The 275,811-nt window shown below is 47.4% G+C and overlaps 2 protein-coding genes and 1 non-coding gene across 9 annotated transcripts; 1 reads left to right on the plus strand and 2 right to left on the minus strand.

Annotated features, from left to right (window-relative positions):
* Positions 1-6,043: 6,043 nt before the first annotated feature.
* NUP210 (nucleoporin 210) lies at positions 6,044-127,961 on the minus strand. The gene is made up of 40 exons (XM_070405882.1): positions 127,712-127,961; positions 111,188-111,324; positions 109,718-109,849; positions 93,866-93,962; positions 90,185-90,335; positions 88,273-88,405; positions 84,378-84,533; positions 83,730-83,798; positions 81,727-81,833; positions 80,934-81,074; positions 79,731-79,868; positions 78,372-78,527; positions 76,446-76,644; positions 70,992-71,137; positions 59,391-59,612; positions 57,674-57,847; positions 52,699-52,888; positions 52,108-52,214; positions 50,132-50,236; positions 49,944-50,045; positions 35,495-35,623; positions 34,306-34,433; positions 34,078-34,213; positions 32,713-32,775; positions 32,310-32,489; positions 29,700-29,780; positions 29,092-29,223; positions 27,189-27,347; positions 25,175-25,266; positions 23,068-23,242; positions 21,529-21,704; positions 19,329-19,549; positions 17,144-17,280; positions 15,050-15,173; positions 13,320-13,466; positions 11,437-11,687; positions 10,362-10,578; positions 8,847-8,942; positions 8,683-8,766; positions 6,044-7,359 (listed from the first exon to the last, which is right to left on the minus strand). Exons 1-40 carry the CDS (start codon positions 127,924-127,926, stop codon positions 7,259-7,261), a joined length of 5,706 nt encoding a protein of 1,901 aa, XP_070261983.1. The 5' UTR covers positions 127,927-127,961; the 3' UTR covers positions 6,044-7,258.
* A 79,097-nt stretch (positions 127,962-207,058) lies between these two features.
* On the plus strand, positions 207,059-242,159 carry HDAC11 (histone deacetylase 11). Of its 7 annotated transcripts, none has more exons than XM_070405885.1 (11): positions 207,059-207,243; positions 208,125-208,273; positions 210,704-210,804; positions 221,897-222,013; positions 222,973-223,015; positions 224,672-224,748; positions 225,794-225,856; positions 226,778-226,874; positions 227,850-228,028; positions 228,243-228,318; positions 241,388-242,159. In XM_070405885.1, the coding sequence occupies exons 1-11, from the start codon at positions 207,143-207,145 to the stop codon at positions 241,453-241,455; spliced, it is 1,071 nt and encodes a 356-aa protein (XP_070261986.1). In that variant the 5' UTR covers positions 207,059-207,142; the 3' UTR covers positions 241,456-242,159. The 7 variants fall into 7 exon arrangements, with proteins under 7 accessions (XP_070261986.1, XP_070261985.1, XP_070261988.1 ...); XM_070405884.1 differs by having other exon boundaries at positions 228,243-228,293; XM_070405887.1 differs by lacking the exon at positions 228,243-228,318.
* LOC139004770 (U4atac minor spliceosomal RNA) lies at positions 227,549-227,673 on the minus strand. The gene has a single exon (XR_011470586.1). It is a non-coding gene; the product is annotated as a U4atac minor spliceosomal RNA (small nuclear RNA).
* Positions 242,160-275,811: the final 33,652 nt, after the last annotated feature.

The raw sequence follows: 275,811 nt of genomic DNA on the forward strand, positions 1-275,811 counted from the left end.
TCAGTTGATCTGGGATGGGCAGGGATTGTTTCAGGTCCTTTTAGGTGTCTTTCCTCCTCCTTGGGCCAACAGCCACCTGGGCTTTTTTCTTATTGTCAATGGCAGAAGCACAGGAAGCGGAGTAGAAACTTGAGAGGCCTCTTTAAGCATAGGCTCTGAACTGACACGATGTGACTTCCATCCACATCCTGTTGGCTGAAGCAAGTGACATGACCACAACTTTCATGGCGGGTGAGGAGGGGGATATACTCAGCCTCTAGTGGGGGGCACTGAAGAGTCACATGGAAGAGGATGTGCATGCAGGGAGGGTGAGGGCTGGGGAAGTAATGGACCTGCTTCCCTCTGGGAGCCAGTCTGGGTGGGAGGGCAGGACAGATGTTATGAGGGAACTACTATGGCCCAGAGAGGTAACATTATTTGCATTTCCCATTAGACTAGACCCTCGCCACCCATCTGGGATGCCCCAGGCTCTGGGATCTCTCCTAGCAGATATATTAGACTTCGAGATATAACATTTCCAGAATGTCACTCACACTTACACACACACACACACACACACACACACGAAAGATAGGCACAAAGAGTTAATTTTTGGACAAATTTTGGAATTCTGGAGGAAAAAATCCATATGCAATACTATATTTTTAGCACGAAATGGTGCCAAAATCATGTTTTGGCACTCTTTAGAGTGCAAGTTGCTTAGCTAGTTTGGGAACAAAAAGCAGAACCATGCTGTGTGTCACCTGGTTCTGTAGATGCACTTCTGGGGAGGTCTGACTACTTCTGGCAGCAGGTGCATCTGCCATCCTCAAATGTGCTTGAAAATGATGGCTGCTTCTGGGGAGAAGAAAGCCCAGACCTCTCACCTGTGTATCTGGTCCTCCAGCTCTGTCAGGTTCACAGCATTCAAGGTAGGTGAAGGGAAGACATATCATCATCAGAGAGAAACCAACTGGGCAAATGCCAGGACTGAGGCAGGATGCTAAGAAGCTAGGAAAATTCTTTGGCCAGCAGAATGGGGGAACTGAGACAGGTCGCTGAACAAACTGGCCCAGCAATTTATAGCAGAGACAGGTCACCTCTCTAGGGATAACATCTAGGCCTCAGTTGTATTTCCGCTCCAGTCCCAGAAAAGCAGCAAAACCAGGTGGGCGATGCCAGGACCAGCTGCAATGACTAATGACCCCTGCCCTGGTGCTGACCAATCAGTGGAGACCATGACCCTGAAAGGGCACACCTGGAAAGCTAATTATTATTTTATTGAAATTCTCCCCTAAGTTCCCAACCTTTAAAACCCTCAAAACAAAGGACCCAGCAAGTGCTCTCTCTCCTGGGAACATGCCTTTGTCTTTCCCTCCCCATTCCCATCCCCCCACAGGCATGCACCTCATAAATTCTAAGGGACCCCAAAGCTTGCAACCAGGGTAGTAATGGTGAGTGGCAGCTCCTCCTGGGCTAACCCTCTGAACCTGTCTTTGACTTTCTCGTGAGCTCTAGCAGCCCCGCCTCAGCTCATTTCTTTCACTATGACTTTTATTTTTCAAAGTCGAGCCAAAGCAGCCCAGCCCAGGCCCTCTCCTGTTGCCTCTTCTACCCTAAGCCCTTTCTTGTTTTACTGTCCCCAGCTTTAATAAAGATACCCTAATAGTCACCTGGACTTGTCTTGTGAAATCTTTCCTGCACGAAGTCAAGAAACCACACACTACCAGCTGACCCTAGGCAGACCTTTTGATTTTTGCTGAAAGAGGTTGAAGGACATCCACTCAACCCCAAAGGATTACAACACATGGACATAATCATCCCATTGCCCGCACCAGCCACGAGATAGAAATGGCCATGAGAGCCAACCTCAACTATGATATGATGGGAGCTGTCTGCTAAGGAGCCTTCCAGCAAAGAAGTCTTCAGTCGTTGGATGGGGACAGGGAGAGCTTGACTTTCTGCTCTTCTTATGAATGCCGCCACGTCTAGATGTGATGTGATTCCTGGCTCCTGGCAGCCAGTTGTGTCACTGAGGGGGCTTGTCTGAGGGCATTGCTGACAATTATTGAGTGTTGTGTGCTCAGTATGAAATTTTTAAAGATTTCTCTTACCTTAGTTCAGTCATCAATTCAAATGGAGACTTAAGCCAAGAAATAAACGGAAGGCTGAGGCTCAGAAGGGCAACAATAGAAAAATTAGAAAAGATAACCAAAAGCAAAGATGTGTCATTAGAGACCAAGGCTTAAATCACCTACACCCTCATATTCCCAATTACTATATACAGATGTGAAAATTGGATAGTGAAGAAGGCTGATAGGAAAAAATGGATTCATTTGAAATACGGTGTTGGAGAGAGCTCCATGGGATACCCTGAACCACCAGAAAGATGAACAAGTGAGCCTACAGCAAATTAAGCCTGAAGCATTGCTGGAAGTAAAAATGACAAAACTGAAGCTGCTTCAGGCACATTACGAGAAGGCAGGTTCTTTGGAAAAGACAATAATGCTGGGAAAAGCAGAAGGCAGCAGGAACAGAGGAACCCCAAGCATGAGCTGGTTGGGCTCCAGGAAAGAAGCCAGTGGTGTGAGTCTGCAGGGGCTGAGCAGGGCTGCTGAGAACAGGACACTGTGGACATCACTCATTCATGGGGTCACCAGGAGTCAAAACTGACTCAAGGGCACATAACATAACTGTGCACCAGGCAGATGCTGTGATGAATATATGACATCAATTGAATGCTTTCTAGATCTTTCTGTGACCCGGGTCCTGGAAACATAATAGAATCGGGCTTGTTCACACCCTCAAGGAGACCCCAGCTGGGGAGGGAAGTGGGGTCAGATGATTGGCAGCACAGCATGGGGAATAACAGCAGAGGTCCAGGGGGCTGGAAGAGCATCCTCCCTCCCTGCTCACCTGTCTCTTCATCTCATCATTATATGACACTCTCCTCACGGGCCCTGTGCCAGCTTTCCCCCACAGTGACAGCGGCACATGTGGATGCAGCACCTTCCATCTGTTAGTTCATTTTGTCCTCAAAGAATCTTCATGAAAAAAGTTTCCTCCTCTTTCCAGTCAGGGAAACCAGGACCAGGGCAATGACAGTGCCTACAGGGGCTTTTTATTTTTTTTAAATATGTTTTGTTGATTTCTAGAGAGGAAGGGAGAGGGATAGTGAGATAGATATATCGATGAGAGAGAGGAACATCATTGACCGGCTGCCTCCTGCACACCCCCTACTGGGGATCGAGCCCGCAACCCAGGCATGTGCCATGACCAGGAATTGAACCAGCAATCTCTTGGTTCCTGGGTTGACACTCAACCACTGAGCACACCAGCCAAGCTTTTTAGATTTTGCATTTAGCTTGTCAGCATGAGCAGGCCTTAACAAAGTCTTAACTTGTTCTAAAGTTATCATTTGTTCCCCAGTTGTTACAGAGGATATATGAAATCTTATGCTAATCAACAAAATAATATTATTGAATAACATATAATTAACAATGTTTCTCTCCAAATCAGGGAACAGACTGTATGCTTTAAAACAAAGGCCCAGTTTGTCACGCCTGCCATAAATTGCTAACAACCTTTTGAGCATATTACAGGAACTAGCTTTGGAGAAGGAGGCTGACTCTGCAACAGGACGTTCTGGCTCTGGGAGACCTGCTGATTCTCAACCATAAAAACTGGACCTCTGCTTGATCTATTTATTGCAAGATAATCATCAGAATGGACTGTGCTGACTTACATGTAAAGAACGTTCAACTCCTCTTCCCCCTGATTTTTTTATTCTGCTTTTCCTCTCCTTCCTGATAAGAACCCTTGCCTGCACTGAGATGTTAAGATGGGCTTTGGGACAAGAGTCCCCCTTCTTCTCAGGTGCTCGGCACTTTAATAAACCACTTTCTTTCTCAAGAGTGCCTGTCTCAGGAGTTTGGCTTTCATTGGGGGCAGGCAGCCAAACCTTGTTCAGTTACACAATCATTTATGCACCCAGTCATCTCTCTTTCCCAGGGCTCTCAGTGCAAGGGTTGGCCTCCTCCCTGCTCCACAGAGCCTTCCATATGCGGCTGAGGCCTCTCCCTCACTATTTCCCTCTCCTGCCTTCCCTTCTGAGAGTCAGATCAACCACTTCCTCCAGGAGAGGACACCCCCACTCACCCATCCACTGCCCAAATGAAAGGCCTCACACATGGTACCTTGTTTATTTTTACAGTAACTTTGTAGGCACTGCTGCACCCATTTCACAGAGGAGAAAAACAAATCCCACTGTGGGTAAGAGACCAGAACAGGACTGCACAGGAGGGAAAGGTGGGTCCAAGAACTGACCCCAGCTCTGTCTGATCTCAAAGCCAGCTGAGTGAGAGGTGGGGAGGATGGATTGGGGCTGGGGAGGATGGATTGGGCCAGGAGGGCAGTTTCCACCTGAGAACAAAGAGCAGAGGTGAGGAAAGCAGAGCCTATTTGGGAAATGGTACTTTATGGGGTGTGTACAAAGAAGTTGGGACAGTTAGGCCTGAAGAAGCCACACCCAGGAAGGGCTGTGGTGAGTTTAAGGGAGGTGCAACAATCAGATCTGCCAGCAGCACGGCATGGGATAAGAGGGTAGTTGAAATGAGGAGAGGCTGGGGCAGGGAGGCCAGTGGGGAGGCCATGACCTCCTCCATCAGGGAGTGTCCCTGGACTGAGAAGAGAGCCATAGGAAGCCAGGAAGATGAGGAGACAGGATTCATGGGAACTTGGAGACTGGCTGGATGCAGCAAATGGGTAGAGGAGGACCTGAGGAGGGGATCTCAGTAGTGCAGGAGCAAGTGCGTCCATGGTGGTGAAAGGAGAGCTCTGGTCAGGAGGTGACTGGATATGTGGGTGTGGCCTACAGGAGTGGGGCCCCCAGCACAGAGGGCTGGGCCATCTGGGCTTGCATTTAGGTGCTGCCATTGAATGAGAGGAATTAGGTTAGGCTGCTAATGAAGGCCCACTTGATCATGGAGCCAATGAGTGTCAAGGGAGGCAGTCCTGGGTTGGGATACAGGCTTCACGGTTACAATGTCCCAGCGACTCTACTGTCCTTGCTACATGGAAATCCCACCAGGTCTGCTCAGCCAGGGGAAGGGATGCCGAGATGAGGAGTGTACCACCTTCCTTTGGGAGACCATTTTGTGAGCTGCACGGGACACTGCTGCTCATTCTCTTCCCAAAACATTGTGGCATGGTGGTTTCTGTGCATGCTGGCTGCTCTTTGTCCTACTTAGTCAGAGTTTTGGATCCTAAGGAAGGAGAGGAAGTGACGTTGGGGACATCTGGTCTCCACCAGAGGAACCTTGGGGTGGCTTGCGATCTTGCGCAGCTATCTCATTTCTCTCAGAATCTGTTCCCATGCCTGTGACCTGCCCCTCAGGGCTCTCGGACGTCTGTGTGAGTGCTCTGTGATGGCAGATGGGCGCTCTAGGGGCCTGAGTTGGGGTTGGTGGGGAAGGGCCGGCAGAGGACTAACCCTGAGGGACATGAGCAATCCAACAGGCAGAGGGTGAGGGTGTGGGGAGGTAAAGTGGGGCAGCAGATGAGGAGTTGCCCACAAGGCAGGGAGTTAACAGGGAAGTGTCCAGACTAGAGGTCAGTGAGAGGACTGGCTGAGTAGAGGTGCTGGTGACCCTGGGAAGATCAGCCTTATAGGAGAGTGGGCTGGAAGCCAGAGTGGCAGGGAGAAAGGAATAGCTGGCAGAGGGAAAGGTGCTGGGGAGAGAAGGCTGAGCTGGCAATCGGTAACATGCAGATGTGTGGGCAGGGCTGCCATGAGGTCCTACAAAGAAGACACCTATGGGGGCCCTGGACTGGCAGTTGTGGGAAGACACCATGGCCGCCAGCCCTGGCCGCTGGCTGGTCCCTCGGAGGTGGAAGGGAGGCTTTGGTGGCCAGCCAGAGAAGGGAGATTTAGCGCAGGAGGCTCAAGTGCAGCAAAACTGAGCTTCTTCCCAAACCCACGTAACCAGAAGCAGTCATCAGGGCCTGAGCCACTTCCAGGCAGGACTCATATAATCCCGGCAATGATCACACACCTCTTAAGAAATTATACAGAGCTTTATTAAATAAACCAAGTAGAAATAAACCTGTTTACATCCAAGTTGTCAGTTTGAGCTCAAGTAATATGCAAGGCACAATTCTTCCTGTCTCCAGCTTTACAAAATCACAGAACAACCCCAAAGGACCGAAGTGGATTCACACTGCATCTCAGAGTCAAACCGGACCCCACACACAGCGCCCACGTGAGACTGGCCCTGGGGTGTGTCTCTAGGTCTACCTGGTGCAGGGCAGAGGGAGTGAGGAGTGGGAAGGAGGGAGGACTTTCCCCATTGTCTTCTCCCTGGCCCTCACTGGTCCGGCTGGGCTGCACCTGCTGGGGAGCTGCCTGGAGACCTGCTGGCAGGACAGAGGCTCGGATCTGCTGAGGTGTGACTGTAGCGGCTCAGATCTGCTGAGGTGTGACTGTCATACAAAAGGAGGGACAAATAACACTGGGTCTTTGTGCATGGGAATATGGAGGCTTCTCCAAAAGAACACAAAGATTCCTGACTCCAAGGACATTTCTTCACGATGATTCCAAGGTTCCTGTGCGGACAGAGAGCTTGGACGTCCCCAGGGGGCGAGGCTGACTCCAGATGTTTCCACAGGTCAGGAAACAAAGAAACACAAAGGCCAGAAGTCTATTCACAGTGGCCCAAAGAGGGGCCAAAAGCAGCCTGGCTGGTACTCCCTGCTGTGTCTCAGCACTTCAGTGAGGCTGAGTGGGCTCAGGGTCCCACTCGCTGGGGTCCTGAGGCTTCTTGTGCAGTAAACGGGGCAGGCATGGGCACCTGCCATTCACTTCCCTCATTTCCTAGCAGGAGCTGGATCAGGGGAAAAGCAATTTCCACAGGGGAAAAAAGCCCCCAAATAAAAAAGTAATTCAAAAGTCCTTTCCCTGAGACCACTGCAGTAGCATCATCTATAGACAACTTCTAAACAGAGTCTGGCTGCTCGAAGTCTGAGAAGGAAGTGATTGTAGAGACTAGGAAAATGAAAGCACTGTTCAGAAACCCTAGACAACCAGGCATAAAGAGATGAGTCAGAAAGTCTTCGCCTTTGCAAGACTGAAGTAAAACAAACTCCGATATATCAGCAGCAGCCAATGAGCACAGTCTAAGCTAAAAATCAGAACAGAGGAGCAGTGGGACTGGGCCGGGGCTGGGCAACCATCAGGGGCTTGCTCCACGCTGGCGCTGCAGGACTGCCCCTGGCTCGATGACTAGTGGGAGGTGTAGGCAGGGCTCCACAGCCCTGAGGGAGGGCTAGCTCGGCGACCAGGAGGCAGTGCAACAGAAGACATCGGGGATGAAGCAGCAAAATCTGGATGAAGAGAGAGACATGTGAGCAAGAGCACAGGGAGAGGGACGCTACTTAGATTTCTCTGAACAAAGGTCACCACGCACCTCCTAAATGTGCCCCCAGGCACCTCTGGGGCGCAGAATGAATCCACTGGGGGCTTGCTGAGCTGGCCCTTGGAGGGAAAGAGAGCAGCTGGATGTGCAGAGAGGCCTAGAGTGTGACTCCTGACCTCCCGGACCGCCAGCAGAGTGTAAGAATGGCAGAGAAGCATCTGGCTCATGGTACATGCAGGGAGGGGCTGTCCGACTGTGCAGAGAAAGGTGCATGAACAGACTCCAAGGTGAGCAGAAGGTCAGAGTGTCGGGGAGACAATGCAAAGGCCGGGGGGTGGCTCCAGCACCCCGAGAGGGTGAGTGGGGAGGTGTGGTTAGAAAGGGCATGGCGGGGCGGGGCGCGGGGGAGGTATGGGTAGAAAGGGCACCCAGGGAGAGTGAGTGGGGAGAGGTGGTTAGAAAGGGTGAGTGCCTCTGTGTGCCTCTGGTTAGCCTACCCGAGTTACAAAGCTAGTGAGCTGTTGACCATCCCATGCCTTTCGCAGGTATTAGTTCACAGACCTAGGAGGAGCCTCCTAGGAGACTGTGACTCTGGAGTCCAGCATGTATGTGGGAACCGGCTATCCTGGAAATGCATCTATATACAAAACTGTGTCCTGACAAAAACTTCACGGAGCCTGTGAACCTAGACATAGTCGGTAGACCCAGTTCCAGGATTTCCTGTGTAGGGGAGAGAACCCTTGAATGGAATCAGGAGACAAGGGCTGCCGTGCACAGCTGTGCAGAGTGGACACTGCACAGTTTCAGGGACACCACTTACAGAGAGAGGTGCTCCCTGGAGTTGTGCAGAGTTGCCAGGGCCTCAGTGCCACCAGAGACAATGGGATTGTTAAGGGGAATGGGCCTTGGCATTGTTGCCCACCTGGGAAATCCCTCATCAGGACTACCCAGAATCCTTGTCTCTGAGTCGGCCAGCCCAGCCCCAGCTTAAAGTCCACTGCAGTGCCCAGCAGACGGGAGCCAGGCCTAGTGTGCACACCTGCAGAGACAGCGCTCCCTGCCACCGGCCCCTCCACCATGCCCAGCTCTGTCTGTGAAAGCTCTCCTGGCCCAGGACCCAGGATCAGCGTTGGAGCCCACGGTTCTCTCCCATGAGCTCCCAGATCTGCCTTCCTTTGTGCCCAGCACCACGCCTGCTGAGACATGGGGTCTAGGGCCTCAATTGCCACTTCTCCCCAGGACTCCTCTTCAGCCCAGTTCTGACTGCCTGGGCTTTCAGGGGGCTACTCACAGTGGGAGCTGTGCTGAGGGCTGGCTCGGTGGGACAGGGCTGGTGGGGCGGTGAGCTCCTGGGGGGCATAGACCGTGTGGTAAGCTGCAAGACGGAATACATGGCTGGTTAGAGCAGGATGGGCATGGGGGCGCAATCCAAGGGACATACGTGGCCTGTCTCACCTATGATCATGACCGCGGTCCCAGCCAGCAGGGCAAAAAGTGTGAAGAGCATGACTTGGTAGGAATCCAGGAAGTGCTGGAAGAGCCCGGCTCCATCTGTGGGCAGTGAAGAGACAGCTTAGCACATTGCCCTGGAACCCCTGAGGGTCCGTGTGCATGGCCAGAGGGTGAGGGCCTGCTTGAGGCCAGAAGCAGTGTCTGGTCCGTGGGCTGTCTCCCTGTGCTCTGTCCCCTTCTACTTGGGCTGCCTGACCCGCCCTGTTCCTCCAGACAGTCGGCTTCCTTGAGACGCCCTCCTCATGGAAAGGCCCTACACTGCTCAGCAGGAAAGCTGAGGGTACAACAGGCCTGTCTAGGAAAGTTAGGGGGCATGGGCTGCCCAGGATCAGCCATGCTGCCCCAAAAGGCAGAGCAGTGCTGAAAATGACAAGAAGTGAGTTAGCACCACAGCAGCGGAGGGAGGTCAGGGGCAAAGGCCCTTTACGGGGACCCCACTGCTCTCAGAGCTGAGGCTTCTGCCCCAAAGTCTGCACGTGGCCCCAGGGTCTCTGACTACATCGCCCACCCCCAGCCATTCATCCTTCCAGACTTAGCTGAAGCAGCCCTTTGACCTGCAGCTCCTCCCAGCAGAGGGGAAACTGCCCCTGTGTGCTGCCCCATCAGCAGCCACATCTCTAGAAACATTCCCTTGTTTCTGTAGTTGGGATCCATGCCTCTCTACTGGGGTTGGGAAAGGGAGGGGGGAGCGTTTTTCAGGCATCTGCCAGCATGGGCTCTGGAACACAACAGGTGCAGACTTAACAAATATGTTCGCTAATGAGCACCCTAACTGTATGGAGGGGCCTGTTCTAAGTGCTGTCCTCACATCCTTAACTTCCAGTGGAGAAGACAGGCAGCAATCACTACACTCAATGGCGCCAGCTACTGTGTGGGCTGGCAGCTGGCAGCGGTGCTGAGGAAGCATGCGGTGTTTGGAGTGAGGGTTGATGTTCAGATTCTAGGAGAAGGTGCCATTGGAGGAAAGCTTTAAAGAAGGTGGGGGTTTTGGCCAAGGGGAAAAACACATCCTACAGTGAAGAAACAGCAAATGCCAAGGGCTCTAGTTGGGAGCTGCACATGTTCCAAAAACAGGAAGGTCAGTCTGGCTGGAGCAGGGTGCACAAAGGGAAATGAGTCATAAATGGGTTAAAAGGGCAGGCCATGTGAGGCCCTTGGGGACCTTGGAGGGACTTGGGCTTTATCTCCCAAGGAGATGGGAGTCATGGCAGAATGCTGAGTGTAGGAGGGGTGCAATCCAATCACATTTTAACAGGCTCCCTCTGGCCGCCGTGTGGAGAATGGACTGTGGGAAGCACAGTGTGCATGGCCACTTGAATGGACGACTTTCATTTTGTGGGACATTCTACATTTTTATTCCTCCAGTTCCCCCTCTTTCAGGTTTCCATTAACACCCAGGGCAACTCCAGTCCATCTCTCCACACCCAGGTCCGTCCCAGCTATTGTTCCATGACTCACAGGGGCCAGGCCCTCGGCGATCCATCACAAAGGCCACGGTCACTGGGATGGTGACAGCTTGGCTCGTCATAGGACTGGAGAAGGTCAGAGTAGTAGACAGAGGTCCCTGGCTGCCAGCCGCTGGGTCTGAGATGCCAACTGTGTATGTAACAGAGCTGGGCAGCCCCACAGACTTCTCCTTCTCGAAGACCAGCACTGCTGGGGATCCCGATTTCACCTGGGAGAGACGTCAGGGTGGGAGGGAAGCACCTCACTGCTCCTGTAAAGCTGGAGGTGGGGACCCTGCCCAGCTCCCGCAGGCTGGGCACTCCTGAGAGCACACCACCTGCCAAGCTAGGGGAAGAGCACACTGTAGACACTCGAGCTGTTTGTAAGGAAAGGACAGGTCCTCATCACTGAATTCCAGTCAAGTTCTCGTTTAAACATGCTAAACTGACACGAACACCCACCAAACACACAACTTTCAAGGGAAGTAGTCTGGAGCTCAAATAATGGTGGATTCCCAGGAGCCCAATCCCAGGGCTCAGCAGACCCACCATGAACAACGCACTTAGCCCTGTCTCTCTCGACTCAGCCATGTTGGCTGCCCTGAGATGAGAAGGAGCAGGCAGAGAAGCCAACACCCTCACACATTCCCCTGCCTCCTCCCACCTGCTGCAGTCGGGGAAATTGAGGCCCAGAGATAGAGACTTGTCCCCAGTTGTATGTGAGTCAGTGACAGGTTATGAATTAGGACATTTATTCCTGCCAAGGTCAGCAGCCTTCGGGCACTGAACCCATTCATTCAATATATTAACTGTTCACTGAGCACCGTCTCTGTGTTAGGGGCCCTGTGCCAAGTGCTGCTCTTGCACACTTAACTTCTCATTGGGGAAGGCCAGCAGGAATCATTATAATCAATACAATTATATAGACTAATAGAGACCAACAGTGCTATGGGGAAAAAAGGGTAAGAATATTAAACATTTTTTTATTTTTAATTTTAAAAAGAGATGATGTAGTATTTCCATGTACCAACTCGCCCTGCCTTCTGGTCCTTCCTCATGCCCTAGGCTTGTGTGTTGATGCCACTTACTTCCAGGTTCTCCAGAATCTCCATGGTACCAAAGACCTTGACCTCGGAGCTGGTGTAGTGGTTGCTCAAAAGGATTTCAGCCTGGTCGGTGTACAGTCCTGGGCTGAAGGGCACCTCAACCCCAACCTCTTCTCCAGAGAAGTGGCTGCCCCGGAGGGAGGCCGTGACCAGCAGTGCTGTCTTCTTCATGCTCAGGTGCTTCAGCTGCTTGTCTGTCAGTCTGTGCATCATGACCGAGCACAAGTACCGACCTGTGGAGATAAGGGTGTTCCACTTTGTCCCCTTCCCCACCCATGCTCTAATGCTATTCCTTTTCCCTGCTTTTTTAACTGGAGAATTCCTACTCATCCTTCAGAGCCCAGGTGAGGTGTCACCTCCTCCAAGGGCATCCTAGGAAGTCCTCTGTCACTGTCTCCAGCCCATTAAACACCCTTTTAATGCCCACCACTCTCCCGCACTGTCTCAGAATCCTCTACTACCCAGATCCCCATTGGATTGATGCTCTCTGGGCAGGAACACCTGGTACAGCTCTGCAGCTGGGCCCAGCCAGCCTGGCTCAGACAAGGGTGACAGAAGGGTGAACAGCAGACTGCATCACCCAGCGCTGGGCTGCAGGTCAAGCTGACTCAGGGTGCAGCTTAGGGCCCCAGGTGCAGAAAGAAGTTCTGAAAAGACATTAGTTAGGATTATTTGGTATCACCTGTCCTCCATGCCTGACCCAGGTAGATAATGAGCTGAACAGACACTGTTGAGCGATGCCTTGGAAAGCATCCTAAACCTCAAACCTGAACCTGGGTTAGGGTCCCTTCAATGTCCATGCCAGCCAAGTGCCCCTAGAGGAGTCCTCCCATGCCTATGCCAGCTAAGCACCCCTAGGCGAGTCAGTTTTGTGGTGGCCCTGTTTCTCCTGGTCAAGTGGCAATAACATCACTCTCCTTGAGGCTGTGTCTTTGAGTAGCCAGGGACTGGGACTGCTGGGTGCCTACTCTGTGCTAAGCCCTGAGCTTAGCACACGCATGTGCTCTCATGATGTATGTCCTGTTCTCAGACAGTGGCTTGGGTGCTGAAGATGCTTTGGTGCTGCGGCCAGAGGGATAGAGTTGCAGAGTGAGCGCAAGAAGAGGAAGCCCCTACCCTAGGCCACTGGGAGCTGCAAACTGGGCTTATGGCTTGCTAACTTCTCCTAGGTAAGACTGGGCTGCATATTTTTTGAAAGAACTGAAAAAATGCTCACTGATCATCATCAGTCATCATCATAACACTGGCAGCTACCACAGAGGACTCAGGATATTTGTTGCATGTAGCAGGAATTATCCCCTGAACCCTCACAGCATCCTAGGTGGGTACCCCTTTCCTGAAACCTAGGAGATGATGCTTGACGTGTCTTGGCCAGCACACCTCAGGCAGGCAGCCACTCCTGTCTATGATGCCGGTCATCAGTTCCATAGCTCTAGTTATGGCACATTGCATAGCCCTCGACTATTCAATAAGGTCCTTCCATCGCTCTCTGGCTTGCTCCTCTCAGAGCCCTGACTTGCAGGTAGAGCAAGGTGCCACCCTCCCCATTTTATGGAGGGATGCAGTCTCAGCACTTACAGGCTCTGAGCTGGGAAGAGCAAAAAGTGATCGAGCTCAGGGTTTCCAACTTTGACCATGTCCGTCTGCTGGGTAGGTGGTTGCTGAAAATGGCCATGACCCATCACAGAAACACACCCACCTCGCCTGCAGGACACAATGAACCACAGAGCCGGAGTGACAGCATCAATCCTTAACTGGGCTCCTGAAAGACTGCCCCTCTGGACAGACAGCCATTGTGAGTCAACTGCACTGAAGGCAAACCCTCTATGCAAGTTAATTTCCACTTTCAATCCCTGGAGACTTACCTAGGGCAGCATCGAACGCTGGTTCTGCAGTGAATACATCACAGGCCGGTACATTGAGGATGTCTTGCTTGAACTGGACCTGGCAGCTGATGAGGGATTCCGGACTCAGCTTCTTGATGACCTCCACCTGGGCCACGGAACACTCACCTAGAGATGGGGAGAGGTTAAGAAGGGCTGGGCTGGGCCAGGCTGCCGACCGCCACATCTGGCCCATCAAGGCTTCTACACCTGCCTGAAGAGCCCCAAGATGAGGGAGCAGGGACAGACAGGCACATGGAGGCTGGCCGGGCCACAAAATGGCAACTGCATCCCAAATGCCTTCCATGAGGAGCCCCTAGGGTTCTCCAAAGGTGACAGAACGAGGGTGACAGAATGGTGAACAGCAGACTGCATCACCCAATGCTGGGCTGCAGGTCAAGCTGACTCAGGGTGCAGCTTAGGGCCCCAGGTGCAGTAAGAAGTTCTGTAAAGGCCCTAGCTAGTTTGGCTCAGTGGATAGCATCGGCCTGCAGACTGAAGGGTCCCAGGTTCGATTCCGGTCAAGGGCATGTACCTTGGTTGCGGACACATTCCCAGTGGGGAGTGTGCAGGAGGCAGCTGATCAATGTTTCTCTCTCATCGATGTTTCTAACTCTCTATCTCTCTCCCTTCCTCTCTGTAAAAAATCAATAAAATATGTTTTTAAAAAAAGTTCTGTAAAGGCATTATTTAGGATTATTAGGTGTCATGGTTTATAAAAGCGAAGGACAAGTTTTACAGAGGATAGGGATCATTGTGAATCTCAGGCAATTTCAGATCAGAATTTCAGCATTTGTTCTAGAGCTTGGGTCTAGGGCAGGGGTGGGCAAACTTTTTGACTCGAGGGCCACAATGGGTTCTTAAACTGGACCGGAGGGCTGGAACAAAAGCATGGATGGAGTGTTTGTGTGAACTAATATAAATTCAAAGTAAACATCATTACATAAAAGGGTACGGTCTTTTTTTTTTTTAGTTTTATTCATTTCAAACGGGCTGGACGCGGCCCGAGGGCCGTAGTTTGCCCACGGCTGGTCTAGGGGCATGGGATGTGGGTGGGTCAGGCCTGCTAACGCGTGTCTGTTCCTGTCAATGGGGAAAATGGGCAATTGATATCTGGACATCAGGAGGGCAACAGTTCCCCTTTGCTCACTGGCACTGAGGTAGGAAGAGAGGACTGTGATGCAATAAAGCTGCCTCATTAATTAGAATAAAAACAGTTCTGATTAATTCCACCAGTGAGGTTTTTTTTTAAAAGCCTTAACTGATGTATTTATTTCTGGAAGCTGCTGTCCAGAGCTTTCGTGGGCAGGGGATGGGATTGGATGTTCTGTGTATGACTTGGGACAGGTAATCACAAAATGCCACGTCTGCAATGAGGCCTGCTAAGCCATTCCCTTCTGGGATTCGTGGTGGTCAGTGTGGCTTTCTGTATCTGCTGTCCTAGGGCTGAAGTCGCATTTCCAGCTAAGAAACACAGTTTCTGGGGGCCAGGCTCTTTTGGGAAGATTCCTTTCACAACTTCTGCTTGTGGATCACTCGAATTTCTAAAATGCTGAAAGGATCAGGTATCTGGGGTTAAGTGTTCTCTCTGGAGAACACTTGAGTAGGAAAAGCACACAAAACCCATTAGAGGGGCATAAGAAGCCCCCTTCCTGCTCCTGGAGTCTGGCAAGTTCCCTACCCAGACCGCCTGAGTCCCACTCACTCTCTACCTCTCAGGTTAGAGCTTCTGTCTCCCACGGTGACCATCACTTTGAAGGTTGTGACCTCCTGGAAGCTGGTCTGGACAGGGTGGATGCGATGGGCTTGAATCCTTTGAGGGACGCCAATCACTAGCTAGAAGGAAGCCAAGGGAACTTCACTGAGTGCTGTGTTTTTATCTCAACTTGTGGCCTGGGATGCAGGGACTGCCCATTTCACAGGTGATAAAACCGAGGCTCAAAGCTTAAATTATGTGCTGGAACAGGTCAGACTCCATAGCCCAGTGGTCTCCCATTGAACAGGAGCAGGGAGCTGAAGAGCAGGCCTGAAATGGTCATCGGTCTGGTATGGGCTGTGGATTTTGGCTCCTGTGACAGGTATCATCACTTCTCTGTTCATCAATTTGTTTAATTAATCTTTCAGCACTTTGCAGACAGGGCCAGGGCCTTGGCCCCATTCCCCTGTTGCTCTGGTGTGCCCTGCCTGTTCCCACCCACATCCAAGTCTTCAAGACCATCACTGTGCCGTAAACCCCACCCCTATTTCCAGCTTTTTGCCCTGGAGCTCCAGACACACACACCCAGCTGCATCCACCGCCCCCCAAGCCCCTCCTGGAAGAGCTCAAACTCATCATGCCCCAAAGTCACTCATCATCTTCCCCCAACTGGCCTCCCCTTCTATGCTCCCCTCTCACAGTGAAGGACCATCTACCTCATCACCCAAGCCAGACCCTGGGGAGTCATCCCCAAGGCCCCCTTCTCCCTCATCCCCTACTTCTAAATAGTCACCAAACTTTGATGACCCTACCTCCTGAATCTCTTCTAAAGTCATCTTAGTTTCTGCCTACCCAATGGTGCCAGCTGAGGGCCCATCTTTGGTCTCCTGGCTGCTTACTCTGCAGCTACTCCTCCTCTCTTGGGCTCTTAGACTCTGCTGGGCACCAGGTGATTGTTCCAACACTTACTGCTGATCCATGTCACTCTTTGATTAAAAAATCCCTGATGAACCCCTACTGCATCTAGTATAAGCTTCAACCCCTTTACCCTGGAATAGTAACAGTACAACTAATACCTACTGAGCATTTGCTACGTGCTGAGTACCATTCTTAGTGCTTCCCACATGCTAACTCATTATTCTGCATCCCCATTTTACAAATAAGAAAACCAAGGCACAGGGAGATTAAATAACTTATCCAAGGCCACACAGCCTCTCAGCGGGTGGTCCAGCTGGGATTTAAACTCAGGCAGCCCGGCCCCAGAGCCTACATACTTAACCACTCCATGGAACTAACTACCTGAAATTAATGCAGTTCATGATCTAATCCCAATGCAAGCCTCCATTCCCCCACATCCTATATTCCAGCCACCAGGACTGGGCTCTTGAACCCTGCACACCTTTGCCTATGCCATGCTCTGTCAGCCTTCCTTCCCCAGGTCCCGCCCTTGACCACTCTAAGTAGCTCATTCCAGGAGAGCACGGCTTTATTAGTCCCCAGGTGCGTCTCCCTGCACCCAGTTGGCCCAAACTGCAGAGTTGCAGCACTAACGTGCAAGCTCCTGGGTGATGTTGCTGGAGTCCATACAGGCAGGCTGGCTCTAGGGATACACTGGGGTGCAGCCAGACGTGCTCACTGATTCATTCTCAACTGGAGATAAACAGAAGAGAGAGCAGTTTCGTTTGCCTCCAGAAAGACTCAAAAGGTCACTTGTTGGAGGAGGTTTAACTTTGCCAGTAATGCCAAATCGCTAGTCTGGCCTGCCCACAGCCACAATGCCCAAGAAACGCCCATACAGGGCATTCCTGCCCTTCTAGGCATAGCGTGAATCAAATAGATGGACCAACCCTAGGAGATCACCTCTTATCATCACACAATTTGAAAATAGGGAGACAGAGGCCAGAAATGAAAGGACACTTGTCCCAATCCCAGAAGTAAGTGGGTGGCAGACTCCAGACTTATCACTCCCAGAGCTTGACTGCCTCCCAAGGCACTGACAGTTATTTCTTAGAGAAAAGGGAATCATTCAGTACCAAAAACTGAAAGTTTCACCCCAAGAAGTTCAGCTATGCCTCTCGGGCCACTGAGCCATGTGTGTCCTGAAACCCACCTCCTTGTAGGTCCTCAGGTGCCCAGCAACCTCGTAGTAAATCGTCACGGATCCTGCATCCTGGGCAACGGCCACTCCTGTCTTGGGGTCTATGTGGAGAATGCTGTTGTCCGAGGAGCTCCAGGTTCCAGAGAGACCTGGGGGAGAAAGCCCCAGGTGTCACCTATCTTTCCCACATCGGACACACCTGCCAAACCCCACCTCACCTGGTGATTGTGCCAGTCTTCACGCTGTCCTGCCCCCACACTCACATCTCATCTCCCTCAGGATAGAAACTGTGCTCTGCATGCCTCTGCAGCCTGGCTCACCCACTCCCCTCATGTTCCTGGCTGCAGCCACCTGGAACCACCAGCAAGTTCTACCATACCTGCATATTGCACAACTGTAGCCCTGCCAAGAAGGATCCTCCGGCCCCTCCCACCCCCAATCCCTCCCTGCTTGTCTCTCAGTCATTCCCCCGTCCTGAGATGACCTCTACATGCTCTTCCCCACAGCACTGTCCCTGGCCCCCATTATTTATCAGTCCCTTTTGACCAAATAAAGCAGGTGTCAGGCTCAGAACTGTCACCAGACAGTATTTCTTAATTAAAAGTTAATCACATCCTATATAATAAAAGCCTAATATGCTAAGTGTCCAGTCATCTGTTCAACCAATCAAAGTGTAATATGCTAATGATATGCTAAAGCTGCTCAATCGTTCACTATGATGTGCACTGACCACCAGGGGGCAGACAGTCGACTGGTTGACCAGTCACTATGACGTGCACTGACCACCATGGGGCAGACGCTCTGACTGGTAGGTCAGCTTGCTGCTGGGGTCCGGCCGATCAGGACTGAGCGAGACAGGCTGGACACACCCTGGAGCCCTCCCGTGGTCCCTCCCTGACTGGCCAACCCCCCGCATCCCTCCCCAGCTCCGATCGTGCACCAGTGGGGTCCCTCGGCCTGGCCTGCGCCCTCTCGCAATCCAGACCCCTTAGGGATGTCAGAGAGCCAGTTTCAGCCTGATCCCGCAGGCCAGGCTGAGGGACCCCACTGGTGCACGAATTTGTAATATAATAAACTAGAGGCCCGATGCACAAAATTCATGCACGGGTAGGGTCCCTAGGCCTGGCCTACGATCAGGGCCGATCTGTGGGGTGACCGATGGGGCGATCAACGGGCCCTCACTGGCACCCACGCTGGCTGGCCTGGCGCCGCCTGCTCACCAGCCCTGCCCCCTGCTGCTGGTCACCTCCCTCTGCGGGGCAACTGGTGGGGCTATTGGGGGCCCCTGCTGGCACCCCACCTTGCTTGGCCTGGGGCCTGCGAGCTGGGGGCAGCTCCTGTGTTGAGTGTCTCCCCCTTGTGGTCAGTGCACGTCATAGCAACTGGTCATCCCGCTGGTCAATCTGCCATTTGGTCAATTTGCATATTAGGCTTTTATTATATAGGATAAAATTAAAAACTGAACAACCACAGTCTATTTATGGCAACTTATATTTGCTTTTCTTTAAAGGCAGTGTTTACCTTCCTTTTAAAAGGAATTTAATTAGGTAAAAAAAAGTAGCCAATTTGAAAAAAATTTAATCAATAACTGTACATGTAGTTCATAGATGTACAGGTGGCATGAAAAGGACTGAAATTTGGAAGTCATTAAACTGGCCCAATAGCTATTCTTTGCTTAGGTTCCCTTACAGAGCCATGCTGGCCACATGATAGCTGCCAGCATAAAACCAAACAAAACATTCAGTTCCTCAGCTGCATTAGTTGCATTTCAAGTGTTTACCTGCTAGTGGCTATTGTGTCAGACAGTGTAGACACAGGGCGCTTCCACGTTGGCAGAATACTCCTGGACAGGGTTGCTTCAGGGCAGGGGTGGCAAAGGGCCATATATTTGGGGCTGTGTGTGCCCAAATGTCTCCTATGCCACCATCCAAACTGAAAGTTGGGTGAAAATGGCTACTGACAAGTAAATGAATGGGTGTTGCTGAGTTCCAATAAAATTTTATTAGCAAAAAACAGGCAACAGGCTGGCTGTGGCCCAAGGTGGCAGTCTTCTGACTCCTGTTCTAGAGCATCATCCGGATTCTACATGTATGTCTCCCACAGCAGGAAGCTGAGCACCTCCCAGGGAGACCACTCCCATCTTTGGGAGGGCCCGTTTCTCACAAGGGAGGGTGCCTTCAGCCAGTGTCTCTCTTACCTTCTAGGCTGACCAGAACAGTGGCCAGACAGAGGATGTCCCCCACCACCACCGCTCCAGACAGCTCCGGAGAGATGGCGTGTAGGACAGGCAATGGGACAAAGTCGAAGAGGCCTGCGTGCTCCGTGTCCCACACACTGAGCAGCGTCAGGCCCACGCTGACAGTGTGGAGGATGCAGGTGTTGTTGGTTGTGCCCTTCCCGATTTGCACAAACTCGTCCCTAGGCACAGAAGGAATATGAGGGCTCTCAGTGTCAGGAAACAGCCCTGACTCGAGGGAGAAATGCAGCATCAGTCCTCTGCTGGGCAATACTTTTTGCTGAGCAACAGCCCAGATGTCACTCCAATGCACGGCCACCTAGCAGGTGCTCCAGGTAAGAAAGCACCACAGGCCCAACAAGCCTGTCCTCACCTCATCTTCTGGAGGAACCCGCAGCCTCAGCCAGGAGCGGCTGCATCACCACCCACACTACAGAAGGAAAAGGAGAGGCCCCGAGAGAAAATTGGCCTGCAGAGTGCTGTCAACAGGAAGTGGGCATGTCCTGGGGAGGCACAGACTGCCCTTTGTGGTGTAGCCTGAACAAGTAAAGTAGCCTCTGCACTCTCATCTGTAAGATAAGTATAAGAATGAACCCTTGTCACAGGCGTGGTGTGAGCACCAAACTAGATCAGCAGCTAGAGGTGCTCAGACTAGTGCCTGGCAACAGTTTGATCCACACCGGCCAGTGTTGTCCAGTGTGAAGGCTTGGACTGGGAGGCTGTGGGTTAGGGTCCCTGGCCTCATCACTTCCTTCCACCACACCTTCTGACTCCTGAACCCTGACTGCTCTCTTAGAGGCTCCTACTACACAAGGGCCAGTGTAGCTTCTGCATTGTAGCGAGGGGCTGCCACACCCAGCTCCACCTCCTACAGGGCAGCCTGCACCCCAGTCTGACAGATGTCCATATTGTGTGCACAAAACTCCACAGCTGGCAGAGGCCCTCACACCCACAGCCTCAGTTGCCACGTTCCCCTCTTAACAGGTGTGAAAACAGAGGTCTGGAGAGGTGACCTGCCTTGCCCAAGCTCACAGGCCTATAAAGAGCAGAGCTGGGCTAGAACCGGGTCTCACTCTAAACCCAGGTTCTCCGACCATGCCATACCTCCAGCGTCTGGCATTGGGTGTCTTAGTAATAGGGGACACATCTGTTCCAGGGCGCCTGGAAAGGCCGAGCTGCAATGGTCATCAGAACCTGGACTGTCTTCCGTGCCCCCACCCTAGTGCTGCCTAGAACTCCCCAGGCCTATTCCACCCTCTTGGTCTGATGCTTCTCTCTCCTCCTCTGAGCTGGGACTGCATCCCCCTGGGCTGTAGTACTCAACCTTTAGAGTCTCACAGAAGCCTCATTAAAATAGGGATCGTTGGACCCTGGCAGTGTCATTTCTAAGAGTTCTCCAATGATGCTGATGATGCTGATCTGGGGACCACACTTGAGAACCACCTCTCCCACGGACTCAGGAGTTTTAGTAGGCCTAGACTGAGGCCACCCCCTCTCTCCTCACATTAGGCCTGAGGCTGCAGTTGTACTTCAGAAGAGTCATCCAAAAAGAATTGCACTTGGAGCTGGTATTCAAGCCTCACTTCCTGGCTGTGTGACCTCTCTGGGTCTCAGCAATGGGCCACAGTGAAGAACGAGATATCAGTAGAAGAGCCTGCACACAGCCTGCAGCCAGGGAACACCGGAGCACCCGAAGGCGTGTGCCTCATTTGCTCTGACCAACTTTTGTGAGTCTATAATTGGTGATGTGCATCCACTGATTACAGGGCCTAGACATGGACAGGGCTGTCTATACTTCCCTTGCTATCCAGCTTTCAAAGGTACACAAAAATATTACTATAAACCCTCCAACTGCAAACCCCACATCTGTGTTTTGCTTCCTGACCATCAGGGAACATCTCCACCCAATAACATCCTGCCACAGAGCAAACAAAGGCTCCCAACCACACTTCCCTCACTCCTCCTGCCTCTGGGCCACGCCTGGTGCTTCCCCTGGTGGCCCTTTGAGAGAGGCATGCCCCCTCTTCCTAGAAACTCTAATAAAACTTTTCTTTCAATGCCCTTAGCTTCTTCGTGTTGTCATCAGTCACATCTATAAATTAAATGTAGGTACAATCAAGACATAACTTCGCATGAGAAAAGAGCAGCACCCACACCCTACCTGTTAGTTGCAAAGTTGAGGATCGAATTGTGAGCATGGAAAATATCTCCAGAGTTGTCATGGAAATGGACAGTGAAGGTCACAGTCATTCCCAAAGGCAGGGCAGCCAGAGCCTCATTGTTCCGGGTGTGCAGGGCAGGGCTCAGGGAGATCCTCAGGTAAGACACCGGAGCCACCTGAAGGACAATAAGCAGATATGGCAACGACTGTGTTGGTAAACCCACCTCCCAAGAAGGAGATACTTGTCCCTAGCTGGTCCCCATCTCAGGGAGGACTGGGGGCCCAACCAACAAAGAGCAAAGGCCTTGCTCCCCAGAGTGTCCCAACCTAGTAACGAGGTTCCCACCTCCCTACACAGTGAGCCAACTTAACCCACAAGAGTTAAAATCTATGACTTTGAAAATTAGATCACTATTCACGTTGCAAAGATATCCTGGGCTTTGACTGTTCTGTCCTCAGAAGCCCAGGCTCTATGGCATTTAAAGTAGAATGCTGCCTGCTTGGGTTGTAGAGGCAGCGTTGACTGGAGACACTGCACACCTGAAGCTGCTCTGGGGAAAGGACCGATGGGGAAAGGCGAGAATGAAGGGTTTTGGGAGTGGAAGCCCAAGAACCTGAGCTCCATAAAGATCAGTCTTGCTTCTCTAATTCCAGGTGAAATCTACCCTGAACAAAAGCTGGCTCCCAAAGGCCTGATATCTTTGACAGCGTTCAGAGGTGCAGTGACTGGCACACAGCTGGTGCCATGAGCAGTCAGTCACTTCCACTCACTCAGAAACTAGGGTGCAGCTTCCCTGCCAGGCACTCACCTTGAAACAAAGAGCCATTACTTAAGGAAGTAGGCCTTCGACCCAGGGAAAATCTAAACATAAAAACAGTCATGTACTTTCTCTGTCATCTAAGATTTAGAGATGGCAGTGATGAGATATGGAATATCTCACGTTAAGATAAACCCCAGGGATGTCCAAGGACAAATTCCCCTCACTAAGGAGCGACTGGGGAGGCACCGTGATGTGACCAGAGGACGCAAGCCTGAGCCAGGCCAAGGCAGGTCAGCACCCAGATTGACTTGCAACCACTGTGACCTTGAGCAACTCACTTCCACTCTGGATCCTGGTTTTCTTGCCCATAGCATGTGTCACCTACCTGTCCAGGCTGCCGCCAGTGTCATGTAATGAACTGTGGGTCCGGTATCTAGCTCATGCATTCAGTGGCACTTATCATATGCCAGGTACCGGCTGCCCCATCCAGACCCTGGGGTGCCAGTGCCGGCAAATCACAGGACTGTGCTGTACCTCAGTTTCCCCAGTTATGAACAAGGTCATTGCACTCTATAATTTCCAAAGACCTCTGGCTTGAACAGCCAGAAGATGCTGTAGCTTTTTACCTGGAACTTTGCCCCTGGCTATTCTGAAATAAATTCTTACATATGATTTCTCAGCTGCAGGGGAATATATTCACTTATACCTGCAAGGGGAGAAATATTACCTCCGCACTACTGCTTTTATTACTCTAAAAAGGAGAATAATGGGACCCTACCTTTACTGCAACGATGATGGTCTGGTTGGTCCCAAACGGCTCTTGGGCAGTCACTTCAATGGTAGAAGTCCCAATTGTGGGCCCTGACACCAGGAAGCCTTTCTCATTAATGTGCACGATGGGAACCTTCTCGGGCCCATTCAGGACACGGTAGCTCAGAGATGCTGTGCCATCCCTTTGGAAAACAAAACAGAGCTGTTTACGTGTGGGCAGCCTGCCTCTTCAGTCACTAACAGGAACCTGATTTGGAAAACCAAAAGTTCCAAGGAAAGTATCTTTTCCCACTCTTCCAAGAACAGCTCCTCACATGGCCAGTCAACAGGGAGACAAACACCATGAGGGCTGATTTCCTTTCATCAGCCACATGGGGCATTTACTGTAAAATACTGTTTCTGAGGCAAACTGTTTTCCGTTACTGAAATAAGGCAGCCTGGTGTAGCAGAAAGAAGGTGGGAGCTTTGAGTGGGACAGAACCCGGAGGCTGTCCCATCACCCTGCAAACAGCGGTGTGCCTTTAGGCACATCAGTGTGAATGGGAAGCAATGTCCTATTTCCAAGGGCGGGAACAGGGTGAAAATGAACTACTTGCTCAGAAAATGATCTGTGAAGCCACTGACATCATGTACTAGGTGGAAGACAAATCCTGCAGCATTCACATCCCTTACACACTCATTAACATCATAAAGAAAGGAAGGTGTGGTGCCCTAGCCCAGAAGACCCTCCTGGCAGGACTTTAAACAAACTCTGCCTCAACTTTCAACCCCCTCATCAACCTCTCCTCCTATGCAGAACTCCTATGCATCCTTCAAGACCCAGCTCAAGCATCTCTGTGACACGTCTTCCCTAACTCTTCACATGAAAGGCCCTTCTTTGGGCTGTGGCTTGAATGAAACTTCATTTCATTATAGCTTTTATCATGCTATCTTTACCCCACCAAATTCCTTAAGGGCACCATGTGTCAACCACCTCTGTTCCTGGAGCCTGGCACACAGCTTAACATTTAGAAAATCTGGTTAAATGAATACCATGTGTATGTGTTTCACGGAACATGTAAGTGCTCCTATGGTCCTCACTGTCCCCTATCTTGCAACAGCATTCCAATGCAAGTCATGGCTGCCAAAGGCACCCACTTGGAATGCAAGGTAGGAATTATGTCTGCAGAATGATTTAAAAGGTGTTTCTCAAACGTTAATGTATATTCCCATCACCAGAAGATCCTGTTAAAGTGCAGGTCTGGGGTGGTGCCCAAGATTTGCATTTTCTTCTTTTTTCCCCCCCCATTGATTTAAAAAAATGTATTTTATTTATTTATTTCAGAGAGGAAGGGAGAGGGAGAGATAGGAACATCAATGATGAGAGCGAATCACTAATTGATTGCCTCCTGCATGCCCTCTACTGGGGATTAAGGCCACAACCTGGGCATGTACCCTGACCAGGAATCAAACCCTCACCTCCTGGTTCATAGGTCAATGCTCAACCACTGAACCAGACTGGCCCACCCCACTGATTTTTTCAGAGAGAGAGTTGAAGGAAGGGAGGAAGGAAGAGGAGAGAAAGAGAGAAAGAGAGAGAGAGAGAGAGAGAGAGAGAGAGAGAGAGAGAGAGAAAGAAAGAAACACTGATTGGCTGCCTCCAGCACATGCCCCAATCTGAAACAGGGATCGAACCTGCAACCTAGATACGTGCCCTTGACTGGGAATTGAACCCACCAGGACCCGAGATTTGCATTTTCACATGCTCCCAGTTGATGCCATGCAGGTCTGTGGACTATACTTTGAGTGGCAAGTCTTAAAGATACACAGGATTTGGAAAATTTAACACTTCCAAGTTGGTGCTTTTCCCCCTCTGAAGTACTGGATTTCAACAGCAGACATTAAAGAGTTTTTAGGCCACAAGGAGGAGAAGAGGGCCTGCAGGTCTAAGTGATGAGGAAGAATGGAGATGTCCACACAGAGAGAAGGAGAAATGTGAGGCCACACCCATTTTAAAGGCAATGCCAAGAAAGATGCCCAGTGTACCTGAGGCAGCCACAGCTGTTGACAACTTTGATAAACGAGTTACTGGACCGAGAACAGATTCATGACCTTGCTAAAAACCAGTTGTGTACCTGTTTGTCTGAAGCTTTATAAATGAGCTGGGTGACATTAGTATTTGTTCTGCTTCTATTTCTGGGTTCAGCAGCATCAGCTTTTCAAATACCTAAAACAGAGGCACATTTTATTTCCTGTGATATACCAGAATCATGTCTCGTATCTCCTGCTCTCTCAGCAGGGAGAGCCGAGTGTGGCGCACAGGTGAGAAACTGCTGCCAGCAAGCATCTGTCTAGCTGGTGATGCACTGGTGAGGGCTGACCGCTAGGAGACACCAGAGGTGGGATGAGGGAAACAGGCAGGTGCATGCTGGGCACCCTGATGGGAGCTGCTTTACAGAGCCAGGGGCATGCTCTACCTCAGTCCCCGGGGGGTGCTGTTGAGGGAGGGGTGTGTGTGCACCAGGAGGTATGTGCAAAAGGGAACATGGCCAATGGCACTGACTCAGCCTCACTGTCAAGGATACAACAGGGAGTGATGGGGCCTGTGGCAAACTGGAGAGCACAGTGCTGTTAAAGGGTGGCTGCTTCTCATCTCCTGCTGATTTTGCCATATGGCAAATGCATGTCTTCAGGATGAGCTGCACATTGGATTTTTATAAAAAATCTTATTTTTAAATGTTGGCAACAAAGAAAAAATTGTTTCAAAGCACTGAGCCAAATAAAACACATCTGTGGGCTGGATCCAGCTTCTCTAAGTTTCTGATGCTCTCAAAACTCCATCCGCTGTCAATGGGGGAAACCAAGTCAGAGAGAGACTGGAAGTTGCAAAGCCTGTCTTTAATCCCATGACAGGTGCTAGAACTTCATTCTATTTTAACCAATAAGAACATGTACTCATGTGTTTATGTATCTGCATGTATCTGTGTTTCTGTGCACATAGTTCTTGTCTGTATGTCTGTGTCTGTGCACATACGTGTGTGTCAGTGTCTGTGTACAATGCTCATGTGAGCCAAGTTGAGGGGGGCTGGCAAACAGGCATTTCCTTCTTGGAAAAACTGCTTCTTCACCCCTACTGGGGTATGTGCCCGGGTTAGAGATGGTTCATTTCTTCTTGAAGAGGGGGCTTGAACCCATTTCTTTTCTCTTAATAGTTAGGGGGTGCTTTTAGTTTTTCTTTGTAATTTAGGAGGACCCAGGGGTTGCTTAGCCCCAGATCAGCAGAAGAGGGTCCTTAAAGCTAAAAATGCTTTTCAGAGCATCAGCTCTCCAGTTTGACAGAGGGGCCCAGAAGGGCAGAGGAGGCAGGAGGGTGGGCTGGAGAGATGCGGAGGCTGAGCCTGGGTGGGAGGAGGGCTGCTGGTCTGGCTCCTGAATAGGTTGTATACCCTCGAGGGCTGTGAGCAGACCACCTCCCTCCGAGGCGGGGGCTCATCTGTGAAGTGATGGGCCACACCATCTCCTAGGCCACCCACAGGGCCCACCACCCACTTACTGGGAGCTGGAAGGGCCGCTCCCCGCTTCCCCGCCGTCTCCCCACCCCCGTGGGGCCCTAGGCTTATTGTCAAGGCAGCTCTTGCCCTCAGGCCTACAGGAGTTCTGGGAAACAGGAAACATGTCTAGCAGTCAGGTCCTCTAAGAGTGTTTGTAAAATAAATTCAGACAATATGTTAATGCCCGACTCAGATTATTTTCCAGCCTTTTCCTCCCATGAAAGTCAGAATGACTTTCTATTTTGGGAACACATCAAGTTATTTCAGACCCCCAGGCCTTTGCCCACGCCAGTCCATCTGCCCGGCTGCCAGCGGGTTCCTCCCACCCTGCCCGTGCCGTCCATCTGCCCGGCCGCCAGCTGGTTCCACCCCCCTGAAATGCATTCCTCTGCGAAGCTCTCGGCAGCCACGTCTCTGGGCTCCCAGAGTAGCTCATGCACCCTGACCTCGACCCCAGCAGACTGAGAACTGCTCGGGGTAGGGCCTGCCTGTGGCAGTGGAGGGGCTGACATGTACCTTCATGGCCCCTGAGGACAAGGGCACTGGGCTGGCACTTACTCTCCCTCTCACATGTGCTTCCTGCCCACCTGGCCTTTACCTGGATTTGGATCTCATCAGAGAGTTCTTTGGCGAGGCCATGCAGCTGCCCAGCTGTGGGGTCCAGAGCCTTGACCACCACCCTCAGCCCGGTCCGGCCTCTTACCCGGCCGTGCACGGTCATGGCAAAGTTGTACTGCGACGGGAGCTGGAGTGACGCCTGGGACAGACACCAAATATGTTTTCAGGGAGAGCCCTGGGGCCCCAGCACCCCCAAAGGGCGGAGCCAGACAGAGCCCCAGACTGTTCTCAAAGGCTGCTTCCTTCCTGCCCTGGTCAGGCCTGCTGACCCCAAGTGCACAGACTGCAATCACCCAGGACGAGCGGAGTGCCCCATACTGAGTCATCGTGTTCATTCATGGGTGAATTCAGAAAACGCTGGGTCAACCCACCATAGCCAGCATTTCCACGCAGGACTTCTCAGAGCCTTTAGTGTGTGGAGGTGGTTATGAATCACCTAGAGCAGGGGTGGGCAAACTTTTTGACTCGAGGGCCACAATGGGTTCTTAAACTGGACCGGAGGGCCGGAACAAAAGCATGGATGGAGTGTTTGTGTGAACTAATATAAATTCAAAGTAAACATCATTACCTAAAAGGGTACGGTCTTTTTTTTTTTTAGTTTTATTCATTTCAAACGGGCCGTAGTTTGCCCACGGCTGACCTAGAGCCATGGTCGGCAAACCGTGGCTCGCAAGCCACATGTGGCTCTTTGGCCCCTTGAGTGTGGCTCTTCCACAAAATACCACGTGCAGGCGTGCTGTACAGTGTGATTGAAACGTCGTGGCCCATCCGCAGAAGTCGGTATTTTGTGGAAGAGCCGATATTTTGTGGAAGAGCCACACTCAAGGAGCCAAAGAGCTGCATGTGGCTCGCGAGCCGCGGTTTGCCGAGCCGCAGTTTGCCGACCACTGACCTAGAGGGTCTCTAGGCTTGGCAGTGTTTCCCTGCAGAGCCCTGTTATGATGTCTGTGAAGAAGTCACTGCCCACATACCAAGGAAACTGCCTGGGGAAGTGCTGGCACTGGGGACAGGACCCTGGCCCTCCTGGGTGGCCTGGGGAAGACATCGCCCTATACCAGATGAGCTTTTGGCAACCTCTAGGAAACTCCATCCCTGGGCCTGGCCCCTCCCCATCCCAGACCCCCCCCATCACTATTCACGAATAAGGCAAGAAGGACTATCCCAGAACCACCTCCCACTCGGGTCCTGTACACCCAAGGCCTAACTGGGGTGGCAGCCTGGAGTTACCAGGCCTGGCACCCAGTTCCTTCTCCCCACTGGCTCACTGGGCAACCCTAGGTGAGTCCCTTCCCAGGTATGAGTTCCAGTTAACACAAAGAGAGGTTTAAGTAAGTCATTTCCAACACTTGCCAGCTCTGAGATCTGAGGAGGGCAGGGCGCCCCCCCCCCCCCCCCCCCCCCCCCGCCACTGGAGAGCCTTTGGGATAGACCAGGAGAAAACCCCAGGGCTTCCAGCATCATCTCAGAAAGTGGGTAGAAGTTACAGTTTAGCAACCCTGTGACATTCTAGGACTTTTTTGATGCCCCCAAAAGGCTGTAATTTTTGTTGCCTTCTGTTAGTAGCTTAGCCATAAACTCCTCTATAGTGGTTAGCAAGAATGAGCCTCAAATGAAAAGGGCTGCACACAGTCCTTGAGCACTATGGGAAGGATTGCTGGGAGACCATATTCCCAGACACAGGATTGAGAGTTGAGGACACACATCGGGGGAGAGAGAATGGTGGCAGTGTTTGGGCGGTGTCCTGATAAGCCTCAAGACAGAGAGCAGAAAAGGGCTAGACTGGCCTTGTATGAAGATGCAGACCTTGTGTGCAGAGTTGGGGAGGACCCTCCCTGCCCAAACTCTGGCCTGGGATGGAGGGGAGGCTCTGGGCAGGTGCTTACCTCATGGTGCCGCCCCCGGATGTCTAGAATGTCCCTCTTGGTGACCGACCAGTGGAAGGTCAGGCCTGGCACAGCATTACCAAAGGAGAAAGGGTTCTGGTTGTTAGTGATTCCAGTGATGTAAACAGGCATCTGTGGGGGAAATACCAGGCCTGTGACCAGCAGAGTCCCACTGCCAGGAGCACCCCTGGAAGCCCTGGGCACTGCCCCATCTGCCTCTCCATTGCCCAGGGACGTTCGTGTCTCCTTTGTGCAACATGAGCTGCCTCTACTTTGCCCTCACCAGAGATGGGGGCTGCACAGGTTAGGAAGGTGTGATAGAAAAGCACCTCCCCACCCATCCTTTTTGAGCCATGGGCTATATTTCACCTTGGCTGAGAGACTCCATGCCTGAAATGACCCCTAGACCTCTCAGGACCTGCAGTCCCCAGCAGCCATCACACCCCGCCTGGGTCCCTGCCTATGCTCTCCTCTCTTCATCTTGCAGGGCCCTTGCTCTCAGCAGTGGCTCCCCTAAGCTCATCCTGAACCAGAACTCAGAGCCCCAAACCTGCCAGAGGCTGCTCAGATAGCACAGAGAGGAGGGGCTGGAGAGGGGTCCACCTCACCTGGGTCCCTGTCCTCATCCGAGTGATGGGGGCTCGGATCCTCACTGCCTGCAGGAGCTGCACCTCCACTTCCACGAGATCCTGGGGAAAGAGTCCTGGAGCTCAGGTGGGCTGAGGATGGGACTGTGCTAGCAACAGTGGTTTCCAGAAGGGACCCCTGCTTCCTCCGAGGCTTGCTCAGTCACATGGCTAGAAGGCATCCACAGGATGTCTAGCCCAGTGCTTCTCTTCCAGAGGTGGCTTAGCTTTGTGGGTGGCTCACCTCACACGGACCTGGTCACTGCCTCTCCCACTCCCTGGGGGAGGGCCGGGTCCCAGCCTGGCTCTCTGAGCCTACAGATCTGTCGGATCCAGGCGCTGCAGGTCAGCGCTGCAGAGACTTGGGGGCAGTGACTGGGGACTGTTCTTCTTTAGGCTGGGAAGTACAGGTCTCCAGACCCTCCCAACTCCCAACCCCAAATCCAGCCTGTTGCTCTCTGACTGAGCACAGTAGATGGACAAATGCAGGAGCCAGGCAGAGTCTGATTAGAGCAGATTTTACATCCTCCTTCATTCTGAACTTTATTCTCCTATAAACCTAGCCGAACTTGATTGGCTTCTTCATAGTACTGTTGACTCATGCTGAGTATTGCTAGTAAGACCCTTAAGCCCTCGCACTGAGCCCATCTCCTGTATATTGTGATCTGGGCTAATGCCCGGCACATAGTAGGTCCTCAATAAGCCCTTATTCCCTTCCTTTCCTTTATCATTCTCATTACTCGGTCTCCTCCTGCCAGTCCTGGTCCACCCCTTGACCTTGGGTGATGATTCTTGGACAAAGAGAACTGGAAGCTTCAGACCAGAATCACAATCCCTTCGGGGATACATGGGCCTCGGGCTGAGCTCGAACCTGCCTGGGCTCGTATAGCCTCTCCCTCTGTCAAGGGGCATTAGGGTCTTCTCCCAGAAGCCCCCATCCCCAACCTGCCAGATGGAGACACAGAAAGAGGGGTGGCCCAGCAAGGTTAGACCACAATGAGTAGAGATAGCCAGGAGGGAAATGCATGGCTATGTGTCCCTTTGGCCAAATTTCCAGTCAGCTGCCATTTCAGCCACTTGGGGCCCCAAGAGGGGAAAAGTAAGCCAGTTTCTATGGCTACAATACTCTCTCTAGAGAGAAAACAAGGGCAGAGCCTCCTTGTTCCTTAATTTATTCTCAAAGACACCTATCTGAAACATGATGTGCCACAAGGTAGACTTTTACATTCCCAGCACTTTCTGATCGTTAGCAAACTGACAGGCAGAACCAGTGTCCACCTCCACGATTCAAAAGGACTACACAGTTTCACTGGGGTACATGGAAGACACTGAAACTGCTGGAGAAAGGAGTAAATCAGTGAACTCAACGTCAGCTCAGAGTCAGCCTGGCGGGAGGAGGGTGCATCAGCCTCCCTCCCCGGGCAGCACGTGCCCCAGCTCCTTTCTTCCAGGGTCCCAGTTCCAGCAAGGAACAGGATGACTGGGCTTTGAAACATTACACAAAACAAAATGCTCTCCTTAAGCCTGGCTTTCCATCACAGCCATAAGCACGAGGCAGCCTCCCCTGAGATGCTCTGTAGGTCACTGCAGGCCGAAGTATTAGGGAGATTCCAAGTGATCTGAGCCCTTCTCAGGAGGTGGAAATGATCTCCCATCTCCTTTCCAGGGGCCCAAAGAGGTACCCACCCCCCTGGAAAGAAGGGAAATCATCAGATTTGGGGACGCCAACTTTCATGTGCTTGAAGTCAGTCCCACCGACATGGAGCAGTGGGGCTCTCCCAAGGAGAGGCCTCCCTTAGCTAGGCTTTCCAGCATCATGTTGACCCAGAAAAGCAACCAGGAAATGTCCTCACTCAGCAAAGAGGCTTGAAAGACAACCTCCAGTGGAGCCAAAGATATTAGTAGAAGATTCCAGTTTTGTTTCTCCTGGAAATACAAATCCAGGCCCAAAATACTGTTGGTGTCTATTATTTATGCTTTTAAGCCAAGCCAGCGCACACCTCTGAAAACTCACACTGTAATCCACAACGTGTGAGAGAGCCAACAGCACCCTTTCTCTTCCCTCGGAACATCCCAGCCCTGCTTGAATTGAAGGAACAAAGGGACCGAGAGCTCTGCTGTTGGCAGGCCCAGGTCAGTCCTAGAACTGCAGTGTAGTCACCGGGGCTTCTAGCAGGTTCCCTAGCCCCTCACCTAGAAACAGGGAGAGGGGTACAACTGCTAGGTGCTGAGGCTACAGGAGGGGTGCACAGTGGTCTGGGCAGAGTCTGTCACCACAGCTGGCACCATCCCCAGGGCAGGGGCTGGAGACCCTGTTCCATAAAAAGAAGTTAGGAACTCAGTCTGGAGAAGAATCCAGGTGCCTCGAGTTGGCAGGGCTGATCTAGGTGACAGACAGGGATTATAGCCTCAGAAGGCAGAAGCAAGACCCTCAGAGAGGGATGGTCCTTGGGAGCAGAGCCCAAACCCAGTAACCAGAGCTGCCTCCCCTTCACAGATGACCACCCTGCAGCTGCTAGGGGGGTCTCGTGCCCCATCACGAGAGGTCGGACTCAGAAAGCACCCATCTCTGATGGAGCCCAGGCCTGTCACCTGAGACACGATGACGAGCTTTCCGGTCTCAGCATCCACGGCCTGGACGACCCCGGACACGGTGCCGTTGCCAACGGCGAGTCCCCGCACCAGCCCAGCGCAGTTCACCACTGCCAGGCTCTCGTTGCTGATGGAGAAGAGGATGTTGGACTGAGGCTGGGGGCCTCCCTCAGAGGTGATCTGGAATGGGGAGAAACAGCAGTGCCGTCAACCCCTATCCTCCTGGCAGCCACACCTTGTCTCCAGAGGATGAGAGCGCTAACATCCCAGAGCACTCCATCTCAGCCTGTTGATGCCCACGGCAGGTGGGCACACCTGGAGCCCGGGCAGGGTGTGCGGCTACTGCCTGCTGGTGCCTGGCCGTGGATGTGGGTGGCATAAGGATGTGGCCTTTGGTTCATACCTGCATCATGGCCCCAATAATCAGCGTCATCTTCCTGGGTATCAGCCTAAATGGGGGAAAGACCTGGGTGTGGAGACAAAAGAGAAAGAGGGGACCGTTGCATTCCAAGCTCATGCTGTTGGGCATAATTCACTCACCATTTTCAGGGAGAAGGGAACATGGTGCGTGGAAATCACTCCTCTGTGAAGGGGTACCCGGGAGAGCCTTGGGGTCCTGTGCCAACTCTGGGGGAGCCTAAGTAGCTCCCACAAGCTCTCATCTCACCCACAGGCCCAAGACTCTTGGTTGGGGGCGTGTCCTACTGCTTGTGAAGGTCTCCTGGGAACCATTAGAGATGCATTTTCCAGCCCAGACCTGTAGGATCAGGTGGGTCCTGTGATCTGGGAGATTCACTGCGTGTCAGTTTCAAATCCACTGCCTTTCAGATTTCCCCAACTCATCTTTGGAAATTTGCCTCATTCCCAAATTTCTCTAAATTCCTATTGACAAATTACCTCTACTTCAATGCCCTCAAAACTTCTCAGAAAGTGGGCCCAGGGGTAGGGAGGAGGATGCCCCATCTCTGCAGCAAGGCAAAGCCCCACATCTTCCTCTTGTTCCCAACCCCCACCTGGCAAGAGGAGAGCTTAAGGGTGAGCAAAAGAGCCAGTGGCTGAGAGGCTGCTTTGTGTGTGAGGATTAGTCTCAGGGATGAGCTATTCACAGGCAGAAATGAACTCCATTCCACCAGGAGAAAGGTGCACTTCCATGTGGAGGCACAGTCCACATCCACCAGCGTCAGACACAGATTAATTAACATACAGCGCACAAGCCTATGTGTGGCCGAGACCCTTGGAAGATGCCAGCAGGAGCCAAACAGTCTAGTGCTGCTGAAGAAGAATAAAGTTGGGCAGGACTTCTTGCTCATGGCTGCCTAGGTCCCTGGTGACTGTGGGGGTCCGGTCAAAAGCTAACACCACATGACAGCCCAAGCCACTTGCTGAGATGATGCTGGGGGGAGCTCAGTGCTCCCCTATCCAGTAGTTGCTTGCTCCAGGCGCTCCCATCCCGAAAGCTTGCCCCTTCTAAGGGTCCCGTCTAACATTCAGACTGACTGCCAAGAGGAGCATCCACACAGCTATCCACAACTTCTGTCTGGCACTACAGCAGCTTAGAGTGCCTGCCATTACCCTGCTGGGTGATAGGTGCTTCCTTTCTCTGAGCAACATCAGGCTGCCCTCAGCTCCCTGAGGCTGGTAATCAAGGCACACTGTAGGGCACAGATGCTAAAATGGCCTATCACAAAAAGGACATCCTCCCCTCTCCACCCGTGTGCCCACCAGGGGCTGGGCTGACCCCACGTGGCATGAAGAGGAACAGCTTTACCTCAATCTGTTGTGGGGCCGAGTTGATTCTCTGTCCAGCTTTATCAGTCACAACTGCAGTGAGACTGGTCTGGCCAATGGCCACACCATGGATGTGGAACGTGGCAGTGTAGTTGTCAAGGGCCTCGTCAAGGGAGCTGGAACAGAGGGAAGGGCTGGGACTTCTCCCCCAGACAGACCTGTCAGCACCGTCCCTGAGATGCTCTGTTCTGACCCCTGGGGAACTCACACTAATGTGACGATCTGAGAGGCTGCTTGGAGCTTCAGGTCCATGAAGGCAAAGTATTTGGCCAGGAAAGGCTTCTTGTGCAAGTCAAGCACACGGACATATGCCTTGACTGTCTTCCCAATCTCCACCTATATCACAGGGAACAGATTCAGGGGGTTCGGAATGACCAACTCCACCACCTACAGCAACCTACGACCTTCTGAGAAATGTCACCAACCTCAAACCCACAGACCTGGAAATTAGGGACAGGTCACCTGGATTGACCTCCAGACTATTAGCCAATCAACAAATGAAAATCAATGGAATAACTGCTGTATACAAGCAGTTACTTAGATGCATAAATTACACTCCCCACTCTTAAAGAACTAACCATCGAGTTAGATAAGGCACAGCTTAGAATGGCAGCCGATGTAGTGTAGTTTAATAAGTGCACAATGACTGAATATCTCACACCTGGGAGCATGTAATACATACAGTAGGAAATGGGAGTCAGAAATGCTAAGTGAAATCTGGTCAGCAAATCACCAGTGAAAATGAGACCACAGGAGGAATATTTGAGGCTGTGTAAGAGAATATTGGCTTTTTAAGTTGTCTAAGCTGTTCAAACACTTCCCTTTTAATTAACCATTCTCTCCACTCAGAAAAATAGGAACCAACAGTAACTCTCTGTAAATCTAGTTACAGTTACTTTAGGTATTTGGAGTATAAACATTTCCTATTTACATGAAAGAAAAGCCTATATCTATTATGTATTTACTTTGCAAAAGACTTGGCATTAGTGAGCTTCATTCAATTGCCAATGAATTCCTGAGACTCCAAAAGCTACATAGTGGGGAGAAAATATCATGTTCCACAAGGTGTGCACCCAGCTGGCTAGTGACCCGCACCAGCTGCAGGACAGGAATCCCTGGTCCAGGCTGATGTGGAGACAGCTCCAAGGGGGATTTGCAGCCAAGCTTTATTGTTGTCCACTGAGCCGAAGAAGTACAACCTCAGAGCTCATTCTGCACTATGTGCACAGAACAGCAGAGATGAGAGACAGCAGTGCCAGCTCACAGCAACCCAGGAGGGACACAGCAACCAGGAGAAAAAGCAAAGAATGTGAGAAAAAATATCTCCCATGACCACAGCATCTTCCTGGTTTCTGTGAATCAGCAGAGAAGGGGAACATCAGGAAGCTGACACTGACCTTGTCTACCACTCGGACGTACAGCTCCTGAATGTCTGAGACATAAACATCAGCCTTCGCTGGGGCTGGGAAGGCGAGGCACAAGTCGTGGATCATGATGGTTGACGTACCCGGGAACAAAGGGTATACCTGCAGGGTCAGAGATAGGCTCAGTTACAGCTTTTCACAGCAGCAGGCTATCCCCATGGAATACCATCTCACAGAGACCTCGGGACAGGGTTGGAAGTAGTTAACAGAGAAAATCCTAACTCAAATGTTGCCCTTCCCACTCCTCATCATGAGTTCCCACTGCCAGCCAGGGGATGGGCTTGAAATGTAAAATGCTGGGATATTATCTCAGAGAGCATTTATTTCCTTTGTACATTTTATAAAGAAGAAAATGGAAGTTGTAACTTGGAGGCAGAATGAGGATTCGAACCTAGGATTCCATATTCCCTGTCCAGGCAACCTGCACCTTCAGCTCCAGTAACAGAAAAGCATCTGGCAAGTCAGGGACTGGAAGGGCACAAGACGTCTCAGCCTGAACTCACAGAGTCAGAACCTGGGAACAAACCCTGGAGGCCTCCATGTAAGTGTGAGCTCTTTGAGTCTCATTCATCTCTATTCATTTCTACCACAGCTCCATTTGAATCAGACACCTCATAAAATGTACTGACTGAATGAACACATGTGAGTTACTGTTTTCCAGTCTTTCATTGCCTGCCAAAGATGCCCCCTTCTTAAACCTTCTTCTATCTCTACCCACTTCCATGGATCCCACCTCAAAAGAACCTCTCCCCAAACGACATCCTCATCACTCTCTCTGCAGATGGATTTGCAGCAACTTGTCAGATTTGTTAGGTGCATATCTCAACTGGGTGGTCTGGGAGGCTGGAAAGGTGGAGGTAAGTTCTGGAGCCAGTGGTGAGCCCAGTGGGCTGCCTGCCATCTCTGTCTGCCCTGGCTTTGTGGCCTTCACTTTGTTGTATTACATTCATCGGGGGTAATGTGTACACTGACAGAATTAGTGTTTGTGAAGCTAGAATTTCAATATCAAGAACCTGTGGGGGGAAAAAATAAGGTTTCAGACCCTAAGGAGACAACCAAATATGATTATATCACACCTAGGTTAAAACCCTTCAAGGTCTGCCCAGAGAGTGAGTCCAAATCCTTAACACATCCTGTAAGAACCTGATACAATCTGGCCTCTGCCCATGGCTCTAATTTCACTGAAAACCACAGTCCCCCAGCACCACCACACTGTAGCCACACTGTTCTCTCTGTGCCTCAAGCTGGCCAGCACCTGCCTGCTGGCCTCAGATCTGCACTGTCTTTCCTAAGTAAAGATTTGGGATCCTTCTCCCACATCTTCACCTGCTGGCCACACTCATGTTTCAGGTCCCTATTTAAGCATCCTTTCAGGGAAGTCCTCACTGACCCCGTACTGGCCAAGTTCCTGTCACTTCTGGTCATTTCCAGTGCAGTTATACCTTCTGTAATTCAGTCTTGGTGTAGACCCTTGTTTGTGTCAGCCCATTCCAGGCTGTCTTATCCCCTACTGTATCCTCAGGACTGAGCCTAACATCTAGTGCAGACTATCACCCAACAAACTTGTCTTCATTAGATCAAGTTCCATGGGCACAGTTAGCTGAGCCACTCAGGTACCATAAAGAAACCGGTGCTCCAGCCTGATTGCTTAGTTTTACTTTTAGCTTGAAGACTTGGAAATTCTGGGAAGCTGGGCAGTCTGCAAACCCATGTACCCTCACCTATTTGGGAAGGGTTGTTTCTAGTCCAACACCTTCAATGAACACATGGGGAAATGGAGGCTTGCACAGAATGAGAGCACAGCCCTGAAGGGGCAGCGCTGGTGAGAGAATCCAGGCGCCTAAGCTCCCAGTGTAGGGCTCCATCCACCACACTCTGCCACTTCCAGAGCTGACACCTGCTCTAATTAGTCAAAAACAGCAGTTTGGGTCCCCACCACGGACACTACCCCATACTGCTCAGTGAGGCAAAAGCCAGTGGGACCCCAACCGCTGCAGCTGACAGCTGCAGGACCAGCTCCATGGGGGAAGGAAGTGCAGCTCAAAACAGGGTCAATAAAGTGTGAGACTCAAGACAGATCCAGCCTCTGGGCTAAGAAGTCCCTGACCACTGGACTACAAGAGGATTCAACTTCTCAGACCTCAATCAGGTTGCCTAGGACCAGAAAGGGACAGTGACTCACATACACCTGCACTTGAGCAGCTAGACACATCAAAGGACCAGATTCAACAACATCAGAGAAAAATCCAGCGAGCCCCACAAATAGCAGACCCAAACACCTGTATAACAGCTGGCACGAGGACATTGGGGATGAAGCTCACTGGCATCCAATGAGAGGAGAGATCCCTCCCACAAACGGGACATCAACAATCAAGTCCCAATTACAACAGGAGAGCACAAACAGCACACATAAGGATCATTCCTAGAGTATCCAGCTCAGGTGAACAAAGAGACTATGCAACTGGATCCCTTAAGACACTTTCTATATAAGGCCACATTCCACAAAGACTGGGAGGGAGGCATAGCAGTTATATCTCATACATAGAAGCAAATACAAGCAGACAGGTAAATGGGGAGACAAAGAAACAACCCTCAAATGAGAGAAAAGGAATATCCAGAAAAAGAACTAAATGAGAGGGAGGCAAGCAACCTATCAGACATACAGTTCAAAGCAATGGTTATAAAGATGCTTAAGGCCGGCATGGCTCAGTGGTTGAGCATTGACCTAGAAACCAGGAGGTCACAGTTTAATTCCCACTTAGGGCACATACCCAGGTTGCAGGCTCAGTCCCCAGTGTGGGGCATGCAGGAGGCAGCCAATCAATGATTTTTCTCTCATCATTGATGTTTCTATCCTCTCTCCCTTTCCCTTCCTCTCTGAAATCAATAAAAAGATATTTTTTTAAAAATATGCTTAAGGAAAACTTAGTGCATAAGGAAAACAACAGCATGAAAAGGGAAATAGAGGTCATGATTCCATTTTCATGCTGAACAAGACAGGAATGAAGAATGATATATCTGAAATCAAGAACACACTGGAAGGGATTACAAGTAAAGTGGATGAAGCAGAGGATTGAATCAGCAATCTCGAAGACAAGGTAGAAATAAATACCCAATAAGAACAGCAAATAGAAAAAAGATTTAGAAAGCAGGGAGATAGCTTAAGGGAGCTCTGGGACAACATGAACCCAAAGAGACACACACTTAGACACATCATAATTAAAATGGCAAATGTTAAAGACCAAGAAAGAACCTTAAATGCAGCAAGAGAGAGATAGAAAAAAAAAAATTACAAAGGAGTACCCATTAGAATGTCAGCTGACTTCTCAAGAGAAACACTTCAGACCAGAAGGGAGTGGCATGAAGTATGAAGTACTCAAAGTAAAGAAAAGCAAGGGCCTAAATCCAAGACTACTGTATCCAGCAAGGCTATCATTCAAAATTGAAGGTGAAATAAAAAGCTTTCCAGACAAAAAATGGCTAAAGGAGTATATTACCACCAAACCAGCAATGCAAGAAATGTTAAAGGGACTGCTTTAAGGGGGGAACCAAGATGGCAGCAGAGGTAAATGCCTATACTTGCTGCCTACCACAACCACATCAAAACTACAACTAAAATACAAAACAACTATCATCCAGAACCATGGAAAAGCTGGCTGAGTGGAAGTACTACAACTAGAGAAAGAAGAAAGCACATTGAGACTGGTAGGAGGTGCAGAACGGGATGGACTAGCACTCACATGTGCTGCTTTTTTTAAAAATAAATCTTTACTGTTCAGATTATTACAGTTGTTCCTCCCCCCCCCCCACCATAGCTCCCCTCCACCCAGTTCCCACCCCACCCTCTGACCTTACCCCCCCTCCACTGTCCTCATCCATAGGTGTACGATTTTTGTCCAGTCTCTTTCCCCCCCACACCCTTCCCCCCCCGCCCCAAGAATAGTCAGTCCACTCCCTTTCTATGCCCCTGATACTATTATATTCACCAGTTTACTCTGTTCATCAGATTTTTTATTCACTTGATTTTTAGATTCAGTTGTTGATAGATATGTATTTGTTGTAACTTTGTTGTTCATAATTTTTATATTTACCTTTTTCTTCTTCCTCCTCTTCTTAAAGAATACCCTTTAGCATTCCATATAATACTGGCTTGGTGGTGATGAACTCCTTTAGCTTTTTATCAGTGAAGCTCTTTATCTGACCTTCAATTCTGAATGATAACTTTGCTGGGTAAAGTAATCTTGGTTGTAGGTTCTTGCTATTCATCACTTTGAATATTTCTTGCCACTCCCTCTGGCCTGCATAGTTTCTGTTGAGAAATCAGCTGACAGTCATATGAGCACTCCCGTAGGTAACTTTTTCTCTTGCTGCTTTTAAGATTTTCTCTTTGTCTTTTGCCATTGGCATTTTAATTATGATGTGTCTTGGTGTGGTCCTCTTTGGATTCCTTTTGTTTGGGGTTCTCTGCGCTTCCTGGACTTGTAAGTCTATTTCTTTCACCAGGTAGGGGAAGTTTTCTGTCATTATTTCTTCAAATAGGTTTTCAATATTTTGCTCTCTCTCTTCTTCTGGCACCCCCCTAATTCGGATATTGGTACACTTTAAGTTGTCCCAGAGGCTCCTTACACTATCTTCATATTTTTGGATTTTTTCTTTTTGCTTTTCCAGTTGGGTATTCTTTGCTTCTTCATATTTCAAACCTTTGACTTGATTCTTGGGATCCTCTTGTCTGCTGTTGGATCTCTGTATATTATTCTTTCTTTCAGTCAGTGTATGCTTACTTTCTAGTTGGTCATTTTTCATATCCTCGAGGGTCTCACTAAATTTATCTGTGGTTTCTAGAAAATTCTTGAAAAACCTTATAAGGGTGGTTTTGAACTCTATATCTAGTAGTTTGCTTTCCTCCATTTCTATCATTTGTGACCTGTTTCTTTGTCTCCCCATTTTTTATGCTTCCCTGTGTTGATAGAGTGGCTTTGTGTGCTAGGGGCCCTATAGGGCCCAGTGGCTCAGCCTCCACAATTACCTGAGGTGGACACTCTTGGTGCACCCTTTGTGGGCTGTGTGCACAGTCTTGTTGTAGGTAAGCCTTGATTGTTGTTGGTATCACTGGGAGGAATTGACCTCCAGGCTAATTGTCTGACAATCAGCTGTGTCTACAGTGGGAGAACTTCTGTGCTGAAGACACCCTTCTGGGGCAAGACTTGCTTCAGTGGGGCTTTGGTGCTCACTGAGTCTGCCCCCTGAGTGTGTCCCTTATAGATCTGAGGAGTTGTAATCTGGATAGTCCCAATCTGATCACTGGGTACAGGGGCTCTTGGATCTCTAAGGAGGTGTTAATTTAGCCTCTGCCTGAGGCTACCCAGCAGGAGCTACGGAGAGATCTGCAGATGCCTCTTCCTTGTTTGGGGTTTGGGGGTGCCCAGATGAGGCCCAGCTGTGAAGCAATGGAAGCTGCTGTGGGGCCTTGGGCCTTCTTTTGGATGTTCTGGGTCTCTCTGACCCAGCTGCAGTTTGTTAGGTAATTTTAGATTGCAAAGGGCCAGGTCATTCATATGCAAAAGCCTCTATGCACAGCTTGGGTGGGGCAGGGTCTCAGGGAATCAACAGGGCGGAGCAAGCAGCTATGGCTGATCCTCAGCCCTGCCCTAAGAGGCCCAGGGTCTCAGTGTCCTGCGGTAATCACTGCAGGCACCTCTGAGAGAAAGCCGCCCTTGAGTTCCACCCGCTGCCAGACAGTCCAGTTTCTCCCTGTATGAGTCTGGGTCCCCAGAGACTCGCACGGTACTGGAGTTCAGAGCCGTTGGGAGCTTGTGACTGCCCCCCCGGTTGAAAAAGACACCAGTGTCCTCAGTTGCCAGCCCTTGCCGCGTGCACCTCCGTACCTCTGCACTTTACTTCTGCACCTCCTCTGAGTCTCAGTGTGCTTTTCTCTTTCCTTCTAGTTGTAGAATTTCCACTCAGCCAGCCTTCCTGTAGTTCTGGATGATGTCCATTTTGTCTTTTAGTTGTATTTTTGAAGTGGTTGTGCGAGGCAGCAATTTCCCGTGTTTACCTATGCCTTCATCTTGAATCCATCACATGTGCTGCCTTTTTAATTGGGAGGAAGATTGCCTCTGCGGAGGCTGCCTGGAGGAGCAGAGTCCCAACCCCACACCAGAACCCCAGCCCAGGGTCCCAGAGCTGGGGAAAGAAGTTCCTATAGGCCCTAAGAACTACAAACTGTAAAAATCAGTGTGGATTGGGGCTGAGTGACACACAGGCTGCTGGAGACCAAGCTGCTCCTCTTAAAAGACTGGCACCACGAACTGTATTTACAAGCTCCCACTTCCTCTGAGCTCCAGTGCCAGGCGAGGCTCTGTGGGACCCAGACACATATGGGGAGAAACTGGACTATCTGGCTTGGGGCAGGAACGCGGGGGCCGCTTTCTTCCAGATGGAGGTACTCGCAGCGGTCATTGTTCCCGTGCTGGGACCTCCCTGGTGCAGGACTGACTGGCAGCCATTTCTGTGTGCTCCACCCTAGTGAGTCCCTGAGGCCCCGCCCCACCCAATTTACACCCCACCCAAGCTGTGGGCAGTGGCTTTTGCATATGAATGGTCTGTCCTTTTTCAGGAAAAAACTGTTAAACAAGATGCAGCTAGGTCAGGGAGATGCAAACCTATCAATAAAAGGCCCAAAAAATGGCACCAACACCAGCCTGCCTTACTTCACATCTGGGCCTCATCTGGGCACCTCCAAACCCCAAACAAAGAGGAGGAATCTGCAGATCTCTCTGTAGCTCCTGCTGGGTGGCCCCAGGTAGTGTCTGACTTTGTACCTCCTTGGAGATCCAAGAGCCAGTGTACCAGTGGTCAGTGTGAGACCATACCAGATTACAACTATTCACATCCATAAGCGACACACTCAAGGGGCAGACTCAGTGAGCACCGAAGCCCCACTGAAGCAAGTCCTGCTTCATAAGGGTGTCTCCTGCACAACAGCTCTCCCACTGTAGTCACATCTGGTCCTCACAGCCAATTGGCCTGGAGGTCAATTCCTCCCAGAGATACAACAGCAGTCAAGGCTCAACTACAACAAGACTGTGCACACAGACCACAAAGAGGTGCACCAAGAGTGTCCACCTCAGGTGATTGGGGAAGCTGAGTCACTGGGCCCTATAGGACACCTACTACACAAGGCCACTCTATCAACTCAAGGAGACTTAGCAGCTACCCAATACATAGAAACAAACACAGGGAAGCAGCCAAAATGTGGAGACAAAAAGACATGTCACAAATGAAAGAAATGGAAGAAAGTAAACTACTGGATATAGAGTTCAAAACTACAGTTATAAAATTACTCAAGAATCTTCTAGAAACCTCCAAGGAATTTAGTGAGACTTTTAAGGATCTTAGTGAGAATGCCAAAAAAAAAAAAAAAAAAAAAAAAGGAAAGGAAAAGGACCAGTCAGACATTAAGCATACACTGACTGAAATAAAGAATAATATACAGGGATTCAGCAGTAGATTAGAGGATTCTGAGAATCAAATCAATGATTTGAAATATGAGGAAGCAAAAAACACCCAACTGGAGAAGCAAAAAGCAAAAAGAATCCAAAAATATGAAGATAGTGTAAGGAGCCTCTGGGACAACTTCAAGCATACCAACTTCTGGGGGTGCCAGAAGAAGAGAGAGCAAAATACTAAAAACCTATTTGAAGAAATAATGATAGAAAACTTTCCCTACCTGGTGAAAGAAATAGACTTACAAGTCCAGGAAGTACAGAGAACCCCAAACAAGAGGAATCCAAAGAGGACCACACCAAGACACATCATAATTAAAATGACAAGGGCAAAAGACAAAGAGAGAATCTTAAAAGTAGCAAGAGAAAAACAGTTACCTACGGGAGTGCTCATATGACTGTCAGCTGATTTCCAAAAGACACTATGCAGGCCAGAAGGGAGTGGCAAGAAATATTCAAAGTGATGAATAGCAAGAACCTACAACCAAGAATACTCTACCCAGCAAAGCTATCATTTAGAATTGAAGGTCAGATAAAGAGCTTCACAGACAAGAAAAAGCTAAAGGAGTTCATCACCACCAAACCAGTATTATATGAAATGCTAAAGGGTATTCTTTAAGAAGAGGAGGAAGAAGAAAAAGGTAAAGATAAAAATTATGAACAACAATGTTACAACAAATACATATCTATCAACAAGTGAATCCAAAAATCAAATGAATAAAGAAATCTGATGAACAGAATAAACTGGTGAATGGAATAGAACCAGGGGTATGGAAATGGAACAGACTGATGATTCTCAGAGCGAAGGGGTTGGGGGGCGGTGTGAGAAGAGATTAGACAAAGATCTTATATGCATGTACGCATTACCTATGGACACAGACAATAGGGTGGTGAGGACCTGGGGTGGGGTGGGAACTGGATGGTGGGAACTGGATGGAGGGGAGCTATTTGAGGTAAAAAGAGGGACATCTGTAATAATCTTAACAATAAAGATTAATTTTTTAAAAAAGAAACTGTGTTAAGAAGAAGAAAAAGAAAGAGAGGGGATCACAAGCATAAAGAAATAAAAACAGCAATAAAAAAATACCTACCAATAATAAACTTAAATGTAAATAGATTAAATGCTCCAGTCAAAAGACATAGGGTGACTGAATGGATAAGTAAACATGACCCATATATATGTTGTCTACAAGAGACCCATCTCAGAACAAAAGATACACACAGACTGAGAGTGAAGTGATGAAAAAATATCTTCCATGCAAATGGAAAGGAAAAAAAACCTAGAGTAGCAATATTAATATCAGACAAAGTAGACTTCAAAACAAAGGCCATACCAAGAGACAAAGTAGGCCACTACACTACACTAAAGGTAATGACTCAACAAGAAAATATAGCCCTTGTAAACATATATGCATCCAACATAGAAGCACCTAAGTACATTAAAAAATTCTTGATGGACTTTAAGAAAGAGTTTTACAGCAATACAGTCATAGTGAGGGACTTTAATATCCCACTGACATCACTGGATAGACCGTCCAGACAAAAAATTAACATGGAAACAGGCCAGAAATGATACACTAGATCAGATAGATCTAACAGATATTTATAGAACATTTCACCTCAATGCAACAGAATATCCAGTCTTCTCAAGTGAACATGGAATATTCTCAAAGATAGACCACATGTTAGGGCACAAAACAAGTCTATACAAATTCAAGAAGATTGATATACCAAGCATCTTCACGGATCACAATGGAATGAAGTTAGAAATCAACTACAACAACAAAAAACCTCAAACACACTCAGATACATGGAGGCTAAATAGCATGTTATTAAACAACTTGAGGCCCAGTGCATGAAATTCATGCACTGGACAGGGGGTGTCCCTCAGCCCAGCCTGCACCCTCTCCAATCTGGGGCCCCTCAGGGGATGTCCAACTGCTGGTTTAGGGCTGATTCCACAGGGATTGAGCCTAAACCGGCAGTTGGACATCCCTCTCACAATCTGGGACTGCTGGCTCCCAACTGCTCACCTGCCTGCCTGCCTGATTGCCCCTAACCACTTTTGCCTGCCAGCCTGATCACCCCCTAACCACTCCCCTGCCGGCCTGATCGGCCCCAACTCCCTCACCTGCCAGCCTGGTTGCCCCCAACTGCCCTCCCCTGCCAGCCTTGTCACCCCCAATTGCCCTCCCCTGCTGGACTGGTCACCCCTAACTGCCCTTCCCTGCTGGCCTGATCACTCACAACTGTCCTCCTCTGCCAGCCATCTTGTGGCATCCATCTTGTGATGACATGGGCGCGGCCATCTTGTGACCACATGGGGGTGGCCATCTTATGTGAGGGTGTGATGGTCAATTTGCATATTACCCTGTATTTTATAGGATGAATGGGTCAACAATGAGATCAAAAAAGAAATTAAAAACTTCCTGGAAACAAATGAAAATGAACACACAATCACCCAAAACCTATGGGACAGGGCAAAAGCAATCCTGAGAGGGAAGTTCATAGCACTACAGGCCTACCTCAAGAAATGAGAAAAAGGACTAATAAACTACCTAACCTTCCTACAACTAAATGAATTAGGAAGAGAATAGCAAGAAAAGCCCAGAGGAAGTAGAAGGAAGGAAGTAATAAAGATCAGAGTGGAAATAAATGATATAGAGACTAAAAGAACAAACAAACAAAAACAGTACAAAAGATCAATAATTCCAAGAGCTGGTTCTTTGAAAAGATAAAAAGATTGAAGAACCCCTAACCAGACTCATCAAGAAACAAAGAGAGAGGATCCAAAGAAATAAAATCAGAAATGAAAGAGGCAATATAACCACTAATACCAGAGAAATACAAAGGATTGTAAGCAAATACTGTGAACAACTATATGCCAACAAACTGGACAACTTGGGTGAAATGGACAAATTCCTAGAAAAATACAATCTTCCAAAACTCAAGCAGGCAGAATCAGAATACCTTAGGTAGGCCAATAACAACTGATGAAATCGAAGCATCGATTTAAAAACTTCCAGCAAACAAAAGCCCTGGACCAGATGGATTTACAGGTGAATTTTACCAAACATTCAAAGAAGAACTAACACCCATCATTCTCAAACTATTGCCAAAAATTCAAGAGGAAGGAACACTTTCAAGCTCTTTTAACAAAGCTAGCATTAACCTAATTCCAAACCCAGATAAAGATACTACAAAGAGCCGAAACCGGTTTGGCTCAGTGGATAGAACGTCGGCCTGTGGACTGAAGGGTCCCAGGTTCGATTCCGGTCAAGGGCATGTACCTGGGTTGCGGGCACATCCCCAGTGGGAGATGTGCAGGAGGCAGCTGGTCGATGTTTCTCTCTCATCGATGTTTCTAACTCTCTGTCTCTCTCCCTTCCTCTCTGTAAAAAATCAATAAAATATATTAAAAAAAAAAAGATACTACAAAGAAAGAAAATTGCAGGCAATAGCCCTGATGAACACAGAAGCTAAAATCCTCAGCAAAATAGTAGCAAATGGGATCCAGCAATATATTCAAAAGATCAAACACCATGATCAAGTGGGATTTATTCCAGGGATGCAAGGCTGGTACAATATTTACAAATCAATAAATGTGATAAATAATATAAACAAATTGAAAGATAAAAACCACATGATCATATCAATATATGCAGAAAAAGCATTAGACAAAATCCAGCACCCTTCTTTGATAAAAACTCTCAGCAAAGTGGGAATAGAGGGACAATACCTCAACATAATAAAGGCCATATATGACAAACCTACAGCCAACATAATACTCAATGGGCAAAACCCAAAAGTGTTTCCCTTAAGAACAGGAACAAGACAAGGATGTCTGCTTTCACCACTCTTATTCAACATAGTACTGGAATTCCTAGCCACAGCAATCAGACAAGAAGAAGAGAAAAAAGGCATCCAAATTGGAAAGGAGAAAGTACAACTGTTATTACTCGCAGATGACATCATACTGTACATAGAAAACTCTAAAGACTCTACCAGGAAACTACTAGACTTAATAAATGAATTTGGCAATGTAGCAGGTTACAAAATCAAAATTCACATCGATGGCATTTTTCTACACCAATAATGAACTCTCAGAAATAGAAACTAAAAAAGTAATCTCATTTAGCATTGCAACAACAACAACAAAATAAGATACCTAGGAATAAACTTAACCAAGGAGGTAAAAGACCTGTACTTGGAAAATGATAGGACACTGAAAAAAGAAACAGAGGAAGATACAAACACATGGAAGCGTATACCATGTTCATGGATTGGAAGAATTAACATCATTAAAATGTCTATACTACCCAAAGCAATCTACAGATTCAATATAATTCCTATTAAAATACAATGGCAGCCTGGCTGGTGTGGTTGAGTGTCGTCCTATGAACCAGGAGGTCAGGGTTCAATTCCCGTTTTGGGCACATGCCCACTTATGGGCTAGATCCCCAGTGTGGGGCATGTAAGCGGCAGCCAATCAATGATTCTTTCTCATCATTGATGTTTCTATCTCTCTCTTTCTCCGTCTCCCTTCCTCTCTGAAATAAAAATATGTTAAAAATTACAATGGCATATTTCACAGAGCTAGAATTATATATAATGATCAAGTAGCAGTTATCCTAGGAATGCAAGGTTGGTTTAACATCTGAAAGTCAATTAATGTAATACATCATATTAACAAAATAAAAAGTAAAAAACCACACAATCGTCTTAAGAGATACAGAAATGCATTTGACAGTGTACATACAAATAGAGGTGATAGTTAAAATGTATGGGGTTTCTTTTTGAAGTGATGAAAATACTCTAAAACTGACTGTGGTGATGGTTGCACATTTGTATGAATATATTAAAAACCACTAAATTGTACACTTCATTATTTTAAAAATTTTATTTCATTTTTTCCATCACCTTTTATCTCATCTCTGCCCTCTATCACTTCCACCTATACCCTTCCATCTATTCCATTGATTTATATGTCTGTTTTGTGCCAGTACCATGCTGTTTTGCTAAATTGTACACTTTAAGTGGGTAAATTGTATGGTATGTGGATTATACCTCAATAAAGCTATTATTAAAAACTAGAGGCCCAACGTGAGATTGAAATCGCGTGAGGAGGCGCCCTGCCTCCCGCCGTGCAAGGAGGCATCCCGCGGGCCGCCGCGGGAGTCAGGCCTGACTGGAGCCATGGGCGGCTGGGTCCCGTGCCTGACTTCCACCCCAGGACCTCCCTGCCCCCTGCCTGTGTCCTCTCTGGGATGCTGGAGCCTCTGTGCCAGCTCGGGCAGGCCCCCCTGAGTCTGTCTCCGTCTCTAGTCCAGGCCTTACCTGCTCACCCAACCTCCTCCTGTCTGGTCGTGACCCGTTACAGCGTCCCAGCCTAATTTGAATATCACCTCTTTATATGTATAGATACCAACAAAAGTGAGCTATAGATGCATAGTGGTTGTACCTTAGATATGGCCTGTGCTCTCTATCTGCTACAGTCCCCACCACTGCCTATTACATCCCAGCACTGAAGCTAAGCATCAGGTGATATTTTTTTTTGTTTTTTATTTTTTCAGGTGACATTTCAGCATAGCACTCCCCAGGCATGTTCCTCGCACCCTGTTTGTTTATCTCACTTTACTTTGAACCTGTCCCACCTCAGAGGCAACTAATTTTGTGACCCAGGTGGCAAGACAGTCAGTGGATGCAAACAGATAAACAGACTTGCAGAAAGTCATGGCTGGACATGTCCTGCAGAGACTGAGGTGACATATTTTGATTTCTGACTAGGCCACAAACTTACTGTACAACCATGGGCAAGTACCCTGGCTGTATTTCTGAAAGGAGATTTAGGGAATAGGTCTCTGTGAAGGTTAATTCTGATTTTAGCCTTCCCTGGAATTAGAAAGCTTGTTCCATGCTGTTTCCAGTCTGTTAGGGCTCACCTCTGGGAACAGGGCAACACTGAAGGCCAATGTGGGCATCAGGACAGCAGGTGACTAACGGCCAGGATAAGGTCCTAACCTGTCCTCCCTCACTGTACTATCTGCACTACTCCCACCACATGCCAGATACTGAATCAACCTGGCCCCTTTCGAGTTCAGCAGGAAGTTTCATTTGGTGCTGTATAATTGGGGCACTCCTTACACACCTGGCAGTCAGCCCTTAACAAAGGGAAAGCTGGTCTTAGGTTCAGAATATTCCAATGGCAATAAAAGAGCTGCAATTGATGACACTGCTTTGGTGTCATCACTGTATTTTTTTTTTGGCTGCCTGCATTTATGTAAGTAAGAATTTCCTTTTAAAGAAAGTTAGGTTTTTATGATTGCATAACTCAATATACAGATATGCAGGTATTGAGAATATTGGTGTGTGTTTTTCATCCTTTCACTCTTTGCTATAACTGCAGGGCTATTTTTAAAAAAATGATTTAAACTACCAAAATGCTCTACATGAAGAAAATGGCTGAGTATAAAAGGCTGCACAGAAATAACATGGGAAAACACTTAGGATAAAATAATTGAAAAAGTGGAATGCTAAATTCTTCTATGCCATGGACAAAGATGTCACATTTGTAGGAATAGGGAGAGGATTGAGAAAGGAATGTGGAAAAAACATAAAAAGCTAATACATCTTTTAAAAGCAACTTTATGGTTGTTGTAGTGGTGCTTATGTAATCTTATGATATTTTAATCCTAATAAAGATTTACTAAAAGGAAGCCATTGGCTAACTAATAGTGTGGGTAATTTGTGGAGACGAAATAAAAATCACAAAGGTAGCAGACAAATGACTGAAGTTGCACAACAATGAATCAGAGAATCTAAAGACCTTGCAAACTACAGCTGACAGTGCCAACCTTTGAAATAATCAAATCAGGAAGCCTATAGCCACCCAATGATAGAGACGGGCCCCCACTCACCATGGCACTGCCCCTGGCCTCTTGGTAGGCCACCTTGACGATGTCAGTGGTGCTGGTGTTGAGGAAGAAGTAGCCGGAACCTTCTCTGATATGCAGCTCTGCCTGCAAGGAGGGTCAGTCTAAGAGGCCAGGACTGCCACGCCAATGGGCCACATCTAGGTGGCAAGGCAGCAGGAAAGGGGCTGTACCTGTACTCCAGGGTGGTTGTAGATGGTCACCTCTTCCGGACTCACCCTCACATCCTCTACCAAGATGAGTTCTATAGAGGCTGACACAGGCACAAGAGGGTCCTGCTGAAAGGGCAAGACCAACACCATCATATCCAGGAAGCAACAGGCCAACCCCGTGAGCCCACAGGCCTCCCACCCACCCTTGCCCCTGGAGAAGAGTAGGACCAGAGGCCCCAGGTTCCGGTATCATTTGTTATGTCTAGGACACAAGTCCTGATGAATCCATTGTGTGAGCCCAGCTCAGAGGCCATGTCCCTTTGAGGCATCTCATAATCCTGCCAAGGCAAGTGGCCCATCCTACCTTCCAGGTTCCACGTGGTGGACAATTCACAAACATCCAGGAAAGCAGGGGGCACACAGCAACCGGCCAGCTGTAGTGCCATGTATGACATGTGTACTAGGCAAACAGCAAAGACCCTGACCAGCCTAAACATGGGAGTACTGTACAGGTGTCCTCAAGGTGCTCACAAGAGGACAAGCTTGGCTTTCACCCCTTGGGCCATGTGCATATTTAAGTATCTTTCTTTCCTGCCACGTCATTCCAGGGAGACTGCTGGATCTGACCTGGCTTTGACCCACATATACTCACACATTTGAGCACCTACTCTGTGCCAAGCACTGCACTAGGCACTGTGTTAGGCACTAGAGGGACAGCAGCTACCCTCAGGGAGATGATTCTAATGCAAGGATTAGAGAAAAAGAATGACAGAAAGATGTGATTGTGGTGGGGGCTGAAGGGACCATGACAGGTCTGAGAGGGAGAGACTCTCAGGTGTGCCTCTCAGATGAACAGAGACACAGAAAGTGAAGGTATGAATGATGTAAATAAATTGCAAAAAGCCCACAGGGCAGAGTGTAAGTGCAAAGGCCTTGAAGGGGGATCTGCTTAGATGTTTATAGTCCAGAGGGAGGCCCATGAGGCCAACAGCTGAGATGCTAGTGAAATGACTGAGAACCTAAGCCATCAGGGTCAGGTACCAGTATGCTCCTCAGGGCTACCTTCCTCCAAGCTAGCCTCTTAGTGCTGCTCCCATTGGTGTCACACCCTCTTCAAGTGTCCCTGCTCCCCAATACCCCAGTTCCTCGTCCTAGCATTCAGAGTCCCTCAGAGTCAGACACACCTTCCCTCCACAGTCATTACCTGCTGCCTCCACCCCATTCACAATCCAATCTGACTGCCACCCTCTTCCATGATGGGGTGGGTGTCATCCAGGCAGTGCCATTCTGGGGGAACCCTTCCCACTCACCTTATAGGTGCCCACCTGCCACCCACTGCAGCACCTCTGCCTGGGCCCCCATGAGAGGCTGGGTGGAGAGGTGTGGTCCAGTGGATGGCCACATGTGTGTGCAGACAGGGTGTCAGTGCATGTGTGGAGGCTGCACTAGGAGAGCAGGAAGCATGAGGGGCTCTGGGACCTGGGGCAACAGCGGCTGCTCTGTGGGGAGAGTGGCTGCTCTGTGGGGATATTTTAGGTGGGACTAAAAGAACAGGAGGCTCCTGGGAGAGAAGAATACAAGGAAGGAGGAAATGGAATTCCAGGGAACAGAACTGAGGGTTCAAAGGCATATAGAGGCAGGGGGCAGGGGCTGTAAGTCAGGTCAATCAGGGAGAACAGTGTGGATGGGCAAGCCCTGGCTGAGGATAAAGACGGCTCCTGCCCTTAAGTCTGCGGGCTCCCAAAGCCATGTCCTGGAGCCGAAAGGGGGCGCTGGGTCCCTCCAGTCCCCTGAGTGCAGGTCATGCAAGATGGGGGAGACTGGAGCCGGGAGGCCAGCAAGGAGGCTCACCAATTCAGGTGAGTGTACCTCACCTGATTCAGGGAGAACGGCAGTGAACTGAGGTGTGTGGCCCAGTGCAGGGGCTCAGGACACTAAAACTGAAGAGAATGCAGGAGGAGCAGAAGACCCCGCCCCCAATGTGCCCTGGGAGTTACCGGCTGCTTCACGCTGGCTGCGAGGAGATGGGACTGCTGGTAGCCAGTCACGGTAGCAGAGATGGCTGTGGTTCCCGATGCTTTGTGAACCGAAATGGCCTGCAAACCTGAGTCCAAGAAGAGAAAAACCCATGTCTTTTTTTTTTTTTTTTTGCCCCACTGCTGCCTATGAAACAGACCCTCCCTCCTTCTGATTTGCAGTTTTAAATTTTCCAGTCCTAAAAGTAGATGCGAGTTTGTTGAAACTTTATGTATCATAATGGTTGACATAGCAAGGTTCCATGAAGCAGTTTAGATGAGCTGGAGATGTTCAACTCCCGGCTGCTGGGGCCAGGCCAACCTGCTGTATAGCCTAGGACGTGGGGGTCACCTGCAACAGGCTCTGAATCTGCTCTCTATCTCTCAAACAAGGTCACAGGTTTAAAGGAGAGTGGTAAACCCACAATGCTCCCTAAGTTTCCATCCTAGATAAAAGGTCCCAGATAACAGCTCCCAACAGCCACTAGCACTCCTCAGACACCTCTTGTCTGTAGGGTTTCACTGCTCTCTGTCTTCCTGTCCTGGGCCTGCAGGCTCACCACCCCAGCTCACCATGCAACTTCTGGCCACTCCCATCATCCCGGGACACCAGCTGCATGGGCAGGTCAAGCTCGATGCTGGCCAGCAATGGCCTCGTCGACTCCCACTGGATGCTCAGAGAGCTGAAGTTACTGAACTGGCGGCCCTGCTGGTCATAGACAGCCAAGTCCAGGAGGGGGTTGCGGTGGCTGGAGACTGGAACCTGCAAGAAGCCAAGGTCAGGTGCTGTGACCATACTCAGATCACAATGGGCACAGTGTTCAGAGTAAGCATTGAGGACCCATAGCAGCACAGCCACTCCTGGTGTTCCAGGAACCCAGCAGACTGCCTTATGGGCTCATTAGGGTCCTGGTGAGCAACTCGGGGCAAGTCACTAACCAGTCCTCACTACTGCCCAGTGATCAAGGTGCCCACAGCCTTGGCCTCTTACTCTAGCTCATGATTCTCAACGAGGGCAAAGGGGCTTTGACGACATCTAAAAGCATTTTTATTATAAACTGCAGGGGGTGCAAACAGTATCTAGTGCGTAGAGGTCAAGGGTACTGCTGTATACCCTACAGTACACTGGTCAGCACCACGAGGAGAAAAAATCTGGTCCAAAACATCAATAGTGCCAAGGTTGGGAGACTCTGCCACAGACCTCCCATCCCAGCCAGGCTGCTGTCCCTCCCCTCTGCCCTCACCTTTCCAAATCCTTGCCGCTTCCTCCCTGCCCCCATACACCTCTGCTCTCCAGGATGTGTCCCTTAGTAGTTTAACAGGAATGCCAATTCCAGCTCCAAAAAGCTCTTGCAAAGCTCCTTGCTCCTAAAATATCTCAGAGACGTGGGAGCTGTCACCCACATATCAAGGGTGAGGAAGCAGAGTCCCCAAGAATAGAAGGAGCAAAGCAACTCAGTGGCTGAGTGGCACACCTACAGGATTCAGTTCCAAACCCTGAATTCTACCATCTACCCTCACCTCTCTGGCCCTTGTGGTTAGGAGTGACCATGTCATTTACTTTGGCCAGTGACAAGTGACTTGAGACAATTCCAGGAGACAGAAGACTTAATAGCCAGAACATGATCTGCCATGGTCTCCTTGTCTCCACAATGCCACCTGGCCATATTCAACTTGGCGATGCTCACATCTAAGTCTTGGAAGGAAGATCACAATGACACACAATAGGGTCCCCAGCCCGCCCAGATGCACAGGTAGTTTGAGTAAGAGTATGCCTGTGCTGTGTGAAGCCAGTGGGACTTGGGGCTGCTTGTCGTTGTAGCCTTGCCTCATCTGCCCTAACTATTATAGCCCTCAAACTCCCCACCACGCATGGCTGCTCCCCAAGTCTTAGGTCTTTTTCCCCAAACACTGAACCAAAGCATGTTGCAAATTGTAAATGCAAATCAGCACAATCACCTGAGAATGCAAAGGGTTTTATAAGTATCTGGACACAAATAGGGAGCCATGACTATGGGCAGAGACAAGGGGAATGTGCTGGGTGCCCCATTTCTCCCTCCAGATGCAAACCTGGGTGAAACACTACTATTCCTCCCTCCCTCCTGCTCTCCCAGGGAAGGACATTAATACTGTATGTCAAGCATGCTTGCATGTTTACTGGATCCTTCCCATGGCCATTTCAGGCACGATATAATCCCTAACTTACAGATGGGGAAGCTGAGGCTCAGAGACATCAGTAACTTGCCCAAGGTCACACAGGGTTAGGGGTGGAACTGCTGGTCTGATCTGAAAGCCCATGGGCCTCCTCGGACAGTGTGAAGCTTCTCTCTGGCTCGAGAGTGAGGCTCCGATGGCTACTCAGTCTCTCGGCGTGCAGCTGCAGTGACCAGAACTTGGATGACCTGAACGAAGTGCCAGCGTCAGGCCAGAGTGTGGTTCCATTGTCATTCCAACCAGTCAGCTCTGTTCTAGTGTCTGGCCTTGCCAATAATTTACTCTGCAAATGTGTCTTGGGTAGCCTTTGGCTTTAGAGAAGTGTAAAATTAAATTAATACTGCACCCAGGATATATGGCAGGGATATAGCTTTCTCAAGGTCCCCTAGTGACACCATAAATCACAGGGTCCCTGCCTAATCAGCTCTCAGCACCAGAACCCCAGCACTGATGACCACACGGCAATTCCATGTTCAAGGTCTACTGCTTCCTGATGATTGAGGTCTACAGCACATGCAAGCTAATGCAGAGCCATGCCCTGCTGCCTGGCCAGCATCCTTCAGTCAAGAGAGACAACCCTGGGCTGACCCAGAGGTCACACATTATGGACGGCCTGAACCTGCTCCCTGGACGAGGAGCCAGCATTTAAGGACAGGGAAGCTGCACATAATCTGATTGGTTTTTGTTTTGAAAATGAGGTTTGGCTAGCTTGGGGTTGAATGGGCTGGAGCTGAGCAAGCAGGCTGTCCTGTGTGGTCCTGCTCCCGAGGTTGGCACCATCCACTGTACCCTTTCCTCAGGAGTGTCTCCACTGGGATTCTTGAGGTGTCTACACAGCCAGAGTCATGGACAGAAGGCCACTGGGACACAAGCAGTGAGTTCTTTGCCATGCTCATGCGCCCGCCACATTTACTGAGCTCCTGCCATGAGCCAGGCTCCCCTAGAGGCTCACAGAGGAGAGAAGAAACACTGTACAGTGTGCTCAGTGGTGTTCAGTGCTGGCTGAGGGAAGGGACCTGGGTATGGAATGTGGAGGGTGAAACTTCAGATAAGGTCTGAAGGCCGAGGAAGGCCCCACTGAGGAGGTAATGTGTGAATGAAGAACTAAAGGAGGCAAAAGAGGAAAGCATGGGGTGGGAGGGGAGAGAATTCGAACCAGAGGGCATGGCAAGTTCGAGACCCACACAGGATCATTGCTCACAGGTGACAGGGCTTCCAGCAAGGATGGAGTAGGCAGCAGAGTTGAAGTGGAGAACAAGGAAAAAGCCTAACAGGTACCAGACAGAACCCCTTTCTCCAACAATGACTCTGGGAGGCCAGTCACCCCCAATCACTCGGAGGAGGCCAGCCATATCCGGGGTAGGGTTGGGCCCTAACTCTCGGCCTGTGGACGCGAGTGCTGTCCAGCTCCAAGCCTCACACAGTGGACCCAGCAGGCCAGGTTTTCCCAAAGAGTCCGGACTTACTGCAATTTTAGTCTTTTAGGGCATAATTTGCTAAATGCATAAAAGTTATTTAAAATGTAAAACTTTCAGGACATTCATTCTCAATAGTTCCCAAAGTCTGGGAAATAAAAATGTTTCTGTTTGGGAAAGATGGTCATCAGCTCCATGCCACAAACACCCAGGCCTGAGCTAGGGGTGACACTGGCTTCTCAGGGCTCTGAGCCTGCTCTCCTCACTTGTCAAGAGGGCACAAAGGTGGGACAATCCTCGCCCAGTCCCTGCTAGCTCTGAGGAGGAGCACAGAGTCCTCACTTTTAACAATGCCTCAGGACACCAACGTTATGGGATCAGCATCAGGGCTGGAGGAGCTCACATACCACGTGTCTCAGAGCTGGGTGACTAGTAAAGCCCAAGAGAAGGCAGAAGCCCACCCACCGATGCCAGAGCAGTGGAAGGAAAAGTTGAACTAAATGTGTAGAGTCATGTGCTAGATGGTGGAATTGTTCCCAAATCCCAGACACTGGAGTCTGGTGCTTTTCCTGGAACTTCGACCAAATACAAAGCTCTGTCCTCCATCCAGCAAGGAGCTAACTCCCAAATTTTGAAGGCTGCCAGGGTGGGAGAGGCTGCTGATATAAACTGCTTCAGAAAGGTTCCCGTAGGTGCAAAGAGGACAGGCACTGAGTGTTCTCTGGAGAACTGCGGAGAGTGGAGAGGGTTCCCCGATGCCACAGAAGCAGAGGGCAGCTAGACCAAGACCGGGCTGGGAGAAGAGAAGCAGCTCCAGGGGCCACTGGGGAGGCACTGAGCTTGGAGATGGGCAGATCTATGCTCTGCCTTTGGGACCTTGCCCATCTCTGAGCCTCGTGGACAAACCTGTGAAGGGGCTGCAAGGACCCTGGTGTCATAGACAATCCTGGTGACAGGCAATGAGGCACAGAGGTGAAAGTTCTTAGCACAGATGACTTGTGTGATTATCATGTGAGCACAGGGACACCAAGACCCTGGTCTGGCCTCAAGGCCTTTGTACTGCTGTTCTATCTGCCCAGGGTACCCTTATCTCAGCTCTTTTCAGCCAAGGGCCTGAGTGGGATGTGCTCTCTGCTCCCGGGCCTTTCCTGGCTCCATCTGAAGGGGCCTCCACCAGTAGCTGTCTCGCACCCTACTTTACTTCCTCCACAGCACTTCCCACCTTCTCACCCATCCTGTCACCTCTGTGGGGAAGGTGCCTCACCTGTCCTGATTGCCCTATATCCAAGACATGGAACTGTGCCTGGCACAGAGGAGGTGCTCAACAAACAAATGTCAAGGAATGAGTGAAAAGAAGCCTAGTGCCCGCCTCTGAGGAGGGCTGGGGCCAGCTGCAGGTTCACACACCTGAACCTGCACAGCAGGACTTCCAAGCTCTCTGTCCAGTCATCTGGCCCCTGAGCGCCTCAGAGGTAGAGGGTTGGTTGGCTGCAACCCCAAGGGGACCAGACCTTTGGGTTTCACCTCACCTCCCTGCTGTTCTTCTCTCTGACCACGTTTGCAGCACAGTCCCTGGAGAACACTGCAGCTGGGCCCTGTCCTTGGCAGCCCTTCCTCTGACCACACACACTGCCCGCCGACAACAAGCCCTGCCTTATCATCCTCAAGTCACAGAAAAAAAAGATTTTTACAAACTGCCAAGCGCTGTGCAGAGAGAAGCAGCTGCTGCAGGTGCCAGAGGCTCCACCTTCGCCGGTGCTGCCACTAGCAGCTGGGCCTGCTGAGTCTTATCACCTCTCTAGGTCTTAGGAACCCCCAAAGGTAACATTCAGGCAAAAGTGCCCACCATGCAGGGCCAGCTGAGTGTAGAGATGTGCTGTGCACTGAACCGCTACAATCCCCAAGCAGTGCCCACTCACCACCTGCTTGTTCTGCTGCAGCAGCGGACAGGACAAGCCCAGCTGGGGGCTGGCGTAGACAGGCGTCAGGGTAACCCTGGAGGGTGTGGCGCACACAAACTTCACCACAGCAGGCTCCAGCGCAGGGAAGGGATTGGTGATGCTGGGCTTGTTCCCCACTGAGAGGGCAATGACCTGGCAGAGCACAAGGAGCAGTCAGACATCCCCAAGTTTGAGGCTCGGCTCCACTGTGCGCCTCACCTTGCCACCCAGCTCCATGGGACTCAGTGTGCTTTTCTGCAGAATGGGAATGATAATGACATCTACATCATGGGGGATGGGGAGGGGTGGGTACAAAAGTCTAGTGACATAGGCATGGGAGATTGGAGCCACTAGTGCCCTCTACAGACATCAGCCAGAACCACTGCCCAGGAAAGAGGTGGATTGGTGGCACCACGTGGCTTCCCAGCATCCTATGAAAACCCCAGGTTGCATGAACAAATTCCCAAGTCTGGGTTGTTAAATGAAGAGTCCATCCTGACTTGAAAACATTCATCACAACGAGGTACAGGTGTGAGAGGATGTGTGCTAATGGACTGAGACCTGTGGGGGGACCAGAAAAGAGAGTGGTCCTGATCCCCTAATGACACATACACTCTGTAGGAAGGCATGGTCTGGTCCAGAGCCTCTCACCCTTCCTGACCTTTGGGCAGGACAAAGGGCAGTTTCCACGCTGACCCGCAGGGTTTCTGCCTACAGCCTCCCCAGAGGCTGGGGTGAAGGGAGCATAAATTGATCTGCATTAAGGCCTGACACCCCAAGAAAGTAATACACAGACCAGTAGAGTGGGCAAGCTGCCCTCGATCCACGTAATTCCAACCCTCAGGGATTCCAGTGACAGACACATTTTGTTCAGTCTACCCAGTCTCCTAATTTCTTGGTTTTCAACATTAAAAAGAAAATGAAAATGGCCTGGCCAGTGTTGCTCAGTGGTTGAGCTTCAATCCATGAACCAGGAGGTCATGGTTCAATTCCAGGTCAGGGTGCATGACTGGGTTATGGCTCAATCCCCAGTGGGAGGCGTGCAGGAGGCAGCCGATCAATGATTCTCTCTCATCATTGATGTTTCTATCTCTCCCTCTCTCTTCTCTCTGAAATCAATAAAGACATATTAAAATAAATAATAATAATAAATAAAAATTAAGAGATTTCACAGAAAAAAGTATTGGGATTCCCAGATTATCGTGAAATACCAAAAAGATCTGACAAATGTGGCCCTGCGACTTCACTCTTTACAAGACCTGCCTGCCCCTGGAGGCATCTGACTGTGCCCCTGATCTTAGCTCAGCCCTGATTTGGTAGTGGGGAGTGTTGAAGCCTGGAGAGAGAAGAGGTCACCAGGTTGAAATGGAGCCAGGACTGACTAGCTCTATCAAAGCCAGCGTGTATAGCAAGGGGGTCCCAACCGTATACCCTGCTAGATATGCTTGCATTCACGACATCATTCTACCTCACGGATCCTCATCTGTCTGTGAGATGGGTATAGCAGCAGCAGCTATCTCTCAGGTATAGCAACAGAGCCTTCTGGTCTGTATGTGAGATGGATATAGCAGCAGAGCTGGGTATAGAACTGACTGAACAGTTTGATCACAGCCATTCTGATTAAATAAAATGATGCTATGAATACAGCAGGGTCCTCCCTCTGGACAAGGTGATCTGGGGGCGGCTGTCCTCTCACCTGTTCACCCAAGGCCTGGCAAGTCACGAGGATCCAATGTTGCTGGTAATTACGGGAGGCAGGGGGCCCAAGGAGAGCCAGACTGATGCTGTGAGTGTCCTCGGAGGTGACATTTCGGAAGAACTTGGACGGCTCCAGGACCCAGGGCCTGGGACCTCCTTCGAACAGCATCTCCTGTGAGGAGCCGAGGGTCACCAAGGCAACAGAGGAGGGGTTCACAGCCTGTGGGAGCAAAAAGAAGAGTCAGTGCCTTCCTCTGAGAGGCACGTGTAGAGGCCTGCCCTGCCCTGTGGAGGCCACACAGCCCCGCTCCTGGTGCTCATCGGCAGCACTGCCCGTGCTGTTGGTGCAAACGTGCTCTGAGGGGAATTCTGTCCTCCTCTCTGATACTGCTGGGGTGAAGGGAGCATAAATTGATCTGCTTCTTTTGTAAAACAATCCGGTAAAGGCCTTGAAAATACTCACTGTCCTTGACACAGGAACTTCCAGTCTGGAATCTAACCTAAGGACCGTCTAGGAAGGAGGGAAATGAGCTCATGCAGAGAGGCTCACACATAGCCATTTCCTACTGCAGATGCCCAGCGCGGGGCTGCGTGAGTGCTTGGTGCATCCACACAGTGTACAATCCTGGCTGGGCTGCAGGAGTGCCTCGTGCATCGCGATGGGGCCTGTGTGGGTCCCTAAGGCAGAGCTGGGTATGGAACTGACTGAACAGTTTGATCACAGCCATCTTGTTTTAAAAAGCATGAAACAATTCTAAACAGAAACACACCAGACGACCAGGGGAAACACAGACTGGTGTCATTGAGGGCATAATTCAGAGTGGTTTGTTTCCTCACTTCTTTCTCCACTGCATTTCTTGCACTTCCTTCAATGTGTCCATGAGCTTTGGGGAACAAGCCTTTCTGCCGTTTTGCTCCCAGCACCTAGAACAGTGCCTGGCACAGAGTAGGTGTTCTATTATTTGTTAAGTGAAAGAGTGAATATTAAGTCCTCAAAGTACCCAATCTACAAAGAATAAATTAAAGTAATTTTTTACAAAAAACTCTCATCTGCTCTCCCGGCCTAGGGTGACCGTGTGTTGCGGGCCCCAGGGGTTCCTGCAGGGATAGTGGTAGTGCTGAGAATCTGTGGAAAGGATGCCATTCCCATATCACAGTGGGTTTGCTCCACATGAGGACACTTCCCTCTACAGACATAGCTGGGGTGTGAGGAAGCAGGGAGTCCTGAGGGCCCTGCAGCCCTGCTCTTCTGCCCCCTGCCTGGGCTGCTGAGCTCCTGCTCCAGGGGATCCACAGGGTTAGCACCCAGTCCTGACTTGTGAGCCTGCTTCCCTGCTAGTCACTACAGTCTGCCCTCCGAGAGCTGCCAGGTATTCCTTCCTAAAACACAGACCATGCCCTGTCTGCATTAAATGGTTCCATAGTGCCGGCCGCCCTGGGAAGAAAGGCTGAGCTAGCATTTTACCCTAGGATTCAGGCTCTCCCAGCCTGGCCTCGCCTATCTCTCTCGAGTCCCACCTTCAGACTAGTCTGTCCCCAGGCTATCCTGCGCCCCCTGCCCACTCCTTCCTCTAAAAAGCTCCTGATTCCTCCCTCACCAGGTGACCCTCAACCTGCCAGGTAGGTGGCTCATTCTTTGGTTCCTGCTTCGAGTGTTGCTCAATCATATTGGGAGGAAAGGATTTGTTTGGGTATCTATCTCCTGATCAGGCTGTGGGCTCATTAAGAGTAGGGAAATATGTGTCTGTTTCCTTCTGTATTCACAGCATGATCTCAACCACATGAGAAATAAAATATCATATAGGAAAAACCACACTGTGATATTTTTCAGCCATCTGATTGATACAAGTCCAAAAGTTTGACGCTCTAGCAAGCACACTGCTGGTGGGTAGATAACAGTGTACTCTTTTCCAAAATTAGTTCATTTTGACCCAATACATGTGCCTCCCACTGCAGTGTGCCAGCCTCTGCCCTGCCCCCTGTCTGCGGTGTCTGCCGACCATGCAGAGCCTGACTTCTCTCAGCTCCGTCCATGCTCTCATCCCTGGGCTATGTCCAGATCTGCCAACAGCCTATAGTCCTTGCAGGTACAGGCTAATAACCACTCAGCTGTCCCCCACAGTCCTGGACCCAGAGCAGTGCCCCAACCAGATGCCACCTAAGGTGGAAACAAACTCCCACCTGAGTGGCAGCTTTATATGCACACACCCTCAAGGGTGGGGTAGGGCTAGTGGCTAAGGCGATGATCTGCTGAGGCCTATAGGTGCAGGCTCGCCTAGTTGGCTTTTCACAGTATACCCTTAGCAAAAAAAAGGGTATTACTTTTCAATGAGAATTCTCTCCTTTTGAATTACTTTTTGCAATATGAACACTTTTCTGGGTTTATCAGCCAACAACTCCCCATGCATCCCCTCCCTGCACACGTGCACAGGTCTGGTCAAACGTCACCTCCTCAGAGAGGCCTTCCCTAACCCCATCCAAAGCAGGATCTCCCAACACTTGTTACTTCCTTCCCTTATCACTACCTACCATCACTTTCTATGTTTATTGTCCATCTGCTTCTCTGTCCCCACAACGGGAACAACACTGCCACTTGCTCAGTCTCTCATGCTGTAAAATGAGCATGAGAAGAGCTCCTGCCTTGCAGGGTTATTGCAGCTTCAAGGGAATGGGAATGAACACATCCAGCACAAGCTCAGTTAACAGTCTTTGCTATTATCACTGTCATTAGTATGAACTGTCATCCCATTTTACAGATGGAAAACATGAATCAGGCAAAGAAATTTACCCAAGTTTACCCAGCTATTCAGGCTTCAGATGCCCTGCTCTTGCCCATGTCTCAATGCCACAGTCCGCAAAACTCTACTGTGGGTAAAGCAGGCCACTGCAGACGTCACCAAAGGAAGTTTTCATGACCAACCCAAAGGGAAAGGTTGTGCAAAGGAACCAGATGCCCTGTAACCAACAGCCAGAGAACTAGGAATTATCACTTTTGCACGGAATTCCATTCTCATTCGGCATAAAAGTGTCACAGAAATCTATGCCAGGGAGATAGGTCAATAACCAACACCACTAATGAGGGACACTCAGAAACCGTACAGGCTCCTTAGTACACATCAAAGTGCAGATATTAAAACAGGCAAATCCAGGGACTCGAGTGCCCATGTAGCTAGAGCGAGGTCTCCACCCTGGGCCTCCTTTTCTTGTTTTGCAAAACAAGAAGATGGGTCTGGCCATCAAGAGGCCCTTAGTGCTGGCAGTATATGTTTCTAGGAGATAGAACAGATGCACTTTTTTGTAGGGAAATCACAGCTGGTGTAGGATCAAGAGGCAGAAGGCCAGGGACAGGGCAGAAGGAGATTCAGGCCCCAGGCACCTGGCTGGCCCAGGGTGATGCATTCAATCTATGCTGACTGACAGAAGGAAGAAGCAGGTGGGCTCTCCAGACCCAGCACTTGGGGGCTTCACAAGAGTGATGTGCAGGTGGGACAGACCCTCCATGTACAATATCATGTCATTTGCAAATAATGACAGTTTTACTTCTTCTTTTCCAATTTGGATGCCTTTTATTTCTTCTTCTTGTCTTGGCTAGCACTTCCAGAACTATGTTGAATAGGAGTGGGGAAAGTTGGCATCCCTGTCTTGTTCCTGTTCTTAGGGGAAATGGTTTTAGTTTATGCCCATTAAGTATGATGTTGACTGTAGGTTTGTCTTATATGGCCTTTATCATGCTGAGATATGCTCCCTCTATTCCCACATTGCTGAGAGTTTTTATCAAAAATGGGTGTTGGATTTTGTCAAATGCTTTCTCTGTGTCTATTGATATGATCATGAGATTTTTGTCTTTCAGTTTATTTATGTGCTGTATCATGTTTATTGATCTGCAGTTATTGTACCAGCCTTGCATCCCTGAAATAAATCCCACTTGGTCAGGGTGTATGATTGTTTAATATATTGTTAGATACGATTTGCTAAGATTTTGTTGAGGATTTTGGCATCTATGTTCATCAGGAATATTGGCCTTTAATTCTCTTTCTTTGTAGTGTCCTTACCTGGTTTGGGAATTATGATAATGCTGGCCTCATAAAAAGAGTTTGGAAGTGTACCTTCCTTTTGGATTTTCTGAAATAGTTTGAGGAGTATAGGTGTTAGTTCTTCTTTGAATGTTTGGTAAAACTTCCCTGTGAAGCTGTCTGGACCTGGGCTTTTGTTTGCTGGGAGTTTTTTTTTTTATTACTGCTTCTATTTCATCAGCTGTTACTGGCTTATTCAGATTTTCTGATTCCTCCTGATTCAGTTTTTGGAGATACATTTTTCTAGAAATTTGTCTATTTCATCCACATTGTCCAGCTTATTGGCATACAGTTGTTCATAGTATTTTCTTACAATCATTTGTATTTCTGTGGTGTCAGTGGTTACTTCTCCATTTTGTTTCTGATTTTATTTATTTGGGTCCTCTCTGTTTCTTGATGAGTCTGGCTAACGGTTTATCAATTTTGTTTATCCTTTCAAAAAACCAGCCCTTGGTTTCATTGACTTTTTATTTTTTTGTATTGTTTTTTAGTCTCTATGTTATTTATTTCTGCTCTATTATTATTTCCTTCCTTCTACTTACTCTGGGCTTTTCTTGTTGTTCTCTTTCTAGTTCTTTAAGTTGTAGGGTCAAATAGTTTATTGCTGATTTTTCTTGTGGGTTGTGTTTTTTTTGAGGTATGCCTGTAGTACTATGAATTTCCCTCACAGGACTGCTTTTGCTGTGTCCCAGAGATTTGGGGTTGTTGTGTGTTCATTTTAATTTGTTTCCAGAAGTTTTTTTTTATTTCTTTTTTGATCTTGTTGGCAACCCATTCATTGTTTAATAACATGCTACTTAGCCTCCTTGTGTTTGAATTTTTGGGGTGTTTTTACTGTAGTTGATTTCTAATTTCATTCTATTGTGATCTGAGAAGATGCCTGATACGATTTTAATCTTCTTGAACTTGTAGAGACTTGTTTTGTGTCCTAACATGTGGTCTATCTTTGTGAATGATCCATATGCACTTGAGAAGAATGTATATTCTGCAGCTTTGGAGTGAAATGTTCCATAAATGTCTATTAAATCCATCTGATGCAGTGTATCCTTTAGAGTCACTGTTTCCTTGTTAAGTTTTTGTCTGGAAGATCTATCCAGTGAAGTCAGAGGATGTTAAAGTCCCCTACTATGACTGTATTGTTGTCGATCTCTCCATTAACGTCCTCTAGAATTTTTTTTTTTTTTTTACATATTTAGGTGTTCCTGTATTGGGTGCATATATGTTTAACAAGGTTATATCCTCTTGTTGGATCATTCCCTTTAGTATTATGTAGTGACCTTTGTTGTCTCTTATGATGGCCTTCATTTTAAAGTCTATTTCGTTGGATATGAGTATTACTACTCCAGCTTTTTTCTTTCCATTTGCATGGAAAAATTTTCCCATCCCTTCACTCTCATCCTGTGTGTGTCTTTTGTTCTGAGGTGGGTCTCTTATACACAGCATATGGTTGGGTCATGTTTTTGTATCCATTTAGCTACCCTACGCCTTTTGATTGGAGCATTTAATCCATTTTCATTTAGGCTTATTACTGACAGGTACTTATTTATTGCCATTTTAATTCTGTATGGCTAGGGTTCTCTGCTTCTTCTTCTCATTATAGCAGTCCTTTTGCATTTCTTGTAATGCTGGCTTGGTGGAGATGCACTCCTTTAGCCTTTTTTTTGTCTGGGAAGCTCTTTGTTTGACCATCTATTTTGAATGATAGCCTTGCTGATATAATAGTCTTGGTCTCAGATCTTGCTTTCCATTACCTTGAGTACTTCATGCCATTCCCTTCTGGCCTATAGAGTTTCTGTTGAGAAATCAGGTGTCAGCTTTATGGGAGCTCCTTTGAGGTAACAGTTTTCTTTTCTCTTGCTGCCTTTAAGATTCTTTCTTTGTCTTTAATTTTTGGCATTTTAATTTTGATATGTTTGGGCATGGGCCTGTTTGGGTTCTTCTTGCTTGGGGTTCTCTGTGCCTCCTGAAGTTGTGCTACTTTTTCCTTAACCAGGTTATGGAAGTTTTCTGCCATTATTTCTTCAAACATGTTCTCTATTCCTTTCTCTCTTTCTGCTTCTTCTGGCACACCTGCTACTCTAATATTGTTACATTTTACATTGTCCCACAGCTCCCTTAAGCTGTGCCACTGTTTTTCTTTTTTCTTTTTGGTTCTCTGATTGAGTGATATTTTCAAATCTGTCTTGTAATTCACTGATTCGATCCTCAGCTTCCCCTAATCTGCTGTGATTCCTTCCAATGCATTCTTTATTTGTGTTATATCATTCTTTATCTCACACTGTTGTTTTTTCATAGTTATTATATTTTTTTATGCTGTTGAACATCTTTACCATCATTACTCTGAACTCCGTTTCAGATAAAATTCTTACTCTGCTTCATTTATCTCTTCTTCTGGAGAATTCTCTTGTTCTTTCATTTGGGGGTTGCTTTTTTGTGTCCTCATTTTGGCTGTTTCTTTGGGTTTATGACTCTGTATTAGGTACATCCTCTACACCTCTCTCTCAAATCTCTAGTGTTAAAGGCTGTTTTTGACTACTTAGGTGAGGCAAAGACTCAAAGCCTCCAGAGATCACCTTTGCCTACAGACTGATAGGATTGGGACTTGAATTGCCCCCCCAGGCAATTGTCCTCAGGTGTAGTGAGTTTTTTTCAACAGGGTGGGGCAGTAGCTTCCACCTGAAGGCTAATTGTTATTTTTAATCTCTTAAGTAGCTCAGGGCAAGGTGTTTTCCAATAGGGTGTGTCACCTGTCTTCCGCCCAGGCAGGCAAATGTCTATGTGGGAAAGATGTCCTCTGCTGGGTGAGTGAATGACTCAGCCCAGGAAACATGGGGTGTCTGCCTTCTTAGCTCTATCCCTTGAGTCCCCATTCCTGGCTTCTGCTCTCACAGCTCCAATCCACTTCACCCTCCCTCTGCTGGAGCACAAGGTGGGTGGCTCCACAGGGAATTTTGTGTGTTGGCCCTTTAAGAGGGTGCCTGAATTTTCAGCTGTCACTCCCTGGCAGACAGCACCCTGCTGCTTTTCACAGCCAGATGTTACGTGGGTACCCTTCTCAGTTCTGGTGCTCTCCTGGAGGGCCCAGCTTGTGGATTAGATGCCAGAATTCTCAGTGGCAACCCCCCACAGCTGAGATATCTCTCCGGGACTTCAGTTGCTGTCTGTGGGCGCCCAGCCAGCCCTTTTGTGCCTCCACCCCTCCTACCAGTCTCTATGGGGTCTCCACTTTCGGTCCTCAGATATCAGGGTTCTCTCCTACAAGTTTTCCATTGATTATTCAGGAAGTTTTTCTGTGTTTTAGTTGTAATTCCAGTTTGTTCCTGGGAGCATGTCCGTGCAGCATCCACTTACTCTGCCACCATTTTTAATCTCTCAGGATAGACCCTCTACATTCCTGCAGCAGACAAGGGCTAAGGAGTGACTGGGATGTTAACTGCAGAGGGAGTCAGGTCACTGGCAAGCATGAGCCCCACCATGATCCTAGCATAGAGAGAAAATACCATGTAAGTTGGAGGGGGAGGGCAAGCAGTGCAAACAAGATCTGAAATGGATCTTTCTCCTGCGGATCAGGTGGGGAGAGTCCTTACACTGTGCTTCCAGGGCACACACATTCCCCTACCCCACCAGTAGTGCTGGTCATGTGTGAACCTGACTGTCATTCCCAGACCTTCACCAACTGCCCACTGCAAGATGAGAACATCCAGCTCCTAAATGGATTTCAAAAACCTCCTGTTCTGACCTACCACAGTCTCTAATCTCACTCCAAGATATACTACACTACTTCTGGTGCCCCCACCAGCCACATTTCCTGCCTCCCTGTCCTATTTCTGTGTTTATCAGTGACCTGTCCTCCTGGGGACTCTTCATTATCTCTACTATGTTCACTGCAATGATCTGAGTGTCTGTCTTCCCCATACACTGGCAGCCTCCCCGGCACAGACTGTGAGATTTCTCCCTAGAGCTCTGTCTCCCCAGCCTGGGCATGTAGCTGCCAAGTGCCCAGCAACTGTCTGCAAAGTAAAATGATGGATGGACCAGCAAACACAGGCTGTAGCAATGACTGCTGCCTTCCCAGTTTCCATACTCCTCTCTTCCTTAGAGAAAGAACCCCATTTTATTAGCGTAGTAAATATCCCAGCTAAAATATGTCCCTAGGTGTGACCAACAGATTAAGTCTCGGCCAGTGAGACATGGGTGGAAACTGCTGCTTTAAACTTCTGACAAGGCTCCTACAGGAAATGGACTCAGCGGAGAGGGAGCTCTTCCCCTTCTGGCTACGTGGAATGCAGACAGGATGGCTGGAGCTTCAGTAGCCAACTTTAGACCATGAGGCAACCTTGAAGATGAAAGTCACATACTAGTATGATGAAGTAGAGACAGAAACCTGGGTCCCTGATGACTCTGGAGCTGCCACACCAGCTCTGTGTGAACAAGAAATAAGTTCTCTATTGGTTAGGCCACTGTTATTTGGGTTTTGTTACCTGATCTTAACTGATATGAAGGCATAAGATAGATAAAAGGAGAAGAGACCCATATTCTTCTTCTATTATTTGTCTAGTCAGGAAGCCGCCTTGATTGGGGACATGCCTACCTTATCTCTACCTTTAATCCCATGTTGGGACAGTGAGTTCAGTTGTGGACCTCTGATGTTCTAGCTCAATACCCCAGTAATCAGACCATCCAGTCATCTGGAGAAGCACTCATGAGGGCTATATAGAACCTCACAGGAGGGTCCTGGCAGAACACCCCGCCTAGTGGCAGGCTGTGGCCAGCTATAGAGGACTGTGGGGGGCTGTGGAGGGCTATGAGCAGCTATGGTGGGCTGTGGCAGGCTGTGGCGGGCTGTGGGCAGCTATGACAGGCTATGGGGAGCTGTGGGCGGCTATGGCAGGCTATGGGGAACTGTGGGCGGCTATGGCAGGCTATGGGGAGCTGTGAGCGGCTATGGCAGGCTGTGGCAGGACTTCCTCAAGAATGACCACTGCCATCTTAGGAATTTCTGTTCTCTTCAGCTTTGCTCTCGAAGCCCTCTCACCTCATCCAGTGCCCTCATCAGGGAGGGAAGTTTGACCTCCTAATTTTAAACTGTCAGCCTCCCTTGCCCCATGCTTTTTATAATCTCACACTTTTCTCCTAGTAAAACATCTGTAAGGATCTGCTATTTTAGGTCTCAGGGTCAGGAGATCTTGAGTTCAGTCCTGCATGGTTAACCCTGAACACATTTTCCCTACTTGTTCATTTTAAATAAAACAACCCTTCTCAAATAATTAAAACAGAACCACTCCTCTTCTGGATATGAATGAAGGTGAAGGAAACAAAACACTAACTTGAAAAGATTTCTGCACCCCCATGTTCACTGCAGCATTATTTACAATAGCTAAGACATAAAAACAACCTAAGTATCCACTGATGAATGAGTGGATAAAGAAAATATGCTACATATATACAATGGAATATTATTCAGCCATAAAAAAATCCTGCCATTTGCAACAACATGCACAGACCGTGAGGGCATTATTCTGTGACATAAGTCAGACAGAAAAGACATATAGTATATGATATCACTTATATTTGGAATAAAAAACAAATGAACAGCTCATAGATACAGAACACACATTGATGATTGCAAGGGTGAGAAAGGATTTGGAGGAGAAATGCATAAAGGAAATCTAAACATACAAACTTCCAGTATAAAATAAATTAGTTCTAGGGATGTAATGTACAGCATGGTGATGATAGTTAACAATACTATTTGCATATTTTATTTTTTAATCCTCACTTGAGGATATTTTTTTCTTCATTGATTTTTAGAAAGAGGAGAATGGAGGGGAAGAGAGAGAGAGACACATCACATCAATCGGTTGCCTCCCGTACATGTCCTGGCCAGGGCTGGGGATCAAATCCATAACCGAGGTACAAGCCCTTGACCAGGAATCGAACCTACAACCCTTAGTTCCATGGGCTGACACTCTAACCACTGAGCAAAACCAGCCAGGGCTGTATTACATGCTTTTTAAGCTGCTAATAAAGTAGAGCTTAAAAGTTCTCATCACAAGAAAAAAATATTTAACTATGGGTGGTGATGGATGGCAACTAGACTTACTTGGGTGACCATTTCCTGATATATACAAACATTGAATCATTATGTTGCCCATAATGCAATGTTATAGGTCAATTATATATACACTGTTATATGTCAATTATAACTCAATTTTTTAAAAAGCTGTCTGTGTTATATCAGGCACTATTTCCAGGGCCAGGGGCTCTGAGATGAAAGATTCTGATGTTACTGAGCTTGCTTTAATGAGTAAGAGTCAGAAACCCAGGTGACCAGAGCTGTCCCAGAGGTTGATGGTGAGTGTCAGGGAATGCAAGCACTGGCTGGGCCTTCAGCCATCCCCTGAAAAAGGAGCCAACTTACCTTCTCTGGGCCTACTGTGTGAGAAGCACAGTTCAAAGTAAGAAAAAGATACATGCACCATCCTGCTTCATAGTAGCTATTGTGTGAAGCCTTCTTTTTTATTCTTATTTTAATTATTAACCCTCATTGGGCACTCACTACCTCCCAGGCACTGTTTTAAGCCAATTTTGCACATAATTCAGTTAATTCTCACCACAACCCTATGAAGTGGGTACTATATTAGCCCATTTTTACAGGCAGGGAAACTGAGGCCCAGAGAAATTAACCCTTTGTATGCCATTAGCGTCTATAGACGCAAGCGAGATAAAAGCATTTTTGGATGCATGGCAGTTAACTGGTTAAATTAGCCAAAGCCCGTGGTCGGCAAACCGTGGCTCACGAGCCACATGCGGCTCTTTGGCCCCTTGAGTGCGGCTGTTCCACAAAATACCACGTGCGGGCGTGCACGTACAGTGTGATTGAAACTTCGTGGCCCATGCGCAGAAGTCGGTATTTTGTGTAAGAGCTGGTATTTTGTGAAAGAGCCATACTCAAGGGCCCAAAGAGCCGCATGTGGCTCGCGAGCCGCGGTTTGCCGAGCCGCAGTTTGCTGACCACTGGCCAAAGCCACAGAACTGGTGTCGGACCTGGATCCAAACTCAGGATTGGTGTCAACCCTGAGGCAGTGTGCTGTGACCTCAAGTTCTGTAACTGCCACAGATGGACAAAGGGGGACTCAGATGCTTGATGGTTACCTGACAGGCAGGGGGAAAATCCAAACCTGTCCCAGATTCCTGAGGCCTCAGAATTAGCACTCACAAGCCAGGACTGCTGTCCCCATTCGAGGGTTCTGTGGAGACCCTGCAGGGTAACTCTGGAGATCACTAGAATCACCCCCTCTGTCTTAATCCCTGGAGACCCAGAGAGGGTAACATTTCATCTGCATGGGTATCAGGAATCACTAAGCACTGCTCTTCTACATACTTCATTTCAGCCTGAAACTCAAAGAAAGAGATCGCTGCTCTAAAAGCTATTCTGAATCATCAGGGCTTTAACACAAATTCACCAGAACAAATGAATAATTCCCATCATGGAAGCAGGTGGAGAGCAGGGGCCCCAGGCTCACCTTGAGGGGCAGGTAGGCAGCAATGGTGATGCGGGCACTCAGGTGGATGTGGCCATGTTTGTAGCTCACCAGAAGCACAGTGTGCCCCTGGGCCTCGGCTCTTACGCTGACACCGCTGCAGTGCTCAGACCCCGGCTGCAGCCGCCCTGCAAGAAGAGAGCCAGGTAGTCACTCTGAATTTGCCTTTGTTGAAAGACCACATGGGCAGACAGTCCTTTCATCCTGGGCTAGACACACAACCTAATTTTCTAACGTAAAATTATAATTCCCATACCAAACAGTACAATCGACAGAAACATACAGTTCACAATGACCCCTCCACACCCCCCCCCCCCCCCCCCGCCCATAAACTGAGCACACCCTGTACCCAGGACTGGGATCAAGAAACGTGACCTGTACCCTGGAATCTCCCACAGACCCTTCGGGTCACTAGCTCCTCCCCAAAGGAGAACCACTGTACTTCTGCTGGCTTCTCTATTTTATATAAAGGGATCCACTGAGCTTACACTCCTTTGTGTCTGCCCTCTTCTACTAATTGTGGATGGTGAGATCCCTCCTTATGTTATGCATGTTGTAGATCTTTTATCCATTATTTGTATACATTCTGTTGTGTGAAGAGTAGATTTCTCCATGCTACTGCAAAGTCCTGGGCTGTTCCCGGTCAGCACAACGGCACACAGCGCTGCTGAGAACATTTCTTTCGGTGCATGTTTCTTCGGGTGGACATATTTCGGCCTTTCTGTTGAGTGTGTCCCTAAGAATGCCATATGTGCACCCCTTATCCCTATTGCCTAGGATCATGCGTATGTTCAGCTTTCAACATTCCTGCCTAATACCTTTCCCAAAATGGTTGTAACAAGTTATACTATTTCTAAAGGCCATGCTACATCCCTGCCAATACTTGGTATTTTCCACCCTTTTTAAAAAAGGCCATTCTAGTGGGAGTATAGCAGAGTTCTATTGTTTTCTTTCCAAACTTTTAGAAAAAATTATATTGTGAAACCCCATATTGCCACCCCCTAGATTCTACAATTACCGTTTTGCTTTATTTCTGTTATTGCATTATCTATCCATCCCCTACCCATTGACCAATTGATCTTATTTTTTTAACTCTATATATTTTTATTGATTTCCAAGAGGAAGGGAGAGAGATAGAGAGATAGAAACATCAATGAGAAAGAATCACTGACTGGCTGCCTCCTGCACGCCCCCTACTGGGGGGGCGGGGGGAATCAAGCCCGCAACCCGGGCATATGCCCTTGGCTGGAATTGAACCTGGGACCCTTCAGTCTGCAGGCTGATGATCTATCCACTGAGCCAAACCAGCCAGGGCTGATCTTGTTTTTTATGCATTTAAAAGTAAGTTGCAAGTGTCAGAATACTTCATTCTAAATACTTTATCAAACAGGTAATTATCTACAGTTTAATATTTCTTTATGGTTCTGTTTTTCTAAAAATCAAATTTACACACAGTGAAATGCACAGACCAGACCATGAATTCTGGCTATCCGGAAGCCCTAATCCCCCACGTACAGAACCATCCCCACCGCCCCAGGTCCCTCATGTGGTTTCCAAGGCAATCCCCAGACACTCCTCCCCTACAGGCCATCACTATACCATTCTGATTTTTTCCACCATAGTTTAGTTTTTTTAATACTAGTTTTACTGAAATATAAATCACACACTGCAGAATCACCCATTTAAAATGCACATGCAATTCTGTGGTTTTTAACATATTCATGGGGTTGTGCAACGATCGCCACTAATTTTAGAGCATTTCACCCCGAGCAAGAAACTCCATACCCATGAGCAGTCACCCTCCTCCTCTAGACCCCATCCTTGGCAACCACTGCTCTACACTCAGTCTCCACATGGACCGGTTTGCCTCACACTACACATCCACAAACTTCACTCTTCATGTCTGGCTCGTCTCATGCAGTGTATTTTTTAAACTTGGCCATGCTGCTGCGTGATCAATGGCTTGCTTCCTTTGCATTGCTGAGAAGTTCTCCACTGCCAGGATGTCCCGCAGTCTGCTTATCCATTCACCAGTTGATCAGCATTTGGGTTCTTTCCAGTTTGGAGCAATTAGTCAAAGAGCTGCTGTGGACATCTGAGAACAATCTCCTCTACCCTTAGGACACATTTCAATGCATGCTGTTTCACCAATGGCCACTGCTGTGCCCACCAAGAAGGGCAGGCCAGAGTCCACAGGCAGAGCTCAGGAGCTCCTGAAAACTGAAACTGCCAAATGGGCCATCTGTGTCCACATTACACAAAAACAACAGGGACATGATGGGTCTGAGTATGGACCCTGCTGTCTTCCAGTCAGGTACAAGGAGTCTGCACAAACGTTTATCTGGACATGACTCTGAATTATAAGTAGGGAGGTGGGCCCTTTGTAGGAAGATGCTGAAGATGGAGCCCCAAGGGGCTTACTCTGGTGCCAAGGACCTGCCCTGGAAAGTGGAGGCCCACCTGCCCCAACCTGGCAGGAGCTGGAGTGTGCCACATCCTTTCTTGTCTCTAGGCTTACAACACTCTTCCTGCTCCTTGGAATATTCTTCCCATTTCCTCCCAGTCCCATCCTTCAGGTCTCAGCCTTCCTGCACCCCTCCAAACTGGCGGAGGCACTTTCTTCAGCACATCTCTTCTGGGGAACGTGTTTGGGCATTTTGGTGGGTTCACGGCCAAGAGTGAGACAGAGCCCCCAGGACCCTTGCTCCCACACTGGCACACTGTCTCAGCACCACTCCTGCCCATTGCACCATCTGTCTTACTAGACTGTAAAGGCCATGGTAAAGCTCTGTAAAGCTCTCATGGTAACCAGGGGACCCCAGGGCATAGCACTTGGGAGGTGCTCAGTGAACAAGGGGCTAGAAATCAGCTGAGTCTGAGAACAGAGAAAGGGCTGGGGTGGGGACAAGAGCTGTGGGGTTGTCACCCCCAGAGGTCAACCTGGTCAAGCCCAATCCTGGGGGCTCCGTGAAGAAGTTCACAGTAACACCCACAACCCCAAGGGGCTCTTAAGGGGGCTTCCATGATGAGGACAAGGCAGAAATGGGACCCCAGTGGCAAGTCCAGCAGGAAGAGGGTGAGGCCCCAAATTACTCAAATGCTGCTGGTAGGGGTGTTGCCTGGGATCCTGGTCAAGCCCTTTCCAAGAACCAGGGCTTGAGTTCCATCAGGTGTGTATTAACTTGGTCAAGACCAAGGACCTGCACTTAGCGGGGGAGACGGAGAAAGAGAAGGACCCTGTCAGGCTAACTGGGATCCTATCGGTCCTCATGTTTCTCTTCCATGAGCCTCCTGTGCCCTAGGGCAGGTGTCACTCAATCTACTGACCCCATCTGGTCCTGAGTCCCACGGATTTCCATGATGCCATCGCCTTTCTACCCTGACTAGGCTTCTCATGTTACCTGGGCCCTACCACAAGCCTCCAGAAAGCCACATGTACTCTACATTGGGGGACACTTAAGGAGCTTTCTAAGGGAAATTTTGCTGCCACAGGACTTGTCTCCGCTGCTGTCTTCAGGACCAAACCCCGGCTCTGGGCTGAGGGACATTCATTGTAACCCTCACAGCAGGCAAGGGGCCGGTATCCCCTTTATACATGAAGAATCCAAGGCTCAGAGAGGTTGGGCAACTCAGCCAATATTGAAGAAGGGGTGCTCAGACCCAGGAGTGTGGAATTCCAAGGCCTGTCCTTTATTCCTGGACTCCTGGATGCTTACCCAGCGCCTGGGCTGAGCCTGCAGATTCCCCTCCAGGACACCTGTGGGGGACTGGGAGGCAGGCTTCTTCCCTGCCGCCAGCAGGACTCTCCCACGCGCTAATGTTTTCCTCCACCCTAAATTGTTGCCTCGCCAAGAACACTTAAGATCTCCCACAGCTGGTTCTCCTGGATGGTCGGAGAGGACCTGGCATAGCTTGTCCTTCCTCTGCGCAGCTCCGAGTTCACAGGGCTCCATGGGTAGCCACGCTGTGACGCTGGTGTGGAAAGCTGCTCAGCAGCTCGGGCCACTCTACAAACACCTCTGCCAACTGGGCTTCCCAGCCCCATCAGGATCAAGCCACACTGCTCTGCTCACAGACCGTCAGTGGCTCCCCACTGCCTGGACACTGAGGTCCAAGCCCTCCAGTGCCCTCCACAATTCAGGATTCAACAAGTTCAGCCATTCCAGGTCCAATGCGTGTGCCCACGTCCCTGGACATGCCCATCTCAGGAGCCCCATGCACTGAATGCTGTTCCCTGTTTCCCTGTTACTTCCACCCCTGCTCAAACCTTAGTCCTTCCTCAATGGCTCAATAGTCCTTGCTTTTCTTCATCTGCACACTGAAGAGGAGCTCTCTGCTGCCCCTGAGCTGACTTCCCTGCAAAACCCACTTTTTGGAGGACTGAGGCTTCAGATCAGTATCCCAGACATACTCGGATCTGCATACCATCACACCCTGTGCCCTTTGTGACCTTGGATGGCTACACAGCTTCAGTCTCTTTATCTGACACATGGCACAACACCAGTTCCTTCTCCTGTGATGGTTGTGAAGTCTAAGGAGGGCATACACAGAGGCTCACTTACCTGTACCTGGCAGGGCTGACACCCTATAAATTAACAAGCTTTCACTGCCACCAACACCACTGACACCACCACCCCCCAAACCCTGCATGGGGCACTGATGGTTCTGGAGGGCTAGACCACACATGTCTCAAAGGTGTTGTGATTCTGTCCCTAACCAAATCCCCTTATCAACAGTGTATTCTTTAAAAAAAAAAAAAAAAAAAAAAAAAATATATATATATATATATATATATATATATATATATATGGATTTCAGAGAGGAAGGCAGAGAGAGCGAGAGAGAAATAGAAACATCAATGATGAGAGAGAATCATTGATCGAGCCCGCAACCAGGGCATATGTCCTGACTGGGAATCGAACCGTGACCTCCTGGTTCATAGGTTGATGCTCAACCACTGAGCCACGCCGGCTGGGCAACAGTGTATTCTGAGCATCTACTACAGTCCAGGTGCTGCAATAGGCACTGTGACATGCAATTCTATTTAGTATGATATCGCATTAGAGATGTGGAAACAGGCTGAGAGTGCACAGTGACACAATAGATCACAAGGCAGGTAAGATCCAAATCAGACCATTGCTGATAGAGCACAAGGAGACAAATGCCATTTCTCATGCTGTGACCCCTGCTGCCTCAAGCCCTCTACAGTGGGGCCTTGACTTACGAGTTTAATTCGTTCCGAGCTCGTTAACTCAAATTATTCTGTCAACTCAATGCAAAAAATCGGCAGAGAGACAGCTGGTATCTCAAAAAACTCGTTAGTCAGGACACTCGTAAGTCAAGGCCCCACTGTATTTAGGAGCCTAGAGCAGCCCATATTGAACATAAGGTGTCAACCCACTGCTATCTGGCACCTGCGCATCAGTGCTAATTTACCTGGAAGCAGCTGGAATACGCCCTGGTTCTCCACCTCGACCACCAAGTCTAAGTGGGAGCAGTCGCTCAGGGTGACCACCTCGTTGGCCCCGCCGGGCATTAGGCCATTGATCCTTATGGGCAGCTCCAGGGTCTGGCCCACTCGTGCCTCCACCTGGCATGGGGTGAACTCCATGCCTCTGGGCTCAATCACATACACCTGGAAGACAGGGAGTTGATTAGGTCATCAGGCTCCATGGGAGAGGAAAGGCCTGCTGCTCGGACTTACTAACAGTACTGTGTGCTGGGTACCAACTATATATCTGAGAAGACCAAGCCTGAGCGGCATGCGGGTGTGTGCTGGGGACTGAGGTAATGTTCAGGGATAGAGCCGTCAGGAAAGACCTCTCTGAAAAGGTGATGTAGGAGCTTAGATCTGAGAGCCACAAAAGTCTGGAGGAAAGACATTCTGGGAAAAGAGATGGTCCGAGCAAAGATCCTGAGGCATGTACCACCTCAGCACATTGGAAAAATATAAAGAAGGCAGTGTACAGGGTGAGAGAGAGCCATCATCAAAAACAATGAATCTTTGCCCAGCAGGTGTGGGTCAGTGGGTTGAGTGTCGACCTATGAACCAGGCGGTCACAATTCTATTCCCAGTCAGGGCATATGCCCAGGTGTGGGCTCAATCCCCAGTGTGGGGCACACAGGAGGCAGCCGATCAATGATTCTCCCATCATTGATGTTTCTATCACTCTCCCTCTCCCTTCCTCTCTGAAATCAATAAAAATATATTTTAAAAAACAACAATCTTTGTATAAACAAAACTTACCAGACTCCAGGTTCAGTTAGGAGAATATTGCTAACTCATTGACTCCTCTCAGTCTCCTTGTTAAGAAGGTTCTATTACCAACCTCAATACTTGATGAAGAAACTGGCATGGGAGGTTAAAGAACCTATCTGGGCTGAAGCATGGTGGTGTCTGGCCCAGGCAGTCCAGCCCCGAGAGCCAGGCTCTAACCATTATACACTGCCCATCAGGGAATTGTCCTCGGCTTTTGGCTGAGTAACTGGGTGGAAGGTGGCACATTTACTGAGATGAAGAAGCTTGGGAGATGGGGAGGGGCAAGGTGGTTAGAATTTATCCAAATATTTCACAATTATGCTGTAGCTAAAGGGTCTCCATTACAACCCTCTTCATATGAAACTTAGATAAATTTTAAGGTAGGGATGTGTGTGTTTGTGAACAATGAAAAGACAAAATAGCCTATCAACAATATCCCAAATAATATAAGAGAAGGTCAGTATTAGACACATCATGAATGGACCTTCAATTTCTGCCCTAAGTGAAGTAATGAAAGGGTCAGGGAGGAAGGAAAGAAGTGGGGTCAGGAGGCCACCAGGCTCAGCTGCAGATGACCACTCTCACCTGTGGCCTTTGCTGAGTGAGTTGATCCCACATCACTTGGGGTCAAAAGCCAGGTGTGGAGCCCGGGGACAGGGGACTCCTGACTGTATCTGAACAAGAAGCAGAGGAGAGGCTGGGCCGGGTCTCCTGGAGTCCTGGGCTTTCCTTTCACTGGGCACTTACAACCTGACAGTCAGCGACCCTTCCAATTTGGAGAGTCGTATGTTTTAGGTCTGGCAAATGTTCTAGAATAGCTCATTTGGTTATCTCCCGTATTCTGTGTTCTTTGGTCTCCACTCGAAAAACTCCAGCTATGTTGACCCTGGCCCTTCTGGTCCCATCCCCTGCCTGGTGTGGGATGCCATTCCCATCTCCCTGATGCAGCTGGGAGCTCCTCAAGGGCAGGGCTAGGGCTTGATCCACTACCACTTCACCTGCTGTCAACACTAAGTATAAGACCAAGGGCTAAAGGGTGATTCTGAATTAAGCCTGAGGCCTAGACATCACCCCCTGGGCTGTCCTGGCCCCTGAGGTCTTACCTTCATCTCCCCAAAATGGAGCGGGTTCTGAACATCATGAGCCTGGATCACACTGAGTCCCATGTCACTGCCTGTGGTCATCAGACCCTTGACGGTGACTGTGGCAACCACGTAGTTTGATGAAGCCCAACTGAAGTTCCCACTCCCGCCATGGGCCTAGGGGGAAAACATCATCATCTAATCAGTGCACCCGCATGGCCTCTCTCTGCTTCACACACACCCACTCACATTCACCCCCACTCACACCTACTCACACTCACAGGTCAGTGTCCCCCACTGCAAGGAAAAACATGTCATCCACCCCATGCCTGACTGGAGGCTGCCTCCACACCTCGCTCTCTCCACTCTACCCCGGTCTAGTCCTCACATTCTAGGGACCTTGTGGCTGACGTACACATACCCACATGTCCATGACAGTGGCCCCACAGCCCAGGGGTACCTCCCAGAGCCCAGGCTGGAATGGATGGACCCTAGGCCATGGGGCCCGGTGCAGGATGCTGCCTCTGACCAGACACAACGCTCCCTCCCAGCACACACCCCTGCCCACTCCTAGCCATCTGCCATGAAGTAAACAACAGTCCGCCAGCTCCCAAGAACAGGGGCCACCACCTTAGAACCCAAGAGGGGCCAGGACGGTGACACACCTGGCAGTGGGCACCAGTGCACAGACAGGACACCTGTCATCACTACCAGGGAGGTGGGGACTGATGGGGAACACGCTGCCCTCAAGGGCTCAAAAGGCCCAAAGGAATCAATCAGTCCATGCTGACAAATGCCCAAGAACACTTGGTAAATAACAGGGTTGGAGACATTTTCTCTTACATTTCAGTTTTTTCTCTACAAATATTTACACTGCTTTGGGAAAACAATTTTTTTACAAAAACAAATGTATGTGGCCCTGGCCAGGTAGCTCAGTTGGTTAAAACATTGTCTCAATACATTAAGGTTGTAGGCTCGATCCCTGGTCAGGGCACATACAAGAATCAACCAATGAATGCATAAATAAATAAAACAACAAATCAATGTTTCTGTCTTTCCTTCTTTCTTCCTCCCTTCCTCTCTTTCTAAAATCAATAATTTAAAAAAACACCAAACGCATATGGAAGTTATATCGGTATTCCAGGTTTTCTTTATTTTGCTTTACTTTCTATTTTTCAGGTGTTTTTTTTCTGATTATCAAAATGTACAGCTGTGATAGAAACCTCAGAAATAAAGAATAAAGACTCTCTGATTTTAAATTCTCTCCAGCCCCTAGAACCCAACCTAGAAGATAATATTAGATGAAACATAATGTCCTAAAAGTCTCAATCCCATGGAAACGCCCAAAGGAGTGCAGCCAGACTTGGGGCTCCCAGTTACCTTGATCACGTACTGATAGGCGCCTGTCTTTGGTTGCCACGGAAATGTCAAGATGCTGGGATAGAGGGTGATGGGGATGTGAATTTCCACCTCCTGCTGGTTCCACACAGGCACTCGTAACATGTGGACCCCTCCATCCTACAAGGGGATGAGGGTGCCCCACATCACCATGACAACCAGGTTGCAGCAGGTTTCCCTGTCAAGCAGACCCCTGCCCCTCCCTGGGGATCAGACACGAAGGGGTAGTGGGAAGGAAATGCCATATAACCTGCAGCCTCTCCATCTCCTTGGAGATGGCTTTGTGCGGCTCTATAATGACCACTGGAGTAAATGCTGCTTGACTTCATCCTCAGGGACCCCCTGACAGAATGGATGTGGGTATCCCCACTTTACAATGGGAAAACTGAGGTGTGGTATGCTAAAGCAACTCGCCCAAAGCCCCCAGGGAAGATTTGGGTAGGAATTGCAGTGTGGTCCACACGCTATTTCTTTCTACTGCCTCTTAGAAGTTGGTGCAGGGTAGGCAGATGAGAACAGTCATGCCAATGTTCCCATCAGTAAAGAATTACTCCCACCTAAAACTGATTGGCCTTTTAAGTACAGGAAAAAATGAAAAGACTTTGAAGCTGGGGAGAGATTAACCAAAGAACGTATATGCATATATGCATAGCCCATGGACACAGACAATAGTACCATGAAGGTCTTGGAGTTGGGGGGGTGGGGAGGTTGAGGGGTGGAGGAGATCAATAGGAAAAAGGGGACATCTTTAATATTCTCAATGATAAAGATAAATTTAAAAAATATGTATATGTAAAAACTTTAAAAATAAAAGAGACTTTGAAGGACCCACAGCCAAAACAGCCAAAGGGATGCTGGTGGCTCCTGGTTGGTGCAGCTGGATGCAGGGGCCCAACACTGTTCCTCAGCAAGAGTTCTGGCCTCTTCCCAAAGGTGCAGGCTCACTCTTACAGGGGGCTGGCAGAGGAAGAGGGCCTCTGGCCTGGTGTGAGGACAGGTGACAGGAAGAGCCCAAAGCTGCCCCCAGACATCCTTTGTGAGCCCAGAGAGAGGGGACCCTCAAGGTACCTGTGAGAGGAACACACAGGCCGAGCTTGGGTCCCTGACTCCCCAGGGCTCCCATCCAGCCTGGGTGAACACTTCTGCCTGTGGGGCACAGAAGGTGGATGTGGGGCGCCGACTTACCTGATCTACCACGGAGGTGAGGGCTGCCTCCACAGCCGTCTGGCCTCTCTTTATTGGCCTGACCTGATGGGATAACCCATTCTTTGAAGAAGAGAGCACCTCAAAGAACTCAGAGGGAAGTGCAGTTTCAATGCGGATGTTCTGGAAGGCGAGGCAGGGTGGGTGAGAGGTGCTTCTCAGACAACCCAGGAAAGTCAGATGCAGGCCAGAAGCCATGTGACCTGAAAGCAGCAGTCAGGCCAGGCGAAGGGCCCCAAGGCTCGCAGGCCTCCAAAAGCCAGCAGACAAGCTGGACAAAGCCCACGCTGGCCTTGACCCCTCCCGGGCTTCCCTCCCCGCCTGACCTGACGACCCAGTGCTCCTGCTATAGTTACCCCGTGGGGCTCCTGGGAGCTAAAAGCCTGCAGTCAGCTTTCATAGGCCCTGAGGTCCCAGCAAGGACACCACCCACCAAATACAGTAAAGGACACTGAAACCCTTACAGCTAATCACAGCTGGCAGACACCACCTCCTCACCACCACTTCCTCAATCCTGCTGCCTGTAGCCTCTTCTCCTGCTCAGCTCTGTGGGAGTGAGTCTGTGGGGTGCAGATGCACAGGTGTACTGGTCCTCGAGATGCCCCAGGGATCCCACACAGTGCCTCCTGTAGGCCTAACAGTACCACTAGGAAGTTCCTGAACTCAGCCTGCCTGCATGGGGAACCCTGTTCTTTGGGGGCAGCTCATTTAGAAGCTATTCCACCTCCCCATCCCTGCCCCCACTCCCACCCCAGGACCCTAGGCAGGCACTCACATCAGATGGGTAGACCTTGTTGCCAGACTTATCAAGCACGTCAATGGTAATCTCATATACGCGTCCAGTCTCCAGCACCCACCTGTCACCAGGGTGGACTGTGAATCCTGTAAGAAAGGCAAGTGGCAGCATCTGATGACTCAGGCCACAGGGACATACAGGATGGGACCAAGCACCATTAGCACGAGGGCCCACACTGCTTACCTGGAGGGCCCACAACCACCTATCTGGAAGGGCCCAGACCACTTACCTCAAGAGACATACAAATGCTCAACTTAAAGGTACCTACAACCACTCACCTGGACGACTCACATCTACTTACCTGGAGGGCCCACAACTACCTACTTGGAAGAGCTTAGACCACTCAGTTGGAGAGACCTATAACTGCTCACTGGAAGGGCCCCATAGCACTCACCTAGATAGCCCACAACCGCTCACCTATATTCCTCCATGGAAAAAGTCCAGCTGTTAATGACTGTGGGATCTGATGCTGGGCTTCAGCGCTGAGCCCTACAAACCTGAGCTGATCTAAGATTCCCCAGGACAATCCCACACTTGACTGTTCAATACTCACTCAAACTTGACCCTGTCCATAGTTAAGTCAAAATCCCATACTGATATGTACTCTGAATACACAGCAGGCCCACTGTGAATCCAAGTGAGTCTATATTCTGAACCCATAGTAGGTCTATGCTCTGATACCACAGGGGGTCTACAGTCTGAATCCACAGTAAGGCTATACTCTGATTCCACAGTGAGGCTATACGCTGAATCCACAGTGAGGCTATACTCTGAATCTACAGTAGGTATATGCTCTGAATTCACAGTGGGTCTACACTCTGAGCCCACAGTAAGGCTATACTCTGAGTCTACCCTAGGGCTGCACTCTGAACCCACATTGTATCTACATTCTAAATGCACAGGTTTGCGTGAGGCCTGGCACTGGGTACGCTCCCCGCGTGAGCCTGCACTGCTTCCAGGCCCCCTGCTTTGTTCCCACAGTAGATGCCACACCAGCTGCCTGTTGCCCCCTGTGATGCTATGTGCTTTCTCACCTCCACACCATTACCCATGCTGCTCTCTGAGCCATGATGACCCACCAGCAAAAGCAGCTTCTTAGAAAAGGCCTGCCTCAATTAGCATATCCCTGAAGCCTTTCTCTGCATTCTCATTAACCCTCCCAGCTGTCCTGTCACTGCCTGCTGTGCTGGCCTCTCCCCACAACACCAAGCACCAAGAATCCTGTCTGCCTTCTGGAACACCCTGCCCAGCATAGACCAGACAGCTGGGAGATGCCAAGGAGGCATTTCTAAGTAAGTGGAGCTCCTAAGACACGCAGGGCCATCCTGCCTAGTGTCACCACATCATCCACAGAGGTCTGCACCAAACAGCAATCTGACATGGCAGCACACAAGAAAACTTTGGGGTTGCTGCACCATGTCACTGCACTCAACAGGTGAGCAAGCCCAGACCAAAAGAAGTATTGCGTTGGTGACCCGGAGTGTCCCGGACACATCTCAAGTCCTCATCTGTCATGGAAGCTCCCAGGCACTGGCTGTACCCATGGCTATGGGTTCCTCCCCTCCTCCTGACAAAAGCCTCCCCTTCCTCCCCAAGGAGACATATACCAACTATCATGGTACCTCAGGGGCCCTTCTCACCTCCAAATGTCCATGGCCATGATCAGGTCTGGACAGAGCCCTGCTATGAAAGCCAGCGAGAGACAAAGCCCTTCCCCACTCTACCCTATCCCATTTCTCTCCCTGACGAGCTGGCCACCTCCCTGACCCCATCTAGTCTCTGACAGATTCTGGGTTCGGACAGGGGAAGGACTGAGGAGCAGCCCTGGCAAGGGCAGGTGGGTGCTGATGGCCCCAGGCCTCCCAGCTGGTCGAGCTGGTCAGAGTGAAGCATCCTCTGGGGAGTTGTTACTTTTATTTTATTTTCCTAACTCTTGTAATAAAAAAAGAACAGCATCCAGGACCTAGGATGCCCACACTCACCCAAGTATCCGGGTTCCACCACGTAGATGGTGCTGTTAGGTAACCTGGAAGCACCCTGCATACGGATACCTGAATTCCTCATTAAGGAACAAAACACAAGGCGGTAAGTAAACCAGCTGGCAGGCTTCAGCATGGGTAGGATGGCTCCCATCACCCACCACATGGACAGAGGAGGGAGGGAAACTTCCCTGCCTGGTGTCAAGTGGTGCAGAGCCGTTTCCAGAATCAGAGTCACTCCATGCTTCCTACACCAGCAAAGGGGGTCTCTGCAGAGGACACTGGAGGCACACAGACACCCCAAGTCTGAGACAAGGGATGACACCATTGTGGAAACAGCTTCAGCCAGCCCCTTAGAAGAGATCGCAGGCGTTCTGGAGTTGGGAGTGAGGCTCCAGGCCCACAACCAGCTCCCATGCGGGAGCTTCTCCAGTGAGTCACCCACAGAGGTGAGCAATCTTTCTGATTTTCAGACCTTGAGGGAAAACAGGGCTATTTTTAGCCTAGCCCAGCTTCCAAGGAGAAAAAGACTCCCCTTCTAAACAGCAGATCCCCTGAGCATAGGACATGCATCGGGCATGCTGGTCTGAGGAAAGGATAGTCCCCACACTGAGGACTTGCACGGGGCGTGCTGGCCCGAGGAAAGGATACTCTTGTAGGCCAGGACCAGGCTGCTCTGTCCCAGCTGCACGGCAGTGACCGTCGTGTCCTGAGCCAAGACAGCCACAGGCCGGCTGGGGTCTCCCGTAGGGCCCTGGATGTGGTCTTGAAGCTGCAGTTGGTACTGATCTGAAGGCATTGAGAGTTCTGGCCACCAAAACCCAAAGAGAGCCAGGTGGGAGAGAGGGAGCGAGAAGATAGGAAACATCAGGAGCCGATGTGTCAACCGCACCCTGAATCCCTGCTGCCAGTACAGCTACATGATATTTTTTTGCTTATTTTTTTCAATACTTTAAGTTTTAGTATTATTTCCCATGCCTGTGGAGAAAGCTGACACTCTTCATGAATCCTAGAGGCAATCAGCTTTTTGAGGCTGCCAAATGCTGCTTTTTAAAATTTAGCACAGCCTCTGTCACAGGGCCTCCTGCTTGCGGAATATCAAGGCCCTTTTGTGTTCACTGCAGAAGTGCACTCTGCTGCACCGAGAGTCCAGATGGGGCTCCCTGGGCTGGGTATCCTCTGGAAGTTTCCAGAAAAGGTGCTGGTCCGTGGTGTGCCACATGCTTTGGGGAGCTGAGTCTAGAATATGCAAAGAATCTTCTCTGTTGCTAATCCTGACCATCATCAATACTTCCCTGCTCCATGCTGTGTTGTAGAAAGAACTAGCTCAGCAGGGCCAGGATGAAAACAATTTCCCTGGGAAATAACAGCTGACAGAACCTACCCTCTCTGTCAATCTCCTGCACAAGCACTTTTGATCTAAGTGGCTACTGCTGACCAGGAAACCAAGATGGTGTGGGACTAAGCCAACGTTCCACTAGTATGTGCACATTACCCCATTTTGTCCCTCAGCAACCCTTGAAACAGGCACTCCCAATGCCTGCATCTCGAGATGGTAGTGCTGTGGAAATGAGTGCTGTGGAAATGAAATGAGAAGCTTGGGAGTGGTCCCACAGACTTGGGACTGAGACCGGGACTGAGACCACCGAGTCTCGAGTCTCACCACTCTGACACGCCCTCTCCGCCAGTTTCCTGTCAAGTAACCCACTCACCAAGGCCAGCAGGAGTGGCCATGTTCCAGCCATCCAGCAAGAGATGAAAGAGGCCATAGACAATGCAGGACAACTTCCCTGCTCAGCCCTGGGAGAAATTTCAGCTGGGGCAGCCTTCAGAATGAATCTGAAGGAAGGCAACTTGCCCATTTCCTGTACTGGGGAATCTTTTGTGTGTTCTGATTAGTCCCCAAGATTCTACCCTAGAGCAGAGGGTTCTCAACGTGTGGTCCCTGGACCAGCAGCCTTACCTGGAAACCTCACATAGTGGGCCCTTGGGGATGGGGATCTGCTGAAGCAAACTCAGGGGGTGGCCCCAGTGCTGTGAACAGGCCCGCCAGGTGATTCTGGCCTAGGGCTGAGTCACTTAAAGTTCGAACGCTGCTCATTTCCTTGCCTCTAACTGGGGAGTCCGGCAGCGCTGTTGTGATCTGAGCGGAGTATGCACCAGTGTTCAGCATGTGGCCACAGTGTGTCAAGGATGCAGGTCATAGTAAAATGAGATGGTGCCACTGCTCACTCAGTAGAGCAGCTTTCCTTTACGCTGCTTTTTGAAGCACTAGCTGCCTCCCTGTCTAAAGTTCTCCAAATGAATATACTGACTCTCGAGGGACCTTGCACAACTCAGACATAACTATACAGACCAGACAAAAGTATGTTTACAGTTGTGAGCATGTGAAACAGTTTATTCTTACTTTTTTAACTTTAATTGTTGACACTATTACAGATGTCCCCATTCTCCCCACCTTTGCCCACCTCCACCCAACTACCCAAGCCCCTCACTTCCCTCTGGCGAGCACCACAATGTTGTCTGTGTCTATGGGTTATGCATATATGTTCTTTGGCTAATCCCTTCACCTTCTTTCATTTTGTCCTCCCTCCCTTATCCCCTCCATTCTTGTATTACTATTTATAAATCATTATATTACTGCCATATGAAAGATGATAAACCTACTTTTGCCCTACTATGTATATACAAAACCTTAAAATGATAAAAATGAGGAGGAGCCTAACAGACTCCTTAAATAACTCCTATAATGCAGGCTCACTACTTGTCAGAGGCCCTGAATATGGGAGGCTTTTCAGATGTTAAGGGTCACTGTCCACTGTTCCTGGGGTCCCAGATCAGACATATTGCAGAGAACAGATGGCCATCCTCAAGGCTGCCCTTACATTCTCCTAGGAAACATGGTCTCTGACCCCTCCCGCTGGCTCTCCAGACATGCTTCTAATTGTCAGAGTCCCCTGCCCCAGGTAGGGTCCAGGGATGACAATGGAGTTGCTGGGTGGTGACCTGAGCTCAGGATGGCATGGGCTCACTTCCTGCTTTGACATGGGCTCACTCCAGCCCCTGCTCATGCAACCAGTGTGCTTTAGTTCTGAGCAGCCATGGTTCAAGGGTGGACTGGGTTCTAAGTCCCTCCAACATTGTCTTTGACACAGGAACCCGGCCCACATCCATCCACCTATGCAGTTGGTTTTCCAAACCTCAGGACACTTTATGTCAATAAATCCCATCATTCCAATCACTCAAGTCTTTCTCAGATACCAATTCCATCAGCCAGCATGTCCTTCCCACATTTTGTTCTGTCTAATAATTCGGTTACTGTGCCCATCGTGTTTGCAAGCAATCCAAACGCCAACAGGACTGAGTAGAAACATCACCCTGCAAGCAACATAGACACCTGCTATAAGTACTAAGAGCCCTCTTCTCCCTCACCAATCCTACTGTGGGGATGTTCTCAGGGTGCACCCCATGTCAGAGAGAGCCAGGCCCAGAGGCAGGAGTGGCCTGTTCTCGGCTTCTGTGGCCTTCTAAGGGTGCCACACAGTAATACTCCTCTCAGCTAAGGTGCTGTCTTTTCAACCAAGCTGGTTGAAAGCTGAAGCATGCAGCTTCTTAAACAGCACCCTGCATCACAGGCATGCAGCCCCCAACCTGGGGGAGGCGCCTGCCCAGACACAGGTCCAGGCCCTCAAATGATGGTCCCCGAGTGCAACACTCTTGTTCCAGAGACTCTTGACACCCTGTGCTCTAACCATGAAACGTGTAAATGCTAAACAAAATGACAATAATAATAATAATTCTTAGTAGGATTGGTGCTGCATTAAGAACACTCACTATATGAAATGTATCACATGTACACAGCTCTTTGAAACTCCAGAACAAATCTACGTCCATCCATTCAATTTGCCCTCACAGCGCAGGCAGAAAGGCCTCAAGGGCTCTGATGGAGAAAATGAGTCTCAAAAGGGGGGGATGGCTTGCAAAGGCTGCTCAGCAATCGATGGCAAACCAAGGGTAGAACCCAGTCCAATGTGAAGCTCACGGATAAATACCCAAAAGAACTGGAAGCAGGGTCTCAACTTGATATCTGCACATCCATGTTCACAGCAGCATTATTCACAATAGCTAAGAGATGGAAACAACCCAGGCATCCACCGAAGGATGACTGGGTAAACAAAATGTAGTCCGTCTATACAATGGAATATTATTCAGCCTTAAAAAGGAAGGACATTCTGACCCGTGCTACACCATGGGTGAACCTAGAGGACCTATGCTACATGAAATGAGCCTGTCACAAAACAAGTACTGTTTGATTCCACTTATTTGAGGTACTTAGAGAAGTAAATTCATAGAGACAGAAAGCAGTGGATTGGGGAAGGGGATAGAGAGTGTTGGATGGGGACAGAGTTTCAGCTTTACAAGATGAAGAGTTCTGTGGATGGATGGTGGTGATGGTTACTGAACAATGTGAGTGTACTTAATGCCACTGAACTGTTAACGTGGTAAATGTTATATTATGTATGTTTTACCTGAGTCGGTGACTCACCTGTAATCTTTCCTTGCCTGATCTTCTGCACCTTGTAGCAAATGGAGGTCCCCACCATCAGGTAAACATCATAAGCTGGGTTCAGAAGGATATTCTCCAAAATTAGTAGCCTCACCTCTGCAGCATGGACATTCTTGGCATAAAGAAGAGGGTAGAACAGGTGAGGTGGGGTCAGGGACAGGAGAGTGGGTGTGACCAAGAGAAGGAACCTTTAGAACATTTCAGTATGTTCATGTGAGGAGAGGGAAGGTAGGGGTGAAAGAATGAGGCAATGCCTTCGGATCCCAAAGCCCCAGGGGAGCTGCGCTTGTGCCGCAAGCACGCATTCAGCGCTCCCTCTAAGTGTGTTACAGCTCAATTCACAACAATAAAAATTAAACAGAATGCAAAGTGAGGAGCCAGGAGTGATTTCCATGGATACTGTGGTCACCAGGGGCTCAGGGGCTCTCTCCACAGAAGGGTTGGGAAACCTGAGGCCAACGTGAAAAGGGGAGGCATGTGTTCCTGAGAGCACTCAGCCCCTGCTTCTGGGCCCGTCCCTGACCAACGTGAAGCCCCACTAAGGCCTCTTCCTCAGTGACTCTGAGTGGGAGAAAGACCACCTGTGTGGACTGCAGTGCACCATCGCGACTGGGTCCTATGGGGCCGTGCCTTCCATTGCCATCTCACTGCTTGGCAACTCTGCAAGTTGGAGAAAACTGATGGCAAAGCAGATGATTCCCATCCACAGACATGGAAACCCATTTTCCCTGGGCGGGAGGGGGGTGGGGGGTGCAAATGATTACCGCCCAATGGATATTGACCACCTTTGCATCTATTCATAAATTATTTGGGTTCTCTTTTGACTCAGCTGTAACATTTTACAGGTTTCCTGGCTTAACAATAAGTTAAATAATATCCTTGACTTATTGAAAAATCAAAGAACACACAGAGCCCCTCCCTTGGGCCAGGCTTTGTGGTGGGTGCCTCCCAGAAAGGCAGGCAGGGAAGCCCTTTACCAACACAGGCAGGACAAAGGGCCTGTCCATCTCAGCCCTGCACACCACACAAGGGCCCAGGATCCTAAGAGGCAAACTGTTTCCAAAGAGCAGAGTCCTGTAGCGTCAGCCATGTGCCATGGCACTTCCCATGTTTCCAAAACCCTCCAGGACTCCCAAACTACTGGCTAATCTGCCAAAGAGTCTGAATGTGGGGAAGTTTCTGTCATCTGTCACTTTGCAGATTAAAAGGCAGATGAAGTACCACTGCCTGTCTGCCTGTGACCCAGGAACCAGGCCAACAAAAGGAAGAGCTCCGGTTTGCAGTTTGCAGGCAGGGCAGACATCTTCCCACAAGAATCTGGAGAGAGCCAGGACTGTGACAAAACCCACCCTTTTCCTATTGTACCCCTCTCAAAATGAGGCACTGATGGAAAAGTAGGTGCTGGTGAGGCCAGGGCAACACTGGGGGTGGAGGGAGGGTGAGGAGCACTAGTCCTTCACAAATGGAACCGCCAGTCTCAGGGCTTCTGTTGGGCACAGGAAGAGACAGCATGGAGGGCAACTCAGGATTGTTCGCAGAGTCCCCAATGCTTGGATGTGTCCCTATATTTGCACAGGGGGTAGTTGTTGAAAGTAAGCTAATTAATGAAAATCCCAGTGCTTCTGAACCTCCTTCAAAACTGAGAATGGAACAAATGCTTTGTGACTCCAGTTGGTGCACTCTGGTGCCTCAACTACCTCTCGCTAAGCTGTGGCCCCCAAACCCAAACCAAACTAACAAAAACATGGAATCACACCTTGAAGTTCCCCTTTCATGACAGTGAAACTTTCACGGCAGGGCATCTCACTTCCATGAGGAAATGTGTATATGGGGTGAACAGGCATCCTGCCCCCTCCCCAGGAAGCCCAGCACCTCCCGCGCCCAGGCCCACCTGATACACGGCCTCCTGGATGCGAGCCTTGAGTTTGGCGCTCCCGGTCTTCATCCCGGACACCAGGACGGTGTCCCCTTGCTTGGCCACCTTCTCCATTTCTAATATATAGGAAGGAGGTGTGTAGGTAGACTCCAGGAACGGGAGGATTCTGGAAAAGCACATGTCATCAGACCTGATGTGTGGAACCAAAGAACCTCACACATCCACTGTCTATCAGGACTCCTGTAGGTACCACGTGCTAAAATGAGAAGTGTTGCCCTAGTTGGTGCTGCTTAGAAATGTGTCCCTGAAACTTCCTTATCAGACTTGCCAACATCCTTATGAAAATTGCACATTCATGGACCCTGATCCAGATCTTTGTATGCATGAAGCCTGGCAGTCTGCATTTTATCAAAATCTACATGTGATTATAAACACTGAAATTTGAGGATCACCCACTTAGTAGAAATGCTTCACTCTCACAGATGTGAAAGATGAGGCCCATGGAGACTAAGAAGCAGGCCCCAGACAACAGACTCAGCCAGGGTGATGTCAAAAATGCCCATCAGGCTCCCCAGAGCCACTTGCCATGTTCTGGTCCACCTCTGGGCTAGCTCCTGCCTCTGGGAAATGAGTCTCAATGACCCAATGCATCAGGACTAGGGAATCGTATCACATCTTATCCTTTTTAGGGTCGGGCTGTGGGGGAACGCCCAGGTGGGGAGAGAAGTCGAGATGTGTGGGGTCTCCCCAGAGTGTTGGTTGGCAAGTATGGCTGGCTTAAGGGACCCTTTTGAAACAGTCTGTTACCTACAGCCTGTGATTTATAAATAAGCCCACCTTTCTTCCTGAACAAGAGCCATCCACTGGAGATGCTTTCCTTCTCCCTGAGGTCTGCTGGGTGCTGTACTGCACCATGATCTATCTCCTTGTCCTATCTTACTAGGTGTCATATGCTGAGTTTAATGAAAACCCAATACACTAGTTCCAATACACCTTAGTACCTGAGATTTCAGTTAGCTGTGGACTCAGATATGGGGTGACTGGGAGCTCAGGGGCCTGTTGTGGCAGAGAACAGGCCAGTGGCACAGAAAGGACTCCTGGTAGGTACCACGTGCTAAAATGAGAGGTGTTGCCCTAGTTGGTGCTGCTTAGAAATGTGTCCCTGAAACTTCTTATATCAGACTCGCCAACATCCTTATGAAAATTGCACATTCATGGACCCTGGTCCAGATCTTTGTTTGCATGAAGCCTGGTAGTCTGCACAGAAAGGGCCTGTGAACCAGCATTCCCTGAACATCTAGTGTGCACAGGCCCAGCAGGGGCTCTGAACACGGTCCATGTGCTGACCCACAGGGCCACCCTCAGAGGGAAGCTGATGCTCAGAGGGTCACATTCCTTCACTAAGACCCCAGGCAGGAAGTGACCAGGTCGGGACTGGAATCCAGACCTTTGACTGCCAAGCCCATGTCCCAGGCTTTATGAGATACCAGCAATTCCAGAGCTCTTCCAGGTAACACATTGATGGTCCCAGTCCCGGAAAGAGCTTTGGCCCAGGAGGGTGCGTAGGGGTGCAGGGTCAGGACACGAGGATGTCTGCCAGGAGATGCTGTGAGCCATGCCTGGGTGTGTCCTACAGCCCTAAGCTAGACCTTTAAAGGGATAAATACCGGACTCTTAGCTCCCCACAAAATACTTACAAATAGCAAGGGGGTAAGAAAGTGACTTCATATTGGGGCCTTCGGCAGACACCCAACCCAAGTGATGACAGTGATGGACCAACATCAACATCAGTGATGGACCAGCAAAATCGTAACACGATGCAATTAGAAGAATACAGAATCTCATCTTTTTTATATTCCTGCCAAAGATGCAAAGCTCTGAGTCCAATTGGGAGTGAACATTAAACAAACCCCAAATGAGAGACCTCCTACAACATAACTGGACTGCAGTCTTCACACATACTGAGATCCATGAAACAGTTCCAGGCTGATAGTGACTAAGTGACAGGACAACATGGAGGGACTCTGGGCTCAGTTTTTGCCACAAAGGATGGAACTGGAATAATTGGTCAATTTGAATGAAGTCTTGTATGCATCAGTGTTTATTTCCTAACTAGAGGCCCGATGCACAAAATTCGTGCAAGAGTAGGCCTTCCTTCCCCAGGCTGCCAGCACCGGATTCCCTCTGGCCACTGGCAGGCACCCAGGACCCGGGCTTCACTCCAGCTGCCAGCAGGCACCCGAGACCTGGGCTTCCCTTTCAGCTCTGGCTTCGTCCGGAAGGTTGTCCAGAAGGATGTCCAGAAGGACATCTGGTCTAATTAGCATATTATGCTTTTATGATTATAGATTTTGTTGAGTATGCTGGGGAAACGCAGGGAGTGCCCTTCGTGGCAGTAAGTGCACATTAAAGTCCTCAGGGTGATGGGGCGACAGGCTGGCAAACCTGCTCTTCTAGGGCAGCAATTTTCATCCTTGTCATCTCGTGGCACATAAACGAATTACTAAAATTCTGTGGCACATCAAAAGCCATGTTATAATTTTTGCCAATTTGACAAAAAAGAGTTATAATTTTGATTCATTCACACCAGATGGCTTTGTTGGGTTGGCTGTTGTCATTTTTTTACTTGATGATCTAAGGAAACGTGCCCCTGACTAACCATTCAGCTATTGCATATTTTAAAAATTCTTGCGGCACGCTGCTTGAAAATCACTGGTTTAGGGAAACCACCTTTTGTACTGTACTTGCAACTTTTCCATAGACTGAAAATGGCTGCAACATTTTTAAAAGTTAAGTTTTCTTGCCCCCAGAGGGATTATACTCTTTTAAAACATACTTGATAAAGCATGAGGCAATATAGTATCACCGAGGTAAAGCCCAGGCCTGGGTCTTTGTCCCATTGGCCCACAGAACCTGTGGGTGTGATGGATGCACACCCATGCTGTCCTGTGAGCAGTAGCTAGCTGGCTCAGCCTCTCTAGAAGGTCCACAGGTGGTAGCCACTGACTGCACAGTGATATGCACCGCAGATGCAGCTAGTGTACCTAAAGACCTGGGCTCCTCATTCTACCTAACATAAATGCAAACAGCCAGGATGAGGTGGTGGCTACCATATTCATAGTGAAGATTTATATAGATCTGGTTTAAACTCTATCTACGCCATTTACTAATATGAGACAAAAGGCTTCAAACTCTCAGTTTCTGTCTGAAAAGTGGAGAAAATCATGTTACATAAGCCCACATAGCTACTGGGAGGAGTGACTGAGTCAAGATAGGTGAGGAATCCATCTGTACTCTGGTGCTGGGAACACAGCCTCTTGCATCCGAGAATGTCCTCTTAGCTGGAACCTGTCTCCCCATTAACCATCCCCCAATAGAAGACTGCCCTCTGGGGACACACAGAACCCTTCCCTGTACCCCATTACCAGGGACAAGTTTTCTCTTCTATAGTTGGACACTCAGCCTCCTTGACAAATGCTCACAGAACACACCCAATGGGCTGCAAAAGCATCAAAATTCCCGCACAACTGTATGGGCCAAAACACTTTTTCCTAAATCAGTCCCGGGGAATGTTGGCTGGCATACTGGCAATTGCCCCTCACTGACAGCAGCAATGACTACGATGAAAGCCCCGAGCCCACTCAGAGCCAAGTGACACCCTTTCCCATTTCCCTTCACAGGAGAGGTAGTTCTCACCGTAGTGCACTGTGGGAGTCGGAGAAGCGGCTGGCCTCCGTGTCCTTCATGATTGTCCAGTCAAAGACCAGTCCAGCCAGGGTGCTGAATGTGTTCCCTATAAGAGCAGATGGGGGAAGGGTGATAAACATGCTGGAGTTAACTCCCTGGGGCCAAGGGAAGGGAAAGTCCTCAGGCCCCTGCAAAGGAGGAGTGAGGGCAGTGGGAAATTGAGGCTTAAAGGATCAGGGTCCCGAGGCTGTGAGGGGCCAAGCTGAGATGTGAAACCAGACCTGTCTCAGATGAACGCTGTGTGCTTCCTGCTGTACCTCCCCCTTTGCTCACAGCAGGTTCAGTGTAGTGCGTAACACCATCACCCCTAGTGCCTATAAGCACTTTACAGTTTAGGCAGCAGCTCTCGAGACCTGATTCATTCATTCCTCCTACCACCTCCCTAAACAGGGAAAGAAACTTCAGAGGAGAGGCAGATCCCCGACCTGCTGGCTGGCTTCACATGGCTGGGGGATTCTTGTCTCTTCCCCTTGACACTGAGACCCCTGGGCTCCAGGGTGGGGCTGATGGGAAGCCATGTGCAGCTGGCCTTGCTCTTGAAAAGTCTGAAGGCCCACCCTAACCGGTTTGGCTCAGTGGATAGAGCATCAGCCTGCGGACTCAAGCGTCCCAGGTTGGATTCCGGTCAAGGGCATGTACCTTGGTTGCGGGCACATCCCCAGTAGGAAGTGTGCAGGAGGCAGCTGATCGATGTTTCTCTCTTATCGATGTTTCTAACTCTCTATCCCCTCTCTCTTCCTCTCTGTACAAAAAAATCAATAAAATATATATATATTTTTATAAAAAAGAAAAGTCTGAAGCTCCAAGCTCCTGGGCTCTATTCCTTCCTGTGAGCAGTAGCTAGCTGGCTCAGCCTCTCTAGAAGGGACATGATCACAGATGTGCCACATTCCCCACCACACCCTACTGTCCCACATCCACTCCACCCCCATCATCTACATTCCTTGCCTGTCCAGCCCCCAAAGCAGAGCACCTGGAGCCTAGAAAGGCGTTTTCCAGCACACAGGGCATGGTGTTTAGAGTGAGAGAGGGCTGGGATCCTGTACCCCACACCTCCTGTGAGGTTTCAGAAGTCAAGTTAAACAGTGCTTATCAAAAGTTCCACAAAATTGTCACTGTCGTTACTTTTCAGGGCACTTATTTTTTTTTAATTAAATCTTTATTGTTCAGATTATTACATTGGTTCCTCTTTTTTCCCACCCTAACTCCCCTCCACCCAGTTCCCACCCCACCCTCAGCCCTCACTCCCCACCCACTGTCCTCATCCATAGGTGCACGATTGTCCAATCTCTTCCCGCACCCCCCACACCCCTTTCCCCCCCCACAAGAATAGTCAGTCCATTCCCTTTCTATGTCGCTGATTCTCTTGCAATCACCAGCTCATACTGTTCATCAGATTATTTATTCACTTGATTTTTAGATTCACTTGTTGATAGATGTGTATTTGTTGTTCATAATTTGTATCTTTACCTTTTTCTTCTTTCTCCTCGTCTTAAAGGATACCTTTCAGCATTTCATATAATACTGGTTTGGTGGTGATAAACTCCTTTAGCTTTTTCTTATCTGTGAAGCTCTTTATCTGACCTTCACTTCTGAATGATAGCTTTGCTGGATGAAGTAATCTTGGTTGTAGGTTCTTGGCATTCATCACTTTGAATATTTCTTGCCACTCCCTTCTGGCCTGCAAAGTTTCTGTTGAGAAATCAGCTGACAGTCGTATGGGTACTCTCTTGCAGGTAACTGACTTTCTTTCTCTTGCTGCTTTTAGGATACTCTCTTTGTCTTTTGCTCTTGGCATTTTAACTATGATGTGTCTTGGTGTGGTCCTCTTTGGATTCCTTTTGTTTGGAGTTCTATGTGCTTCCTGGACTTGGAAGTCTATTTCTTTCACCAGGTAGGGGAAATTTTCTGTCATTATTTCTTCAAATAGGTTTTCAATATCTTGCTCTCTCTCTTCTTCTGGCACCCCCATAATTCTGATGCTGGTATGCTTGAAGCTGTCCCAGAGGCTCCTTACACTATCTTCATATTTTTGGATTCTTTTTTCATTTTGCTTTTCCGGTGGGGTGTTTTTTGCTTCTTCATATTTCAAATCTTTGACTTGATTCTTGCGTGCCGCTGGTCTGCTGTTGGGAGTCTGTATAATATTCTTTATTTCAGTCAGTGTATGCTTAATTTCTAGTTGGTCCTTTATCACAACATCGAGGGTCTCATTAGATTTCTTGAGGATCTCACTACATTTATCGGCGGCTTCTAAACAGTTCTTTAAAGACCTTAAAAGTGTGGTTTTGAACTCTATATCCAGCATTTTGCTTTCCTCCATTTCTGTCATTTGTGTCCTGTTTCTTTGTCTCGGCATTTTTTATGCTTCACTGTGTCGATAGAGTGCCTTTCTGTGCTAAGTGTTCCAATTACCTGAGGTAGACACTCTTGGTGCACCCCCTTGTGGGCTTTGTGCACAGTATTGTTGTAGTTAAGCCTTGATTGTTGTAGTTATCACTGGGAGGAATTGACCTCCAGGCCAATTGGTTGTGAGAATCAGCTGTGTCTGCAGTGGGAGAACTTCTGTGCTGGAGACACCCCTCTGGGGCAAGACTTGCTTCAATGGGGCTTTGGTGCTCACTGAGTCTGCCCCCTGAGTATGTCTTTTATGGTTCCACGGAGCTGCAAACTGGATGGTCCCACTCTGACCTCTGGGCTTCCTGGCTCCTGGATCTCTAGGGAGGTGCTAATCTAGCCTTTACCTGCGGCTATTCAGCAAAAGCCTCCCTGCAGGGCTTGGGCAGGGCGGGTCCCATGGGATCAACAGGGCGGGGCTAGCAGTTATGGCTCCTCTGAGTCCTGCCCTCAGAGGTTTGCTTCTCAATGTCCCGGTAACTGCTGCAAGCTCCTCGGAGAGAAAGCTGCCCTCGAGTTCCGACCGATGCCAGACAGTCCCGCTTCTCCTGTATGAGTCTGGGTCCCTAGAGACTCGCCTGGAACTGGAGTTCAGAGCCTGAGACTCCCTCCCGATTGAAAACAACAACCGCGCCCTCAGCCGCCAGCCCGCTCCGCATGCAACCTCCGCACCTTAGTATTTCACTTCCGCACTGCGCCTCCTCTTAGTCTCGGTATAGTTTTCTCTTTCCTTCTAGTTGTAGGATTTCCACTCAGCCAGCCTTTCTGTGGTTCTGGATGATGTCTGTTCCGTCTTTTAGTTGTATTTTTGAAGTGGTTGTTCGAGGCAGCAAACTCCGGTGTTTACCTATGCCGCCATCTTGGTTCTCTCAGGGCACTTATTATGAAGGGAGACCATTCCTTACCATTCCTTAGATGTCTTTCCATCAACTTAGCAACTGATCAGAAGAAGGGAAGAAAAACCCCATGCACAATGGACACAAGCTTGGAGTTCCAAGGGAGGACCCAGAATACCCAGCTGCTGTGAAAACTCACCCAGTTCTCTCCTGAGTGGACAATGAGTAACATAGGGTGCAAAAGGGAACAGGACAGGACAAAAACCAAGGGAGGGAGGCAGCTGCAAGGATCCTGTATCCTCCTCCCCAAAAAACCGGACCCCAGCCTAGCGGGCAGGAGAGCCATGCTCTCAGTGCCAGCGCATGGTCCTCCCACTACATAGAGTGTGCTCAGCTGTCTGAGTGCTGTCATTACCGGGAACTCAGGAGGACAGGACTGTCCCACTTATCTCTGTGGTACCTTGGCAGGGCCTGACACACATTGTAGGTGCTCAATAAATGATTTTGAGCAAACAAAAGGTAAAGGTATGTGATTTCTTAAACCTCAAAGCATTATGACCAAAGTAACCTGTCTCCCCAGTATTCAGGCATTAGGTAAGAAGGTAGATGGTAAAACCCACGCAAGTGAAGCATGTTGGCTGCAAGAGTCCAACCCAAGGCCGAAACCGGTTTGGCTCAGTGGATAGAGCATCGGCCTGTGGACTGAAAGGTACCAGGTTCGATTCCGGTCAAGGGCATGTACCTGGGTTGCAGGCACATCCCCAGTGGGAGATGTGCAGGAGGCAGCTGATTGATGTTTCTCTCTCATCGATGTTTCTAACTCTCTATCTCTATCCCTTCCTCTCTGTAAAAAATCAATAAAATATATTTAAAAAAAAAAAAAAAGAGTCAAACCCAAGGACACCACTCCCTGCTGCAGGGACCTACACCTTTCCTGCTCACCCAGTGAGGAGCAGCTCACCAACTCCCAATATAGCCCATTCCTCTGTTTAATGGTTCTGACTGTGAGAACCTTCTCCTGTCCACTGAGTCAAAATGGGATGCCTAAAGCAAAGCCAGCCCAAACTCCCCCCTTCTGGTGGCAGAGCCAAGCATGCTGACTCTGCAATCCACTTAATTGGGAGAAGAATGGATTTCCCTATTATCGCAGCAGACTGTCAAAGCATGACCAGAAATTCAATACAATAGCTTTCTTGGCACATGTCCATTCAAGCATCACTAAAGTGTACTGACCTACCCAGGTCATCTCTGAGCACCACTTTTCTCACTGTAAAATAGGAATGAAAATACCAATGCACAGGGTTGTTGGTAAGATCAAATGGTGAAAGGGCCCCAGCGAGGTGCCTAGGCAGCGCTGGACAGCCCCCGTGAGCAAGTACTATTCATGAAGACCTTCTGAGAACAAGACTGAGGCTGGGGGAGGCCTGCTGGGGTCTCTTAACATGAAAAATGGCAATAGGAAATTTGTTTTCATATAGTTCTGATTTGCTGCCCCACCCAGCCTCTCCTGCATGCCCACCACATTCAAGTGGGAGGACAGAGGAATGTGTGGCACATCTCAGACTGATGCATGCAGCAGGAATATGTGGGGCTGGTAAGGTAGGGGACGGGGGGTGTCAAAAAAACTTCTGCCTAAAGTTTTGCTTTTTCCATTCCAAAAGTAGCTATTAGCACGTACTATGTGGGACAGACTAAGCCCATGACCTTGCAGCCTCACAGCCAAGTGTTAATATTGAGGAATAAAACCCAGGGTCCAATCTCCGGAGGCTGTACCTCCCCTGTCCCGGTCTGGGGACCACAGAAAAACATTAAGCAATTCAACTTAACAAATCTCTGATGAATGCCCACTGGGCCCAAAGTCCAGTGTCAAACACAGAGAGGCCAGAAGAATGAGGTCAGCCCTGTTCTGCTCTGCAAGTGCTGGACTGGACAATGCAGAGTGAAAAATGCCCCACACCCAGTAGTGTCAGAAGGGAGGGACAGATTTTTCCTTCGTGGTCAGGGAGATCTCCCTGGGAGAATGTCTAAAAGGGAATGTCGAGAGGGACCAGGGCTTTTGAAAGCAGAAATAGGAAGAAACGCTGGAAGGTGGTCTGAGAAGAACATGCAGCATAAGGAAAGGGGAAGGGGAAAGGAGGGGGACATCACTGGTGACCCTGAGCTAGTCTAATTTTGTCATGTATGAGGTGTGTGGGGGCTGAAAAATACTGTGAAAAACATTAGCTCAAAACAGTCACTCTGCAGATGCCCTTGGGCCAAAAGGATGGCCCCAGCCCTGTGCAGAGCCCACCCAGGAAACACACTGCAGCAGGAAACAGGCGATGTGCCCCGGGGGACACCCACACCCAGGAAACACTGCAGCAGGAAACAGGCGATGTGCCCTGGGGGACACCCACACCCAGGAAACACACTGCAGCAGGAAACAGATGATGTGCCCTGGGGGACACCCACACCCAGGAAACACTGCAGCAGGAAACAGGCGATGTGCCCCGGGGGACACCCACACCCAGGAAACACTGCAGCAGGAAACAGGTGATGTGCCCCGGGGGACACCCACACCCAGGAAACACACTGCAGCAGGAAACAGGCGATGTGCCCCGGGGGACACCCACACCCAGGAAACACTGCAGCAGGAAACAGATGATGTGCCCTGGGGGACACCGACACCCAGGAAACACTGCAGCAGGAAACAGGCGATGTGCCCTGGGGGACACCCACACCCAGGAAACACTGCAGCAGGAAACAGGCGATGTGCCCCGGGGGACACCCACACCCAGGAAACACTGCAGCAGGAAACAGATGATGTGCCCTGGGGGACACCCACACCCAGGAAACACTGCAGCAGGAAACAGGCGATGTGCCCTGGGGGACAAGAGCTCAAGCAACAAAATCAGACATCCTGAGTTCCAACCCATACTCTGCCACCCATGAGCTGTGGGACCTTGAGCAAGTTACTTAAGCTCTGGGCCTCAGCCTCCTTGGTCTATGCAACAAGCATTATCCATTGAGAGTAAATGACTGCACTTGTAAAGGGCCTGGCACAGTGCATGGTATACAGAAGGCACCTAACAATGCTTCTTGAGCCATAAGCAGAGTCTTTTTGACAAACACCAACCAGTCTGGATAAGATGTGTCCCTTCTGAGACTGTTATGTCCTCAAAGGTTACAAAGGTCAAGTTCCTCTTGACAAAGGACACTGTGGCTAGTAAAGAGGACAAAGGCTCAGGGAAAAGAAAGAAGAGATAACTGAGGTTCTGATCCACGGATTTCTGAGGAAGGTTAACCAACTAGAAAGTGTGACACCCTCACAGTGAACAATGAGGAAGGTAGGGAACCACATGCTTACTGCAAAGGTGGGGCCTTGATCTGGGCCAGTGGTGCTCAACCTTCCTAATGCCCGGCCCTTTAATACAGGTCCTCATGTTGTGGTGACCCCCAATTTCATTGTTACAAATTGAACATACTTAAAGCATAGTGATTAATCACAAAAACAATATGTAATTATATATGTGTTTTCCGATGGTCTTAGGCGACGCCTGTGAAAGGGTCATTCGACCCCCAAAGGGGTCTCGACCCACAGGTTGAGAACTGCTGACCTGGGCGATTAATGAATGATCCAGCATTTGTAGGCCAGCTGGTGAACCTCGAATTCCTACTCTGGAACTGGTCTCATGTGCCACTGAAACCTCAGGAGTGGGAAAGGTGACTACCAAGGGCCACTGGGCAACTGTCCTGCAGGGGCAGGCCAGGAACAAACACCTTCCCACTCCTGACATTGCCACTAACCGCCTAAGGGAAAGGATGCACACCTAGCAGAAAAATGACTCAACTATAACAAAGAAGATGAACGGTAACAAGTGTTAGTGAGGATGTGGAAACACTAGAAGCCTCATGCATTGCAGGTGGGAATGTAAAATAGGATAGCTGCTGTGGAAGAAAGCCTGGCGGTTCCTCAAATAAAAATTATTTCCACTCCTGGGTCTATACCCAAGAAGCACATGCTACTGCAGGGATGAACCTGAAACACATTATGTGCAATAAAAGCCAGTCACAGAAGGTCACAGAGTGTCTGATTTTGTCTATATGAAATGCCCACAATAGGCAAATCTATTCACACAGATAGTAGATCAGTGGTTGCCATGGGCTGGAGAAAGGAAAGAATGAAAAGTGACTACTAATGAGTATGGGTTTCTTTTTCACAGTGATAAAAATGTCCTGCAATTAGTGGTAATGGTTGCACAATTTTGTGAAGATATTAAAAAACACTGAATTATACACTTTAAACAGGTGAATTCCATGATATAAAATATCAATAAAAATGAACAAATCTTTTTAAAATCTGTCACTTTTTAAAAAAGTGACTTAAGATGGGAAATAGAACAGTGGCCAAGAGCAAGGATGGGTAAACTAAACTAGGCCCCGGGGACAACTCTGGCCCATTGCCAGTTTTCCTAAATAAAGTTTTATTACAACACAGCTATGTCCATTCATTTACACACCATCTGCTTAGAGCAACAATGGCAGAGCTGAGTAACTGCAGTAGAGACTGTATAGACAGCAGAGCCTACAACGTTTACTCTCTGGCCTTTCACAGTTTGCTAACCCCCAGCCAAGACAGTGAACTCTGGGACCAGGTTGTAGCTCAGACTCTGGCTCTGCTACATACTAAGGACATGTCTGTGTGCATGCATGTGTGTGTTCACTCTGTGCCACAGTCTCATCCCCTGCACATGAAATGAGCTGGAAAATAGGAAGTGTTCAGAGGAGTGCCTGGCACCTCTGTGGCCTCAAATTTTGATCATTTGTTCGCAAAAAGAGCAAATGCCCCCCCACGCCACCCCCCAGAGTCCTGCAGGTGAGCTCCTATCACTTCACTGCACAAACTCCTTCCTCAGCGCCCTCTGTTCTAAGGCCAAGTGCAAATCCCACACATGACACACAGGATCCTTTACATTCTGCAACCTACCCCTGTCTGAGCTTCAGTCGCTTTCAAAATAAAATGGCCTTCCCTTCCTAGCAAACCTCACATCCTCAAGGATCAGGCAACCATCATGTCTTCTAAGAAACTGTCCTAACCTCTGTCCTACACAATTCACCTCCAACCTTCCCAGGGTTTGGCTCCCCCAAACTCTGTGGTCCATTCACACTTTGCATCTAATTTGTCTCTCAACAGTACCTACTGAGATGCATGTGGGCATTTATTTACACAGGGACCTTCCCCAAAGCCAGAGAATCTGGGAGCAGAGGCCAGGCCCTCCCTTTCCAGGCAGCACCCCCAGACCTGGCAGAGTGCTAGATATGTAGAAAGTGCTCAGACACTAGTAGGCTTAATGAGTACTCATATGCACCATGCAGCACTAAACCCTTTACACACTTCTTACCAAGTCCTTCAATCCCCTATCTTACTTTCACAGGCCAGAAAACAGATAAGGTAGGCAACTTATTTGATGGATGAACACACAGAGGAAGGGAAGATTGGAAAGATGCCCCCAGAACAGTTCTACCCCTCCCAAGGGACATCTGGCACTGGCTAGAGATATGTTTGGTTGTCACAACTTGGAGAGTTCTGCTGGCATCTAGTGGGTGGAGGCCAGGGATGCTGCTAAACATCCTATGAAGCGTTAGACAGCCTTTTGCCATAAAGAATTATCTTCCCTTGAAAGGGAATGTCAATACTACCTACGCTGAGAAACCTCCATCTAGAAACGTTTTTAAAAAGCTGGGGAGGGTGGGGGGGTGTAGAGTGGTCAGGGAAGATTTCAAAGACAAGATGTGACTTGGTTTGAACTTGAAATTTTAGAAGATCCTTCATCTTAAAGGCATCTTGTACCTAACTTGCTTTCTTCAACAAGAATCTTAACCTACATACGAGATTCAACAGGGTGATCACTTCATGAGGTATATAAATGTCTATTCACTATGCTGTACACCTGAAACTATTTTTAAACTTTTAAAAATAATTTTTCAATTTCAATTACAGTTGACATACATTATTTTTCAGCTTCAGGTGTACACACCAGTGATTAGACATTATATAATTTACCAAGTGATCATCCCAATAAATCTCACACTTATCTGATACCATACATAGTTATTAGAATATTATTGACCATATCTCCTATGTCCCTGGTCTGCAAACTGTGGCTCACAAGCCACATGCGGCTCTTTGGCCACTTAAGTGTGGCTCTTCCACAGAATACCATGTGCGGGCACGCACGTACAGTGCGATTGAAACTTCGTGGCCCATGCGCAGAAGTCGGTTTTCGGCCTGGGTGAGTCTATTTTGAAGAAGTAATGTTGATATTTGGCTCTGTTGACTAATGAGTTTGCCGACCACTGCCCTATGCTGTAATTTACATCTCTGTGACTGTTCTGTAACTACCAATATGTACTTCTTAAGCCCTTCATCTCTTTCACCCATCTACCCAGCCCCCCTCCAATCTGGCAACCACTAAAACGTTCTCTGTATCTATGAGTCTGTTTCTGTTGTGCTTGTTTATTCTTTTTAAGTTCAATTGTTGATAGATATATAATTATTGCCATTTTATTGTTCATATTTTTTCTCTTGTTCCCCTTCCTTCTCCCCCCCCCACCCCCCCCCACCCCCCCCATCCCCCTACTTCTCCTTCTTCTTCTTCTTGAAGACCCTTTAACATTTATTGTAATACTGGTTTGGTGGTGATGAACTCCTTTAGCTTTTTCTTGTCTATGAAGCTCTTTATCTGTCCTTCAATTCTAAATGATAGCTTTACTAGGTAGAATAACCTTGATTGCAGGTCCTTGCTTTTCATCACTTTAATATTTCTTGCCAATCCCTTCTGGCCTGCAAAGTTTCTGTTGAGAAATCAGCTGACACTCTTATGGGGGCTTCCTTGTAGGTAACTAACTGCTTTCTTTTCTCTTGATGCTTTTAAGATTCTTTGTCTTTACCCTTTTATATTTTAACTAGAGGCCCAGTACACAAAAATTTGTGCACTCAGGAGGGTCCCTCAGTCCAGCTTGTGCCCTCTCCCAGTCAGGGACCCCTTGGGGAATGACCACCTGCTTGCTTAGGCCCGCTCCCTGGGGGATTGGGCCTAAGCTGGCAGCCCGGGAGCCCTTGGGGGATGTCCACTTTTCAGCAGGAAGCAGGCCTAAGCTGCAGTCAGACATCCTTAGCGCTGCTGAGGAGGCGGGAGAAGCTCCCACCACCACCACTGTACTGGCAGCCGTCAGCCTGGCTTGTGGCTAAGCAGAGCTCCCCCTGTGGGAGCACACTGATCACCAGGGAGCAGCTCCTGCATTGAGCGTCTGCCCCCTGGTGGTCAGTGTGTGTCATAGTGACCAGTGATTCCCAGTCGCTCTGCTGTTAGGGTCAATTTGCATATTACCCTTTTATTATATAGGATAGAGGCCTGGTGCATGGGTGGGGGCCGGCTGGTTTGCCCTGAAGTGTGTCCCGGATCAGGGTGGGGGTCCCCCTGGGGTGTCTGGCCAGCCTGGGTGAGGGGCTGAGGGCCGTTTTCAGGCTGGCTACACCCCCTTCAAAGAGGGGGGTCCTGCTGGGGTGCCTGGCCAGCCTGGGTGAGGGGCTGATGGCTGTCTGCAGGCTGACCACACCCCCTTCAGGATGGGGGTCCCCCCTAGGGTGCCTTGCCAGCCTGGGTGAGGGGCTGATGGCTGTTTGCAGGCTGCCCACAATCCCTTCAGGGTGGGGGTCCCGGCTGGGGTGCCTGGCCAGCTCGGGTGAGGGGCTGATGGCTGTTTGCAGGCTAGCCACAACCCCTTCAGGGTAGGGGTCCCCCTGGGGTGCCTGGCCAGCCTGGGTGAGGGGCTGAGGGCCGTTTTCAGGCTGGCTACACCCCCTTCAGGGTGGAGGGTCCTGCTGGGGTTCCTGGCCAGTCTGGGTGAGGGGCTGATGGCTGGTTGCAGGCTGGCCAAGCCACCCAGCAGGGACCCTCACCCCATGAGGGTGTGGCCATCCTGGGTGAGGGGCTGATGCCTGTTTGCAGGCTGGGCACAGCCCCTTCAGGGTGGGGGTCCCCGCTGGGGTGCCTGGCCAGCCTGGGTGAGTGGCTGATGGCTGTTTGCAGGCTGGCCACGGCCCCCAGCCACCCAACCTCCCAGTGGAGGCTGGCTAGAAGCAGGTATCTGGGATTTATTTAGCTTCTATAATTGAAACTTTGTTGCCTTGAGTGGAGGCCACAGCTGGCCAGGGCGGGTGGGAAGCTTGGCTTCCACCATCGCCGGGGCAACCAAGCCTCCTGCTTGCTCCAGCTCCATGGCTGCAGGCCGCCATCTTGGTCGGGCTAATTTGCATACAGTCATGCTGATTGGCTGGTGGGCATGGCTTGGGTGTAGCAGAGGTACGGTCAATTAGCATATTTGCTTTTTATTAGTGTAGATTATGATGTGTCCTGGTGTGGGCCTCTTGAAGTTCATCCTGTTTGGGACCCTCTGTGCTTCCAGGGCATGTGTGTCTCTTTCCTTCACCAAGTTAGGGAAGTTTTCTGTCATTATTTTTTCAAATAGGTTTTCAATTTTTGCTCTCTCTCTCTTCTTCCAGTACCCCCACTATACAAATGCTGGTGTGCTTGAAGTTGTCTGAGAGGCTCCTTACACTGTCCTCATTTTTTTTATTCATTTTTCTTTTTGCTGTTCTGACTGGGTGTTTTTTGCTTCTTTATATTCCAAATCTCTGATTTGATTCTTGACTTCATCTACTCTACAGTTGACTCTGTAATTATTCATTTCAGTGAATGTATCCTTCATTCTAACTGGTTCTTTTTATGATTTCCATGTCCTTTTTTCTATGCTGTTGAAGTTCTCACTAAGTTCACTGAGCCTCCTTATAACAGGTGTTTTCAACTCTACATCTAGCAGATTGCTTGTCTTCATCTTGTTTAGTTCTTTTTCTGGAGTTGTGCTCTGTTCTTTCATTTGGGCCACATTTCTTTGTCTCCTAATTTTGGCAGCCTCCCTGTGCTTGTTTCTATGTATTAGGTAGAGCCGCTACATCTCCCAGACTTGGTAGAGTGTCCTAATGTAGTAGGTGTTCTGTAGGGTCCCATGGCACAGCCTCCCTGACCACCAAAATCTGGGAACTCAAGGTACATGCTGGTGTGGGCTTTGTACACCCTCCTCTTGTAGTTGAGCCTCAACTGCTGTTGGCATGTCAATGGGAGGGATTTACCCGCTCAGGCCAATCAGCTGCAAGGACTGGCTGTGACCACCAACCTCCAACCACCCTGGAGGATCAGCTATGCAGGGGCCCATCCCACAGAGCAGGACTTACTTCAGCAGGGTTCTGGTACCTGCTGAGTCCACCCCTTAAGTGTGTTGCTTCTCAAGGTGGTTGGGTGGCAGTGCTTTGATCTGATCTGAAGCTGTCCACTGGGTGCACTGGCTCTAGAGCCTCCTGGGAGGTGCAGGCCAAGATCAGGCATTACCTGTGTTCTGCCCGGGGCCACCCAGCATGAGCTACAAAGTGATCTACAGATGGCTGCTACTTGTGCTGGGCTTGGAGGTGCCCAGGAGAGGCCAAGCTGTGAAGTAAGGCAAGCTGCTGCTAGTGCAGGGCTTGGAGCCACTTAGAGAGGGATACAGGCTCGCTGTGGGCAGATGCTACTTGCTTGAGAAATTTTAGAAAAATTTGAAGCATGAGCCAAAACAGGCCATTAGTATGGAAAGGCCACTGGAAACACCTTGGGTGGGCCTGAAAGCTGGGTGTGGTGGGGTGGGGTCTCAGGAAATCACTAGGATGGAGGAAAGAGTGGCTCTGGCCTGCTGGCTCTGTGGGGAGAAGGCTCATTAAAGGAACAATGTCCTCTGCCAGCACTTCTGTCTGGAGAAAGTTGCCTACTCCAGTTCTCATCCTAATGCTAGACAATTCAGTTCCTCCCCATTTGCCTCTGGTGCCTTTCAAGTTGCTGCCCGAGTGCTGGAGCTCAGAGGTAGTGAATCTGACTAAGATCCATGTACAGGCCCTTTATTTTATTTATTTATTTTCATTTTCATCCCAGGGCATGTTTATTGATCTTAGAGAGAGGAGAAGGAGAGGACAGAGAGAAACATCAATGTGAGAGAGAAACATCAATCGGTTACCTTCCTGTATACCCCCTGACTGGGGCTCAAACCTGCAACCTAGGTATATGCCCTGACTGGGAATAGAACCTGCAACCTTTCAGTGTACAGGACAATATTCCAACCAACTGAGCCACACTAGCCAGGGCTGTGCAGAACATGACAAGCATGTCAAACTTATGGCCCGCCACCAGTTTGACATGCTTGCAAGGAACCTCCTGGGATTCCAGCAGCCTCCGTCTCCCTCAGCTTCAGTCCTTGCTGGTTTTTATAGCCAGAAGTGATGGAGACTTCTCTTCCAGCACTGGAACCTGGTGGGGGGGGGGGGGGGTGGCTGGTATGGGGCTGGACCCCTCACTCTTCAGTGGGGACCTCTGCAGCTGAGATAGCCCTCTGGACTTTTGTCCACCACATGTGGGTGTGGGACCAGCCCATTCCACATCTCTGCCCGACCAGCTTCGATGGGGCTTCTTCTCTAATTCCCTAGTGGTAGGACTTCCACTCAGCTTGATTTCAGGTGGTGATGACTATTCTGTAGTTTAGATGTAATTTTGAGAGGAGGCAAATATCCCATTTACCTACACTGTCATCTTGATCAGAAGTCAAATTTCATTTTTCAATTACAGTTTACATTCAATATTATTCTGTATTAGTTTCAGGTGTACAGCATAGTGGTTAGTCAATCATACACTTGACAAAGTGATCCCCCTGATATTTCAAGTACCCTCCAGGCACCATACACAGTTATTAGAATATTATTGACTGTATTCCCTGTGCTGTACTTTACATCCTCATGACTATTTTGTAACTGTGTACTTATTAATCCCTTCTTTTTTTAGCTCTGATGGTCTGAGTGGCTTTGAGTCCATATATTCTTCTAAATTCTTCCCATTCAACTAAGCCAAGCACAGGGCTAATTCTTCCTCGAACCCTGCCCACTGTACTAACTTAGTCCAAGTTCCTCCTTTATCCTCTGCTCACTAGTTACACAGGTCAATTTGTGGGGCAGATGGAGAAGCCATGAGAGGTTGTGGGTATATAAGAATGCGTCTTTATTGCAGAAACCAGTGGCCATACAGCCATTAGACATGACAATTCTTCACGGCAAAGTCTATACAGGTAGGCAGCTGGACACCGGCTGGTAAATACATATCTTTCCCATAAAGTAACATCAGTCTCTGTACCCACAGTTATTATCTGAGCAGCCACATGCTGCCTCTAAACTTACCGCTTTGCATCATAGCGGTATCTCAGCTCTCTGGCTCAGCAGCTTCTCCTGTCTCTCATGCCCAGCACACTGGCTGGTCTCTGTAGCCTCACATAGTAACTACTTCTAAGCTTCACTTTCCCAGCACACTGGATGATTAACATGGTGGCTATATCTGAGCTCTCTGTGAGCTGTTAGCCTTACATCATAGCAGTATCAGCTCTCAGCTCCATCTGAGCCCTCTAGCCTCTCCAGCACACATAGAAGCTACATTCTCTGTGCCTACCGCCTCTGCTTCTCCACACACTCCTCTCCCAGCTGCTCTCTCTCTCTAGCAGACTCCTGGTCAGTAACCTGTATATTACTCCAGAGACAAAGAAGGCTAGTTGCCAACAGCGACATCAATCATTTGGGTTACAGAAGGGCCTTGCAGCTATTCATGGTATCTTGGCCTTGGGCACCCTAATTAGTCTCATGCTCAGAACGGCCTTGGCCATTCTGATGTATTGACAACAAGGCCTATCAACTGTAATTGAGAAAATTAAAGTATGTCAACTGTAATTGAGAAATAATTTTATAAATAAATTAAATTTAATTTAAAAGGAAAAGAAAAATAATCTAACCTACAAAATTTCCCTTTGTTCCTTTACCACAAGGTCAGGCTACAGTGAAGATAGTCTGACAACTGCCAGAATAGATCTAAGAACAATTCAGTATTCGATTCTGATAAAATGAAGAAAGATACTACATGGGGACAGCAGTATACATGTGTGCCAGAGTCTGTCTGTTTCTCTCTCTCTCTCTCTCTCTCTCTCTCTCTCTCTCACACACACACACACACACACACACACACACACACAGAAGCAAACACACACACAATCTGCCATCTGGACCAGGAAGTCATACCAGCACTCAAAGCCAAGCAAGGAGAATGCCTCCCACTGTTTACAACCTAGTAACCCAGGAGCCTATCCCAGCTCTCATCACTCAGATGTCACTTTTCAAAGAGGTGCCTTTACCAAACACAATCCCTATGCACATGCCTGGAGTCAGCCTCCAGGGGCTACAAAAGCTCTCACCTCACCAGCCCTACTACAGAGACCAGTAAACAAGAGTGGTCATGGCATCCCTGACACCAAGGGCCTGGGGTTTACCTCCCAGGTGGTCCAGAGATCTTCAAGCCCCCTCCCCATCCCCATCACCAACCTCACTTTCCTGGCTGGAGCAGCTTTCTGTGTGGAATGGTAGGGCTGGACACAGGGAAGAGAGAAACAGAGACTGCCAGGAGGATGTCCTCACCTTCAGAGTCCAGAGCCTGGATCTTCAGCTCCAGGGGCGAGTCCTCCAGGTAGAGTTCGCGGGTCGTGGAGACGATCTGAATGCCATGGATGAGGTCAACGATGGCATCACAGCGCAGGACCTGGCCCGTGGCTAAAGGGACAGGACCCAGGGGTCAGACGGAGTGCCAGGGCATGACTGCCTCCCACCTCCAGAGCTTTGCAGTTCAGGTGGTTTTACACTTTGGCAAATACTAGAGCAGCCAACAAAACAAGCACCACAAAACAGGGCTGGAAGAACCAAATTAAGCCTCAGAAGGCGAGCAGCTGACCAGCACACGCTCTTCTGAAAGTCAGCATGGACTTTCAAAGAGTAAGACTTTAGAGGCATGCTCACTGCCCACTGTGTGCTTTTCCAACATGAGCACCTTCATTTAAAGCGGTATGTAGAACACTCCTCTAAGGAAACATTGTACGTTCAGGGCATAGTCATTATATTAGATGACATATAGTACAATGAGTGAGCATCCAAAAAGATAATACTGTTCTGATGCCTGTCCCTACAGTGAGATTAGGAATTCTGGCTGGTGGTGTTTATTGATCTACACTGGTGTTTTTACATAAGACTATCAGCTCTACAGCAGAAGAAAAGGACTGTGTTCCCATGAGCACAGATGTTTTACTTGCTCCACAAATAAGACACATAAACGGTATTAGCTGGAGAACTCCCTAGTGCAAAAATAACAGCATGTGACTCAAAATCACTCTGACCATTCTCCAGGCACCATGTGGAACTTCATGTGCACTATTAATGTACTTTGTTAGAAATCAATACAGCCCCATATCAAAAACCTTAAAAATATTCACATGCTGCGAGACCCAGTAAAACTGGGAATCTATCATTAGCTGGAAATGGCTAACAGAACCCAAAATAATTCTCTGAATAAGAATTTTTACTTTTCTATGTAACACTGAAATAAACATCTAAAAACAACATACATGTCCAATGTAAGGAATGATTACAGGACAACTTCCTGTTAAGAATATAACTTAGCCATTAAAAATAATTCTATAATGAGATGAAAAACTGTTCATATCATGTTAGGTGGAAGAAAAGCAAGACAGAAAATTATATTATTTTTTAAGCATTTTACAACCATAATATGGTAAATTAAATATGGGGAAGTGAAAGGATTACAACTTTCTTCATTTTGATTCAATACTCATTACAAGTTATTTGCGTAATAAATACTAATTTAGAAATGAAAGCCAGCCTCCATGACAGGGAAAACTATACAAAGTGCTGGCAGGAGGGACCAGGGTAATTATGTTGCTTGCTCAGTGTCCCTATCCTGCCTGGGTGTCCTCTGACCCAACAGGAGAAATAGAAAGCACTGCCATGGATTCTGGTGGCATCTATGGCTGGGCTCTCAGTGGGATGTTTGCCACATGGTTTCCCCCAGGGACCACACAGGACACTCAAAGCCCTTACTGATGTCCTCTGCAAAGATGATGCTGGTCAGGCGGGCAGGCTGGGACAGACGGGCTTGCACCACCGCCTTCTGGGAGCACTGTTGCTCGTCCGGGCCCAGAGGCTCGATGCTGGCTACCTCTGGCCGGGTCGATGACCTGTGGTAAGAAGACAAGAATTTGCTCTCTGAAGCCATTCCACAAGGCACAGCTGGGAGCAGAAGCCAAAGACGGCTCCCCATCTGAGGCTCTGTCACAGACTCAAACACAGAATAAAGGTGGTAGTCTCCACAAACTTCAAATCCAGAGGAGAAACAGGGCCCAGCCAAGACCCCTCTGATAGGAGGGGGACAATTTGTGGATGTGGAACCTCTGCACACACACCCCTGCTAAAATAACCCAGCAGGAGACCAAAGACTTGGAAGCCACCTCAATGTTCACTAGATAGGCACCTTACGAGATTATTCTATGGGCTTGAAAATAATTCTACACCAGGAGGAAAACTGCCTATGGTCTCCGGTGAAGAAAAGACACGGTGTACCTCTCATGACTCTACACCAGGCCTGGCACACAGCAGGCTCCAACATTAGCTTCCATCCCCAAATAAATTCTACCAAAGCTGAAGACGACCACAATGACTTCAAGCCCCCATGTGATGGAGCCAACATCATGTCGATGTGGTTAAGAAAGGCAGATCAACACACAAACAAATGAATCAGCCAAATCTGTGAGGTGGTTTCCCATGGAGAGACAGGACTCCAGAATAAAAGGATGAAGGGACAGCATGACTCTGGGAGGTATCCAGGATCAGTGCCATGTTTTCTCACCTACAACATGTGACACAACAGTTCCCAGTTGCGATGAGATGGGAGGGAGGGGTGCAAGCAGAGTGGACACACCACAAAGATCACAGGATGAGCGCTACCCTTATAGCTGTCTGCAGACAGAGCTCAGGGAAGCCGCTCTGAAGTGGCCATTCAGTGATACCATGCAAACACAGGTGTATCAGGCTGGGGACTGGTGAGCCAAGGCCCTGGGGTTGAAAGCAGCTAGGTGTGCTCAAAGAATGAAAGGGCTCCAGAAGATAAGAGGTGCTAAGCTCAAGGAGAATGGCAGGGGCTGAGGTCAGGGATTGAAGTCAAGGAGATAGCGGGTTTTGAGTTCAAGGAGATGCCAGGGTCTTAGCCAAGTTGATGGCAGGGGGTTAGGTCAAAGACACCAGAGGAGCTGAAGTCAAGAAGACAGGAGGTGATGAGGCCAGGAGGCACTGAGGGCCACAGTAAGGAGCTTCCGTTTATTCAAAGGGCAATGACAAGCACTGGGGATCTTAAGCCAGTAAGCCAGTGGTTCTCAACCTTCTGGCCCTTTAAATACAGTTCCTCATGTTGTGACCTAACCACAAAATTATTTTCGTTGCTACTTCATAACTGTAATGTTGCTACTGTTATGAATTGTAATGTAAATATCTGATATGCAGGATGGTCTTAGGCGACCCCTGTGAACGGGTCGTTCGACCGCCACAGGGGTCACGACCCACAGGTTGAGAACCGCTGCTAAGCATTCCAATCTGATGTACATTTATAGATCAGAGAATAAAGGGCTGCCCTCAGTGAGCTGCTAGTGTGACTGAGGAACCAGGAAAGGGGAACCTACTGTGCAGAGAATTCGATGCTCCTTCCTAGGGCTACACTCAGCACAACACCGAGCAGAGCAGGCACATTGTGTCTCTACTTCCTTCCCGGCCTCGGCTTAAACTCACTGATACATCAACGTCCTAGAATATTCAGAAGGAAACTTGTAAAAACTGCCTGGTGTTTAAAAGCAGTGATGTTAAACACACCCAAACAGACCTCTCCCTGCTCTCCTGTTTGATGCCAAGTGGCTCTCCCAGAGCCAAGTCGGCACAGCAGTGACTGCAAACACACCTAAGGGTGCTTTGATTGCATAGACATCACAGGCACGCGAGCTGCTGGCAAGGTGCCTGAAAGTACTCTGCAATAAACCTCACCCACAGTTAAGGAAAGAAGTCTAAGCCCCTGAAAAAATGCATCACTGAGAGACTTCTGAGAAAAGACAGTTTCAGAGACTGAGGGCAGACAACAAAATGGACAAGAATATACAAGAGGTGCCCAGACGGGTGTAGCTCAGCGGTAGAGAGTTGACCTAGGAACCAAGAGGTCACCGGTTCGATTCCGGTCAGGGCAATGCCCAGGTTGCAGGCTCGATCCCCAGTGGAGGGCATGCAGGAGGCGGCCGATCAATGATTCTCTCTCATCATTGATGTTTCTCTCTCTCTCTCTCTCTCTCTCTCTCTCTCTATCTCTATCTCTCTCTCCCTTCCTCTCTGAAATCAATAAAAATATATTTTTTAAAAAAAGAATATACAAGAGGTGAGAGAAGGTAGCTGTGGCAAAATGCTCACACCCATGCTGGAAAAACACCCCATTTAACTGGCCATAGCTTTGGAACTCTTAAGAGCATTTTCAACGGACATTAAACCTTCCAAACATGTGTGCACACACCACACTTACTGTGGAAACAAGACCAAATTAGAAAGCTCACACAGATCAGAGGAGACAGAGGAGACAAAGGAAATGGGCAAATAAATGCAATGCTGATGCTGGACTGGATCTAGGAACAGAAAAATAACTTTAGTGGAGAAAATGGTTATATCAAACAGCCTAGAGTTTAGTGAACTGTCATGTACCAATGTCAGTTTCTTGATTTTGACAAGTGTTCCTGGTTATGGAAGATGTTAACATTAGGGGAAGCTAGGTAAAGGGTTTACAGGAACTTGGTATTATCCTTGTAACTTTCCTGTAAATCTAAAATTAATCCAAATTTTTAAATTGTGTAAAATACTGGGGAGAGAAGGATGAATAGGCAGAACATAGAGGATTTTTTAGGGAAATGAAACTACTCTGTATGAGACTATAATAATACAAGGCAATACACATTTCTCCAAACCTATAGAATGCACAACACCAAGTACAAACTATAATATAAACTATGGACTATGGACAATAATGTGGCAGTGCAGGCTCAACATTTGTAATAAATGCACCACTCTAGTGTGGGATATTGATAATGGGGGATACTGAGGGGAGGGGTGCTATATAGAAAATTCATAATTTGGCTCAATATTTTTATGAACCTGCAACAGTTCTGAAAAGTAAAGTCTATTAGGAAAAAATAAAGACAATTCATCATTTCCTGCTTTTACCCTGAGAAACAGCATGGTTTGTCTTGTTTAACGGCAGCTGGGAGCTAGAGATCTGGACTCCCAGTCTAGGATATAAATGCCACTCCCTCTCCAAGCCTTAATCTCAAGAACAAACTAGGGACAACACCTCTTTTCTCATTCCCTCACAGCAGTGAGTTAATCTCAGAGTCCCAACAAATAAATCACTGCTGATAAGAACAGAGCTATCTAGTTCCAATTGAAGAGGCATGAAGCCCTTCATCCCGCATCCCTACCCCTTCTCGGTCTGCACCTGCCACGCCAGGCAGCCTTCTGAGCCTGGCTGGGAACACTGCACCTTTCATTGTGTGCCTACTGTTTGTAGGGCTTTATTAAGTACAAGCAGCCCTGCCCAGTAGAAATATGAGGTGAATCACATTTAAAATGTTCTAATTGACTTATGAAAAATGTAACAGGGAGAAACCAAGATGGCGGCATAGGTAAACACCAGAGTTTGCTGCCTCGAACAACCACTTCAAAAATACAACTAAAAGACGGAACGGACATCAACCAGAACCACAGGAAGGCTGGCTGAGGAGAGACTCTTCAACTAGAAGCAAAAACAACAGCATTCCGACGCACAGAGGAGGCGCAGTGTGGAAAATTTAAAGGTACGGTGGTGCGGCGGTGCGCGCGCAAAGCGGGCTGGTGGCTGAGGGCGCGGTTGTCGTTTTCAATCAGGAGTGAGTCTCAGACTCTGGGCTACAGATCCGGGCGAGTCTCTAGGGACCCAGACTCAAACAGGAGAAGCGGGACTGTCTGGCTACGGTCCCTCCGAGGTTTGCAGCTGTTGCGGGGACAGAGAGGCAGAGCCCCTGGAGACGGACTGAGAGCAGCCATAGCTGCTCCCTCCCCCCACCCTGTTGAGCCCGCCCCGCCCAAGCCCTGCTCAGAGCCATTTGCCGATCGCCTCAGGCAAAGGCGGGACTAGCGCCTCCCCAGAGGACTGAAGTTTTCCACACAGCTGATTCCTACAGCCAGTCGGCCTGGTGGTCAAATCCCTCTAGTGTTAACTACAACAATTAAGGCTTGGCTAGAACAAGACTGCGCACAAAGACCACAAGGGGGTGCACCAAGAAAGCATAAAAGATGCGGAGACAAAAAAACATGACAGAAATGGAGGATATGGAGCTAAAAATCGCAATTTTGAGGGCTTGCTATAAACTTGAGCAGAGCCTCACGAAAACTAATGAGACCCTCGATGCTACGATAAAGAAATTAGAAAGTAAGCATACACTGACTGAAATAAAGAATATTATACCCAATAGCAGTCCAGAGGAGCACAAGAATCAAACCAAAGATTTGACAAAAAACACCCAACTGGAAAAGCAAAATGAAAAAAGAATCCTAAAGTGTGAAGACAGTGTAAGGAGCCTCTGGGACAGTTTCAAGCGGACTAATATCAGAATAATTGGGGTGCCAGAAGATGAGAGACAGCAAGATATTAAAAACCTATTTCAAGAAATAATGGCAGAAAACTTCCCCCACCTGGTGAAAGAAATGGACTTACAGGTCCAAGAAGCGCAGAGAACCCCAAACAAAAGGAATCCAAAGAGGACCACACCAAGACACATCATCATTAAAATGCCAAGAGCAAAAGACAAAGAGAGAATCTTAAAAGCAGCAAGAGAAAGAGACTCAATTACCTACAAGGGAATACCCATACGACTGTCAGCTGATTTCTCAACAGAAACTTTGCAGGCTAGAAGGGAATGGCAAGAAATATTCAAAGTGCTGAATACCAAGAACCTACAACCAAGATTACTTTATCCAGCAAAGCTATCATTCAGAATTGAAGGTCAGATAAAGAGCTTCACAGATAAGGAAAAGCTAAAGGAGTTCATCACCACTAAACCTGTATTACACGAAATACTGAAAGGTATCCTTTAAGAAGAGGAAGAAGAAAAAGGTAAAGATACAAATTGTGAACAACAAACATGCATCTATCAACAAGTGAATCTAAGAATCAAGTGAATAAATAATCTGATGTACAGAATGAACTGGTGATTATAATGAATCAGGGACATAGAAAGGGAATGGACTGACTATTCTTGGGGGGGAAAGGGGAATGGGAGATTCGGGAAGAGAATGGACAAAAATCGTGCACCTATGGATGAGGACAGTGGGTGGGAAGTGAGGGCGGAGGGTGGGGCGGGAACTGGAAGGAGGGGAGTTATGGGGGGGGGAAGAGGAACAAATGTAATCTGAACAATAAAAATTTAATAAAAAAAAAAAAAAAGAAAGATGTAACAGTTAAAAATAATTTAATAGACTATTTTTAGAGCAGTTTTAGATTCATAGCAACATTAAGTGTTAAGTACAGAGATTTCCCCTATGCACCCTGCCTACCATGTGCACGCCTCCCCCTCCCCCACCCCCACCCCCTCACTATCAATGTCCCCGATGAGGCGGAGATGAGAGAGAGAGAGAGAGAGAGAGAGAGAGAGAAAGAGGGAAACATCCATCAGTTACCTCCCATATATGCCCTGACCTGGGATTGAACCCACAACCTCAGCTCCAACAAACTGAGCCACACAGGCAGGGCAACTGATAAAATTAATTTTAATAATACATATTACTTAATCCAACATATCACAAATATTACGTGGACCCAGCAGCATGTCAAGGACTCCCAAGAGTGGCAAGTGACTATGGGACTGGACAGTCAGCTCTGAGGGCAGGCCTTTGGGTGGAGAGCCAATCAGATATAGTACTCTTAATTCACCACTCCCGTGGGCATCTTCTGATCTCTGCCAAGGGCTGGTTGGGGGTAGCAGGTGCTGAACCCTCCTACAACCCCTTAAGAAAGGCTCTTTGCACTTAGGGCTGACACAGGGCAGTAAGTGTAGCCCAGAGATAAGACAAAGCAGCATGCCTTACTTCGAGCTGCCTGGGGAAGAAGGCACCCACCCCATCCTCAGGCCTGCAGTGGTGGGCTGTCCCAGCCTGAAGACAGCCAGACCCATGCAGGGAAAGAGCCCACACACAGGCCTAGAGCAGTCTGGAATCCCTGCACCCACTCAACCTGGGCTGAGCTCAGTGCAATAGGAGCCAGACTGGTCCTCACGAGGCCTCTGGGAGGGCTGGAAACACTTCATAATGAATGATAAAGTGCTAAGAAAAGTCAGTAGCAGACGTGGCAAACTACCAGGGGGTGGACAACCACATCCTCCACCCCCATTTTCACTTGGGAATTTTCTCTGGGCTCCAGAATGCTCCATCTGAAGCCAGAGGGGCTCATCCCAACCATCCACAGAGGGTTTAGGGCAGCCTAGGGTGGTGTTTCTGTTAACAGCAAAAGGTTATTTTTAGCTATCTGACTCCTTCTAGGACATTCTGAAGCCATTTGTTTTGGCTGTACTTTAAAGAGGTACGAAGACCACAGACTCTAGCAATGACGTGTCATCGGGCCTCGCTGTCCCCCTCACGGTGAGGTTCCAGTGGATCCACACTGTAACCTGCCCCCACTGAAGCCACATCTCCTACTCCAACAGCCCAATTCACTTGGATGCAGCAGCATGTTCTGTTAAAGAAGCAGGTCCTGGCTCATAAGGCTTTTCTACTGAGAGCAGACTCCAGTTTAAATTATCCGCCAAAGGTGTGTGCTGCTCCAGCTCGCACATATTTGGCTCATCCATCCATCTCAGCTGCTGGTGGGCATGTCTATCCCACTATCCCCCACTCAACAACACTCCCCAAGGCCTACATGGATGTGTTAAGGTCTTTCTCTGGGCCCCTGGTGTCTGGATGAGATCAACATGTAACCAGTGGAATGAATAAAGCAGGTTGCCCTCCCTAATGTGGTGGGCATCACCCAGTGAGTTGAAGGCCTGTGGCTAAGTGGTGAGCAGCACTCTGTGATGGGACATGGCCTTGCTCAGCTCTCTGCCTACTGATATCTGCTGGAAGGTGAATTTCTGAGACAGCAGGGTGCTGCCATTCACTAGCTGTGTGACCTTGAGCAAATGACTTAACCTCTTTAGACCTCCACTTACTCTTCTATACAATGGGAATAAAAACAGTACCTGGTGCAAAGGGATAGAGTGGTTTAGTACAATAACAAAGCTCTTATCACAGGGCCTTGCACACAGTAAGCTCTCAAGTTCAGAAAACAGGAGGCTCCCAAATAAGGGGCTTGTGGCCCTTCAGTATTTGGCATGATTCTGAGCACAAGAACTCTGCTCTTTAATGAAAATGCGGGGCCTTCCATATTGTGATCATTTATGCTTGACCCTGTCCATCCTCTTCTCCTAATGAAGCCTGACCCTGATCCCTGTTGTCAGGGCCCCAAGAGCGGCCTCCTCCATGCCCCCACCCTACCATCCTTAGAGCCACAAGCAAAAATTCAGGCCCAAGAGAGGGTCCCTGGTTCAAGGTCACATTCTTGGAAAGAGCCTGAACTTCCAACTTCAAGTCTAATCTCTGCTGAGAAGTCTCTCCCTCCCTCTCAGCTTTCACACCTCCACGCTCCATTACTTTGCTTATACTGTTCCCTCCATTTCACATGCCCTTCTCACCCACTCTCATGTTGCCCAACTCTCATGGCTCATGGCAAATGGCAACTCTTCCATGGACCCATCTCTGATCCTCCTCACCTACCCTCCTCTCAGTTTCCACACCACTGGTCTCCTTGGGGCCCCTAATTCATTCATTCATTCATTGAATCCATATTTATTGGGTTATGTGCAATGTCCCAGGCACTGTTCTAAGCTGAGAATACAACAAAGTACTAATTATACATTAATCCTCACCTTCACAGAGCTTACATTTCAGTGGGAAGAGAACAAGAATAACCAAAATGAGTGAATATGGGGTCTTAGAAAATAGGGCTATGGAAAGCATTAAAGCAGGATAGGGAAAGGCTGTAATTTTCAGTAGAATGGTGAGAGCAAGCCTCACGGAGAGGGTGACATGGGAGCAGAGACCCACATGTCTGTAAAGGAGCAGCAGGCGTGGGCTCTTGGACATCCGGAAGAAGAGTGTCTGGGGGAAATGGATCAGCGAGTTCAAAGGCCCCAATACAATGGCTTGGCAATAATGCTTTTCCCTGTCCAACTTCCCTCAGACACTGCAGACAAGGACAGGGCCTGTGGCTTGTTCACTTCTTGCCCTACTGCAGTAGCATATGATTTTGGCACATGTTTTTGTAGATGCCCTTTATCAGATTGTGAATTGATTCTCTTCTATTCCTACTTTGCTGTAAATTTTTCTCATGAATGGTGTTGACTACTCTGCACCTATGGGGATTTTGTGGCTTTTCCTCTTCATTCTGTTGATATGGTGAATTATACTGATTCCTTTGTTAATGCTAAACCAAACCTGCATTCCTGGGATTTACCCCAGTTGGTCATGATACATTATCCTTTTTTATATTTTCCTGGAATTGATTTGCTAGTATTTTGTTAAGGAATTTTGTGCTTTTGGTCTATGTATTTCTTTTACTGGTAATGTTTTTGTCTGGTTTGCAATCACTGTAATGTTGGCCTTACAAAAATGATCTAGGAAATGATCGTTCCTTCTCTCCTTCCTAAAAGAGTTTATAAAGGACTTGTACTATTTCTTCATAAATGTTGAAAGAATTTACGGTAAGGCCATCTGAAATTAGAGTTCTCTTTATGAGAAGGTTTGTAATTATAAACTTAATTTTACCAAATGTCCTAAATGGAAAAAAAGACACCAAATATCCTAAATGGAAAAAAAAAAAGGCCTTTCCAAGTGTTTTCAGAACCATCCCCAAAGTTCTACACAGGAGGTGGGCCCAGCACACCCACCTTACAGCTGGGAGACTGAGGCTCAGTGCCGGCCACACAGCCATGTCGCCTTCTTTCCTCTCGTCATTCTCACTCACATCCCACCATGACCTCCTCCCAGACCACAGCAGCTCTCTTCAAGCACCCCGCCCAGGGTATATCTGCCCTCTCACACACACACAAACATCTAAACAGCTCAACGAGCAGGTGAGTGAGGTCAATGCACACACATGGATGTCATTCCTGTAGGGGACCTGTGCTTGGTTTGGGTGGCCCAGTCTCCACCCATCTCTTTCAGTAACAGTGTCCAGATTTTCTGGGGGGGCCATTTCTTCTCCACTCTCAGACCATGAGCCTCAGAGTACTCACACTGCTCTGGACACTAGGAAGCAGGTGCCTGGGGCCTGGTGAATCAGCTGTGTGTTCCCCTGGTTTGCCAGGGTTCAGACCCAAGCATGTGCCCCACTAGACTTGACTCTGGGGGCTGCAGGGCTGGAACTGTTTTCTTCTACTCCAGGAGAGCACCTAGCTGAAGTCAAGACCTGAGGACTGAGAGACCAAGTACTGCTGAAAAGCTCCTGCAACACAGATGCCCAAAACAAATCCTTCCTGCCTCCAGGTTTATGAGCCAGAACATGCCATTGTTTTATTTAAGCTACTGTGGTTTGGGTTTCCTGTTACATACGATCAGAAGAATCTAGACAAACGAAATCCCCCCGACTGAATTCTGTTAATGTTCGTTGCCTTATTTCATTCAAACTACTGGTACTATATTTTTTTAAAGAAAAAACCTTTCATTTATTATGTGCTTTTTATGTGTCAGTCACAGAATGAAACACATCACAAATATTTCATTTTAATTCTATTAAAACCTCATTTGGTACACAAGGAAACCTCTGCATGATAAGTAATCTGCCCATATTCATACTCCTAGAAAAATGCCTCAGTCCAGCCTGGCTCTAGACCCCTGGTCTGGACACTGTCCCACTCCCTTGTGCTGAAGGCACAAAGATAGTTCAAAATAAGGACAAAGGCCTCCCACCCCTGTCCACAGGGAGGGGCCAGCTTCCAAACCTGGGCAGAAAATGGCCTTAACCTCTTCCTCAAACACCCCACACCCCACATGTATCCTTGCCACTGCTTTTCAAGTGGCACTAACTGTTCTAAAACCGTCTTGAAGGAACTAGGTAAACCAACTGTTAGCTGAGAAGTGCTGGCTCATTTCCTCTTGCCTCCCAGGTCTGAGCTGGCTCTAGAGCAAGTGACCTGGTTTTGAAAGTGGCTCTGCCACTAACTGTCTGTGAGGCCCCTGGTCTCTGGCTCCCCATTTGTGCAGTGGAAGTCATTCCTACAAGGGTTAAATTTTGTTTTTAGGATTAAATGGGGAATAACATGCAAAGGGATTAGCAGAAAAAAAACTGGTTCTGCTGTTTTTGTTCCCTCTGCCACACCCCTCCCACAATATTCCAAGCCCCTGCCTCTGGACATGTGCCTCTGGCCACCGGGCAGCTGCCCTCTGCCAGCCTTTCCCCCCTTTGGGCCTCTTGCTGTATGCTGCCTCCTGGATCCAGTCACATCCAGGTAACCCTTATATCTTCTCCTTATTTTTTTCCTTTGAATTGATTCTTCTTTATAGAAACAGTACTTTAAAGGAAACCTATATCAATTCTGTAGATAGAAAGCCGCTATCATTTGCCATACATCTGCAGTAACCATAAAAACAAAGGTGAGTCAAAACAATGTTACTAGATTCTGGGAAGGTGGAGCTGGGTGGGGAGGCACTGCTGCCTGCAAAGGTTCTGAGCCATCGTCCTGCTCCCTCTGAAGACAGACAAATATTAAAAGGTGTTAAGGAAGGTAGAATGGTGGTTGCAGGGGCTAGAAGAAAGGGGATGAGGAGTTGATAGTTGATGAGTATCGAGTTTCAACTGGCACTAATGAAAGGGTCCTGGAGATGGATGGCGGTGATGGCTGCACAACAGTATGAATGTACTCAATGCCACTGAACCGTCAGTTAAAAATGCTTAAGAAGGCACATTTTATAGTATGTATATTTTACTGCAATTTTTCAAAGAAAAAAATATAAACAACATATTGGAACCAGAAATAAACGTTTATTTTGAGGAACTCTAAAGGACTGACACTGAATTCTGAAAGGGTAAAGCTTTCCCAATCTTAACGTCACATAAGGCCCTCGGACACACAGAATGTGTCTGGCGCTCTGGGAGGCACAGGAGCTGAGCAGAGGATGTGGAGCCCCGGACAGGGAGGTTCAGGCCAGAAAACCACAGGGAGAAGAAAAAGTGAGAGCTGTGCCAAGGGGGAGGGGGTGGCAGTGGAAGTGACAGACAACCCTCTATCCACCTGCAGGTCCAGCCCCTCCTGGGCAGAGTTAGGCCTGCAGGCCGGAAGATGAGCAGAATGGGGAACCCAGAAATGAAGCAGGAAGTAAACAACCCAGGCACCAGGTCAACTGAAAGGAGCACACACTTCCAGGCACCTCCCTCTCTGGGTCTCATGAAGGGAGTTTAGCAAGGCCCCACCAGTCCTGCAGGAACTAACGCTGCAGGCAGCCCCCAGGCCAGATGCAGAGGGGAGAGCAAGGCCCAGAGAACCAGTCCCAGGCTAATGCCACCCAACTCCTGACCCTGACCACCCGCTTCCTGTCTCCTAACCATAGGCCACAAGGTCCCACAGGCCCAGCCCCTGCCAACCTCTCTAACCTCATCTCCTAACACCACTTTCCTCACCAAACCTGCTTGTTTGTGCTCTTCCAACAAGCTCAGTCCCCGCCAGGGCCCCGGCACTTGCTGCTCCCTCCGGTTGGTCCCACTCAGGTTCCAGTTCAGCTCCAGAGGCTTCTCCTGGCTGCCCTCTACAGAATCACACAGCACACTGCTCATGTCCTCAAAGACTCACCACTAGGAATGTGGCCTGTACTTTCCTTAGTTTATGCTCCAGGAAAACAGGTTCTCCTCTGCTTGTCCATTGTCACCCCTGGGACCTGGAGTGGCACCTGGCTCATACAGTCACAAATATTCATGACCTACCTGTTAAGTGAATCCCCAGCCCTCACCTGTGAAATATGGTTGTCATCAATGCTGTCCCTAGGGCACTCAGGCAGGACAGCTCTTCACAGTGAGCACTGTCCTGGGACCTGCAGGCACGTGGCATCTCTGCCAGAAATAACACCAAATACGACCCCCAGTGAGAACACACAAACACAGTCTACCACTCCAAGACCCCTGCAGAAGCAAGGAGGAGAGAGACTGGTCTGAGTGTGTAAGGATGAACAGTGCCCACAAATGGGGTGTCAAGGGAAAAATACTCCAGACCAGGGGAACAGAAGCACAGTTACAGGCCACAGAAGGCCCAATGAATAGGTGCAGAAGTTCCAAACTGGTCAGCCTCCAGATGAATGAAGCCCCCTTTTTTGTAAGCTTCCACATTGTAAATGTTTTATTTTAATGTCAGAGCCTGATTAGCCAGTTCCCGTCAGGCCTACTGCCTCACCTGTCCAGCTTCCAACATGTGAACTGCTCTGTTCTGCAGGCTGAGTCTGTGAACCCAGCAGAAGGTGCTGGAACTGGATGAGGTTCCAACTTGGCTCAGCAGGTAGCAGGGTTTTGGAAGGAGCCAGAGGAAACCTTCACCTCACCCTCTCTCCCCAAACTTCAGCCTGCAAAGTGCTGCAATGTGACTTGCTGCTGGTTCCTCCTGCTGGGGCCAGGCAGAGGGACCCTGGGAAGTACATATCTCAGGGAGGTGCTGGACTCTCAGACGCGGGTCAGCAAGAACAAAGGGACTGTGGGTCTTTCATGTCCACTGATTCTCAATGGGTCACCTGAGCTGCCTGCGACACAGCATACTCCAAGGACAAACTCCACTGTACAGGGCCCATGTAGCAGAACGGGGTCCCACTTGCCTCCCCAATAATCCTTACACTTGTGGCTGAGAAGTGCCGGGCTGTGGTGAGAGAGTGCACCCAGTTCAGGACCAAGCCTGGCAAACACATCAGGCAGCTCCATGTTGCCCTGGGGAGTTTTCGGCCGCCTGTGCACAGCTCGATTCAGTGGGCACTGTGTATTCCCTGCCAGGTGCCAGATGCTCTTTACCAGGCAGGCCCACCCCATGCCCCTCAGCTGTGGGGAGAAATGTTGCTCACAGTTTATATCCACAACCTTGTCCAATCAAACACCCTCCGCCATTAGGCTCCAGCCAGAGGCCTAGGAGGCTGCACACACCCCTCCCCTCAGGAGCAGCCAATGGCTGATTGGGCAAAAAAGTTCAAGCCTGGTTTCCCCCTCACCTCAAGAGAGGACAACCTGCATGCAAGTCAACTCCAGAGGGTCCCATGGATCAGCCCAAGGCTAGACCTTCTCTGAGACCACATCCTCACTCACCTCCCCTTCCCTATTCCACTTCTCAGCAGAGAAACCTTTTGATAAGCCACACACACTAAATCCTTGTCTCGAGCTCTGCTTCTGGGAAACCAGACTAAGACATTCAGTTTCTCCAAGACAGGGCAGCCCACTGAAGAATCCAGAAACCCTGAGACTTCAACCAAAAGGAAAAGAATAAGCAGAAAATGTAACATCTACCTAGCAGAATAGTGCTCAGACACTGAACACCTAGGAATATTTTGAAACAGCATAGTAAAGTACTTGGACTTTCATTTTAGCTGGTGGTTGGAAGAGAAAGAGGTTACCAAGTGGCCTAAATACCAGGTTTGAGCTTAGAGGGAAAAAATAATGATTAAAAGGAAACTGAAATGGTGACTGATTAATTGTATTATAGTTGAAGAATTATGATATATTTCTCTTTCCACAATTTTCCATATAATATAATTTTTGTATAAAACATATCTTTAAAAAGGACCTAATGAAATACACTTTATGGAGCATTTTCAATCACACAAAATATTTAAAAAGAATCAGGAACCTGTCACATAACCAGCAATGCTGAGTGTAATTGGAGGGATTCAATTAGTCTGGCAAATTAGCCAGAGGCTGTAAGTTCCTGAATGGGGTAGAACTGGAAGCGTCCTATGTCCTATGGGATCTTGCTCAACTTACAGACCATCATTCTACAGGACATCACAGACAGCAGGTTCCTCTCTGAGGCTTAGACTAAAACAGAGGCAGTTTAGACTAGATGATCTCTATGGTTCCTCTGGCCCTAAAACTGTCCAATTATTTGATGCTATAAAATCAAGAAACAGGAAGACAAAACTGTTTCTTGGCTCGGGCATGTGATTTCAGTAAATTTGGAGCTTGACTTCAAATTCTATGGATAACCAAAGTAACTCCAAGGTTCAGGAGAGTTTACACTTCCTTTGTGTTTCATCACAGAGACTTAACAATGAGCTTTTTGGATGCAGAGGATATTTCCTCCCAGGTTTAGATTACTGCAGACATACAGCTTGTCTACATGCCAACTAAATCAGCAGTTTTCAACCAGTGTGCCAAAAGAAGTTTTAAAACATGCAATATGTGACTCTTTAGTCAGGGGCAATGACTTATTTTCCCTGAGATTGTTAAATAAAAAAAAATGACAACTGCAAATACAATAGGCATCCAGTGTGAATCAAAATTATACCTATTTTTTATCAGATTAGCAAAAAATATATATTTTTGGTGTGCCGCAGAACTTTAGTAATTAGTTTATGTGTACCATGAGATGAAAAAGGTTGAAAATCACTGAACTAAATAATAGATGATGAAACTAGGAACAGCACTACTAAAAATAAAGAAAGCATTTTCAGTACTTGACTGATGGAAGATTTTCCTGTGAAGGGGAAATCACAACCACCAAACACCTGAGGAGACACATAGAATGAGCAGTCACACACTTGCAATAAAAACTATGGATCAGATGCAAAACAAGTTATAGCTCACTTAAAGCTTTTCTGATGTGTCAGAGACTAAGTGTGTTGTTTTTCCCCTCCCTCCTAAGAAGCTATAACAAGTAAATTAAAATAACCTTAGTCTATATGCTCCATTCAGAAGAAAATGCACACAAAAATACACACAAAAAAGATTGTTACTTTGGGGGTTGGGGGAGTACAGTTAAAGAAGCTCAGAGGAAGCAGCATACAAATACATCCAAAAGGACTCCTATGAAGCCAGCTGTTTTTAATAACAGCTTCCTTTTCTCACCAATATAGTAAGAGAACAGACAACTTCAACCAGAGAGTGAGCATGTATCTCCTGTAAAGCATGAACAGCTAAACTTTCCACACAAGACAAGGCCCTAGACAGGGATATAGAAAACTTAGAGCTAAAGATCAGCCTCTGACAGCCAGCCAGAAACAAGGCCCACAGGCACAGAAGACACTAAACCCAAAATGCAATTGGCTGACATAGCATGTCCTTATTTTAGGAGTCCAACTTACAGAAAAATAAAAAGGTGCAAGTAAGGAAGAAAGCTGCTCTGGGCACCACACTTGCACAGACGAATATTCAAACAAACTTAAAATACACACATACTTCTCTGTAATGTGATCCCACCTTGTTAAGCCACAACACAGACCCTGCTTTGAGACTCTGAAAGAAAGGGAGGAGCAAAGGTGTACCATGGGGGGGGGGGGGGGGGGGGGGGGGCGCAGGCAGGGGACTACGTCCTCCTTTTCATCTCTAGCAAGGCCCATCTTGGTGGGGGCCTCAGGCACACCAAAGGCTGTCTCCACCCTGCTAGTAGTAGACGCCAAATTACTCCCCATCTGCTGGATGAAAGGGCTGGACCACATCACCCTGCCCTGCCAGGAGCCTAGCCAGGTCTCCCTGATGTGGGGAGGAGGCACAGAGCCCTCTAGTTTCATTAGTATCACATCCCCCACAATGAGTGTAGAATCCCTGAATTCCCCTGAGAAGCCAAGGAGAGGTGTCTGAGCTTGAGGCATCATGGCTAACTCCACTCTGAGAAACTTGGGCATGAGTCACCAACCACATTCTTGTGTCTCATTTCTCGTCTGTCAAACGGATCCCTAGTATTTCCTCCAAAAGCCCTTTCATCACAGGTTTATGTTCTTCCCAAAGATGCCGCAGGGATATGATTTGACTCCCACACACGCCTTCCACACTTCTCCACAAACCTAATTCCCACACCACTGTGGTGCCAGGGATGAGTACCCCATCACTAGGCTTGGCAGGGCCTTGTCCACCTGCTCCCTGGAGTACAGAACAAGAAGACTACAGGACGCCAATCCCGGCCCAGACGCTCGGGCACATTCCACTCCCGACCGGAGACGTCCTGAGAACCCTTGTCCCCAGTCAGGACGACTGGGTGGAGCCCCTGCTCCCGAGGAACCCACAAAAAAGCAGGTCACGGCCCGTCAGGCCTAGGCGGCCCTGGCGCAGAGGCCCAGCGGCGGCGCCGTGCGCAGTGGCGGCGCCAGGGCGTGCACGCCGCCAGGTCCGGCCGCCGCACCTGCTGCACGCGGGCCTGGAAGGAGCGCCCCCCGCCCGCCAGACCCGCTCGCGCCGCCTGCCCCCGCGCGGCGCACCTGCAGCGCCCGCCCTCCCGCCCGCAGCCCGGGGCCGCGGCCGAGCCTCACCAGCGGTAGCAGCCCTCCGAGGCCTCCAACGTGAAGTTCACGCGCGTGGCCCGCGTGAAGGGCAGCAGCACTTTGGGGATGTTGAGCTTGGCCGCTGCGGCGGGGCCCAGCGCCAGCAGCACTGAGAGCGCGAGCAGCAGCTGCAGCAGCCCCCGAGCCCGCGCCGCTGTCCTCGCCGGCTTCACCTCCGGTGACCCGGCTGCCCGCGCCGCCATCCTCGTTCGCTTCACCTCCAGCGACCCGATCGCCCGCGCGCTCCCCCTCGCGCCCGAAGTCCCCGCCCGCGCGCCTGGCCAGCAGGTGATAAGCGCGGGAGCGAGAGGGGCGGGGCGGGGCGGGGCAGCGCGGGAACCAAAGGGGCCGAGCTCACTGCGACCCCACTCACAGGCACGGCGGGCGGAGGGAGGGGCTGGGGTGCGCGCCCCGGGCCACGCAGTCGCGGTATGAGATGGTGCGCGCTCTCGGGGAGACGGTGACTGGGGGAAGGGGGAGGGGAGGGGTGGGAGTAGAGGAAAGATGCGGCGCATGCCCGCGCCACCGTAGGGAGTAGGAGCGTTGGGTACACGCCGTGTGGGGAGAGCCTGAAGGCGCGCGCCTGCGGGACACCCTGGACGACGCGGGAAGCCCTGAGCATTTTCTGGCTCCCACGTTCACACCCTGTGGTTTCAACTCTATGGCGGTACTTAGCACGTCAATGTGGTTTACCCAAAGGGCAGATTAAGGGCGTCAGCACTCCTAGAGCACACTCTTACCCTCACCCCGACCCAAGAAAGAGAGAAAGTTCAGCATCACTGAATTCATCTGCATGCAAAAATCCCAGCTCTTAAATTCAATGTACTTTTTGTCCTCTGTGGTTTGTAGTTTTTGTCATGAATTGTGTGAAGGTGGGTTCAGCAGGCACCAGGTGCACCAGCATTTCTAAAAATGTTAATCTGCTGCAGGGAGGGTTCAGCCTAGTGGGAGGTCAGGAAGGGAACAGGGTGAGCTTGCATCCAGAAAGTGTGCTCTGAATTGTTATCAGGAAGACACAAAATGATGCCACCACCTGACAAGGAAGAAGAAACTGGATTTCAATCATGCTGGGGAAGGCTTCTTGGAGAAGGTGGCCCTGGGGCTGGGCAGACACCTCACTGGACTTCAGAGAGGCCCAGATGGGTCTGAGCCTGCCCCTCAGGAGTCATTGGGCTTGTGGATGGTGATGAGGGGTGTCTAGGGGTCACTCTCAAAGCCTGAAGTCCCTAGGCCAGGGAATGTGTGGGTTGGGGGAACCTCTAAATATCCCAGTACTGGGAGGTCTTCCCTGGTGGGACCAGGTGCTCTGGGAAGGGGAGTTCCAATGGTTTATTTTCTCTGAAGAAACAGAGAGTTGAATGGAAAGCATCCAGCCCCAGAGAGGTCTCTGTGCAGAAATCTTTGTGTTCTTGTTTGCACATTTTATTGATTCATTTTACAGTCAGATGGCTTAAATTAACAAGGCTCAAAGGGGCTGATCGTGAAAGTGATTCCCCCTTACTGTCCCATCGCCAGTACCTTCTGGTAAGCAGTGTTTTCTGCTTGAGTACACTTCCAGAGAAAGTTTATGCGTATACAAACATGTACATTTAAAAATCAAGATATAACTCATTATATTCCAGTTCTGCCCACTTAAATAGGCAAACCAAGAGCCTCACCAGGCAGGTAAATAAGTAAACGGGACTAGGTAGGGCATTAGGGGACTGAAGCACTCTGGCCCATGAATCTCTGTAACCCCATCTTTCAGATCTTCTGATTATTGAGGAAAAATCAGGAACATGTATTTGTAATTGAAACATCCTGATTGTAAGTGTGAATGAGATTATTAAAAACAGACATACACACTCTTGGACATTTATTCCAGAAAAATGAAAATTCATGTTCACACAAAAGCCTGTATGTGAAATGTTCATAGCAGCTTTAGTCATAATAACCCAAAGCTGGAAAAGCACAGAGGCCCTTCAGTAGACCTATTCACATCATGGAATACTAACTACTCGGCAATTAAGGAAGGAGCCATTGATAGAACAACTCATGTGAATCTCCAGGGACATATGCTGAGTGAAAAAAGCCAGCCACAAAGGGTTATGGGGTGCGCGCCCCGGGCCACGCAGTCACAGTATGAGATGGTGCGCGCTCTCGGGGAGACGGTGACTGGGGGAAGGGGGAGGGGAGGGGTGGGAGTAGGGGAAAGATGCGGCGCATGCCCGCGCCATTCATATAACATTCTTGAAACAGCAAAATTACAGAAATGGAGAGCAGATGAGAGATTGACAGTGGGGGAAGGCCAGGCCTGTGGGGGTGGGGGGTGATGTGGCTATAAAGGGACAACATGAGAAATCCTCGTGGTGGTGAAAACGCTCTGTGCCTTAACTGTATTGATATCAATGTCCTGGTTGTAATATTGTCCTCTGGTTTTGCAAGATAATTACCATTAGGGGAACCTGGGTAAAAGGTGCATGGGATCCTTCTATATTATTTCTTATAACTGCATGTGAATCTACAATTACCTCAAAAAATAAAGTTTAATCCCACAAACAAATAGCCGACACAGAAACAGACCCTACAAAATAATCTGGGTGGACACTGCTTTCTGACCACCTGTATGCTTAATTTAAAACAGTCAGGAAATTTCCCCAACAAAAAACAACCAATGGGAAACAACAAAATGATGGACAAATGTTTTCACATTCGAGATCTTCCCCTTTGGTGAACAGCTCTCCTCTTCCCAGGACAGCACTAGGAGGGACTCAGCTGAGCTGTCAGCAGGCAAACACTCCGGCAGCTAGGAAAATAGGCCCTGAGCATGGAATGGGCCTTCTGGGCATGGACCTACTGCATGCATTACATACATCCTCCTCCTATTCTTCCACCAGCCCAGCCAGCCTGGCATAGAAAGGCATATGATGTAGGTTTGGCCAACCTAATGCTATCACCCAGGATTGGATCCTTCAGTAGGGAGTGAGGGTCAGGGACAGTTGAAGGCTATACTGATAGTCATGGAATGGGGACATGCAGTGACCCATTTCTGCAGCAGGATCTCTGCTGAAGATCCTGGGTTCCAGCCCATTTTATAAGCCTGTTTCTTCAGGCTCCCAGCCGACCTGACAGTATACTTACAAAAAATCCTCCCCCGCTTTCTGATGAAATCAGCCAAGTTGGTATTTGGTCTTTGCAACCCAAAAGCCTACCATTCCAGAACATTTCCAAGATGAAATGTCCTGGAAGAAGAATGTCAGTGTGACTGGGTTTTAAACACTGTTGTGTGACTCAATAGGTAGGATATAAATAAGCAGGAAACAGCCCTAGCCAGTGTAGCTCAATAGTTACTGATAGATCCTCCCTTCCCCCAACTGGTGGGCAGAGTATGATGTAACCTGCAGCCTGGAAATACCTGAGTGATTAACCATGTACTTTATATGGACTATACATTGGACCACCAATCCACACCTGCCAAATACCCTAAGCCATTGTCCTATATGGACAATACAGTAAGCCACCAATCAGTGTGCGCCGAGTACACTAAGCCCCCACCCCTTCCCATTCCACCCCTCAAAAGGCATGCTCACCCCGTACGTGCTGCTGTCCTCACCTTTCGAGACAGCCCGGCAGGTCCTTCTCCTCTAATAAAGCCTATGGTCCTGGTTTTTGGCCTCTGTCTGATTTTTTTATTTTTGGTGCCAAAACCCGGGAGAGGTGAATGGGAGTTTGGACGATCCTCAAACCTAGGCCCCAGCTTCTGACTCCTACTCTGGCTCTGCTCGGTGGTACGGTTCTGTTGATTGGCCGGCTCCGGACACCTCTCAAACCCTGCCGCACCAGGACACGTGGGGATCTCATCGCTTCCCTTCCACCGATAGGCTTCAGGGACTTTCCCAACCCCCTACTTTTTTTTCTCTCGCTCCCTTGACCTGGAGGGGCATTAGGGCCTACAGAGTTTCCCGTCTACTCGGCTACACGTTTCCTACGTTCTACGAAAGCCCAGGTACCTGGCAGGGAATTCTCTTCTACTCCACAGGAAAGGTCTCAGGGTGACGACCTTGGAACCTTTTCTCGCCTCTCGCTACAGGTTGGCTGAGGGAAAAGGAGGACACTCCTTGTTCCTTCCCCAACTTCTGCTTGCCCTTCCCTCCGGTCATAGGGACCTCTCAGTCCAAACACCCTCGAAACACACCCTTAGGGTGTCTCCTCGCCAATCTCTCGACCCTTGGTCTTTCTGGCTACATCAAACCAAAGAAGCTCTACCTGGCCACAATATAAACTTGACAATGGCTCTCAGTGGCCCAAAAACGGCACTTTCGATTCCAGTATCCTCTGAGATCTAGATAATTTTTTCCACCGGACAGGGAAAGCTTTCAAAATCCCTACGAACAGGTTTTATTTCCCCTCTGCTCTCACCCCTGGCTTTACTCCTCATGTTCCACTCATCAGTTCCTCCTCGAGAAGTCCCCTTCGCCCCCTCAACCCAGTCCTCAGCCCCTTTCTCTGTCTTGTGACTCTTTAGACCCAGCTGATCATTCATCTCCACCTCTCCCGCTCCCGCTGCCCCCGCTTACAACCCTGCCGTAGAATCCACACCCCACGCTCTACCCTCTGAGGATTCTAACCGCTCTGCCCCCATGACTGCCAGCAATCGAATTCACAGGTGGCTGGCCAGTTCCCTTTGCGCGAGGTTGCAAGGGGAGGGTATTATCCGGGTAGCCATTCCCCTCTCACTTTCTGATCTTTCTCAAATTGAAAAACGCCTCAGCTCTTTCTCTTCAGATCCTCCTAACCAGCAGCCGCCTTCTCCCCAATCCCTGAAAGCCCAAATCCTGAGAACGTGAGCTCCAAAACAGCCTTTCCCATCTAACACTCATTCTCAGGTCATCCAAAGACTGCCTTCCTCAACAGCCTCTTCTATTCCCGCGTCCATTCTACCCCTGAGGGAGGCAGCAGGAACTGAGGGCATAGTCTGAGTCCACGTCCCATTCTCTATGTCCAGCCTCACAGATTGAGAGGCATCTCAGGTTTCTTTTTCCACTGACCAGACCACCTTTACTCCCCTGACATACGCCGCAAACCCCTCAAAAAGACCTCGTTAACCTGACCTTTAAGGTCTTTAATAATAGAGACGAGGAGACCCAAATCCAAAATCAAAAGCGAGATCAGGCCAAGGCTGAGGCCCAGTAGGAGGCCTTCCAGCTCCTAGCCACCACTCTCACGAACCCCAAACAAAGTGCTGGTCCTCCAACTGCGGGTAAGTCAGGGGCTAAGGCTCCTCCGGGCCCATGCTTCAAATGCAGCATGGAAAGACACTGAGCCAAGTCCTGCTCAAACCCGAGACCGCCCCCCCGGGCCCTGCCCAAGGTGTGGAAGGGACAGCCACTGGAAATCAGACTGTAGTCTGGCCCTCTGATCCAGGCCTCAGCATGGCCACCCTCTGGATCCGGTTTGGAGCTCCCAGACCTCCTGGGACTGGCCACTGAAGCTGCCCAGGCCCCAACAGGGCCCCACAGACTTACATCACCAGGACAGAGCCTCGGGTAACGACTGTGGTGGCAGATAAGCTGATCTCCTTTTTAATTGACACTGGGGCCACTTATTCTGCCCTCTCTGAATTCGCTGGAACCCTTGTCCACTCCTCAGTCTCTATTATGGGGGTTGATGGATTAGTCTCATAGCCATTAGCCACCTCACCTTTACACTGCATCTTACTAAATTCCCCCATTCACTCTTTTCTCATTCTACCTCTGTGCCCAGCCAGGGCTACCATGTATCCCCTCATAAAGCCCAGTTGTCCCAAACCACAGTCACCTACCTCAGTTTCCCTCTCTCACCCCACAAGGCCGCGCCATTCCTGGGACTGTAAACGGCTTATCTCCTTATCTCCTCCATGACTGTCCCCTCCTCTGAACAAGAAATTTTCTCCTTTCTCAGGCTCACTGGGTACTCTCGCCTCCGGTTCACAACTGTAGTCTTCTTGCAAAGCTCCTCTATGACTTCACATGGCGAAGGAACCCCCTCACTGAGCCTTTAGATCCCAAGGCCAATATTCTCACTCCTTTAATGCTCTGAAAACTGCTCTGACCTCAGTGCCTTCTCACCCTGTCCCCCTCCCCCATTCCACTTTTCCCAAAGGATACTTCCTTGACTGCACAGGCTTACTTAACAGTCCAGCTATTATCAGAAACTGAGATCATTATCTCTAGGAAAAATACGGCAGTTTTAAAATCCAAGCGGCTACAGGCCTCGGAACAGGCTGTGGGGCCTACTCCCTCCTCCCCCTGCCTTTTCTCCAGCCTCATATCCAGGTCCCTGGCTTCCACTGCTCCTTTCCTTCCCTTTCTCTTTTCCCTTGGATAACAGCCCATTCTAACATTCCCTCCCACTCTCACTGCAATACCTACCTCTCTCAGGCTCACCAAATGTCTCCCCACCATCCCGAAGAAGACTCAGCGGCACCATCCAGGACCTGATGACCCATCATTCCTCACAGGCTCTTACCTGGCAAGGGACCCTCCAATTTTTACTCCGGAAGAAGCTCAGGTTTTCGAATTCCTTTTATATGTCTCGTCTCCTCACCATAATCCTCCTACAGGCAGCTAACAATGAATGCACCAATGAAGGTTTTTTTCAGGTGAAACGGATTTGGGATGACAAGGGAGTCATCAATTCTACTATAATTGTCTTTATCAAAACCTATATTAATCCCTGACCTATCCCTCCCCCACTAAAGGACATTCTTTCTCGCCCTGCAGACCCCGAACCTACTCCTTTGCCCACCTTCATCAACACAACTTTCCATCTACTCTCTAACATCAATCCCTCCTTCTCTATATCCTGCTGGATTTGTCTGTCACTGGCTCAAACCCTCATCATAGCCACTCCAATCCCAACCTATTGGACCACTAACTTAACTCTTACCTATACCAGACCTCAATGCACCCTATACAACATCTCTCTCTTTAATATGGAAAACACTACTTGTTTAACAAATACCTCTCAAACCACTATCTCAACTACCCCTACACCTTACTACTGTGCACAGTCTATAAATTTACCCCCTCCCTTAGCCTGCTCTCCACCGCGTATTTTTCTCCTCTGTGGGACTACAGCCTACACCTGTGTTCCCCAGGACCTGTCACACTCACTCTGCCTTTATGTCTTCCTAACCCCCAATCTTTCTATCAGAACAGAGGGAGAACTCGATCCTCTCTTGGTCTTCTCAGGTCTCGCCACAAAAGGGTGGCCCTTGTTCCCCTCTTAGTGGATACAGGAGTCCTCACTGCAGTAGGGACAGGCGTAGGAGGCATTTCCTCCTCTGTTCATTTCTACCACAAATTGTCTGCTGAATTTTCAGAAGATATCTCCATCATTAGCAATTCCATTGAATCCCTTCAAAAGCAGGTAGATTCCTTAGCAGTGGTAGGCCTAAAGAACTGGCGCACTTTAGATCTCTTGACAGCAGAAAAAGGGGGTACCTGTGTCTTTCTTGGGGAAGAATGCTGCTACTTTGTAAATGAATCAGGAATTGTCAAAGATCACATTAAATCTCTCCAGGACAGGCTTGACCAAAGACAACGTAACCAGCTAGAAGTGGGGTATGCCATCTTTGGCTCACTTACTCCATGGCTCCTCCCATTATTAGGCCCACTGGTATTTATTCTTTTAATTTTGCTCTTCGGCCCCTGTCTCATGCGCTGTTTTACTAGTTTTTTGCAGAACAGAATGCAGGCGTTCGCCAACCAGAAGGTGGGAGAGATCTATCTGGCCTTGAATTCAGAACCTAGAGACACCTATGTCACCGGAATGTTCGAGACCCTGGGTAGATGCCCCTAACGACACCCCCTCTCAGCAGGAAGTAGCTATGGAAGATGAACCCTCGCCCCCTGACCTTGCCCGAACTCTCAATTTTTTTACTATTACCAAAAGCCTGGAATGATAGATCCTCCCTTCCCCCAACTGGTGGGAGGAGTATGATGTAACCTGCAGCTTGGAAATACCTGAGTGATTAACCATGTACCTTATATGGACTATACATTGGACCACCAATCCACACTTGCCAAATACCCTAAGCCAGTGGTCGGCAAACTCATTAGTCAACAGAACCAAATATCAACAGTACAACGATTGAAATTTCTTTTGAGAGCCAAATTTTTTAAACTTAAACTATATAGGTAGGTACATTGTTATTAACTTAACTAGAGGCCCAGTGCATGAAAATTCATGCACTCGGGGGGTCCCTCAGCCTGCCCTGTGCCCTCTCGCAGTCCGGGACCCCTCAGGGAATCGGGCCTAAGCTGGCAGTCAGACATCCCTCTGGCAGCCCAGGAGCCCTCAGGGGATGTCCGACCATCAGACATCTTTAATGCTGCTGAGGAGGCAAGAGAGGCTCCTGCCACCACCGCTGTACTCACAGCTGTCAGCCCAGCTTGTGGCTGAGTGGAGCTCCCCCTGTTGGAGTGCACTGACCACCAGGGGGCAGTTTCTGCATTGAGTGTCTGCCCCCCTGGTGGTCAGTGCGTGTCATAGCGACTGGTCATTCCTGATTGTCCCACCATTAGGGTCAATTTGCATATTACCATTTTATTATATAGGATTAGGGTACTCCTAAGGCTTAGGAAGAGCCATACTCAAGGGGCCAAAGAGCCGCAGTTTGCCGACCACGGCCCTAAGCCACTGTCCTATATGGACAATACAGTAAGCCACCAATCAGTGTGTGCCGAGTACACTAAGCCCCCACCCCTTCCCATTCTGCCCCTCAAAAGGCATGCTCACCCCTGCACATGCTGCTGTCCTCCCCTTTTGAGACAGCCCAGCAGGTCCTTCTCCTCTAATAAAGCCTGTAGTCCTGGTTTTTGGCCTCTGTCTGATTTTTCAGTTACAGCATTGGCCCATGTACTAAAGGGTCTCGGTTCAATTCCCGGTCAAGGGCATGTACCTGGGTTACAAGTTCGACCCCCAGCCTGACAATCACACACACCTCCAGTTCTTTCTGTGGATTTAGCCATACTTTGCAATGAAACTTTCTCAGGCAGGGTTTTTCTAACAACAGCACAGCGTTTTTCTAACAACAGCACATGGCCCCAGCCAGAGGACCCACACCTGGCCCATGGGGAACACACTCTGCCCTACCAAGCCCAGGAAGGGCAGGTCCTCCCCACAAGACTGGTAAACTGGTGTCTGCACTGCCCCCAGTCAGGGTAATCAAACCTCCAGCTCTCTCCTTCAGATTTTGCAAGAGTGAGTAGTAAGGTACCAGTCCCCTTCAGTAGTGAGGTTTGCCCCAAGTCAGCAGAACATACCCTGCTTTTACTTTGTGAGGGCCAGGGTCACCTTGAGGTCAGGGAGGTGATTTGCCCCTCAGGTATTGCTCACTCACAGGTAAGCAGGAAGCAGATTCCTAGAAAAGGCAAATGAAATCGGATAATCTGAACCAGGTATTACAGAGCATCTTCAGATGCTGGCCCCTCCTGCCCTTGGCTCCTTAGCATACAGCTCCTCCCACCTTCCTAACAGCCCAGGCCTTTCAGCTGAGCCACATCTCCCAGACTCTCTTGCAGCCCAGGCCATGCTATTAAGTTCCGACCAATAGGATGTTAGCAGAGTCATGTGAGCCACTCCCAGCCAAGCAGAGAGCAGCTCTGGGCTGTGCCCTTAGAAGGGAGGCACTGGCCCTGCCCTCCGCTTTTCCATTTCCTCAGCTTGGAGCCAAAGAGCCATGTATAGATGACAGCAGAGCAACACTGAAGGCCTGGATTATTCAAGAGCCAGTCCTGGATAACCCACACTGTCTTTTATGAGAGAAGGGAATAAAAACTTTGCTATTTAAGCTTGCTGTTATTTCTGGTGCCTCTGTTAAAATGACCAAGTTTTTATCCTAATCAATACAGAGGGTTCTATAAGAGGAACATTGCCCATTGAAAGGACAGTAAGTAAAAGGGAGGGTTCGGACACATACAACAACACGACCCTTTGATCCCCTACAAGCCAGCGCCTCTCCCCAGCTTCATATATCAAGTTCCCTGCCCCTTGCAGGAAGTCCCACATCAACCACGGCTCCTTTGGAAACTGCCCTTGATTATAGGGAATCCACAAGTGCTGGCAAAGTGATAGCCTTGGCAGTCCTGCCTGGGTGTGGCTAGGACAAAATGGGAGAGAATTCTCTTAGATGCATGCCTGGCTTAGTTTATCCTTTCCATTTTCAGTGGGACATAATTAAACCTTATCCCAGTAATCAAGCCCAATATTTTTTCATTCACAGCTACAGATCTAGGAGAAGACAGAAAAAGAAGAGAGAAACTTCAGGTTAGGGGTGGGGGGTTCATTTAAAAAAATGTAATAAAATTAAGGGAAATTTGTGCTTTATTTAGTAGCTTTGGGGCACAAATAGAGTTCACCTCTAATCTTCTAAAAAATCTTTATTATTGAAAGTATTACGTATGTCCCCTTTAATCACATTGACCCCTACAGCCGGCTCCCAACCCCCAACCCAGGCCTTCACCACCCTATTGTCTGTGCCCATGGGTTATGCATATATGAATACAAGTTCTTTGGTTGATTACCTCCCACCCACCCACCCTCCCCTGACTTCCCTCTGAGATTCCATACTCTGTTCCATGCTTCCATGTCTCTAGATCTATTTTGTTCATCAGTTTATTTTGAATTAGATTCCACATGTGAGTGAGATCATGTGATACATGTGTTTCTCTGACTGACTTATTTCACTTAGAATTCAGTGGTTCTCAACCTTCTGGCCCTTTAAATCAGTTCCTCATGTTGTGACCCAACCATAAAATTATTTTCGTTGCTACTTTGTAACTGTAATGTTGCTACTGCTATGAATCGTAATGTAAATATCTGATATACAGGATGGTCTCAGGCAACCCCTGTGAAAGGGTCGTTCGATCGCCAAAGGGGTCGCAACCCACAGGTTGAGAACCGCTGACTTAGATGATACTCTTCAGGTCCCTCCATGCTGTCTCAAAGGGTAAGAGACTCTTCTTTTTTAAGGCTGCATAGTATTCCATGGTATAAATGTACCACAGTTTTTTATCCACTTATCTACTAATGGGCACTTGGGCTGTTTCCAGATTTAGCTATTATACTAAATTGTACTGCTCTGAACATAGGGGGTGCATACCTTCTTTCTGTTTGCTATTTTGGGGTTATTAGAATATAATTCTAGAAGTGAGATCACTGGGTCAAATGGCAGTTCCATATTTAATATTTTGAGGAAACTCCATACTATTTTCTGTAATGGGTGCACCAGCCTGCATTTCTACCAGCAATATACTAAGGTTTCCTTTTCTCCACATCCTCACCAGCACTTGTCATTTGTTGATTTAGTGATGTTAACCATTCTGACAGGTGTGAAATGATACCTCATTGTCATTTTAATTTGCATCTCTGATGATCATTGCTTTGAACATTTTTTTCATATGTCTCTTGGCCAGCTGTATGTCCATTTTGAGAAGTGTCTATTTAGGTCCTTTGCCCATTTTTTAAATTGTATTGTTTGTCTTCCTTTTGTTAAGTAGTAGGAGTTCCTTATATATTTTGGATATTAACCCTTTATCAGATGTATCATTGCCAAACATGTTCTCCCATACAGTGGGCTCCCTTTTCATTTTGTTGATGGTTTCTTTTGCTATGTACAAGCTTTCTATTTTGATGTAGTCCCATTTATTTATTTTCTCTGTAGTTTCCTTTGCCCTAGGACAATGGTTGGCAAACTCATTAGTCAACAGAGCCAAATATCAACAGTACAACGATTGAAATTTCTTTTGAGAGCCAAATTTTTTAAACTTAAACTATATAGGTAGGTACATTGTTATTAACTTAATTAGGGTACTCCTAAGGCTTAGGAAGAGCCACACTCAAGGGGCCAAAGAGCTGCATGTGGCTTGCGAGCTGCAGTTTGCTGACCACAGCCTTAGGAGATGTATCAGTAAACATACTGCTGCCGATGTCCAAGATTTTGCTGCCTGTGGTTTCTTCTAGGATTCTTATGGCTTCGTAACTTACATTTAAGCTTTTATCCATTTTGAATTTATTCTTATGTATGGTGTAAGTTGGTGGACTAGTTTCTTTCTTTTCTTTCTTTTTTTTGTGTATATCTGTCCAATTTTCCCAACACCATTTATTGAAGATACTGTCTTAACTCCATTGTATGCTGTTGCTTCCATTGTCTAATATTAATTGAGCATAATGGCTTGGGTCGATTTCTGGCTTCTCTGTTCTGTTCCATTGATCTATATGCTTGTTCTTGTGCCAGTACCAGGCTGTTTATATTATGGTGGCTTTGTAGTATAACATGGTATTGCTGCAGAAGACGAAAGAAAAACCACGCAACGCTTTTAGAGAAAAGGAGTTACACTGTTTAATACGCCGACGGACTCAGCGGAATAACTTCCCAAAATGAGTAAAGTAACGTGCAGGGTGCTTCTCTTTTATATCTTTCTGGGGTCTTTGTTCTGAAAATATGGATTATGCTTCCGGTCCTTTTTGCGGGCTTTGCAAGAAGGCCCCCAAGTGTTGGGATTCTCCAGGCCATATCTGATGGTCTGGCCTGGCGCCAGTGTTAATAATCCCCACTCCGGGGCAGTGCACTGTTCACAGTTTTATGGCCTCTGTATTTAGATAACAGGTCCTGCAAGACCAGTTTCTGGGAAAGAGGCAATGACTTAATTATAGGTTATCAAGAATGTACACTGGGCTTGCAGGCCCAGATCCAGATTGCTAGCCCCCCAAATATCAGGGTTACATTGGAATTAGCCCTTTTTAGCCTTCTCAGTATCTGGTATTGTGATTCCTCCAACTTTGTTCCCCTTTCTCAAGGTTGTTGAAGCTATTCAGGGTATTTTTAGGCTCCATATAAATGTTTGGAGTATTTGTTCTAGATCTGTGAAAATGCTGTTGGTATTTTAATAGGTGTAGAGGGCCACCTGGGAGGCACCTAGGCATTTTCTTATAATTATTGTCGGCTGAACTCAGAGCATAGGCAGCCACGCCCTGGGAACATGCTTCCCCAATAAGGCTGGACATGTTAATCAGGCAGGGGCGGAACTAGATATGTAAATCTAGGCCTTTAAAATAAACCTGCTGTGTGTCTCAGGCCGCTTTGCCACCTCTCCATCAGAGAGGATGGCGCCCACCTGGCCCCAGCTTAAAATCTATTTCTGCATCTTGGTCTTTCTTTAATTTCTTAATCCCCAACTCCTCCACTCAGCAAATGGACTGTTTCCTTTTCCATGCGGGACTTGGAAAAGAGAGAAACAGCCCCCCACAAATAGGGATTACATTGAATCTTTAGATTAACTTGGGTAGTATGGACATTTTAATTATGTTAATTCTACCAATCCAGTGGTCGGCAAACTCATTAGTCAACAGAGCCAAATATCAACAGTACAACGATTGAAATTTCTTTTGAGAGCCAAATTTTTTAAACTTAAACTATATAGGTAGGTACATTGTTCTTAACTTAATTAGGGTACTCCTAAGGCTTAGGAAGAGCCACACTCAAGGGGCCAAAGAGCCGCATGTGGCTCGAGAGCCGCAGTTTGCCGACCACTGTACCAATCCATGAACACGGTATATTCTTCCACTTGTTTATATCTTCCTCTACCTCATTTTTCAACATCCTGTAGTTTTCTGAGTATAAGTCTTTTACCTCCTTGGTTAAGTTGATTCCTAAATATCTTAATTTTTTTTGTTGCAAAGGTAAAAGGGATTGTTTGTTTAGTTTCTCTTTCTGAGAATTCATTGTTGGTGCATAAAAAAGCCATTGATTTTTGGGTGTTGATTTTGTATCCTGCTACATTGCCAAATTCATTTATTAAATTTAGTAGTTTTTTTGGTGGAGTCTTTAGGGTTTTCTATGTACAGTATCATGTCATCTGTGAATAATGAGAATTTTGCTTCCTCCTTTCCAATTTGGATGCCTTTTCTTTCATCTACTTGTCTGATCGCTATGGCTAGGACATCCAGTACTATGTTGAATAAGAGTGGTGAAAGCGGACGTCCCTGTCTTCCTCCTGTTCTTAGGGGAAATGGTTTTAGTGTTGGCCCATCAAGTATGATGTTTGCTATAGGTTTATCATATACTAGAGGCCTGATGCACAAAAATTCATGCAAGAGCAGGCCTTCCTTCCCCTGGCTGCCGGCACTGGCTTTCCTCCAGCAACCAGGACCCAGGCTTCCCTCCCTCTGTCCAGGGCAACTTCGCCCGGGCTGGCCTCAGGCACCCAGGACCCGAGGTGGCTTTGCCCAGGCCTCGGCTTTGTCAGGAAGTACGTCCAGAATGACATCTGGAAGATGTCCGGTCTATCCAGTCTAATTAGCATATTACCCTTTTATTAGTATAGATGGCCTTTATCATGTTGAGATATGATAAAGGCCATCTTTGCTGAGAGTTTTAATAAAAATGGGTGTTGCATTTTGTCAAATGCTTTTTCTGCATATATTGATATGATCATGTGATTTTTGTCTTTCAATTTGTTTATGTGATGTGTCATGTTTATTGATCTGCAGATATTGTACCAGCCTTGCATTCTGGAATAAATCACACTTGGTCATATTATATGATATTTTTTAATATTTTGCTGGATCTGATTTGCTAATATTTTGTTAAGGATTTTAGCATCTATGTTCATCAAGGACATGGCCTGTAATTCTTTCTTTGTAGTGTCTTTATCTGGTGTTGGAATTTGGATAATGCTGGCCTCATAAAAAGAGCTTGAACTTGTTCCTTCCTCTTGGATTTTCTGGGATAGTTTGAGGAGTATAGGTGTTAATTTTTTGAATGTTTGATAAAACTCCCCTTTGAAGCCAATCAGAGCTTTTGTTTGGTGGGAGGTTGTGATTATTGCTTCTATTTCGTCAGTTGTTATTGGCCTATTCAGGTTTTCTGAATCTTCCTGATTCAGTTTTGGGAAATTGTATTTTTTAAAAAATTTGTTCACTTCATCTACATTGTTCAGGTGGTTGGCATATAGTTGTTCCTAGTATTTTCTTACAATCTTTTATATTTCCATGGTGTCAGAGGTTGCTTCTTCGCTTTTGTTTCTCATTTTATTTATTTGGGTCCTCTCTCTTTGTTTCTTGATGAGTCTGGCTAATGGTTCATCAATTTTGTTTATCCTTTCACAGAACCAGCTCTTGGTTTCTTTGATTTTTTTTTTTGTATTTTTTTTAGTCATTTATTTCTGCTCTAATCTTCATTATTTCCTTCCTTCTACTTCCTCTGGGTTTTTGTTGTTGTTGTTCTCTTCCTAGTTCTTTAAATTGTAGGGTTAAATAGTTTATTGCTGATTTTTCTTGTTTTTATTTGTTTGTTTGTTTATTTGTTTTTTTGTGATATACCTGTAGTGCCATGAACTTCCCTCTCATTGCTGCTTTTGCTGTGTCACTGAGTTGTTTGTGTCATTGGGTTATTTGTTCATTTTCATTTGTTTCCAGGAAGTTTTTATTTCTTTCTTCATCTCATTGGTACCCATTCATCCTATATAACAAAAGCCTAATATGCTAAGTGTCCAGTCATCCATTCAACCAATCAAAGCATAATATGCTAATGATATGCTAAGGCTGCTCAACTGCTTGCTATGACATGCACTGACCACCAGGGGACAGACACTCTTACCGGTAGGTTAGCTTGCTGCTGGGGTCCAGCCAATCGGGACGGAGCGAGATGGGCCCATCACACTCTGGAGCCCTCCCATGGTCCCTCCCCAGCTGACCAACCTCCTGTGTCCCTCCCTGGCCCAGCGATCATGCACCAATGGGGTCCCTCAGCCTGGCCTGCACCCTTTCACAATTCGGGACCCCTTGGGGGATGTTGGAGAGCCTGTTTTGGCCTAATCCCACTCAATGCAGGAGCTGCCCCTGGTGGTCAGTGCATTCCCACAGGGGGAGTGACGCTCAGCCAGAAGCCACGCTCATGGCTGGCAACTGCAGCAGCAGTGGCGGGAGCCTCTCTGGCCTCTGTGGCAGTGCTAAGGATGTCCGACTGCTGGCTTAGGCCTGCTCCCCGGACTGTGAGAGGGCACAGGCCAGGCTGAGGGACCACCCTCCAAGTGCACGAATTTCATGCACTGGGCCTCTAGTTGCTTAATAAAATGCTATTTAGCCTCCATGTGTTTGAATGTTTTGGGGTTTTTTTTACTGTAGTTGATTTCTAATTTCATTCTACTGTAATCTGAGGAAATGATTGGTACAATTTCAATCTTCTTGATCTTATTAAGACTTTTTTTGTGTCCTCACATGTAGTCTATCTTTGTGAATGACCCATGTGCACTTGAGAAGAATGTATATTCTGCAGCTTTGGGGTGAAATGTTCTATAAATGTCAATTAAATCCATCTGATTCAGTGTGTTCTTTAGAGTCACTGTTTCCTTGTTAATTTTTTGTCTGGAAGAACTATTCAGTGAAGTTAGTCAGATGTTAAAGTCCCCTGCTATAACTGTATTATTGTCAATCTCTCCCTTACAGTCCCCTAGAAGTTTTTTAAAAAAAAATAAATTTAGATGCTCCTATATTGGGTGCATATATGTTTATCCAATTATTGGATCAATCCCTTTAGTATTATATAGTAACCTTAGTTGTCTCTTGTGATGGCCCTCATTTTGAAGTCTAGTTCGTCTGATATGGGTGTTGCTACCACAGCTTTTTTTTCTTTTCCATTTGCATGAAAATAATTTTTCCCATCCCTTCACGCATCTAGTTGAGTCATGTTTTTATATCCATTCTGCTACCTTATATCTTTTGATTAGGGCATTTAATCCATTTACGTTTAAGGTTATTATTGATAGGTACTTATTTATTGGCATTTTAATTCTGAATTCGTATGCTTCTCTCTCTATTTCTTCTTCTCATTACAGCAGTCCCTTTAGCATTTCTTATAATGCTGGCTTGGTGGTGATGACCTCCTTTAACCTCTTTTTTTTTTTTTTTTTTGTCTGAGAAGCTCTTTATTTGACCATCTATTTTGAATGATAGCTTTGCTGGATATAATAACTTGGTTTCTGGTACTTGCTTTCTATTACCCTGAGTACTTCATGCCATTCCCTTCTGGCCTGTAGAGTTTCTGATGAGAAATCAGATGACAGCCTTATGGGAGCTCCTTTGTAGGTAACATTTTGCTTTTCTCTTACTGCCTTTAAGATTCTCTCCTTTTCTTTAGTTTTTGGCATTTTAATTGTGATGTGTTTGGGCATGGGCCTATTTGGGTTCTTCTTTCTTGGGGTTCTCTGTGCCTCCTGAACTTGTGTAACTTTTTCCTTCACCAGGTTATGGAAGTTTTCTGCCATTATTTCTTCAAACATGTTCTCTATCCCTTTTTTCCTCTTCCGGCATACCTACTATGCGAATATTGTTATGTTTTATGCTGTCCCACAGCTCCCTTAAGTTACCCTCCTGTTTTTTAATTGCTTTTTCTTTTTGGTTTTCCAAGTGATTTTTTTCAACCCTGTCTTCCAATTCACTGATCTGATCCTCAGATTCCCCTAATCTGCTGTGTATTCCTTCCAATGTGTTCTTTATTTGTCCTCTATCATTCTTTATTTCAGACTGTTCTTTTTTCATAGTTACTATATCTTTTCTCATGCTGTTGATCATATTTACATCCTTATTCTGAACTTTGTATCAGATAAATTTCTTATCTCCATTTCATTTATCTCTTCTTCTGGTTAATTCTCTTGTTCTTTCATTTTTGGGGTGTTTTTTTTTTTCTCCTCATTTTGGCTGGCTCTTTGGGTTTGTGACTATGTATTAGGTAAATCTGCTACCCCTCTCAATCTCTAGTGCTGGACAGTGTCAAATGCTGTTTCTGATTAATTAGATCAGGCAAATACTCAAAGCCTCCAGATGCCACCTCTGCCTGCAGACTGATTTGATTCAGTCTTGAATAACTCTCAAACAATTCTCCACATGTGTAGTGAGAATTTTTCCAACAGGGTGGGGCTATTGCTTCTGCCTGTAGTCTAATTGTTAATCTCAGTCTCTTAATGAGCCTCATAAACTCTAGTCTATACCATGAGGCAAGGTGTTTTCCAATAGTGTGGGTCAACTATTTACCCCCCCATTCCACCCCCCCCAAGAAAAAACTGTCCGGATAACAATTGTTTGCCTTAGGAAGATGACCTCCACAGCATGGGGGAATGTCAGCACAGGGAACAGGGTGGCTGTCTTCTGAGTTCTAACCCCAGAGCCCCCAACCCTGCCTTCTGCTCACATAGCTCCTGTCGACTCTGCCCTCCCTCTGCTAGAGCACAAGGTGAGTGGCTGTACACAGATTTTTGTACATTGGCCCTTTAAGAGGTTGCCTGCATTTCCAGCTGTCTTTCCCTAGAATACAGCAACCCTGCTGCTTTTCACAGCCAGATATTATGTGGGCACCTTTCTCAGTTCTGGTGCTCTCTGCTAGGGGTTCCAGCTTGGGGATTAGACCTTAGAGTTCTCAGTGGCAACCTTTCACAGCTGAAATATCTCTCTGGAACTTCAGCTGCTGTCTGTGAGAGCTCGACCAGCTCTTTTGCACTTCCACTCTTCTTACCAGTCCCTACGTGATCTCCACTTTCCGTCCTTGGTTACCAGGTTTCTCTCCAGCTAGTCTCCACCTCTAATTTTTTAAATTAAAACATATTTGAGTCTGCACATACTAGACTAGTAGTTTCTCTTCCTGAGAAAAGTTGAGGGATTACTTAGTCTAGCAATTCAATTATATTCTTGGAAAGTGAACTGGACTAAGTGTCCAGCAGGGCCCAGATTTCAGTTGGGATTACCCTGTCCCTGCTATGTTGTTTTTCTTTTGGATGTTAGCCTTATGCAACATGTCGTGGACTGATGCACTCAATGGTCTGGATCCTTCAACTGACCACAGCACTGTCCACACTGTTTAAGGCTTTGATTTATAGGCTCATGTTAAGCCACTGTCCTCAAATCACATGTACCATTCCAGAGCTAGTTTGAGCCCAATATATGGTTTCCCTCCACCCACACAACATAGACCTGGCATGGAGCATGAGTCACTAGCCCCAATGGTGATTTCTCCATTGGTGTTCCTACATGTCCATTCTTGCAAGGGATCTTTAGTCAGGAACTAACCCCACCATGTCAGACAGTTTTATTACAGTGGAATCTCTAAAGAGAATGGGCGGTATCTTGATTATTTTGTACCCAAGAGGTAATTTGGTCCTAATACAAAATTTCCTATCTTTTTCCCAGCCATAGACTTTGATTAGCCAGTGAGTCCCATTATAATCTCCTTGCAAGCAATGGGTAACCCTCCACACTTGCTTTTTAAGTAAACTAATTTAATTAGGTAAACTAACCTAGGTAAACAAAGAGGAATACTTAATCATTATTCTCCAAATATCAATGTGCTCTAAAGTGACTTTTTTAGTTCATTGAGAGTCAAGCATGTCAAACTCAAAGGCTAACATGGGCCAAATAAACAAGGTTTAAGTTTATGTGGGCTACCAAAAAAAAACAAAAACCTTCAATTTTCATAGAAACATGGGTTTATTTTGATAGAGACATGCTGAATACAAAGGGCTGAAATAAATGAGTAATCATTAACATAAAATAATAGAACATTTTAATAAAAATTAATATTTTTTTCTGGAACATTAACTTACCAGACACTGAATAACTGCACAAATTAGTAAGTGTAACACAAATAAACCTATTTTTTTTGTTCTCCGAAAGCAAAATGTTTCCTGTTGTGCACACCAAACAAGTCAGTCCAAAACTAATGACATGGCAATCGGCTGCTAAAATATTCGCTGCCAGTACTAGTGGAGAAAAATGGTGTGCCTGCAACTTAATGAGAATTATAAAGGACTTAATGAGAGCTACACAAATATGAAAAAAGAGCTTGAAACAATAAATAAGAATGTAAGGGAAATGAATGCAACATGATTATAATAATCAGTCATTAGTGAACATTGTAGTTTGTTATTAATAATTATGTATAACAGGATATTGTAAAAATTAAGTTATGAAATTTTTAATAAAACGTTTCTTATATACCATTATATTGGCTGGGCCACAAAAATATTTCTTGTGGGCTACATGTGGCCCATGGGCCACGAGTTTGATCAGACCAAGAAGTAAAATATAACTTCTAAAAAGCAACCTCTCTTACTCTAAAACAAAACCAAAAGCCTAAGTCCCTGTAAGTGGGCACCTGCCACACAAAGTAAATGACCACCCATTATCACAACACTCATCACAACCAACTAATGATATCTTTAAATTCCCTTGTTGTCCTTGGCCATCATGTGCAGACTTAACAGAGCTGTTCAGGCATCTGGGCCAGGAGAGAATCGCCAGGGCAGAAAATAAGCTTCTCTGACTTGCAGTCCTGGTGTTCCACATTGATGCCTATGGCAGCAGCTCAAGCAACAAGGCTAGAAACAGGACTTGCCAGTTGGTCCTCTCTTTGCCTGGTGTGAGCCACCAGGACTGAGGTCTTTGGACTAAATCAGCCCTGGGGTCTTAAATCCAGTGGTTTGGAGGAGGAGGCTCAAGGAAAATATATGTGGAGGTTAGACTCTAAAGCCTGCATATAAGACTCAAAATGCATTATTGTCAAGCTACCCTTGAAAATTCCTTAAATTAATAGAATTTAAGGTCCTTGAAAAATCAAAAGCTAACGATCAACTTTTTTCTCTCTCCATTTTGGCTATGGCCTTGCTTTCCTTAGGACAGTGAAGACCAAGATCTAATATGAATGGATGGGAACTAGGGAGGGGTAAGAGGTTAATAAGAGCTCTTTTATTAAATGGTAGTGTGGGATGTATAGTAGTCGTGGATATATAACGTCATTTAATCTCACAATAACTATAGAGGTAAGTATTATTATTTCCCATCCACCCTTTATAGATATGAAAACTGAAGCTCAGAGAGGGCCCATATGTAGCCTCATGTGTAACCTTGTGTCTGGGCCACTCTGAATCCAAGGTGAGATCAGTGTAGGCTCATGCTGGGGCCCTGACACGTGAGACATTACAGAACGTGCTTTGTTCTCAGTTCAGACCAAGATCTCTTGGAGGCTGTTGAAATGGGATAAGTGTCAATTAGAGGAACAGGAACTAGAGATATGTCTGAGAGGTGGCAATGTGCTTTGTTTCTGCAGATACTCGATGTGTGAAAGATGGGGATGAACAGAGCAGAAGGGCTGCTGGGCAGAGGCATGGGAAGAGGGCAAGTGAGGAGGCTGGGAAGCAGAGCCTGTGTTCAGGGGACTGGAGAGTGTGGCTGTAGTGTCACGTGGGTGGGTGTTCTAGGCTAGAATGCCAGAGGTGCCAAATTGGAGATTTGAGTGCCACCACGAGGGGTAAACTTGAGGGATTGGTGGGCATGGGAGACAGCTCACCCCCCTAATATCCTGCTCAGGTTGCCCAAAAAATGTGGCTATGGGATCCCAAATACAGGTGGAAATTGCCTGTCTTGAGGTTTGACTGTTTGAGGCATCAATGGAGCAGGTGTTCCATGTGTTCAAAGCGAGCATGAAGCCATCAGCAACACAGGGCTGAGCTGCCGAGAGGCTCTGCTTCATCTGAAGCCCCACTCTCTGCATATCTTAGCGGACCAAGCAGTGTGTCCTTAGGTGGCAAGTGACAGAAAATCCAGCTCAAATTGGCACAAAGGGGGCTTACAGACACAGGGAACTGGCTTGTAGGCACTGAATTGGCTTCAAGCTTGGCTCGGACAATACCAGGGCTTGGTTCTCTGTCTCCCCACTTTGCTTCCCACTGAGTTGGCCTCACTCTCAGCTAGGTTCTTCCAATTTGACAGCAAAGAGGTCACCAGCAACTCCTGGCACAGATTCCTTACCCTTTTACTGGAAAAGCTTCCTTTTCCAAGAGCTACTGCAACAGTCTCAGGAAGAGTTTTCCTTGGTCCAGCTTGAATCACATGCACATGCCCGACCAATCACAGGCATGTGTGAATTAAATGCCCACCTAATGGACTGGTAAGGGGAGGGCTGGCTCCCCAATGAGAAAAGATGGGTCTTTTTTTAAGCCTATTTAGGCCTCTTTCTTACCCCTCTTTATTGTGGTAAAAACACACACAACAAAATTTACCATTATAACAATTTTGAAGTGTACAGCTTAGTGACATTAAGTATATTTACATTGTCATACAACCATCACCACTGTCTCCAGAATTGTTCATCATCCCAAACTAAAAATCTGACCCCATTAACACCAATTCCCCATGTTTCTCTCCCCCAGCCCTAGCCCCAGCCTCTGGCAACCATCATTATATTTTTCTCTCTGAATTGACTACTCTAAGTACTCATAAAGGTGGGATCACACCATATTTGTTCTTTTGTGTCTGCTTATTTCACTTAGTAGAATGTTTTCAAGGTTCATCCATGTCATAGCAGATATCAGAATTTCCCTTTTAAGGCTGCATAATATTCCATTGTATGGATTGACCACACTTTGTCTTTTCATTCATTGATGGGCAAGGATTACTTCTACCTCTTGGCTACTGTCACTAATGCTGCTATGAACATGGTTGTGCAAATATATTTTTGAGACCCTGATTTTAATTATTTTGGGTATCTAGTCAGAAGTTAAATTGCTGGGTCATATAATAACTCTATGTTTAATTTTTTGAGAAACTTCCATACTGTTTTCTACAGTGGGTGCATCATTTTACATTCCCACCAGCCATGCACAAGTGTCCCGATTTCTCTACATCCTCAGCACCACTTTTCATATTCTGTTTTCCTTTTCTTTTTATTATTATACCCATCCTAATGGATGTAAAGTGGTAGCTTATTTGATTTTGATTTGCATTTCCCTAACAATTAGTGATATTTAACATCTTTTCATGTTCTTATTGGCCATCAGTATATCTTCTGTGGAGAAATATCTATTCAAGCCCTTTGCCCACTTTTGAATTGGATTTATTCATTGTTGCTGTTGTTGAGTTTTAGGAGTTCTTTATATATTCTGGATATGAATTCCTTACCAATATGTGGTTTGCAGCCGAAACCGGTTTGGCTCAGTGGATAGAGCGTCGGCTTGCGGACTGAAAGGTCCCAGGTTCGATTCCGGTCAAGGGCATGTACCTGGGTTGCGGGCACATCCCCAGTAGGAGATGTGCAGGAGGCAGCTGATCGATGTTCCTCTTTCATCGATGTTTCTAACTCTCTATCTCTCTCCCTTCCTCTCTGTAGAAAATCAATAAAATATATATAAAAAAAATATGTGGTTTGCAAATATTTTCTTCTATTCTCTGGATGGATGAGAATGATCCTTTAACAAGAGAGGATGTTGGGCAGGCAATTCCACTGATGTTCAGCCCATGGGTCTAGGCTCTGGAAGGTGGGAATCAAATGAAACCTGCTCTTCCCTAATGGCAGAGGTGTAGCTAGGGCCCAAAGGAAAGATGGGAAAGATTCTACCCAAATTGATTAATTTGATTGCCCTAGATTAGTCAGGTCCTCTCCCAAATGGGAATCTCAAAGCCTGGCTTGTCCAAAAAATCAGGCATGACTCTTCTCCAGGATTACACAGATTTTTTTTTTCCCTAACACATCTAATTCCTTTTCACTTCAAGCAGTGCTAATTAAAATCCCTGATGGAATGTCACTTTACGGAAGAATTCTGTGAAAAATAGTAAGTCTTATAACTGCAGAACCTGGTCCTGTTCTGTTTTCTAAGAAGAATCGAAACCAAAGTTTAAACCTGGGGTGTACCACTGTAGGAAATGGACCTCTGTGATCCATCTCCAGCGTGGTTGGCTTTTGATGGAATTTACTGAATTTCCTCAGGGCAAGCAGAATATAGGGAGGAGGGAAGAGGAACAAAACTGTGCACGTGGGCCAACATGATGGAAACCCCTGAGGCATCTGCTCAGTTAGGGGAGATGGAGGCAGCTAGAAAGGCCTCAGCCCAATATTTTAAATGGCCCTAATGGGAGACAGCAAGACCTAAGCGACGTATGAGGAAACAGGTGACTTCATACTACTCAGCCAACGAGGAACCGAAGGAGGGACTAAATAAATAGGCTATGATAGCTAGTCCATGGTGCCTGCACAATGGGGTGGATGCCTACTGTCGAGAGTGAATTGAAGGTCTCATTTTCACCATACTTCTGTCTCCTCCAAGTCCGTCATTTGAATTTGGACAGGTGAGCCATTTTTCACACCACTTATGAGTAACATTACGTGTGGTCCCTTAACTGCTACCCTATAAAACCCTACCCCATATCCTGGACTGAGGAAAACAGCTCTGGTCCTGCCTCCTGTCTTCTTGCCAGTCAACTCACAAGCAACACTCCTTTCTTTTCTCAAAAGCCAGTGCCTTAGTATTGACATGCACATTGGGCAGCAAACCTGTTTGGTAACAGTCTCAGACTTTTGTGGGTTTTTTCTGATTTGCTTTTTAAAAAATTTATCTTTACTGGTGAAAGTATTACAGATGTCCCCTTTTTTCTCCTATTGACTCCTTACACCCTGCACCCACCACCACCCACCACCCCCAGACCTTCATCACACTACTGTGTCCATGAAATATATATATATATGCATATAAGTTCTTTGGTTAATCTCTTCCACCCCCTCTACACATCCCTCTGGGATTTGACAGTCTGTTCCATGCTTCTATGTCTCTGGATCTATTTTGTTCATCAGTTTAATTTGTTTATTAGATTCCACATATGAATGAGATCATGTGATACTTATCTTTCTCTGACTGGCTTATTTTGCTTACCATAATACTCTAGGTGTCTCCATGCTGTCTTAAAGGGTAAGGGATCTTTCTTTTTACAGTAGCATAGTATTCCATGGTCTAAATGTACCACAGCCTTTTTATTCACTCATCTACTGATGGGCATTTGGGCTGTTTCAAGATCTTAACTATTGTAAATTCAGCTGCTATAAACATAGGGGTGCATATATTCTTTCTGATTGATGTTTCTGGGTTCTTAGGATATATTTCTAGAAGTGGGGTCAGTAGGTCAAATGGCAGTTCCATATTTAATTTTTTTGAGGAAACTCCATACTGTTTTCCACAGTGCCTACACTAGTCTGCATTCCCACCAGCAGCGTACTAAGGTTCCCTTTGCTCCACATCCTCGCCAGTACTTGTCATTTGTTGATTTGGTGATGGTAGTCATTCTGACAGGTGTGAGGTGATACTTCATTGTCATTTTAATTTTCATTTCTCTGATGATCAGTGACTTTGAGCATTTTTTCATATGTCTCTTGGCCATCTGTAGACCCTCTTTGGAGAAGTGTCTATTTAGGTCCTTTGCCCTTTTTTAATTGGATTATTTGTCTTCCTTTTGTTAAGTTATATGAGTTCTTTATATATTTTGGAAAATAACCCTTTATCTGATGTATTATTGGCAAATATGTTCTCCCATATAGTGGGATACCTTTTCATTTTTGATGTACAAAATCTTTTTATTTTGATGTAGTTCCATTTGTTTATTTTTTCTTTTGGCTCCCTTGCCTAAGAGATATATCAGCAAGCATATTGCTAGGAGAGATATCTGAAATTTTGCTGCCTATGACTTTGTTGCTGGAGGATTGAGTGGGATCCTTGTAATATCTTGAGAAAAGGAATTTAATAAGACTCACACAGGAGAATGAGTGGTTTTTATCTGCGTAGTTACATTCCTTGGTTTGTAAAGTCCCATGTTCCTTAAACAAGTCCTGAAAAAGATGTAGTTGTGCAAAAAGCAAAGCTAGTGTCCAGTGTTTCCGTTACATGGTGGAGCTGGGACTGATGTAGTATTAGGCTAATTAAAATTCATTGTGTGAAGGAGGCAAGAACATACAATGGAGCCAGGATAGTCTCTTCAATAAATGGTGTTGGGAAAATTGGACAGATATAAGCAAGAAAATGAAACTAGACCACCAACTTACACCATACACAAGAATAAACTCAAAATGGATAAAGGACTTAAATGTACGACAGGAAACCATAAAAATTCTAGAAGAATCCAAAGGCAGCAAAATCTCAGACATATGCCGAAGCAATTTCTTCACTGATACAGATCCTAGGGCACTTGAAACTAAAGAGAAAATGAACAAATGGGACTACATCAAAATAAAAAGCTTCTGCACAGCAAAAGAAACCATCAACAAAACAACAAGAAAGCCCACTGCGTGGGAAAACATATTTGCCAACGTCATATCTGATAAAGGCTTAATCTCCAAAATTTATAGGGAACTCATACAACTTAACAAAAAGAAGACAAACAATCCAATAAAAAAATGGGCAAAGGATCTAAATAGACACCTTTCAAAAGAGGACATTCAGAAAGCCAAGAGACATATGAAAACATGCTCAAAGTCACTAATCATCCAAGAGATGCAAATCAAAACAACAATGAGGTACCATTTCACACCTGTCAGAATGGCTATCATCAACAAATCAACAAAGGACAAGTGCTGGAGAGGATGTGGAGAAAAAGGAACACTTGTGCACTGCTTGTGGGAATGCAGACTGGTGCAGCCACTATGGAAGACAGTATGGAGTTTCCTCAAAAAACTAAAAATGGAACTTCCATTTGACCCTGTGATCCCACTTCTAGGAATATATCCCAAGAAACCAGAAACACCAATCAGAAAGGATATGTGCACCCATATGTTCATAGCAGCACAATTCACCATAGCTAAGATCTGGAAACAGCCTAAGTGCCCATCAGTAGATGAATGGATTAGAAAACAGTGGTACATCTACATGATGGAATACTATGCTGCTGTAAAAAAGAAGGAACTCTTACCATTTGCAACGGCATGGATGGAACTGGAGAGCATTATGCTAAGTGAAATAAGCCAATGAAGGAAAAATACCACATGATCTCACTCATTCATGGATAATAAAGACCATTATAAACTTATGAACAATAATAGATACAGAGGCAGAGCTGCCTCAGACTGATTGTCAAACTGCAGCGGGAAGGCCAGGGAGGGTTGGGGGGGCAGGAGGGAGGGGGGTAAGAGATCAACCGAAGGACTTGTATGCATGCATATAAGCATAACCAATGGACATAAGACACTGGGGGGTGGGGGAGGCCAGGGGATTGTCAAGGGTGGGGAAAAAAAAAGGACACATATGTAATACCCTTTGTAATATTTTAAGCAATAAATAAAAAATAAAATAAAATAAAAATAAAATTGAAAAAAAATTCATTGTGTGGAGTCCACATGGCTGTGGGCCACATGGGCCAGGGCAGAGCATGCAAGCTCTGCAGACCAGGAGTGCCAGAGGGCCAAGAGTGTCAAGAGGGCACGAGAGAGAACTTTCTTTGTTTAAGAGTTAAGTATCAGATTTTGTGCCCTTGAAGAGGCCATGCCTATTCTCCCAGGTGTGACAGACAGGTAAGTATCATCTCACATCACCCAGACCTTTCTGGGCATGCAATCTGCAGGGAACAGAGAGATAACTGCAGCTTCCTGGAAAAGCTGTGAAAATGGTAGCCTATATTATCTAGTCTCCCCTTTTCTCCTCTACTGTTAAATAATAACCAGGTTATTGTAATGGTATCAGTTTCTTCCAGGATTTTTATGGTTTCATGACTTACATTTAAGTGTTTTATTCATTATGAATTTATTCTTATGTATGGTGTAAATTGGTGGTCTAGTATCATTTTTTGCATGTACCTGTCCAATTTTCTCAACACCATTTATAGAAGAGACTGTCTTTACTCCATTAGATGCTCTTGCCTCCTTTGTCAAATATTAATTGAGCATAATGGTTTGGGTCAATTACTGGGTTCTCTGTTCTGCTTCATTGATCTATATGCTTGATCTTGTGCCAGTACCAGGCTGTTTTGATTACAATGCCTTTTTACTATAGCTTGAGTATCCAGTATTGTGATCCCTCCTTCTTTATCAAGATTGCTTCAGTTATTTGGGCTGGGATATTTTTTTTTTGGTTCCATATCAACTGTTGTAATATTTGTTTTAGATCTGTGAAACATGCTGTTGGCATTTTAATAGGGATTGCATTGAATCTGTAGATTGCCTTGGGTAGTATGGACATTTTAATGATGTTAATTCTTTCAATACATGAGCATAGTATATGCTTACATTTGTTTGTATCTTTCTCTTTTTCTTTTTTCAATGTCCTATAGTTTCCTGATTATAGGCCTTTTACCTCCTGGGTTAAGTTTATTCCAAGGCATCTTATTTTGTTGTTGTTGTTGCAGTGGTAAATGGTATTGTGTTTTTTGTTTGTTTGTGTGTGTGTGTATGTGTGTGTGTTTCATTTCTCTTTCTGAGAATTCATTTTTGGTGTATAAAAATGCCATCAATTTTGGGCCCTAGAGAATCAAAGATGGCGGCATAGGTAAACACCGGAGATTGCCGCCTTAAACAACCACTTCAAAAATACAACTAAAAGTCGGAACGGACATCAACCAGAACCACAGGAAGGCTGGCTGAGGAGAGACTCTTCAACTAGAAGCAAAAACAACAGCATTCCGACGCTCAGAGGAGGCGTAGTGTGGAAAATTTAAAGGTACGGTGGTGCGGTGGTGAGGTGGTGCGCGCGCAAAGCGGGCTGGTGGCTGAGGGCGCGGTTGTCGTTTTCAATCAGGAGTGAGTCTCAGACTCCAGGCTACAGATCCGGGTGAGTCTCTAGGGACCCAGACTCAAACGGGAGAAGCGGGACTGTCTGGCTACGGCCCCTCCGAGGTTTGCAGCGGTTGTGGGGACAGAGAGGCAGAGCCCCTGGGGACGGACTGAGAGCGGCCATAGCAGCTCCCTCCCCCCACCCTGTTGAGCCCGCCCCGCCCAGGCCCTGCGCACAGCCATTTGCCAATTGCCTCAGGCAAAGGCTGGATTAGCGCCTCCCCAGAAGACAGACGTTTTCCGCTCAGCTGATTCCTACAGCCAGTCGGCCTGGTGGTCAAATCCCTCTAGTGTTAACTACAACAATTAAGGCTTGGCTAGAACAAGACTGCGCACAGAGACCACAAGGGGGTGCACCAAGAAAGCATAAAAGATGCGGAGACAAAAAAACATGACAGAAATGGAGGATATGGAGCTAAGAATCGCAATTTTGAGGGCTTGCCATAAATTTGTGCAGAGCCTCACGAAAACTAATGAGACCCTCGATGCTACGATAAAGAAATTAGAAAGTAAGCATACACGGACTGAAATAAAGAATATTATACCCAATAGCAGACCAGAGGAGCTCAAGAATCAAACCAAAGATTCGACAAAAAACACCCAATTGGAAAAGCAAAATGAAAAAAGAATCCTAAAGTGTGAAGATAGTGTAAGGAGCCTCTGGGACAGCTTTAAGCGGACTAATATCAGAATTATTGGAGTGCCAGAAGATGAGAGACAGCAAGATATTGAAAACCTATTTCAAGAAATAATGGCAGAAAACTTCCCCCACCTGGAGAAAGAAATGGACTTACAGGTTCAAGAAGCGCAGAGAACCCCAAACAAAAGGAATCCAAAGAGGACCACACCAAGACACATCATCATTAAAATGCCAAGAGCAAAAGACAAAGAGAAAATCTTAAAAGCAGCAAGAGAAAGAGGCTCAATTACCTACAAGGGAATACCCATACGACTGTCAGCTGATTTCTCAACAGAAACTTTGCAGGCCAGAAGGGAATGGCAAGAAATATTCAAAGTGCTGAATACCAAGAACCTACAACCAAGATTACTTTATCCAGCAAAGCTATCATTCAGAATTGAAGGTCAGATAAAGAGCTTCACAGACAAGGAAAAGCTAAAGGAGTTCACCACCGCCAAACCAGTATTATATGAAATGCTGAAAGGTATCCTTTAAGAAGAGGAAGAAGAAGAAAAAGGTAAAGATACAAATTATGAACAACAAATATGCATCTATCAACAAATGAATCTAAGAATCAAGTGAATAAATAACCTGATGTACAGAATGAACTGGTGATTATAATAGAATCAGGGACATAGAAAGGGAATGGACTGACTATTCTTGGGGGGAATAGGGGTGTGGGAGATTCGGGAAGTGACTGGACAAAAATCATGCACCTATGGATGAACACAGTGGGTGGGGAGTGAGGGTGGAGGGTGGGGTGGGAGCTGGAAGGAGGGGAGTTATGGGCGGAAAAAAGAGGAACAAATGTAATAATCTGAACAATAAAGATTTTTAAAAAAGAAAAAAAAAAATTTGGGGCCCTAGATAGTGTTGCTCACTCAGTGGTTAGAGCATCAGCCCAGGTTTGATTCGTGGTGAAGAGTATGTACCAGGTTTTCTCCCTGCACCCAGCCAGGCCCTTGCAGGAGGCTACCAGTCAATGTGTGTATGTCTCTCTCTCTCCTTTTCCCCCTCCTTCTCTCTCTTATACTCTCTCTGAAAAGCAATGGAAAAAAAATTCTCTGGTAAGGATTAACAATAACAAAAAATGCCATCTATATGTGGGTGTTAATTTTGTATACTGCTACTTTGCCGAATTCATTTATTAAATCTAGTAGTTTTTTGGTGGAGTCTTTAGGGTTTTCTATGTATAATATCATGATATCTGTGAATAATGACAGTTTCACTTCCTCCTTTCCAATTTGAATGCCTTTTATTTTTTTCTTGTCGGATCACTATGGCTGAGACTTGGAGTGTGGGGAAGCACAGGACTTGGTTAGAATGTCTATAAGGAGGATTCTCCAAAAGGTTGAAGGCCTCTGAGGTGACCTTTCCGAAGGCAGCAGCCTCTACCTTGACTTTCCCAAACAAGTCCGATCCCCGGGGTGTTTTGCTAGAATCTTTATGTTTAGTCTTTAAAGACCCAACCTTGTAGCAGCATATACTTTCTCCAGGATACTTACCCTGCTGTTTGTATCTAGAGGTTAATTTTAGTTCAAACTGTTATAACAATAAAAGCCTAAGAAGGCAATTGAACAAGACTGCTTTTTACTTCTAAGTCCTTTAGCCCTCTCTTTCACAGAAATGTGTGTCAGAGCAATCTGTTCATCCATCGCTCAGAGTCTGCTGGTCAGCCCTGGCAGCTGGTGCCCTGTGTGAGGAGGCCAGGCATGAAACAATAAATAAGAATCAATTGGAAATGATGAATCACATAGCTAAAATAAAGAACACCCTGGAAGGATTCAACAGCAGAGTAGAAGAAGCTGAGGTCCAAATCAGCAAATTAGAAGACAAGGTAGGGAAAACACCCATTCAGAGCAGCAAATGGAAAAAAAAAATTAAAAGGCAGGAGGATAGTCCAAGAAAGCTTTGGACAACATGAAATGTAACAACATTCACATTATAGGGGTACCAGAAAGGTAAGAATCTGATAAAGGAATAGAGGACCTGTTTGAAAAAATAATGGCAGAAAATGTCCCTAATCTGGTAAAGGAAAAAGTCACTCAAGTTCAGAAAGCACAGAGAGTACCAGTAAAGATGAACCCCAAAAGAGCCACACCTAGGCACATAATAATTAAAATGTCAAACATTAAAGACAAAGAAAGAATCTTAAAGGCTTTGAGAAACAGAAAGTTACCTACAATAGAGCTCGCATTAGACTATCAACAGATTTCTAAACAGTAATACCTTATGCCAGAGGGAATGAAATGAAGTATACAAAGTAAAGAAAACCAAGATACTGAACTCAAGACTACCCTATCCAGCAAGTCTATCATGCAGAGTAGAAGGTGAAATAAAGAGCTTCACGGACAAATAAATAAATAAATAACGCTAAAAGAGTTTATTACCACCAAAGCAGCACTGCAAGAGATGCTAAATGGACTGTTAGAAGAAAAAATAGAGAGAAAGAGAAAAACAGAGGCATAAAGAATAACAATGGCAATAATTAAGTACCTATCCTATATAATAAAAGCGTAATATGCAAATAGTCCCCTTGGGCAATTGTTTGACTGAGAGTTTGATCAGGAGACCAGGAGTTTGACTGCTCGCTATGACATGCTCTGACCACCAGGGGGCGGCACGAACCATGGCAGGTGTTGGCGACCCGGTGCCCAGGTGGGGGACTATGAACTCTCACCTGCTACCTGGGGGCAGGGGTGACAGGGATGGAGGTGCAGTGAGAATGAAGGATGTCTGCCAAACTCGCTCTCACTCCCCCTGCTATCCTCCCCTGGGACGCAAGGGCTCATGCACTGGGGAAGCCCCCACACTCAAGTACTGGGCACCCACAAGGAGCCTGCCCTGCACCTGCATAGCCTCTTCCAGGTGAGCTGGGCTGCAGCGGCTGGGACCACAGGGGCTGGTTGGGCTCCCTGTGGGTTCACGTAGAAGCCAGTCTGCAAGGCCAGCCGGGAGAGAGTGTGCTGCCCTCCCAGCTTCCATGTGGTACTGCTGGGTGGCCCAGAGGCCCACACTGTGCCCTAGCCGGCAGCATCCAGCTGTGCTCATTGCATCTCCACGTGGGGACTCAGACACCATGACTCAGGCGGAGGAGGATGCATGGGGGCCCCAGGGGCCCTGGTGCTGCCCAGGGCCCAGAGGTCAGCTGGACCTGCCCTTCTACACCAGACGCTCATGTTTCAATTGCCGACCAGGCCTAGGGACCACACTTGTGCACAAACTTGGTGCACCAGGCCTCTAGTCAATAATAACCTTAATGTAAATGGAATAAATGCTCCAATCAAAAGACATAGGGCATATGAATGCATAAGAAAACATGACCCATATATATGCTGTCTATAAGAGACCCACCTCAGAACAAAGGACTCACACAGAATGAAAGTAAAGGGATGGAAAAAAATTTTCCAGACAAATAAAAATGAAAAAAAGCTGGGGTAGCAATACTTATATCTGATAAAATAAACTTCAAAGTGAAGGCCATAACAAGAGATTCTGCAGACAAAAAAGAATTAAAACCTATCTTCAGACTATTCCCAAAAGTTCAAGAGGAAGGAACACTTCCAAGCTCTTTCTATAAGGCCAGCATTACCCTAATTTCAAAACCAGATAAAGACACTACAAAGAACTAAAATTACAGGCCAATATCCCTTATGAACACAGATGCTAAAATCCTCAACTAAATAGTAGCAAATAGGATCCAGCAATATATTAAAAAGATCATACACCATGATCAAGTGGGATTAATTCTGGGGATGCAAGCTGGTACAATATTCACAAATCAATAAATGTGATACATCTTATAAACCAATTGAAATAGAAAATTCACATGATCGTATCAATAGATGCAGAAAAAGCATTCGACAAAAAGCAACACCCATTTTTGATAAAAACTCTCAGCAAACTGGGAATAGAGGGAACATATCTCAACATATATAAGAAATCTACAGCAAACATCATACTCAATGGGCAAAAACTAAAATCATTTCCCCTAAGAACAGGAACAATATAGGGATGTCCACTTTCACCACTCTTATTCAACACTAGAGGCCCGGTGCATGAAATCCATGCACTGGGGGGGTGGGGGGGGGCGGGGAGGGAGGAGTGTCCCTTAGCCCGGTCTGCACCCTCTCCAATCTGGGAGCCCTTGGGGGGTGTCCAACTGCCAGTTTAGTCCCGATCCCTGTGATTGCCCCTAACTGCTTCTGCCTGCCAGTCTGATCACCCCCTAACCACTCCCCTGCCTGCCTGATCAATGCCTAACTGCTCCCCTGCTGGCCTGATTGCCCCCAACTGCCTTCCCCTGCTGGCCTGATTGCCCCCAACTGCCCTCCCCTGCTGGCCTGATCACCCACAACTGCCTTCCCCTACTGGCCTGGTTGCCCCTAACTGCACTCCCCTGCTGGCCTGATTGCCCACAACTGCCCTCCCCGTCGGCCATCTTGTGACAACATGGGGGCGGCCATCTTGTGATGACATGGGCATGACCATCTTGTGACCACATGGGGGTGGCCATCTTGTGACCACATGGGGGTGGCCATCTTGTGCGAGGGTGTGATGGTCAATTTGCATATTACCTCTATTATATAGGATAGTACTGGAAGTCATAGCCATAGTGATCAGACAAGAGGAAAAAAATCAAAGGTATCCAAATTAGAAAGGAGTAAGTAAAACTGTCACTTACTCCTTGATGACATGATGCTATACATAGAAAATCCTAAAGACTGCATCAAAAAACTACTAAATTTAATAAATGAATTTGGCAATGTATCAGGATAAAAAATTAACATCCAGAAATTAATGACATTTTTATAAACCAATAATGAACTCTTAGAAAGAGAAATGAAAAAAAAGAATCCCATTTACCATTGCAAGAAAAAATTTAAGATATTTAGGAATAAACTTCACCAAAGAGGTAAAAGACTTGTACTTGGAAAACTACAGAACATTGAAGAAATAAAAGAAGATATAAACAAGTGGAATAGTATACTGTGCTCATGGATTGGTAGGATCAGCATCATTAAAATGTCCATATTACCCAAAGCCTGTAGATTCAATGCAATCCCTATTAAAATACTAACAGCATATTTCACAGATCTAGAATAAACGTTACAAAAATTTATATGGAATAAAAAAAGAACCCAAATAGCTGCAGCAATCCTGAAAAGAACAAAGTTGGAGGAATCACAATACCAGACAGATATCAAGTTATACTACAAAGCCACTGTAATCAAAACAGCCTGGTACTGGCACAAGAACAGGCATATAGATCGATGGAACATAACAAAGAACCCAGCAATGAACCCAAGCCATTATGCTCAATTAATATTTGACAAAGGAAGCAAGAGCATACAATAGAGTCAGGACAGTCTCTTCAATAAATGGTGTTAGGAAAATTGGACAGGTACATGCAAAAAAATGAACTAGACAACCAACTTACACCATACACAAGAATAAACTCAAAATGGATAAATGACTTAAATGTAAGCCTTGAAACCATAAAAAACCTAGAAGAAACCATAGGCAGCAAAAGCTCTAACATCTCTCGTAGCAATATGTTTACTGATACATCTCCTAGGGCAAAGGAAACTACAGAGAAAATAAACAATGGGACTACATCAAAATTGAAAGCTTCTGCACAGAAAAAGAAACCATCAACAAAATGAAAAGGGAACTCACTACATGGCAGAACATATTTGGCAATGATACATCTTATAAAGGGTTAATACCCAAAATATATAAGGAACTCATACAACTTAACAAAAGGAAGACAAACAATCCAATTTTAAAAATGTGCAAATGACCTAAATAGACACTTCTGTACATCAACCTGCAGGGGAGGGCAGTTAGGGGTGACCGGGCTGGCAGGGAAGGTTTTGTACATCAAAAGAAGTCTTGCCTCAAGGAATGGCCAATAGCCCCACCTTATGTTAAAAAATATGTAGCTCAAGCTATTCAGCCTTTAAGGGAAAAGTATTCCCAGTATTATATTATCCATTACATGGATGACTTTCTCATAGCGAGTCCACTGGAAGAGCAGACTTTAGCAATGTTTTCCCAATTGGAAAAGAAACTCGATAAGTGGGGCTTAAGGATTGCTCCAGAAAAGGTACAGAGAGAAATGTCCTTCAAATATCTAGGAACCAATTGAAAACCAATGTATTAGGCCTCAAAAGGTGGAAATATGAAAAGATCGCCTTAAAACCTTAAATGACTTTCAAAAATTATTAGGGGAAATTAATTGATTAAGACCTTATCTAAAAATCTTTATGGTAGAAATTACAAATTAATTCAATATACTTAGGGGTGGACCTAATCTTTCCTTGCCCCAAACATTAACAAATGAAGCTAGGAAGGAGTTACTAAGAATTGAGCAGGCAATCTCCTCAGCCCAAGTAGCATGGGTACAGCCTGAATTGCCTTTATTAGGACAGATTAATCCTACTGTAAATAGTGCCACTGGGGTCATCTTCCAAAATAAGAACTCTCCTACTATTATTGAGTGGGTCCACCAAGGGCAGTGGTTTGCAAACTCATTAGTCAACAGAGCCAAATATCAACAGTACAATGATTGAAATTTCTTTTGAGAGCCAAATATTTTAAACTTAAGCCATATAGGTAGGTACATTGTTATTAACTTAATTAGGGTACTCCTAAGGCTTAGGAAGAGCCACACTCAAGGGGGCAAAGAGCCACATGTGGCTCGCGAGCCACAGTTTGCCAACCATGGACCTAGGGTATCAATCCTCTAAAACTGTGCTTACAAATACTAGTATAGAGCTCATGGCTCAATTAATATCTCAACTCAGAAAGCGCTGCAGGCAGCTTAGAGGAGAAGAACCCCAATGCATCTATCTTCCCCTCACTGGGAAGCAATTAGAAATGTTATTCCAGACTGATTTTTTTTGAATTGGCAAATTGGACTAAGTGGATATTCAGGGGAACTTAGTTGTCACCTACTAAAAAACAAATTACTACAATTTTTATATTACACCCCTATTATTATACCAAAAAATACTAGGGAGGAACCTATTCCTGGAGCATTAACTGTTTTTACTGATGGTTCATCTAATGGTAAAGCTATTTATCATGCAATGAATTCACACGGAGTCATCCAGACAAGTCATACTTCTGTGCAAAGAATTGAATTAGAAGCTATCAAGGCTGCATTGCAGGATTTCCAAGAGCCTCTTGATATTATTTCTGATTCTGCCTATGCTGCTGGCCTGGTAAATAGAATTGAGACTGCTCGATTAAAATGGCTCAGTGACCAAAGTCTATTTATACTATTTAAACAGGTACAGCAAATTGTACAGCAAAGACAATACTACTTTTATATTACTCACATTAGGGCTCATACCACCCTGCCTGGTCCTTTAACAAAAGGAAATGCATATACTGATCAATTGGTTGCTTTATTAAAACAGGCCACAGAATCTCATCAGCTTTATATCAGCCTGCCAAAATGTTGTCTAAACAATTCTCAATCACTTGACAGCAGGCAAAACAGATTATCAAGGAATGTCCCACTTGCATGTTACATCTGCCTCAAGGGCCTAATACAGGAATTAACCCTTGATTGATAAGGGACCATATCTGGCAAATGGATGTAACACACTATAGTCCATTTGGATGCCTTGGAGCATTGCATGTCTCTGTAGACACTTTTTCAAAGATCCTATGGATGACTGCATCTACAGGGGAAACGGAAAAACAGGTCATTAATCATTGCCTAGCTGCTTTTGCCATCATGGGAATTCCAAAAATTATTAAAACTGATAATGGACCCACATACACAAGCTATCTTTTCCAGCAATTTTGTAAAAAGTGGAAAAGTCAGCACATTATGGGAATACCATACAATTCCCAAGGACAAGCAATTATAGAACGCCAAAATCAGTGGCTAAAATCCCAACTTGAAAAACAAAAAGGGGGAATAGTGCTGAAATCTCCTGTAAGTAGACTACACCAAGCCTTAATTACTTTAAATATTTTCACTTGTAATGCTGATGGCAAGACACCTATGGAATTACACTGGTATCAGAATAAGCCAAATGAAAATGGTGTGGTTAAATGGAAAGATCCCGAGTCTGGTTCATGGAAGGGTCCCAACCCCTTGTTAACATTTGGTCGAGGATATGCTTGTGTATTTCCAGAAAACTCCTCCAAGCCTGTGTGGATTCCTGCAAGGAATATTAAATTCAACATGGATCCAAGAGAGGAACTGACCAGACTAATGAGGACCTTGCACCTGAAGCCTCACCTTGTACCTGTGGCTGCAGACAACCAACTATTCCAGCCACAGATAGCAGTAACCCCAAGCAACACGCTGAAGATAGGGAGTGGGAGAAGAACAAGACAGACAACAAATAGTCCAGAGATAACCTGGGGGATGGTGAAGAAGACGGTCCAGAAAACTGAGCGAATTTGTGAGGAGACCAAAACCCCAAGGACACCTGAGAATGTTTTCCTTGCCATGCTAGCAGCCATCAGTTGTGTGGTAATACTACCAGGGGCAAATGGGGAAGTATATTGGATTTATGTTCCTCACCCGCCATGGGTAAGAGCCCTTACTTGGGCTGATCCCCTGCTTAGTGTAGTCACCAAGAATACCAAGCAACTTGGTCATCCAGGGGGACCACAGGTGGGACAAGGAATTATATGGGTGAAATATAATTACACGGGTGTCACCACCCAGCTTCCCTTTGTATGACACAGAATCCAGCTACTGCTCCTTTGTGTGTAGAATTAAAGAGAGGTTTCTGGAGAGCTTGGACACCAAAGGAGAGGGAAGCAAAAGCCAAATACATCTACTATCACTACTTGCTCCTGGGAGATGTACAGAAAATATAACATTACTAAGACATCCCCCACTAAGCCTTTATGTAAAAAGTTTTATGAATGGCACCCCACCGAGGAAGAAATTAATTGGTAAGACTGTTATAGTGACCACCCCACCAGCAGCAAACTTAATAACAGTTTTTTCCTTTGTGGATTGGAGCCCCTATGGGTCTGCGTATAATAACAATCGCACCCTAAAATGGAAGGGCATCGCATCCTATCTATATGTTGAAGCTAATCACTCCATCTCATGGTATGGAGGAGAATTTGTTGGATCTCAATTACAAATCAGTGTAAGATCCATTGGTCTGTACAGTCAACAATGATAATGAGAGGACTTTTGATCTTCTCTGGTGTGGGAAGCCATCCACTGTCAATACTATTATGAGAGTGCATTTAGGAATGCGGAAGGCCAATGGACCTTGAGCATTGGCATGGCCAATGCTAAGCACCATTGTTCTGTAGAGATAGTGATGGCTTGAAGCAATTTCCTGACCTAATAGCCTCAAAGTAAATGTTTACTGAACCTTACTGATCTTTACTGATCTTTACTGACCATTGAGATGGTCTGTCTGCTACCTGTTTGCTGTGCTTTACTGAGGGCAAGATGTGTATCTAAAATTGAATAAAAAGGGGACAACCCCAGGTTTCAGTGTGCCTCTCCTAGAGAGAGGTCTCTACCTGGCCCCTACCTCTTAATACTTTATATTTCTTGTCTAGTGTTTTCATTTGTGTGTTGGCCCCTTCTTCAGATCCTGAACCCTAGCTGTGCAGGTTGCGACACTCTGGTATGGTTGTTGTGCCTCGAGGGGTCTGGAAAAAGGGATGTTACCTTCACATTTCAAAGGTACGTTATCATAGATGCAAAACCCAATAAGACAGGCTCAGTTAAGGTAAAGATTGAGTTTTGTCAGGCAGGATTCTAGACTAGGACATAACTGCCTACCATGACCTGCTTTTAGTTAAAAAGATTTAATTTCAGACCATCCTATATGGTTATTTTTAGGTCTCAGAGTTTGTAAGTCCACCACAAAGGCCTCCTCTGAGCTTATCAAGTTTAGTATATGGCCCCTTTTTGGCCATACTACTCTTCACATGTTCTCCAACCCAGAAGCTCTCTGAACCCCCTCCTTTTGCAGGCTTCATTATATAGGCATGGTGATTAAGTCATTGTCCAATTTATGGTTGAACTCCCTCTCCAGCCCCCACCCTTCCCTTGAGGAGTGGGTATCAGGGACTAAAAATTACAATCTTCTAATCATATGGTTGGCTCCCTGGCAACCAACCTCCACTCTTAGGTCCTTACCAAAAGTCACCTCATTAATGTAACAAAAGATAACTTTATGACTCTCATTACTTAGGAAATTCCAAGGGTTTTTAGGAGCTCTGTGCCAGGAATGGGGTACATAACAAATATATGTTTTATATTATAATTAACAAATAGGAAACATGCAAACAACCCAACAGTAAAATAGGCAATAGATTTGAACAGCAACTCATGAAGATGCTCGACCTCATTCAAAATCAAAAGAAATGCCTATTAAAGCAACACTGAGACCTAGGTATATACGCAAGAGAAATGAAATCATAAGCACACAAAAATTTGTACACAAATGTTCATAGCAGCATTAGTCACATGAACCAAATGTTCATCATCTGTTGAATGGATAAACAAAATATGATCTATATTTATAATGGAATACTAGAGGCCCAGTGCACAAAATTTGTGCGGGGAGGTGGGGGGGTCCCTCAGCTCGGCCTGCACCCTCTCTGATCTGGGACCCCTCAGAGGATGTCCTATGGGATCGGGCCTAAACCAGCAGTCAGACATCCCTCTCAGAATCTGGGACCACTGGCTCCTAAATGCTCGCCTGCCTGATCGCCCCTAACCACCTCTGCCTGACCAGTTGATCGCCACCTAACTGCTCCCCCCAGCCGGCCTGATCGCCCCCTAACTGCTCCCCCCTGCCGGCCTGCTCACCCCTAACCACCTCTGCATCGGCCCCTGACACCGTGGCGTTGTCTGGAAGGACGTCCGGAAGATGTCCAGTCTAATTAGCATATTACCCTTTTATTAGTATAGACTAGAGGCCTGGTGCATGAAATTTGTGCACAGGGGGAGGGAGTCACCTCAGCCCAGCCTGCACCCTCTCCAATCCGGGACCCCTCAGGGATGTCCGAATGCCGGTTTAGGCTTGATCCCCAGGATCAGGCCTAAACCGGCAGTCAGACAGCCCCCTCACAATCCAGGACCACTGGCTCCTAACTGTTCACTTGCCTGCCTGCCTGATCGCCCCTAACTGGACCCCACCAGCCTGATCACCCCTAACCACCTCTGCCTGCCAACCTGATTGCCCCTAACTGCCCCCCTTGCCGGCCTGGTTGCCATCAACTGCCCCCCCTGCCAAACTGGTTGCCCCCAACTGCCCCTACCACCAGCCTGGTCACCCCTAACTGCCCCCTTGCCAGCATGGTCACCCCTACTGCTCCCCCTGCTGGCCTGGTTGCCCCCAAAAGCCTCCTGTCTGCTGGCCTGGTCACCCTTAAGTGCCCCCCCTGCCAGCCGGGTTGCCCCTTACTGCTCCCCTCTGCCTGTTTGCCCCTCATTGCCCCACCTGCCGGCCTGGTTGCCACTCACTACCCCCCCACCCCTGCCTGCCTGGTTGCCCCACGCAGCCTGCTGTTCAGTCATTTGGTCATCCTTCATTAACCCCCCTGCCAGCCTGGTCACCCCATGAAGCCTGAGCTCGGTCATTTGGTTGTCCCTCATTTTTTAAAAATATTTCTTTATTGATTTCAGAGAGGAAGGGAGAGGGAGAGAGAGATAGAAACATCAATGATAAGAGAGAATCATTGATCGGCTGCCTCCTGCATGCCCCCCACTGGGGATCGAGCCTGCAACCCAGGTATGTGCCCCTGGCTGGAATCGAACCTGGGACCCTTCAGTCCGCACGCCGACGCTCTATCCACTGAACCAAACCGGCTAGGGCTGGTTGTCCCTCATTAACACCCCTGCTGGCGTGGTCGCCCCACGCAGCCTGCTGCTCAGTCGTTTGGTTATCCCTCACTAACACTCTTGCCAGCCTAATCACCCCCAACTTCCCCCCCCCCCCCCCCGCTATCCTGGTTGCCCCCAACTGACCCCCTCTGCCAGCCTGGTCACCCCTAACTGCCCCCCCTGCCAGCCTGGTCACCCCACACAGCCTGCTTGTTCAGTCATTTAGTCATCCCTCACTAACCCCCCCTCCCGGCCTGATCGCCCCACACAGCCTGTTTGGTCATTTGTTAGGTTGTTTCGGATGTGACGGCCCCTGGCTCTTTATATAGAGAGATTATTCTGCCATAAAAAGGAATGAAATACTGACACATGCTACTACATGGATGAACCTTGAAAACATTATGCTAAGTAAAATAAGCCAGACACAAAAGACCACATATGATTTCATTTATATAAAATGTCCAGAATAGGCAAATGTATAAATGCAGAAAGTGGATTAATGATTTCCAGGAAGTAGGGGGCACTTCTGGTCAAATGGCAGTGTAGGTAAACTCCGAGATCATCTTCTCCCATGATCACATCAAAATTACAACTATATTACATAGAATGACTGTCACTGAAACCCACCTGAAGACTAGCTTAACAGAATTCCTGTAACTAATGATATAAAGAAGAAGAGAGAGGGATTGAAGCTATATTTGAAGAAATAATGACTGAAAACTTCCTTAACCTGGCAAAGGAAATAAACATGCAAGTCCAGGAAGTACAGAGAGTCCTAAAAAAGGTAAACCCAAACAGAGTCACAACAAGACACAACATAATTCAAATGGTAAAGATTAAAGGCAAAGAGAGAATCTTAAAAGTAGTAAGAGAAAAGCAGTTAGTTACATACAAGGAAACTCCCATAAGACTATCAGCTGATTTTTCAACAGAAACTTTGCTGGCCAGAAAGTACTGGCACGAAATATTTATAGTGATGAAAGACTAAAACCTACACCCAAGGTCATTCTACCCAGTAAGACTATCATCTAGAATTAAAAACCTAAAGGAGTTCATCACCACTAAACCAGCAATACAAGAAACATTAAAGGCACTTTTTAAGTAGAAAGTAGAGGTAAAAAAATATGAATCGGAAATGTAGGAATGAAAAAATTCTCACTAACAAAGGCAAACAGTAAAAGCAGTAGACCAATCAACTATAAAGCTACTATAAGGGTTAAGAAAAAAAGGTAGGAAAATAATGTGTACTTACAATAATAAATTAAGAGAAGCCACACAAAAGAAGTAAAAAAAAAAAAAAAATGACAAAAACATGTGGAGGCAGTGAGTAAAATTTTTGCCGAAACGGGTTTGGCTCAGTGGATAGAGCGTCGGCCTGCGGACTGAAAGGTCCCAGGTTCGATTCCGGTCAAGGGCATGTACCTTGGTTGCGGGCACATCCCCAGTAGGAGATGTGCAGGAGGCAGCTGATCGATGTTTCTCTCTCATCGATGTTTCTAACTCTCTATCTCTCTCCCTTCCTCTCTGTAAAAAATCAATAAAATATATTTTTAAAAATTTAGTGATTTTAGAAAGTATTTGAACTTAAGCAACCATCAACTTAAAATAGACTGCTATAAACATAAATTGGTGTATATATAGAGCATATGGTAACCACAAACCAAAAATTTATAACGAATATACAAGAAAGAGAAAGGAACATAACACTAGTATAGAAAGTCATAAATATAGAAGAGAGTAAGAGAAAAAGAAAGGAATAGAGCCCTAGCCAGTTTGGCTCAGTGCTTGGAGCATTGGCCCATGGACTGAAGGGTCCTGGGTTCTATTCAAGTCAAGGGCATATACTTCAGTTGCAGGCTGAATCCCCAGCCCTGGTTGGGTATGTGTGGGAGGCAACCAATTGATGTGTCTCGCTTACATAGATGTTTTTCTCTCTGTGTCTCTTCCCCTCCTTTCCACTCTCTCCAAAAAAAAGAAAAAAAAAGATAAAATATCATCTGGTGAGTATTAAAACAACAACAAGAAAAGGAAAGAAATAGAGAACTACAAAAACAATCAGAAAACAATAAAATGGCAACAACTATGTACCTGCCGATAATTACTTTAAATGTAAATGCACTATATGCTCCAAAAGACAGAGGGGTGGCTCAATGGATAAAAATATACCAAGATTTGTCCTGGCCAACTTGGCCTATGGGCTGAGTGATCACAAGTTCAGTTCCCAGTCAGGGGCACATGGCTTGGTTGCAGGTTTCCAGGCCCCAGTGGGGGCGCATGTGGGAGGAGTCTCTCTCTCTCTCTCTCTCTCTCTCTCTCTCTCTCTCTCTCTCTCTTCCCTTCTACTCTCTCCCTAGAAATCAATGAAAAGAATATCTTTGGGTGAGGATTTAAAAATATATATATTCCAGGACTTATACATATGCAGCCTACAAGAGACCCAGTTCAGATCAAAAGACATACACAGGCTGAAAGAAAGAGATAGAAAAAGATATTTCATGCAAATGGAAATGAAAAAAGTGGGAGAACAATACCTATATTAGACAAAATAGACTTTAAAACAAGGGCTCGTTCTAACAAGAGACACACGAGGGCATTTAATAATGACTAAGGAGTAAATCCAGTAAGAGAATGTGACTCTTGCAAACATCTATACACCCAATGTAGGAGGATCTAAATATATAAAGCACATATTGACAGATATAAAAGGAGATCAACAGTAATGCAATAATATTAGAGGACTTTAACACCCCATTAACCCCAATGGATTGATCAACCAGACAGAAGATAAAAAAAAATCAAACAGTGGCTTTAAATGACACATCAGGCCAGATTGATTTGATACTTTTAGGATATTTCTCACAAAAGCAGCAGAATATACATTATTTTCAAGTGCACATGGAGTATTTTCCAGGGTAGACCACATGTCATAAATTTAAGAAGACTGAAATCATATCAAGTACCTTCTCCTATTACAATGATATGAAACTAGAAATCAACCAAAGGAAAGAAACAAAGCAAACAAACAAAAAACCACAAATGTGGAGCCTACATAACATGTTACTAAACAATGAATGGGTTAAAAACAGGATCAAGAAAGAAATCAAGATACATAGAGACAAATGAAAAAGAAAAAATATGACCTAAATACTATGGAATACAACCAAAGCAATTCCAAGAGGGAAATTCATAACAATACAGGACTACTTCAAGAAATATGAAAATTTTCACTTAGCATAATGCTCTCCAGTTCCATCCATGCTGTTGCAAATGGTAAGAGTTCCTTCTTTTTTACAGCAGCATAGTATTCCATCGTGTAGATGTACCACAGTTTTCTAATCCATTCATCTACTGATGGGCACTTAGGCTGTTTCCAGATCTTAGCTATGGTGAATTGTGCTGCTATGAACATCTGGGTATATATATCCTTTCTGATTGGTGTTTCTGGTTTCTTGGGATATATTCCTAGGAGTGGGATCACAGGGTCAAATGGGAGTTCCATTTCCAATTTTTTGAGGAAACTCCATACTGTCTTCCATAGTGGCTGCACCAGTCTGCATTCCCACCAGCAGTGCACAAGTGTTCCTTTTTCTCCACATCCTCTCCAGCACTTGTCGTTTGTTGATTTGTTGATGATGGCCATTCTGACAGGTGTGAGATGGTACCTCATTGTTGTTTTGATTTGCATCTCTTGGATGATGAGTGACTTTGAGCATGTTTTCATATGTCTCTTGGCTTTCTGAATGTCCTCTTTTGAAAGGTGTCTATTTAGATCCTTTGCCCATTTTTTGATTGGATTGTTTATCTTCTTTTTGTTAAGTTGTATGAGTTCCCTATAAATTTTGGAGATTAAGCCCTTATCAGATATGACGTTGACAAGCCAGTCAATGAAGGAAAAATACCACATGATCTCACTCATTCATGGATAATAAAGACCATTACAAACTTTTGAACAATAATAGATACAGAGGCAGAGCTGCCTCAAACTGATTGTCAAACTGCAGTGGGAAGGCCAGGGAGGGGTGGGGGACAGGAGGGAGGGGAGCAAGAGATCAACCGAAGGACTTGTATGCATCCATATAAGCATAACTAATGGACATAAGACACTGGGGGGTAAGGGAGGGCAGGGGTTTGTCAAGGGCGGGGGGGAAAAAAGGACACTTATGTAATACCCTTTGTAATACTTTTAGCGAAAAATAAAAAAAATTGAGGAGAAAAAATGGCGGAGGCTTAGACGGACTTGTTGGTGCTTTGTCCCGGAGCAGATAGGGGCGAGCAGCTGAAACGGGTAACAATCAGCCCGATCAAGCTGGGGAGGTTCAGCTGAGAGGCAGTCTGCAGCCAGGAAAGACAGAGAACTCCTAAAAAATGCGGATGGTTAGAGATTGAGGCTGAAACCTCCCCCTGGGCGCCAGCGCAGCGGCGAGACCGCGCCATCTTGGGTAACGGTTACCGGCATCCAGAGATCGGCTACTAACCCGGCAGCTACTAACCCGGAGGCAACGACTCGCAAGCAGCGCGACTGCAAGAGCCCAGAAGAGACCTGCACCCCTCCACGGAAAGGTTAGACTTACCCCAAAGGTGAGGTTTGCAGTTCAGGTTGGAGCGAGGAACGCGCGCTCGGGCGCAGGGGGAAATCTGTGCCCTCCAAAATCCGCGCCCATAGAGGCCAGCGTGACTCGCAAGTGGGGAGGGCTCCCGCAGGGCTGCTGCCAGAAGGTAACACTATAAATGAGCCCATAGTTGGACTGGATGCAAAAGGGCTGCCTCAGAGTTTCCCTGATAGCTGGCTACTTGTTGCCAGGGGCTTGAGCGCGCGCAGACACTCCACGCAGACACTCCGCGCAGTTCTGGAGGGTGGAACCCTGCGAGTTCGAACAGCTTCCCAGGCTCTTGTTTGCACACTTCCTCTTACTTCTGTGAGTTTGATTGTTGACCCCAGTACATGTGATTGCCCAGTTGGGGTCACTAGCAGAGCTTGTAGGGGAAGATTGTTTTTGGGGAGCCTGGGAAACAGAGCTGGGAGTGGCGCCTGGGGAACCAGCTCTGGGCGGAGCTGGTTCAGATACAATAGAGAGCTCCTGGTCAGAGAGAACTTATAGCCTCGGAGGTCAATCCAGACACACTGCCACCCAGAGGCAGAGCCACGAACTGACTCTTCTGTAAATACAGATAAGGCAATAAGGGGATTTTACGGCCGGCCTTAAAATCAGGACTGTGGCTTACAACACGGAAGAACAGTGTATCAGAGGGAAATTCAACATTCTCCTGAATTCCGGGCATGCCAATAAGAAGAGTAGAAGATCTGAAGCACCTGCATTACTGCACATTTTTATTTTTATTTTTTTAAATTACTTTTTCTCCTTTTAACTAAGAAAACATTTTTTTCTTTTTTTTCTTTTTTCTTTTTCTCCATCACCTGATTTTGCCCTTTCAGCTACTACATTTTTATTTTTAACTAGTATTATTACTGCTACCATTTTACCATTTTTTAAAGTGTCATTTTATTTTGTCTTTATTTTATTTTGGAACTAATGTTCTCCATTCTATTTTCATCGTTCCTTTAGCAACATTTTTCTCTACCTCAATTTGCCTCTGTGCTAAACAATATTCCCCACTTTTTCCCTTTTGCTGTCCTGTTTCTCTTACCCTACTCCAGCTTTTGATTTTCCCTATTCTTTTTACCCCCTGTCAAAATTTAACCCTGCTTATATATCCTACGTCCAATCCCCTGTTCTAAATCCTTATACACCTTTCCCTTATCTTCCTTCACTATCCAATTTTTTTCCTGCCCCTCCCTCCCCCCCCCCCCCCTGGTTATTTCTGTGCTTCTGTTTCCCCTTGCGTCGCTTGATATTATTGGTTGTTTGTAGTTTGTATTCATCTCCAGGAATCTGTTGCTGTAATTTGTTGGTATTAGTGGCGGACCTATAGGAGTTTTCTCCTCATATAAATAGTCTCTTCCCCTTTTATACTTCATTCTCTTTTCTCTCTTACTTTTTTTTTCCTCCTCTTTTTCCCATCCCTTTTTCCAATTTCATTTTTGTACTCCTTTTTTTCTTTCTTTCTTTTTTCTCTTCTACCTTTTTCTCTTCTTTCCCCCTTATCTCCCAACTCTCTTAGCTCGGGTGGCCACCTTTATTTGGGGTTCGTAATATCATAATTACAATAGTGTTCAGTGCCTGGTACGTTGTGCCTTGTGTTGTATTTTGTGCCTTTAAATCAACGCAGCAGATTCAAGCAACAGCGGCCTCCTGATCACCACACGCTCTGCCTGGGGAACAGTTGCTGTGTGTGAAGCCTCCCTCCACCAGCCAGAAGAGCCACCACAACTGTGAACAGCACCCACCAGAGGCTCTGCTATCAACAGAGGAGCCACTGCTACCACAACCGCCTAAGGAGCAACCACAGCCCGAGGACCCACTGCCACCCAGGGAGCAGCCACTGCCACCCAGGGTCCAGCCACTGAATGACTCAACAACTAGTCATGTCAGTGAGATCAAACATGGGTAGACAAAGAAACCCCCAAAAGAAAGAAAAGGAGGACTCGCCAGAAAAGCAGCTAAGTGAGACAGAGATATGCAACATGACGGAAAAAGAATTCAGAATAAGGTTCCTAGAGTACATGCACCGGATGTTCAAGAAGCAAGAAGAAACAGATGAAAAACTCAACTACTTATGCAAGAAGCTAGAAGAAACAGATGAAAAAATCAACAACTTAAGTAAGTCCCAAGAAGAAATGAAGAGCGACATAGCTGCAATAAAAAACACCATTGAAAGTATCAACAGTAGACTGGGAGAAGCGGAGGACTGAATTAGTGAATTAGAAGACAAGGAAGCAAAACATACTCAAACTGTACTGCAAATGGAGAAAAAAAATTAAAAGACAGGAGGAGAGCCTAAGGGAACTTTGGGACAACATGAAACGAAACAACATACGAATAATAGGGGTGCCAGAACAACAGAAAGATGAACATGGATTAGAAAACCTATTCGAAGAAATAATATCAGAAAACTTCCCTGAGGTGGGGAAGAAAAAAGTCACACAAGCCCAGAGAGTCCCAAACAAGGTGAACCCGAAAAGAGCCACACCAAGACACATCATAATTACCATGGCAAATGTTCAGGATAAAGAGAGAATCTTACAGGCTGCAAGAGAGAGACGGAAAGTAACATACAAGGGATCTCCCCTTAGATTATCAAATGATTTCTCAACAGAAACACATCAGGCCAGAAAAGAATGGACGGAAATCTACAAAGTGATGCAAAGCAAAGGACTGAATCCAAGAATACTCTATCCAGCAAGGCTATCATTCAAAATTGAAGGGGAAATAAGAAGCTTCACAGACAAAAAAGGGCTAAGGGAGTTTATCACCACCAAGCCAGCCATGCAAGAAATGCTAAAGGGACTGGTGTAAAAAGAAGAAATATCAAGCTCAGAAAGAAAACAGCCGCACACACACACAAAAAGAAATGGCTACAAACAAGTACCTTTCAATAATAACTTTAAATGTAAATGGACTAAATGCTCCAACCAAAAGACATCGAGTGGCTGAATGGATAAAAATACATGACCCATACATCTGCTGTCTACAAGAGACCCACCTCATTAGAAGGGACTCACACAGACTGAAAGTGAAGGGATGGAAAAATATCTTTCACGCAAATGGAAAGGAAAAGAAAGCTGGGGTAGCAATACTTATATCTGACAAAATACATCTCAAAGTGAAGGCCATAACCAGAGATAAGGAAGGCCACTTCATAATACTAAAGGGATCAATACAACAAGAAGATATAACCCTGGTAAACATATATGCACCCAATGCAGGAGCACCCACATACATAAGAAAACTTCTGGAAGATATCAGGGGAGAGATCGACAACAATACAATCATAGTAGGGGACTTTAATACACCACTGACATCACTGGATAAATCCGCTAGACAAAAACTCAGCAAAGAAACAGCAATCCTAAATGACTCACTAGATCAGATGGACTTAATTGACATCTTCAGAACACTTCACCCCACAGCTGCGGAATATACATTCCTCTCAGGTGCTCATGGGACATATTCAAAAATAGACCACATATTGGGTCACAAGCAAAGTCTCCACAAATTCAAGAAGATTGAAATCATAAAAAGCTTCTTCGCAGACCACGATGGCATAATGTTAGAAATAAACTACAATAAAAACAACCCCAAATACTCAAACACTTGGAAGCTGAATAGCATGTTATTAAATATTGATTGGGTTACCGATGACATCAAAGAAGAAATTAAAAACATCCTGGACACTAATGACAATGAAAACACAACAATCCAAAACCTCTGGGACACAATGAAAGCAGTCCTGAGAGGGAAGTATATAGCTCTACAGGCCTATCTCAAAACACAAGAAAAAATGGTAGTTAATCATCTAACTCTACAACTCAAAGAATTAGAAAGAGAGCAACAAGAAAACCCCAGAGTGAGCAGAAGGAAGGAGATAATAAAGATTAGAGCAGAAATCAATGAAATAGAGACCAAAAAAACAATACAGAAAATCAATGAAACCAAGAGCTGGTTCTTTGAAAGGATAAACAAGATTGACAAACCCCTAGCCAGGCTCACCAAGAAGCAAAGAGAGAGGTCCCAAATAAACCAAATCAGAAATAATAGAGGCGAAATAACAACAGACCCCACAGAAATACAAATGATTGTTAAACAATACTACGGGCAACTCTACTCCAACAAACTAGACAACCTGGAGGAAATGGACAAATTCCTAGAAAAATACAACATTCCAAAACTCAATCAGGAAGAATCTAAAAACCTCAATAGGCCAATAACTATGGAAGAAATTGAAGCAGTCATCAGAAAGCTTCCAGCAAACAAAAGCCCAGGGCCAGACGGCTTCACAGGGGAGTTCTACCAAACATTCAAGGAAGAACTAAAACCTACCCTCCTCAGACTACTACAAAAAATTCAAGAGGAAGGAACACTTCCAAGCTCATTCTATGAAGCCAGCATCACCCTAATACCAAAACCAGGTAAAGACATCACAATGAAAGAGAATTACAGGCCAATATCCCTCATGAACATAGATGCCAAAATCCTCAACAAAATCTTAGCAAATCGGATCCAGCAGTACATCAGAAGGATAATACACCATGACCAAGTAGGATTTATCCCAGAGATGCAAGGATGGTACAACATCAGTAAATCAATAAACGTGATACATCACATAAACAAATTGAAAGAAAAAAACGACATGGTCATATCAATTGATGCAGAAAAAGCATTCGACAAAATCCAACACCCATTTTTGATAAAAACTCTCAGAAAGGTGGGAATAGAAGGATCATACCTCAACATAATAAAAGCCATATATGACAGACCCACAGCCAACATCATACTCAATGGACAAAAACTAACACCATTTCCCCTAAGAACAGGAACAAGAGAGGGATGCCCACTCTCACCACTCCTGTTCAACATAGTACTGGAAGTATTAGCCATTGCAATTAGGCAAGAAGAAGAAATAAAAGGCATCCAAATTGGAAAAGAGGAAGTAAAACTGTCCTTATTTGCAGATGACATGATATTATACATACAAAACCCTAGAGACTCCATCAAAAAGCTACTAGACTTAATACATGAATTTGGCAATGTAGCAGGATACAAAATTAACCCCAAGAAATCCGAGGCATTTCTATACACCAATAGTGAACTTTCTGAAAGGGAGATCAGAAAAACAATCCCATTTACCATCACACCAAAAAAATTAAGATACCTAGGAATAAACTTAACTAAAGAGGTTAAAGATCTCTACTCAGAAAACTACAGGACGTTGAAAAAAGAGATAGAGGAAGACATAAAGAGATGGAAGAACATACCATGTTCTTGGATTGGTAGAATCAACATCATTAAAATGTCCATACTACCCAAAGCAATCTATACATTCAACGCACTTCCCATTAAAATACCAATGGCCTTCTTCAAAGATCTAGAACGAACTCTCCAAAAATTCATCTGGAATAAAAAAAGACCCCGAATAGCTGCAACGATCCTGAGAAAGAACAAAGTAGGTGGGATCTCGATGCCAGATATCAAGCTGTATTACAAAGCCACTGTTCTCAAAACTGCCTGGTACTGGCACAAGAACAGACATATAGATCAGTGGAATAGAATAGAGAGTCCAGAAATTAGCCCGAACCAATATGCTCAATTAATTTTTGACAAAGGAGGCATGAACATACAATGGAGCCAAGATAGTCTCTTCAATAAATGGTGTTGGGAAAATTGGACAGACATATGCAAGAAAATGAAACTAGACCACCAACTTACACCATACACAAGAATAAACTCAAAATGGATAAAGGACTTAAATGTACGACAGGAAACCATAAAAATTCTAGAAGAATACAAAGGCAACAAAATCTCAGACATATGCCAAAACAATTTCTTCACTGATACAGCTCCTAGGGCAGTTGAAACTAAAGAGAAAATGAACAAATGGGACTACATCAAAATAAAAAGCTTCTGCACAGCAAAAGAAACCATCAACAAAACAACAAGAAAACCCACCTCGTGGGAAAACATATTTGCCAACGTCATATCTGATAAGGGCTTAATCTCCAAAATTTATAGGGAACTCATACAACTTAACAAAAGAAGACAAACAATCCAATCAAAAAATGGGCAAAGGATCTAAATAGACACCTTTCAAAAGAGGACATTCAGAAAGCCAAGAGACATATGAAAACATGCTCAAAGTCACTAATCATCCGAGAGATGCAAATCAAAACAACAATGAGGTACCATCTCACACCTGTCAGAATGGCCATCATCAACAAATCAACAAACGACAAGTGCTGGAGAGGATGTGGAGAAAAAGGAACACTTGTGCACTGCTGGTGGGAATGCAGACTGGTGCAGCCACTATGGAAGGCAGTATGGAGGTTCCTCAAAAAATTGGAAATGGAACTCCCATTTGACCCTGTGATCCCACTTCTAGGAATATATCCCAAGAAACCAGAAACACCAATCAGAAAGGATATATGCACCCAGATGTTCATAGCAGCACAATTCACCATAGCTAAGATCTGGAAACAGCCTACGTGCCCATCAGTAGATGAATGGATTAGAAAACTGTGGTACATCTACACGATGGAATACTATGCTGCTGTTAAAAAGAAGGAACTCCTACCATTTGCAACAGCATGGATGGAACTGGAGAGCATTATGCTTAGTGAAACAAGCCAGTCAATGAAGGAAAAATACCACATGATCTCACTCATTCATGGATAATTAAGACCATTACAAACTTTTGAACAATAATAAATACAGTGGCAGAGCTGCCTCAAGCCGATTGTCGGACTTCAGTGGTAAGGCCAGGGAGGGTTGGGGACAGGAGGGAGGGGAGTAAGAGATCAACCGAAGGACTTGTATGCATCCATATAACCATAACTAATGGACATAAGACACTGGGGGGTAAGGGAGGGCAGGGGCTTGTCAAGGGTGGGGGGGAAAAAAGGACACATATGTAATACCCTTTGTAATGCTTTAAGCAATAAAAAAAAAAAAGAAGAAGAAAGCACACTGAGACAGGTAGGAGATGCGCAGAAAGGGCGGGTCCAACACCCACCTGTGCCCCTTTTATAATCTGGAGGGGAGATCGTCTCTGTGAAGGCCACCTAGAGGAGCAAGGGGTCCTAGGCTCACACCAGAACCCCAGCCCCGGGTCCCAGAGTTGGGAAAAGAAGTCCCTATGGGCAGTAAGAACTACGGGCTGTAAAAAACAGTGTGGATTGCGGCTCAGTGACAAAAAGGCTTAAAAGGCCAGCACCACAAACTGAACCTAAAAGGTCCCACTTCCCGCTGAGCTCCAGCACCAGGGAAAGTCTCTGGGAAACACAGACATATATGAGACATATACATATGTTAGATAGTCTGGTATCTGTCAGGAACTTGGGTGCAGCTTTCTCCCAGATGGAGGTGCTTGCAGGGATCACAGTTCCTGTGCTGGGACCTCCCTGGTTGCAGGGCTGACTGGCAGCCATTTCTGTTTGTTCCACCGTGGTGAGTCCCTAAGACTCTGCCTCATCCAATTTACAACCCCACTTAAGCTGTGTGCATCGGCTTTTGCATATGAATGGCCTGTCCTTGCTCAGACTAAAATCTCTCAAACAAGCTGCAGTTGGGTCAGGGAGCCCCCAAACCTATCAATAAAAGGCCCAAGACCCAGCACCAGCACCAGCCTGCCTTGCTTCATAACTGGGCCTTATCTGGGCACTTCCAAACCCAATACAAAGAGGAGAAATCTGCAGATTTCTCTGTAGCTCCTGCTGGTGGCCCCAGGCAGTGGCTGGCTGACTTTGCACCTCCCTGGATACCCAAGAACCTGGGAACCCAGTGGTCAGTGTCACAACATCCCAGATTACGACTCTATACATCCATAAGTGACACACACAAGGGGCAGACTCAGTGAGCACCAAAGCCCCACTGAAGCAAGTCCTGCCCCATAAGGGTGTCTCCTGCACAGCAGCTCTGCCACTGTAGTTGCAGCTGGTCCTAAAAGTCAATTGGCCTGGAGGTCAATTCCTCCCAGTGACACCAACAGCAATCAAGCCTCAACTACAACAAGACTGCTCACAGCCCACAAAGGGGTGGACTAGAGCTCGCAGCTCAAGTGAATGGGGAGGCTGAGCCACTGGGCCCTATAGAACACCTACTACACATGGCCACTCTACCAACTCAAGGAGACAGTGAAGTTCTACCCGATACATAGAAACAAACATAGGGAAGCAGCCAAAATGTGGAGACAAACATGTCACAAATGAAAGAAATGGGAGAAAGCAAATTACTGGATATAGAGTTCAAAACCACAGTTATAAGGTTACTCAAGAATCTTCTAGAAACCTCCAAAAAATGAAAAAGTACCAGTCAGAAATTAAGCATATACTGACTGAAATAAAGAATAATATACAGGGATTCAACAGTAGATTAGAGAATTCTGAGAATCAAATCAATGATTTGAATTATGAGGAAGTAAAAAACACCTAAACAGAAGAGGAAAAAGAAAAAGAGAATCCAAAAACATGAAGAGAGTGTAAGGAGCCTCTGAGACAACTTCAAGCATACCAACATCTGCATTATGGGGGTGCCAGAAGAAGAGAGAGAGTAAGATATTGAAAACCTATTTGAAAAAATAATGACAGAAAATTCTCCCTATCTGATGAAAGAAATAGATTTACAAGTTCAGGAAGCACAGAGAGTCCCAAACAAAAGGAATCCAAAGAGGACCACACCAAGACACATCATAATTAAAATGTCAAGGGCTAAAGACAAAGAGAGAATCTTAAAAGCAGCAAGAGAAAGCAATTAGTTACCTACAAGGGAATGCCCATACGACTGTCAGCTGATTTCTTAACAGAAACTATGCAGGCCAGAATGGAGTGGCAAGAAATATTCAAAGTGATGAATAGCAAGGACCTACAACCAAGATTACTCTATTCAGGAAAGCTATCATTTAGAATTGAAGGTCACATAAAGATCTTCACAGACAAGAAAAGGCTAAAGGAGTTCATCACCACCAAACCAGTATTATATGAAACGTTAAATTGTATTCTTTAAGAAGAGGAAGAAGAAGAAAAAGAAAAGATAAAAAATATGAACAAAAAAATGGCAACAAATACATACCTCTCAACAATTGAATCTAAAAATCAAAAGAAATGAATTAAAAAATCTAATGAACAGAATAAACTGGTGAATAAAATAGAATCAGAGACATGGAAATGGAATAGACTAATGATTCTCAGAGGGAAGATCTTGGGGGTGGGGTCATGTGCTGGAGGGTGGGAGTGGCCAATGGGGTGTTTATGGGGGGAAAAGGAGACATATGTAATACTTTAAACAGTAAAGAATAAAAAAATAAAAAGAGAAATAATGATGCAAAATCAATGGTAAATGGACATTCCACGTGGGGACCAGCCTCGTTGTCCAGTGTGGGAGAACACAGGGGCCACCAAAGTTACCAAGAAGTACAAGGGAAGGGACAGAAAGCTCTCTTCATTTTGAAGCCTGGGTTCACTACATGGCTGGTCTTATCAAATGTGCGTGTTACTCTTCAGGAAAAAGAAGGAAAGAATAAATTAATGCTGACTGGACTTTATTCTATCTTACTGATCATTTATGAATATCGTCTTCCATTCAGAGTTGGAAAATACTGGTTGGAAATCCATTCTTTCACACTAGCAATATGACTTTTTTTAAAAAATATATCTTTGGGCACTTGTTGTCATTGCTAAGAACAGCAAACTTCAGAGTGGTACAATGTGTAATACTAAAATGAAGTAAGTTAACACAAACTCTTTTATAAAATTGTATAAATACCAGTGAATAATGCAGAACTCTGAACAAGCATCCTTTGATATTTCCTTTAAAAAAAGATCTTATATGCATATATGCATTACCTATGGACACAGACAATAAAGTGGCGAAGGCCTGGGGTGGGGTGGGAAGTAGGTAGAGGGGGGGCTATAGGGGGGAAAATAGGGACATCTGCAACAATCTCAACAATAAAGATTTTTTTAAAACACAGGAAAAAATATAGGTATAATGTTTATTCATTCACACCAGATGCCTATTGCTGTGTTGGCTGTTGTCATTTTTTTTTAATTTGACAGTCTAAGGGAAAAGAGGTTAGTGCCCTTGACTAAATAGTTCGGTATTGCATGTTTTAAAAATTCTTGTGGCACACTGGTTGAAAATCTCCAGTCTATGAAAATGCTTAATGCACATCCTGGTACACCAAGGTGCTTGTTGGGGCATAATAAAAACAAAGAAATTAGATATAGATACATGTCGACAGAGAATGCAATCATGCTATGGAATAAAGCACAGTCATTAAAGAGAATGTTGTACAGAAAAAGAACTAAATGAAATGGAGGCAAGCAACTTATCAGCATTGAGTTCAAAGCAATGGTTATAAAGATGCTTAAGGAACTTAGGGCAGTGGTTCTCAACCTTCCTAATGCCACGACCCTTTAATACAGTTCCTCATGTTGTGGTGACCCCCAACCATAAAATTATTTTCGTTGCTACTTCATAACTGTAATTTTGTTACTGTTATGAATCGTAATGTAAATATCTGATATGTAGGATTTATTTTCATTGTTACAAATTGAACATAATTAAAGCATAGTGATTAATCACAAAACAATATGTAATTATATATGTGTTTTCTGATGGTCTTAGGCGACCCCTGTGAAAGGGTCGTTTAACCCCCAAAGGGGTCGCAACCCACAGGTTGAGAACTGCTGACTTAGGGCAAATTACAACAGCACAAAAAGGGAAATATAGGCCATGAACAAGAACCAGACAGAAAGGAAGAATGATGTATCTTACATCAAGAACTCAGTGGTGCCCTAGCTGAATTGGCTCAGTGGATAGAGCATCAGCCTGCAGACTAAAGGGTCCTGGGTTCTATTCCAGTAAAGGGCACATACCCAGGTTGTGGGCTCGATCCCCAGTAGGGGACATGCAGGAGGCAGCCAATCAATGATTCTTTCTCATCATTGATGTTTCTCCCAGTCTCTCTTCCTCTCTAAAATCAGTAAATATTTTTTTTTAAAAGAACACACTGGAGGTATTAAAAGTAGATTGGATTGAAGCAGAGGATTGAATCATCAATTTGGAAGACATAAATAAATAAAATATTTATGTAGAAATAAATAAATATTTAGGTAGAAATAAATACCCAATTAGAGCAGCAATAGAAAAAAAAAGAATTTAAAAGCAGGAAGAAAGCTTAAGGAAGCTCTGGGACAACATGAAACATAAAAACATCTGCATTATAGGAATACCAGAAGGGGAAGAGGGTGAGCAAGGAACAGAGAACCTGTTTAAAGAAGTAATGACAGAAAACTTCCGCAACCTGGTGAAGGAAAACATCACACAAGTTTAGGAGGACAGAGAGTTCCAATCAAGATGAACCCAAAGAGACCCACATCTAGACACATCATAATTAAAAAGGAAAATGTTACAAACAAAGAAAGAATCTTAAAGGCAGCAAGAGGGAGACAGAAAATTACCTACAAAGGAGTTCCCATTAGAATGTCAACTGACTTCTCAATAGAAACACTTCAGGCCAGAAGGGAGCGGCATGAAGTACTCAAAGTAATGAAAGGCAAGGGTCTAAAACCAAGAATACTGTATCCAGCAAAGCTATCATTTAAAATTGCAAATGAGGGGAGAAAATGATGGCTGAATAGGCAGACCTGTCGGGCACCTCGTCCCAGGCCCAGGCTGGAAATACAACTAAATTGCAGAATTTCCCTGGAATATCCCACTGTGGTACAGCTAAGAAATTCAAGAAAGAACAGAAGGCACCTGGGGACATTTAGGAAGGGTGAGGTAGCAATAGGGCGGTTGCCCAGAGCATACACACCTGCACTTGGTGGCTGCGGAGTGACTTGGTGTCACCTCTGGACCTGCCGTGGCATGACCTGCAGCGCTCGTATCATCCAAGCGGCTACGGAATCCAGCCAGCAGAATGGCAGCAGCAAAACAGAGTCAGTGGGGGAGAGAGCCGCAGTTTTTATTTCTTTTTCCATCTTTAAACCCAGAGCACAGGAGTTTTTGTTTGCAGCTATGCAAAGCTGAGGCATTGGCGTGGGGAGGGAGGCGCAGACTTGAGGTGCCTGAGGACAGGCAGGGGTGGGAAGCAGGGCAGGGAGACTGAAAAAGCAGTAACCAGGAGTCCTGCATTGGGTCGATCATAAGCTTCCAAACCAAAACGGCCATTTTCCCTGGAAGGAGCTACCTCCTCCCAACACCCAGAGGGCAGATAAAGGAAAAAAAAAACACCCCGCCCTAGGTGATATAGCCTGCCACAGCCTGCATTCTGAACTTTACTGAGGAAACAAAGGCAGAGGCCAAGCTTACAGGTCTGAACAGTCTCAAGGAGCCCTCAATGACCAAAATGGAGGAGGGGCCATCCACCCCACTATTCTAGGAACCAGACTGATAAAAACTGCAGGGTCCCAACTGACCCCATTGGTCTCCATATAATGACCTCTGTCCAGTCAAGGGCAGAGTAATATTTTGAGCCGCTCGTGGAGGAGTAGCTCTGGGACAGGAAAAAATACCCATCATATTCCCTAAAAGCGAAATAACTCCAACCCCACCTGAAGCCCTATCAGAGACAGACTCTTGAGTGATTAAGACTGACACCTAGCGGGAAGGCAAAGAGGGTAGAATGGCTCCTCATGCTTGAAGCCAATGCCTGTGGAGACAGATACAAGCAGTGGACCAGTTGGGTCACTTGGAGCTTTAAGCAGGGTGCTAAAAGCCAAAAGACAGTGCCTGAGTACCTAACAGAAAGTCCAGAATTGGCAGACAGAACAGAAGAGTGGGGACTTAAGCCAGCGCCCACAAGGCATTAAAACTCAGCTGAAGCAAATGACACTTCACTTTATTTTTTTATTCTCATCTCTTTTATTTTTTAGACCTTTTTCCTCCTCTCTTCTCTTTTTCTCCTGTTTTTCTTCTCCTTTCTACATTGCAGTTTTTCTTTCCTTTCTTTTTTCCCCTTTTTAAAAATTGATCTTCCTATCTGCTTCATTGATTTACTATTTTAGTCTCTGTTGTTTTGTTCATATATCTAATTTCCTCTTCCCTGCTCATATTCATTTTCCCTTTCTCATTGATTTTCTTTTATTTTCTTTCACTACTAATTTTTAAATTTTTTTCTATTTCTCTTTTCTTCTGCTACTAATTTCTTAACTTGTTTCACTTCCTAAATTTAGGACTATCTGCTCTCTCCTCTTCAATTTTTTTCTTTATATTTTTTATCTTCTCATTTATTTTCTCCCTCCTTATTCTAAACCAGTCATTCCCCTATTCCCCAAAATCTTTTTTAAAAAATAATTCCTTATTGTTGAAAGTATTACATATGTTCCCCTTTTTTCATCATTGAACCCCTCCACCCAGCCACCACACTCCCCCAGCCCTAGGCCTTCAGCACCCTATTGTCTGGGTCCATGGGTTATGCATATATGCATACGAGGTCTTTGGTTGTGTACCTCCTACCCTCCCTGCCTTCCCTCTGAGATTCTGCACTCTGTTCCATGCTTCCATGTCTCTGGATCCACTCTATTCATCAGTTTACTTTGTTACTTAGATTCCACATGTGAGTGAGATCATGTGACATTTGTCTTTCCCTGACTGACTTATTTCACTTAGCATGATACTCTCCAGGTCCCTCCATGCTGTCTCAAAGGGTAAAAGAGTCTTCTTTTTTACTGCTGAATAGTATTCCATGATATAAATGTACCAAAGCTTTTTTATCCACTCATCTACTGGTGGACATTTGGGCTGTTTCCAGATATTTGCTATTGTAAATTGTGCTGCTATGAACATAGGGGTGCATATATTCTTTCTGACTGGTGTTTCTGGATTCTTGGGATATATTCCCAGAAGTGGGATCACTGGGTCAACTGACAAATCTATTTTTAATTTTCTAAGGAAACTCCATACTATTTTCCATAGTGGCTATACCAGTCTGCATTCCCACCATCAGTGCACGGGGGTTCCCTTCTCTCCACATACTCGCCAGCACTTACGATTTTTTGATTTGTTCATAGTAGCCATTCTGGCAGGTGTGAGGTGACACCTCATTTGTCATCTTAATTTGCATCTCTCTGATGATCAAACACTTTGGACATTTTTTCATGTCTCTTGGCCATCAGTATGTCCTCTTTGGAGAAGTGTCTATTTAGGTCCTTGCCCATTTTTTAATTGGATTGTTTGTCTTCCTTTTAAGTTGTATGAGTTTCTTGTATATTTTGGATATTAACCTTTATCAGATGTATCATTGACAAATATGTTCTCCCATACAGTGGGCTCCCTTTTCCTTTTGTTGATGGTTTCTTTTGCTGTGCAGAAGCTTTTTATTTTGATATAGTCCAAATGGTTTATTTTCTCCTTAGTTTCCTGTGTCCTAGGAGTTGTATCTGTAAACATATTGCTAACACAGATGTCTGAGATTTTGCTGCCTATGATTTCTTCTAGTTTTTTTTATGGTTTCATGATTTACATTTAAGTCTTTTATCCATTTTGAGTTTATCCTTATGTATGGTGTAAATTGGCAGTCTAGTTTCTTTCTTTTCTTTTCTTTTTTTTGCATGTACCTGTCCAATTTTCCCAACACCATTTATTGAAGAAACTATCTTGACTCCATTGTATGCTCTTGCTTCCTTTCTCAAATATTAGTTGAGCATAATGGCTTGGATTAATATCTGAGTTCTCTGTTCTGTTCCATTGATCTATATGCCTGTTCTTGTGCCAGCACCAGGTTGTTTTGATTATGGTGGCTTTGTAGGATAACTTGATATCAGGTATGGTGATTCCTCCAACTTTGTTCTTTCTTCTCCAGATTTCTGAAGCTATTGGGCTCTTTTTTTATTTCATATAAATTTGTGGAGTATTTTTCTAGCTCTGTGAAATATGCCATTGGTACTTTAATAGGAATTACATTGAATCTGTAGATTGCCTTGGGTAATATGGACATTTTATTGATGTTGATTCTACCAATCCATGAACACAGTATATTCTTCCACTTGTTTATGTCTTATTGTATCTATTTTTCAACGTCATGTAGTTTTTCAAGTACAGGTCTTTTGTCTCCTTGGTCAAGTTTATTTCTAAGTATCTTAATTTTTTTTCATTGCAATGGTAAATAGGATTGTGTGTTTAGTTTCTCTTTTGGAGAATTCATTATTAGTGTAAGAAAAAGCCACAGATTTTGGGTGTTGATTTTGTATCCTGAAACATTGTTAAATTCATTGATTAAATCTAGGAGTTTTTTTGGTGGAGTCTTTAGGGTTTTCTATGTACAATATCATGTCATCTGTGAATAATTAGAGTTTTACTTCCTCCTCTCCAATTTGGATGCCTTTTCTTGTAATGCTGGCTTGATGGTGATGTACTCCTTCAGTCTTTTTTGTGTTTGTTTAAGAAGCTCTTTATTTGACTGTCTATTTTGAATGATAGCCTTGCTGGATACAGCCTTTCTTCTTGCCTGATCATTGTGGCTAGGACTTCCTGTACTATGTTGAATAAGAGTGGTGAAAGCGGACATACCTGTTTTTTTCCTGTTCTTAGGGGAAATGGTTTTACTTTTTGCCCATTTAGTATGTTGTTCACTATAGGTTTGTCATAAATGGCCTTTACCATGTTGAGATATGCACCCTCTATTCCCACTTTGCTGAGAGTTTTTAATAAAAAAAATGGGTGTTGGATTTTGTCAAATGCTCCAGTCCACTACACACTCCCTCTGCTAGAGCAAAAGGTGGGTGGCTCCACAGGGAATTTTGTGTGTTGACCTTTTAAGAGGGTGCCTGAATTTCCAGCCATCACTCCCTGGCAGACAGCAACCCTGCTGCTTTTCATAGCTAGAAGTTATGGATACCCTTCGCAATTTTGGTGGTCTCTGCTGGGCAGTCCATCTTGGGGATTAGATCTCAGAGTTCTTAATGGCAACCCCCTACTGCTGAGATATCTCTCTGGAACTTCAGTTGCTGTCTGTTGGTGCCCGGCCAGCCCTTTTGTGCCTCTGTCCCTTCTACCTGTCTCTATGTGGTCTCCACTTTTGGTCCTCAGGTATCAGGGTTCTCTCCAGAGAGTCTTCCATTGATTATTCAGGAAAATTTTTCTGTATTTTAGTTGTAATTCCAGTTTGTTCCTAGGAGCATAGCTGTGCACCATCTACTTACTCTGCCACCATTTTTAATGTCGTTTTTTACTATTCCTCTAATTCTTTAATGTTATTTCCTTTATTTAAGCTCTGCATCTACAGATTCTGCCCCACCCTTTCTTTTCTAGGTGTTTTTTGTTCGTGCTTCCTCCCCCCCCCCCCCCCATATTTTTTTCTTTTCTTGTATTTCTATAATTTTTGCTCTTTTCTCTTTCCTGATTCACTTTTCTCTGGTGGTTATTTTTGTTCAGTTTATAAGGATATTGTGTACATTTGTGTTCTGGTCCTTTTGTGACATGTCTTGTCTTGTATTTTGTGCTTTTTGTTCAGCACCTCCACAGTGTCTGGCACAATATGGTAGGGAGTGAGCCACATAACCAGGCACCCTGAGAGGAGACTCCATCCATGAATGGGACAATAACATTCAACACCCAATTACATCGGGGGAACCCAAATATCTCAAGTAGGGGGCCTCCCTAAGACATCCAGTTCAGGAGACCTCAGAGACTGCACCACTGGGTTTCACAAAAACATCTACTACATAAGACCAACCCCCAAAAATCTGTGTGGCACAGCACTTTGATCTAGTCCATAGAAACAAATACAAAGGAACAGCAAAAATGGGGAGACAAAGAAACAACCCCCAAATGAAAGGAAAGGAGGAATCACCACAAAAGGAACTAAAAAAATGGAAGCAAGTAATTTGTCAGATATGGTATTCAGAGTAATAGTTATAAGGATGCTCAAACATCTGGATGTCAAATACATGCAACCCAATGAGAATTATAAGGAGCTAAATGAGAAATACTCCAGCATGTGTATGAATCAAGAGGAAATGAATAATGATATAGAAGCAATAAAAAACACAATGAAAGGTTTCAATGGTAGACTAGAAGGAGCTGCGGACCAAATCAGCAAGTTAGAAGACAAAGTAGAAAAAGGCACTCAAGCAGAACAGCAACTGGAAAAAAATTAAAAAGCAGGAGGAGAGCCTAAGGGAGCTTTGGGAAAACATGAATTGAAACAATATCTACATAATAAGGAAAGGAAGCTGAGCAAGGAATAGAAAACCTGTCTGAAGAAATAATAACAGAAAACTTCCCGGACTGGGGAGAAAAAAGTCACACAAGTCCAAGAGGCACAGAGAGTTCCAATCAAGACGAACCCCAAAAGACCAACACTTGGAGAAACCAAGATGGCAGCATAGGTAAACACCGGAGATTGCTTCCTCGAACAACCACTTCAAAAATACAACTAAAAGACATAACGGACATCATCCAGAACCACATAAAGGCTGGGTGGAAATTCTACAACTAGAAGGAAAGAGAAAAGCATACCGAGACTCAGAGGAGGTGTGGTGTGGAAGTAAAATACAAAGGTGCGGAGGTGCATGCGGAGAGGGCTGGCAGCTGAGGACACGATTGTCTTTTTCAATCGGGAGGGAGTCTCAGGCTCTGAGCTTCAGTTCCGGGTGAGTCTCTGGGGACCCAGACTCATACGGGAGAAATGGGACTGTCTGGCAATGGTCGGAACTCGAGGGCAGCTTTCTTTTGGAGGCACTCGCAGCAATTGCCAGGACCTCTGAAGGCAGGACTGAGAGCAGCCATACTTCTCACTCTGCCCGCCCTGTTGATCCCCTGGGACCCGCCCCGCCCAAGCCGTGCACAGAAGCCTTTGCATATGAAAGGCCCGGCCCTTTGTAATCTGAAAATAACAAACTGCAGCTGCCCCAAGGCCCCAGGGCAACTTTCATTGCTTTACAGCTGGCTTCTGCTGGGTAGCCTCAGGCAGAGGCTAGATTAGCACCTCCTTAGATCCAAGAGCCAGTGTACCCAGTGGTCAGAGTGGGACTATCCAATTACAACTCCTCAGATCTATAAGGGACACAATCAGGGGGCAGACTCAGTGAGCACCAAAGCCCCACTGAAGCAAGTCTTGCCCCAGAAGGGTGTCTTCAGCATAGAAGTTCTCCCACCGTAGACACAGCTGATTCTCAGAGCCAATTGGCCTGGAGGTCAAATCCTCCCAGTGTTACCTACAACAATCAAGGCTTAACTACAACAAGACTGTGCACAAAGCCCACAGGGGGGTGCACCAAGAGTGTCTACCTCAGGTAATTGGGACACTTAGCACAGAAAGCCACTCTATCGACACAGCGAAGCATAAAAAAATGCCAAGACAAAGAAACAGGACACAAAGGACAGAAATGGAGGAAAGCAAACTACTGGATATAGAGTTCAAAACCACACTTTTTAGGTTTTTCAAGAATTTTCTAGAAACCGCCGATAAATGTAGTGAGATCCTCAAGAAATCTAGTGAGACCCTCGATGTTGTGATAAAGAACCAACTAGAAATTAAGCATACACTGACTGAAATAAAGAATATTATACAGACTCCCAACAACAGACCAGAGGAGCACAAGAATCAAGTCAAAGATTTGAAATACGAAGAATCAAAAAACACCCAACCAGAAAAGCAAAATGAAAAAAGAATCCAAAAACATGAAGATAGTGTAAGGAGCCTCTAGGACAGCTTCAAGCATACCAACATCCCAATTATAGGGGTGCCAGAAGAAGAGAGAGAGCAAGATATTGAAAACCTGTTTGAAGAAATAATGACAGAAAACTCCCCCCACCTGGTGAAAGAAATAGACTTCCAAGTCCAGGAAGCGCATAGAACTCCAAACAAAAGGAATCCAAAGAGGACCACACCAAGACACATCATAATTAAAATGCCGAGAGCAAAGGACAAAGAGAGAATCCTAAAAGCAGCAAGAGAAAGAAAGTCAGTTACCTACAAGGGAGTACCCATACGACTGTCAGCTGATTTCTCAACAGAAACTTTGCAGGCCAGAAGGGAGTGGCAAGAAATATTCAAAGTGATGAATAGCAAGAACCTACAACCAAGATTACTTTATCCAGCAAAGCTATCATTCAGAATTGAAGGTCAGATAAAGAGCTTCACAGATAAGAAAAAGCTAAAGGAGTTCATCACCACCAAACCAGTATTATATGAAATGCTGAAAGGTATCCTTTAAGAAGAGGAAGAAGAAGAAAAAGGTAAAGATACAAATTACGAACAACAAATACACATCTATCAACAAGTGAATCTAAAAATCAAGTGAATAAATAAGCTGATGAACAGTATGAACTGGTGATTATAATAGAATCAGGGACATAGAAAGGGAATGGACTGACTATTCTTGAGGGGGAAAAGGGTGTGGGGGGAGCGGGAAGAGATTGGACAATAATAGTGCACCTATGGATGAGGACAGTGGGTGGGGAGTGAGGGCGGAGGGTGAGGTGGGAACTGGGTGGAGGAGAGTTATGGTGGGAAAAAAGAGGAACCAATGTAACAATCTGAACAATAAAGATTTAATTAAAAAAAAGAAACATAAAAAAACCAACACTAAGACACATCATAATTAAATTGGCAAACATTAAAGACAAAGAAGAATCTTAAAGCCTGCAAGAGAGAGACAGGAAGTTACCTTCAAGGGATCTCCCATTAGACTATCAACAGATTTCTCAAAAGAAATACATCAGGCCAGAAGGGAAGGAATGAAGTATACAAAGTGATTAAAAAAAAAAAAAAAAGAAAGAAAGAAAGCAGGGAACTGAATGCAAGAATACTTTATCCAGCCCTAACCAGTTTGGCTCAGTGGATAGAACGTCAGCCTGCGGACTCAAGGGTCCCAGGTTCGATTCCGGTCAAGGTCATGTACCTTTGTTGTGGGCACATCCCCAGTAGGGGGTGTGCAGGAGGCAGCTGATCGATGTTTCTCTCTCATCAATGTTTCTAACTCTCTATCCCTCTCCCTTCCTCTCTGTAAAAAAAATCAATAAAATATATTTTTTAAAAAAGAAAGAATATTCTATCCAGCAAGGATATCATTCAAAATTGAAGGTGAAATCAGGAGCTTTGTAGACAAAAAAAAGGGTAAGGGAGTTTATTACCACCAAACAAACCATGCAAGAAATGCTAAAGGGATTATTGTAAAAAGAAAAATAGAAAGTGAAAAGGGAACACAGTCATAAAGAATTAAAATGACAACAAACAAGTACCTATCAATAATAACCTTAAATGTAAATGGATTAAATGCTCCAATAGAAAGTCATAGGGTAGATGAATGGATAAGAAAACATGACCTATATATATGCTGTCTACTAGAGACCCATATCAGAACAAAGGACTCACACAGACTGAAAGTGAAGGGATGGAAAGGAAATTTTCAGGCAAATGGAAATGAAAAAAAAAAAAAAAAGCTGGGGTAGCAATACTTATATCTGAAAAAATAGACCTCAAAGTGAAGGCCATAACAAGAGATGAGGAAGGCCACTTCATAATACTAAAGGAATCAATACAAGAGGCTATAACTCTGGTAAACATATATACTCCCAATAAAGGAGCATCTACATATATTTAAAAAAACTTCTGGATGATATTAAGGGAGAGCTCAACAGCAAAACAATCATAGTAGGGAACTTTCATACCCCACTGACATCACTGGATAAATCTTCTAGACAAAAAAATCAACAAGGACACAGCAATCCTAAATGACACTCTGGAACATATGGAACTAAATGATGACTTCAGAACATTCTATTCCAAAGAGACAAAATTTACATTCTTCTCAATTGCACACAGAACAATTTTCAAAGATAGACCACATGTTAGGATATATGCTAAGTCTCTGCAAATTCATGAAGATTGAAATTATATCAGGCATCTTCTCAGGCCACAATGGCATGAAATTAGAAATCAGCTATAATAAAAATGCCCCAAACAATCAAATACATGGAGGCTAAATAGCATGCTATTAAACAATGAATGGGTTACCAAAGAGGTAAAAAAAAATATCCTGGAAAAAAATGAAAATGTACACACAACAATCCAAAATCTATGGGACCCAGTGAAAGCAGTCCTGAGAAAAAAGTTCTTAGGGCTACAAGTGAACATGGAACAATCTCAAAGATAGACCACATGTTAGGGCACAAAACAAGTCTATACAAATTCAAAAAGATTGATATAATACCAAGCATCTTCTCAGATCACAATGGCATGAAGTTAGAAATTAATTACAATAAAAAACTCAAAAACAATCAAATACATGGAAGCTAAATAGCATGTTACTAAACAATAAATGGGTCAACAATGAGATCAAACAAGAAATTGAAAACTTCCTGGAAACAAATGAAACTGAACACACAACCACCCCAAAGCTATGGGAGAGAGCAAAAGCAGTCCTGAGAGAGAAGTTCATAGCACTACAGGCCTACCTCAAAAAAAAAGAAAAAGGACTAATAAACTACCTAGCCCTACAACCAAATGAATTAGAAAGAAAACATCAAGAAAAGCCTCAAGAAAGTAGAAGGAAGGAAATAATAAAGATCAGAGTGGAAATAAATGACATGCAGACTAAAAAACAAACAAACAAACAAAAAACAGTATAAAAATCAATAATTCCAACAGCTGGTTCTTTGAAAAGATAAACAAGATTGATGAACCCCTAACCAGACTCATCAAGAAACGGAGAGAGAAGACCCAAATAAATAAAATCAGAAATGAAAAGAGGCGATAAAATAATGGACAGGACAGAAATACAAAGGATTGTAAGCAAATAGTACGAACAACTATATGTCAACAAACTGGACAACCTGGACATAATGGACAAGTTCCTAGAAACATATGATCTTTCAAAACTCTACCAGGAAGAATCAGAAAACCTGAGTAGGCCAATAAGAACTGGTGAAATTGAAACAGTAATTATAAAACTTTCAGCAACAAAAGTCCTAGGCCTAACTGATTTACAGGTAAATTTTACCAAACATTCAAAGAAGAACTAACACCCATCCTCCTCAAACTATTCCACAAAATTCAAGAGGAAGAAACACTTTTTATGAAGCCAGCGTTATCCTAATTCCAAAACCAGATAACAACACTACAAAGAAAGAAAATTACAGACCAATATCCCTTATGAGCACAGATGCTAAAATCCTCAACAAAATAGTAACATATGGAAACCAGCGATATATTAAAAATTATCATACACCATGATCAAGTGGGATTTATTCCAGGGATGCAAGGCTGGTACAATATTTACAAATCATAAAACATGATACATCACACAACCAAATAAAAAGATAAAAACCATATGATCATATCAATAGATGGAGAAAAAGCATTCAATAAAATGCCACACCAATTTTTGGTAAAATCTCTCAATAAAGTGGGAATAGAGGGATCATACCTCAACATAATAAAGGACATACATGACAAACCTACAGCCAACGTAATATTCCATGGGCAAAAACTCAACGTGTTTCCCTTAATAACAGGTACAAGACAAGGATGTCCACTTTCCCCACTCTTATTCAAAACTAGAGGCCCGGTGCACAAAATTCATGCACAGGAGTGTCCCTCAGCCCGGCCTGCACCCTCTCCAATCCGGGACCCTTCAGGGGGATGTCCGACTGCCTCTCGCAATCCAGGACTGCTGGCTCTTAACTGCTTGCCTGCCTGCCTGCCTGATTGCCCCTAACCCCTCTGCCTGCCTGCCTAATCACCCCCAACTGCTCCCCTGCTGTCCTGATTGCCCCTAACCACCTCTGCCTCGCCCTGCACCCAGGACCCAGGATTCCCTCCTCCGGCTGGTTGCAGGCACCTGGGACCCAGGCTTCCCTCCCTCTGGACAGCTGCAGGTACCCAGGACCTGGGCCAGCTTCTCCGGGCCACAGCCACAGGCGCTGGGAACGCAGGGCAGGTGGCTTATCCCTCTCCTGGGCTGCAGCCACAGGTGCTGGCGCCTGGGACTGCAGGGTGGGCAGCTTGTCCCTCTCCCAGGCCGCAGGTGCAGCCACTGGAGCCCGGGACTGCTGGGTGTGTGGCTTGTCCCTCTCCTGGGCTGCAGGCACAGGTGCAGCCACTGGCACCTGGAACCACAGGGAAGGCAGCTTGTTCCTCTCCTGGGCCGCAGCCTGGCTGGTCCCCATTCCTCTCTCGTGAGCTCATTTGTGCCTGGCTGGTCCCCAATCCTCTCTCCCCAGTGTTGAGTGTCTGAGCCATTATGGGGTGATGGTGTGAGGGCATGACGACCATTTGCATATTAGCTCTTTATTATATAGGATAGTACTAGAAGTCCTAGCCACAGCAATTAGACAAGAAGAAGAAACAAAAGGCATCCAAATTGGAAAAGAAGTAAAACTGTCATTGTTTGCAGATGACAACATGATATTGTATATAGAAAACCCTAAACACTCCACCAGGAAACTACTAGACTTAATAAATGAATGAGGAAAGGTAACAGGATACAAAAGCAACATCTGCAAATCAATTGCATTTTTATACACCAATAATGAACTCTCAAAAAGAGAAATCCCATTACCATTGCAACAAAAAATATAAACTTAACCAAGATCTGTACTTGGAAAACTATAGGACATTGAAAAAATATATAGAGAAAGATACAAACAAATGGAAGCATATACCATGTTCATGAATTGGAAGCGTTATTATCAGTAAAATGTTTATACTACCCAAAGCAATCTACAAATTCAATGAAATCACTATTAAAATACCAATGGCATACTTCACAGAGCTAGAACAAATACTCCAAAAATTTATATGGAATCATAAAAGACCATGAATAGCTGCAGCAATCTTGAGAAAGAAGAACGATGTAAGAAGGATCACAATCATGGGTATCATACTACACCACAAAGCTATTATAACCAAAACAGCCTGGTACTGGCACAAGATCAGGTATGTAGACCAATGGATCAGAACAGAGACCCCAGAATTTGACCCACACCATTACAGTCAATTAATATTTGACAAAGGAAACAAGAACATACAATGGCATAATGACAGTCTCTTCAATAAATGGTGTTGGGCAAACTGGACAGACACATACAAAAAGATGAAACTAGACAACCAACTTACACCATACACAAGAATAAACTCAAGATGGATAAATGACTTAAATGTAAGCCATGAAACAATAAAAAACTTACAGGAGAACATAGGCAGCAAAATCTCAGACATCTTACATAGCAATATGTTTATGAACATATCTCCTAGGGCAAAGGAAACTAAGGAGAAAATAAACAAATGGGACTGCATCAAAATTAAAAGCTTCTGCACAGCAAAAGAAACCACCATTAAATTCAAAAGGAAACCCACTGTATGGGAAAACATATTTGATATATCTGATAAGGAGTTAATATCCAAAATATATAAAGTACTCATACAACTCAACAAAAAGAAAACAAACACTCCAATTAAAAAATGAGCAGAAGACCTGAATAGACATTTCCCCAAAGAGGACATACAAATGGCCAAGAGACATATGAAAAAATGCTCAAACTCCCTAATCATCAGAGAAATGCAATCCTATCTAATAAAAGAGAAACATGGTAATTAGCTGTACGGCCGCTACCCTTCCCATTGGCTAATCAGGGAGATATGAAAATTAACTGCCAGCCAAGATGGCGGCCGGCAGCCAGGCAGCTTGAAGCTAACAGGGAGGCTTGCTTGCTCCAGTGACTGTGGACTCCAACGTTCCCCGCCTGACTTGCCGGCCTCTCAGCTGCAACTCTAAGCAACTATGTTGCAAATATAGAAGCTAAACAAAACCCCAGAAACCTGCTTTATTCAGCCGGGCTTCAGCCAGCCGGACCGCAACATTGTATCAAATACAGAAGGTAAACAAAGGCCAGAAACTTGCTTTCAGTAGCCGAGGCCTCAGAGCTAAATCTGGCCCAGAATAAAAAAAAAAAAGAAAGAAAAAAAGGAGCGGTTGGGAGCTTCAGTCACCCGCCAGCCTGAAAACAGCCCTCAGACCCTCAGCCAGACTGGCCAGGCACCCCAGTGGGGACCCCCACCCTGATCCAGGACACCCTTCAGGGCAAACCAGCCAGCCCCCACCCGTGCACCAGACCTCTATTCTATATAGTAAAAGGGTAATATGCCTCCCAGCACCGGGATCAGCGGAGCAGCGAGGCCTCCCGGCACCGGGATCAGCATGACAGGGGGCAGCACCCAAACCCCCTGATCGCCCTGCGGCTCTGTGAGTGACAGGGGGCGGGGCCACAACCTCCCTATCCGCCCTGCTCTGTTCATGACAGGGGAAGGTGCCCCAACCCCCTGATCAAACCTGCTCTGTGCCTGATGGGGGGAGCTCCCAACCCCCTGATCGGCCCTGCTCTGTGTGTGACAGGGTGCAGCGCCCCAACCCCCTAATCGGTCCTGCTCTGTGGGTGATAGAGGGTGGTGCCCCAACCGCCCCCCCCCCCCCACGGGCCCTGCTCTGTGTGTGACGGGGTAGAGCCATAACCTCCCCATTGGCCCTGCCCTGAGTGTGACACTGGCGGCGCCCCAACCCCCTGATTGGCCCTGCTCTGTGTGTGACAGGGTGCAGCACCCCAACACCCCCCCCCCCCACGGGCCCTGCTCTGTGTGTGACAGGGTAGAGCCATAACCTCCCCATCAGCCCTGCTCTGAGTGTGTCAGTGGTGGCGCCCCAACCCCCTGATCTGCCCTGCTCTGTGTGTGACAGGGGGCGGTGCCCCAACCCCCCAATCGGCTGTACCCTGAGCGTGACTAGGGGTGGCATCGCAACCTCCCGATCCGCCCTGCTCTGTGCATGACAGGGGGCAGCGCCCCAACTCCCTAATCAGCCCTGCTCTGAGCCTGACCAGGGGCTGCACCTAGGGATTGGGCCTGCCCTCTGCCACCTGGGACCAGGCCTAAGCCAGCAGGTCATTATCTCCTGAGGGGTCCCAGACTGCGAGAGGGCACAGGATGGCCTGAGGGACCCCCTCTCCCCCCCGAGTGCACAAATTTTTGTGCACCGGGCCTCTAGTTAAAATTATAATGAGCTATCACCTCACACCTGTCAGAATGGCTATCATAAAAAAAAAATCAAGAAGCAACAAGTGCTGGTGAGGATGTGGAGAAAAGGGAACACTAGTTCACTGCTGGTAGGAATGCAGACTGGTGCATCCACTGTGGAAAACAGTATAAAGTTTCCTCAAAAAATTAAAAATGGGACTTCTGTTTGACCTAGCAATCCCACTTCTGGGAATATATCCTAAAAACCCCAAAACACCAATCAGAAAGAATATATGTAGCCCATATATTTATAGCAGCATTATTTACAATAGCTAAGATTTGGAAACAGCCCAAGTGCGCATCAGTAGATGTATGGATAAAAAAGCTATGGGACATTTACACTATGGAATAAAAGAGGGAGCTCACCCTTTGGGACAGCATGAATGGACCTGGAAAGTATTATAATAAGTGAAATAAGCCAATATGAGAAAGAAAAATATCACATATCTCACTTATTTGTGGAATCTAATGAACAAAACGAATTGACCAACAAAATAAGACCCAAAGCATGGAGGCATGGAATAGATTGACATAACTTGATGTGGGTTTGGGGGGATGAGAAGAGATAAACCAAAGAACTTATATATTTACTAGAGGCCCAGTGCATGAAATTTGTGCACGGAGGGGGAGGGGGGAGTCCCCTCAGCCCAGCCTGCACCCTCTCCAATCTGGGACACCTTGGGGGATGTCCAACTGCCAGTTTAGGCCCAATCCCCGGGATGAGGCCTAAACTGGCAGTCGGATATCCCTCTCAAAATCCTGGACCACTGGCTCCTAATTGCTCACTTGCCTGCCTGCCTGGTCACCCCTAACTGCCCCCCGCTGCCAACCAGATCGCCCCCAACTGCCCCCTCTCTACCAGCCTGGTCGCTCCTAGCTGCCACCCCCCACCAGCCTGGTCACCCCTTACTGCCCCCCCGCTGACCTGGTTGCCCTCAACTGCACACCCCGTGCCAGCCTGGTTGCCCCCAACTGCCCCCCCTGCTGGCCTGGTCACCCCTCATGGCCCCCCTGCCGGCCTGGTCACCCCATGCAGCCTGCTGTTCAGTCATTTGGTCATTCTTCACTAACCCCCCTGCTGGCCTGGTCGTAGGCAGCCATCCTGTGATGGCATGAGGGTCAATTTGCATATTACCACTTTATTAAATAGGATAGGCATAGCCCATGATAAGAGCAATAGGGTGGCAAAGACCTGGGTCTTCTGCAGGGGTGGATAGGGGCTGGGAGGAGAGGGGGTAAACTCGGAGAAAATGGGAGCTATCTGTAATACTATCAACAATAAAAAACACATTTTTTTAAAAGAAGGTTGTAAATTAGAAGTTGTTGATGTGGAAAGATCTGCAGGGATGTGCTATAGGTAGAAAAGTAGTAATGTGCAAAGTAGTGGGCAGAGTGATTATATCAGTAAAAATGCTGGTATATCTAAGTGTTCTGGAATGAAATGCAGAGTGATCCTCTTCAGTGAGAGGGACTGTCAAAGAAAGGGAGGTTTTAGTTTTTCTTTTATTGTCTTTGAAGTGTTTGAATGTCCTAAATACATGCTTGCATTAATTTTCTTTTTAAAATGCCCCTTGGATTACCTGTGTGGCAGCATTACTCACCATTTTTATTCTCTTTATGTTTTTCTATATTGAAACTGAAAACCTTTTAAAATCTTGGATTCCAGAAAATTGTGATGCTTCTGTGAGTGTGTATGTGTGTGATACTGTTGTTCCCTAGGAGGACCCACCCAGAGCCTGTACCCTCCCCTTCTGGGCCTGGGTGTCTCATTCTCAAAAAAAAGCACTGGGATGGGCTGGGGGTATTGCTGGCTCTAACAGTGGAGGCTAACACCTCACTGTTTGCTAAACGTTTTTTTAGAGGCAGCTCTCCCTCTTCTTTGTCCTGTTAACCTGGTGTAAAGTCAGCTCATTGGACAAAGGGGTGTGGGGTTTGAGGGTCTGGGTGAGGAGGTAGGAGCATGGCCCACTCCTCAAAAATAGCAAAGTGCACAGGGAATTGTCCCAGAGGATGCTCTGTGGGTGTGGAAGCAGCTGGCCCAAAGCCTTCTTTCTAAGTGAGGCTGCACAGACATTGAAGGCTGGTGCTGGTGGGCCCAGCCCCTGCTAGCAATTGAATCCTGTAGCCACATGGACGTGTGTGTCTGGGAGTTGATTGGGGGCACCTGTGTTTGTGCTTCCATATGCATTTTTGGACTTACACATCTGTGCTTCATGCATGTGACGGAGCAGTTATACTGTTAAGTTCCAGGGCCCTCACTTACACAGTTCCCTGCCAAGGCTCCATCTTCAATTTGTATTTATAGTTTTAGTCATCTGATTTTGAAAAACAGTACTCCTCCCCATTGAATAAACATCAAGCCCACCCTGCTCCTGAGCGATTTATATCATACTGTCACATGTTTATCATGTCTATGTTTATGTCTCCCTCCCTCCTTTCTCTCCTTCTCTCCCTCACTCCTTCCTCCTTCCTTTCTTTCTTCCTTCAATGTTTGTGTTTCAGGATCTTTGCCTTCTGGGAAAGAAGCATAATAATGAGGAAGACACTCTATTTCAGAGGTTCAGGGATCCACAAAAGCATATTGTGGGGCATCCAACCTTCAACCAGGACAATCAGGAAAACAAATGATGGAAGAATCAAAGGGTGGCCAGACCTGGGCTGGAATGTGGGGAACACACTGGGAGCACGACTGGGAGCCTCTGTGGTGTGTGTCTGTCTCTGTGCATCTGTGTTTATATCTGGATATGATAAGGTGTGTGTGTGTCTGTGGCTGTGAGGTATTTGTCTCTCTCTCCATGGGTACAGTTGCTTGCTGTTGGCCTCACGTGCCTTCCAGTGGCAGAAGCCTGGCAGTGCTGTGGGCTAATGAGGAATTCATGAGCCGTGGCATTCCCTTAGGCCAGTCCTCCCTGGTGGAGCAAACTGCTAGGAGCCCAGAGATGGGAGTGATGATTTCATCCCACCCAGGGCATCCAAACATCCCTACTGGTCTTGAGAGGCCCTGGCAACCTCTTCTAAGGCTGAGGCTGGGGCTCTAAGAAATGCAATGATTTCTTATTCGTTGGGCACCACCTAGTCACAGGTTGTATCAACTGTTTGATTTTGGGGTATGGAATGGATGGTTGGCAGAGCTGGCCAAGCCTGAGTATCAGGTTTCCATGGTAACAGGCCCTGTGAGTGCTCTGCATCAGTAAGATGTTTGCAGGCAGCTATGGCTGGCACTTGACACTTTGGGGACACCCTGTGGGCTTGGCAAGGCAGAGCATTAAAGCAGGGCCAAAAGAACTACTCCTGGGTGCTGTGTCCCTGGCAGCATCTCCTCACGGCAGGTGTCCAGGGTCCTGCCAGGGAAGGCCGGCAGCTTGTCCCCCAGTGTGGAACAGGTCCTTCTCTTGGACCAGAGTGACAAACCCGAGAGCAGCTCTCCCCCAACCTGTTGCTGCTGCTCCTGCTCCTTTGCTGCCAAGGCTTGGTCCAGCCTGGCTGGCATGGCTCAGTGGTTGAGCATTGACCTATGAACCAGGAGGTCACAATTCGATTCCCGATCAGGGCACATGCCTGGGTTTCGGGCTGGATTCCCGGTGCAGGGCATGCAGCTGATCAATGATTCTCTCTCATTGATGTTTCTATCTCTCTCTCCCTCTCCCTTCCTCTCTTAAAAAAGATGTTTGCAGGCAGTACCAGGGACAGGGTCAGTTTTCAACCTCAACTCACTCCTGTTAGAGAGTTGGCTCAGAAGGGCTGTTGAAACATCCAAGGTCACCTAAAACACTAGTTTATTCTCTACTTACCCTCCACTCCCCCGATCCACTTGCTACAGTTTTCCACCTTACTCTGTGTCCCCTAATAAATCTGACCCCTGTGGACACCATCACCTGCCCTTCCTTGGCTCCTGGTTGGCTTCAGCCAATGGGAGGCACCAACGGGCATCAGAGGGTGGGAGGAGAGGAAAGTTGGGGTATTTTCCCATCTACCCCGTTTTGGCAGTGTCTGTATTTCTTTGTAGCCACTGCCCTTGTGGGGTGGGGGGAGCTGACCCATAGCTGCAGCTCTCTCTGGTTCCAGGAAACCATTCCTCCCCTCTTCCCTTCAGGTTGAGTGGGCCAAGGCTCCCACTACTGCTAGACCAGGTAATGCATCATCCCCTGTTAATTCCCTTAACCCCCACCCAAACATCAGGTAAACTGCCCCTTCATTAAACTCTTCTCAGTAAACCCTATTGTGTGGGTCCTCTCTATTGCTGGGACCTGGTGCCCACAGTCAAGAAGATACAAACCCCCATTTTCTGCTCCTTGATCACAAGCTTCTTCTGGCCTCAGGACAGTTGCACTTGCAGTTTTCTCTCTTTAAAAATAATCTCTTCATCAATAAAACAAATAACAAAACACATTTTTTGTTTTTTTGTGTGTGTTTTTTTTACAAAGAGGAAGGGAGAGGGATAGAGAGTTAGAAACATCGATGAGAGAGAAACATCGATCAGCTGCCTCTTGCACACTCCCTACTGGGGATGTGCCTGCAACCAAGGTACATGCCCTTGACTGGAATTGAACCTGGGACCCTTGAGTCCACAGGCCGACGCTCTATCCACTGAACCAAACCCATTAGGGCAAAACACGTTTTACATATTTAGCAGTGCTTATCACTCATTATGGGTTTAACAAATACTACTTAATGTTGTTATTGTTGCTGCTGTGTTAAATATGTATAAAATTGCTAGATACCAGAATAGACATAGGTGTTTACTTGAACTTAAAAGAGCACAGTTTTAATACTGTGTCAATTTAACTAATATTAACTAATATTGAAATATCTCATCTGTGTCAATTGTTATTCATCTTTGGTGCATTTCTACAGTTAATGCTGTCCTTTGTATGCCTGTATTTTTCAAAAGAAGTGCTATGGGCCCGGCCTGTGTGGCTCAATGGTTTAGCATCAATCTATGAAGCAGGAGATCACAGTTCGATTCCAGGTCAGGGCACATGCCCAGGTTGCAGGCTTGATCCCCAGTGTGGAGCGTGCAAGAGGCAGCCAATCAATGGTGCCCTCTCATCATTGATGTTTCCATCTCTCTCTCCCTCTCCCTTCCTCTCTGAAATCAATAAAAAAAATTTTTTTAAAGAAGAAGTGCTATGGTTTGGGGGTTTCTTATTCATTTTAAGTTGAAATATACTCCAAGATTGCATAAAGAGGAGAAGTAATAACTATACAATGTTTGATAAATCAGCATCTTGTTTTATCACAATGACATTTTAAAATAACATATACATGAACTAAAAAAATAAAATACACATAGTTGAAAAATAAAAAAAACAGTCATCTGGGGACCTTCCTGACCACTGTCTAAATCAGGGAAACCTTCATTCTCTCTCACCATCTCACCTTGTGCCTGTCACAGCACTTACCACATGTTAATTATGATTGTTTCCTAGTGTAATGTTTGTCTCTCCCACTAAACTGTGAGTTTGACAATGGCTTTTGAATCTTGCCTACTGGTTTCACTACTATGTCCCAGTGCAGTCAGTGAGCAGACATACTAGGATTCTGTAACGAAGAGGCCCCCAAACACACAGCATGAATAGCTTAGTTTATTTCTCCCACAGGTGATGGTATGGGTAGGTGGTCCAAGTTGGCATGCTGGTTTGAAGGGTTCTCCAGAACACCTTCCTCCTCAGCCACACCGGACACCACTTAAAAAACCCTCTTACCCAGAGCAATCCTGCTCTCTTTGGCCTCAGCTCCCTGATCCAGCCTGCCCCAGACTCTTGTTCTCCCAACAAAAGGCTCACCTGTGCCTTCCCAAACCACAGAGCAAGTTCCCAGTGTGGACGAAAGGGGCCACATGCTGACCTGACAAGCTCAGGAGAGGCCTGCGTGGCAGCCTAGCAGACTCAGAGACCTAAAGTAACCACAAGAATGGTCTGAAATTAAACTTTAACTAAAGCAGTTATGGTGGGCAGTTATGTCCTAGGCCAGTATCTTCACTGACAAGATCAACTTTGATCCTTACTGAGCCCATTTGCCTTTTTGCCTCTAAGATAACATACCCTTGAAATGTCTGGGTAACTTGTAACTTCCCTTTTTCTGGAGCCCCTGGGGCACAACCAAATGTTCTGGGCGCCAGGACAGATACTACAAATTCCTTCATTATCATGTTAATTGATCCTGCTATCCTATCACAGAGGTTTCCCCCTGCTTCGCTTAATCCCACCTCCTTAAATCTGTCACCAATGAATTTCATGTATAAATACGCATGTAACCCTGCCATTCTCCGGAGCACTATCTCAATTCGTTGAGGTTCTGCTTCCCGGCATATGTCGACAGTTTGGCTCAAATAAACTCACAAAAATTCTTTACAGGTTTCAATGGTTTTTTACGTTGACACCAGAGAAAAAGTTGCTCTCTCACAATGACACAGGACTACTGTATGCACTTTCTTGCTTATGGTTGTTATTAAATATCACTTTTTTCCTTTCTGTGGCTATAGTTTACATCTGTCCACAACCCTCACCTTTGGGCAAATTACTTCTGTAAAATGGGCATAATCATAGTTTGCTTCTTATGGTTGCTATAAGAATTAAATGAGCATAAAGCTTTTAGAACTGAACCTAAAACCTGCAACGTGCTCTTTAAATAATCATCAGCATTCCTCTCTCTTTTGATTCTGTTAACTTCCTCATGAGGTAGATGGCAGGCATCATCTCATTTACAGATGCAGAAATGCAGGACCAGAGACCTAAAGCAAGTTGACCAAGGACACTGGGCTGGTAGGTGGTAGAGTAAGGGTTTAACCAGTCCTGAACCTCAGTGACCTCATGATAAAATTGGGTTGTGATGGCACCACCTCATAGGATTGGGTTGTGAGAATTCAAAGCCATCATGCAATCCAGTGACAAGCACATGGAGGGCACTGGTCAAAGGTCTGTGACCTTCTCCATTATGCCCACCCTGTCACCAGCCCTCATGGAGCCACCAGGGATCCCAGCTCCTGGCAGCCCTGGGGTCAGCAGCTGGGCCCACAGAGGCCCATTGTCTCTGTCCTTTGGGGCTCTATTGTTGTGGCCTCCTCCCAGCGTCCAGCCCAAGACTGTCAGCTGCCCCTGGGGGTAGTTTTGGCTTCCCTCCCGGGTCGGGGGAGTCGCGAGGGACTGCACCTTGAGGACTGAATCACCGGCGGGTTCTGGGTTGTGTCGATGAAGAACGGAGGCTGAGAGAGCCTACGGCTGGCGTGGGGAGTGCTTGTGTCAAGTCTGAGCTGCCAAAGACCGGGCTGGGGCTTCACCCCGGTTCGGGGAGCGCGTGACCGCAGGTCAGAGGCGAGGTCGCCTGAGGCCCGCGCACAGACCTCGCGCTGCCGGTACTCGGGAAGCAGAGACCCCGGCGCCGGGTGCAGCCCAAGGTCACAGCGACTCCGTCGCAGCTCGGCCCGCAGCCCCGCAGGCCCGAGAGCGCGCGGAGGCGGGGCGCAGCCGGCGACCTCGCTCGGCGCCTCCCCGGCGGGGCGAGGCCAAGCGTTCCAACTCGGCCCCCGGTGAGCCGGGCGAGTCCCCGCTGGGCTGAGGACGGCGGCCCTTCGCGGCGCTCCCGAGGCGCCGGGGCGTGGCCTCCCTCCCGCCGGGGCCGAGCCAGGACTCCGACCTTCTGTGACGCGGCCGCGGCGGCCGGGCCGAGCCTGAGGAGCTCCGCCCCATGGAGGCGGCGAGGCCGGGGGCGTGTCCTGGGCGGGACCGCGCCCCGCCCCGCGGGGTTCCGGAGCGGTGGTCGGCGCTGGGAGGGCCCAGCTGCGGGATGTGAGTGTGGCGGGGGGCGCGTGGTGGGGCGCCAGTCCTAGTCCCCGGGTTCCCAGGGGTCGCCGTGGGCTGGAGCACCAGTGCCGGGGCGGCCGGCGGGCCGGCCAGGTGCGGGCCCAGGTATGGCGGGCGAGGGGACGCTGGGCCGGATGTGCCCAGGCGGGCCCCGCGCCGAGTCAGCCCCGAGCCGTTTCTCTGCAGCCCAAGGAACAGGAGGCCGTCACGGGGCGCGGGTCTGACGTCTGCTCTCGGCCCATCCAGCCTTGCGGAGGCCCCGGCGGTGGCAGCAGCCGCGGAGGTGCGCTGGGTGGGGTAGGGAGTAAGCTGCGCGGTGGAGAGGGGCTGACTGGCACCCGGCTCCTCATTGGGCCACCACCGTGCGAGCCTCTAACGTCTGTTTTGGAGCCCCAGCTCTCACGATCAGGACGCTTTCTTTGCTCAGCTATTTAGATGCATTTTTCCATCCTCGCAACAGGCACACATTTTATAGGAAACTGAGGCCTAGGGCCACACAGCTGTTCGGTGTAATTGTTAGAATGTGGAAGTGAGGTGCTGAGGTCTTGCAGCCTGACGCACCTGGGTGTACATCCGCTGCTCCGGCCTTAGTCCCCTCTCAAAGCCTTTGGTGAGATGGGAGATGGTGGTGCCTACTTCCCAGGAATGCTGTGAAGATTGGGTTGGATAATGCAGGGAAAGAGCCAATGCTCAGTAAGGATCCGCTATTCTTGTTGTTGCTGTGGGGCCTCTTTTCTGCGGCTAAGGGACCTAGTGGTACCAGGTCAAGTCTGTCGGGTAAATCAAAGCCGACTGGTGCAGAGTGGGAGTCTGCTTCTCACACTGACCATCCCTATCTGTCTATTCTGTCCCCATGCCTACGGAAGGCCGCACACAACCCAGCTGTACCAGCACGTGCCGGAGACCCGGTGGCCCATCGTGTACTCGCCCCGCTACAATATAACCTTCATGGGCCTGGAGAAGCTGCATCCCTTTGACGCCGGAAAATGGGGCAAGGTGATCAGCTTTCTAAAAGGTATGGAAGTCCCACCTTGGACCCTACATCTGCTTCCTTTACCTTCCCCCATTGCCTTTCCCTAACACAAGCTTCAGACTCCCCTGACTCCAGCCTCAGCCCTCAGACTGCCTTCCGCCCATGCTGTGAAAAGGGACTTTCCGACACAAACTTCTAAGCATATGTCCCTGTCTCAAACCTTCCCTGGCTCCCCATTGCTCTGGACCTAAGTTCTGTGTCTTCCCCTTGAAATCCAGTAAAAGTGAGCTAATTAATGATGGACACAGGAAGCTGAAGTTTGGAGGACTCCAATGTCCATCCACCACAAGCTCAAAGAGTCCAAGAAGAAGAAAACTTTTGCTCCAACTCCATTGGTTACAAATGGAGGAAACTGTGTCCCAGAAAAGTTAGGAAACATGCTCACAGTCACATAGCTACTAAGTAGTAGTTGTCTGAAACTCAGAGTTCCAGGCTCCTACCCTTCATGGCTCATCCCACTGGGCAAGGTCAGGCTTGCACTGTTTGAACTGTGGTGTGGAAAATCCAGGCATCACAGTAGGCTAGTGCCAGGATATTATTGTTCCCTCTGTATCGAGGGTGTTTTCACTGAGGGAAGTAGGAAGTGTTACCGAAATGTTACCTGGTATAGGATGACTCAGTTCTTCTGATCACACCATGGAGAAAATCTCATTTGTGGGGCTAGCCCATCTTAAACACTAAGCCCATCTCCCTTTTTAACAAATCCAGAGCAAGCCTGAGGCTCTGAACCTTGCAGAAAATAGAATCAAATTAGAGATTAATAACATTGTTTCTATTGTATTTTTTTTTTAATTTCTGGCTAACTTCTATTTATGGCAAGTGATACTTATTTTCAGTTTGCAGTAGTGACTACAGTGAGTATTCACAGAAAAATATTAACTAGAAAAGAATACAAGTTGTGTGCAGCGGTACAAGAACTCTGGCACAGTGAGCAGAGCCAGCCTGCCCTCACCTTGTAGTTCTCTCGCTGTCTGAGTTGCTCCTCCCATGTCCCCTTCTTGGGCTCCTGTATCACCCAGTAGCCTGACAGAAGTGTTCCTTGTCTCCCTCATCCGGAGCCAACAGTCCTCTTGAGTTCTCTGCTTTCTCCTATGAGGATGTAGGTGGAAAGGAGGCAGGGGTCATATGGTGAAGGGCCTTGGGTGCCTCCAAGAAAAGAGCTGGCCCTTTGCCTGAAGACACTGGGGAGCCATAAAATGTCCTGGGGGTGGGTAGGGGGAGTACCTACTGTATGTGGAACTATATGTGAGAAATGTATGTAACTAGTTGGTTTCTGCCAGGGTTGGTTCCTAAGGGTAACACTTTAAAACAGGTCCCCTAGATTCTGACCTTGTTTGTCCCTTTGATTTCCCTAGAACCCAGAGAATCATGGACCTGTTCTCACTGTGCTCTAGAGCAGTGGTCAGCAAAATGCGGCCCGCGAGCCACTTGCGGCTCTTTGGCCCCTTGAGTGTGGCTCTTCCACAAAATACCACGTGCGGGTGCGTGTACAGTGTGATTGAAACTTTGTGGCCCATGCGCAGAAGTCGGTTTTCGGCCTAGGCGAGTCTATTTTGAAGAAGTACTGTTGATATGTGGCTCTGTTGACTAATGAGTTTGCCGACCACTGCAGAGCATTTCGTCTCTGGACCTCAGTTTCTTCCTTTGAAAAATGGAGCAAATCTTGTCTGGTGTATGTGAGGGGTGATGAAATAATGCAGTGTTTTCTAAACATCGGTCATTTGCAAACCACTCTTGGGACCTTGCCATCTCTTCATACCACCTGTTCCATTTTTACTTCATATTTTTTATTGACTTAGCCTTCATTTTTAAAAACTTAAATAAACTTGTTTTAAAAGGAAACATATGTCATCTAAATGGGAAAGCTGGTTTCACTTGCCATAAATAGAAAGTTGTGGGAAATATAAATTCATTGAAAACAAGAGTATAATTCAATTCAGGCTGCTGCTTACTGTTGCTGCAGGTTGTGAGTGCTTTTTGGGGGGTTAAAAAGGGAGATGATCATGGGTCAGGCAGGGATTAAAGAGAGGCCACACCACACTGAGCCTCCCAGGATGCCATCAGAAGTTGGGGGGAGAATTGATCAAAGAACTTTTCTCACCTAGAGGGTCAACATCATTGACCCATGTGTCATCTGCCTCTGAAAGTTTTCCAGACACACGGAGCTCACCTCGTGGCTATCAGTGGCTTGGAAAAGATCTTTGTGTGCACAATGTCTGAAGTGCCCTGGCCTAAGGGCCTAGCCATTGTTCACACTGGTCTGGGAGGTGGCCTGTTGACAGAATGCCCATAAGCTAGCAATGCCCACCTTCTCCTGGGGCAGGGCTGACAGAGGCCAGGTTTGCAGCCTGTGGGAGGGTCTGGGCTGAGCCCTCCCAGAAGGGAAGCATGGTGCCCACTTTGTGGTTTCAGAAGAGAAGCTTCTGTCAGACGGCATGCTGGTAGAGGCACGGGAAGCCTCAGAGGAAGACCTGCTGGTGGTGCACACGAGACGTTATCTCAACGAGCTGAAGGTACAAGGGCCAGAAGGGCTGCCAGCCAGGAGGAGTGGCCAGGGGAGGGCAGCTCAGCCTGAGAAAGCACAGCCTAAAGGGGCTCAATTCCTGTCCATAGCACAGGGGAAGCATGTGGGTCTGTGGTCCCAAGAGGAGCAAGGTGTCATGAAAGGCAGACACCAGGGATGGCTAGATTGCTCCGGGGGTTATGAGTTCCCAGTCTCTAGAATTGTGAGAACAGGGATGTCCACTTGATGGAGAGTGAAACTTCACAGGGATTGGGGCTTCTATATTAATGGCTTTCAATCTGTGCTCTATGAACAGGCTGCAAAGACCCGCTGAGATGATGGACAGGGTAGCCCCAGCCCTGTCCCTATCCAATCCAAGCTGTTCTATTTGGCCTACTTTTGTATTGGATTGAAGTTTAAGATTTTGTTCTAAGAACTTGTACTGCTAAAGACTTGTTGAAAACTGTTGTGCTAAAAATGAGTTTGACACCCCCAGGGCCCAGCAGGGAACATACCTGGTCATGCAGATGGTGGTGTATGGGTGAACTGGAAGCTGCTGCCCTTCCCAAGTGGGTGGCTGCTACCCAGCCCCACTGTAGGCCCAGCATGGCCAGAGTGCCTGGCTTTGAAGCAAAGCCAGAAATCCAGATTATTAAGTGACAGTTCCTGATTTTTTAATGTGTTTACTCATTTAAGATTTTAAAATCCCACCTACAGGCTCTCTGCTCATGATCTCCTTCTAGACTCGGGCCCACAGCTGTCATCAGTGCTGAGGTTCTGAGGTGGAGGCAGTTAGTCAGTCCCCTTTGTGGGAGCAGAGGGGAGGACTGGGTAAGGGGTCGCATCCGAACTTGTGCTGTTAGCCTGCCCTGGTGGGGTCAGGGATGCAACAGGTTCTCTGCCCCTAGGAGTGTGGGAGCTCTATACACCTGAAACCTATGTAACATTATTAGCTAATGTCACCCCAATAAATGAAATGAGATGTTCTTTTAAAGAAAGATTCATTTTAGACTAAGAGCCATAGTAGAGGTCACCAGGCTCCTCCCCTCCATAGGTGGAAAAGCTTAGGCCCAGAAAGAGGATACACCTTGGCTATGAAGGAAAAAAGAATAGAAGGTCCCTGGATGGAAGTAAGCTCGTTTAGACTGAGCAATCAGGGAGGGCCTCACAGAGGAGGTGAGGTTTGAGCTGAGACTAAATAATAAGGAGTAGGTGACTTAGATGGAGCTTTAAAGAAAGAATGCTCCAGAGCCTCAGACCTGGAGTGAGAAGAAGGGACTTGGCCTCCTGCAGCGGAAGAAGTATGATTGATTAGCTAAGTCGAAGGGACTGAGATAATGAAAAGGCATGTGGTGTGCTCAGGGAGGCCAGCGGCACCAGGCTACTCAGGGTTTTGTAGGCTGTGGGAAGAGTTTGGATTCTGTTCCATGTGCTGTAGAAGAGTGATATGGTGTGCTGTGCCCTTCACGCTCAGGTGAGACCCATGTCCACTTCAGGCATTGTCTGGCATCTAGGTGTTGCAGTGTAGGAACATCCCATTCACCCTGCAAACATATGCAGTTTTCTCTTCTCTTTTCTCTGCTGTGGACACCTGAAGAGTTCATGTAGGTTTCCCAGGGCTGCTCTTCCTTGGCTGTTCTGTGTGTGCAGTGGAACATACACCCTCTCCCCTGCCCCACCTCCACTCTGCCCCCCCCACCCCCATGTTCCGGGGTTCATGCCTGGCCCTGCACTGGTGTAGCCTTTGATACTTAATAAACAGGGCATTGAAGGAGATGCTGTAGTCTGATGTTTGACAGATGATATCCTTTCAGGGAAGCAAATGTCTATTGAGCACCTACTGTGTGCAAGGCCCAGAGGTGGCCCCACTGAGGGTAGTGGTTGGGTTGGGCCAGTGCAGGCTCTTGCCTCCTGCTGACCCCAGTGACAGTGTGCCATGAGATGTGTCATGCAGATTTGACATCTTGTCCTTGTGCATCCCAAGCTGGGCAATGCCCAGGACATGTTTATGCAGCAGGTATTTAGTGAGCATCATGCTCTGTTCTAGTTGCAGGGAGACAGGATGGAACAAAAGAGACCAGATCTTTTGTTGGAGCTAGCATTTAGATGGAGAGTCAGCTAATGTCATAAAAAATCAAATCAATTATATAGTATCTTAGAAGGTGCTCAGTGCCTTGGGGGGGAAATGGGGTGTGGAAGACCGCAGTTTGAAATGGGGGATCACAGAGGATCTTACTGATGTGACCATGAGCTGAGGGCAGTGAGGGAGTACGCTATGGGGGCATCCAGGAGGGCATTCCAAGCAGAAGAATGAGCAAGTGTAAAGGCCACGAGGCAGTGGTATCTCCAGTGTGTTGTAGGCACAAGGAAGGCGATGTGGCTGGATTGGAGGGGATGAAGGGAGGCTGGTAGGAGGTGAGGTCAGAAGAGGATAGGGCCAGGCACCCGTTGCTGTGGCTTTGCTCTGAGAGAGGTGGGAGCCATGGATGTATTAAGCAGAGGGACATGACCTGATCTAGGTTTTAGCCAAGTTGCTTGGCAGCTATGGTAAGGATAGGCTGTCAAGACAGAAGCAGGGAGACCAGTGAGGAAGGAGGTTGTACAGTACTCGTTGGGAGAGGTCCTGGGCTCTCAGACCAGGCAGCAAGCAGCAGTTGAACAAGATATTCTGTTGTTCAGATGAGTAGGGGGCATGTGAGAGAAAGAAGGTAAAGATGCCTCAGAAACTTTGGCCTGAGCCCCAGGAAGCTGGCGTGTGAATTGGGCCTAGTCACTGCCCTTATAGTATCACAGTCCTGTGGGAGAAAGGGAAGCACAGTTTCCAGAGACACAGCACCAGAAGGCAGATATCTCAGGAAAGTCTCAGGGGAAATGGGACCCCTCAAGGTCTATGATTCTCTCTTATCTTTCCTTCTCTCCTTCCTTTTTTTTTATTTTAAAATTCACATGACATAATATTAATCATTAACCATTTTAAAGTATAAAATTTAGTGGCCTTTAGTAAATTTACAATGCGGTGTAAACCATCACCTCTATTTAGTTCCAAGGCATGTTCATCACCCCAAAAGAAACCCTTCCACACTAAGCAGTTGCTCCCATTCCTCCCTCCCCCTGTACCACCATCTGGTTTTGCCTTTTCTGGTTGTTTTACATAAGTATACCTGGATTCATAGAATATGTGACCTCCTGTGTCTGGCTTCTTTCACTGAGCACAGTGTGAAGAATCATCTACCTTGCAGCATGCATCAGTTCTTCATTCCTTATTAAAGCTGAATAATATTCCATTGTGTGGATATACCACATTTTGTTTATTTATCAGCTGATGGATTTTGAGTTATTTCCAGCTTTTGGTCTTTGTGCATAATGTTGCTATGAACATAGGTACAACTATTCGTTTGAGTACCTGTTTTCAGTTATTTTGGTTATATACCTAGGAGTAGAATTGCTGAGTTGTATGGAAATTATTTTTAACTTTTTGAGGAATCACCAAAATGATTCCCACAGCAGCTACACATTTTACGTTTCTTTTTTCTTTTTTTTTTAATTTATTGATTTTTAGAGTGAAAGAGGAAGGGAGGAGAGAAACATCAATTCGTTGTGTTCTGACCAGGGAATGAACCCACAACCTTGGCACATTGGGACAATGCTCTAATCAACTGTGCTACCCAGCCATGGTCCACTTTACATTTCTAACAACAGCACAAGGGGTCCATCTTCTCTACATCCTCACCAACACTTATTTTTCTGTGTTTTATTTTTTTTATTGTGGCTAATTTAGTGGATGTGATATGGTATCTTATTGTGGTTATAATTTGCATTTCCATAATAATATGGATGGTTAATAGTATTAAGCATCTCTTCATGTGCATTTTAGCCACTTATATGTCTTCTTTGAAGAAATGCCTATTGAAGTCCATTTAAAAAATTGGGATATTTATCTTTGCTGTTGAGTTGTAGTTCTTTATATGTTCTGGATATTATGTGATTTGCAAATAATATTTTTGCCCATCCTATGGGTTGTCTTTTCACTTTTTTGATAATGTCCTTTGATGCACAAAATGTTTAAATTTTGCTAAAGTTCAGTTTATCCATGTTTTTCTTTTGTTGGCTGCTTTTGGTGTCTAAGACTGTGTTGCCAAACCCATGGTCATGAAGACTTTACCCTTGTGTTTTCTTCTAAGAGTGTTATAGTTTTAGCTTATATTTAGGTCTTGGATCCATTTTGAGTTAATTTTTGTATATGGTGTGAGATAAGCATCCTTCATTCTTTTGCATGTGGATATCCAGTTCTCCCAGAACCATTTGTTAAAGAGACTGTTCTTTCTCTATTGACTGGTTTAGCACTCTTGTAGATAACCAATTGGCTATAGACATATGGATTTATTTCTGGGCTGTCAGTTCTTTGCAATTGATCTATATGTCTATCCTATGCAATACCACAATCCTATGTTTTGATTACTAAGTTTGTAGTACTTTTTGAAATTGGGAATTGTGAATCCTCTAACTATGTTCTTTTTCAAGATTGCTATTCAGGGTCCCTTGAGATTCCATATGAATTACAGGATCAGCTTGTCTGTTTCTGCAAAAAGGGCCATTGAAATTTTCATAGGGGTTATATTGAATCTGTAGATGAATTTGGAGATAATTGCCATCTTTACAATATTAGGTCAATCCATGAACACAGGATATTTTTCAATTTATTTAGATCTTTAAGTTTTTGCATCAGCAATGTTCTGTAATTTTCAGTGTAAATTACTTGGTTCTTGGTTCTGCTTGGTTCAATTTATTTCCAAGTATTTTAATTTTTGATGTTATTGTAAATAGAATTGCTTTCTTAATTTTCTTTTTGGATTTTGTTGTTAATGTATAGAAATACAACTAATTTTTGTGTGCTGATCTTAGGTCCTGCACTTTGTTGAATTTATTTATTAGGTTTAATTGGGGGTTTGTGTTTGTTCTTTAGGATCTCCTATAAATATAACATCATGCCATCTGTGAATATAGGGAGAAGTTCCACTTTCCTTTCCAATTTAGAGGCATTTTATTTCTTTTTATTTTCTAACTAGGGGCTCAGTGCACGAAATTCGTGCATGATTAGAATCCCTAGGCTGGGCCGGCAATCAGGGCCTATTGGGGCCTTCTGGCTGCCGGCCGTGGCCTTCTTTCATGCTGTGCTGCCCCTTGGTGGTCAGCACACGTCATAGTGAGTGATCAAACTCCCAGTCTCCTGGTCGAACTCCTGTGGGGACAATTTGCATATTAGCCTTTTATATATATATATATATATATATAAACATAGATTGCTTTGGGTGGTACTTCCAGTTGAACAGAAGTGGCAAAAGCAGTCTTCCTTGGCTTGTTCCTGATCTTAGGTGGGAAGTTTTTAGCCTTTTACTATTGAGTATGATGTTAGCAATGGGAGTGTGTGTGTGTGTGTGTGTGTGTGAGAGAGAGAGAGAGAGAGAGAGAGAGAGAGAGAGAGAGAGAGACAAACACCCTTTGTCATGTTGAGGGAGTTCCCTTTTGTTCCTAATTTGTTGATTGATTTTATGAAAGGGTGTTGGATTTTGTCAGAGGCTTATTTGGTCATCAACTGAGATGATTGGGTGGGACTCCCCTCTCCCGCTTCTCTCCCTTTGCTCCCACTTCACTGCTGAAAAGTCCTGACCCAAACCAAGTAGTTGGGCACAAAGGCCCTGACATATGACCAGGCGCTGGGATGGGCAAGCACATAGGCCATGCACTTTGGTGGGCCGTGGGCATCAGGCTGGGGTAAACCTCACAGGTTCACTGTAGCTCATTCATTCATTTGTTCAGCACTGTCTGAGGTCAAGTTCCCTAGAGTAGTGGTTCTCAAATTTGCTTAAGCCTCAGATCCTCTGGAGGGCTTGTTACAACACAGATTGCTGGGCCCCACTCCCAGTTTCTGATTCAGGAGGTCTGGGGTGGGCCTGAGAATGTGCATGTCTAACAAGCTCTCAGGTGCCATTGTTGCTGTTGGTTCAGGAGCCACACTTGGAGAAGCACAGCCCTAGAAACAGAGCCTGCAGCAGGGATTTACCTGGGGCAAGGTTCCAGGAGAACCCTCTGGGAGAGGGAGTCAGGGAGAGAAAACAGGAGAAAAAACTGGGCCTACACGTGGGTTCACCAGGATTGTGACCTCAGCCTGATCCCACGGGGTGTGCTATAGGCCGGGCATGGTCTCAGCAGCAAGAGGCCAGGCTCTCACAGGCTCTCCTGGGATGGGACAGGTGAGATGGCCTCCTCGGGAGAGGGTGCAGGTAGGGATCTGGGGAGGATTGACAGCATGTGCAACAAGCACCTACTGTGTGCCAGGCATCATTCTCAGCATTGTCTGTGGAGGTAGGGATGTGGGGGAAGATTGACAGCATGTGCAGCAAGCACCTACTGTGTGCCAGGCATCATTCTCAGCATTGCCTGTGCAGCAGGGAACAAGTGTGTGCCTGCTTTCCTGGAGCTGCATTCTTCTGGGAGGGACAGATAACAATAGAGGTATTGTTATTGTCAGGTAGAGACCAGTGCTGTGTACAAAGATGAAGCAAAGGCAGGGGTCGAAGGGCCAGGTAGGGGGACTTTAGATTGGGCACTGAGGACAGGCCTCTCCAATGGTCTAAGTCCTCATTCGAGGCCTAGTTGGGAGGAGCTCCTGTTTCATGGATGAGGAGACAGGAGGACGGAGGCACAGTTAAGTAGAGGGCTGTGTTCAAATTTATATTGCAGTGGCAGAGTCCAGAGTTAGACTAGTTGACTCTGAGGAAAACTTATGAACCTTGTCCCTCTCCTGCTCCCATCCAGCCTGTCCTTCAATGCCCTTGCCTGGGGCCTGGCCTGCTGGCAAGTCCGGGCAGTCCCACTGCAGCCCGCTGCACCTCCCAGATAGCGTATCTGTTCCTGGTACTGGAGCATCTGTCTCCACCACCCCCCATCCCCCAGTCTGTCCCATTCCTTCCATTTATGTTTCACCCTGGCCACTGTTTCTTTCTAGGGTAGCTTTATCCAACAGAACTTGCTATAGTGATGGAAATGTTCTAGAAAGGCTCTGTCCAGTCCAGTAGTCACTAACCACATGTGGCCATTAAATACTTAAAATGTGGCTAGTGTGACTGAGGAACAAATTTTAATTTTAAAAACTTAAATGTTTTTTAATTAACTTAAAATTATATGCAAATAGCCATGTGTAGCTGGCAGCTACTGGATTGGATAGTTCATTAGTGAGCTACACCACTGCCTTGCACAGGAGCCACAGCTGGGCTGAGAAGAAGGCTGATGTGTCCAGCCCTGTTTTCATGGGCAGAAGTCAAGAAGTGTTGATAGGTACCTTCTCCTGTGGGAGCTGGTCCCTTTGGCTGAAACCCTTATGTGCTGTGACTTAATGCTTAGCCCATGTAAAATTCATGCTCTAGCTCAGTTTCCCCAGTATTATCCTATATGGCTGCAGCTTTGTGAAGATCAGTACAGTATCCTATATAATAGAAGCCTAATATGCTAAGTGTCTGGTCGTTCATTCAACCAATCTAAGCGTAATATGCTAATGATATGCTAAGGCCGCTCAACTGCTCACTATAACATGCACTGACCACCAGGGGGCAGATGCTCCAACTGGTAGATTAGCTTGCTGCTGGGGTCCGGCTGATCGGGACTGAGCTAGATGATTGGGACTGAGCTAGTCAGGCCAGACATGCCCTGGAGCCCTCTCGCAGTCCCTCCCGGCTGGCCAACCTCCCTCGTCCCTCCCCACCCCAGTCATGCACCGGTGGGGTCCCTCGGCCTGGCCTGCACACTCTCACAATCCGGGACCCCTCAGGGGATGTTGGAGAGCCAGTTTCGGCCCGATCCCCCAGGCCAGGCCAAGGGACCCCACTAGTGTACGAATTTGTGCACCGGGCCTCTAGTGTTATATTAAAAGCAAAGCGGGCAGGCGGAGGTTTGTAGTAAGGAAGTTTGAGAAGCAAGGGGTGAAGCAAAGTTACAGGAGATTCTGTAGCAGAACTTCCCAGAGCCTTTAATGTGCCAGCATGGGATGTGACCTTCCAGGAGGGGACAAGTAAGCAGGACTTCCCAAACTCATTGGTGTGGACCCTTCCTGATGGAGAGCCATTGTGCTATAGCTGCTGTGGAATCCTCTTAGAGAAAGCTATTCTTGAGGTAGTGTCCATCGCAGACCCTAGGAGGTTGTGTGGCTTCGTTTCTATTCAGACCCTCCCTCTGCTGATTGTGATGGTAGGCAGTCACTTAATGTGTTTCTTCAGAGGCTCTGTTGAGTATTCACGCATTTTTTCCAAGAAAACAATGGCTCCAAGCCTTCTGTCTGCCAGGCCTGTGGTGGGCGTGATGAACAGGGGAGCTGCCACCCTGTCCTCTCTAGGTCTGTCCCCCACCAACATATGCATATGCACATACTGTCAGCCAGTGGTCATTGCTACTGATTCTATGCCAACAGGAATCCCCAATTTGGGGTGCAGCGAAGAAGGAAACGTTATTCTGTGCAAACAGCCCAATTGCGGTACAGCATGGCTGTGAGGTGGCCCTGGGGCGAAATGGCCCTCAGATGAGGCCTCTCAGGCTAGCAGCTCTGCTCTGCTCTGGTTTAGTCGGCTCCGGCCCAGCCCAGAAACCAGTCCCCAGTCTCTGGTGGAAAGGAGAAATGCACTGTGGGAGCCAGAAGGGAATTGGTCTAATACAGATAAATCCCTGCCTCTGGTCAGTCCATTCTCAGCCTATGAGGACTCCATATCCTCAGTTTGATTGGTCCAAAAGGCACTGTCCTGATTGGTGAGAATGGAGCTGATCTGATTGGTTGGAGAAAATGCTGATGGGTGATATAGGTGCGCAGATCCAATTGGACAGGGAAAACCTCAGTCCTATTGGTTGACATAGGGTTCCAGGAACTCCTTTATATGGGCTGGCTAAGGTGGCAGAAACACAGTGCAGGCCGTGTGGTTTGCATGAGAGGCTGCTGTTTAAAAACGGCTGAGGAAGGCAGCATGGTCATCTCTACTTTCAGACAAGTAATCCATGCCCCATGGGCCCTGCTCTCAGGTTCCTTCCCTGGAGTTAGGGAGCAGAGCAAGCCTCCCCCTCAGCTGTCCTCAGCCCTGCCAGCCTGAGAGGCCTGACAACACAGGTGTTCATAGCAGTGCAGGCAACCTGACAAAATGTATCCCCTTGGCCAGTGGCCTCAGCCACCGGGGCCCCTTTGGGGGCTGACTGGTCCTGTCCTGTCCTCCTGCCCCAGCTTCTCCTGGGTGCCCTCGCACTACCACCACCCCTTCCTGGCTCTTTCCAGGCACATGCTTTTTCTGCAGGCCTCTCCAGACCTAAATCCAAATCTCTCCTGATTGGTGATCATAACGGCCACACTTCTCAGTTCTCTCTCACTGGATGCCTTGGCAGCCTCACCACCTCACTTTGCTCACTCCTTCCTGAAACCTCTGTGTCTGGCCTCCTGAGCACCTCTGGTCCCTACCCCCACCCCCTGCCAACACACACACACACACACACACACACACACACACGCGCGCGCACGCGCGCGCACAAACTCTCCCCATCATCCTTCTGGTCCCAGGACAGTCCTTTATTGTCCCAGTGGACTCCAACCTGGGCTTTGCCCTTCAGTGTTGGAGTCCTGGAGCTCTGACCTTGTGTCCTGGACCTCTATCCATCTGTTCCCCATATGCCTTCTATCAACTGTCCCCATCTCACCTTCCCCAGACCCTCATATCCCTCACTTCCTCCCTGGGGCTGCTATTATTCTCGTGCCCCTAACTCATCGGTTCTCAACCTGTGGGTCGCGACCCCTTTGGCGGTCGAATGACCCTTTCACAGGGGTCGCCTAAGACCATCCTGCATATCAGATATTTACATTATGATTCATAACAGTAGCAACATTACAGTTATGAAGTAGCAACGAAAATAATTTTATGGTTGGGTCACAACATGAGGAACTGTATTTAAAGGGCCAGAAGGTTGAGAACCACTGCCCTAACTGGTTCTCCTGCTACAATCACAGCAGCGTGGGAAGCACTGTCTGAGGCTTCCACTGCCCTGACATGCCTGAGAGCCTTTGCTGGCAGCCCAGCCCTACGTGTCCCAGCTGTACCTAACTTCTGTTAAACATGGACTTACTTTTCTTCTGCTAGTAGTAATTTTTTTTACCTTGACCCCTATAGCTGGATAATTCTTGCTCACCTTCAGTCTCTGCTTTCATGTCACCACCTCCAAAAAGCCTGTCTGCCCCTACCCCACCCAAACCGTGTTCTTCTCCATCGCAAGGCTTGTCACATACGAGTATTTCCCATCTAGGCTGCAAGCATGCTGACATGCGGACTGCACCAGCCCCCACCTTAATAAACATTTACAAAGTACCCTGGGCCCCTCCGAGTCTCTGCCTGGGGTCAGTGGGCACAGGGAGCATAGCATGGGCCTAGGTGCTTTCTCAGCCAGGCAGGAGGTGGTTCAGGATCTGGAGGCAGGGACATTTGCCCAGAGGCCTGAGAGGTCACAGGAAAAGCTGTGTCTGATTTTGGTGCAAATGCCTTTTAGGTGGCCCAGTCTTCCTGCCTCAGTAGCTGGAGAGGAGGCAGGACGCCTCTTCTAAAAGGAGGTCCAGTTCCCAGTAGATGAAGAGGCTGGAGAAGCAGGACATCTGGGTTTCCAGACTTGGCTCTGTGACTCACTGTGTGACCTTGGCAAGAAAGATCCTCCCTGGTTGGGACCTCAGTGTCCCCTTCTGTACAGTGGGAGGGCTGGGTCATTTCTGGGTCTGCACCTCTGTAGGATGGAGTCCTCCTCAGCTCTTGTTTTGGGCACAAGAGGGCAGCCAAGGGCTTTGGAGTGCTGAGGAATGTGGGCCAAATAGGCTTGAAAAAACTGTATTGGATAAACTGATCGTTACTGAGCCCCAAACTTGGTGGGGCCAGACTGGTGGGGGTTCTTGTTTCTTATCATAGTAACTACACCTGGCCCAGAGTTCACCCAGGACACCTGGAAACTGCCATTACAGAAAATCTGATTTCCCAGCTGCTGCCTCTGAGCTCTGGGCATGGCAGCGGGAGGCCAATGGCCTGCGTCTCTTTCCACAGTGGTCCTTTGCTGTCGCTACCATCACAGAAATCCCCCCTGTCATCTTTCTCCCCAACTTCCTTGTGCAGAGGAAGGTGCTGAAGCCCCTTCGGATCCAGACAGGAGGAACCATAATGGTAGGTGGGGAGGCAGGTGGGACACAGGGCTGGGCTGGGGATCCCCGCACCTGGTTCCTTCCTACCTCTGGGCTGTTGCCCACCCTGGGCTTTCCATATGGATGCCCTCCTCCCACTTAGTAGTGGAACAAAACCTAAGTACTCCTCAAGGCCCAGCAGCTCCTCTCAAAGCCTTCCCCGCCCCAGGGCGTCAGAGTTCACTGTTCCTTTTTCAGAGACGTCCAATTGATTTACCATATTTGCTGTTGTTTAAGACACCCTCATGCCCCAGAGATATATCCTAAAGTGATCACTCCAATGTACTTCAATTTAAGATGGAAATGATGTCAGTGATCGATGGTGCTCCCCTGTCTCCCCATCGCAGGTGTGGTGATGAAGAAAACTCCCAGCAAAACAGGTTTCATGTCCTGTGTGTAGTTCTCTTTAAAATGAGCCATAGGCTGCCAAGTTCATTGGAGGTAGAGAATCATTTCAGACTCCCGTGTGCGATATCTAATTCAGACCTGGTAAATGCCTGTTGACCACTATAGTTTTCTTTTCAACCTGGAAATTTGTATCTTTTTTTAGTTTATTAGAGTATTACTTACTGCCCTCCCCTAAACTTTGATTTCCTATGGATTTCAGTATTCAGTGTACTATATTTCTATGAGCAAAAACTTGTCTAATTCCCTTTAAAGGCCACATTAAAATCATTGTCAGCTTATGTGTGATCATAAGTACTTTTATTTATTCCAGTTTCTTCACAAAATTGCACTGCACATCCCATATGCCAGCTAATCTGGTACTTGCTTCTGGGACTGAGTATACTGGGGGTGGATGCTTCCTTAGCCCCACCTCAGAGCTCATTCCCACTTCAGAGCTAGCTGGAAATAGTGTTTATGGGATGAATGAATGACTCAGTGAATGAGTGAGTGAAGAAGAGGGCTGCCTGTGCCCTTCATCCTGTGCTTGTCTCCCAGGCGGGGAAGCTGGCAGTGGAGCGAGGCTGGGCCATCAATGTGGGTGAGTGCCCCGCCTGGGGGAGCTGGCCTGTCCAAGGCCTGGGGACAGGGAGGACCAGAAGGAACCTGGAGGAAGTGGCTATGAGTTCGGAGACTCTGGTGTGTAGGAGGGACGAACCAGTGCCTCCATCTGGCATGGAATCCTTGTCTAAAAGAGTTCTCCAGATTGCTCCCCAGTCCTGTCTTTGCATACTTCCAGTGGTGGGGAGCTCACTCTCTCCCAGGAAGTCTGTGCCATCCCCTGGACAGCTCTGCATGAAGCTGAAACCTGCAGTTTCAGAGGCTCCCCTAAAAGACTCCATTAACCTCTTGGGACCCAGGACAGCCTTCAGGGGCTTGGCCATGTCATGGTGGGTGGGCTGCCCAGGATCAATATCACTTTATTCTCAGGGACCTTGAGGGCTAGCATTCCCCCAGTCCCTTGGACTCTCCCACAAGATTGGCTCATGGGAGGTCTGCACCCATGGCCTTCCTTGTCCCTGCTGTGTTCCTCATGAAGGCTCAGCACTTCAGTTTGTGAAGCCTTGTTCTGTCCGGGCTCTCATCTGAGCTGGGTGTTATTGTTCAGTCCAATTATATTGATGAGAACATGGACATCGAGAGAGGCCTAGTGGTTTGCTCAGAGCCCCATAGCTGCCTTCCCCCACCCCCACCTTGGACTGTGAACACTTCAAGGCCTTCTTGGTATGGCCAGATACCCATCATTAGTTCAGGCTTAACCATGATATTATGATACTCTGCTGAATAAACAAGTGAGTGATATGTGCCATGTGTTTCTAAGGGGTCCCAAGAAGACTCAGAGGCCCTTGGTTTGAATCTTGGTTCTGCCATTAGCTAGCTGTATGACCCAGGGCAAGTTGCTAACCCCGCATCACTCTCTGTGCCTCAGGGTCTTAATCTGTAAAATGGAGATGGTCCTGTGGGGAGGCTTCAGTGAGCTCCGTGCTGGTTAGGAGTTCACTGTTGGCTGTTATCTCGTCATTAGGATCCAATGACAGCCTCTTGGGTGGTGTAAGAGGCAGTTCCCTGTATCCGGGCCCTGGCCTCACACTGCCAGGTGAGGCAGTTACTGGGCTCAACTTCAGAAGCCCTGCAGCTCAGTTCTTTTAGGTGTTACAGTGGGATTGGGTCTGGCCTCTGAGGCTATGGTCACAGGGTTGAGGGGTAGAGGAGGCTGGACCCTGGTCTCTAGGACCCTCACCGTTGCAGTGGGTAGCCATGACCAGCAGAAGGTGCCCTGCCTGATCACCCCTTTCTACCACCTGGCAGAATCTGGGGGTTCCCAAGGTAAACCTGCCCCATAGCTCCACCACCCTTTTCTGGCAGGAGGACTCACATGTGGGCAGGCCCAGCTCTATGGAGACTTACTGTCTTGGGAAGGATGAGCTCTGTCCCTAAGAGGTGTGAGTGGGCACTGGAGTCTGACTTGTTGGGATACCCTCAGAGGTTTCTTTCTCTGACAGGGGTGGCTGTAATGGCAAAGCTACCTCCTGACTTGGGGATAGTGACATATCTAGGCACGCAGCTCACTTTGTCAACCTGGAGTCCCAGGAGCCTTCCTGGGAGCTGAGCAGGGAGGGCACGTAGGAGGGTAGGGGGTGTGCCTAGGTCTAGCTCTTGAGCCTGGCCCTGACCTCATCATGTCTGCCTTCCGTAGGTGGTGGCTTCCATCACTGCTCCAGCGACCGGGGCGGGGGCTTCTGCGCCTACGCGGACATCACGCTCGCCATCAAGGTGTGCAGGAGAGCATGTGGGAATCACCTCCAAGAGCCCTCCCTGGGACCCCCTGCCACTCCCAAGTTTGTGTTCTCACCCCACATTTTACATGAGGGAAGTGAGGCTCAGAGGGGAGGAAGGTACCCGCATCACTCAGCCAGGCTCAGGCTCAAACCCAGATCTGACTCTCCTGTGTGTTGCCTGTGACAAAAGGGAGATATTACAGCCTTCAGCAATGGCAGGGGCTGGGGAGAAGCATGTATATCAACAATATAAGAAGGGCATCCCTACAGAAGAGTGAGGGGAGGTAGAAATAATAATAATGATCACAATAATACTGATGACATTTACTACAGGCTCAAGCCTATGCCAACCTTTGTTCTCCATGGCTCACCTCAGTGAATCCTCATGTTACAGATGAGGAAACTGAGGCTCAGAGGTGAGGTCACACAGCCAGAGGGGCAGAGCTGGCATTGGTCTCCATGTTTATGGAACCCCAGGGCTCCCCCTCACCACGCCGCACCTGGTCTCAGTCTGGGCTTTCGAAACAGGTCATTTGAGATTCCTGTTCTCACAGGGCACACAGACTAATGGTGGGGGTGAGACAGGTCAGCAGACCCTGGGCATTCAGGAGGCAGACACACAGGAGAGCTTGGAGGGTGGAGAAAGGGGAGGAGGGCTTCCCACAGAAGGAGGAGTGTGGACCTGACCTGTAGGAAGACAAAGATTGTAGAATAAAGTTCCTGGCCCAGTTTTGAAGGGAGGCTTCTCCTCCCCCAACCCCCACATTTCCCCAGGATTCCTGGGGTGTCACTGAGGGCCAGCCTCACTCACCTGCTCACCTCCTGACTTCCTGCTCTTCAGGGCGCAGCACAGGACCCTCCTCCAGGAGGGCTTCCCTGACCATGCACACATGCTTCTCTGGAGCTGCATAGCTCTCGTGGGTGTGTGATGTCTTTGCCTAGTCCTCCTGCCCTGGCCCCTCACCAGCTGGGAGTTCCTGAGGGGCTGTGTCTTCTGGCCTGTGTGGGTTCTCACGTCTCCCCTCTCCTCCCCTGGGCAGTTTCTGTTTGAGCGAGTGGAGGGCATCTCCAGGGCCACCATTGTTGATCTTGATGCCCATCAGGTGAGTGCCCCATGGGGGCTGGGGTCTTGTGGGCCCCCTCCTCAGCACCCCTCCATGTGTTCCCCATCAGCTTCCATCATACAACCTACACTGTGGGACTCCTCCCCCTGGAAACATCCCTGAGCCCCAAGGCAGATCTCTGCCACCTTCATCCTGCTCTGCCTCTCTCCCACTGCCCATCCTCTCTGTGCTGGAGAGACTGGAAGCAGAGGGCCCTTCTTTCTCCCTCTGCCCCTCTCGCCCCAGCCAATGCTCCTGTGAAATTGAGGGTCCTTCCTCCCTTCTCCTGACTGCCTCCCCAAACCAGGCTGGTGGCTCTTCCTAAAATCCCTACAGGTAGTGCTATTCTTGTGCTTTAAACCCCTCAGTGGCTCCCTAGTCTGTGCACAGAGCCCAGGATCCCTGTGTTCCTGCACCCCAGGAAAGTGCTCATTCATGCGCTGCAGGGTTGCTCAGCCACTGCTACCCAGGTCTGGCTCCTGTTGTCCCAGGTGGGGCAGGGCATGCATTGGGTTCTTGAAGGCCCTCCTGCACCTCTGCTGCTGTGGCTTTGTGATGGTGGGACTGCTCCAAGGTCACATGACACTGAGCTCCTGAACCACATGAGTACAGCCCTTACAGTTTATGTTTCACATTCCTGATCCCAGCCAATTCTACCACAGACTTGAGAGGGTATGGGGCCAGGACTCCTGCCTTGTGTCCTGGAGAAGACTGAGAGGACTGGGCTTGCTTAAGGTCATGCTGGAAGGTCTTGGGGCCAGGTTTTGAGGTTGAATCCTAGCTTTGTCACTTTATAGCCACGAGACCCTCTGCCAAAGGGCAAACCACACTGCTCAGACACAGGGCGGTGGGGGTTGGAGGGAGGGTCCTGTCTTTGCTGAGGGCACTTGCCTGCAAGTGGCTCCCATGTTCTCCCTGCAGGGCAATGGGCACGAACGGGACTTCATGGGTGACCAGCGTGTGTACATCATGGATGTCTACAACCGCCACATCTACCCTGGAGACCGCTTTGCCAAGCGTAAGCTGCCCGCCACCCTCAGTCCTGAGTTCACTCATGCTTGGATGGGGCTTTCTCCTGAGTATTTCCTATGTGCTGGGTCTTGCAAGGTGGGAATTTTTCCCATTGTACAGATGAAGAAATTGAGACCTAAAGAAGTCACATGACCCACCCAAGATTGCATTAGCCTGTTTAATAAACATATGGATGGGTCCTTATATTAGGGGTAACCATCAGAAGAATAAAAATAGACTCCTACGATGCATCTGTCTGTAGAACACAGGGAATGGGAAAAAGGAAATGAGGGAAAATAAGATAAATAGGGTATTCCAAATAAGATGGAAGAAATTAGTTCAAATATAATAGTTGGTAAAATAAAAAGAAATGCAGGCAGGTTCAACTTATCAACTAAAGGCAGAGATGCTCAGATGAGCTATGAAAACTCGAGCGCCTGCCCACTTTGTGGGTTGGGGACCTTTATGCTGGAAGGGCTAGTGAGTCTCCTGTGGGCACTCAGCTGCTGGTATACCCCAAGGGACCAGTTTCAGAAATGAATCTTGAATGTGCGGGGTTTGGACGTGAGGGCACAGCTTGGTATCCCTGTGTCTGGGCAAGGTGTTTTATCCGCAATTCCCCTTCTCTCTTTTGGGTTCCCGCTTTGCAGCTCTTGGTGCTCTTTTTAGCTGAGTTTCCCCCACCCCTCAAATTGCACTAAGGTAAAGAAGAGCCCTATCTAATGTGGATGTGTTGTTTAGGGTTAGCAGTACTGTCCTCACTAGACATTCATTGGACAGTACCACAACGCCAGGAAAAGGATGGGTTTGTTTGTGTGTGTGTTTTTAGCTTAGTTTTGAGTGAAATAAGAGGCTGAGCAGTGCTGGAGTCAGATTATTTTCTAGTCCTTCCTTGGGCACTGGCAGGGATCCAAGCAATCTTTGTCCTCTTGAGCTCAGTTTCCTGTCTCTGCACTTGGGGAAATTCCTGTGTCCCTCTTAGAGGCCATCAGGCGGAAGGTAGAGCTGGAGTGGGGCACCGAGGATGACGAGTACCTGGATAAAGTGGAGAGGAACCTCAAGAGAGCCCTTCAGGAGCATGCTCCCGACGTCATGGTGTACAACGCAGGCACCGACATCCTCGAGGGTGACCGCCTTGGAGGACTGTCCATTAGCCCACAGGTATGTCCTGAACTTGGGGGTGGGAGGGCAGGGGATGGTCTGCTCTGAAGACTCAGCTGCAGCAGGACAGGTGGACCACATTGGTGCTTCTCCTGATATCAGAGCGGATGGGTGGAAACAGCTGCAGTCCAAGCAGGGCTAGACCTGCAGCAGAACCTCTTGATACCATGAGGGTCGGGGCCTGCCTGAGTTCACCTTCCCAATCTCCCAACAGGGCATCGTGAAGCGGGATGAGCTGGTGTTCCGGGTGGCCCGCAGATGTCAGGTGCCCATCCTCATGGTGACCTCAGGCGGGTACCAGAAGCGCACAGCCCGCATCATTGCTGACTCCATCCTTAATTTGTATGACCTGGGGCTCATTGGTCCTGAGTCAGCCAGCATCTCAGCACAGAACTCAGACACACCTATGCTACTCTAGGAGTTGCCCTGACTGCACTGCCCTTTGAAGCGGTTCTCTGCCTGCCTGCCTCCCACCCTGCCCACCCCTCAGTGCTTCTCCTTTTCTAACCACATGGGATGGCAGGGCAGCTGCTAGGGGCCCTGAAGGGCCTGGGGCTTGTCCCCACCCAGGCCTGCCTTCAGGGCCTGGCAGGCAGCTCCTCCACTCTCCCCACTGGATGTTCAGACCCTGTGGAAGTAGGCAGTTCACCCAAGGAAAGAGGAGGGCAGTTGAGGCTCTGGGGGCTGCAGGGAGGGCCCCCAGGGGTCAGGATGCTCCCATTTTAAAAAATGTCAGACCCATGTCAGACCAAGGAAGCTTCCATCTCTGCAATGGCTGGGCCTCCCTCCTCTTAAGTCATGAGATTTGCTTCCTTTCTTGTCTCAAGCAAGGCCTGAGGATCTGGGGACAGTCATGTGGGTGGGACTGGAACCTGGCTCTTGGAGCCAGGCCTGGGGTGGGGGCTGCACTCCTGGCTTGCAGGCCGGAACCCTGGTCCTAGATGTGAGCAGTGGCAGGGAAAGGGGAGGTTTCCCTCCGGCATTCCTTTAGTAATGCAAGGGCTGGACATATTCTCAGAGCCCCTTGGCTGACACGTGGATGGGAGGCCTGAGGGGCCCCATCCCTGCTTCCATAGCGGGCTCACATGTTCAGGGAAGAGCAGTTTGGGGAAGAGCACTTGGCTCGGGACCTCGGCGCTGGAAGCATAACAGGGCTGCTGACCCCAGTGGGGAGGGCAGAGGAAGATGAGGACTGGATGGGGAAATCTCGGGTGGGGCAGGTGGCCAAGCCAGGTGCTGCAGGAACCAAGGCCCCAGGTAGGGACTGAGGAACTGAGGAGGCCAGGCCAGGGTTTCTGGAGGGAGAACAGAGGGTCTCCATCTGGGCCTATAAGTTGTAAGGGAAGGGGGCTGGGGCAGGGCCCTGGGTGGGGCTGCAGACTCCACTGGCCTCACCCAAATTCCTGGGGGCCTGATCACACTGTCCAGGATCCCGAGTGGGCCCTAACCTTGTCCTCAGCTCTACTCTGAAGGGGACTTTTGGGTTCCTCAGGAAGCTGGCTTGGGGGAGAAGCCCATTCCATTGCCTGGGTGTGTTCTTAGTGGACAAAGGTGGGGCTAGAGACGTATCTGGGTCCCAGGTCAACTCCACCTATGGGTTTTGTGGCCATTATCCTCTGGGGCTGCTCCTGTAATCTCACACTTTCTCACACTTCCTCTGCTGCAGCGTGGGTAGGGGTGAAATAAAGTTCCAAGATCACAAACTGTCAAAAATGCTGACCTTCTGGGCAAGACCTGAGGCATTAACCATCACGTGGACCACACCCCACTCCACCCTCCCACCCCCTGCCTCTGTCCTTGGTATCTCTGTATCTGATCCCTAACATCACTTCATCTCCAGTGCCAGCCTGTGATGTCTGGGGAAAGGCTGTGATGCAGCACCTCACTGTGAGCTTCTGTTTGTAAAGAACCATAAAGGCTCTTCTTGACTGGGCCTAGTCACTGTGTGCTCTTGAGATGAAGAATCCCTCCCTCCTATGAATTAAAGGAAATAAACATTTAAAATCCACATAGCACAAGGCCTGACATCAGCAGCTGCCCAAGAAGTGAAAGTATTTTATTCTACCCTCCGAGTCCTATGAAGTAGTCATTATTCCCATTTTACAGATGATACAGTGAACAATGTGATCCAAACCCCATACACATCTAGTGAGGCATAGAGCCAGGTTGAACCTAGCTCTAGTGGACTCCAAAGTAGGCATCTCAGCTGCCTCAAATTTAGGGGTGAAGGAGATGTGGGGGAGGTCATTGTTCTCCAAACAGAGGGTCTGGGAAAGTATGGGATGGGAAGGCAGGAAGGGTTGGACTCTGATGGTGGCTCTGCACAGTGTAGAGGCAGTGGGTGCTCCTGCAGGGCAGCACATGTATGTGTCTGTGTGTGTAAGCAGGTGCTCCAGCATGGCAGTGTGTGTGTGTGTGTGTGTGTGTGTTGCCGCAACCAGCACAGCTAGGGTTTGGGATCTGAAGGAGGGGTCAATGCACAAATGAAAATACTATACAAGAAATATGAATTTAGAAGGCATGGGGCGGGGGGCAGGTGGAGACCTCTCTCTTGGAGAGGCACCCTGAAACCTGGCCTTCTCTGCTTTTTATTCAGTTTTAGATACACATCTTGCCGTCAGTAAAGCATGGCAAACAGGTAGCAGACAGACCATCTCTAAGGTCAGTAAAGATCAGTAAGGTCCAGTAAACATGTACTTTTAGGTCAGGAAATTACTTCGAGTCACCGCTATCTCAACACGAACAATGGTGCTTAGCATTAGCCTTGCCAATACTCAAGGTCCATTGGCCTTTTGCATTCCTTGATGCGCTCATGATAGTATTGACAGTGGATGGCCTCCGCATCTCCTCCTTTTTGTTTTCTTAATCTTGAAAAATGTATGTTGCCTGTAGGGCTTGAGTCCTTTTAAGACTTTTCATTCTGCATCTGCAGACTAGAAATAAACATATAAGAACAAGAATGAGACAGACAATAGTGGTTATGCTAACAGGCAAATGTAAGGAGATCCAATGAAAAGGATTGAGTTCTTTCATGTCCTTTTTAAAGTGCTGCCAGGCATCTAAGGAACTAGTTTGTAGTAAGCTCCTTTCTGGGCCATCAGTTCTTTATGGGTCCCCTTCTCAATCACTGTCCCCTGTGACATGACAGCAATGATATTTGAGTTCTGGATGGTGGACAAACGGTGGGCAATGACAATGCAGGTGCGACCTCCTCTGGCTTTGTCCAGGGCAACCTGCACCATTGCACAACTGATGACTGCTAGCATGGCCAGGCTTCTTCACCATCCTCCAAGTTATCTCTGGACTCTTTATCATCTGTCTCATTCTCCTCCCATTCCTTATCTTCAGCGTGTTGCTTGGGGCTACTGCTTTTTGGGGCTGGAGTAGTTGTCTGTCTGCAGCCGCAGATACAGGGTGAGGCTCCAGTTGCAAGGTCTTCATTAGTCTGGTCAGTTCTCTCGGATCCATGTTGAAGTTTAATATTCCTTGCAGGAATCCACACAGGCTTGGAGGAGTTTTCTGGAAATACACAAGCATATCCTCGACCAAATGTTAACAAGGGGTTGGGACCCTTCCATGAACCAGACTCGGGATCTTTCCATTTAACCACACCATTTTCCTTTGGCTTATTCTGACACCAGTGTAATTCCATAGGTGTCTTGCCATCAGCATTACAAGTGAAAATATTTAAAGTAATTAAGGCTTGGTGTAGTCTACTTACAGGAGATTTCAGCACTATTCCCCCTTTTTGTTTTTCAAGTTGGGATTTTAGCCACTGATTTTGGCGTTCTATAATTGTTTGTTCTTGGGAATTGTATGGTATTCCCATAATGTGCTGAATTTTCCACTTTTTATAAAATTGCTGGAAAAGATAGCTTGTGTATGTGGGTCCATTATCAGTTTTAGTAATTTTTGGAATTCCCATGATGGCAAAAGCAGCTAGGCAATGATTAAGGACCTGTTTTGCCATTTCCCCTGTAGATGCAGTGGCCCATAGGATCTTTGAAAAAGTGTCTACAGAGACATGCAATGCCCCAAGGTGTCCAAAAGGAGTATAGTGTGTAACTACATCCATTTGCCAGATATGGTCCCTTATCAATCCTCAAGGGTTAATTCCTGTATTAGGCCCTTGAGGCAGATGTAACATGCAAGTGGGATATTCCTTGATAATCTGTTTTGCCTGCTGTCAAGTGATTGAGAATTGTTTAGACAGGCTGATGTAAAAACTGATGAGATTCTGTGGCCTGTTTTAATAAAGCAACCAATTGATTAGCATATGCATTTCTTTTTGTTAAAGGACCAGGCAGGGTGGTATGAGCCCTGATGTGAGTAATATAAAAGGGATATTGTCTTTGCTGTATAATTTGCTGTACCTGTTTAAATAGTATAAATAGACTTTGGTCACTGAACCATTTTAATTGAGCAGTCTCAATTCTTTTTACCAGGCCAGTAGCATAAGCAGAATCAGAAATAATATTAAGAGGCTCTTGGAAATCCTGCAATGCAGCCTTGATAGCTTCAAATTTAATTCTTCGCACAGAAGTATGACTGGTCTGGATGACTTGGTCTGAATTCATTGTATGATAAGCAGCTTTATCATTAGATGAACCATCAATAAAAACAGTTAATGCTCCAGGAATAGGTTCCTGCCTAGTATTTTTTTTTTAATATAATAATAGGGGTGTAATGTAAAAATTGTGGTAATTTGTTTTTTAGTAGGTGACAACTAAGTTGCCCGGAATATCTACTTAGTCCAAGCTGCCAATTCAGATCAGTCTGAATTAACATTTCTAATTGCTTCCCAGTGAGGGGAAGATAGATGTATTGGAGTTCTTCTCTAAACTGCCTGCAGTGCTTTCTGAGTTGAGATATTAATTGAGCCATGAGTTTTATACATTTAACTACAGTTTTAGAAGATTGATGCCCTAGGTGGACCCACTCAATAATAGTAGGAGAGTTCTAGTTTTGGAAGATGACCCCAGTGGGACTATTTGCAGTAGGGTTAATCTGTCCTGATAAAGGCAATTCTGGCTGTACCCATGCTACTTGGGCTGAGGAGATTGCCTGCTCAATTCTTAGTAACTCCTCCCTAGCTTCATTTGTTAATGTTCCGTGAGAGAAAAGATTAGAGTCACCCCTAAGTATATTGAATAAATTTGTCATTTCTCCCATAGAGATTTTTTATAAGGTCTTAACTAATTAATATCCCCTAATAATTTCTTAAAGTCATTTAAGGTCTTAAGGCAATTCTTTTGTATTTCTATCTTTTGAGGCCTAATATATTGATTTTCAATTATGATTCCTAGATATTTGAAGGGTATTCCCCTCTGTATTTTTTCCCAGAGCAATCTCTAAGCCACATTTAGGGAGTTGCTAAAAAATTTTTCTTTTAAACAGCAACCAACTTGGTTGCCTTTCAGAAAAATGGAGGAGAGAGACATGCTGGTCAATACTGCAATGCATACATCTCAAGTAAAAGTAACTTTCTTTTTACTTATGGTGTCTGATTAATGGTGAGATTTAATGCTTGAATAATAACTTTTAGTTTACTTTGTAAATAATAGCGGAAGAGATTTAAAATTTCTCCTTTTTTATTAAGCTTAAAATTTACTTTTAAACAACATTCTTTTTGGCTAGTGCTCATTTGCATATGTATGCAATTTACTTTGGACTACTAGAACCAATTGCTCATAAAATATTGGCTTCTCATATAAATGAGTTTATATGAGACCTTGATTATATTGTGAAAAGCTAACTTATTAAGTAATTAAAGTAGGTGTCTTTATTGAAAAAGCAAAGTAAGCAAACTTATACATTTGACCTATGAAGTACAGATGCTGCCCCACCCCCCAGCCAATCTGAAGAGCAGGCTGGGTGCGGGGGTCTGAGGCATTATGTATGCTCCTGTTTCGAAATTTCACTGCTGAATATTCTGGTTTTGCTTAAGAAGTATTCAGCAACCTTGTCCTGCCCTCCCTTTCTGTATTAACCATTTGCTCTGTCCTTGGCAGGGGAGATAAGTGTAGTGGTCTAACCTTTGTTTAAACTTCCCTGAGGTTTTATGACCCTTTTACAACTTTTGCAAATAGTTTACTTTAGAACTTCTTTCTTTTAACATTTCTTTTTTCCTTCTCATTACATACGCAACCTTCACAAATTTCACACTTTTAAATTAGCCTTCAAACCTTCTTTCCATGTCCTTCAAAAATGCATAACCATGACTTAGACCTTCCATTAAGTATTTCCACTCTAATATTCTTTCTTTCTGTCATCAACTTGTATATACCTTCAGTAAATTGCACAGACCTTTTTCTTCTTTTTCTTTTAAAATGTATGTCCATGCTTTCTATTATTAAAACCATACAATATTTAAACCTCAATTTTCCAATGATAATTAAAAGTAAACAGCCAGCATTTCTTAGATTGACATTTATGAACATTCTCACCTTTAAGAAATATATTTTTAGATTTTCTGTAATAAAAGGTAAAACCAGGTGAACTTAAACTTTTTGGAATATTTAGATGTTTTATCATTTAATCCAGCAATGTTCTAAAGTCTTTAATTTACCAAGGACTTTGGAAAATTATGTATAGGCATATGAGGCTGGAGAAAAGGCAGGGGAGGAGGGAGCAGGCCTCTAGCTGCTTGTATTTAAACTGCTACATTCTTCCTTAGAGATAACATCTAAGGTTACTGCTGCAGCTTCTCTGCCTTTACAGGGAGAAGGGGGACTGGCCCTTTCCTCTAACAGAGAGTGCAGTCAGTCTCCTGTTGAGTGACTGGACTTTCATTATTAATATATTCATAATTATTACTGAAAAGCTTTGTTACAAATCCTTCATTTTAGTTACATCTATTTATTTATGTTTTAACACTGAGATTTTAAAGCCAATTATTATTATCGAAGGCATTTTCTTCGGCAAAGTCTGTAACAGAGATAACTCACTGGCTTTCAGTGGCTTTAATGTTAAAGTATTATTTTATTTTATTTTATTTTTTATAAAAACAGGAGTGCCTGCAGGACGTGGGAGCAACCTTGGAATGCGGTCCATTATGCAAGAACTGCCCATTATTATGGAAACACTAATCTTATTGCCCAAACACAACCTGTATATTTTCCTTGTGTCATTTTCACCATCTTCTAAAGAATAACAGAGGCTGAATTAATTTTTTTTTTTTTTTTGGCCTGTTCTATTTCATCCATGAAGAGATGGGGCTTAGGCCGAGAGGCCACCCAAAATCGGGTGGGGTGCCTTCCTCTTAAACTAGCCTTTTCCCTTCCACGGACACATTTCCAATTTGTGAGCAATGGCTTATTTATTTACATTTCAAATGAGAAACTAGAAAACAAAAACATGGCAAAAATTAGACTTTTAATAACACTCCCAAGAGTGGGTGTCCATTTTGCAGGATCACCAAGAGACCTAGTAATTAATGGGCTGGGGCCTCTTTTAGTTACCTCTACTTTGTTTAGGGAATTTTCCTAGGGCCTGTGTTATCGGCCACATGTACTGCTCATATTCTCTCTCCCCACCCCCACATTCTGTTTGCTCTGGGGAAATTTAGTAATGGCCTGGCCACCTACTGTTTCTTTTCTATGAGGATAAATTAAAGGCATGCTTAATAGACTAACAATAAACAAATTAAACCAAACAAAAAAGACAGATAAAACAACAATCAACAGACAAGCATGCATTATACATAGACAAGACTTAATAAATCAGAGTTCTTTTCATGGATCTTTCAGATGTTTTAAATTGCCTGGGACTTACAGCCAGATGCAGCGCAGATCTCAGCCTGTTGTTCACAGATCTTATCATATTCTGCTCTCCATAGTATTGACTGGTGTCTAAAGTCGTTTTGGCTAAAATCTGCCAGTCCCAAGGCGTCATATGGTAATGTTCAGACAAAGCATTAAAGAGTCCTTGTTAAAGGACTGTTAGCCCTTTTTCTCTAGTGGATGAGCCTTCCCACACCAGAGGCGGAGGATCCTGGGCCTTAGGTGTTACAGACTTTTGATTCCCAACACAAAGTGGGCATAATGCAGTTCAAACAAGAGCCCACATAGTTAAAGATGACAAGGGCACCCGTTTTCCTTGAGCCTGATTTAAGAGAGTACCTTTTGACACCTTAATTCCTTTATCCTCGAGCATACAAGCTAAAAATTTACAATCGTGTTTTTGCCTTTTATTCCAATTCTGCCCCATTATAATCTGGTAATTAATGACGTTCCCATCCATTTATGGTCGCGACTCCAAAGCTGGCATGGGCTTTGTGCGCAGTGAACTTCCCACCTTTCTGGTGAATTTCCACTTTTCCGTTTTCACTTCGGTTTTCACTTCGATTTCCAACAGGCAAATCTCCAGTATCCTGTTCAAGGCGCCAGATGCTGCAACCTGCATGGCTAAGGTTCAGGATCTGAAGGAGGGCCGATGCTCAAATGAAAATGCTATACAAGAAATATGAATTTAGAAGGCATGGGGGGCCAGGTGGAGACCTCTCTCTTGGAGAGGCACACTGGAACCTGGCCTTGTCCACTTTTTATTCAGTTTTAGATACACATCTTGCCCTCAGTAAAGCACGGCAAACAGGTAGCAGACAGACCATCTCTAAGGTCAGTAAAGATCAGTAAGGTCCAGTAAACATGTACTTTTAGGCTATTAGGTCAGGAAATTGCTTCGAGCCACTACTATCTCAACATGAGCAATGGTGCACCAATGCCCAAGGTCCATTGGCCTTCCAAGTTCCTTGGTGCACTTTCATGATAGTATCAGCAGTGGGTGGCTTCCCACAGTGTGTGGCAGCAGGTGCTCCAGCAGAGCAGCACATGCGTGTGTGTGTGTGTGTGTGTGAGTGTGAGACAGTGTGTGCTCCAGCAGGGCACATGTGCATGTGTGTGTGAGGCAGTGTGTGCTCCAGCAGGACAGCACGTGTGTGGGTGTGTGTGTGTGTGTGGCAGCAAGTGCTGGCAGTATGTGTGGGGTGGGGTAAGGTCTTCTAGCCCTGGCCTTCGGTTGGCGCACTTGTGGGGATGGTCTGGATGGGGCAGATGAGTCCAGGCAGGTGGGGAGCAGGACCTTGTCCTCAGCCGAGCAGAGTGACCAGGCCATCCCCAGGGTTAGCAGCACCGCCTGGATGGGGGCAGGATGGACCCTGAGTGGTCAGTGCCAGGGACAAGGACATCAGATGAAGACACCAGGGTGGTGGGCAGGGTTCTAGGGTGGCCCTCTGCTACCTGAGAGGAGGATGCAGGCTGACAGTACCAGGCTCTGCTGCAGGCTCACAGTGGGAATTACCTGTGGAAGCACATTGCACTGAGGTGAGCGCGGGACTGTTGTCTGTGTTAGAGATGTGGACCCTGAGGCCTAGAAGGGGTTAGTTACTCACTCAGAGCCCACGGCTAGTAAGTAGAACAGGATTCATAGCAAGGCCTCAGCTCCAGAACTTACAAGCTGATTCCTCACTTGTAGGGGCTTTTCAAGATACTTACCTAAAGGCAGGTTCCAGGGATAAACGCTTTAATATGTGGGATGCACGGAGGATGCCATGTTGCATTTCCTCTGCGCCTAGTAAATGTTAGCAACAATGATTTTCCTGTAGGTCTCATTGAGCATCAAGGACAGTTGAGGTGAAATGTTTGGGATCTGTTCTTATGGCCTGTGTGTTTTTGCTGTTTGCAAATTATATCCCAAGTTATAAAAACCCAAGGGGAACATGCCAACTGTGTGAGGCGACTGAGGAGCCAGTATGACAGGCCTGGCTGATGCTGCAGCCCAGGGTGAGAGAGGGACAGGCCATGGGAGGGCAGGGTCAAACACACGCTATGCTGAGAACTTGGGGGCAAACAAGCTTGGGAAAGCACTGTCAAACAGGAGCCCCCATGGGCCAGTCCTGATGCCTGCTGGGTGTGGAGTTTCTGCAAGAGGCCCTGCCAGAGCAGGAACATTTGATGTGGGAGGCGGCACCCCTCTGTGCAGGGGAGCGGGCAGAGCTTGGCGCCCAAGCCCATCACCTGGGGAGCCCTGCTCTGTTTGGGCCTGGGTGGGGGCCCTGGGACAAATGACAGCCTCTTCCTCAGCCATCCTGACGAGTCATAGTGCTGAGCTGGGGGGCAGGGAGGTGTAGCAGAGGTGTGGGGGAACACTAGTGGCAGCTGAGTCTGGCACCAAGTGGGTGCTATATGAAAGCAGGCCCTCCCCTCCTTTCCATAGACCCTGGTTGTGGCCGGCTGAGGCCTGGGGAAGGGATTTCTTCTCCCAGAGTCCCAGCTCTGCATTCCACTTGGAACATTGAAGGGTTCTCGGGCAAGTATTGGAAACAGTAGCTACCCCACCCCCACCCCACAGAGACCAGGCCTGAGGCGAGGTTAACAGGGCCCTGGTGGGCAGCAGAGACAAGAATAAAGGTCCCAGCTTGCCGCCTGGGGTGTAAACCAAGGCAGCTTCTGGTATGACCCCTCCCAGCCAAGTGGGCGGACTCCTAGGCAGACCTAAAGGAGGTCTTATGACACCTCCTTGGCTCCTCAGCCAAATGCTTGGAGTTTAGGTCCAAGAAACCCTCTAAGGCAGCCTGTCCTTGAGTTGGTTTCATTTAGCTCAGCCAAGATTGGCTGGGGACACCCTGGTCCAGGCCCAGGGCCACCCTGGGAGCAATACTGTCCTGTGATTTTTGTGAGGCTGTGGGGTATAATGGTTGATGCATGGGCTTCCTCTCTGCCAGCCTGGCTTTGAGTACCACCTCTCCCCTTGCTGGCTGGGTGACTTTCTCTCTCTGGGCCTAGTTTACTTGTCTGTAAAATGGGGTGACAGCACCTACCTCACAGGGTTCTCATGAGAATGAAATGGAGTGGTTTAATGTGTAAAGCGCTTAAAGCAGTGTCCAGCACTCAATCCAAGTTACCCATCATCATCATAATCTTTTACAGAACAGGAGACAGACTGAGAGGGGGGTGACTTGCCCAAGGTCACACAGGTGATGGGAAGGCCGGGGAATAGGTCCAAATCCATCCAACTCCAAAACAAGTGCTTTTCCCCAAAACTAGACCCTCTGGCAAAGGTTTGAAATGAGAGTATCTTGCAGAGTTTTACATCTCACATCCCACCTGGACCTCTCAGCCCCTCCCTGGTGCACACCTTCACCAGCAATTCTGGAAGAGGCAGATGTCAGCACACACTGTCTAGAAGAGATGGGGCCCAGAGGCAAAAGGCAGCCATTCCCATCACTCAGCGGTGGTGGCAGAGCCAGGTGGAGGAAGTGTGGTGGTGTAAGTGGCTGAGAGGCTGGCTGAGCTGGGGCCTGCAGAGACAGGCAACTTGCATGTCCTGTCCTTGAAACATTTTGCAGCTAGACGACACACTGGCTTTCTGAAGGGCCATCCCAACTTGCAGCTTGAATTTTGCAAGTACAAAGTGGTTTTGAAAATAAAACAGAGCAGGCAGCTGAGAAGTACTTTATGGACTGGCATATGAACAGTCAGAACCCAGGGCCCCTGGGACCACCAGCTGTACCTGCTCATCAAGCTGATGGCACATAGAGGCCCAGCCTCCTGGCACTGGGGCTGGATGGGGCTTGCTGAGGTGGGGGAGAGGGAAGGCTGCCCTTCTCTGAGGGCCTGCTGTGGTGCTGGCTCAGTGCTGCTGGTCACCACTCCTTATTTGTCGGTGGGGAAAGGAAGACCCAGGGAAGGCTGTTAAGGAAACTGACACCCGTGGCAAGCCCAGCCTCCTGGCTTCCTCCCCTAGCAGCCTTCACACTGAAGTAGTGGGAGGGGGAGGGCCATGGTGGCAGCTGCTGCCCTACCCACTAGCAGTCACCCCACCCTTTGTGCTCCCACTTTTTCTTCACCCTCACAGCAGCCTCCCTGGGCAGGGACCTGAGCCTCATTTTACAGACTGGTAAACGAGGCTCAGAGAAGCTGAAGCACTGGCCCAAGCTGGGGGAGTGGCCAGGGATCCAGCCAGAGGCCCACTTCCTTCTAGGACCCTCCAGCCAGTGTGTGTAGCCCATGGGTCGTCTTGGTAGCCGATACCCAGACAGACAAACAAAGTTACAGTGTGTGGCTCAGAGGTTATTTTGTCTAATACTCTAAAAGGGCTTTGGAAATTCCTGAAGTCCATCTGGTCCTCATTACACTACAATATTGCTGTCTCTTTAGCTCACAGACAAGGGAACATTTTTATTTCTCCTTTCAGAGCTCAGGAATGTGCCTGAAATGCAGTCCTGCAGACATCCATGTGGTTCCCCAAGTTCCTTGATCACGTGCTAGACCATCATCCTTTCAAAGGCCCAGTGCTCCTTCCCCTTGGCTCCCCTGCCCCAACACTCCTCCCCAGGACTCCTGAGGGGGCGGGGAGGGCTGAGCTTTGGAGTTGGGTCTGCCTGGCTTGGCAGTGGGCCCCTCAACTTCTGTGCTTCTTTGCTCCTGTAACAGAAGGAGCTCCTGAGAAGTGAACACAAGCCTAGCATGTGTTGAGAAAATGCAGGTTTCCCAGTTAGCTCCACGAACTTGAGAAAATTCCTTAGCTGATCCAAGTACAGATAGCCTCTGTAAAATGGGGTCTAAAACTCTAAGAGATGGTGATAATCATTCCTTACTCACTTGGCACCTCTGCCCACCCACAGCCACCCAAGAACCAGAAAGAGAAACAAATGCAGAGGCTCCACATCTAAAACCTCTCTGTGGGGTCCAGGCTGGGCCCTCGTGTGTTTTTCCCATGGCTGGAATATGTATGCTTCTTCCCTGGAGTTCTGGTTGCTGTGGGTCCCTCAGGGCTCCTTCTGATTGCAGTGTCCAGAGGCTGCATGTGGCGGCTCCGCGCTGTCTCACTCACACATGGCCCTCCGACCCTGGGCTGACTGACTCTTGGCTACTGACCTGGACAGTTGTTTGGGACAGGTGGCACCCTCCTCTCTTCCTAGGAACTCCTACCCATCAATTCCAGGCTGTAACAGTCACAGTCCCCTGCCTACCCCTAGCCCAGCCCCTGCTGCCCTAAGAGTAGATTGTGATTCAAGTTCAGATCATCCTAGTCCAGTCCCCACTATTCAGACCAGAACAGGGCTGCACCCATCTGCCCTCTGAAGTTAGATGTGGCCACAGACTTGCTTTATGAACTCTGAGCTCAGTGGCTGGTGTATCTCCAGGGTGGATGCTTTCTAAGCCAGTGAGTGATTCTCTATGTGTCCCCGGCTTTACCACAGTGATGACAGGAACACATTTTGACCCATAGCCTTTGTTAGTCTGGATCCCTGAAAGTCCAAGGTAAGTAGTGCCCCCAAACTGTAGTGGACATTCAGTGGAAGCAAGAACTAAACCTTTGTTTTTTAAGCTAACTGAGGTCTCAAATGGTTTGTTGCAGTTAACCCTGAGAAAGAAAATACCTATGAAGAAGGGCTCCTGCTGGCTATCTGGGCTCAAAAATTTTAAAAAGAAGAATAAACAAAACAGCGCCTAGCAGCTGTTGCTAAACAGGTACTTCTCATGCAAGCCGTGATTCAGGAGAAGCCTGCACAGAACTGTCTGTTGTCCACACTGAACTGCCTGCCTGCACTGTGTCCCTGCATCTGAGCCAGCCCTTATAAAGGAGTTCCTGGAATCATATTTCAACCAATAGGACCTGCACAGCTAGAATCCTCATTAGCATCTCCATTGACCAATCAGAGCAGCTCCATTCTGACCAATTGGGACAGTGCTTTTGGGCCAATCAAACAGTGAAGATTTAGAGTCCTCATTTTCAAGAGAATGAACCAATCAGGGACCAGGGGCAAGGATTTCTCTCTATATAAGTCAGCTCCCTTTAGGTCTGGGGAGTGCACTTTCCCTTTCCATGGAAGACTGTCCTTCCCAGGTGGAGCTGTAGGCATAGGAGCTGTTTTGCCCCAGTGGAACTGAGCAGAGCTGTCTTGGTGGACCAGGGCAGAACAGAATAGAAAGGAGCTGTCTGGCTGGTACCACTGGGGCCAGCACCAGTCTGTCAGAGCCGCCTCACTGTTCCACAGCCATGCTTTTCCATAACTGAGCTGTAACACTATCAAGCTGTTTCATAGCTGTGCTGTTCTGCAGTCATGCTGTATCACAACTGAATCACAATGGAGCTGTTTGCACCGAATAAATTCTCTTCCTTCACTGCATCCAAGATTGGGAATTCTGGTTGGCATTGAAGTGGCACCAATGACCATCAGTTGACACAGCATAATCTTGCTTATTCTGTTACACATCCCCTTTCCCTGGTCAGAGATGGTTAGTGATGTGGTGTGACTTGTTTGGCCAGAGTCCTTACCTAGACTTCGTTATTTGGGGGTGGGAGAGACGTGACCTTGTCTCCTGAGTTATAGAGCCATATTTTTACTCCAGTGATAAAGCCCGAATAAGGCATGAAAGAGTAAAATGGAAGGGAAAAGAGAAACCATGATGGAGAAAGAGGGAATTCTGGTGACATCAAGAAGGACTGATAGCTGTACAAGCTGTCCACTACACAATTCTAAAGACTGCTGGTCAGGGTAGCATGGTAACATGGTGGATTTGTGTGTTTTTCAAGACAGCTTTCCAGCAGAGGGCAGTAAGTGTCTCCAGGAAGTGGAGCCTTTCTCTACTTGGCACAAAATTGCTGAAGAAGCCAGCTGCTGTGATGTGGCAGGTTCCTGAGCTCTCTGACCTCGCAATATTTGGTGGAATTTATTCTCATGATAAAGTCCATGTGTTGTTAAGTGGTATCAAGCTTTTTTACCACTTTCTAAAGCAAACCGTAGGTGCTTTTAGAAATAATAGTCGGACTATAAGAGAAGAGACAGAACTGACACAAAAACAACAAAATATCAGCTTGGGACCATTTGTTTAGCTGCAAGTAACCTTTCTTATCTCAATAAGCACCTAGATTCTTACTCTATTTTGCTGTGGCCTGAACATGGTTGGTAATGGTAGTTTTTCTTTAGGAACACAAAGGAAACATTGTGTGGATTTCATTTCCTCTTAAATGTTAAATTATAGCTGTGTTGTTGCTTAAAAAGATAGACCAAAATTATCAAGGGAGTTCACCGTAGTTGGGGCTGGGGCCAGATAAATAATGTATCATTATAAAAGAAAGGATGCTGTCAGCTGAGGTCCAGCCCCCAGCTGTCCCTGTGCAGGAGGAGTCTGCCTGCTGGCTGGAGCCCTGACACCACTCCGCCCTGCCATGACTCTACACAGTTCCCAAGAAAGATTTAAGGGAGGCTGTCAATGATCTGGGGTGGGGTCTTGGTGCTACCTTTTCCAAGTAGATGACCCTACACAAGTGCTCCCCCATTTGGAGCCTCAGTTGCCATTTCTGGAAAATGGGAATGCTGACTGACACTCACCTGAGGGGTCCTTGGGAGGTTCACATGGGCATGGGAATGACCCATTGCAGACTAGGTGTTAATGCACAGAGACGTACCAGGGTGATGCTGGCCAGGCTTAGAGCACTGTCACTAAGGCACAGGCTGGTTGTGAATCTCATCACGGCCTCACCGAGTGCCCGTGGCAATCACTTCACCTCTTCCCAGGATGTTGGGAAACAGGTACTTTCTTTACTGTGCATTTTATTGTCTGTTCTCCCTGCCAGACAGTAAGGAGGCAGGGATTGGGTCTGCTCCCTCTCACTAACCCCAGAACAGGTCCTGTTGGCACTCAGTAGGTGCTCCATAAACACTCATTATTGTTCCAGTTACAAGGAAAATTGGCTGGTGCCTAATGGGGCTGTCTTGCCCTCTAGGCTCTGGGGGACCATGCAAGGGTGGAGACCACTTTCTCCAACCCACTTCTGGGAGGGGTGGGCCCATTTGCCCTCTGAGTCCATGGAGGCCCAATCCCACTCCTGAGCAAGTGCCCCCATTCCCACCCCCTCCAGGTCCTTTCAGGTTCTCTCAGTCAGAGTTGTGGGACTCGGAAAAGGGAGCTCCCAGCCCCTCCAGCAGCCCTGGACCAACACTACAATTGTTTTTCCACCTAGAGCTTCCAAGGAGTTGCTAGCAGCCAGGCTGGGGGCCAGCGGGTGTGGGAGGAACCAAGTTTCACCCTTTCCAACCACTAAATGAGCACTGGAGTAAAGTGGATGGCACAGGCTGAAGTCCGCTTTCCTGACATTAGGTGAGTGACTTAACCTCCCTGGTCTCAGTTTCCTCATCTGTAAAGAGGGGATAATAACAGCACCTACCTCTCAGATTTGCTATGAGGAATGAATGTCAGCCCATGCAAAGCACTTAGAATAATGCCTGGCACATGGTGGACATTCCAGAAAAGAGCGGCCAGGCCAGGGTTCCAGGCTTCACTTGACAGTCGCAGCTGCACTAAAGCAGGCCCGTCACTGCCCACCTCCCAGCCTCAGTGCCCCTGTGTGTATGGGGAGCAGAGACTGTGCAAAGTCTCTTGCCTGAAGGAGAACCTGAGCAGGGGACACTCCCTCTCTCCTCCCACTGCTCTCCTTCCCTTCCTTCTTCCTCCAGCCTGGGAATTGCCCCCAGATGCAGGGGCCACCTCCTGGCTTCTAGGAGGACCTGTCAGCTTCATCAGCCACAGAAACAGTGGACCTATGGCCCACTGTCCTATCCACTTTGTGTAGAATTAAAAATGAAGGACTGAGCAGCTACAGGCCGCTGCTGAGCAGATGTCAGGTCCAACATAGCTGAGGCATGGTCAGCCAGGTTCCCTTGGGTCCAGATGTCAGAACAAGCTGTCCTGACCTTGCTATTTTTTGGAAGATAAGCAGTCATCAGTCCAAGCCACGATGTCCCGCCCCCCCTCAGCTCCCCTGGCTCCTTGGCCTAGGACAGCCCCTGGGTAGGCCCTTTATCCATTGTCTCCACCTGAAAACCAGGGGGTGGAGCTGTCAGTTTCTGAGTGCCCTTCTGACCCAAGACCTATGAGGAAGAGGACGAGAGGCATGACACTGCAGGGTGGGGGGTGGGGGTGGGAGGGGAAGGCCGGGAAGGGAGGGGCACGCAGCAGGAGGGCGGCATTTGATGAGTGCCCACTGGGCACCAGGAACCACTCAGGACTTTGCATTCCTTTTCATTTTAGGGAAGAAGATGCCCGGGACAGTGTGTGCACACAGTGGGGGGAGGGTCTCTTCCCAAGTCTCTACCTTCCCACCTCTTTCACCACCACCACCCCACACCTCTGTGCTGACAGGAGCAACCTCTGAGCTGTGGATGGACCATGTTTCCCAGAATGGGACAGGGAGGGAGAGTGATTACACTGGCCAGGGGAGCTTGTCCAGGGCCAAGAAGATCCTGGAGAAGGGATAGGGCCCAGGAGGCTCAATATTGTCTGCTGGCACCAGGAGGAACAGCAGGGCCCAGCCTTCTAGGCAGCAAGGGAAACTGATGCAGGAGCCAGTCGTGGGGGCTGACAAACATGGCCCAGCGGGGAGGTGGCAGTGTGTGGACACTCGGGCCCCAGAGTCACTGCCAATCCATCACCTCTAGCTGCTGTTCTTCCCCTGTCAGGTCAGGCCCAGCCTCCAAGCAGGAGAAGCCGGCTTTGGGGACACTGGAGACTAGGTCCTGGGTTCATATCCTGCCTATACCACTTCCTGGCTGTATGACCTTGGGCAAGGCGCTTCTCCTTTCTGAGTCCCCATTTCCTCTTTTACAAAGTAGGAAAGTAATGCCCTCAACATGTGAATTCGGCCTTATGTACACCAGTGGCCTGATATGCAGTCGGTGCTCCGTGCCTCTGTAATCTGCCATCTTCCTTTCTTTGCGCGGGGCCTGAGGAAGCAGGCGTGGGCAGGGTTTACTCTGGCCCTGGTTTCTAAGTCCCTGGAAACATCCTGGCCAGGCCTCTGCTGCCTCTCTCAGATGATGCCAGCCCAGAGACAGACTCGCTGCTCCCGAGAACGAGGGTTTATGCCAGGAAGGAGGGGAGGAGAGAGGGCAGGGTGGAGGCTTGGCCAGGGCTCTGCCAAGGTCTCCTGGGCCTGAGATGGAGAGTGGGCACTGCCCGCAGAGTTCAGCGCCAGGGGCTGGCTGCCAGGGCCCAGTGCAAACAGTGGTGTTCCCCACCAATGCCTGGAAAGGGAAGCCTGGGGAAGCCTGCAGGCAGTGAGCAAATATTTTCCCAAAGGATGCTTAGAGCAGAGCTAACCTAGGGATCTCCTGATGGCAGCTGGCACTTGGACTGCTGGGTTGGAGGATGGAGGCAGCAGGTATCTGTGCTGGGGCCAAGGCTTTAGGAGCCAGAGTTCCAACCCTGGGAGAGCTGGCTAGACCCAGCAAGCCCTGCCGAGGGCCTCACAGCCCAAGGCTGGAGCTCAGCCTGCGTTTGAGCAGGTCAGACACAGCTGGCACGCTCATGCTTGGTGTGGGCCTGGGCTCCCTGCACCCAGGTGTCTTCCTGTCACTAGACACGGCACCTCTGAACTGCCCTCGGGAGAGGTGCCTTCCTTCCCCAGACTGGTCCTGGGTCCTGGAGAGGCACCCTCCTGGGTGGGGAAGCTGAATCGCAGTGCCTCCAATGACGTTGATCCCAAGGACCTCTTCCCTTCACAGCGACTTCAGGCCTTGGGATGGTGGTTGGGGGCAGGTGACCTTTCTCTCTCAGCCTCCTGGCCCCAGTGTGCCGGGGGTCCTGACCTCGGACCCTGTGGCACCAGGGTTGGACTGTTTAGAAAATCTTGTGAAGACTTAGGGACAAGCGAGAAGCACAAATGGAGAGCCCTGGGAATGAACCCTGGAGCTCCCTGGGAGGGCCTTCAGGCCTCCACTCCCACCCATCCCCATCCCTGCAGACTCAGGCTCAGGCTCAGGCTCAGGCTGTATTCCTCCTGCAGCCTCATTTTGGCCCACCTCCCTCCACTTCCTCCTTCTTGGGCCTCTCAGGAGTCAGCAGGGTCTCTGAGAGGAGTTCGCCCCTTTGCATCCTGAGCTTCGTGGGGTTGTGGACAGCATTCTGACTCCTCTGGGCCTCTTCTTCCCCAACTCCAGCTCTTCCCAGGCTGGTCCTGGAACTTCTTATTGGATGGAGGGGCTTACAAGACTAGGGGCGGGAAAGGCTGAGTGGGAGGAAGTGTGGCCAGCTGCCTCTGGGTCCAGTTTTACCTTAGGGAGGCCCTCCCCACAGAGCTTCTTCCTGCCCAGACAGCTCCACGGGGAAACTTGGGTTTATCAATCTGGAGCTAGTGCTGCCTGGTCCCAGGCCAAATCTTAAATTGGGGGTGTGGGGGAGCTGGCAGTTGGCCCCGGACATCTGGGGAGTAGCCCAGCTGGGCGGCTCCTCAGCAGGACTTAGTGCCAGCACCCTTTCCTGTGAGAGGCTGACAGTCTCACAGGACCCTGAGCCGCAGGCTCTCAGGGGCGGGGGGCAGGGGCCGGGGTGGGGGGGCTTGTGGTATGCACGTGATGAGGGCACTTCACCATGATCTTTACTTCTGGAAATTTTCTGTAATAGAAAGTCACCAAAAATACTAACAAATAGTAAAATTTGTTGTGCATTGTGACATGAAATCCCTCACTTTAAGACTCAGCTCAGTCCTCTTTTACTTGTGACTATAGCAGTGATGGCGAACCTATGACACGCGTGTCAGAGGTAACACATGAACTCATTTTTTTTGGTTGATTTTTCTTTGTTAAATGGCATTTAAATATATAAAATAAATATCAAAAATATAAGTCTTTGTTTTACTATGGTTGCAAATATCAAAAATTTTCTATATGTGACATAGCACCAGAGTTAAGTTAGGGTTTTTCAAAATGCTGACACGCCGAGCTCAAAAAGTTCGCCATCACTGGTCTATAGTAAGGCACTTATCTGCCTTCTTGGGGTGGGGGTGGGGGGTGAACGTGGGGATATGGTTTGCAGTTTTGTGCAGATAAATGTCTGCCAAAAAGTGGAAACAGCTCAAATGTCCATCCACAGATGAGTGGATAGACAAAACGTGGTCTATCACCAGCAGTGGAACTTTTTCAGCATAAAAAACCATGAAGCCCTGACATAGGCTACCACGTGGACAGAGCTGAAAGCAGGTGCGCAGTGACAGAGCCATGCGGAAGACCACGCAGCGTATGGTTCCATCCACACAAAAGGCCTAGAATAGGCAAATCTACAGTGACAGGAAGTAGTGCTTGTCAGGGGCTGGAAGGAAGGAGGAAGTGGGTGTCACCGGCTAGTGGGCATGGGATTTTGTTTTGTGAGGTGATAAAAATGTTTTAAAATTAATTGTGATGGTTGTATAACCTTGTAAATATACTAAAGACCACTGAATTGAACATTTTACATGAGTAAGTTATATGGTATATGAGTTTTATCTCAATAGATATTTGAAAAGTTCTGTATTGATCTTGACCCCTTGGCACTCATCTTTCTAATGCTATATGTGATAAAATGGGAAGTGTGCATAGTGCGTCCCCACATCTGATGGTTTTCTCAGGGAAGAGCACAAGTATGGCGTGTGAGTTGTCAGCTCAACTAGCTCTTGTTATGGAATTCCACTTTTTACCAGAAAGGCAACTGGCAGTAATATTTTAACAAATTTTCCATTTTAGTTTCTAATAGAATAAATATCATTATGTATAATCCACATAAACTAAGGCTCTTTGAGGTTCTCAATAATTTTTAAGAGCATAAAAGATAATGTCCCCCCCCCCCCCCAAAAAAAGATAATGTTGCCAAATAAAATACAAGTATGTCCTATGCAATATTTGGAACATACTTACATTAGAAAAACTACTTGTCCTTTATCTGAAATTCCAATTGAACTGGTGATTCTGTGTTTTTACTTATGTACTACACCTGGTATTCTTACTAAAGGATCCTGAGAGCAAAATATTTGAACACCACTGGTTAGTACACCGCTAGGGATCACACTGAAGAAGAATTCAGAGAGTGAGGGAGATCGCTGCTTGTTCAGAATAATCGGGGACATGGTGACATTGGGCAAGCGCTGTGGGGAGGAAGGCTCAGACAGAGGGCTCTGTGAGTACCAGGGCCCGATGTCCAGAACTGGCTTGGGGTTTGGAGACACAGCAAGGAGAGAGGGACACATGTCCCATTGCATTCAGATCTGTTCTGTAAGGTAGAACATCTTTATGTCTGAGGAGTGAGGCTCAGAGAGACCCAAGAACAAGCCCAGGTTTGTGCGGCTGGTGTGTGGCCATCAGGAGCAACCGCCTTGGGTATGGCATTAAAGCCCGAGCTTGGCCTTTCTAGTTCCTTCCTCAGCTGCAGGACAAGGGCGGGCAGTGGGAGATGCTGGACAGAGGCCTCCTTCCTCCCTCTCTGGGAGAAGGCCTTCCTCGTGATGGGGGTCAGGGGTGAGTAGCAGCGGAACAAGAGCCTTTTGTGAGAGGGAGGTTAACCCTGTCTGCACCCGGGATTAGGCTGGCATTGGAGGGGGTGTGCTGAGGCACAGCTGAAGCGGAGGAAGGTCAGAGGTCCCAAACTAAGGGCAGATGGCCTGGCTCCAGGTGATGTCCAGACCGGGCAGGAGCTGATGTGGCTGGGAGGAGGAGTTTGCCAAAAACCACCCAATACTCTCACTTTCTGCACATCATCTCTCTGTTAACATGACTGCTGCTTCTGCTTGGTGCACAGCCCTGGCGCTCTGGTGCTGCAAATGATGACTATTTTGTTCCAGCCCCATCTCCTTCTTCTTTGTTTGCAAGCATTTGTCTGACTCCAAGGTCCGGACAGAATGGGAGAGGGTGACTAAGGACAGGGAACACATCTTACCCACCATGTGCCCTCTCTACTGCCCGCTGGGGACTGGGTTTCTCTGGGGCTTCCCCCCAACCTCTCCCTTCTGTTTCTTCCTGGTTGGCTTCCCTCTCCTGTTCCCAAGGCTCTGCTTCCATTCCTTTGCTTTTTCCACCAAGATTTTCTCTCAATCCCACATGCCCATCTAGCTTGTCTCTTATTAGAAACTGCAGGTCTGGCTCTGGTCAAGAGCCCTCTCCTGAGCTCCGACCCTGCCCCTGGACAGCTCCCCAATGAGTGGCCTTCATTCTCAGCACATCCAATTCTGGGTCACCACTGTTCCCCTCTACAGGGACATGAACCCCCTCTTCTTCTCTGTGATGCCCTGGTCACCAAGCTCAGCTAGTTCTGCCTCCATCGTAGTGGTTTAGAATCTCACTAAAGCCCCCTCCTGCCTTGGCCCTGGCACCATTATCAGGACTGCCCTATCCACTGCACCCACTGGCCCCATTCCTCAGCCTAAACACCACTTCCAATGCATTCTGGATTTGGCTCATTGTTAGTTTACTGAACTCCTTTTGCTGGGCTCCTTGGTGCCGGAAGCCGGTCCATCCTTGCTGCTTGACACAGTCGCTAAAGGGAAGAAACATCTGCACAGCTTATGTTTCAAGGGACCTGGCATATATGGCATATGTTTGCTTCCCCCTCTTAGCGCTATGTGTTTTAAACAGGACCACCTCCCTGAGAAAGGTTGTTTCCCCAGGTTAGGGATTAACAGGACTAAGGAAGAGAATAAGTCAGTAAATCCCCCTAGTGTTACAGAAATACCATGCACTACTTATGAAGAACTTGGACTAAGACTGTTGGCAATAAATTTGGGACTTGTTGGGCCCACATCCCCAGGGGTCTGCCCACCAGGGAAAGCACCAAAGCCTATACCCCTGGAGATCCACCGACACAGGGCAGTCCCAGGGAAGGCAAGCAGCGAGGCTGGGAGGACATAACCTTTACTGGGTAGGATAATCTCTTTCAGTCACTTCCTTGTAGCTTATCAGTAGAGCAGTGACCTTGGAATAGCCCTTATAATGGAACACAGAGATTAACCTAGACAGGATTAAACTTAACAGAACTAGATTAACAAACGCCCTAACCTTTGGAATAGAATGGATAGGATTAAAATCAACTGGTATAAATACAGATGTAACAGGACAATAAAGACCAAACCTGGCTATAGAACCTGGCTAGGCTGCTGATCAACTGAACGCTGTCTCCATGTCCTTCCTTCTTCGCCGACTCCGTCTACGCCTTTGGGAACCCCTGGACCTGCTGGGGCTGGACCCCAACACCTTGGAGGACTCACAGGGCAAATAAAGACCCCCACACCTCTCTGAGAGCCTTGGCACACAGTGGGGTAAAGAGATCCAGCCCATCCCACCCCTCTCTCCACCAGTCCCTCCACCCTTCGCTCTTTCCATCCCTCCATTTCTCTTAGTATCCATCTCTTTGTTCCTCCCTCTTTCCCCCTCCCTCCATCTATGCTTCCCCCATCCACCCACCCCTCTATTTCTCCCTCAGTTCATCCCTTCATCTTCCCACCCGTTCCCCTCTCCATTCTTCCTTCCATCTTTTCCTCCATCCATTTAGTTATTTTAACCATTTTGTGCCAGGCCCTCCCTAGTCTGGGTGTGGGGGCTCAGACATGACTTAGATGTGGTCTCAGTCTGACGAGAGAAGTACAATAGGAACATATGGTGATCAGAGCTGTAATGGTGGAAGCACAGGGGCAGGGCTGATGCTTGAGCCATTTTTTGGAGGGTGAGTAGAAGTGAACTAGGAGAAAAAGTTAGGGAAGGGCATTGAGGCAGAGGAACCAGCCTCTGCAAAGGCACAGAGGTATGAATGTTGTATTGTGCCCATCAGCTCAGTCTGGCTGGAGAGGCAGATGTGTGGGAGATGAGGCAGGGGAGCAGGGGACAGCTGTACTGGTTCTTAGGGGTCTTGAAGACCAGGTTGATACATTCAGACCCCATTCTGAAGGCACAGGGGCTGAGGAGGGTGTGTAGGCGGAGGAGTACCATCAGCAGATGCATGTTTCCAGAAGAGCCTTCCTGCAGCTAGTGTCTGGGCAAATTGCAGGGGCGCCTGGCAGTGGCAGGACAAAATGAGGGCAGCCGAGGGTGAATGAGGGAAGAGGTGGCAGGATAGAAGAGTGGGGAGACAGGCAAAAGGGCCACAGCTCTTCCATTGGCAATGGGCTGCATGTGGTGCTGGGCAGACAGTGATGGGGTCCTGAGAGCAAAGGGGATGGAGATGTGGTGTTTGAATGAGTTGCTACATTTCTCTTGAAGCATGTAGCCCCCACCCACACAGTCAAGTTTCCATTCAGTGTCTGTTATGTAGCTCAAGAGTCTTGGATTTAAGTTGGGGCTTAGCTACTTACTTAACCTCTCTGCCTTACTTTCCTCAGTTGTGAAATGGGATGATTCATTCCTAGCTAAGGGCTTACAAACTCAAGTGCTTATGGAGGCCAGGGGGGGAAGGGCTGTAGAAAACTGTGGACGCCTAGAGAGCCCAGGCTCTGTCTAAGGATGCTAAGGGTGCCACTTGGCTCCAGCTATCAGAACACAAACCAAAGTAGACTCTTTGACTTTTCAAGAGAAATCAGAAATAGAAATTTTGAAATATCCTGATTTTTAAAAACTATCCTGGATAAGCAAATGCATCTGTGGCCCAGATCTTGGTTGCTGTGAGGATTAGCTGAGATGGCACATGTGGATAATGCCAACAAATGCATCTCCTCTGCCTCCCCTGCCCACCCCAGGTTCTCCTCTGCTTGAATACATGCCTTAGTTCTTTAGCAAGTCTACTCCTCCATCCCAGCATCTGAGCCGGGAGGTAAAAGGCTTGAAACCCTAGGGTTTGGAGCAGTTTCTTTGTGCACAAAGTAGGAATGATATAAATACCCAAAATAATTGCAAGCAGGATTTCAGACAGATATTTGCACACCCCATGTTCATAGCAGTACCATTCACAACAGCCAAAGGGTGGAGATAACCTAAGAGTCCATCCACATATGACTGGATAAACAAAATGTGGTCCATCCATACAATGGAATATTATTCAGCCTTAGAAAGAAAGGGAATTCTAACACCTGCTACCATGTGGATGAAACTTGAGGACATTTTGCTCAGTGAAATAAGCCTGTCACAATAGGACAAATACTGGATGATCCCACTCATCTGAGGTAGGCCCTAGAGAAGCCACGCTCACAGAGAGAGTGGTGCAGGGGCTGGAAAGGGGCAAAAGGGGGTGGTTGTTTAATGGGGGCAAAGTTTCAGTTTAGAAAGATGAAAAAGTTCTGGAGATGATGGTGTGATGGTTGTACAGCATTGTGGATGCACTGAATGCCACTGAGCATGTTACAAATGGCTAACATGGTAAATTCTGTTATATGTATTTTTTACGTGTACTACAATTTTTTAAAGAAGTTGGGAAAAGATGCTTATGGCAAAACTACCTAGATGGATCTCCTCATGTCATGGTCCTTAATCAAATCTTTCTTTATAAGCTTAAATGTCACTTCTTCTAAGAAATCTCTGATCCATTAAACCAAGGTTTGCAGTCAAGATGGCAGAGTAGGTGAACACTGTGCTCGCCTTGTCCTGTGACCACATCAAAATTACAATAAATTATAGAACAATCAACCTGAAGACTGGCTGAATTAAAGTCCTATAACTAAGGAAATACAGAAGCCACATAAGGACTTGTAGGACAGGTGGAAATGCAAAATGGACTGGCCCCAGCCCACGTGTGGCCGTTGAGAAACGGGAGGGATATCTCAGTGGCAGAGGTCCCCCCTGAGGGTAGAGGAATCCCTGTCCCACACTGGGATCCACAGCCCGAGGTTCCAGTGCCAGGAAAAGGAGCCCACATGACATCAGTGGGGTTTCCCCCATCCAGGGGAGATGGAAAGCTACTGGAAAATCAGGCATCCTCGCCCTGGCTGGTGTGGCTCAGGAAAAGGTTGCTAGTTCGATTCCTGGACAGGCCATATGCTTGGGTATGGGCTCCATTCCTGGTGGGGGGCGTGCGGAAAGCAGTCAATCGATGTTTCTCTTTTTCTCTCCCGCTCCCTTCTTCTCTCTTTAAAAAATCAATAAAAATATATGTTTTTAAAAAGAAATAAAAAAGAAAACCAGGAGTTTTCTGAAAGGGCCCACACACATACTGGCACTTGCAGGCATTCACCCTGGGCTCTGGCTCTGGAGCCCAGAGACATACAGGGAGAAACTGAGTTGGTGGCTTCTGGATGAGGGCTGGAGGGACAGCTGCCATTGTCCCTGGGTGGAGCCTCCCCCCACACAGCTGGCAGGTGGGTGCCATCTTTCCTGTGTTGAGCTCCCCCCCCCCCCCCCACCCAGCCAAATCTGAGTCTGGATTGGCCAGGTGAACTCCACTTGCCCCACCCTGGTGCCTCCCTGAGACCCTGCCCCAACCAACTCACATAACAACCCAGGCTCTTTCTGCACTGAGGCTTATGGGAAGCCCACAGGTGATGGCAGGCCTCAGGGTCCCTGTGCCTTCTCCTGAGTGGCCCCAGGCCTGCTACTAGTGACAGCCAGCCTTGGCTTGCAGGGTGGCCTTTCCCACATGCCTCCAGACCCAGAGCAGGGAGCTAACAACTACAGTTCACTTTGTAGCTACTACCAGGTAGCCCAGGCCACTCACAGAGAGCGGCTGACCTTGGCCTACATAGAAGCCTCTCCCAAGAAGTCCCAGAACCAACAGATCTGCCAGCCAGCTTCACACCACAACAGAGCACCACCTGATGAACTCCACAAGCGGCACACCTGGTCACCTATAGAGAGATGTCCACAGGCACCACAGCCCACTAGGAGTGAATCTTGCTCCATGGGGGTCAGCCCCTGCACAGTGGTAGCTCGTATGCTGTGTTCCTGGCCAAACCTCACAGACAGTCAGTCTGAGGGTCAACCCCACCCAGTAATGTGCCACAGCAATCAAGGCTCAACTACAAGAGGAAGGCACACACAACCCACACAAGAACACTCCTGGAGTGTCTGGTTCAGTGGCCAGGGAAGCTGTGGTGCAGGGCCCCACAGGACACCTACTGCATTAGGCCACTCTACCAAGGCAGGGAATCAAAACAGCTCTATCTAATACATAGAAACAAACACAGGGAGGCAGCCAAAATGAGGTGATAAAGAAACATGTCCCAAATGAAAGAACAAAACAAAACTCCAGAAAAAACCCCCAACAAAAACAGCATGGTCCTGGCATAAAAACAGATACATAAATCAATGGAACAGAATACAGAGCTCAGAAATAAACCCACATCTTTATGGTTAATTAATCTATGATAAAGGAGGGAAGAATATACAATGGAGTAAAGACAATAAAGAATGTTGTGAAAACTGGACAGATACATGCAGCAACAACAAAAAAGAAATTACACCATCTTCTTCCACCACACACAAGAATAAACTCAAATGAATTAAAGACTTAAATGTAAGACCCATAACCATAAAACTCCAAGAAGAAAACATAGGCAGTAAACTCTCTGACATTTCTCTTAGCAATATTTTTTCTGATATATCTCCTTAGGCAAGGGAAACAAAAGAAAAAATAAATAAACGGGACTGTATGAAACTAAAAAGTTTTTGTACAGTAAAGGAAGCCATCAACAAAATGAAAAGACAACCTACCAACTGGAAGAAGATATTTGCCAATGATACTTCCTATAAGGGGATAATATCCAAAATTTATAAAGAACTCATACAGCTGAACACCACAAAAACAATCTACTTAAAAAAATGGGCAGAGGACCTGAATAGACATTTCTCCAAAAAGTACATACAGATGGTCAATAGACATATGAAAAGATGCTCAACATCACTGATCATCAGAGAGATGCAAATTAAAGCCACAATGAGATACCACCTCAGACCTGTCAGAATGGCTACTATCAATAAATCAACAAACAAGTGTTGAGAAAGAGAACCAACATGCACTGTTGGTGGAATTGTAAATTGGTGCAGCCACTATGGAAAACAGTATGGAGGTTACTCAAAAACTTAAAAATAGAATTACTATATGACCCAGCAATTCCATTTCTGGGTATTTATCCAAAGAAATCCAAAATATTAATTAAAAAAGATATATACACCCTTATGTTCACTGCAGCATTATTTATAATAGCCAAGCTATGAAAGTAACCCAAGTGCTCGACCATAGATGATTGGATAAAGGATAGGTGGTACATATAAACAATAAAATATTACTCAACCATTAAAAGAATGAAATCTTTACATTTATGCAACATGGATGAACCTAGAAGGTATTTCTCTAAGTGAAATAAGTCACACAGAGAAAGACAAATATATCATTTCACTTATATACGGAATCTAAAGGATAAAATAAACCAACAAACAAAAAATAAACAGGCTCATAGATACAGAGAACAAAATGATAGTTGCCAAATGAAAGGAGGTGTGGGAGGCTGGGTGAAAAAGTACAAATTGGCAGTTACAAAACAGTCACAGGGATATAAAGTGCAGCATAGAGAATATTGTCAGTATTATTGTAATAACTATGGTATGGTGTTAGGTGGTACAGACTTACCAGAGGAATCGCTTTGTAAATTATGGAAATGTCTAACCACTATGCTGTACACTTGAAACTAATCTATACTAATAAAAGGGTAATATGCTAATTAGACCGGGAGACCTTCCAGACATCCTTCCGGACAAAGCCATGGTGGTGGGACCAAGGCAGAGGCGGTTAGGGGTGATCAGGCCAGCGGGGGGTTAGGGGGCAAGGGGCAGTTGGGGGTGAGCAAGCAGGCAGGGGGGCAGTTGGGTGAGTTGGGGGCAAGCAGGCCAGTGAGGGGTGCAGTTGGGGTAAAGCAGGCTGGTGGGGGGCAGCAGTTGGAGGCAAGCAGGCCAGAAGGGGGTGCAGTTAGGGGCAAGCAGGCTGGCAGGAGAGGGCAGTTGGGGGCGAGCAGGCTGGCAGGGGGGGCAGTTGGGGGAGAGCAAGCCAGAAGCGCGTGCAGTTAGGGGCAAGCAGGCTGGCAGGAGAGGGCAGTTGGGGGCGAGCAGGCTGGCAGGGGTGCAGTTGGGGGTGATCAGGCCAGCGGGAGGGGGGCAGTTGGGGAGGAGCAGGCCAGCAGGCAAAGTGGTTAGAGGTGATCAGGCAGGCAAGCATGTGAGTGGTTAGGAGCCAGCAGTCCCGATTGCAAGAGGGATGTCCCTGGGATCAGGCCTAAACTGGAAGTCAGACATCCCCTGAGGGATCCCAGATTGGAGAGGGTTCAGGGTGGGCTGAGGGACACCCCTCCCCCATGCACGAATTTCATGCACCGGGCTTCTAGTATAATATAATATTGACTGTCAACCATAATATAAAATTTTTTTAAAAGTTGCAAAGTTGTTCACATACAGAAGGGAAAGGCAAGCTGTCGAGGCTGGTATGGTAGTGCCAGGGCCAATCCTGCCTGCTCTTCAAGCTCCATGAAAGCTACCTTGGCCACAAGACAATGGTTTGGCACGGTCAGTTCCAGAAGGGCAGGGACCCTGTGCTATTCTATGATCTCTGGTGTGGGAGGTATGAGGGACCCTAGTCTGGAAGAGGGAATTGGTATTGAAATGAGACTTGCATCTCTAACTCAACTTCAGTCATCTGTAGAAATGGAATTTATATACATACTAGAGGACTGGTGCATGAATTTGTGCATGGGGGGTGGAGGTGGTGGTCCCTCAGCCCAGCCTGCACCCTCTCCAATCTGGAACCCCTCGGGCCTAAACCAGCAGTCGGACATACCTCTCACAATCCTGGACTGCTGGCTCCTAACTGCTTGCCTGCTTGCCTACCTGATCGCCTCCTAACTGCTCCCCCGCCTGCCTGATCACCCCTAACCGCCTCTGCCTCGGCCCCCACCACCGTGGCTTTGTCCGGAAGGATGTCTGAAAGATGTCTGGTCTAATTAGCATATTACCTTTTTATTAGTATAGATACATACTTTATCAGATTAAGTTCCTTCCCACTCCCAGTTGTTGAGATGTTGGCTTTATCAGACACATCTTTTTTCTGTTCCTATTGAGATGATTGAATGGTTTTTCTCCATTTACTTGTTAATATGTGAACCAGATGATGTGTTTGTCCAGGATTAAGCCAAATGGGCATTCCTGGATAAACCGTATTTGCATGTGGTGCATTGCCTTTTAGAGATGGCTGGGTTTGGTTTCTTCCTATTTGTTTAAGAAGTTTGCATCTGTGTCTCTGGATGAGATTGGCCTATGCTTTTCCTTCCTCATAGGGAAAACATTGGGAGAAATGTTCTATTTCTCAGCCCACCTGCACCCCGTACCCTGGCTGTGCTCACCATCTCAGCCATCTAAGGTGGCCTGGGCTGGGGGCAGAGCTTTGTGGGCCCTGGTGAGGCATGAAGCCATCTGTGCAGCCTCGGGGGACCTGGAGGCACTGTTCATGGTGTGTGAGATGGATGCCTGCTGGCAAAGCCACAGAGTGGGTAGAGACACCCGCATTCTGCATGGTGGGTGGGGCCCTGCTGGGGAGGATGGGGCTAGGGCCTTTCCCCATAAACCTCTGCTCTTCCTTTATGCAGCACAACCACCCAATTCAAGTGCCACCAGTTTGTTGAGCAGCCGGGACTTTCTGGGAGGACGAAGGGGAAAGGGTTTTCTTCTCCTGTTGGTGCTGTTCCTCAGTCCTGTGGACCCCACTTTCCCTGATGGCCATCTTTGGCAAATCCCAGTGTTTGGGCCACTGTAGACTATGAATTCTCTCCCCTTCCCTCCCCAGGATGGATGTGGTCCATGGTCCAGGGACTGGGTGAAGGCAGTGTAATCTGTCATCCCCTACTCTCTGTGCCTCTTCTGCATCCAGTATGGGGAGGCAGGAGGTTGCTTGGAGAAGGCCAGCATCTGACTCTACTGTGCTCTCATAGTCAGTCTTTATAGCCTCCTGGGCTGCACTGACATGCCATCAATACCAGCAGTGTCCTGGTGTGGCCTCCATCCCCACCAGTTTGTAGGCACGTGTGATTCTTCCAAGAGAGGCCTCTCTGCAGAGGCCCTGACCTGGAACCCCATCTCATGTGCCCAGTTCCTGCCAAAGCATGGTTCTCTGCCGCTGTGGTCTTGGGCAAGGAGTGTTCTGATTAGATCTGAATTAGCTTCCTGGCCTCTTAGTTCCCAGATAAGGACAATCCCCCCTTCTTTCCTCTTGTCCAGACATTTAGGGACACAAAAGTTGACCTAGGGCAAGGATTCGGATGCAATGAGTTTATTTGTAAGAAAGCACAGTGAGAGGGTGAGGCACTGAAGGGTATGTTCACTGAGTCGCCACTGGGGGACTTAAAAAATAAAATAAAATAAATAAAAGCACAGATTAGTTTTGACTGTTCCAGAACTTTGTAAAAATGGACTCACATGTGTGCAATCTTTTGCACCTGATTCCTTTGGCTCAGAGTTGAATTTGTGAGCTATATCCATGTGGTTGTGCTTGTGAACTATATCTGTGTGGCCATAAAGTTTTTGTTTTCACTGCTATACAGTGCTCAGCAGTGTGGATAATCCATGACATCCTCTCCCTCCCGCTGCACAAGAACTTTTGGGTGGTGCCCAGTGTGGGAATTAGGAGCAATGCTGCAGGCGACCAACGTGTCCAGATCCTGGAGGACACGTGCTCTTCTCCTGAGCAGAAATTTAGGAGTGGGATTTCTGGTCCTCGTGTGAGCATGTGTTCAGCTTTAGTCAGTTTCATCCCACAGTTTTCTAAAATGAAACTTCTACCAGGAGTGGGCAAGAATTGCAGTTGCTTCACTTCCTTGCCCACAATATTTCCATCTTTTTCCTTCTACAAATCTAGGGGCATGTTGGTTGTTCACATGCACCAGGTCCTCTGTCCTCCCTAGAGGCCTTGGGCACACTTCACAGATAGCTTCAAAGGTGAGCCTCTTGCCCAATGGTACACAACTTGCAGGTGGCAGGATGGGGACTGAGCCAGGATTCTCCACAGGAGATCTGCTGCTGCTGGCATGCCGGGGTGGAGAGCCAATGGGGACATGCTCAACAGATTTCCAAAGTGGTGGTGGGGTGAGACCTGCTCCTCCCCCGAAGCTGTCCAGCAGGCCAGGTGATGACATCTGTCCCTGTCCATTTTTTGATTTGCTGAGGGCAGGTTGCACTGAGCCTTATTTTCTCATGGGAAGGCCAGTGTGAGATCTGGTGAAGAGAGAATCCCCATCCCCGACTCCTGAGTTCTCTGGAAGTGCTGTGGCGTGGTCCCAGGGGGAGGCTCCAGGCAGTGCAGTCGTGGAGGCAGGCTGCCCTTGTGTAGACTGGCCACTGATCCTGCTGGCTCATGGCCATGTCCTCCAAGCCTCTCAAGCTCCTCATCTGTTGAAATGACCTGGGGAAACGCTCGCCTGGAGGGTAACTGAGTATTGCATGAGGCAAAAAGGGAACATGCCTCAACTGGCTCCCTCAGCCCCATGAGACACTCAGATGAAGGCCTGGTGCCGCTGGGGGTGGGGCCAGGGACAGTAGGGGAGAATTCTTCAGAGTGAGATCCTGGCATCTGGCATTTGGGTGAGGTCTGGACAGTGAGAGGGGTGCTGTGATGCTGCCCGCCCATCACTCCTCCTCCTACGTGTTGGCATATTGCTTTGTTCAGCTAGAGCCAAGCTGCTGCAGAAGGAGTTTCCATGAGAGAGCTCCAGGAACAAGGCCCCTTTGTCTGGTTAGGGGTCTGCCTGCTCCCTGAGCTGGCCTGACAGGGCACTCTCTGTGATGAAAGAAGGCCAGGGCCCCCCTCCGTTAGATGGGCAGAGAGGACAAGACACTTGTGGAGAGATCTTAGCCTGCCAGCGGTAGAGGCAGGACTAGAACCCAGCTCCCTGGCTCCCAATTCAGTGCTCCCCCTCCTCCACTCTAATGTGGGCTCATAGTGATCCCTAGTCCCTCCCACAGTCTGTGTTGGTGCAAAGAGTTTATTTGGAGGTGATCCCAGAAAGCACAGTGAGTGCTTCAACAGCCCCACACTGCCTTGTCCATCTCTTTGTCTTCCCACCCTTCTAACTGTGTAGCCACATTCTTGGTTACAAGGAATATAAATGTGAGCAAAACAGTCACGGTCTTGGCCCTCATGGACTTTACTGTCCAGTGGCAAAGGCTGATGAGCCTGGTAACAATTGTGGCACAGGAGCAGTGCCCTGAGACAGAGTGTACAGGCACTGTGGCCACACAGTCTGGGTGCGGAGAAGCCAGGAGGTCTCCCTGGAGGAAGTGATGTTTTAGCCAAGATCTGAAGACTAAGAAACAAGCAGTCAGGCAAGGGTCAGTGGGGAGAAGTAGGGTTTTGCTGGCAGGTGCCACAGCACAAGCAGGAGCTAGAAGGTGGCACAGAGTAGGATGTGGGCAAAGAAGTGGAGGAAGTCCTATAGGAGCTGAGGGGAGGAGAGAATATGAGAGGAGGGATTCAGGAAATGCTCCTATTGAGAGTGGAGATACAGACCAGAGCCAAACCACTGTAGGGCCTTGCTGGCCAGGCCGCTGGGCGTGGGCTTTGCTTTGAGGCGCCTAGGGAGCCATGAAAGGGCTTACAGGCAGAGTCACATGGCCTGACTGTGCTCAGTGATTTTGAAGAGAACAAGAAGGAGTAAAAGACATGCACAGAAATTTTCACGAAAGAGGAAATGCAGATGTCTGATAAACATATGTCCATCTTATCCTCAGTGACAAGGGACAATGCGAATTGAAACCACACCGAGACACCATTTCACATCTCCGAGGTACGTTAACAAGAGTTAGCCAGGAGGTGCAGCCTCACCAGCAACCAAAGGGAGCACACACTGGTGCAAACACTTTGAAATAACAGTTTACATGAGCTGATCAACTTGAACGCATGCACACCCCATGAATCAGCACTCCAGCTCCTGGATGGCTGGAGGGCTAATACAAATGTCACTGGAAGACTGGTACAAGGATAGTTATAGCAGCAGTATTTGCAATAGGGAAAACCAGAAAGCAAACTAAATATCCACAGACAAGTGAATCCATTGATGTGTCAGTTAGTGGACCATTATATGTCCTAGAGAGATAAGAGCAGCTGCTGGGACTGACATGGGTGTTCTCAATGCAATAGGAATAACTAGAGAATGTCTGTTTATATCAACTTCAAAACAGCCCAAACTAATTAACACTTTGGGGATGCATACAGAGGTGGTCATGCTTTTAAGAAAACCCAGGATTCCTCGATCTGGCAGCCTCTGCCTTTCACAGACCCTCTTTCTGGTATTTTCACATAAAGGGAATCAGCCACTGGGCTCCTGTCACATTCTCTCTGGCTTAACATTTTTGTAATGGGTGTAACCTCATTGTTGTATTATTAGTCACCAACCCCAGGCAACACTTTCCCATCAGACCCGTGTTTGTTTGCCTGGCCTCTGTGAGTCAACAACAGTGTGAGAGCTGGGCATCTCATTGGACAGACTGAGCCAATCACTGGCAAGCATCATGATGTCACCACGTGCCTATTGGGGATTTCACAGAGAACTTGTTTTAAAAATGGGTGCTATTATCTGGCAGTGTCTGAATCTGGTGTAGAAGAAATTGACTTCAAACCCAGGGATGCAAACTCACTCGCCCTATTGGGGACATTCAAGGATTCCTCTGTAGCATCTGGCAACAACCCCATTTCCATTTAGAGGTTCACCCTGCCCTTCTAGAGCTTTTTGGAGAGCAGATAACCTAGCTGCAGGGGTTCAGGCCTGGGCATCTGTCTTAAAATCTTCCAATCTGAGATAACCTGAAACTCAGTGGACTACTGCTTCTTTCTGCCTGAATTTGAGGGTTATGGGCTGGAGCTGCTGGGAATTTTGGCCACCAGAGAAGTGCTTTAGATGGAAAATGGAGGAGTGCGGAGGAGAGCTGAGGGACAGGAGGGAGGAACTTGTTCCTGAAGACGTTTGAGCACCTAGATCCACTTCTCGTCTCTACTCTTTCATTATGGAATTCAATGTGTCCCCTTTTTTGGCTTAAGCCTCTTTGAGTCAAGTTCACTGAAAGGCCAAACCCACTCTCCTTCCCAACTCATCAGTAATGCCTCCTGAGCCAGAAACCAGGGAGTCATCTGGCTCTCCCTCTCCCTGGCTCCCAACATCACACCAGTCTGCATAGTCTCTCTACCCAGTATCTCTCCAGTTCTATCACTTCTCCATGCAGCCACCCTGTTGGGATTCCATCAGCTCTCCCTGGACTCTAGTCCCAGCTCCTCCTTAAAATCCTACCATACCTGCCCATAGCTCTCAGAATAAACTCTAAATTCTCTTGCAGCCCACTGGGACCCTCAAGTCCCCCCTCAACCTTTCCTTCAAGGGACTCCTTAGCTTCTATATCACTAAATTACTTTCCTTGAGAACTTACTGTGTCAGGCCCTGCAAAATTCCTTCCCACCTGTTATTCATTTACGAGAGGCCTGGTGTACAGAATTTGTGCACAGGTAGGGTACTTAGGCCTGGCCAGTGATCAGGGCCGATTGTCGGGGTTCTTGTCCCAACATCAAGAAGGGTTCAGGAATCTGGAGAAGGCTGTGCGTAGATTTTAAGTAAGAGTCCAGAGACGAAATATAATTTTGAAAGGCATTTGGGGGTCAGAGGAGCTTAGCTAAAGGAGCTAGGATCCAAGATCTAAATTCTCAGGTCTCCTCATCCCAGGACTCCATGCTTTTTATTAACACAATTTGTCCTGAGGCAAGGCAGAGATATACACTTCAAAGGGTCAGGGTTTAATACAGAGTTCATTGTCAGAATGGGGGAATTAGCCTACGTTGTTCAGGTGTTTGGCCAGTAGGAGGCAATAACATGTAGATTAAGATGCCCTGAGCTGTCTGGCAGCCAAGCAATAATCCCTTTTCAAGGTTTGAGGAAATGCCTTCAGCCATTCCCAGATGCAGCCCTGCTGTCATGCTGGAATTGGTCTCCAGCAGCCCATCAGGTTCCCTGTCCCCCGGCCTCCCCACCTCCTCCTTCCCTCACTGCCACCACCGTTGGTCACCTGCCATGTTCCTGGTGGTCAGCGCACAGCATAGCGAGCGATTGAACTCCTGGTCTCCTGGTTGAACTCCCAAGGGGACAATTTACATATTAGCCTTTTGTTATATAGGATTCCTCATGAAACTCAATGAGATAGGCACTATTATCCCTATTTACAGAGGAGGAAACAAGGCCCAGAGAGGTTGGGACTCAGTTAGAACTCAGGTATTCTGGCTCCAGCCTCCACAAGCCAACCACTGCACCACATTGCCTCCCCTGCACCTTCTCTTTAGGGCAGTTCTTACTTTTGGCTTTCAATTTGTATCTGTCTTTTGTTAGAGTGTGGGCTCCATGTGGGCAGGGGTGACTCTGCCATCCTGCTGGACCCCCAGTGGGATGCACAGTGCCTGGCACAGAGTGAATGCCCAGGAAAGAGTTGCTGAGTGAGTAATATTAGCTAATAGTCCTTGAGCACTCACCCTGTACAAGCCCCTCCCCTAGCACTTTCCATACATTAGCTCACTAAGCCTCACAATTGCATGCTGAGGTTGGCAGTTGTTTTATAGCTGGGAACAGAGACACAGAGAAGGGACTTCCCTCAGGCCGTGTGGTTATTATGCAGATTCAGGCCTCTTGGCTCCAGAGTCTGTGCTTGTAGCTGCATCGCCTCTGCATGGATGGATGGATGGATGGATGGATGGACGGGCACTGAGGTCATGTTCCAACAGGGCTCAGGTAAGTGGAGATCAGGAGTGCGTAGCCTGGACTGCACCTATAGTCTGAGCATGTCAGAAGACTGGGGCTGAACAAATGGCAATGTAGGATAAGGACACTCCTCACTGGTGTGCTGCGAAGGAGTGGGTTTCCCACCAGATGCCTCTAGCAGGGCTTTGGTGAGGAGGCTCTAAGGAAGAAGAGGCTGAGGCAGACTCCAGGGAGAGCTGGATGGGCTGGAAGGAGACCAGAGGGCAACTCAGTGCCGATGCCCAAGACAGATGGGCCTGCCTGCCCGCTAGTTCCCATACCCAGTTGGGTTAGCACAGAGAAGCAGCTCTGCATGTTTGGCTGGGCAACTGAGGAGCCCTAAAGCCAGTGTGTGTTGACACTTCAACACAATCACCCCAATAACTACCTCCAGCTGGGGTCACATTACCTGAACTTAAGGTTGGAATGTGGAAGGTGAAGCTTCTCTCTGGACTGTGCAGACTGCCCTGAGGCCCTGTGCTCAGCACTGGGAGAGTGACAGGCTGAGTTGGCCCCAGGGCACAGGGGGAGCTGGGGTGGGCCTGTCTGAAAAACAGCAGCCTGAGGCCCTGACTGGGGAGGAGCAGGACAGTCAGGGGAGCAGAGGGCAGGGCCAGCACTCAAGAAGGGAGTCGCCTGTCTGTGTGTAGCACATGGAGTTGTCCCGGAATGAAAGGTGCTGGGCTCCCACCCAGAGCTGAGTTCCGGCTCTGGCTTCAGCTGGGCAAGAGACCTGGGCTCTTTCTGCTGCTTTCTCCCACTCTCATGTAACCTTCCTTAGGTTCCTTCTTAATTCCAAACACATAAAAGAAGCTGCAAAGTTGTTATTCTCAGAAGTGTTTGAGGTCTGGCTTCCCAGCATATGTCATCAGTTTAATGCAAAGCTTATCTAATAAAGAGGGAATATGCAAATTGACCACCACGCCATAATGGTCAAGATGGCTGCGCCCACAGCGGAGGCCGAGTTCCCATAACGAGCCTTAACTAGCAATCAACAGGGACCTGAGTCTGTGTGGCACTGGGCCGTAGTACCTCAGGCCATGCCCCCTGTCCCGGCACCAGGCCAGGGGACCTCAGGCCGTGCCCTGCTCGGTGGGGCTTGACAGGAGACTTCAGGGCACACCCTCTGCCTGGCAGGGCTTGATGGGGGACCTGATCTGCACCCCCCACCCCCGGCGCTAGGCCAGAGGACCTGAGGCTGCACCCCCTGCCGTGCGGGCCATGACGGAAGACCTCAAGGCACATCCCCCATCCCGGCCCGGGGGACCTGAGGCCGCGCCCCCTGCCCCAGCGGGGCTTGATGGGTGACCTGAGACTGTGCCCCCTGCCCAGCAGGGCTTGACAAGGGTGGGGCTGGCTGGGTCTGGGTCTCGCGCAATTTTGAGGCACCATGGGTGTGCGGGGACTTGACTCTGGGTCTCGCAGCACACCCCAGACTCTGACAGGAGGAAAATTTTCATATACATTTTACTAATTTTCTTTCTTCTCGACACTTCTATTATTGAGAAAGGGCAAATAGCAATATTAAAATATTTCCTCTAATTAATCCCTTGTAATGTGCATGAATTTTGTGCACTGGGCCACTAGTAAACTCATAAGAATTCTCTGCAGGTTTGGATGCTTGTGATGGTGACAGCAACTACTGTGCTCTGTTCTTGATGGGGGGTGCGGGGTTGTGGGGGACACCGAGCTTAAGGTGGCAGATCTAGAGGGGAGGACAATCACCCACGCTGCTTGGAGCAGATCTGAGCGATGCATTCTCATGCCACTGGAATCAGTATTACACTAAAATTCTCAATGCTCAAGGACTGGTTGGGTAGAACCTTGTCTCATACCTGGAGACTATTTGGAGCCTTAGAAGCCAATGTTTGTTATTTAAACAGAGATGTGTCCCCGCCCACTCTCCCCTCACTTTCCTAGAAGGGTAAGCTTCCAGAAATTACTGTAAAAGCCTGCCGCATACAGGACCCGACCACCAGCTATTTGGGATGGGGTAGCCAGAGGCCTTGGGATTGGATTCAAAGGCAACAATAAATGAAGGATGGATGAGTGAATGAACAAAAAGGAACTGGAAAAATATATATGTAGCTTACTAAGTCTATCTTAGAATGGGGAAGAATCTGAGCACAAAAATAAATATTGCTAAGTTTTTCTACATCAAATTTTATAAGTTCTATATGTAAATAAATCCAAAACCAAAGTTAAAACAGAGGCATCTGAAGGTTTGGATGCTTCTTATGGCGACTGCAGCATGTACTTAGCAGACAAAAGGCCAGCACTTCAACTATACAAAGAATTTCTTAAACTTATTAAAGAAAGATGAATACCTCACTAGTAAAAATGAATGAAGATCATGCACACTGAGTTCTCAGAAGAAACACATATGTCTAATCAACATTTAAAGAGACATTCAACTTCAAATAATGGACACCATCATCACCTAACAGGTTGACCTCAACTAGGAAGGCTGATGGTACCTGGTGTACTTGGTGGTGTGGCCAATATGTGTGAAAGATACCCTCCCCATGCTTTTTAAAAAAAAATTACTGATTTTAGAGAGAGAGAGGAAGGAGGGTAGGGAGAGAGAGAGAGACAAAGAGAGAGAGGGAGAGCGATTTGTTGTTCTACTTATTTATGCATTTACTAGAGGCCTGGTGCACAAAATTCATGCACTGGGGAGGAGGGTCCCTCAGCCCGGCCTATGCCCTCTCGCAGTCTGGGACCCCTCGGGTGATGTCCACCTTCTGGCTTGTGGCTGAATGGCCTTCTGCTGCTGCACTGCCTGCTGCTTGAGTTTCAGCAGCTGCTGCACATGCACAGGCTGGACCACCACGGTCGGTCCTGCAAACACCATCGAGTGGGTGAGTCAAGCGCGGAGGTAGGCTCACCCTGAGTTCCCTGTGCTTCCCTGAGTCCCTGAGTTATTCAGACTGACTGCCTTCTACAGAGAACGGCACTGGGATCGGGCCTAAGGCGGCAGTCGAACATCCCTCTCTCAGTCCGGGACCCCTCGGGGATGTAGCAGTGCACCAAGTAGCAGGAGGCCAGGAAGGAGCCCGAATCAGGGCCAGGCGCCATGCCCCTCTCACTCATCTTGGCCTGCTGCACCTGCTGCCACTGCTCGGTAGTGCTGCCACGGTGTCAGGAGAGGCTCCTAACTCCATGGCAGCTGCGTTCACCAGCTTAAGCCCGGCTTCTGGCTGAGCAGCGCTCCCCCTGTGGAAGTGCACTGACCACCAGGGGGCAGCTCCTGCATGGAGCGTCTGTCCCCTGGTGGTCAGTGCGTATCATAGCAACCAGTCGTTTCAGTCATTCCACCGTAATGGTCGCTTAGGCTTTTATATATACTAGAGACCCAGTGCACAAAAATTTGTGCACTCGGGGGTAGGGGGCCCCTCAGCCCGGCCTGTGCCCTCTCGCAGTCTGGGACCCCTCAGGGGTGACCACTTGCTGGCTTAGGCCTACTCCCCAGGGGATTGGGCCTAAACTGGCAATCAGACATCCCTCTGACAGCCCGGCAGCCCTCGGGGGATGCCCACTTGCCAGCAGGGAGCAGACCTAAGCCGCAGTCGGACATCCTTAGCGCTGCTGAGGAGCCAGGAGAGGCTCCCACCACCACCTCTGTACTGGCAGCCATCAGCCTGGCTTGTGGCTGAGCAGAGCTCCCCACTGTGAGAGCACACTGACCACCAGAGGGCAGCTCCTGCATTAAGCATCTGCCCCCTGGTGGTCAGTGTGTGTCATAGTGACCAGTCATTCCCAGTCCTTCTGCTGTTAGGGTCAGTTTGCATATTACCCTTTTACTATATAGGATAGAGGCCTGGTGCACGGGTGGGGGCCAGCTGGTTTGCCCTGAAGGGTGATCCGGATCAGGGTGGGGGTCCCGCTTGGGTGCCTGGCCAGCCTGGATGAGGGGCTGATGGCTGTTTGCAGCTGGTCGCACCCCCTTCAGGGTGGGGGTCCCCACTGGGGTGCCTGGCCAGCCTGGGTGAGGGGCTGAGGGCCGTTTTCAGGCTGGTGGGTGACTAAAGCTCCCAGCCTCTTTTCTTTTTCTTTTTTTTTTTTTTCATTCTGGGATTTATTTACCTTCTATGGCTGTCACTGGAGCTGAGAGACGGCTCCAGCTCTGAGGCTGTGGCTGGCTGAAAGCAGGTATCTGAGTTTGTTTAGCTTCTATAATTGAAACTCTGTTGCCATCACTGGCGCTCTAAGCTCTGAGCCCGCTGGTGGCTGAAAGCAGGTTTCTGAGTTTGTTTAGCTTCTATAATTGCAACATTGTTGCATTTGGAGCTCAGAGCTGGGCTGCGGCAGGTGGGGCACCTTGGCTTCCTCCGTCACTGGAGCAAGCAAGCCTCATGTTCGCTTCAGCTGCATGGCTACCGGCCGCCATCTTGGTTGGCAGTTAATTTGCATATCTTGCTGATTAGCCAATGGGAAGGGTAGCGAAGTTATGGTTAATTACCATGTTTCTCTATTATTAGATAGGATACTAGAGGCCTGGTGCACAAAATTCGTGCACGGGGGGTTCTCTTCAGCCCAGCCTGCACTCTGTCCAATCTGGGACCCCTCAGGGATGTCCGACTGCCAGTTCAGGTTTGATCCCATAGGACATACCTCTCACAATCTGGGACTGCTGGCTCCCAACCGCTCACCTGCCTGCCTGCCTGATTGCCCCTAACCACTTCTGCCTGCCAGGCTGATCACCCCCGAATCGCTCCCCTACCAGCCTGATTGACGCCTAACTGCTCCCCTGCCAGCCCGATTGCACCCAACTGCCCTCCCCTGCAGGCCTGGTCCCCCCAACTGCCCTCCCCTGCTGGCCTGGTCACCCCTAACTGCCCTCCCTGCCAGCCTGGTCACCCCTAACTGCCCTTCCCTGCTGGCCTGATTGCCCACAACTGCCCTCCCTTGCCGGCCATATTGTGGCTGTGGGCGCCACCATATTTGAGGGCAGGGCAGTCAATTAGCATATTCCCGCCTCATTGGCTGTGGGTGCCGCCATCTTTGCAACGGCATGAGGGTCAATTAGCATATTCCCTCTTTATTAGATAGGATTGGTTGATTCTTGTATGTGCTCTGACCAGGGATTGAACCTGCAACCTTGATATATGGGGACGATGCTATAACCAACTTAGCTACCCAGATAGAGCATCATCCATGCTTGATGGGAGGAGATTTGTACAACTTTTTTGGGGCCTTGCTAAAAAGCATTTAAAAGTGTACAAGCCCTTTGCCCTTACATTTTTCTTGGAGGTAGACAAGTACTCAAAAATATAGATTCAAAAATAGATATTTTTTTTAATTTTAGAAAGAGAGGAAGGGAGAGAGAGAAAGGGAAACATTGATATGAGAAATAAACTGATCGATTGCCTCCTAGACATGCCTTGACCAGGGATCGAACCCACAACTTTTTGATGCATAGAATGATGTTCCAACCAACCGAGCCACCCTGCCAAGGCCAAAAATATTCAAATCATTTATTATACTAAAGAAAATTGGAAATCATCAATGGAGGATCAGAGAAATAACTGGTTATAGCAGACAGTCAAATGCTGGACAGCTATTGACTGTTGTATGTAGATATATGTTTTGATTTAGAAAATAGCCAATATATACCTCATAAAAAGGTAGCATTAAACATGTTCATTAGAATTTTTTTTTAAATATATTTTATTGATTTTTTACAGAGAGGAAGGGAGAGGGACAGAGAGCTAGAAACATTGATGAGAGAGAAACATCGACCAGCCGCCTCCTGCACACCTTCCACTGGGGATGTGCCCGCAACCAAGGTACATGCCCTTGACCGGAATCGAACCTGGGACCTTTCAGTCCGCAGGCCGACGCTCTATCCACTGAGCCAAACCCGGTCTGGCTAGAATTTGATTGTGGGCATACATAAATACATTCATGTGTGCATACATACATATATGACAACAGTGGTTAGAAGAGAGTCTCTTGTGGAGGTAGATTTGCTGGTGTTGAATGATTTATTCTTGTATTTCCTGACTTACTTATTAAAATCAGAGTCAGCCCTGGCCAATTTGGCTCAGTGGATAGAGTGTCGGCTGGAGGACTGAAGGGTCAAAGGCATGTGCCTCAGTTGCAGGCTCGATCCCTGTCCCAGTCCGGGCGCATGCAGGAGGAAGCCAATTGACATGTCTCACATCGATGTTTCTCTCCTGTCTCTCCGCCTCCCTTCCACTCTCTCTAAAAATCAATGGAAAAATATCCTCAGGTGAAGATTTAAAAATAAATCAATTAAATAAAATTAGTGTCAGCCCCTCCCATTTCACAGATGGGAAAATTGAGGCTCAGAATGGGCAAGAGGCTTTTTGGGACCAGGCTCCCTGTTTCTGGGCTACCTTTGCTCTCCTGGGGCCCCTTTCAGCTCCTTAGGGTGTCACTGTGTGGCCATAGGCTAATCCCTTCCCTCTCTGGGCTGCTCCAGTAGGGAACAGTCTCTGAGAACCTTCAGCCTAGTTTTTCAGCCCACTAGTGAGGTTCCAGCCCCTGAGCTCAGCACCCCTGGACTCCTCAGTCTCCCCAGCCCCCACCCCCACAAGCCAGGAAAGCTGGACTGAACAGCAAGGCTGGGACCAGTCTTGTCCAGGGTGACAAGAACTTTTCTGAAGTGCCAGAAATTTCATCACACCAGGCGAGGGCTGGGCTGGGGGTGAGTCATGAATGTGCTGGGCCATAGGAGGTAGGAGCTAATCATTCCCAGATGGGAGGCATCAGCTCCGGCAGCTCTCCAGGAATAAGCAGACAGTTTGGGAAAGTGTAGAGAAACCCCAGTGAGAAAAAAATTGTACTGTTTCTCCCTATCCCCTCTCTCCACACACACCATTCCATCTGCCAGGGGGTCACCCAATCCCTGTTCACAAACCCTGGGCATGGTAAACCCGCTGCCTCCTACAATGTGCTCCATTCCTTCCTCTGCAAGGGCAGGGAAAAGCGTGGAGACTCTGCAGTTACACTGCTCTGGGCTGGGGCCCTCTATGTCACTGAACCTCAGTTTCTTTGTCTGTGAAGTGGAGTAATAATATCTAGCACCTCTAGGATTGTTTTTAGAATTAATGGATTAATCAATGTAGGGTGTCTATTAAAATGCTGGGCATTAACAAACAGGAGTTTATTTTTCATTCCAATTGTTGTCCCACTTATTTAAGGCAAGACAATCTCGGGAGAGTCTGGGCATCATAAGCGCTGATCCTTGATAGCTCACCTGTGTCCAAAGAGGGCCTGGGAAGTGCAGGCTCCAGATTCGGTAGGTAATGTTGCATCAATGAAACAAATTAGCAAAGACTCTCAGGTGTGAATAATAAAACTCCAAACCTGTAGAGAATTTATTGGCCCTTGTAACCGAAAAATCTAGGGGTGGGGTTCCAGCCAAGCTATAATCAGGTGTTTAAATGTTAGGTCATCAGAAAGCTCTCCTTCCATCTCGCCCCTCCTCCTTCCTCTCTCCTTCCCTCCCCTTCCCCTCCCTCTCCTCTTCCTCTTAGCTCTGCTTTCCTTTGAACTGGCTTCATTCTCTGCAGGTTTTCCTAGGACAGGGGTGGGCAACCTTTTTGTGAGTGCGTGCCAAAACCAGCAAAATCTCTGACTCAAAATTCTTCTGCGTGCCAACCCTAATTTTTTGAGAACATGTTACGCCTACTTGATATCTCTTAAGGTGTACATATGTGAAGAACCTTGAAGAAATAATAAAATTCATTCGAGCGACAAAAACACCGTATATGATGATGAAAAATACATTATTTTTTAATGTATACATGTACACTGATAGTCAGACAGAAAACTTTATGACTCCGTTTGATATTATCAGTGGGACTTTTGCTGCTGCATCACTGATGACAGAGATTTTACATCAGGTTTATATTTCGTGACCTTCAGAGATATGCACGAGCTACTACTTTCATCCGTCAAGCTACTCCTATTACGAGACTTAACAAAATTCATCACTGAGAACAAAGATTCACAAGCGTATGTGGATGAAACCAAAACACTGGTCGGATCTAGGAAGGCAGGGAGAGTTAAGGCAGAGGCATAGAAATTGCTCTTCCCCTCTCTCATCAATCCATGTCTGTGGTCTTTAAGATAACTTGTTATGTAAAATTATGTATTTATCTAAGATGCACCTACACTGAATTTATCTGAAAAATAAAAAAGTCGATATTAAGAAAAAAATTGTAAATGGAAGATTATAAGAGAGGGTTTCCCATGCCAGCAAAAGTTACTGGCGTGCCATGTTTGGCACGCGTGCCAGGGGTTGCCCACCCCTGCCCTAGGCGATAGCCTGCAAGCCACAGGTTCATACCCACAGTGGGCCTTAAATAAAGAGATCCCCTCTCTTGAGTCACAAGCCCTTCCCTGGAATACTCTAGCAGGCCACCCCCAGGAGGAGGGGAGGATAAGCTCCATTGAAGGAACCACATAGATCCAGAAGGGAGAGAAGAGGGTTCTGCAGAGGAGACTCAGGCCCGTAGCTGCAGCAGGGGACTCGGATGTGTGGAAGCCACAGGTGTAGACTGCACCAGTCTTCCCGAGGGTTCTGAACCCGAGCTCTTGTGCCGATGGGTGCAAGATGTGTGCTACACCTGCTTAGTAGAACTTTTGAGATAGCTAAATGAAGTGGGTGGATAGCTAACTGAAGTGGGGGATGGAAGTTAATAGTTAGGTATAATTTAAGCTGCTTTATCAAAGAGGCCCTAAAAGACAATGGCTCAGCATATTTGAAAGCTTATTTCTCTTTCATGTGAAGGTCCAGGAGAGGTATGATGGCTTCATGAGGCTCAGGAATCCTTCCGCCCAGGAGTCTACTAGGTGGCTACTCAAGCTCCGGGTCCACAACCAGGTCCTCGCTTTAGCCAGTGGGAAGGGGCAGGCTACATCACTTCTGCTCCTGTTCAATGGCTTCCAGGGAGACTGGAAATGTAGTCTCAGCTGGGCAGTCCTGGGTCTGTGCACAGTTCCTATAGTTACGTTTCTGACATGAATCGTGGGAGGTAAGTAGTTTCTGCCCTAAGTGGGACAGCATCCATGGTGGGTGGAAAGGCAGGGAGGTGGGGAAATTCCTGGTGTATAATCAGCTTCTTTTTGGGTTGAAGAGTAGGATGCTGGGGGTTAAGGACAGGAGTGTGTGTGGATAAAGAGGCTGGAGAGGTGAGTGGTGTTCAGACCAGAGAGGGCCAGACCTAGTTTCTAAGGACTGACTGTGTGCCCACATGTCTGAGCTCCATTCACACCACTAGCCATTAGCTGCCTTTGGCCACCCCTCAGGCCTGGGGTGTGTCCACAGTGGTGCCGCCTACTCCTGAGGGGAGGGACGGGGAAGAGGCCCACATAGACCCTGGGCTCAGGGCAGTTTGAGCAGTGTCAATGTAAGAAACGTAAGTGACGTCCAAACATGTAGAGAATTTTTATAACTGACAACATATGCCGGAGAGCAAGATCTCAAATACTCCCCACGATGATAGTTTGTAGTTTCTTTTATGCATTTGGGATTTATGAGGGAACTAAGGAAGACTACATGGAGGTGAGAAAAAGCAAGGTGGGGACTGAGTTGCAGAGTAGTTAACAAGATGATGTGCTTTATTTTATTTTTCCATCACCATTTATCCCTCCTGTACCCTCTTCCACCTCTACCCTCCTCCCCCACAATCACCACACTGTTGTCCACATCTATGAATTCTCTTTTTTTCTTTTTTCTTTTTGCTCAATCCCTCCATGTCCCCCACCCAACCCACTTCCCCTCCAGAGCTGTCTGCCTGCTCTCTATCTACGAGTCTATCTCTATTTTGCTTGGTAGTTCATGTGCTATCTTGACGGAGGTTATGCTTCTGAGGGGTCTGAAAAAGAGGCATTGCAAAGGAGTGTTAACCTAGATGCACAGAAACAATGGACAAGGCTTGCTTAAGGAAAAGATAAGCCTGTTACTAAAGAAGTTATAGGCCTACTCCCCATGACCTGTCCGATTGGGAATTGATGATCAGATCACCCTGTGAGTTACTTTCAGACACTGAACTTGCTAGATTTATTAGAGCCCTTTTCCTTCCACTGTAGGGAATTCCAGGAACTGGAATGAGGCATCATGAGTCCAGGTGGGCACATGCCCTTGTTCTCACAGACCCTTCACCCCTTGGGGAGGGACAAGCTAGGAGGACAGAGGGAGGACTTGAATAAGTGTGCTTCCAAACTTGGTAGCACCTTATAGTCAACGGGGACTCTAAAAGCCATTAATGCCCAGCTGTACCCCTCTGGAGACTCAGGTTTAATGGTTCTGGAGTCAAGTGTAGATGTTGATGTCTCCAAAAAAGGTCCCAGATGAGTCCAAGGATGGCCACATTCTAAAGCCTGGGTCTGGGTGGTGCTGCCAGGGTTTGTTGAGGAGCAGGATGGCAGGTGGTGCCCCACCTCTGTCTGCAAATCATTGCCCATCATTTTGAAATATCTTTCCCATACTGTGGAATATTCCAGAGTTTTGCTGGGCCCACTTATTTCCTAGTGTCCTTTGCAGCGCAGGAGAGACAGCTGCCCCTTCTGTCTAGTCAGTGTGCCTGCAACAGATGCTCAATGGGAGGCAAGAGCTATGAGGAAGCAGGCCCAGTGCAGAGCCCGCTCCTGGAGGGAGGGATGCCATATCAGCCCTCAGAGGCAGCAGCAGGGGAAGTTCTGGTGGGGAGTCCGGGACCACCATTCAAGGAGAGGGCAGCCCCCTGCTGTCTGCACCCAGGTGTGCAGGGATTTTTTGGGTGGTGTTGCTGACTCTAGTTGGTTTAATCTGGGTGAAGATAAAACAACAACAATAACAACAACAACAACAATATACATTTAATCCAGGGCTTATCATGTGCCAGACTGCTCTAACCATCTTCAAAAACAATCCTATGAGGCAGAAACTATTTTATAGAGGAGGCCACTAAGGCTCAATGTCACCCAGGGGGATGTGGCTTTAAACCAAAGCCACCTGGCTACAGAGTCCCTGCTTCTAAACCCCATGTCATTGTTATATGGGGTGATTATTATTGTTATTCTCATTTCGCAGATGCCAGGGGAGATGCAGTGACCTCCCCAAGGCTACTCGGCAAGGATGCAGACCCAAGAAGCCCAGTGAGCCTTCTCCTCCCCATCTGGGTTGCCAGGTGGTGAGGTGAGCCCCATACCTGCCAGCCCTGGTGCCACGATGCCCAGGGGTTGGTGAGAGTGTCACTGATGTGAATAATTTTGCTGCCCACTCTGAGCATTCTGACTCAGACTTTATCAGCCTGGAACTTCCTCCAACTGCATCTCAGCCAGATCCGGGCCCCAAATTCCTG

Source organism: Myotis yumanensis, unplaced genomic scaffold (genome assembly GCF_028538775.1).
Source record: "Myotis yumanensis isolate MYYU_CA2020_CCGP unplaced genomic scaffold, mMyoYum1.0.hap1 SCAF_2, whole genome shotgun sequence".
NCBI lineage: Eukaryota > Metazoa > Chordata > Mammalia > Chiroptera > Vespertilionidae > Myotis > Myotis yumanensis.

What these genes read in the sequence shown, in the direction of transcription:
- NUP210 (XM_070405882.1), bottom strand. Translation starts at nt 127,926, where the DNA reads ATGGCGGCGCGGGCAGCCGGGTCACCGGAGGTGAAGCCGGCGAGGACA. An exon ending in CCTATCAGTACGTGATCAAG is followed by an intron (nt 78,528 to 79,730) that starts GTAACTGGGAGC and finishes TTTTCCCCCTAG; the next exon opens with GCCCATGGCGGGAGTGGGAA. An exon ending in CAGAAGCTCTAACCTGAGAG is followed by an intron (nt 13,467 to 15,049) that starts GTAGAGAGTGAG and finishes CCCCATCTCTAG; the next exon opens with GTGAGTGTTCCGTGGCCCAG.
- HDAC11 (XM_070405883.1), top strand. Translation starts at nt 207,143, where the DNA reads ATGGAGGCGGCGAGGCCGGGGGCGTGTCCTGGGCGGGACCGCGCCCCG. An exon ending in AGACAGGAGGAACCATAATG is followed by an intron (nt 222,014 to 222,972) that starts GTAGGTGGGGAG and finishes CTTGTCTCCCAG; the next exon opens with GCGGGGAAGCTGGCAGTGGA. An exon ending in ACATCACGCTCGCCATCAAG is followed by an intron (nt 224,749 to 225,793) that starts GTGTGCAGGAGA and finishes TCCCCTGGGCAG; the next exon opens with TTTCTGTTTGAGCGAGTGGA.